Here is a 288,358-nt window from a genome sequence, read left to right on the forward strand (position 1 = left end):
TTTTGAAATTATACACCTTAGAGAGCCCCAATGACATCCACTGGTGACCCACAGTAAGCAGTGCAGCTGCAGCTAAGGACCTTGGTGTTTCTTAGAATCAGAAGCATAGAATCATTTAAGTCGTAAAAGACCTTTGAGATCACCAAAGTCTAGCTATTAACCCAGGACTGCCAAGTCCACCACTAAACCATGTTGCCAAGCACTGCATCTACACGTTTCTTAAATACCTCCAGAGATGGTGGTCCTACCACCTCCCCGGGCAGCCTGTTCCAATGCTTGACCACCCTTTCAGGGAAGAAATTTTTCCTAATATCCAACCTGAACCTCCTGTGGCACAGCTTGAGGCTGTTTCGTCTCGTCCTGTTGCTTGTTATCTGGGAGAAGAGACCGACCCCCCCTGCCTACAGCCCCTGTCAGGGAGTTGCAGAGAGCAGTGAGGTCCCCCCTGAGCCTCCTCCTCTCCAGGCTGAACCACCCCAGCTCCCTCAGCTGCTCCTCATAAGAATTGTTCTCTAGACCCTTCACCAGCTCCGTTGCACTTCTTTGGACACACTCCAGCACCTCAATGTCCCTCTTGAAGTGAGGGACTCAAAAGTGAACGCAGTGTTTGAGGTGTGGCCTCACCTCCTAGTCCTGCTGGCCACACTGTCCCTGGCACAAGCCAGGATGCCGTTGGCCGCCTTGCCCCCCGGGCACCCTGCTGGCTCATGCCCAGGGCTGTCACCCAGCCCCCCCCGGCCCTTTTCCCCCCAGGCAGTTCCCAGCCCCCTGCCCCAGCCTGTCGCGCTGCGTGGGGCTGGTGTGACCCAGGGGCAGGGCCCGGCACTGAGCCCTGTTGAACCTCCTACAAGTGGCCTCGGCCCATCGGCCCGGCCTGCCCAGACCCCTCTGCAGAGCCTCCTGCCCCCCAGCAGATCAGCGCTGCCCCCAGCTCGGTGTCACCTGCAAACTGGCCGAGGGTGCGCTCGGTGCCCTCGCCCAGGTCATTGATAAAGGCATTAAGCAGGGCTGGCCCCAGCACGGAGCCCTGGGGACACCAGCTGTGACCGGCCGCCAGCGGGATGTAACTCCGCTCACCACCACCCGCCGGGCCCGGCCGGCCAGCCAGCTTTTAGCCCAGGGTACAGTACACCCACCCGGGCCATGAGCTGCCAGTTTCTCCAGGAGAATGCTGGGGAGATGGTGTCAAAGGCTTTTGTCCAGGTGGACAACACCCACAGCCTTTCCCTCATCCACCGGGTGGGTCACCTTGTTGTAGAAGGAGATGAGGTTTGTCAAGCAGGACCTGCCTTTCATAACCCCATGCTGCCTGGGCCTGATCCCCCGGTTGTCCTGCACGTGCCACACGGTGGCACTCGGGACGTTCTGCTCCGCAGCCTTCCCAAGCACTGAGGTCAGGCTGACAGGCCTGTAGTTCCCCAGATTCTCCTTATTGCCCTTCTTGTAGATGGATGTCACACTGGCTAACCTCCAGTCAACTGGGACCTCTCCATTTGCCAGGACTGTTGACAAATGATGGAGAGCGGCTTGGTGAGCTCCTCCCCCAGCTCCCTCGGTACGGTACCCTCGGGTGGATCCCACCCAGCCCCACAGACTTGTGCACATCTAAGCAGACCAGCAGGTCACTGACCATTTCCTTCTGGACACACCAGGGCACGATTGTGTCTTCAGCAATCCCCCAGCCCAGCCATGGATGTTTAGCTCTGCATAAGTCCTGGACCACTGCAGTATCAGCTCTTGGAAGTCCCTTTGCATACCTTGTATGTGTGCATCCTTGGGAGTATGGTACAGTGTACCAGGCTGGTGGTTCCCATGAACCAGAAACAGATGCACACAGCTATAGGCCTAAGTCCTACATATCCATGATCAGACGAACATGTATCCATGTGCTGTCATGTTTTATACTTCAAAGCCATGGGATCTTGATATAATGAGTGTGTCCTTCATATGGTAATACACATGTATTTTCCAAAGATTGGGAGGAGAAAGCCTCTTTGCCTGATGAGGTCCATAGGTGGTACAGATGAGACTCTAACCCCAACACCCAGAGAGCAGAAGCCGTACAGCGGTTTTACTTCTCCAGCACGAAGAGGCTACTACCTGTCCACTAGGATGGGGAACCAGCATGGTTGCAGATGTCCTGAATCAGACTTTTTTGTCAGCCTCCATGTCGGTGTCCCATGGAGCCCTAGCCAGAGGTGGGCATGGTCCTGCCACATCTCTGGCAGAGGGGAGTGCCAGCAGCCCCTGGACCACAGCCTTTGCAGCTACACTGGTAACGGTCTGTACGTTGTAGCTTTAGGGGGAAACATTAATGCACACCAACCACGTAGCACACACAGGCTCTGTGGTTATTTTGTAAGTACCCACACTCTGTACTGCCCTTATTCAACGGCCTGTGTGTATATTCACATATATTCACACATATATATACAATATGTTTATTTACAGACAAATTCTGCTGTCTTTGTTTGGTAAAGAGCATAAATGTGTAAGAATAAATCAAGACCCTACTCACTAAAAAAACCAAACCAGCAAGACATTCTAATAAAAAACACCATCCAAACCAAGTCAACTAGTATTTTAGAAAAGAAAATAATATCCCAAGTAAGAAATGGTCATAAGTGGGTGGCAATAGTTGAGGAGTGAAGCTATAGATACAATATGGCAGAAACAGCTGCAGGTAACCCAGAGCATTTCTTTTCAGTTAAAAAATATGCCATGTGAAGAAGACTGCTTGATAGGATAAACATGTAGAAGGACTATAAAGGACAGAAATAAAAAGCTCTATGGGCTAAACTAGAGTTTTGCAAATCAGAGGACGTAGAAGGAACTTGAATAGCTGAGTTTCATCATCTTCCAGTTGAAATGAGTGGTGCAATGCTGAATAATTTCAAGGGGAGAAGAAATAATTACATTATTAGAGAAATTTAATCTAGCCATGGCAGCATGGTGTCACTGAAGATCACTTAGGAAACTCACAAATTTAAATGAAGTAAGACATTTAAATGACATTTTACTCTAGACACCTATATGTAAATTAACCCACATAAACAATGCTACATGTATCTTCAAGTCTTTATTTAAATGTATTTAAATAATACATAACAAAAGCTGATGCAGAATCATTCAAAGTTGATTTACCTGTTTCTTGCCTTCTTTTGAAATTTTAATTGCATTGTGACAGAAAACTTGATGCTGTGAAACAAAGTAGAAGGGTTTGAAGACCAAAAATACGAACACTAACATAATGTGGATTGACAATCAGAAGAAAACAAAGCCAACAATAGTGGATTTTAACCATAAATGCTGAAAAAATAATTAAGGCTATACATGATTTCTCTTCATGATAATGAAGGCAATTCTCATGTAAAGCAATGTTTTCTTTGAAGACCTCCCTCTTGGAGATTTTATTTTTTTATAAAAACAAAAAACACAACAGACAAACAAAAAAAAACCCTGTACAGCTTTCACATTTGTAAGAAAAGTTTGAAAATCCGATGTGAGTGTAGAATCAGAAGGTAATTGTAATGAATCCCTCTGGATTTAAAAGTGCAAGTATTTGAAGTTTGGCCTTCTGATTTCTTAAGCCTGTCCTGTAAGTATTGATTAATTTTCACTGCAGTGAAAATAAGCAGTGAGGCTTATCTGTGAAGCACATAACTCCACCGGGTGAGTAAGGGTAGTAGAATCTGGCCGGAATGAATCAGACAACCATAATTATGTTAACTAGGTGCCTAAGGCATTACCTTGGTGTGCACAAAATTCTGAGAGATGTTGAGCTCATGATGAACCACCGACTCTTACCGGGAGCCGGGATGCTCCTTGCTGCTAAGGATGAATTCCCCTGTGGCTGGATAAACTGTGGGAAAACAAACACTGAAATCAAGACACTCAGAAGATAGAGCATATGGAGACGCTCCAGCGTCAGCAAGTAGCATTTAGCACTAGATGGTGCTCTTTTCTCTACTGAGTTACTCCTGAACGGTTGCGAGAGGAACGGGCTTTTCTCATGACACTGTGCTCCGTTTGTTACAGTAGGACTTCACTCAAAGAATAGAAAATTCAAAACTAAAACCGTAAAGCAAACCGGAATGCTTTCCTGTGTTGATTAGTCATCGCCCGTAAGCCCAGAGACAGACATCAGGTCATGAAGTACACTTCTGTGAGTGCTCACTGCTGTTGCCTCTGGTCCCATTTTCCCAGTGCTGTTTGCGGTGTCCTGGCAGTGAGGGATTTCTTACTTCCCTAAGAAGAATCTCTTGGATCTGTACATAGGTCACTGCTATGAAATTTATTCCTGAGATCCTCTGTGTTCCCTTTACTTTTGTATCCTTCTTCTCAATCACCATCTGTGTTCCACCCCAAGTCATTCTTTGTTCATTCCCTCCATATATTTCTGTTCTTTAGGTATGTGCTCTGTGGCTGTTATTTAACCAGGAATACATATATATAATGAGTTGTTTTAAGTAATTTCCCTTATATCAGTCTATCAGTTACTACAGGTCTTCCTCATTCCTGTCATTTTTCTGTAAACAGCCTCAAATTTGTCAATATTTTTATTAGCAGACCCTTATAAGAATCTTTGCTAAGATCTACATTTTGCATGAAAAGCCAGGCAATGAGATAATAATTTTAATACTTATGAAAAGATCTAGAAGAAACTCCTAACACAGAATGACTCAGTAATACAAGGGTGTTGTATTGCCCAGCACCCATGATGGCACTGGGGGAGCTGCATGGGTGCTGTCCATCTTGCCATGATCAAGCCACAGGTTTTGAAGGCCCCAGCAGACCTTGCAAGGTCTACCAGGCTCCCAGCACAACGTTACTTTAGATAGGGCAGGCAGACCCAGGTAGCAAAGCCTGAAGATTGACAATAGGAGATGCTGTTCAGGGAGAGCAATTGTACCTGGCCTTTTCCTCTGGTCCAGCCTCCTAACATCACAGTCAGTGGAACTGCCTGCTCCTTTTATTATCTGTTGATAGAGGCATTGCTCACAAATCTTGTCTGATCCCTTTTTATGCCTGCTAATAGCCTGCTTCCCCAACCTCTTGTGGTAATGAATCCTAGAAGTTCATTACCTGCTGTGCAAAGAAGTGCTCTTTCCTTTCAGGAGCAAACTATATCCATACTCCCTGTTTATAAATGCAAATTTAAGTAAGATTCATCCTATCACTGTTCTCAGTAGTATCCTTTGGCCTAAGTGTTCCCAAGTGATACATACACAACGACTGGTATGAAAATGACTTCAAATAAATTTTAAGAAAAACAACACTCAGTTTGCTGCATCTTTCTGGGGGAAGGTGAAGAATGGTGGTTTAGCTGTGGCTGCTACCCACATAAGTGAATGCTTCTTTTCCACCTACATGTAGCCCAGCACAGACCTGGAAGCACGTGTTTTCTTGCAGGAAGGGGAGGTGAGGCTTGCAACCCGCTGCAGAGCTTGGCAAAGCAGCCCTGGCTGCTGCTGCCATGGTACGGCACATGGTACGGCAGTGGTCCTTCTGCAAACCCTCTTTGGGAACTCCTGCTTCCCACATCTCCCAGCTTGTTATATCACCATTTTGACTATCCTTTTATTTTTCATGAGTCTGCATGACAGTGCCAAGCCAGGCTGCACAAACACAGAGTACAGCAACTTGTGCCATCCTTACTATGCAGCTTTCATCCCTTAATTTATAAATTCCATGATGCTATCAAAATAAAGACTCTCAGTTTTGTCTTGCAAGACCTATTCTTTACACGCCCAACCCTCTGTTATGCAGGTGACTCTCCACCCACTCGCTCTTCCCCAAGCTCCCGTGCTGCCTGTGGCTTGTGGTCCCAGTATTGTTTAGGTAATTAATCATGTCTTCACCCACCTTCCATCCTTATTTTTTGTTATTACTATTTATTGTTTTTATTGTGGTAATGCCTAAGGACACCAATTAGGAAATAGGACTTCATCGTAAAAAACTGCACAACAAGCTCTAACCCAAAGAATTCACCATCTGGTGTGATGGAAGTGGGAGGAAGCCTGAGTGAGCAGTAGAGGACAATGAGGCGTTTACACAAAGTAATCATAAAACTGGTCACCAGCTAACCTCTACTAACAGTCATCAGCAGGCTCTGGAGGGAAACAGAAAATTTTCTGGCCTCATTGGACCAATTTCCTCTGGGTGTTTTACCAGAAATGAAGAATTTAAGATTTATTTAATCTGGAATGCTCTAGGGTTTTGATGCTTGTTGTTTAAATATGTAAACTCATTTTTTTCTGTCTTATCTAGGGCAGATTGGCAAGGCTGCCCAGAGGAGGCTGCCCTGCCACCGCTAATGCTGTCCTCACCAAATGCATACAGAAATGTCATTCAGTACCTTCCACAAGGCTGAACCAAAATCTGAAAGCATGGTGGTGATGGGGGAAGGGTGAAGGACAGAGGAAGGATGAGGATGCTGTTGGGAGGGACATTAAGTAAAATCCATCATGTTGGGTAACTGTATCCTTAAGGCAAAATTTGTGTTGTGCAACTGCGACACATTCAAGTCTGAACAGCTGGTTCTGGTGAGAGGCAGCAGAAATGAATTTCCCGTGCAGCTTTTGTATTAATAATTCATCTCATTAAGGTGTGGTCTAACAGTGCTTGCACAGGCACAGGAGTCAACCCTAATACTGGTTTTGACAACCATTTCTTCTATGGGCATCTGTGATTGTCGTGTCCTTCTTGCCTCAATTTCCCCGTACAAGAAAGGAGAAGAGCTATACTTGCTTTGGTTCAGACCTGTAAAACAGCTGGCCTACTACTCTTTGGAGTATTTTGTAGTCTTCTGCAAGGGCATGAAGAAAGCACAACATTCAATCATCCTGATCTAGTAGCATTCTGGGTTTATTGCAAGGCATTAATGAATCAGGCCCAAGAATCACGTTTAGAAGTGAAAATCACTGACCCACAGGACGGAGTCCCTTGCAAAAAACTGCAGGACCTGGCTACACTTCAGGAGATGTTTAATAACCCAAAGCCAGAGCAAGGTCTCATCCTGCTAAGATGAGTTATTTTCTTCATACTGTGTTAGATTTTAATAGTGCTATCATAAATAATTGAACTAAATTACATTATTGTAAAGGCTACTTTCTGATCTTTTTTTCACCTCCTCTCCATTATTTATACTCTCCCTTACTTTAAGGGACTTGCAGTTTCTAGGGTGAATTTGCAAGGTTTTACTGCAAAGCAGCTGATCGCAGCTTCCAGTTAAACAACAAATTCTTAAAACATGGTGACATAAAAGGCACATTCATCCTTAGCGTATATCCACTATTTTGAGTCATGAGACTGTTAAGATCATCTTGGGGAAGTTTTCCCCAGAGATGTGTTTTTAATTCTAGTCTAGCAGCGCTGGTTTAGTGGGGATCTAATGTATATGTGTACTACATGGGACATAATGTAACATGTATATTTATATCAAAATATTTGTCCTGATAAAACCATCTTAGTGCAGACAGCACTTAAAGTAGTACAAACTACAGCAGTCCTTAGGCCCAGAAGAAAGATAAGTAAGTGTATGGGTATAAGCACATTTTTGTCATACAACACAAACACTCTGAGCTGCCAGGAGCAGAGGAAAACTGTACTGCTTTGTTAAGAGTGATATAGTTAACACAGTACAATTTTTGTGTGTCAAAAGTATCAGTACATAAAGAAATTCTTTCTTTCCTCATCAAGTGTAGTGGTGTAGCTAGCAGCTCTATTCCCATTGAATCCTCTGTTCAGCTCCAGATATGATCCCTTAATCACATGTTTCTTTCCATTATATTTCCTGCTATACACTTTATCCATTTTCTGGAAGATGAATAGAAAAAAAAACCATCTCCTTTCTTCTCACTTCAGAGGTGCCTATTGCTGCTTTTCCTCTTGTGCTGACCAGCTCCAGAAACACCGCTGCGGAGCCATTGCTTGGCTTTGACTTCAGAGATCCCTCTTCCTTCTCCACCCGTCCTTTCTGGTTTCTCTGCCATCTTCTCTCCACAGTCATTGTACTAAACCAGCCTGTTTCTTCCCTTATCTGGTGTTATTCTGATTATATAAACATCACCTTGCACTCCCTTCTTCCTTCTCAACTTTGAAATTACCTTCCCCCATCCTACCATGAGCCAAGCGATAATTACCTTCAGCAGCATGCTTTCTTTTCTACATTTATTGGGAGCAAAGACTTCCCCATTATACTTCTTAGCCTGCCAGCGTAGAGTGGCTTAACACTTTTCTTTCCTCATTGTTGTTTAATCAAAAGTCTCAGTGAGTGATGGGAAGAAAATGAAAAGCATTTGAAACGTCTTTTATAAGCTTGACTGCTTTCCAAGACTTGCAGTTTGAAATGAGGAGTCAGTGAAAGAAGAAAAATCTACTTCTAAAAAGTCCTAAAAAATCAAGATGCAAGAGTTTTTAGAAGTTTAGTGTGGTTTGTAGCAAAGATCTTTCAAAAGATGACTATGGAAAAGCCTAAGGTTCATGTAAGCCCAAGGCATCAAATAGAAAATGCAAAAAAGAAAAAGAAGTTTCATTTTGCCAAGTAGAAAACTGGAAATACTGCATACGTTAATGTTGAAGAGTTTATTTGATAAAATGGAGTGATTATTGCTGACAAGTGAATGTTACTGAGTTGATTTCCATCAGCAATGCTGTTGCTCATGAAACCCAGTTCCATAAGAGTCCATTTACCCTTCCTGTGTCATAAGATACTGGAATACAGGGAGTTTTTAGGTCACACAGTTCACAGAATGATGACAGACCTGGACAAGGAAAAAGCTATAAAGAAAATCTGTGGTCACTTATATGAGCCAAAATCTCCAAATTTTTCAAACTATCTTATGAGCCAATATGATATATCATATATGATACGAAAAATAAAAAATTGTGCTCATTGATTGTATATATTCTATCATATTTGCATATACGTTTAGGCTTCATGGTATGTCATACCAAAATCACCGAATAAATTGTGGCTTGTATGTGGCTAAAAAGAGTTTATTTTATATATATATATATATATAAATATATATATATATTCAGGAAAACAATAGTCATTAATGAACATTAATGAATTTATTTTGTATGTGTAAATTCGATAAAACAGCATGAACTATGCAGATTATGCGATTTAATGACCTTCAGGACAAGGCATCAATACTGTTCTTCCACAGTGCTTGAACATTTCATGTTCCCCTGTCTGTATCCAAACGAATATCTGCCTTCCATAACCGTGGGATGACTGCTTTACTTGACAAAACCTACTAATTTTGCTTGAAGCCTTCTACCAGTCATGGTGCAATTGGTCTAATTGGTACAGATTAATCAGAAATTATTGATTTCATATATTATGGCCTGTGTCAATGAAAGTGTCACCTCCACCACCCAGCGGAAAAAGCAGTGGAAAACATCGCAACTGTATAATGAATGTAAGCCTGTTACCTGATAAGCTTTTATACAGTGAAATCTTAAACAAATCATTAATATTTATGATAATGATAATATTATGGTATTGATAATCATTATCAAACCCTTATGGGATAGATCCTCATGGTTATGAATTGTCTCAATGTCAAGATCTTCTAACACTGTTCTGTTATTTTCATCAACAGAATTTCTTCTCTGAACTAAATGCTATTTTCAGCAGGTCAGAGAAATAGTCAGCCTTAGCATGGCCCTAACTAACAAGTTGAACCTTCGATTAAACTGGCTTATTCAGCACTGGTAAATTATCACATTTGAAGTGAGTGCTGTACTATTTTAAGTGGTCTATTTTAATTAGACCATTTCAAAATCAATGGGTACAGCATAGGCACAGCCTAAACAAATTGTCTGCAAACATACATAGGTCAAGATGCAGGGCTCTGACTCCTAAGTGGAGTCTGCTTGGCTCGTTCAGGTTGTGTACATCTCACTGATTTTAGGCAGCTTCTGTTGTTTAAAGGAGCCCTTTGGGCAGCGTCACCGTTGGTGCAGCGGGGGGGTGTGTGTGTGTGTCAGCCAGAGCCCTCACCCTTCCAAACGCAGGGCTTGGTTTGGTTACCCCAGTGGATGAAGCTCATTGTGCTGAGTCATACGGCAGGAGAATGGAGGAGGTGAAAGTGTAACAGCGTCACCGGGACGGCTGCCAGGGAAGGATATTCCTAGCAGTCCTCCTCTAAGCACCGAGCAGGGACCAGAGCTGTGAACTCTCTGCCTGCTCCCCAGCCTTGCCGTTTGTCCCCTCTCTGGGGACCTTTGCAGGGGTGACTAGAGGTGGTTGGTACTTGTGGTGCTGGAGCCACAGGAGAGATGGGGCACCCTACTGGAGGTCCTACCTGTAAGCGTGCTGACTGAGGAGCATGAGGACGGGGCACCTTCCAGGAAAATTCATTCATTAGCTGTGAGATTGGGCATACCTGTAAATGTTACCACACAGCTTTATTAAAGATAAACAAGCCATTGGCAGTATGGCTATGCCCTTAGACAATGAAAGAAAGGAAGCGACTGTGCCTTTGAAGGAATTAATCCTTCAAATAGATGAACAAGATGCTGGAGAGCAGAGGTCAACTACACTGTAAGAAACAAAAAGCAGGAGAATTGATTAAAGCTTCCTGGGCAGCCAAGTTAACAACATTGCTGGCTGCCTGTGCCATCCAACATTGGATGAGTTGGGAAAAAATGAAATAAAAGTTTATTTTATGATAAGTATGTTAACAAACAGTCTATTTTAACAAATGCTTTCTGGAAATGGGGAACATGGAGAAGAATCTGCCATTAAAGAAATTGGACCTATGCCTTTTCCTGGTTTACATCCAAATGGTCACACATCAGGCAATTTGCATGAAACCTGGCAAGAAGCTAAATGTAACTTGTTATGTCAATTTTAGAGGAGCCCAGCACTGGAGTGAAATATTTAAGATAGAAAATTTATGTGTAATACTGTAGGACTGAAATAACCATGAATTAGAACAGAATAGATTTACTATAGCACCAGCATTTATGGCTTCCTCTTTAATCCCGATGTGGATAACAAATCTTTGTCATTAAGAGCTGAAACCTGTAAATACCAATCCGTCTGTCTACGTAACATTAAGCTCAGGAGGACTTCTGCCAGGCTTTTTAATTTTCACTGTGGAAGAGAGAGGGCTGGATGTGGTCAGGCTGAGGCAAACATCTAAGGGCACAGGAGGGCCAGAAAAGAAACGGCCCCGGCGAGATCTAGAGCATGATCCTGACTGAGCAGCCAGGACTGAGACGGTCCCAGGCAGCTCCTGCGGCTGCTGCTCCCCGCTGGGCTTTTAGCACAGCTCACAGGGTGCACTGGAGGCACTGACTTAGCAGGATTTTATATGCATGCTCAGGGTGATGGGGATGAGCTTTGCTGTACTGGGGCCTACCCAGCAGAAGATGCTGTGTGAAACAAACGCAGGCGGGTACTGCCAAGGTATAAATTTGGCTTGAGCGCGTTTGTTGCATTAACCTTGCAGCTGCGTCAGCTGAAAAAAAAGCTTTTGATACTATGAATAAGAAAGTATCCAAGTTACTAAAGCTATTACACTGAAAACGCAGAGACCTTTGCCTTTCCCATGTTTGCTTAGCTTTATTGTTAGCTTGATTTGTAACTCTGGTGTAAATAAGTCATGATAACATAATTATGCCATGGGATTCCACTCACTGTGGGTGGGCTGCGGGTAATTTAAACAGCTCAGTACAATACAGGCAGATGTATGACACAGTCACGAGTGTTTAGTCTCCACTAGCTGGAAACGCCCTGATCTCTGAGCCTTCTATCACTTGCATTTTGAGGCTATTTTGGTATGAATGCCAACACAATTCACCTGCAGGAGCTTTCTCTTTGCCTGCTGCCTTGGAAAAAAGGAGAAACAAAGCATCTGGCCTATGGCATTAAATAGAGGAGTGAGGTGGGAAGCCCAGGGAAACATGGGCTTTTTTCTGCCTGTAGCAGATCCCCTCTGTGACTTCAGACTGAACTACCTGTGTCTCCATTTTACTGCCTTTTGGATAAATACTGTCTCAGTATACTGCGGCGATACGCTATGCAGCTTAAGTCCCCCATAATTTCAAATGATGTTGGAGCTTCGTATGGTGGTGCCATGTAATTCAGAAGGCAGAAGACCAACATTTTGTATAGCATCTTCCAGGTGGGTCATTTTCCAGCAACAGTCCAATTTTGAAATGAATAGAGAGAACAAAAAAACCGAACAACCCCAAGAAAACAAACAAACAAAGGCAGAGGAAGTCACTATGAGAAACATGCAGAGTAACAATAATTCAGTGGATTTCTGCTGAGAAGGAGGAAGTTTTGAGTGAGCCACAGGCACGGCTAGAGGCCCCATCCTGCCGGCAGAGCTCACCTGCCCATCTCTGACAGAGGCTGGGGCCTGGGCGTGAACAACCTTCACTATCAGAAGCGAAACAACTTGAACTGCAAGGTTTTTAGCATATCATTACAAATTCAGACCCAAGCCTATTCTGATGGAAAATCTTCCTTAGGAATGTGAATTGTTTTGGGCAAAATAACCGGGCTTGTTTCCTGGCAGGGATACTATTTGCATCAAAAATTAATGTCATCCGCCCACTCAGTTTCCAACTAAAAACCAGGCATTTCATTAGTGAAGTGAGAACAGCAATGCCTGGCTGGAGCAGCTAGGGCAAACAAACCTGCCGAGCACGGCCAGGAAACCAAACGGGAGAGCTGCGTGCTCCCGCCGGCGCCAGGGCCCGCATAGGGCCGGGGCGGGGGAGCGAGGAGCGAGGAGCGAGGAGCTCGCACCCATGCTCAGGAGAGGGAAACACGTGGAAGAGCAAAAATCCCAGCCCTGACAGGGGGCTGAGCTCCGCTTTCCCAGCAGGGAGGCCTGGAAAGCTGGGAGTGCCGAAAGCCCTCGTGTGTGGCTGTGCACGCGCGTGGGCAGGAGCCGTGCGTGCCGGTAGCACGTGTGGGGAACTGTGGGGGGACAGGGGCACACGGGCGTGCAAGCGCTGTGCAGGTGTGCGCGCGGGGGAAGCGGCACACGTGAGCGGGATGGCACGACGGGCATCGTGCGTGGCTGTGGCTGCCAGCGCGTAGGTGCGTGTGCAAGAGGTGTGTGTGGGGCGACAGGGGCGCGCCTGCTAGAGACGAGCCATGTGTGGAGGGCAGGCGGGACAGGCGCATGTGTCAGGGTGTATGCGAGGAGGCAGGCGTGCAAGAGGTGTGTGTCAGGGCATATGTGAGGAGATGGGTATGCAAGAGGTGCGTGTGTCAAAGCATATGCGAGGAGGCAGGCGTGCAAGAGGTGTGTGTGCCAAGGTGTATGCGAGAAGATGGCTGTGCAAGAGGTGCGTGTGTCAAGGCATGTGCAAGGAGGTGGGCATGCAAGAGGTGCATGTGTCAAGGTGCATGTGTCAAGGCATATGTGAGGAGGTAAGCGTGCAAGAGGTGCGTGTGTCAAGGTGTATGTGAGGAGACGGACGTGCAAGAGGTGTGTGTGTCAAGGCGTATGCGAAGAGGTAGGCATGCAAGAGGTGTGTGTGTCAAGGTGTATGTGAGGAGACGGACGTGCAAGAGGTGTGTGTGTCAAGGCGTATGCGAAGAGGTAGGCATGCAAGAGGTGCGTGTGTCAAGGCGCATGTGAGGAGACAGGCGTGCAAGAGGTGCGTGTGTCAGGGCACACGCAAGCAGGTGGGCCTGCAAGAGGCGCGCGCGCCCGAAGGCGGGTGCCTGTGAGGGGCAGGTGCGCGAGGGGCGCCGGGCGCTGTGGGGGGAGGGGGCGCGGCGCCGCGCGCCCCGGTGAGGCGAGGCCCGTGAGGCGGGCGCCCTGCCGGCCACCGTGCCCGCGCCGGCGGCGGCTGCCCGGGGCGGGGCCTGCTGACGCATTGCGGCTGGAGCGGGCGCGGGGCGGCCGGGGCGGCGGAGCCGGACCCCGGAGGGGCGGGTGCGGGTGCCCGGGGGCCGTCCCTCCGCCCGCCGGCGGGCTGACTGACGGCGCTCCCCGCCCAGGGACTGGAGGGGCCGGAGCGGGGCGGCGGGTAGGAGGAGGAGCGGCGCGAACCGCCCTGCGCTGCCGCGGCTGCTACCTATTCATTCAGGCACCTAAAATGGCTGGAGAGAGGAGGTGGCGGAGCAGGAGGAGGAGGAGGTGAGGGGGCAGCCGCAGCGGTGCCCCCACCTCCTCCCCTGCGGGGCCCTCCTCGGCCCGGCAGCGCCCCCCGCTCCCGGCAAGGCTCGCGGCCGCCCCTCGCCTGCGCCCGGCACCATGTCGGCCGGGCAGGACGAGAGCTCGGTGCGGGTGGCGGTCAGGTAAGCGGCGGCGCTGGCCCTCCCGCGGGGCCGGGGGCGGGCGGCGGGGGGGAGCGCTCCCCGCGGGCCCCCACGTCGCGGGTGGCCGCGGGCCCGGTGCGCGGAGCGGCGCTGCGAGCTGCCCGCCCGCGGGAAAGAGGGACAGCAGCGAGGGACATCTTTCCCGCAGAAAGCGTGTCACCTCGGCGCCTGCCGAGCCTCTCTTCCCTACAGACGTTGGAAATACCCCAGAGGGGGAGAACCAGCCCACCTTGAGATCTCTCGCAGGGGTTTCTCTCTGATTTTCAGCGGTGACCCTAAAAATACTGCAACTAATTATAGCGCGGTGCTGCGAGTGCTTACTCATGGGAGTAAAGCTGCCCCTAGACTGCAGCGCTGCCGTTTGCATCACGGAGCTTTGCGAGAGTGGATCCTGGCAGACTGGTATTTTTAGAAGGATAAAGGCTTTTATCCCACAGAGGCTGTGTCTAACCTCACCCACCGGTGAGGGATGGGCTTCCATAGTGCTGCTCACAGCGTATGCAGAAGTCATGGTGGGAGTAGAGCTTAAATAATTTTAAAACATCAGCTAATTCAAATTACTCTTTTATGAGAGATAAAAATCTGTTGTTCATCAGTGAACTCTTGGCTCTTCTCGGTTTTCTGTGTGAAGATATCATTTTATTGTTTGAAGAACTTCCAGATTAGCCCACGGATGCCTTGATTTTCAAGATGTCTTTACATAATTCAAACATGAGGAGAAATATATATATGTGCGTGTATGTTTATTTATGCATATGTATGCCAGTATTTGGGTTTTAATTGTGATACTGGATGATGATTTATTTATTTCCTTTAAAGAAGTGCCTTTCTATTGTATGCTGACACACTTGGAGTATGACGCCACTAGAAATCAGACTTCAGGGGAAGGTCTGCTGCTACCAGTTGGTCCTTGGGATCGCTACATACATCTCACCTTAAGAGAATTCAAAGGTTGTACAGGAAGACTAAGAGGGTGGACCGTTTTTTCTCTGAAGGGTGTAGGAATAAAAGATGTTAACTGCCCGCTGTTGTTGGTATGTGCGTGTGGGGGGAACGGTTCAATAACGTTTTCAGTAAACAGGGAAACACCGCCCCTGCACGATAACATGGGGTGTATGCTGCAGTTGTTTATTAGAGTCCGCTTGCTGATTGCGGTAGCATTTTCTATGGGGAGAGATGCTTTGGTGAGTGTTGTTATCTGTTGAAGCGTTTTTTCACATGAAGTACAGGGAGGTATTATTCCAAAGCATAATTGGGCTGTATTTTTAAAAAGGAAAATATGAGATAGGTGTGATACTAAAAATAGGGCGTGTTACGGGTTTACAGACTGCTCTGTCATTTGAAGAAAATATTAAACATCTACCGAGCCAAAAAAAATAGTGATGTAGAAGCGAATTTACAAATAGGGAGGTTTGCTGAAGATAGGAATTAAGTAAAACCTACTGGTGCAAATATATTTATAGTTGTAGGTGTGTGTTAAATAGATCAGAAATAATATATGACAAAATTTGAAAGAGTGATTTTTAAATCACCTAGCTGTAGCTTTTGAAAACGAATCCCTAATGTTGCAAAGGCATACTTCTGTACTATAATTGTCTAACTAACATTTTATGTCTGAGCGCAGTTCACTACTAATGAAGAACTGCATCTTTCCTCCTGTCTGCTTTCTTCCCCTTGGCAGATTAACTATTAATGTACAAGATTTCTCCCTGTCTACTTAGCAGTCATGAACAAAAGCATGCACTTCCCCCCCCCCCCCCCAGTAGCTCTTTGTAGATGGCTTTCTATTATTCCTAGTTGTTTATTTTGCACAGTCCTATAATTCAACTGGTCTTGCAACTTGCTGTGTATCAGCGCCATGCTGTACTGTGCGTTATGAATATTACACTCTGATTCCTTGTTGCTTTTGTTCTTCAGTTCTTTTTCAGAACTTGAACTTCAGTGATGATCTCCACTGTTGTGATGAATTAGTTGTTGGTTTTATATGTATGCTTCCTGAACAAGGCTTGCTGTACAGCAGGACCAGCTTTCACTTTACAGCCCCAGTGGTAGTAACTGAAGTAAGATGCAGCGAAGGCATAGTACACTGAACTTACTGCAGAGCTGAGTTTGCTTAAACTTTAAACGTAGGTTATAGAATAGACATCACTGAAATTGTTTAGCAAATTGGTTATCTCACTTAATTGTGTACAATGGGATTCAAAAATACTTCATTCGTTCCAATTAGCACCACCTTTAAGCTATCATCTTGTATGCTAATTGCTCCCCATTTTCTTCAATGTAATAATGGGTTTGTTAATGATGAGCTAAATACTCCAGCTTAGCGAAGCTTGAAATCTGAAAACAGTTTGGCAGATAATCCAGTAACTAGTGTTAAATTCCCCTATTAAGAAGAAAATTCTTTCTCTGTTGTCATTCACCATTTGTGGACTTACAGTTTTGATGATGGTGTGCAACTTCAACAAAGAGCTTTGCTCTCTGTGTGATTGTGTATGGTGTCCTGTTTTCAGATAAAATCAGAGTGCCCTTGTGCTAGTTATTTAATCAAATGGCTGTTTTTTTCCTTTTAAATGTGAACAGCTATCATTTCTGTAAATCTGAAATTGCTGTCTTGCTTTTCTAAATGTCTCTTCAGCATGTGAAAACTTAACTTTTGATGAGAAGGCTGTGAAATGGTACAAACATCATAGGCAACTCTTTCTGGAGCCAAGTCCACAAAAGGATGTAAATTATAGTTCTTGTGTTTCTTGCCACTATAGTGGTGTCCACAGCCAAAATACAGTCTGTAGGCTTCTGGCATGTAGCATAGATGAAGTTCTTACTTAGATGGTGATCCTCAACAGCCAGCAGTCTATGCCAGTATGGATGGGGTCACAGCAGTCAGTGCCCATAGCCATTAGGCCGGAGTTATGCTTACCTTTACCAACCATCAGACCTGAGCTGTGTCATAGGAACTGAAATAGCTCTAACAGGGGAGGTAACAGTGCCTGTCCTCGCTCCATATGGCTTGGAGCTGTAGGGTTAGGCTGTCCTAGTAGTGATGATCTAAGAAGGCAAGAAAGTTAGACCGTGGTCCTTTGTGTTTTTGGATACATGAGAAATGAGGGAACTGGAGAGCAATGATGTTTGGGTAGAGCTTACCAGAAGGCTTGCATGGAGGACTAATGTCAGATAAAGCATGGAACAATGTCTGATATTTGGATCCCATTACTGAGAAGGTGTAACCATGTAGAATGTTGAAGTAAACATCCACCTTCTAGTCATCTAAAGGAGAAGGATGACCTTGCTTCCCTCTTAAGTCAGTGGAGGCCCCAGAAGTATAGATAAGCTTCAGTGTTGATTTGTAATTCTGCCTTTTAAGGTGCTGTATGAAAACAGAAGAAGAAATAAGGAACAATGTGAAAAGATGAATAGCTGTGGAAGCTGGCCAGTAGTGAAGAAAAGTGAGGTGGTCGCTCAGACAGGTGACACCTCAGGTGGAGTGGACAGTCATAGGACATGAAGTGACAGTTGGTGTAGTTAAGGAAGTAGGGCTTTGGCATTGGGCATGTTGTCATTGTGAAAGATGGAGCCCAGCTGAAATGGAATTTATGGGCAGAATGCAAAGAACCGTGGGAGAGAGGAGTTAGGGGGATGATGTTTTATAATCAGATACGTTTAACATTGGTGAGCAGTAAAGAGCAAAACTGTGGAATTTTCCACTTTGCATCATCCTTGGTTTGTGTACATGTACCTTCCCTACTTCGGCAGGAATATCTTGCTGCTACTGCCTCATCTGCTGTGATTGACATCTGTTCTGTGTCTCATCCTTCAAGCAAAGAGGAGTGTTGCTGCCTTCCTCCTCACGTGTAGAGAGGCTGTGTGATCTGGCCACCCAGCTCTTCCCTGAATCATCTAAAAAGTTTCCTTCTCATACCTGCCCTGGGTGTCTGCAATACGTTGTGACACTGCTTCACAAAGGTGAAATGTTGATGTTTGCCAAGTATGGAAATTCTGTGCAAAACGTCATGGATCTACCGGGAAATTTTTCTAACAGGGGTAGTAATGAGTATAGCTGATGAGTTAAAACCACTTGAGTTTCTGGCATTCCAAAAGGGAGACTTAAGTACTCTAGAAAAACATACAGATTACTATTTAGGAACAGATTTTTGCAACTAATCAGGCTGCTTGTGGCAGAAATCAGGATACAGTGTTAACTTTTATTTTGATAAGGCAAATGGGATATGGTTATCCCTGGTAACCTTAGGGTTCCGCTACAAAAGTTTGTTATGGGAACACTGGATTTCCTCTCTTCATACCCCCAGTTCTTGAACTATGTGACCAGTTGAACCTTTTCTGCATTTTTTTTCCTCCTTTGTAGTTCCTGTGTGCGTTTTCTCCCCATACGGAATCTGCTGTTTGTTGTTGTCATGCTTCTCTACCTTTTCATCTTTTGCATTCCTCTTTCAGCATTTTTTCCGAACAGCTTTTACACTGAAGTTTTCTGTGCTAGAACCAGCTACTGTTAAATGTGCTAGGAAAGAAGCAGCTGAGTGGAAGGAACCAGTCTTTTTTGATAGGTGTATTTTGAAGCACTTTGGCTGTTGGAATTAATTTTCTTACTTGGGATGCTGTTCTGCAAACATTTACAGCTGTGTTTAAGCTTCCTACCATGAATAGATCCTCAAATGTCAAATGAATGGCCATGCATGCTGTGGTATACATCATAAGCTTTGGAGGGCAGAGGTACTCATGCTTCCCATACAGAGCTAAGCATTCTCATAAATAATTCTGTAACTAGGTAAGAACAGCAATAGTTTACAGTATTATCCATTGGCTCCTTAAAATGAACCAGTTTTCCTTTTGTTAGACAATAGTTATTACCCATCCGTACTCGTGTGAAGTTGTGAAAGGTTTTTTTTTGAAAATGTCTCAAAATAATGATCATTAATGAAGTTCAGCAGTCTATCAGTATGCAAGTATGCCCCACCAAAGGAAAAAAAAAAGTTCAATAGTATTACATAGTAACTTTTTTGGGACATGTTAGGTGTTGGGAAATGCCTCTTCTGGAGAGAGAGTCTGTTAGTGGAAAGCTACAAAAGAGATCTTGTTTTCGAAAAGCTCATGTTACATATCTTTTGTTAGTTTTGATGTTTCTCTTTGCTCCCTGACTTAAACAAACATTCCCTTGTCCTTCACTGAAACTTTACTCTACCCCATCCATATGTTTTGCATTTTAGCTGGGGGGGGAAAAAAAACCCAAGACACGACGCCATCTGCTGCTGAATTAATTCTGGTTTCATCATCTCAGACTTGATCATCCATAACTGATATTGCTTGGAGCAGGCTGTAATCTGCGATCTTGCTTTCTAGGAAGTAAACTTCCTTTTCCACCACTCCTGTGATGTAAACACAAACCTCATTCTTTGATGGAGGGGAAAGAAACCCTAGCTGGACTCTTCCCTTGACATCATATATTCCTTGCCAAAAGATGGATATGTCTTGAATTTAGAGGAAGAAAAAAAGCAATGAGTGGTGTGCATGAATAGCTTGTGGGTGAACTGGCATTTCCCAAAGCTTGTAGAAGACTTGGGAGCTTACTTTGCCTTGAAAATCCATGAAGTTAGTCACCAATTTGCACTTAATGGTATTTTCTTTACTATTTATGCTCTGTGAAGAGTTAGGATTTATATTGTTGGCCTAGACATTCCTTTATTACAGAACTCAAGGTTTCATGTTTTCAGTTTTTCTGTGTGATTTCTGTAAATTCTTCTACAATATTTGAATAGCCCTTGTGCTTGGGATCAATTTTTCTTCTTCCTGCTTTCCTTTTATTTGCTTTAAGCATCTTGAGATCACCCTTGCTGCCAACTCAGAGATGACTGCTGGAATTCTTGCTTTCATGTTCTATTGCCTGATTACTGCTGGGGAAATAAAGCTATTTGAGGTGCATTTTCTTCTGTTAAAGGAAAAGATTCAGTATCCTGCTGTGTATGCGGCTGCTGGAGCAGAGAATTTTTTGTTATGCTGATAGTCCCATGTAAAATACTTGCAAGGAGTTAAAAGTGTCGTTTGAACTGGTGAACAAGAAAGTTTAATTAGGAATCAAACCAGATCTGAACAAGTCCAGCAAGAGTAACTACATGAGTTGTGCATTTTTCTTGTGCATTCTTCCTCTTTTGTTCTAAAATTGTTTTAAGTCTTTGTGCATTTTCTTCCCATCCCTCCTCCTTTTTTTAGTTCTCCTTTTTTATTTCTATTTTTCCCTGGTGAAACTTTTCTGGAATAAGTATAGACATATGTGACTCCAGTGTGACTGAAGGGAGAATTGCCGCCTTAATTTTCAAATATGTTCTCATGTTTGACATGTTTACCATAGCAACAAGATGCAAATGGAAAATGGTGAAAGGATTTTAAGGTCAGCATCACAGTGAATTTGATGTGTAGAGAAGGTCTGTTCAGTATATATTTTTAAATGTTAAAAACTGCTGATTTGGAGTTAATGATTGATTAGCATAAAATATTTCCTGAGTAGACTGTATGGAAACAGGAGTGAGGAGGGGTTACTGTCTGGTCCCTTATTTTTGTGAGCATCCTCAACAGATTTGGTTTCCATATTCCACTGCTGGAATAATTAATTTTTGTGAAATAACATTTTTTTTTTTTTTAACTGGCTGACATGTTAGGCTTGCTTGTCTGGGACAATGCACCCTTTAAGCATCTTTAGGTCTTTAACTTTACTTAACAAAAAATAATGGCATATTCCTTGACCCTGTTTACTGTTAAGTTTCAACACAGAAAATGGAGAGCAGCAAAACCTTAGTAAAATGCTATGATGTTATTGTTCTACTACACGCAGCAATTTGTATGAATTCAAGTTGAATAGCGCATTTCCATTGTTAGATTAAGAAATGGATTAGAGCACTTGTTACCTGGGTAATTTTTGATGTCTCACTGTTGGTTCTTGCATTCGTGCTGTTACAGGAACTGTGTAGTTCAGCTGGTTAGCAAATACCTAAGTCTTTGCAGGATGTATTAGATTTAAGAGCAAGTATGAAGAATCTACATTAAATACTCCAGGTTTACTGAAATGCTTTCTCTTGTATATTGTAGCTTTGAAGGGCCCTTTTTTTCCCTTTCATTTATGTTCAATCTAATCCTTTAAAAACACGAATGAAACATGATTCTCAAGGTGGAGAAGAGTTAAGGACTATAGCATGGCGATTCAACTACCACAACGGAACACACGGAAGGTTATAGCTAGTAGGACTGGACAGAAAATATTTTTCTTTCATGAGACATCTCGAAGTCTGACACCTTTATCTTTTTCTGCCCTGGTTTCTTTTGATAATGGAAGAGTTTGATCAAACAAGCTTAATTGTTTACCTAGTCTGATCTCATCTGGGGTCTTGAATAAAGGTCTTTCACATCTTGGATCAGTGCTCCAGCCACTTGGTTATTGTCTTTGTTTAAGCCTGTGTATTTTCTCATTATTTTCATTGACTGTATTTTCCCTCCCATTTCTAATCATGTTAGTTGCCTCTTGCTTAATACTATAAAATTAAGTGGGCATCTTAGTCTGGAAAGCTATATAGCTGTGGCATATTAACGTCTGTCGGGAGACTGTATTGAAGTATGTGACTTGTTAGCAATGCTGATTAAAATGTTATGTGAGTCATCCGCAATAGTGAGACTGCATCTTCTTGGAAAAAATGGTAAGAAGGTAGACTGACTTAAGGCATCTGTTTATGTAATTTATTCAAAGTATTGAAAATTGAGAAGTTACCTATCTAATTAACTTTGTTTTTCAAAGCCAGTAATTCTTAGCATTCATTTTGTTGGATGAGTCTCCCCTTAAGCATGCGACTGATTGGGAGACGAGTCCAGAGACCTTTGTGTCACCCTGAGTAGCTACTTATCCCAAAAACTTGGAGTTACTGATCTCTCTCTCAATAGTATTGATTAAATATATTTGCCAACTGCGGCAGTGCCTCTTAGTCTGTGCTTGATCTTAGGACAGAGTCTGTCTCCATCCCCACCCTGTGAGGATATGAGAGGGCTATGAGTGTAGGTAGTGAGTCTTGTTGACTTTTTTAAATGTTGCTCTGCCGCTTTTCTCTCCCCATGCTCCACTGGCACTTTGTGTACAGTCACCTCAGAATTATTACATAATTCTCCTGTTCTGAAGGTCCTCAGGCCAAAGATATAGCTTGAAAGTATAGTAAACACTTATGGTATGATATAAATTATAGATGATGCAGTATCATGAGAAAAACAACTGCTACTAAAACACCAGTTAATCATAATCAGAGTTAACCTCCTATGAAAAAATATTACAATTAAAAATTCTGTTTTGCTAGTGTGTATGTGGCTTTGTTTCTCCCTCCTCCCACCACTTGTTTCTATGTGAAGGGAAAAAAATTATGCCTGTACCCCAGACACTTTGATCTGTAGGAAATAGCTGACTACTCATTTTTTTTACCTGCCAAGCAAACCATACATTGCTTCAGTTGTTGCTCTGCAGAAGTTGTCCAGGTAAGGTTTATTTCACCCCCTGGTCTCAATCGCATTCCTTTTGAAGTCTGGTCTTTAATTTTAAGTACATATGAAATCATTATTTTTAGACTCTGGCTCTGTAATGTGATCACTTAGAATTTTTCTTAAAAATCCTAACATGTATACATATTACTTTGCAGACTAGGGATATTGATACCATCTAAACATCTGTATTTTCTTTTGCTGTTTACAATCGTATTGTGCATGTGAATAACTGATATCTTTGGGAAAGGTTGATTTGTTTTGAGCTGACTGTTTGAAACACAATAAAGACCAGAAATGTCTTTTCATGTTGGGTTAAGATGGAGTAAACATCTATCTTGACTAGAAAAATATATATTTAGAAAAGAGGAGAATTGTGCTTTTAACAATGTTTGAAGAGGTAGCAGGTCAGAAAGAAGGCCACCTGTTCAATCTGTGTCACTTGGAATGCAGCTTATGCTTCTGTCTAGTCTAATCAGTCAGCCCATCACTCAGGAACAATAAAATTGCCATTTTGATCTTCACTGGTAGAATTCTGAGTTCAGCAAAAGTGGATTAGTGTTCAGTGTGCTCTAAAAATGAGATGTGAGCTAGGGCTGAACTAGTATTGACAGTTAAACTATTTGACAATTAAACATCAGCATAATTAAATGCTGCTGCTTTTTCTTTTGTACTCCCAAAAAGCTTCAGACTGTAGGGTTTTGCTTGGTTTTTTTTCTTGCTTGTTTGTTTTCCTTTTGTGGGCTTATTGTTTGTTTTTTCATTCTTTCTTTCCCACACAGTCTCCAAAGTGATCTACATTGACTGGTCATCTCGTCAACCCACTGTCTTGGTTCTGCATTTTAAGGTGTAGCTGTGGATATATTTAATTATCATTGTTATCACAGCTTTTGAGGAACAGATGGACTTGTCATTGTTCTCTAAATGTCAACAAGTAAAGTCTTGGTAGGCTCCAAAGAGGAAGAAACGTTGTACAGCTGAGAGCTTCAGATGAAAGTGCTTTGTTCTGTGCTTGCAGCCCTAAAAGCAGGGCTGGTCCATGCCAGACCAATGCTTCTGTTGATTTTTAATTCTCGTGGCTGCTGAATAGAATGCTGAGATGTTTCTTTGGGAAGAGGGGACTCGCATAAAATGGCATTGGCTTACATCTTGGATGATACTTGACTGAAAATAAAGGGCCAGTGCACTCTCTGCTGCTACTGTAGGCAAGAATTCTAGTGTTTATGAATAACAAGTAAAAAATAAGCATGGAACAGCAGTGTTGTATGATGGCAAAAGATGGTGATCAACATATCAGAGTTTTTTGTGAGGTGGAAAGTAATCCATACCCTTTGTTCACTACTGCTGATGTCTCGTGTTAGGTTTTGGGTGCTGCAGTTCAAGAAAAATGTGACTTAACTGAGGGGAATTGAAAAGAGAAGGGGAATTACTGTCTAGAAAACATGACCAGTTCCATAGTGTGAGATATGAGCAGTGAAGATTGCTAAGAAATATGACTTAAAATACTTTGACTCAAATTCAAAGCAGAAGGGAATCAGTTGTTCTTCATGTTGAAGGTGAAGTGGATAGAAGGCTTAAATTACAGTAAGGAAAGTAAATGATAGAAAATATTTTTCTATTGTAAGAATGGATGTCTTGGAACAATTTGTTTGTGGAAATGTGGAATTGCCCATATAAGAGACTTTTAAAAACAGTTCAAACCGGTAACTGCTGGGAACATTTTGGATGTTGATACTACCTTGGTCTGGAAAGATAGAGTGGGTGAATAAACTATGACCTTTCTAGCTCTTTTCCATCCCAATTGTCTGTATTTCTGTGAAGCTGTGTGTCAAGTGCCAGGACCTGAATTCAGCACAGCTGAACGATCCCATTCAGATGTCAGAATATGTTTACAGGGGTGTGACAACACCCACATGAACAATAAAAGCCTTACAGATTTGGAAGGGTAAGCTCAGACTAATTCAAGTTTGAAGGGATCTCAGGAGGTCATCTGATCCAACCTCCTGCTCAAAGCAGGGTCAAAACTAAATGAAGGTGAAGTTGCTCAAGGCTCTGTCAAGTTTGGTCTTGGAAAAACCTCCGGGGATGGAAATTCCTCAGTCTCTCTGGGCAGCCAATACTTGACTGTCCTAATGGGCAATTTTTTTTCTGTGTACCAAGTTAGGAAATCTCTTGCTTTGATTTATGACCGTTGCCTCTTTTCCTCCTGATGTGAACTGAGGTTCACTGTAAGGAGCTTGGGTCTGCCATCTTGGTGATCTTCTGTATTAGAAGAGAGCAGGCAGGGCCTAAAAGCTGGGAAGATATCGTAAGAGCTCTGTGCTTACGATCTATTGGAAAGGGTAAGATACGGGTGCAGCCTTTTCTCCAGATGAGTTCTGAATATGATAGAGCAGCTTCTTGTGGGACTGCCGGTCATCCAGTGGTGCTGGTGATACGGCTGCTCTTAAGAGATAGTGTGCTGTAAGCATACACAGCACAGAGTACTGGAGGCTTTTGTTTGTTTGCATGGTTTCTGTATTCTTTCTGTTCTCTCCCCTCATTCAACCCTTCTCTACCTGTCTTAAAGGCTGTTTCACGGTAGATGTGATATTGCTGCTGTGAAGGCATTTGGAGCGTGATTCAGCTATGGGTAACAACCTGCTTTTGTCTCCTTCCAGCAGGAATATGTGGCGGTCACCTTCTGGCTGCATTTACGCTGCCACAGTTTAAGCTCACTTATTCTTCTGGCCAAGCTGACTAATGAGAGTAATTAACTTCCATCACTGTTTAATATTTCTTTGATTTTCAGATGTTCATGCTCTCCTCAGCCATCTCATAGAATAATTGTGTCTGTTTCCCTGTCCCTGGCTGTGACAGTTCACATTTCATTCTTTCAGTTCTTCTGGCTTGTTCAAATGATCTTCTGTAAGGCAGAAAGAAACGCATACAGCAGTGGTTTATCACATGAAGCATGTGATGGGCTGTATTCACAAAACTAAAGCATCAGTTACTTATATGACTCTTTGGAAATATAATTTCTGCATTATCAGTTTTTGTGTTGTCTATGAAAAATGGATTTTAAAGTTTGATTTATTTGAGTTTGTGTGTTCATATAATGTGTGTGGAGCACTGGGCGAAGTTAACAGTCAGCTTGGTTTGTATTGTTGGATGTCCGCCTAGTATTTGTAAGAGTTGTCTGGTTAAAGTTCAACCTGTATAAAACAGAGGAATGTATTGGTAGACTGAGGGAAGTGCTTTGAAGTTCATGGTAGCTGCACCTCTTGGAGATACATGCTTCTGGTTTCTTGTATTGCAGCTAGGAAATGCTATCGACTTCCAAGTTTTATGGGATATGTCAGGGAAACCTGACTAATTGTGGTCTAGCCAGTCTATGCATTTTTCATATTATGATTAAACTTTTGTGTGAGGCTATATGTTTAGCCAAGGAATATCCAGTGAGGCAGAATGCTTGTAACGTACTGCACTGTTTTAGTGAAAATTACTCTCCTATTTTTGCTGCCTCCTTGGTATAGAGGGGGGATGGTCATTCCAGCCCAGCAATGTGTGTGAGAGGTCCTCTCCTTTGCTCAGAAGTTACATGAATTGTCATTGTGGTGTTTTCTGTTCTGATAATAAAAAATAAACTGACTGTTAACCCACTTTTTGGTCAAAATAGTGACAGTGTATTTAGTGTATAACCGCATTAAATGTTTTATGATAGTAACTGTATTTCAAATGCCAAATATGTAAACTTGGTTTTGGGTCATGCTTGCTCTGTTCTGTAGATCTTAGGGGTTTTGGTTTGGTTCTTCATTTTCAGCTAATAATGTATTAGTCATTTAGTTGTCTCATGTTTTGGCAAGATCTGACTCCTGTTTCTGAATGTCAGATCCTTCAGAATGGTTTTGAATATTTAAATATCACTCACAGCTGATCAGTTTAAGGCATGATTTTAAGCTATGCTGTAACCCAGGGTTTTGGGTATTAATGCATTCAACACATTGTGAGACCTTTTCCCTCTGAGTCACTTTGCTTTTAAAGTGCAATGTATAAATTAGATTATCAAGGCTTATTTTCCTTATCTGTTTGTCTTTTGAGGCTAAGCTCCATCTCTGGAAATCTTTAAAGTAGATGAGGTAAACACCAGAAGGAAAACTGCTAGCCTAAAACGACCACATGGATATATTAATATTTGAGCACTAGTGTTGGTTGATGTAAAGTGATACTGGGTGGATCACTTAAGGTACTACTGGAAGATTTTTGTCTTTAAGGGGTCTTTCTCTGCTGCAGCTGTTATCAGTACTGGAAACTCTGTTTTTATACTACCGTCTTTTGGGATGGGTGATGCCATATAGCCTGTGTACACCAATGTCCTCACTGGTGTGTGCTAGTATAAGCAAATGCCTGGTTGGGGGACACTGGCCACCTCTATACGAAAGCTGGAAATAATTAAATAAACGGTGTGACTTGTTTTAGGTATTTTTCTTCAGTACAGGGTTGAGCTACAAATTCTTGGACATCTGCTGCTGTTTAGAGGGTCAGCTCTGGTGTTAGAGTATCAATGACCCTGCCTTCTGAGCGTTTGTTCAGTATTTAATGTGCTGGGAAGACTCCTGTTGGAAGTAGCTGAGAAATTTTGTTCCCAAAGGAAATGGACTTTCTCTTCTTTCTCTTTCTTCCCTCCAGATAGGTAGGAATGACAAGAGGGTGCAGAGCCACGTACCTTCCAGTTTTATTGTGAACTCTGAAAGGTTCAAGGACAGCCAGAGCTTTTTTCTTTTCTTCTAATCCAAAAATCTTTCTGGATATCCTTATTATGTGTCATTACATACTAGATTTGTTCAGCTCGCTGTGCTTGTGACTGATGCAAAAATCACAGGAGAGCTACATATTGTACAAGGACCTCTCCTGAGGTGTAGGGTTTTGTTTTATAAAAAAGAAAATAAATTATTTTTGTCAGGTTTATCTGACTTGTTTGAGTCCTAGTGTAGGTAGTTTACTTTAAAATGTTAGGTGACAAAGGACTTAAAATATCAGACTTTGTCTTTAACAAAAAGCCAGGGTTCCAGCAAGAATTGCCAGTGGTACTGAAGCTAGCAGCTCCTGCTGTGATGGCAAATTGTGAGTGTCACTGCTGTACTATTTTCCAGCTGCTGTGTTCTTTGTGTTGCTCCATTTTTGCTGCCTTTGCAAGACCCTTCTGCCAACACTTCTGCTATAGATTAGAGATCAACCATCTACATGTGCTGCTTTGCAATGACTACCTGGGAACACAAGACTGAAGACTTGTTACTCTTAACTGAAAACTGTTTGTGACACCTCCATGTTAGGAGGATGATGGGTACTATAGAAAAGGCACAAGAGATTGTGTACAAATTTTTTTCTGTTCAGATGTTGATAAGATTATCTGACATATTGTGTAAGCTAGTCAACTGGATTTGATAGAGAATCCAATTATGTGGTTAGTTAAAAACATGATTGTGTGTGAAGTGCAACCGGTCCTGACCTCAAACTTCAAGCAGCAGGGAAATCCTCTCCTTTCATTAGTTCCAGGAAATCCCGTTCGCTGTCCTGAATCTGTCGCTCACTTATAGTTTCAGTTTGTCTTGTTCCCATTCTTCAGCCACTGGTTCTGAATTCAGTGGTCTAGAAATGGTTAACTCTAAATATAGTTGGGAAATAAGCTATTTGTAGTTTCCTATGGGCCTTTCTAATTACTCATCTGATGAGGCTTACATAAGGGCTGCATTGCAGTTGCACTTTATTTGACAGAGTTCTGTATTTCTCTGTAAACTAAAGTCAAGTGATAAGGCATGGACAAGCAAAGTCTATAGTTGAAACCAGGGGAAAACAAAGTCCTCTGGGAGGATCTTAAGGTGGTATTATTGCTTAACTGTCATGTTTCCTTAAAAAAAATAAGAAGAAACAAAAGAAACCTCCCTGATGGTATAAGAACTGAAAGCCTTCATTGCTGTCGTTCATTGTTCCTTGCTTTAGCATTTCTTTGTATTCAGTGGTGAAATTTAGTTTAATATTACAGTTAAAATTTTGTGTAGCATGAGTTAGCAAAATATTAGAATTTAAAACAGCACAGAAATTTTTCTCTTTAGCTTTGACACTGAAATGGTAAAAGCAGACTGTCTTGGAAGAATTATAAGAACTTGTTTTGGAGAAATCTGGAAATTGTAGAGAAAATAGATAGTATTGATCTACTAATGCTCTCTTAAGACCTCACTTAATACTTCCTGGCAATTTATATAGAACACCAGTTAGCTTAAGTTTTGTCTAAATATTAAATTTTTCTTTCTAAACATCTGTTACCTTGGCGTATACTGGAATAAAGAGCCCTTCTACCTCTTCCCTGCATCCTCAAATGCTGCTTGTAGTGCTAAAGGAAACCTTTTTAAGTGGAAACAAGGTTGGCTGGAACACTAGAGCTTTGTTATTGCTGTATGATGTTGTTGTCTTTTTTTTTTTTTTTTTTTTCCCCTCCCCCCTGCCCCACCACCACGGTTTACTGTGAAAGCAGTGGTAGTATGTGGTTGAAGCTGAGTGCAGCCCTGGGGTGGAAGTTGTGTGTCTATAGGTGTGGGAGACAGCTGCCTGGCTTATAGCAGTCGGCAACACAGAGTTCATAGCCTGCATTAACATCCAGTCTTCTGACTTCTTGGTGCTGGTAAGGAAAACAGTCTGAAACAGCTTTAAAGGTATGGCTTAATATGTACATATCTGTCTGTAGCTTTTAATAAACATGACCTTTCATGAAAGCTTTATGTGAGCCTTAGCATAAGACCCACCCTGGCCTTTAGGCACTACCAGTATGCCCATTACCATGTTACTTTGTGTGAACTTAAGGTTTTCTGTATCCTGGCAAAGTTTATTGTTAGCATAGGTTTTGATCCTGGAAAACCTTGTGTGCACCTCCCTTCATGCACTGTCCTGCTGGTCACATTTAAGCTAAAGGAACTCTTGTCTGATGTTAAGCGCTCAGAGGAATGAGATACTGGGCCACAAGTTTTGTGGCAGGGACCACAATAAAACCATCTCAGTTCGTTTTACTGTAGTCCTAATATGTAAACAGTTACTGTAAGCTTAAATTTCTCAGGCAATTTGAAACAGTTTAGACAGGAGTACTTGTTTTGAAAGCATCTGTGTTACCCCCTGTGCATGAGGGACTATGAACTCCTGTGCAGAAAAACCACAAGTGATTTGCATTGATGATTTCTGACAGCAGCTGGGAAATACCCGATTTAGAAGTATTATGTGCCAAGAAGAGCTGATTTAATTCAGTCAAGACAAAGAAGTGGTTTTGGACCCTGGAGAAGCTTGTGAGGAGAGACCTTTTTTTCTGTCCCCAAGGAGCTGAAGCCAAGTGTTCAGCAGACAGAAACGAGCCCAGGATCAGGTGTTGCTGCTTTGTGTGTGCTGGAGCTGAGGGAGGCTGGCAGAGCAGTGCCCAGTCTAGCAGCTGTGTGCAGAAGAGAAGGATTGTTCCAGAAGCAGAGGCAGAGCCTCCCATGCCTGTAAATTGAAACTGAGAGAATTGCTTTTAAATTTGTGAGCTACCTTGCTGCATAATTCATCTGTTTTAAAAAGTGACTTTGCATTAATAGCTTTGGAGTTCTGGCTGGATTTGTAATCTAATCGGGGAACCTGAGCCCTAATGAAAAACTAAGCCTACAGCTAAACACCAAGCAGAAGGTACTTAGCCTCGCTATTATGTCAGTGTAGATATTAGTTGTTTAAAGCAGATACAGGTAGCAAGGTAGTATCTAGTTCTTTCTAGATTTTGTTACAGTGTGCATGTCATGAGATTTGTGAACCCGCCAGTTTACATAGTGGTGCATTACCAGGGTGCACTTACTGCATGGATGGACTCTGTCCTAAAGCTAAAATTTTACTGAAATGTAGCAGTTTTATTTTTATTAGTGGTAATGTCAAACTGTAGGCTTGCTAGTGCAGTGAGGTCTGCACGCGAGTAGCCATTAAACCAGGCAAGTGACTGTATTTCCACAGTGATTTCCACACTCAATTTGTTCAGCCTAGCCAACAGGGACTTTCGACCTGCCTGGAGTGGAAGCTCGGCTGTTAGCAAATCCAGCAGCCTTTTCTATTTTATATGTTCTGAAAAGTCAAGAATATGAAATAAGTCCATACTTTTCTAATGAGGTAGCAGAGCATGCTCTTTCACTTTCTGTTAGGTTAAAATCTCCAGTGATATGTTGGATATTATAGTCAATAAGTTATTTGGATAGTTTTAACTCTTAATGGAGTACTAGTAGAATTAATATTGAAGCATCACATCTTTAGTCAGGTGATAAGCATCAATCAATCTGTTTTTAAATGTTATCTTTAAATTATGGAGAAACATACTAGAGAATGTCGTCTTCACGTAGAGGATGATGTTCTCTGCTGGCAGTGGGGAAACTTCATGTGGAAGAAGCCATAGTGGCTGCAGCTTTTTGCCTAATGTAGATATCTTTGCCCAAATCAAACAAGAAGTTGAAATATTCCAGTTATTCATATATTTAACAAAACGTGAAAATGTTTAGAAGAAGTTTCTGGTTTATCAGCCAGAAAGTTATTTTCTATGCACATCCATCTTTAGACAGAGGTCTTAATTTTAATCAAATTCCCAATTTTCTGCCAGAACTGTTTTATTAAATAAGCTTTTGGTCGTGGTAGTTTCTTGCTCTTCTTCAGGGTATGTGGGTGTATGCTGTAAGTGTTCTGTGAGAACTGAAGTTGTATAAATGAAGAGAACTGGATTTGTCTTAGAGAAGCTACGACGCTGCACTTATGTAGTAGCCCTCTGTATGTATTGTCTTGTATGTCCTTCTGTATTACTTCCCTTGGTCTGGATAAAAGGCTGAGGATGTGAAATGGTGGCAGCTCTGCCCTTGGTGCAGATGTTATTGCAGTGGAGATCTCCCTTCTTGCTAGCCTTGGAATGTGAATTTGTGTGGAAACTGGCTTTTCTGTGGAGTTCCAGATTCCAGTGTATTTCTTGCACAGATGATGTTGTGAGGCCCTGATATAGTCTTTACAGCAGTACCAAACCTGTTTCACTTGTCAGCTGTGACCAGTTCCTTTCTTTTGACTTTTCTTGTTATTTAAACTCCAGTTATTTCAGCTTTCCACTGGTATTTTCCATATAAATGTCTCCGATTAACAAAAATGTTCTTTTTTTCCTGTCCCCTCTGTACTACATATCTGAAAACCAGTCTACGGCTAGCAGGAGAGAAGATGATGGCCTATAGATAATCCAACCAGGTTGAAACTGCATGGGAAGTGTACTTAGAATCAATACCAAGAGACTTTCAAACACCTCAACTGTTGGCAGGAATTGGAGAATGGAGGGGTGGGATGTTTGGGGACTGTCAGTTTGTATTTATCCAAAATGCATGTTTGCAACAAAAGCATCCAGAAACATACTCAGCCATTCTCCAAATTGATTGCTTAGTGTGGGAAAAATGCTACCTACTGAATTTCTAGAACAGTTTCCTGAATTGCCCTGACATAACTTTTTGGAGGCTTGTAAAGCATCATCTGAAGCCAAGAAAGAGCAGCAAGGTGGTCAGGTCTTCACAGGGCAGCTGAATACAGTCACTGCAGAGGAACAGAAGGATGGAAAAATTAACCTTTAATGTTTGGTGCTGTTGCTGCTAACGTAGATGTTTTTACAGCCTTGCAAATAGGATGAATAGACGTGAAGGAAAGAATTAAAATTGGGGATTGACATTCAGACATATAAAAATGTGTAGCTGAACCAGGAGGGCTGAATAAGGTAGGTAATATTGCTCCTTCCTGTTTTGCAAGTTTTAAAACAGATAGTACTAAATAAAGCAAGTGGGTTGTTTTCCCTTACTGCACAGTTGGGATTTAGCAGCTCAGAGCTTTCACTCACTGCTTGAACAGTCTACCTTCTGTTTTGAAACAGAGCAACTTCTGTTCATTAGAAACAGTCAACAATAAATATGAAGAAATTTTCTGCCGTTTGCTTTGGAACTTGGTGGATGGGTGTTATGGATACAACATGCTTTTTTTTTTTTTTAACAAGGAGTGGCAGAAAAAGAAAAGTCATACAGCAGTTTTTGTTTCAAGAATGTTGCACTGGAAGTTAACAGAGTGAAGGCACTATTCAGAGCAGATTACTGAAACAGTTTTTAGCTGTCTTGTCCCATTGTGAAGTGTCTGGTTGTTATTTTAGTAGTGTTAATAAAGCAGTCATTTCAGTAATTATTAATGCCAGCATGTAATTTTCTTTTAACTGACCTGATCCTCCTTTTCTTGTGTTGTGTTTATTTAACACATTAATTACTTGGTAATTAATTACCCAAGTAATTACTTGGGAAGTGGCTCATAGCTTTAGCTATAAGATGTTGGTACTTTTGTGTTTGTGTTGCGTTGGTAAAATATAATTCTTGGACCTGTAGCTCATAAGTGTAAAGTAACCAATGGCCCTAGACTTGAGAATATATAAATAGGAAGATAAATTCTCTGTATGGAGATGAAAGAAATTATAACAGTTTTCAGAGCTACAGTACTTTTGGCATGAATGTGTAGTGATTTCTGGACAGGTAGGTGGATGGCTGTGAAAAGGGAAGGGGAATCTGAGTAAGGGAGGCAGTAATTGAGAGTTCTTTGCTGCAGACACAGGGAAACCTTTTAACTTTGTAAAATAATAGAGTAGTTCTTTTTAAAAGTTGGGCTATTTTGAAGAAGTAGTGAACTTCTGGAATAGGCATACATCTAACTTAAGAGGAAGAAACTGGATGAAGCCTCGCGTTGGTATGACTGACAGTTTTGTGGTCATCTGGATAATATTGCATTACATCAGTTTATTTTCTCTCCCATTCAAAAAAATTATTTTTCTGTAGTGAATAATTGTTTTGTTTACCTACTTCTGAATACACTTGTACTTATTCTTGATTTCCTTAAAGTTGTTGCTAAGTTAGAATGTGAGGAAGTTCTTAAATGTATGTACTTTTGCAATATTTCACTTAATTGCGTGTAACTTTCTTTTAAATTTGTCCCTTTGGCTTTACAGATGAAACAGATTTTTTTTTTGTGTGTGTGTGTGGTGGGGATGTGCAGGAATAGTGCCATTGCTCTGCCAGTAGGAGTGTTCAGCTTTTGAACCAGAAAGCCACTGTTAATTCTGTGCCTTTAATTGAAAATATTATGTGGGCATTATTAGTTCATTCGTTGGTGTACTGTGATGCTGTGGGCTATTGTTTTTGAAAGCAACTGTCTTGCAAAACTGTTTTTACTAAAGTTTGACTCTGATAATCTTACAGTAGTTACAAGTGTGCTTTACAAAGACTTGATACCATCCACGTTTGTGTTGAGTGGTGTACTTTGTATGGGCTTGATGGTTTTGGATGTGTTAGGCTGATTGGGCCCTGGTTTACAAGAGATACCTGAATTACCTCAAAATCCCTGAACTCTAAGTGTGACAGAGTTTAGGTTTGCAGGTACTCAGACTGTGGTTTTGTGGTTTCTTTGTGGTTTTGTTTGTTTGTTTTTGTTTTTGTGAGTTTTTCTTTCCCCCTTTTCACCCTTACACCTAAATAAATGTTATTCTGTAGCTTGGCAAAGCAGCAATGACTACAGTATTTTGGGGGGTTGGATAGCCTCTATTTGCTGCATTACTTTTGACAATACTGTTTTATTTCAGCTGAATTCTGGCACTAAAATTTCTGGAAACATTATAATGACTCATTACTGGGCTGCTGGGCTGTGCATTCTTAACAAGCTTTCCTTAAACGCTCTTCTGATTAAATTTTTTCATCTTAAGTTGCGTGTAATGACATTTGTTTAGCAGATTTAATCTCTTAAGTCTTCAGTCATACAGTAGAAAGATGCTACAGAAAGTGTATTCCTTTTCCTGACACTGCCCTAATTACATAATTAATACCAGGCTCTGGTAAGCTTTACCAGTGGTGTGACTCAGCCACTCCTTACAGCTATGTGCTCCAGAGCAGGAATGAAGGCTGCTAACTTACATGTTAAAGCTAAATTTTGGAGGGGAAAAATCATAATTTGCAAAAGAATTACAGGGTGCCATTCTCACTGTTTTTGTATATAGAATTGCTTTCTTTATGAATCCTTATCCACAGAAAGATAAACTGATTGCCTGTTTGGCCACTCAGTATCCATGAGCATGGTAGTTGTAGACACAGGACTGCACTGGGGATTCACCAAAAGGCCTTTCTTTCCTCTTTCCTTTTGAATTTGTGACCTTTACGTTCCTTAAGCGGTGTGACTGTCAGGTGCTATTAGCATAAATTTTTCATAATAGTAATCTTTACTAGTCTTCAGTATTGTCAGTGCTAGTGAATGATGTGAAACACCACCAGTGACATGAAGATGGTGTTTCATATTTCTATGCATGATCTTATCAGTCATAAAAGCAAAAACATATTTTTCAGTAGAAACCATAAACTTAAAAGAAGCAAGTGCACTTGTCTGAAAGAGACAGGTTTAATGTGCACTTTAAGGCAGTCCTTCTGTCCTTAACTTGAGTTTTGGATATTTGATTTGGTACATAAATATATCCAGAGCACAGCCATCAAACTGCAGACTAGCTGAACCCTCTGGGAGCCTGCAGTTTTGGTGACACGTGGCTGTCATCCAAACCCAGAGCCACAGATGGCTCTGCTTCCTTGTGGTAAATTTTTAGGTTACATATTTCTGTTGTTCCTGCATTTCCTATGTTGGGTCTGAAGGCATTTCTTTGATTTCTGGCAGGCCTTTGGAGATGTTAGGTTTCCCACACCACCTGGGGAGGGGACCTGCCCTTCATGCCTGAACCAGGTCTGTTGTTCTAATGACTGTAGGGTGATATCCAGAAGTGCACTGTAAGCAGAGTAATAAGCTGAAAGTGTACAGAGGATTTTCTAAACGATTAGAAGGTGCCTCTTCAAAATAGCAACTGAAATGAGCTAGCACCTTCTGGAGTTGCTTTTTGTTCTTTTTTTAAAAGGTGAAAGAGGTTCCCAGGGATTATGTCTTCAGGGTTAATCCTTATGGGAGTAGCTGCCTTTGAGAGACTTGGCTATTTATTTCAGTGTGTGTCTGCATACTTGGTACATCGTGGTGTCTGGACCTTGAACTAATACTGACCATGCTAGTACTACAGCTGAGCACTGTGCTCCACTGTGCTGTAACAGCAGAATATTACTTGTGCTTCTTACTCTCTAAAATTACTTGCTCATGCTCCCTGATGAGGAGAGGCAGTTGCTCAGGCTAATTAGCTATGTAGAGATCAGGTGTCTGTAGTCCCTTTCAGCACTGCAGTGTAAATGATTGCTGGGACCATCTATTCTGCCACTTTATTACATGATATGGGTGTGCCCGCATTCTTCTGTGGTATTAAATTAATTTTGAACTTTAGTTTTAGGAAGGCCTAGCTCCTTGTTTCATGTCTTGCTAATAAAGCACAAATACTTCAAGTATTTATTCATAAATTAAACTTTACTGCAATTGCGTAGATCTCATTTTCTCTAAAATAGTGTTGTTTCTCTTCTAGCTTTCTGAGAGTGGTGAGACATAACACTAAAAATGTTCATAAAAAACCCCAAGACAAGTAACATAGTAGAAGAATTTTTTAAAAATCTGCTTGCCTTAGAAGTGTCATTCCCAATATCAGTTTAGATCTACTCAAACTGCACTTGGATTTGGAGGTGTGCCAGTTCTGTGCTTGGCAGGCATGTGGAAGCTTATGGTAGTACTGCTTTTCCATTGCAGCTGACCTTGTCTTGAACTAGAAATAATCAAGGCCTGCACAAATCCTGCAACAGTCCCCCCTTCTCTCTCTCAAAAGTCAAATTGTTCTCGAAAGCTGTGGATTTCTTAGCTCACTAGAGAGTAAATTAGTCCATGAGAAATCACAAGAAGGAGGTCTAGATGAAAGCATTCATTCATGTTATAAGGAAAGATGCTGGAAGTCTAGATCTACTGGAAGATCTTTTAGCCTTTCTGTGAGAGGTAGCGATGAGGAAGGGAGCATGTGGGGCAGCATGATGTCTGTGTGAGGGCAGGCTTGGGCCTTTCCCCATGTTTTCTTGGCAAAAGCACAGGACCGTGCCTGTCAGTGTGAGGATGCCATCTGCATGGCACAGCCTGCTAGGCTGTCACAGAATTGCACGAGAACTAAACTGAAATCAGACTGCTAAACTGTTTTCTGGCTAGCCGTAGTGGCTGCCTGGAGATGCGGTTATTGTGTGGTGCTTCAGGAACCAAGTGAAAGCAACAGCCTGCAAAGCTGCCTCAGCCTGGCACTGCGAATGTAATCCCCAGCATGACCAGTTAACGGTAGATGAGCTGATCAGACGCAAGCTGCTGAAAAGGGTAATTGTTTTACGAAACTAAATTTGTGTTTAAAAGAAAAATAGCTGAAGAGGTAGAGGTCGAGTGCAGAGGAGGAGAACTGGACAAATCTAGTTACAGCACTGATACATTTCCTCACTTTAATTCCAGTTTTCGATTTGCTGCCTTCTCATGTGCTTACTGGAATTGACAGTCTGCAGCACTGAAACAAAATACTCTGCATGTATATTTTTTAATAGGAATATTTTTGTTTGCAGTAAAGTGAGTTAGATACTGAAAATGTAGTATCTCAGAGCCCATTTAGTAACTTGGTGGCTGATTTTCCTGGATGTTTTAAGCTGAGGGCTGAATAGTTGTGTTTAATGGCTGCATGTGGATTGAAAGGATGCTAACACGTTTTTGTCAGTATCTTAATAGGACTTTGGAGTAAAATTGATTACATAAATCCTGCTTTATCTTCAGCCACAGTCCTCAATACACTTTTATGTCCAAGAGCTATTTGGGAAGCTTTATTCTCTGATGTCAAACTTGCATCGAGATACATACTTGACCTGCGTGACATTTTCCTGATGTTTAAAGGCAAGCGTTGGTACATGTGCAAAACCTCTGCCTCACTTGTGCTTGCCCAGGGAGCTGGTGTCGGTTTAGGCTGAGTAACGCCTGGACTTTGCCTAGCTTCTGTGGGCTCTGCACACACACAACACCTGCTGGCAGAGCTGAGCTCAGTCTAGACCATGGCAGCCATGGCAACTGGAGAGAAACACTGATGGGAGCGGTGCCCAAACCTTACGTAAAAGCGATTGAGTTACAGTTGCAGCAAGCTAGCGCTCGTTTCCCTGGCTGGGTGACTGGCATGTGCCCATGCCTCTCGCGGGCAAAGCAGGTTCACGGGGTGGGAGCTGACCCACGGCAGGGGGAAAGGTTTGGTGATGTGCTGGGTGGCCAGTTACCACAGCTTGGCTGCTGAGCAGTCTCTTGTGTAATCCACTCTAATTTGCATATCTGTAGTTACATGTCCTGTTTACATCTGAATACCAGTATGTATAATACTAGTGATGGATATCATTAATACAAAATTGTATCATTAACAGAGCTGAATATGAATGATTAAGGCATTCAAAAACTGAGTTATCTTTCTGCAGAAGTAGCACTGTTACCAAGGTATGCTGCATTTGTCTAATGCTTTTTTTGCTTTTTGTTTATAAAGATGGCTTTTATACCATTATTCATTCAATCATTAAAGTCAGTCATGAAGGTTTAGGGTTTTTCTGCCATTGTAGGCATCTGAAATGAATGGATTCCATCCTGAAGGCTGTAAAGGGCTCCTGATAGTACAGTATATTTATGGCTTGCTTGGAGACAACTGCCTAGCTGGCACTTGAAAAGAAAAGCAGAAGACAAATGGCCTGGACTTTACCTATAGTTTACTATAACAGTGTAGGGGGTTATTTTGGCGCTAACCTTGGGAAAGACTGCCATGTGTTATTATTTGTAGGCATTGGGTTTGAATATAATTTGTATTTTTCTGAAGTGGAATTTAAAAAAAAATAATTGTGTTATGCCTTCAGAAAGGGTTGGGCTGGAAGGTTGGGTATTGACTTGCGGTACTTTTACTTTTTTAATGAACTATGGGTATGTGTGTATGTTTCTGGAGGGGGGGAAAAAGCAGGTTAAGAGCATACTAAAACTGTTCTCAGACTTCTCGTGCTTGTTTCACTGGCCACCAAAAACCTCTTTGGAAATGTTGAGAAAGGCATTACAGAACCACATCTGTACTAAAGGTGCTGAATGGTAGCTCAGCAAATATGAGCACTTTTTTACCTGCCAGTGTTATTTAGCACCACAGGCAGCGGAGGTACAGAGACCGTTATGCTGAGATCTGCTGGCATAAGAACAAATCCTTAATGGGTGGCGATTGCTGGCACAAGCCAGAAGGTTTATTCCTATGTCCTTATTGCTGTCTTAACAAGAAGCAGACCTGCTGTTTTTTATATGCCAGCCTTTTTCATATCCTTAAACCTCATTGAGAGGTAAAGAATTAATATACCGATCAGCTAGTTCAGATGAATGCAGGGAGATGCTATAGTTGTGATTTTGTTCGGAGGTGCTCATAATCATAGAAACAAATAAGCTTCCAATGTGTGCTGGCAAAAATATTGAAAAGTTTATGCAGGCAGAAGTATTAAGCGTCTTTGGGATGAAATCTGTTTAGCTTGCTTTACTCACTCCTTGTTGCAAAGGAGTATGTTTAATGGGAGTGGTTTGATGAGCGTGAATGTAATGGATTAGAAAGGAGTGGGCATTGTGATGCCAAAGCAAGGGCAGGAAGCTGTTTTCTTTTTTTATGATTTTGGAGAGCATTTGTTTACTTCCCAGTTTGTACTGCCTGCAACACTTCACTAAATGTTTTATTAGGTGCTTTTGGATTTAATATTTCATATACCCACATGTGAAGCAGAATTGTGCAAAATTTAATAGGCTTAGTGTAATAAGAGAGGAGTATTGGAGAGTCTTGGGTTTACAGGTTAACTTGTTTTCCTGCTCAGCACTGCATGTGCTTTGAGTGATGTTGGAATTCATGCTCTTCTGAGCAAGGTAAAAGCAGTTCTTTCTCCCCTAGCAGAATTTTTAATGGAAAAGAACTTTACATGGGCCTCCATAGTCATCTTTTCCAACGCACAGCTTCTGGCTAGTTATTGCTATCCAAAAGATTAATTGGTGATTTTCCCTCCTCCTCTTTTCCTTCTGTAAAACAGGAGTAATTTAATATTTTGCCCTTTATAGGTTACTTTTAGAAGTTCTAGTTTGCTTATTGTGATTCTGTACAGGTGCTGGGAAGGTATGTGGTAAATATGATAAATACATTTTATTAGAGTAATATTTGCGATACTTCATATGGAGATGTGAAATAAATTCACTGGTCTCATTTTGTTTAGTGTATGAAATGAGATTAAGGGATGGCTCGATCATAGATGTATGGAGATTGTTGGGGAAAAGTTGGATAGTGGGGAAGAATTAGATAATGGGGATGTTCTTAAATGAACAGTCACAGAGATAAAATTGTTCAGTAGCTGAAAGGGTGTGTGTGTGTATATCCATGTCCTTATGTATCCATATATATATATAAATATTTAAATCAATGCGACAATTTTCTATCCCTAGAAATAAACCAAGATGGGACACTTTTCAAAGGGATGCTATGATATTGTCTATTTTAAACAGGAATCAGTTCTGGGAAGTCTGAGGTCTTGCATAACACAGGGTATTGACCCGATGTTTGCTGTGGTCCCTGAACTGTATTATCTGAGTCTGTTCTATCTGACAATATTTTTAGCAGAGACATTGTGCACCTATTCTACTGAGAGATTAGTTCCAGCACAATAGGGTGCATTACTGTGCCACCACTGGCTATTTTAGCCCTCCCTAATTAGATGGCTTGTCCCAGTGTGCTGAGGCAGAATAGATTTAGGGGATTAAGTTTCATGTGTGTGGCCTGGAGGCTCTGCAAAGTACATGTAAACAAGAGTTGGGTGTGTTCATGCTTTGGAGAGGAGGGAAGGATGTAAGGCAAAATGTTGTTTGGGAAGCTGCCTCATCTAAGGAGATGTGATTGGAAGTAGGTAGAAAATGCCTGTTTGTATACAAATAAGAGAGTAACCTGAAAAACAGGTGAGATGGGGCTGTTTAGAAGACAAAATGGGTCATGTCACATTGGTCCTGGATAAAAAATCTTAGTGGCAGACTGCCAGGGTGGGAAGTGGGCAAGGAGAGGTGACCAAAATGAACCCTTTCACATTTTAAAGTATGGCTGCTGCCTGCTTTGCTGACAGAAGTGAACATGTTAAGATATGAGAGAGGGAAAGGTTTGGCTGGAGAAAAAATCACTTTCCCAATTGTGTGGGGTGGTGGAGGAGGAGGTGTTCCTATAGCCCATGTTGGAACAGAATCTGGCTTGCATGAGGACAATTACTTGCCAGACCACACGTTCTTTGTCAATAGTAAGACTTTTGAGTGCCATGAAGTTCAGGTAATCCACTCAGATTGTTGGTAAGTGGCTGGAAATCAGGTTGAAGGCCTTTATTGCTTACTCATTAAGGTCATCCCATTACCTTGGTGCTAAACTTATTGAGAGAGCTATATAGATTTCAGAGCAAGAAGTATCCCTTGAGCAGACCTCAGGTTGGGTGATGAAGTTCCCTTGCCTGCACATCCTTTTGGGGGAAGATGTCTTTCAAACCTGATGAAGCTGTGATTTCTCTCAGGTTGCTACCTCCCAACTCCACCACAGAGTGGGACATTGTGTAAAAGCAATTACAAAATGAGCAGGGAGTCTCTTCGAGGTGAAGCTTTGCTGATGTGGCAAGTCTTGCTTTGTTTTACCTTTGTGCTTACGTGCTGGTGAGACATACTTTTTCTCTTATCGGTGCCTTCAGATTTGGTGTTAAGTTAGGGAGGAAGCGCACAATCATCACTGCTGGGTCTCTGGATGCTGTGTTAGAACCTCGGGCTGGTAACTTGACTGAGCTGGTAACCAGCTGTTTAGTAGTGGCACAGATTTCTGTCAACTCAGCTGATCTTTGGAATGGTGTCTTGCTGTGGCCTGCTGATGGTCACCCGTAATGTACTTGCAGCTTGCTGTTGTGCTGGGTTTTATAGCAGCAGAGTGCTTGGAGCTGCTGCCTGGCTGCGAGGCAGGGAGTTAGCTGGGAGGGTTCTCATGGGAAGTCTCCACAGGCCTGCACAGAAACTGCGCACTTTACAGTCCTGTCGTTACTGTAGTAATTATCATGCAAATCAGTGATATTTTAGGCATGCTGGTCCTTTTTGTGGTCGCTCAGAGACTTTGTTTAATAGTAGAAAGGAGAAAAGTATTTGGCACCTGTTATAATTGCATCAGTTCCTCTGCACAGAAAACTAATTTTGAACTTTTTTTAAAGATAGAACGAAAATATATGAAGAAATATTATTTTTTTCTTGAATTGTCAACCTTCATTTTACAAGTTAGTACGAAAAGCCTTTCAGAACTGGGAGGAAGTTGGGTTTTTGGGATGCACAAAAGGTTACTCGAATTTGAATATGTGTTTTCCACCTTAATTTTTAGAAAACGTCTTTCTAGGCTTTCCTGTACTAGAAAAGAATGCAGACAAGTACCTGTGGAGCTTTAGAAGCCATCAGAGTTCATGCTTCTAAGAACAATTGATTGCCTTTGTGCTGTCTGCACCGGATTAGTGAAAGAATGAGGGTGCTTAGTCTGAAAAAGAAGCTTGCCCTCTGACTGACTTCACGGTATTAAAATAAGGCAGGAGAATAACCTACAGAGTTGGCATTTTCTAAATATGAGGTGTTACAGATGGCATGCTACGATGTTTTATTTGGTCAACTTTCCAGTTGTGTAGAATACTTTTAGGATAGGCATACGATTAAATTGTCTTTGAAGACTTTCTCCCTCTACCTACAAATAAAAGCTATTTAATTAGAAATGTTTAGAAGAAAGTAACTTTATTATGAGCTTCTGTACATATTTCTCAGGATTTGTTTAGTGGACACAGGTGCTAGTGGATTAAGTTGGTTGCTATTGAAGGAGCTATGTAAATCCTGAATTATTTATAGCTTCTCATTTAAAGGAAAAAGCTTATGATAATTATTCTGTTAAGAGACAAGATCTGTGACCTACATCATATGTTTCATGTCCTTAAATGCAAATGCTATTTGTGGAATATTTATCCTTATTTTACGCATTGTATAATCTTTCCTTTAATGATATTTTTCAAAGGTTTGCTTAATTTCTACTCCATACCATAGGGTATGCTGACAAAGGAGGTACTGTCTCATCATTAATGAACTTCCCATAAAGGAATTAATGTGCAGAAAACTTCACAAATAAATTATGGTTATTCTCTAGTGTCACACAGGGGGTTATAATGAAACACTTAGAATAAAAATCCTGAAAAATACTCCTGACAGCAATGCACATCCCTGGGTGAAAAATTTGTAATCCGTAGTAAAAAGAAAATATTTCGTGCTCTGGGTCACTTTTTTTACAGGATACTTCTAGCTTGAACTAAAGTATTTATGTGCTGATATAATTTGAGTTAGTCTGTAGCAGTCCACCTAGTTGTTGGAGGCTAGCCCTCTCTGCATCAGCAAGCACTGGCATGGTCTCAGTAGAATCAGTAGGTGCCTTTGGGCCCCTATGTTTCCATTAGACTTTGGAACAAGCTTGGTGTATTTGGAGTGGAGTGTTTTGGCTTAGTTCCTCTGAAAGAGGTATAATTTGTGCACACTGGAGCTGCTCTGTGATCCAAACCAACATGTGGTAAGTGAAGATGTCGGGGGAATTTGCTTCAAGACAGCACAGCTATTCCAAACCAAGCACTAATGTAGACATGGCCCTTAAAGCACAGAATATGAAATGAGCATGTGTCTTTAAAGTATACTCTGTGTATACACATGTTCAGCTTAGACATTGTGTAACTGGAAAGTAGCCACATCGAGGTAAATATAGGTACTTGAAGCTTGATATAAATGGAGAATCTATATAAAACATGAAAAATTCCAGATTTTTGTTTGCATGTAGTTGTACTGCTGATATTTATCACTCTTATAGCCTTTTGTCCCCATCTCTTAAGCTGTGCACATTTGGGGGTAGAGGGGTTGTTTGTTTCTAAATTTGCTGCTGCTTTGAACTTGGAAACTGTAAAAAAAAAAAAAAAAAAAAAAAAAAAAAATTTAAATTCTTGTGAACAAATTATTAGTTAATTACAGCTAGAATACTAGGTTATGTTGGCTAGAGTGTTTCTTCCTGATAGGTAACCATTAAACCAATTGAATTACAAACTTCTACAATCATCTGTAGTCATGGAGCCGGTGCATGAATTCAATTTTGACAAGACTGCAAAAGTATTAAGAATGCAGAGGAATTAATAAAATGATAGACTATAAGAAGTCTGAGATTATTGTATTCTATGAAGTAGTTTGTCAGAAACTGAATGAACTGAAATAAAAGCTGGAATTTGTCTCAGTGGGGAAGTAATTAGGAATGAGACACTCTTACCTTTAGAACTTGTTAGATGCTGTTCTTTCTTTCCTCTGAGGGTGTGCTGCTTCACTGAAACCAAACATTTCACAGAAGTGTTCTGGCTGTGGCAAAGCTCCTTTCGTGCGAAAGCGGAAATGTGAGCCTTCTCCTTGCTGTCTTAGCAAGGAGGCTTTCATTTCACATGACATACAGGCTTTGGGGGTCCTTCCTCCCAAATTGTGACTTAAACTATCCCACTTTTCTGTCATATTTCTGTTGCTGTTTAGAAAAAAAAAATAATTTTCACAGTGAAAGCATGAAGTCTGATAAAACTGGATAACTTGATTTCAAAGTCTGAAATGGCTCATGTAAGTTACTCTTTAGTAACGCATAGTATACATAGAGAAACATTCAGAGTTCTAGGCAGGTTGTCAACCTGAAATTGGTATGTGAACCTTCAGGTAAGGTAACATAATTCATATTAACAGTTGTATGAATGGTGCTCTGAAACTGTCAATACTGTGGCTCAGAAAGCTGGAAGCTTCCTGGCTTGATAAACAAATTTCATTTTTTCAGTCAGTAAGGAATTCTTTTCAGTTCTCTTATAAACATTGTTTGTATGCCTCTGATGAGAATTTCTAATAGTTCTTCTTGTCTCTTCCAAAACAGAATTAGACCACAGCTAGCCAAAGAGAAGATTGAAGGATGCCATATTTGTACATCTGTTACACCTGGTGAACCTCAAGTGTTCTTGGGAAAGGATAAGGCCTTCACTTTTGATTATGTCTTTAACATTGACTCACAGCAAGAAGAGATCTATATACAGTGTATAGAAAAACTGATTGAAGGTTGCTTTGAAGGCTACAATGCCACTGTCTTTGCTTATGGCCAAGTAAGCTTTACAATTTTATGTCAAAGTATTTATTTTGAAATAAACAGTTTCATGTAACCGGTCTTTCTCTAAAATTTTGGAATGCATTAACCTGTCTTTTTATAGTCTATATTTATACTATATTTTAAATATAGTATATTTTAAATGTGGTCTCCTGTTAGGAGTCTGTTTAGGAGTTTGTATAGATTCTGTGCAGAGCGGCAATTAAAACACAGAAGATATATTTGTCTGATTAATAATAATGCTGCAAATAGCATGAATCCGTGTAATTCCTGAATTCGCCCCAATGCAGCAAAACAAATTAGTGACTTAAGCAGTTGATATATAGAGATAAGTTGTACTGACATTGTTTTCTGAGCAATTATCTATCCCTCTACAGTATTTTCAGGCACTTCTGGGAAGAGAAGCTTTTTTAAAACAGATCCTAGGGAGATTCAGGCCACAGTGTGGGCAAAATGTAGAGATCAGATTCCAAAGTCAGAGAAGTTTTCATAGAGAACACACCCTCTCAGTACACTGGGCACACATTTTACTTCTCAAAGCTGAAATATCATTGAGCACAATGTAGAGAATGCATTATTGTTTTCTGAATATTCCTTTTGGAATTGATTGCATAAAATTTGGTCTTGCATGCTGAATTTCACCACTGTTAAATGTCGTATCTCAAGTTGGCTAGGTGAAGTCTAGTCCTAGTAAAACAAAGCAGTTTGTAGATCCAGTTTAGTAGATTATGCTCAGCTGTTTGATACTATTTTTGTCTTGGACCTGACCTGCTAATTCAGTGAAAACACATTACCTTATCTTCTATAGGACTTCACATTTAATTATTTTCCTGGTGAAGGTATAGCTTGTATCCTTCAGTGCTGTCTATAAATTGAGAGCAATGGTAATATTCTACCTGAGATATTCAGATTTCATAATTAAGGGAGTAATTTGATCTACTTCAGTAAAGAATTGCAAATGCTACTTCTGCCTCCAAAGTACATGCTTTATTTAACAGTCTTGGTTGAAAACATTAACTGTTCTTTCTACCTCGGAGATGATAGCTCAGGGCTGATGTAAGCAGTTTGTGATGTTTGTAGGGGAAAGGTTATGAAAGATTGGACTGGTCCCTGTCGTCTTGTATGTGATCTGTGGATAAACAGTAAAGTTTGTCCCACTTCTGCTGTTTATCTGTTTTTCAAAACTACCTGTTGTTGTGCACGTTAGTATTGTAAGGATGACAGACTAACTACTAGCCACTACCTAGCACTAGTGTTCACAAACTACATTTCACTGTGATTTGGTACTATTAACGTGTTCTAGTGACTACTTTTTCAATTTAGACAGGTGCTGGTAAAACATACACTATGGGTACTGGATTTGATGTCAACATTACAGAAGAGGAACAAGGCATTATATCACGTGCTGTTAAACATCTTTTTAGATGTATTGAAGAAAAAAAGCAAGCTGCTATTAAACAAGGACTTCCATCTCCAGATTTTAAAGTGAATGCACAGTTTTTAGAGGTAAACAGGATATGTGTGTGTGTAGCTTCATTTTTTTTTTTGGTTTTTTTTCTGGTTACTACTTCTACATTCTTTTCCCACAAGATGTTTTGAATTAATGTTCAAGATTTCAAAACAGAATTTTATGGAGTTTGCTTCAGTTCTTTAATTTTTGAAAAGGAGCCTTTTTATCTTATTCCAATTATTTTAATAGTTTCCTTTACAGCTTTATTTTGAAGTGTAGAAATACTTATATTAGTCATCATTTATCCCTTTTTGCAGCACACGTTTGTGTATGGGGCCTGTTGCTCTTGCCTGTTTGTAATTCTTTACAGACCCTTAAGCAAGAAACTATTAAAAAAAAAAAAAAAATCAGTTGTACTCTGTGCCTTTAAATAGGGACTATGTATGCCTGCTTTTGTCAGTTTGCCATTGATTTCTTTAGCTTTCAAAATCTGTTCAGGAGACTTGTTCCATTCTTCTCACCAAAGAAGAAACCTAGCAGAAAAATACTTCTTTCTCTGATCCCCATGGTTTAGGATTGGGCTTCTGTGTTACTGTTCCCTCTTTCATTAGACCCAGAGGAAAACATGGGTCAGTGCTGTGAGAAAACTGTTCCCCTTGTGTTTTCTTGTAGACACAGCTACTGGTAAAACAGGCCATAACATCTGTGATCTTTCCAACCTGCAGCAGCTGTTGGTTTGTCTTACAGCTTTTATGCTGTGTTTCCTGCCTGTGGAACTATTCTTTTAAATTGATTGATTTGGGTGTAACATATTGACATTCACTACCCAGCTGCAAAATCTGATGCTTTAAGCAGATGGAGAGGAAGAATCTATTTAAGGAAGAGCAAGTGTAAATGTGTATTACTTAGTTCAGTGTGTGTGTATGTATGTATATATGTGTATATATATATATATATATATATGTTCAACTTTATCTGCTTTTGGGGAGAAATTCCCCACTTTTATATTACCCAAGAAAAAAGCTGTTGGTTTTATTACTCCTGAGGTAAACCAGGCCCTTTAATCATATGTTCCTATAATTGTTTTAAAGATTAACAAGCTAGCATTAGTTTTGCGCTGCTATAGGTCTGTCACCACTAACCTTAAGCAGAAATTTTTATCGCTTTGGCTAATGTTTGCCTAGAGAGAGTCAAGGCTTGGGCATGGGCCACGGGAATGCTGTACTCTTCTCTCTGTTTGAACATTGGGGAGCTGCAGCTTCATTTCTGCTTAGGCAACTGCAACAGTAGTAGTTTAAGGAACAAACTAATCTGAATTCCTTGAGTCTTTTGACCTAACTACAAATGTGGGTGCGAGAGTCCCAAAATACAGAGCAATAATTTAATGTTACAGTGATAATGGTAAGCGGAATTGCAACCATTACAACATATTTCAAGCCTGTCTTGTTTATCTAATTTAGAGAAAGGTTAAATGGTGTATGTAGTATTTATTTTTTTTTCCTTTAACAAGATATCACTTGTTTTGGTAGACTTTTTTTATTGTACTGTGGCTAAATTGGAACTTTCCCAGAAAGAGCTTCTGCTGTTTAGTTAGGTATTATGCACTATTCCTGTATCAGAAAGTATTCTCTTCTTCCCATCCTATCTACCATTAGAGCTGAATTACATAAACAATAATTTAGTCATTGAACAAGTTGAAGCAAGGTTTTATTTTGGAATAACTTTGAAGTCTGACAGCTAGGTAACTATTGGGAACTGTTACTTCTGTTAGCTACTTTCTTGCTTCTCCAGCTTGCTGCAGTCTGCCTCTCTTGATTCCTTGCTTTCCTGCTAACAAAAGGATGGGCATATGGAGTCTCATGCACTTGTAGGTGCATTATCAGGATCCTCTCTAAATTGCGGTGTCAGTTTTTATGCTTAATAAAATATAATTCCTTTATAATACATAAAGAATTAAAAGCATTACATTCACAGATGCTGAGCCTGTTCTTCTCAGGGATGGATTTGCACTTGTGAGAAGTGAAATCCTCTTGCTTTCAGCATATGAGAAAGTACAGGGTGAATACAGATCTGTTGCAGTGGTTCTTTGGCTTTTACCTGGGGACTTTGAGTCTGGCCTAAGATCTGCTGAAGTGAGTTGATATAACCAAATTAAAGACACTGGAACTGTTCTAGTGTACATTAGCAGAGACCTGAGCCATGACATTCCCAGTGGGGTGCTGCTTTTTCTATTATTTTTTTTTTGTCTGTCCAGATGTCTTCAGTTGGATCTAAACACCCTTCCTAAACTCAAAACATTCTTGTGAAACGATAATCCATCTCTTCTAACATAGATAACTGCATAATAATTTCTCCTGTTTTTCCTGGTTATAGATATAATTTACTGACCTAAAAGTCTGTGAAGTGCTTGACGATACTGAGTCGAAAGACCACTAAATGTACATGTACTTACCTTCAGGAGACCCAGTGAAACAAACAGTAAACATTAAGCAACCTGAAACATGGAGTAAATGATTGCTGTTGCTCATGTAATTGTGCCTGAAAGTTGTAAACAAATCTAGGGCACCAGAGTGTAGCTATGGTATGGAGGAAAGTATACAAACTCTGTGCAAGAAACCATGCCATGGCATTTTTTTGGCCTGCTGGTTGATGCCTTTAATAAGCAGCTTGCACCAAAACTACTGTAAGTTGTTCCTGCCCTGGAAGGAATTTAACCTATCTAAATGAAAGAAAGACAGAATTATTAAGGTGTGAGAGCTGAGATGAGAGATGTGGTGGCAGGGAGAGCAAGTGGAGTGAGTTTGAAGTGTTTGGAGGAGGGCGCAGCCAACTGAATCAACAAAACAAAAGGAAAACCCAAGGTCAAATCTGAAGACAGCAGGTGCCAGCCACAGAAGCCACTGCTGCCGCTGTTCTGCTGGCATAAAGTGCTTCCCCTTCCCTGGTCCCACCAAAGAATTTTCTCCTAGACCTGACTACGTGGAGGAAGCTACTCCTTCTTTGGGTGGTGTAATAGGTGTGTGGGTGACTTAATTTGCAGCTGCTCTGTCCGTCATCCTGTTGTCCTTGTGTTTCACAACCTCATTTTTTGAGAGCCTTGGCATTTAGAATTTTAGAACTCTATGTGCCATGCACAGATGTTTTAGGCTGGAGGAATTTCTTCCTAAAGTAATGTTTTCTTTTTTTTTTTTTTTTTTCCTCCTCTTCAGCTTTACAATGAAGAAATTCTTGATCTGTTTGATACCACACGTGATATTGATGCGAAGAATAAAAAATCAAATATTAAAATACATGAAGATTCAGCAGGAGGAATTTATACAGTGGGTGTTACAACCCGAACTGTGAATGGAGAATCGGAGGTGATAACTGAAAATAAATTACTCTGTAGCATACCATGTACATTCTAAAAATGTTATCTGTACGTTTTGATAAGCTGTTACAAATAGAGGTAATGCTTGTTAGCATCTGCATCTGGGTCAGTGTAGTTGTAAAATTTAGCTGAAACTTATTTTCTTTAGTTTCTGCAGCATTAAATCTGATAAATGTTTGATATTAAGTGCATAACAGTTTCACTTAGTAGCAAAAGTCTGTTTCTAGCATTAATATAGTTGTGGAGAGAGACATTTTTGGCATGTGTGTAAATCTGACCTCCCAAATCTTATATCCTATTTTTCCTGTGACAAGAAGGCTTTGCGGTATGACTGATGTGAGGTAAACTGCTATATATATACATTGCAAATCTGAATGCAAATGTTATTGCACATTTTTGTACAAAAATTGTACAATTTTTGTCACAGGTGAGTGGAAGATTGCTATGTTGCTACTAGGGGACAGTAAAAAGAGGGGAAAGAGACTTAAGTATTTTCTTTCAGAAGTCACCAAAAATACTTTGTTTGCTTATTTAAGAATCTTTGTGCTTTTTGGCATATAGGAACTGAAATCATAGTAAAGAAAAAAGCTTATTTATATCCATAGCCATAAATGTTATAGGAACACCCGTTATTTAAACTGCAAGCAATGCAATGTACTTCTTGATTGTTTTCTAGATGATGCAGTGCTTGAAGCTGGGGGCTTTGTCTCGAACCACTGCCAGCACTCAGATGAACGTTCAGAGCTCACGGTCCCATGCTATCTTTACTATACACTTATGCCAAACCAGAGTCTGTCCTGCATTTAACACTGTATGTATCTTTGCTGTTATTAAACTTCACTTCAGTGAATGTGAATATTGTTTTGGTACCCAGTGCTATTTGAATTGCACTTAGTAAAGAAGCTGCAGTTCATCATCACGCTTGATGAATTTGCTAAGCATTATAATAACTTGATTTAATCTGTGCATATGTAACCATCCTCTAGCCAGAGGCAACCATAAACTGCAGCCTCTCACATGACTCTGCCCGTTCTCCTCCTCTAGCATTTTCTTCAGTATTTCATTGCAACATACACAAGAAAGAAAGTTAAAATGTAATTTGTCTTTAATTGGGAAAGCGTTTTAAAGTGTTTTAGTAGTTAGTGGGTTTAAGCTTGCAGTTGGTTCACTGAAAATGTTGGGATATTCCAGACTAAGTGTTGATATCCAACAAGGAGCAAGTAGAAAAGCATTCGATTCTGAGGCTTAGTGTGTTTATCTTAAATATCTATTTGGGGTTCAGACGTTTTATTAAGTCTGTGTACTTAACCTGAAATTTGAACTATGAACATACTCGGAGCTACTCTGTAGAAGATTTTTCATGTGACTGTTCAGTTCTTGGTGTATCTTGTAAAGAGGAAAGTTCTGAATAAATACATATTGCTGAAAACTACAATAGTTTCAGGGGGACTCGATTTAATTATTATAAAAATATCAGAATTTTAAAATATTTTGGTGAACTCCTAAGTATCTGGCTAGCATTATACCCATAGATATCACATTTTTAAGTGTGAACAGTGTATTGGATTTGTAGTGCTTTTTTTTGGGGTGGGTGGGGGTGGGTGGGTGTACACTTTTTTTTAACACTACAAATAATCATTTGCAGGCAAAATGAGAGTCGCTCCCTGGTCCTTTGTGGTATGTAGACCTGCTTTATACACCTGTTTAAAAGCACTTCTTCCTGCTTTCCACGCTGAAACGGTGGATCTGGTGGTGTGGGCAGCTTGTCTGTCTTCTGACTTGGGAGGGACTGGCATCACACTTCGAGCCAGGACAGGGCAACTCAGTCACTGTGTGGTGACACTGTCTGCTCAGAGGTTTTGTTGAAAACTCCATGTATATGGGGAGTGAGGCAACTCATCTGGGAGCCTTGTTTCCCACAGGCTGTCAGCCCAGAAATCCACCTACGCTGGTGCACTTGCAGCCTTCCCCACTGTCTGAGCCTGGCTCTGCCTGGTTTTTAACAGAGGCTTGTGTTAAAGGAGTAGGTGGCTGCCTTCTGCTTTATGTTAAACTGTGTTTTGTTTCTCCTTTTTCTTTTTTTGAGGGAGATATGAGGAAGATGATTTGACTGTCTGGAGCTGGGCATTGCTAGATCCTTAATCTGTGAACACGGCACCCTCTTCTTTCCCTGTGCTGTTTAGGAGAGTAGAGGTTAGACCTGACATTGGCCTCTGAACACTCCTGGAATATAAATTAATACGAGCTATTATTGGGTGGCCAGGAGAGATGTAGCTCAAGTTTCTGTAGACAACGGTTTTGGGAGACCTTTGTTACTAGGGCAACGGACTTTGTCCTCCTCAGATGACAGCACTGGCTGTGTCCCCTCTGTGCACAGTCACTGGTGCCCGGTGTGGGCAGGCAGCCAGGTACTGCTCCTCATGCTGTGTTTACACCATCCGTGCTTCTCAGAAGTTTCTGGATGTACATTTGACTTCGTAAATAAGTAAGAGTGAAAGGATGCATTAATCCTTGCTTTGAGGGCTGGGGAAGAGTGCAGTTCACAGCAGTGTAAATGTCAAGATATCAGAAACAGTGATTTCTGATCTCGTGGAAGTGGCAAGATTCCTGTTCTTTTCTGAAACTGCTATGAGAGGAGATCGCGTAAACACAATGTTTAACGTCATGAGAATAGTTTGGTCTGCAGAGGTGTGCATTACCCCTTGCAGTGGCAAAGTTGGCTTGAAGATTATTGCTGCAGAATACCCAAGTTTCTTTTTTTAAAGAAAACCCAGAACAGTCTATACTTACTGTGATAGAAATGCCTAATAAAGCCTGTACATTGGGCTGTGTGAATGTTGCATGCCGCCATGACAAATAAGTAGAAATTGCCCTGCAATGGCTGTCTTACCAGGAGGATCAAGAGGCGAATGATTTAAAGATTTTCCTTGTTGTGTTGCTTTCCTGACAACAAGTCTACATTTAGAGTAAAATATAACTCCACAGTATATGGTACAGTTCTGCTCATTGATAGAAGAAAGTTTGGGATGATATAATGAAAAGAGATAATTTTGCTGCTGTGCTTTGAGACCTGAAGTGGAAAGAGGCTGAGGCTACGGTACCTGCCTGTAGCACACTGTGTTCCTGGGCAGGTACCCCATGGTGACAGAGGCACTGGTCTAGTGCCAGGCATTACAGCTTACTTGGGTGGGGGGTGTGTGCGGAGAAAGGAACCTTTTCTTTCTCTCTTGTTCCCTCTGCTGTCCTTATTTTCTGATCAAGTCAGAAGTGCTGGTGGAATACTGGCTGCTAGGAAAACTGGATTAAAGAAATAATTCCTAAAATAAAGTGGAAGAATCATGTCACAGGAGAGCTGATGGTGGGGATTAGAGAGGTATAAAATTAAAATATTTTACAGTTATTTGGCAGGTTTATGGACTAAGTGGGTAAGTGGATCTGGTAATTTTGGGGGGTAATAATATAATGTAATTAATTTGTTGTATTTGTGGTTTGGTTTTTTTGTGTGTTCTTTTTCTTTCGCAAAATCAATTTCCTTGATTTAAGACTTGCATTCCAGGAGAGGTATGGATTTTGTTGCCCACCTTGCTGAAGACTTGTATATTTTCGTATATGTACTCCCCCATTCCTCCATCAAACACTTGTAGCTCATACTTCAAGTAATTGATATTTATATGCATTAAGACCTGGATCTTCAAGAATGATATGTTAGTACATATGATTAAAATAGACATAGGTGGGGTTTTTTTTGAGAGAGAGATACCTTTGTTGTTGCAGGAGAATGAGCAAATAAGGGAGGAGATGTACATGACAAATAAGTAGTTCTGTAAATAATTGTTGACTGAACTTGCAGTAGACTCATGTTAATGTGAAAATCTTACCAGGCTTTATGGATTCTTCTTTATTACAGGATAATACCACCGATAACAGGATAATATCTGAGTCTTCTGAGATGAATGAATTTGAAACTCTTACTGCCAAGTTCCATTTTGTTGATCTAGCAGGATCTGAAAGGTTAAAGCGAACGGGAGCTACAGGAGAAAGGGCAAAAGAAGGCATTTCCATCAACTGTGGACTAGTAAGACTATACAACTTGTTTTCTGTAGGCTGTTGGTACCATCTTCTCCTCTTCCCTTTTGGGTCACTCTTTTTTTATGTAATCACTAAAGTAGAAACGCATTGTGTGCAGAACAAGGACAGTAGCATAAGATATAATAGTATATATTGGTTCTTAGTAGGTTCTGGCTTGCTAACAATTTCTCAGTTCTACTAGAATCTAACTAGAAATTATAGTAATTATAAGTGTTGTGAAATATAGTTACTCTAACTTCTAAAAGATATTGTAGAGTTCCTTTCACTTGCTTGTGTCTTGACAGAATAAATAAAAATGAGAAATTGGAGAACATTACTAGCGTGTTGTAAGGAGTATAGGCGTGTAAAACATGGACAATGAATAAACTTAATGGATCAATAAATGCTGGTTCTGTGTTATAATTATGAAACATAATGTAAAACAACCCCAGGCAAAACACTTCTAAGTAGAAATAGAACTTTTAATTTATAGCATCACTTCATATTTTTTTTTTGTCTGTGTACTGGCTCTCTATGTAGTTTTTTAATTAACTGTATTAAATGTTTCAATTAACATTTACTTAACTACACCAAAAAGTAGAGCTGGTGATTGTCAGTGGAGATTGTACTTTCATGCCTTTGTTTTGAGTTACTTGGCTGTGTGTAGGCCATGTGCAATTCTGCTTTAAAGATACAAAAATACGTTTTTACTTCAACTATGAAAACATCTGTCTTTCTGGTCTGGTGTGTCATACCAGAAGTATTCTGCAACCTTTCTTAGTGATTCTCTTGCCATCATTACAGTAGTTATATTCGGTAGTTATTCTGATTATATTATAGGGAAGAGAAAGAATTCAGTTAAATTTCATCATTGATAGAAGCACAAAGCCAAGAGAAATTTGGGGGTTTATGTGACATAGGTATAACAAATAGGATACAGAATGCGCAAAGGTGAAAATCAGTATGATAAAAAGTAATATTTTGTATGATCACAAAACTTTCATTTACAGTAAATTGTAGCCTTCAGCTTTGGGAAACAAATTGAGAGTGATTTAAACACTTCAAAGTAGTCGCAAAAATGTGCTACATAAGCAGATCTCCAGCTGCTGGATGCGGAAAGACCATTTTCAAAACTTACGAACTGGCTAAGAACAGGGTGCCATCTAGAGGAATATTCCTTAATTTGGTGTGTGATTGAAGTTCATGCAGTTGAACATTAAAAATAATTTTACAGTCAAATGTTAGATGGTTTTATGCATATGAATTAGACCCTTTTAACAATGAAATATGATACCCATGGACTACATAATTTCAAGCCTTAAGTGCTTATATCTTCAGGTGTTCCTTATTTCATATCTCTAAATTCTGGGTTTTTTTTGTATTAATGGTCTATATTTTATTCCAAATCCAGCATAAAGCAGATTAATTTTATTAGGATCTAGAGCTCTACTTCTACTGCTAGAAGTAGAGATCAGCTTTAATCATCAAAAGTAAATGTTATACGAAGTAGTTCTAACTTTGGTTTGCCACTGACATGAAATATCAATAGGCAGTGCACAAAAATTTTGTTAAGCGTCTAGCACTTGTAGATACCATGCTGCAAATTATCTGTTTCACTGTGGATAGCACAAAAGTTTATAGATGTCCTCTGTAAAATGTAAAAATAATCAGAAACTTTTAACTTTCATGAGCATATTCAGTTTTCCACAATATGTAGACCCCAGTTCATAGCAGTATTAAAAATAAAACTACTCACGAACTGATTCTAACTGGCATGTTACGTGATTTGGTGTTTTATAGCTGGCACTTGGCAATGTAATAAGTGCGCTGGGAGATAAAAGTAAGAAGGCAACTCATGTACCATACAGAGATTCAAAGCTTACAAGGTTACTTCAAGACTCTCTTGGGGGAAACAGGTATGAAAACTAGAACGTTTTACGTATTTCATTGCGAATGAGCATTGAGTACATAATCTTCAGAATGTAAAATAAACATTAAACAATGGTAAAAATAGCTGCCTTTTTTGTTGGAGGCATGTTCCAAAGATAAATTACTGTCATGATAGAAAATGCTGGCAATCCAGGGCAACTATTTTAAAGAGAATTTTTGCATTGTTCTTTTCAGCGCTATTACAGCTTTACTGGACATGAGTTTTTGAATTGCTTAAAAGTTACTATTTCCAGGATAAGCCTTTTCCGTGAAGACATCTTTAGATTGTAGACAGCATAAATAGCAATTTTTGTTACTGTGTTATAGCCTTATTAATTACAGCATAGTTTGAAGCTGTGATGAGTTTCTCCTTCAGAGTGTTTTTTTTGTTAATTTCTTTTTAAATGGCACTCATTGTTTACTCTGATTGCCATGCACAGGAGCTTAGAGTCAGCTTAGCACAGGCACTGCCATCTTTCTATAAAGGTTATATATCTCGGGGTATGGTGCATCTGTCCAGTTATTTGAGGCTGGACTTGAGTCTAATAAACAATTCTGGCGATACACTAGTTTGTTTTTGTGCCAACCTGTTCTGTATACCTACTGCACATACAAGGAGGAGAGGCTTTGACCTCTGGAAGCTTTGTCTAAGCAAACATTAACATAGTTATTAAAATAACACAAACTTTGTAACAGTCACATGTACAGATACAAAATAGACTGTAGTTGAGTGTGTTTTAGCCAGGTAGTACTCTTACTCTTCTATTTAATTCAGTATGGATAACTGCTGTTTTTAGGGTAGGAAGTTTCCTGGGCATTTCACAGAGCCATAGGGAGAAGTTGAAGAGAATTCATAAATTGCTGCTCTGCTCTTCACAGAGACAACTTTAACACCTTGCAGCACTGCATAGTTGAGGACAAGCAAAGAGCCAAACAAAATAAGTAAAATAAAGGCTAGAATTTTCAGAAAGCTTAAGGCAAGAATTACAGGGAAATCAGCAGAAATCAAGAGCATAGCACTTTGTAGTTATTTCCAGAAATAGTTTCAAATAACATTTCTTGACTAAATTTTATATCAAATACACTAGCTAATGAGCATTTTTTAAACCACTTCTACAATTGCACTCTTGTTGAAATAGTGACTTAAGAATATTTTCCCATTTTACAGCTGCTCCCCCTCCTGTTCTTCAGGCGAAATTGCATAGTTCAGCATACAATGTTGTTGTTATTTTTGTTGCTGTTTCTCATTTGAAAATACTTTAAAAAGATTTGCTAGTAGTGATTCAGGTTAGATTGCAGGGAGTGAGTCCTGAGTTAATGATGATGAAAGCATTGTATCACTACTATTCTCACCATAATCCTGATTTGAAATACAATGTTGTAACAGTTCTGAAGCAGAATTTAAATATTGATGTTTCTTGATTTATTCAAGTAAGAATCCTTTTGGAAAGGATTTTTATAATGTATAATATGACAAATGAAAACTTTCATAACTTCTGGGAAAGGGGGAGCAGTTTAAAGAAGTGGTAAAATAAAGAGTAGAACAGGTGTTTGGTTTGTGGTGTGTGGTTTTTTGTTGTTTGTTTGTTTGTTTGTTTTTTTATAAGAAAGTAGTCCATTATGCAATTCAGATAAGAAGGTGGAGTTCAAGTTGTTCAGTTTTCAAGACAAGATACCTAGCAGAATCAGTCCTCTGAGTAATCATATTCTCAACTGAAAACACAAGTAATCCTGATGTCGGAATTCAAAATTTGTTCTTAATCTTGCATATTCTTATCTTGGACTAAGCTCGAGCAGTTTGGAGAACTGACACAAAGGTATGCAGGAGGTCTGCGGAAGAATTGCTGAAGCTGAATCTTCCTTGTATCCTTAGGCTAGTTACTCTTTCCTGTTTAGTTTCACAGCGGGTATGGTGACGGTAATGGCTTGCTTCAAACAGTTGCAGGGATTGACTTGCTTGTTTCAGTCTGAAATTGTAGAAAGTAACAGTCAGAATCCAGTCTGCCTAATGCAGACAGTGCCCTGGTGGCAGTACGTTTCTCCTAGCACAACCACCCTGAGCTTTATCTTACAACAGAAAAGCAAATGCCTCTAAAGGCTGGAAGGCAGTGCTCAGTCTGTGTTTCCCTCCGTGTTTCTCTGTATCAGTTGAGCATTTGGGCTGTGTAGGCACCTTCAGAGGATGGTCTACAGCTGGAACTCTGGTTCTAACTCCTCTAGGTTGTCCTCATCTAATGTCAAATGAGTGTGCTCCAGGGAGCAGGGGGCAGGACCCCAGTTCCTCCATCAGCCTGTTGAATGGTGAAACCACTTGGCTGGAATAAAAAAATCTTTTCCTTGTTTCTGCTTTTGTACCACTGGTTCTTGCTGGTCTGTCTGCTAAGTCTTTCATTTGGAGCAGGGAGCGTGTTTTCACCCTGCATATCCCATAATGTGGGGTGAGAGGGTGTCGTAGGAACCAGCAAGGAACATGTTTTTTTATAGCTCTCTTGGGCCTAGAGCTCAGGTCCTACTGCTTTCTGTGGAAGTGCTCTAAGCAGTGGTGTTATGAAACATGGAATAAATACAATTACAGCCAGACATACTAATGTTAAGCTTTTGGGCTTCAGTTGGAGAGCAGGAGGTGATTTGCAGTGGAGAAGTCAGGCAGTTTGGATCTCAGGAGAGCCCAAGGTAGACAATAGATACCTTAGGCAGTTGTGTGCGTGCATGGACAGCTAAGGTGAGCATTCAGGCAGCTTTCAGATTAAGTGGGTGGACAGGTCACGAATTGGAGTAGGCAGTCCTGGACAACTACGTGATCCAAATCACTGTCTAGGACTTCAGGTTGGTCTTAAGTTCCTAAATCTCAGTTTATGTATGATTAGGCAAACTGAATATAATTTGAAAAAGATTTCTAGGGACACCAATTAATTACTTTTATAATTTTACATGTAGAACAATTAATGATCTAGCATCTCCTAAGCAATGCTAGGGTGATACAAGATGTGTTGAACTTTGTGGTTGACAATCTTCTACGGAGAGTTAGACTGAGGAATCTTTTCATATACGTTATGAAGACACTGTTGTTGCTTTACCTTCTAGCTGAAGACATGTTAGCTTCTCTCTACTGTTTTTGTTCTTGATGTGTAATGCTGACCTGTTTCTAACTTGCAGTCAAACACTCATGATAGCGTGTGTGAGCCCTTCAGATCGAGACTTCATGGAAACCTTGAACACATTGAAGTACGCTAATCGGGCACGGAACATCAAGAACAAGGTGGTCGTTAATCAGGATAGGGCTAGTCAACAAATCAATGCTTTGCGCAGTGAGATTGCACGGCTCCAGATGGAACTCATGGAATACAAAACAGTAAGTTTATCCTTAGGATTTCTTCTGCATTGAAATGCTTATAATTCTACAGCTTGTTTTTCTGTTGGCTACTTCCACTCCATATGCTAAAAACTTTTGAATAGCAACCCTTACTTACACAATACTTCTAATTCCAGTGATTACCAGATGTTTTTAGAAAACATAGATTCCATCCCCAGAGAACAGATACATCAGTGAATGCAAATGACATCAACAGGTGCTGCATGCTACTTGCTTTTTGAAAGGCAAAAGTTGACCATGTCATGCTCAGCAATGAGAAATAGTTATTTTGAAAGCAAACATGACCACGATTTAGACTGGTGAATAAATGAATGTGTACAGGTACTGTGTACTGCTTTTAAAAACTTACCAGACAGCTAAAACTATTTGAGTTTTTAAAATTAAATTTTAAATTATATAAGGCGAATACTCATACTACACAATGCCCATTTCTTCCTGAAATTTGAAACGGATAATGTTTTCAGCAGTAAATTTGGTTACCAAACAGTGTCGTTCTTTGTTATCCTTGAGGTAGTACGTTGATTTGATAAAGAATTGTCATCTTATTTCATAACCTCTTCAAGAATTTATATTTCAGACTAAGATGGAATTTCACAGGACCTAAATGCTAAGGTGTTGGCCAGACATCAGTGTTTTGAAAGCTATCCATTTATGCATTGTTTCAAACTTTTTGAGAGATTATATTTTTCTATGAGTGTCTATTTGGAATGTCAAGTAATCTGTGGACCGCCTTTGCCAAGTTAAAAATTTTTCATGTGTAGGTCAGCCTTTGCTAGTAATAAAATACTATACTTTACTTTCTTAAGGGTAAAAGGATTATAGATGAAGAAGGTGTTGAAAGCATCAATGACATGTTTCATGAAAACGCGATGCTGCAAACAGAAAACAATAACCTGCGTGTTAGAATTAAAGCAATGCAAGAAACTATTGATGCATTGAGAGCCAGAATAACGCAACTTATGAGCGATCAGGCCAACCAAGTGCTAGCCAGAGCAGGTATGCTGTGGGTGCATTGTGCATACGCTTCTTCTTAACTTCGTGAACTTAAATCAGTTCTCTCTGTTCTTCCTTCATGGGTCCCTTGGAATGTAGTGATGCCTTTTTAACAGTAATGTAGGACCTGCTTTGACAGGGATAGGCCCCCCTCTGCAACACCATTCCTCTGTTTCGGGAGACTTCTATAAATAGAAATAGTTTGGTACCCTGATTTGACCATTCATTTAGGACTGCTTGCAATGTCAAATGTGAAATAATACCTTTGGATAGGAAGTATTTATTTGCTTAGCTATACTTATATATTTTGCTTTCAGTAAGGATTTGGTCACAGATGGTTGAATGTTGGCTTGCTTTTCACCTCATTGAATGATCAACTAATTGACTAACTATGACTGCCTGTTCTTTTTGTGCATTGTTTGTCAGATTACTTTTGATTTATAGTATATGCATTGCTAAAAGGTGCTGATATGGAAAACAAATGAAATAGAAGTTGTTACTGTTAGTAATCCTGATCATATAACACAGAGGAACCAAAAACTTAATGCAGCTTAAGGAGGAAATATATTTTACAAATGAGATGAGATCTAAACATGTAGCCTATATGACTGTTTCTCTTTCCTGGTACCTTGTGCCTAGTAACTATATTCAAATATTGCTGTTGTTATCATCCTTTCACAATATTTCTCTTCCCCCCACCCTCCCCTTTCTCCCTGTCCTTCAAAGGAGAAGGAAATGAAGAAATTAGCAACATGATTCATAATTATATCAAGGAAATTGAAGATCTCAGGTATTTGCATAATATGTATTTGAACAATTTTTATTTAAAAAAACTACTGGAAGTGTTAGCAAGTAAATATTTCAAGCCAGTAAATAAATTTTCCTGTTTGGGACTTACTTTAGGACAGTTGTCCTTCAGTTTCTAAGACCATCTGGTGTTGGTCTTGGCCACAAAAGATTAAAATGTTGAAGATTAAGTTGACAATAGAAGTGGAAGTAAGATGTTGCTAAATAATGACGATGACTTGATATTGTTGCACAAAAGACAGCAAAATTTGCAATGATTGTTTTATAAATTCATGACTTCATATATAAAGGATAGTACCGAAAAAATACTACTTAGAATTTACTGTTTCAAAAAAAGAAGCACCTGCTTTCTTGTTAAATAAAATTTTAAAAAATTAAGCATTTTGGATATTTTTATTTCTCTATTTCTTGGAGGTGTATCATGCAAAAACAAAAATCAAAAAAATCTGGCCTATTCCCAGTCAGTGTTAAGAGTTTGCGTAGCTTTTGTGTAATGTGTATATACATACAGTGTATGCAGATATATATCTATATGTATATCTGTGTGTACATACAGACATTTATACTTTGCATGTATTCTGTCTAGGGTCTATGATATAGGTACAATATACATAACTGTTGTGTAAAATGGTCTCATCGAGGGGTTTACTACACTTGTATCTTGTGAGACTTCACCTTGATCTGTAGTTTCTCTTTGAACTGAAGGTAATTCATTGCAATAACTCATGCATTAGCAGTATTTGTGATTCATGGTCTACAATTGTTCCTTTTTTTTGTTTTTTCCCCAAAGAGCAAAATTACTAGAAAGCGAAGCAGTGAATGAAAATCTTCGACGCAACTTGTCAAGAGCTTCAACAAGATCCACATACTTTGGTGGACCATCAGCATTTTCTGCTTCAATGCTTTCTTCAGAGAAAGAGACAATGGAAATTCTAGATATAGCCAAGAAAGATCTAGAAAAGCTGAAAAAGAAAGAAAGGAAAAAGAAAAAAAGGTGGTGTATGAATTATAATGCTCTTTGTTTTCTCTTTATTAGTGAAGCCGTGTATTTTTGTAACCACTGAGACTTTAAAATTAATTCATTGTAGCTGTGTGGGTTTGGATCCTAAACTGCTTTTCCTTCTGCACTGAAGTTATAGGTGTTTTTATTTTGCATCTTTTCTTCCAGTGAAGTATGCAGTATTTGTAGAATGTGAATGTCTCTGTTGTAATGAATTTGTCTATATAACTATACACAATGATAAAAGCACAGGTGCTCTCCATAAATCTTGATAGTTTATTCATTTTTTTAAAAAAATGCATCAAATTTTAACAGAATTTTTCAAAACCAAAAATGATGATTTTTTTTTTACCTTATGTCAAAAGTGAAACAGCTTTCTGAAGAAAAGATATTCTGAATAGCTGGGAATTCTTTCGTAGCTCTTGGAATGGCTTCTTTTGCTTTATCTTCTGCTTTTGTGAATGTTTTTCATTTGAGGTTTCCTAATTCTCTGCAACATCATGCTTTGCTGTTTTTTGCTGTCCAGCTTCTCATCTACTAAAATGTTCATAGACACTGATATAAATGCCTGTTCAGACAGCAGTTAGTACAGCAAGGATCTGTTTGTGTACTCCAGGACTTTGATTCCATTAGAGATCTTTCCCTTTTCCTTGAAATTTTCCACGCTTCTAATCTATTACTCTTTCTAGTAACAGCCCTTCAGACTTCTACAAGTTAAAGAGTAAAACTAAAACAGTGTAAGCCTGAAATACAGTTGAAGTATACAGTAGATTTGAGTTAGTGATATCTGCAATTTGATATCTATAAATCCATCCACCACACAAATGTCTGATACTTGTAGAGAACACTCATTTTAATAACAACTAGATTCTTCCTTTTTATATAATTTTCCAGGAAATACTCATTCTTTTATGGGGATTTTGATAGATTTTATACCTCATGGTTGTAGGAACTTGAGGGCAAGATGGAAGTATTAATTGAAATCAGCAGAATGTTCTGGCCTGTCTTCAGCCAAACACTTCAATATATGTTCTTTAACTGTAAATGCAAGGACAGACTTGATTTTGTATGGTTCAACACAATTTAAAATCAAGCATGCATTTAAATAAAAACTTAGATAGAGCCCCCATTGTTCAGTTGGGCTCTGAGTAATAGGTAGAATTGTAGGTTTTGTAACCAGATAGGATTGTAACCAGAAAACAGATATAGGTTACTAGATACATTGAAAAGTATCTGTCATTGTAGAAGACGATAACTTTAAAAAAACATTCGGAAGTTTACCATACTTACAGTAGTAAGGAAAACACATGGTGGTTCTTTATTTTTTATTATTATTTGTTTTTATTTTTTCCCCCTGAAAGAATCTTCTACATCCAGTCATACTTGCTCACACCAGGACAATTATCCTATTCACAAGATTACCAAGTGGCCTGATCCAGAAGTAGAGACTATTTACCATAAGCTATTTTTGAGGTCAGTTTTCTCTACTAGCGTTATAGAATTAGCGAACCATAGAAAAATATAAGTGGCAAAACCTCTTGATGGGCAAGCCTCTGTCTTAAAGTGGGTCTTGTGCTCTATAGAATGGGATCACAGTCTTCAAAGTGCTGGTAAGGTTTGTATCTTATCTACTGGCCCATCTGCAGACTGCTTGCAATAAATATTTTATAAATTTTTGAGGTGTGTATGTTGTGAGCAAAAATCCTTAGGCTACACGCGTAATCCATCAAATTATAATATTGCTCAGCTTCTGTCAGACTTACTACCTGCACAGTGCTTCTATCTAATGAAGTGCAAAGTCTGTGTTCAGGATATATCACCGTAAATTTTTATTCCGTTGAAATTTCATGAACTGGCAATGGTATGTAACGTGTTGCAATGGGACAATTCGCCCTGCAGTTTGGTAGGGATTCTTGGCTCTACTTCTGTCTCCTACAGGCATTTAGCTGCTTTTACTGTACTCTTTCTTTTTAGGGTTGCTGTACTTTTAAAGTTGTCTAACTAGCATTTTCCTATTAAAACGGGATTGGTCAGCCTAGTTACTGGTTCTGCCCCATCTGCTACCTTTCTTGATCTGTTGTTTCCTGGTTATGGGTCAATATGATGAAAGGTGCATAATTTTAAATACATGCAACTTACCTAAATTGTTGTGAGCTAGCCTGAAGATCTAAGAGCCAGTTTCTGAATGAGCAGCAGGTATGTACTGCTATATATCTGTATCCTTTAATAAGCATCTGTCATAAAGTTTATTGGAAACATTTACACAGCAATGTTTTGACTACTGAAGTACTGACAGGCTTGATTGGAGTGTCCCATAGTGTGATCTACTACTCATCAGAAGCCCCAGAGCAGTCTTCCCAAGTCCCTTTTAATTGCTAGTCAGCCTTACATACCTGATTGTTGTTTTTTTGACCTCCTTAACACTTATTAAACTAAATTAGAGGTAAAAATACATGGGGTTCAGTGTCTTAGCTCCTAGCTGATAATGAAGGAAGATGACAGGCAGTATGAAGTGAAAAGGCAGCAAAAGCTCTTGCTCAAAACTTGCTCATAGTAGGAATAGGAGGAGTTTCACTAGTTTTTGAAATTTAAGCCACTTCTGTTGCTAAGTCATGCAGGATAGTTCTATACTGATACAGCTATGTTTGTTCAAGAGGAAAAAGTACAAGTAAAAATACTAACTTTGTCCATCTCATTGCTTCCAATGCGTATTTTTTGTTCATTTATTAAAAAATAACAAGCAATCATTGGCATGTACTTTTTGAATCGCAGTAAAATAAGCGGCAGTTTTCTGCTTTTTATTTAAAAACAAACAAAACCCCAAACCAAAAAATAAATGCAGATTGAATATCTTTGTATTATTTTCAGAATATGTGACTTAAAATAAGAATGAGAAAATGTTAGTATTAATATTCTGTTACAATATGTTACAGCATATTTAAAAGTAGTGCATTATTTTTCTCCTGATATATTCTTGAGGGTATATAACTGGTTCAATGGCAGTACTTGCAATTTTTGCTGTTTTACCTGCCGATTTTAAGTGGAAAAAGGAGGAGAAAGCTTTTTCTAGAACTAAGATTTTTTGAATCCATATTGGAAGTCATTATCAAAGTGAAATAGATTGTCCATATCTAAAACTTCTTCCTTAGTGTAACTTGAATTTAGAGTTGCTGACAGTGACATGTTAGTTAACCTACAAATGCTGCTTCTTTGTTTTCTATTTACTTTTCAACTGTCAAAATGTATTGCCTTTTTACTACTTGTTGTCTCTTGATGGTATCTTTAAAATTTCATTTTAAACTCCACAAGCTCATATATCATTTTTTTACCTTCTTATCACTTTTGCTTTTCACTGTCTGGTTTGTCCTTCATTGGCTTGGCCTTCCAATACTGTACCTCGTGCTTTTGAAGGCTACAGAAACTTGAGGAAAGCAGTCAAGAAGAAAGAAGGTTGGAATATTTCCCAGGTTTTTAATTACCTGTCATTTCAATTAACTGGTTGTCATATGTGAAAAGAAGTTGGGCAGATTCATGGGTACTTTGGGAGTAGTTCATTTGGCTTTTCAAAATTCTTTCCTGTTTTTTGACTTTCAGCAAGTGTTTTAACTGGAGAAGAAACCTATGTTGTGGAATTGAGGTTGACTCTGGTTTGCACAATGTTGAGCAAGCGTCTGCGGGGAGGTGGTGCCTTTAGGAATTGCTATAGAATTAAGTAAATTTCTTGCATGACCTGTATGGAATGAAAGGCAGGGTAAGGCGCAGTAGCTCATATGGTATGAAATGTATAGCAGGTAGTATATGACAATAATAATTTTGGCATGTGAGACCAAGAAGGTCTTGGACCTTCACACCTCATTTAAGTCTGCTTTTTTTTTTTTTTTTTTTTTTTTTGAAAGCATGTGACTGAAGCCTTGACCATTCCTTCTGCTGAGTTTCGGCCAAAGCAGTAGGTAGTTAGTCATAGAGAGCAGTTAAGTTGAGGGCTCTAAAAAGAGAAATATACTTTCATTTTTAATGACAGTAAAGGAGCTTTTATTTTTCAGCTGTCTACTTTGATCCGATCCCCACCCACCACCCCGAAATCCACAGATCGGTAGTACACAAATTAAGCAGTACAGTTCTGCCTGGGAGAGCCGCCAGCTCTCTTTCCTCCTGCCTCTCCCCTTTGTTAGGCAGAACACAAATTCCCTGTAGTGTTAGCTCTGTGCCTTGTGCAGGTGGAAGGGAAACTGGGGATTTGCCTCAATCTGCATGAAGATTGCAGCTAGGATCTGTTATCATTTAGGCTTATTAACAAACATAAACCAGAACATGTGGGCTGAGTGAGATGAAGATCTGTGGAAATGAGATTGCGTGGCTCAGTGTTCCCTGTTCGGCTTTTTTTTTTTTTTTCCTGTACAAATCTGGTTAGGCTTTTTACTTCCAGCCTCCCCAGCTGTTGCATGGATACAGACAGTCCAGGAAAAGCCTTCTGCCTTGCGCATGGTCAGCTGTAGTTGGGTTAGGATTCACTGGTGATGAATGAGGCAGAGGGAACCCGTTAGCACTGAACAGGTTAAAAAATAGCGTAACAAAGGATCGATCATGTGCACACAGCAGCACTGTGTTACTTAACTGGCACTCTTCAGAGCAGAGCTTTGTTTTAAAGGTGGCTTTTAGGTGTCACTTGCCAAATTAGTGTCTCAAATCTACTGAACATTTCTTGTCACTACACTGAGTATTGGATTTGTCTAAGAGTTAGACCTTGAGTCTGAGGAGCTTTTGTTGTCAGTGGAGGAAGATGTGTGTTTCTAGTTACCCTGCCTGATCAGTGACAGCACGTAACTTGCCAAACTTTTTTGCAGCTGAGGTTAGGTGAGGTGGGTTCCACATTATGCAATCCTAACCACATTTTTTCATTATTACCCTCTATGGTGTCTAGCCCTGTTCTGTCATGATATCCCATCTATTGGGGGTGGTTTGGGTTTTGCATATGTTAGTGCCAGAGGAACTGACATTTGGTCCGTGACAATTTGTGGAGTGCCATTGATTTTTGAATTTTACATTTTGCATGTGATGTGTCAAACATGCACTTAAAACCAGTCAAACTTGTCCTAATAGGTAATACACTAAACCTTTAAAACAAAACACACAAAAAATCCTACTGTAATTTGCATAAACCTTCACTACATTTCAGGTTGCCAAAAGAGGAAAGAATATAGAGGTACTTTGGATAAGTTTTTAGTATATTTTCATACTATGGTTCAAATCTTAATAGCTGGGAAAATTTTCTTTTTGAGACTGACAGTCCTATTGCAAAAAATTAGTATTTCTCAACTCTTTTTGGTTTTCTGTCAATGCCTATTTTGAGCATTCCTTTGACGTCAAAGTAGATAACTGATCAAAAGAGTAGTTATAGTATGATAAATTAGCATATTGTTTAAGGCTTATACATAAATTTTTCAGATGATTGTAAGCACAGTAGGCTCTGTTATAGCTTGAGAGTGTAGCCATACCTGTAATGTTTGTAGTACCTGCACACAATGTTCTTTCTTTGTTTTGTAAATGCTGTCCTGGGTACACTGCAACTTCCATGCAAAATGAGTACTGCTGCGGTATATGAAGATATGTATTCTGATTGTCCCAGTTGTGCAATATGTCCTAAATCAATGTGCTGATCATTAATATTATATTGCAAGCTAAAATTAAGAGTAATTAAGCATTATTGTATTACCTGCCAGAGTTTGGAAGTTGTGTTTTACCCATGCCCAACACCTGTATCATTGTCTAACTAAACTTTGGTTTTCATCTTTATTTGGAATTACAACTTGTTGGTTTGGGGGATGGGAAGCCCGTGCCATTTCAGGTTGTGAATATTTTGTGTCTGCCTCTTCTGCTAGTGTTAAGGAGGATAACACAGATAACGAACAGGAGAAGAGAGATGAAAAAGGCACTTCGGAGAGAGAGAATAATGAATTGGAAGCAGTAAGTATTTAAAGTGTTTGGTTTACTTGTTCACTGTCTAAAGATTTGCAAGGTTATAGAAAGGAAATTAGGAATGGGTCAGGTGAATACTGTGGCTTCACAGGGGTGGAAAAGTGTGGGTATGCTTCAACATCTTTTATTTTGTACGTTTCGTAGGAGGAAACTCAGGAAGTAAGTGAACATGAGGATGATGAGGAAGAAGATGATGAGGATGAAGATATCATGGAAGTTGTTGAAAGTTCAGATGAATCAGATTCTGACTCTGATGAAAAAGGTGATGTCAGTGCAATATTCTGTAGACTTACAGATATTATCTGTCATTCCTTGGGCTTTGGTAGGACAAGATAGCATGTTGTCAACCCACGGTCCATAATTCTCCGAGTTGTATGTTCAATGAATTCTTGTACTGTTCAATGAATTCAGTACTGGTGTCCCAGTACTGGCTTTAAAATTGATCAGAAGCCATCAGGTATTTGAAAACATGTTTTTCTTGGTTAGAATATTGGAAGTGTAAGGTTTGAGTACTGGGTTATTTTAATGTCTCAAGACTAATCACCAAGGTGATAGCTCCCATTCAGCTAATTTGGAAATGGGTAGAATTTAATTTTGAAAGGCTGGAAGACCATTAGCCTTCCTTATTTTCATGTGGCAAGCAAGTTAGGACTGCTAGAGTCAGAGACTGCATCACCAGCAACTCTCTCATGTGAGTCGGGCCGAATGGGAAACCAAGTCTGTTGGTTCCTTCTTGTTTGAAAGTCACACAAACCATTAGCAGGAGTTGCAGAACCTGAAAAAAAATCGTCAACTGATCTCTTTATTCTGGAGCATATAATCTTAAGCCAAAAAATGACCTAATTGACTGAAGAAATTAAACATTTATAAACTGATCATGTGGGTTAGTCTTTTTTCCTTACTTTTTCCTCCTACTTTTCTTATTCCCTTCGCCATTCCGCTACCATGACTGAGGTGGCTCCTCTCTTCTCAGAATTTTGGATGTGTCTTTCTAAGAACTAGAGAAGGGAAAGTCTTCCCTTGCAGTCTGCCAGCAGTCAAATACTCCTTTTATAACCTGATGGGTTTCTGAATGACAGTTACTCTCCAACCCTGAGCCGTGACTGAAGTCTCACAGTCTTTTATATAGGGAAGGACAGATTACTGATGTTGACATTTAAATGTGAGTAATTACAACATATGGACAACTGTGATCCAATGAGAGATACCTTTCCCGACTTCTTGCCCAGTTCTAGGATGGAGAGTGTTTAAGGAGCAGACTTTATTGTGAATGGCAGATGATAGTTTTGCTTGCTGAATTGTGCTTTGTGTAGAATTCTCCTATGCAAAATTTACACGTCAGGAAATGACCCCTAACATTGCAGGGGGTATCTATATTTATGTGATCCTCACTATTACTTTAACAGAAGTCTTGATTTTTAATTACTCAAATCTTTTTATTTTAGAAAATTATCAGGCTGACTTGGCAAATATCACCTGTGAAATAGCTATTAAACAGAAACTGATAGATGAGCTAGAGAACAGCCAGCGAAGGTTGCAAACACTGAAAAAACAATATGAAGAGAAACTAATGATGCTACAACATAAAATTCGAGACACTCAGCTTGAAAGGGATCAGGTTCTTCAAAACTTGGGTAAGAAGTACGAAGTCATTTGATTCTAGATGCTGTGTAAGATATTCAAGTTGAATTGTTTGCTACTTCCCTCACTAACAAGAATTTGCAGAAAACAGAAATAAGTTTGTATCCGTAATACTAGTGAATCATACTTTACTCATTCTAGTTTCTACCAAAATTGAGATATATTTTTTTAAAAAAGATATTGCTGCTGTTAGGTATTTGATTTGGTTGAGTAAACCTTTTCAGTTTCCTAGAACCTCTCATTTTAGCATTGTCCTTGAGAGAGTTCCTGAATTTAAAGTTCTTTCCTGCTCCTCCGTTCCCGTTTCTTTTCATTTGCATAAAAACAAGAACTGGGATCAGCAGCCGTTCATAGATGTTTTACTGACCAAACTTTTTTGAATATGTAATAATATTGAGATGAAAACCTAAATCTTGACTGAGGAAGTCCTAAGCCTCAAATAGTTTAACTTTGGGAGAGTACTAGGGGAAGTGGTTTGTTTGTTTCTTTCTTTTTAAAAAATATATATGCTTTATAGTTATATACTGTTATGCTTTTGCTGTTCCCTTATTCTTCCTTAGACCTTCCCTTTTGATCAGTGCCAGAAAAAGTATGCTAGGCCTGATGGCTCTTGGGACTGTCATTACGATCTTATGCACGTATGTGTGTATCTGTGTCTTCAGGTGCTCAGATATTTGTTGTCTAGTGCAAAGAAATCAGAAGGAAAGTGTTAATACCTGATCTCTTAGCTAAGAATGTATACAAGGTGGAAAGTTCGAAGCAGTGCAGGTGACAGGAGCTAGAGACAAATAAATTTTTTCAAAGACAGTCCAGGTAATGTTAAAAGCAGGGGGAGCAGTCATCTGCTGTGGCTGGCAAAGTGAAAATGTCCCGAACAAAAACAGATTAAGTATACCCTTTTGCTCTAGGTTCTGTAGAGACCTACTCAGAAGAAAAGGCAAAAAAGATAAAGTCAGAATATGAGAAGAAACTCCAAGCCATGAATAAAGAACTGCAGAGACTTCAAACAGCACAAAAGGAACATGCACGATTGCTTAAAAATCAGTCTCAATATGAAAAGCAACTGAAGAAACTGCAGCAAGAGGTGACAGAAATGAAGAAAACCAAGGTATGTGTCAGTATATTGAAGTGTTGTACAATGAATATTTACTGAAAAGTGGGTTGAAATCTCCTGTGCATTTATCGACTGGTTAACTCTGTTCTTGCTGTCAGCTGCTTGGAAGTCTGAAAACAGAAAAGTTATGAAGACTAGGCTATTCCTGGGGGAGAGGGGTGGCTTTTAGGCTTAATGAACAGAAATTATACAGTATCAAACGTGGAGAAGCTTGCACAGCTTATTAGTTGTTTTTCAGCACCGAGTGAAGAAGACACAATAGGTAGAGGAGGTATATTGCTAAAAGCATGTAATATACTGGAAGATGGCAATTTGAGGAGAAACTATGTGAGTCAGGGCAGGGAACAGCACTTCAGTGTAAACAGCTTTTCTAAGTGATGACCTCTTTACAGGTTCGCTTGATGAAACAAATGAAAGAAGAGCAGGAGAAAGCTAGGATGACTGAATCTAGAAGAAACAGAGAGATTGCACAGCTTAAAAAGGAGCAACGCAAACGAGAGGTGATTGAGAGATAAAGAACTAGATAAGCATCTATCATTATGATGTGCATCTGCTTGCAGGCACACACCATGTGTATATGCATTCACTGTATTTTCAGCAAACATAATTTGGTTTGCCTTCTGTAACTCAGTTCCTAGCTTCAGGTGTTAAGCGCAACAAAAAATAGAAAGCTTATTGAACATGTATATCGGTATTATTTTATTTTTTTTTTAGTAAATCTTAACAAAACTGTTGCTACCACCTTACTTCCATGCAAGTATTCTTTTTGGTAGAGAATTCACATAGTGAAACGCTTGTTATCATTCTGCACCAGAAAGAGCAAGAAACAATTGTGACTTGACCACTTCACATCACAACAGTTTTGCAAACTTGTTTTAGTATGTAAAGGTTTTTTTAGTACAGTTCAGTCCTTGTGGCAGATAATGGAAAAAATATCATGAGCTGCTTGTATTTTTTCACAGCATCAACTCAAGCTTCTGGAAGCTCAGAAAAGAAATCAAGAAGTTATCTTACGTCGCAAAACTGAAGAGGTATTGTGGTAAACCAGCAATTATATACATTGCTGTGACTTATAATGCAGTTTTGGGGAGAGGTAATTCTGCCTTCACACTGTTTCAGGTTACAGCCCTTCGTCGGCAAGTAAGGCCTCTGTCTGATAAAGTGGCAGGAAAAGTAAGTCGAAAGCTGAGTCTGCCTGAGCATCCTATGCAGGAAGCAAGTTCTAGCTCATCAGTCGAGCACGATGGTTCAAGAACAGCAGCACAGCAGAAGATGAGAATTCCTGTTGCAAGGGTTCAAGCATTATCTGTAACTGCAACAAATGGAACAGGGTGAGGATTAAAACGATTTAGTAGTCTCTTATGAGAAATGAAAATTGCATGGACTTCCTAGCAGATAATGTCGTGGTGATACATATTGTAGTTATTTTTCAAACTGCTGTCATGTAATGCTCATAAAATGGGGCATTTTACCAGTCTCAAATGCAATTTGAGTTTTGTGGGTTTAAGACAGTGTGGGATGATATAAAATGACATTAAAGAACATTAAGAAACCCCCAAATTTCAAAATCCAGTTAATCTGTTCTTAAAGAGTAATGCCTATGGTGGTCCAATGCCTGCAGTGTTCTTAAGTACAAAGAAAAATTTGTTGGATAGCACAATTAACGTATTTGGTTTATTGGTGATCTTTTACTGTGGTTTGAAATCTTGAATCTGATCTCCTTGTTAAATAGGGAACAACTCTTAGATGGCATTTGATTTCAATGGTGCATCATATAGGATGCCACAGTGTTTGATACCTGTTTTTCAAATGCAGTGTATTAGAATGCAGTAGAGCTCAGGGCTGGGTGATGGTAGCTGTCTGACGCAATGAAAAACTGCAAGAAATTCTGCAAGAAATTTGTCTGTGAAAAATATTCTGGGCTGTTCATGTCCACTTTCAAATGTGTAACTGGACTACTTTAGACTTAGCTGTATGTTTCTCTTGAATTTATCACAGGAAGAAATATCAACGGAAAGCAGTGACAAGCAGAGTTTACTCCTCAAAGGCAGCCAGGATGAAGTGGCAGTTACTTGAACGCAGAGTGACAGATATCATTATGCAGAGAATGACTATTTCCAATATGGAGGCAGATATGAACAGGTTACTTACGGTGGGTGTTCTACTACGTGCTGTTGGCTGTATCATCCTATTAAGATCGAGCCGTGCATTTACGTTTGCTGTAAATGAGTTGCTGAGTTGGTGGTGTAGGCAAATTGGCTTGGAACCCATTGCAGTCAATGAAGATGCTCTTAACTCCAGAAAGCATTTGAACATGGGATTGCTGTGCTTTAGTAAGAAATAAAAAGCAGATTAATGGGATCTTACGCAAATATATTAATATATTCATCTGTATAACTTCCTCCTATAGAAATAATGTTAGTTGAAGTATAACAAAGAAAAGAAAACAAAACAATACTGTGCTTAAATGCCCTAAGTGTTTACTAATTCCTTTTTATGTAATATTACGTCTTTGGGGAAAACAGCAACGTGAAGAACTTACAAAAAGAAGAGAAAAGCTTTCAAAGAAAAGGGAGAAGCTCATCAAGGATGGGGGTGGCAGTGAAGCAGATAGAAATGTCCAAAACATAAATGAAGAGATGGAATCACTAACTGCGAATATAGACTACATTAACGACAGCATTTCTGACTGCCAAGCAAACATTATGCAAATGGAGGAAGCAAAGGTAGGTCAAATATAAATGCAAAAATGGTAAAATGCAGAAAAGAAAAAACAACAGTGTAAGCCTTAAAAATGCTCTCATTTGGAAATGAATTTTGTTTTGGCTGTATAACTATTGAATGAGGAAGTAAAAAATGGTGAAAACTTAGGTGAAGTTTCAAATGAGTTTTCATACAACTGAACTTTGAAATCTGAGTTTTAGTGTCAATAGTGTAATGCAAGTTAAGATTGCAAAGCTTTTAAATGGCAAAGGTGATGCTTTCTTTTCTGCTGCCATTGAATTAATATTTTTGGGACTGAGGGCTAACAGCTTGTATCCTTTTCCTGCATCTGTTGATATGCTTCCCCTACCTTGAATTGTTTTTGTATACTTTGAGTATATTTAAATAGTTTTGTATGTGACAAACTATGTAAATTATTTATGTTGCATTTTAGTATATTTTCAATTATGAACAGTGGCTTTCTATAACTATAAAGAGCCTTTTCAGGCAGAGTTAAATGTTTAGGATTGACTTGTCAAATAGTAATTTAGTAAAAGGAAATTGTCTATTACGATTGACATGGAAATTTTAATATTGCCAAAAGCTGTGAAATCCATATGTGAAAATTCTTATAATGTGCATCATACCTTCATGATCTGGCAGGAAGAGTCCACCACATACTACCTCATAGGTCTTGTGGCACATGGTAGCATGAAGTCTGAATTGTAATTATCAATATTTTTATATCATAGAATAATTTAGGTTGGAAATGACCTTTGAGATCACCAAGTCCTACTGTAAAACTAATACTGCCAAGTCCACCACTAAACCATGTTGCTAAGCACTGCATGCATGTGTAATACCTCCAGGGATGGTGATCCCACCACCTACCACCTCCCTGGGAAGCCTGTTCCAATACTTGACTGTTATTTCAGTGAATTTTTTTTTCCTAATATCCAATCTAAACCTCCCCTGGTGTAACTTGAGACAGTGTCCTCTTGTCCTGTTGCTTGTTATCTGGGAGAAGAGACCGACCCCCGCCCCTGCCTACAGCCCCTGTCAGGGAGTTGCAGAGAGCAGTGAGGTCCCCCCTGAGCCTCCTCCTCCAGGCTGAACCACCCCAGCTCCCTCAGCTGCTCCTCACAGGGCTTGTGCCCCAGACCCTTCACCAGCTCCGTTGCCCTTCTCTGGACACGCTCCCCCACCTCGATGTCTGTCTTGCACTGAGGGGCCCAAAACTGAACCCCGTGTTCGAGGTGTGGCCTCGCCAGTGCCCAGTACCGGGGGACGATCACCGCCCTGGTCCTGCTGGCCACACTGTCCCTGACACAAGCCAGGATGCCGTTGGCCGCCTTGCCCCCCGGGCACCCTGCTGGCTCATGCCCAGGGCTGTCACCCAGCCCCCCCCGGCCCTTTCCCCCCAGGCAGTTCCCAGCCCCCTGCCCCAGCCCATAGCGCTGCGTGGGGCTGGTGTGACCCAGGAGCAGGACCCGGCACTGAGCCCTGTTGAACCTCCTACAAGTGGCCTCGGCCCATCGGCCCGGCCTGCCCAGACCCCTCTGCAGAGCCTCCTGCCCCCCAGCAGATCAGCGCTGCCCCCAGCTCGGTGTCACCTGCAAACTGGCCGAGGGTGCGCTCGGTGCCCTCGCCCAGGTCATTGATAAAGGCATTAAGCAGGGCTGGCCCCAGCACGGAGCCCTGGGGACACCAGCTGTGACCGGCCGCCAGCGGGATGTAACTCCGCTCACCACCACCCGCCGGGCCCGGCCGGCCAGCCAGTTTCTGACCCAGCGAAGAGTGCAGCTGTCCAAGTGTGAGCAGCCAGTTCTCGCTCTCCCACCTTGGACTGAGCTGTGCTTTAGTGCATGTTACATCACTAGCAGCTTCTACTACTTTACTTACATCAGGCTTTCTTGAATTTTGAGCAGTATAGTGCAAGGTTACAGGACTCTACGAGTAAAGAAGTAGTGAACACAAAAGGCTTAATAATTTTTAAGGGTACCAGAATTCTTAATACTGACCGAGCATAATCAAAAGAAAAATGAGGAAAAGACTGGGGGAGAAGTCTTCAAATGCAGGAAGGCAGCAGGGAGTAAAGAAATGCACTCGTTTCTGTATCCACTGTGAATAGCTTAACCTGCAGAAAGAAGGGCTCTGAGTTGGAGGCTGGTAAGAACTTTTGAATAGGAAAGGAACTGAAACGCTGGAAAAAGCTGGGAAGGCTGCAGAGTCTGCACTGTGGGATGTTTTGAGGATAGTCTGGAAAGTAAATTTTTCAGGTGTGGTTTAGGGGTACCAAGGGGGCATGCACTGGGTGATATTGCAGCATCTTCACTGTTTCTTTTTTCTATGATTACTGTAATGATATTTTTTTTTTTAAAGCATTTTTCACAATCTGGTTTTATTGTTGCACGTGTAGGAAGAAGGAGAGACTTTGGATGTAACAGCAGTGATTAATGCTTGCACTTTGACAGAAGCTCGATATTTGCTTGATCACTTCCTCACAATGGGTATCAATAAGGTAATGTATTAAGTGGAATCTTTGTGTGCCAGGACTATGGCATGTACCACAAGCACAGCTGTGCTGACATAAAGACTGACTAATGCACGCTAGACATAGTAAAGCTGGTCAACACTGTGGAGTCATGCAGGTTCTCAGTGTGAAGGCCCTCGAGATCTGTTGTCCCCTTCAACCTGTTGCCTGTTTTTTGACCCTCAGCAGAGCCTACTTCACTGTACTAATTACCTCATGTTGTTCCCATAACAGCAGTAGCTTTTCATAATCAAATAAACCTCTTTCTATGGTTTTCAACAAGCTCCTAAAGAGGGCTTTTTTTTAAAGACTAACTCAGCCATTTCCTTAGATATTTTTTTTTTAAAGCCTCGAAGTTTGTTTTAATGTATATATTGATGCATGGCATACTTTAGTTGAGCTTCTACTTTTGAGTAGAGCAATAGGGGCTTTTTCTGAAATCTTTGGGGATTAATATTTTCAAAATAAGTATTTGCAGTTTATAATACTGTGCACACGTATGTGCTCTTGCTGCTGCTTTTCTTTCTGTTTGGAGGCCACACTCAGTGTCATTGAATGAAATGAATGATTTCAAGGGTATTGGATTGGGCTTTGGCACAGTCCCACTGACCCATTCTGTTCTTTTTTTTTGCATTCTTGATTAATCACTATGCAGGTAATAAAATTTTGTGTTTTTTTAATTAAAAAAAAAAAGGGGGGGGGAAGAAAGTTCCCACAATCGCACTGACTTCTGCAAATTTCAGTCTTTTGATTTTTTTTCATCTGCTGGGTGAGTAGAATGGATAACTAATTCCTGGCAGTAGTGTTAATGTGAGAAAAGTGCCCCTGACTTACTCTGTTAACAATTTCTCCTTATCGTGATAAAAAGCTGCATTATTGAAGGTTTCTCCTCTTTCTCATAAGTAATTGTTGTGTAGAAAAAGCGAGAGTGCATTTTTTCTGCAAAATTGGTCATGTCTGCTGTCTATTGTTTGTTTCCACATGCAAAATGTGTCTATTGTGTTGTTTTGGTTCATGATAAAATCAGAATCTAATGTGTGAGTCCATAGTACTACACTTCTCAAGCGCTAGCACTCAAAGTCCTCTGTTAGCCTACAAGTCTTTGAGAAGATGTGTTGTACCTTCTTTTTTCCCTACTGTTTCTCCTGTTCGGAAACCATTCTCTCTAAATTTCTTTGGCTACGTTTTCTACAACTAAAAAGTTTCTACTAATCCGTGGTTCTAGCAAAGTTCCCTTAGAATTGATGATTAAGTCAGGCATGAGATCTTTCAGCAGAAGCTGGAGGTTCACTGAGTGGTTCTGTAGGAAAGATTGTGGTTCTGGCTTTGGGTGGGTTTTGTTTGGCTTTTTTTTTCTTTTCTGTTTGTTACAGATTATTGTAGGTAATAATGAAAAAAAAGTACTTGTTTGTGAAAAATAGAGCTTTTTTTTTTTTCCTGATGCTTGCTGCTTTTAAATAAATCAGTCTATAAACTGTACTTGGGAGTAATCTCCAACTTAGCCATTAGATGGATATTTGCAAGGCAGAGTCTGAGGAACACAAGTTAAATGATTGCTTAATAAGTCTTTTTAAAAGAAAAAAAAAAGCAATAACCTTTTAGTCTTTTTAGACTTTTTTTGTAGTTGTTTTGGACACTTGATCTTCAAGATGTGAGAAGAAGGTTCAATGTACATGTTTGTGTTGTAATTTTTAAAAAGCTTTGGCAATTCTCATTTTGTAACAAAAGAGTTGTGATAAAACTTTTCCTTCTCTCCTAGGGTCTCCAAGCAGCTCAGAAGGAAGCTCAGATCAAAGTTCTTGAGGGACGCCTTAAGCAGACAGAAATTACTAGTGCTACTCAAAACCAACTGCTGTTTCATATGCTAAAAGAAAAAGCTGAGTTAAATCCCGAACTTGATGCTTTGCTGGGTCATGCTTTGCAAGGTAATTTTGTCATCTTGTATTCTGAGTAGTCTGCTGCATGTCATGGTGCCTTTCCTGCATGCTATACTGGGCATTCTAGGCTATTTCTTTTCTGAATAGATGCTGTATTTTAACATCTTAAATGCTATTCACAATTGATGTGCATGTATGTAATTTTTAAATATAGCCCCTTGGCAGTGAAACGTAGGAAACAAAAAAGTGTTTTTATTATTGAGCCTTTTAAAATTCAAATAATCTGCTTGTTATTTTTACAAAAGACTATGCTTTTACAATTTGGTATGCTTTTAACTTCTGAATGTCAAATTCTAAATATGCGTTCTGTTCAATCATATGCTAGTGATTTTGAAAGTGGCATCATATGCCTGTTACAGCATCTATTCTACTTTTCATGAGATGATATTAAGAGAAATTTAGACTGCATTTGGGTACTTTTGTTTTATTTCTCTTTATAAATGGATATGTTTTGATTGGAATGTTGCTTTTGTTTCCTTGTTGCTGTTGTTTACACAGACCTAGATAGCATACCGCTGGGTAAGTATGTTTAGCTTTCTGTGTACTGTACAGCTGCATGAGTTACTAATTTGTTCACGTTCACTAACTGGTGCATCTTAGAATTTGTAAGCGGTGAAGTTTGCATGACCTATTCTGTAAATGTACTCATTATCATGAGCTTACAGAGCATTTCTTCCTTTCTGAAACCACCCATAGCTCTCATGTTAGTTAGATTTGTCAGATAAGAAGTGAACACAGTAAGCAGAGCTGTGTTGCAAATTTAGGACTTGCTGCTTACAAACATATAGTATGTTTAGACAACATAAATCTCTTTTGTGATACATTACTGCTGTAGTTGTGACAAATTCTGCTTTTTTTGGTGACAAAATCTTTTTACATCTGAAAGACTAGTAATTCTTAACATGCGGGTAATTTTTAACCTTTTGCAGATAGCTCCTTTTGTCATGGAAGTATTGTACATAATGCAGATTATATCTCACTCTTTCAATTGGGTTTAGTTACTGACTTCACTGATTTTGAGAAGATGAGTCTATTTTTTTGTTGTTGCTTTTAAATTGTTCCCAAATAAATTATACTTATTTTCTCCCCTCCACAAAATTGGCTATGTTTGAAACTTGAAAAAAATATTCCTGATGTTGGTAACAATTCTTTCTGTATTGTCTTGTGTTATTTCTAATCCCCTTATGCTGTCCTGTGCTAGTTTGCATAGGCATCTGAAACGCGTCAAAAGCACAAGACTGCTGGAAATCATGTAGATCATCATCGAGGGTAAGCTGGTGAGAACTTTGCCAGCTTCCTGACAGGTGACACCTGAAGATCTGTCAGGCATTTTGCTGTGTACAGCCAGTATTTATTCAGGAACCTCAAAGGTTAATAATATCATAATGTATGTAAATAGTCCCCTGATGTGTGTGCATGTATGTGCTCACCCGTGTTTGAGAGCAATGTTTCTCCAGCCAGGAAGTTAGCATTTGCATTTTCTTTAGCTTTGGACAGCCTTTTACTTTTTAACAGCACCCGAACAGTGAAAAGACCCTTGTTAAATGCATTGAGACAGTAGCTCTATCATCAAAACTTTTCTAGAGTATGTCTCATTAAAGAAGCTTTTTAACACTTTGCAAGCATGATCTGAGGCTTTTAAAACACCCAAGCCACTCGAGGACTATGCTAACACCGACAGCAAAGTTTCCTTCCTGTAAAGTGTATCTCAGCCGCCTATCCTGTACTAACCTCAGTCCACACTGAAATCCAAATGAAGTGAAAATGTGTGTTGCGCATCACTAGTGGCTAAACCATTTGAGCTGCAGGGAGTTCAGACACTGCTGTAGTGAGGTTCTGAGGCTGAGACTACCGGCCTGGTTAGCAGGGACTCTGCTGGTGCAGGGGCTCCCTGGTAACCTGACATGATTCCCAGAGGTGGAAATGTGGGTGGCAGCAGATCCTGAGACTGGTTTCACCAAGATGCCTGACAGCCAAGCAGCAGTACCCATCCAGCCCCATCTCAAGGAGAGGGGTTGCACTTCCAAGGTGCTGGTGAACCCCACTCCCTTGATGCCTACTTTCAGCTCTGATACCTTCAAAAGCTTTTAGCCATTTGATTACACTTGGCTTGAAAAAGTTTGGGCATTCCCTAGTGTAGTTGTGCACCTGCATTCAAGCATAGATTTAAGAAAAGGGTTCAGTCTCCAGAAAAGTACATCACGGGTGCAGGCTTTGGCCCTCAAAATGGGATTTGAGTGCACACCTACCTAGTTTGTGGATGAAGTGGCTGCCGTTCATTACCCCATCTGCTCTTGTGGAGAGTTAAAATGACCGTGAAATTGAGTCCTGAGTAGTGCTGGAGTGACTCCTTCTTAAAGAATTGAGGGAGCTGCTTTTCCTTCCCACCTGTGACATCTGGAGGTTCATGGATGTGACTAACAACCGTCTATGTGCAGATCTTGAGAGGGCTGGTCAAGTGCTGTTTCTTCTGGATGAACTATGCTGGTGTGCTGCATTGTACTGGTACTGTCCAGTTGTCTTTGCATGAGGATGAAGACAAATAATTAGAAGAGCTATCCACTGTTCTTCAATCATTGGTTTATTAGCAGTCATTTCTGCCGCTCCTCACAAGCAATTTCTGCCTTTACTAACTTTATTGCTCCTTTCATCTCTTCTCACTTCTTGCAGAATCTTGCTTTTCTGCCTGTTCTACTTACTTTTTGTTGATTCTGTCTGCTGTTTTCTACCTGGGGGTTTTGTGCAGTCTTCCTGGGGCTGAATTGCAGACAAACTGAAGAAAAATACCAACACATGTCAGGTCACATGGTATGAGCTTACCAAGAAAATCTCACATTTTGTGGCCATCCCCCACTTTCTACTTTGTTACCTGTAAAAGCTGGTCACAAGTTCTTTACAAGAAGGGGATGAAGTAACATCACCTTAATATTAATCTTATATTTAAAAAAAAAAGCATTTATTTTATTGATGCTGCTTTTGTGCCTTGTTGAAAGGAGCAGTGCTCTAGTTCCTCTCTTTTGCAGAAGACCTAGAACAATAATGTGTATAGAATGGGTTTTATGTGGGCTTGAATCCAGGGTAGAACAAAAAAGAAAATTAGGAGTGCTATTCCTGTGACCCTGCTTTCTTTATAATGTTGTATTTCTGATAATTAAGGTTACATTGTTTAATACAGCAGTTGAACACCTCTGAAGTGCATCATTGTTGCTAGATTGATGTAATGTTCTTGCCTGTTTTTAGATGTAGCATACACAAGAAAGCAGCATTTTCCTTTCCTTTTCTTCATTCCTTCTCAGAATTCAGCTGGAAAGTATATGTTTCCTCCTTTTCTCCAGAGTGTGAATGTGCATTTAAAACATCTACATGGGCAAACCTATTTTAGTATAGGTACCCAATACACTGGTTCTGTGCATTACAAATGGTATCTGCTTTCTGGCAGAAATTAAGTAAAAAAAGCATCTCTAATAACAAAGAAGAGATGTAATGGAATGTCATTAGGAGGTTATTTAATCCTTAAAATTTCATGAGTATGTTCAAAAACAAGGGACTTTGCTTGCAAGAATGCTTTACCTATGTCCCTTAAACTTCTTAAAATGTACTATTCGAATAATATGCAAGTTGAGGGATTTGCTTACCCAGCTGTCTGGAATTGATTGTACATATGTACAACGGACTGATTGTCGCAGCTTAATGTTTTGCACTGTTTGCATGCAGACCTTTAATCTGATGTCTGATTATGTTAGTGAGAGACATGCATGCTGCTTTTGTCTTTTGTGGGCAGGTTTGTGTACCCATTTTACTTCAGGAGTATTTCTACTTAACGGCTTCATTTTACAGTTTACTTCAATACAATTAATCTCTCTTTTTAGGAAGCAATTCTATAGCATTGAATGGTGGCATCATCCTGTTTTGAAATCTAAGTGCATATATACTAATAAAATGCTTGCTTCTTGTCATCCCAAATGGTGCTGTTCTATATAAGCTGAGGCTAAGCCTTTGCTCAGTAGGTATTTAAAAATACACTTTTTTTTTTTTTTTTTTATTATACCAGGCTGAATCTGTCTTAGAGCAATGTTATTACAAAAAAAGAGGAGGAAGAGACATCCTTGCTGTTTTACATCCTCTTTCTTCCATGTCTTGCAGTTAGTGTCCTTTGCTTTATCTCCTTTCTTCCAAATTTCCTTCTAGAATTTATTTCTGGTCTTCTGTCATTCCCATTGCTCTGGTACAATAGATAGAGGGCCACATTTGGCATAGTATGCCTACTTGTATGATTTATTTAGATTGTATGAAAAATATTAGTTTAGATACCAGGAAAATTCAATAGGGACTGGCTAGCAAGTGTGTCAAGATGTTTTGAAAATACCTGCCTTTTATATGCTGTCCATCTACATTCAGCATTCTGAGCTGTTTTGTATAGCACTTAAAACCTGCGAGCCTTGTTGTAAACAGAAAGACTAACATTATTTGTTTGGAAATTTTCTAGAAAATTTGGAAGATAGTACTGATGAGGATGCCCCATTGCATAGTCCTGGGACAGAAGGAAGGTAAGCAGTTTTTGTTAACAGGTAACTGGAGCTGGTTCTAGAAAAAGTACTGTTACTTCCTTGTTTTGTAACACATCATGTATCCATTAGAAGATACCTCTGAGATTGTTTTGGTTTGCTACGCTTTGTCCCCACGATTTCAGTAGAATCAAATAAAAATACGCATTCTGCAAAAATATGACTATTTTCTTTCTAACTGTGATGCAATTTTTCTTTCAGTTCATTATCTTCTGATCTTTTGAAGCTTTGTGGTGAAGTCAAACCCAAAAGCAAGGTAGGGTGTACGATGACGATAATTCGTTTACACATCTTTAAAATGGTTCTGTGATTCTATGGCTCTATAATAATCCATACTTTAATGACGCCTTCTGGAGAATGCTCTTGCTTTGCTTTAGGGATATTAATGAACAAAGACATGCAAAAGATGAACTGACATACTGTTAATGTGATTTGTATGTATCATGCTTTTGTGTGATATTTTTCACTGAGAAGCAATGATAAAAATGTACCTTTTCAATATTTTGTGGTTGAGAATTTTTACAATTTTGGGAAGAGATACATTCTTCCAATTACTAGCTCTCCAAACTGGGGTAGATTTGCAGTTTAGTATTAGTTAGGCTGCAGTTTAATGTTAATGCCAGTGGGAACTGTGAACAAGCTTATTGTTTGTGATTTGTTTCTGTGGTCATAGAAATCTAAGGGAAGTTTATAAAATAAATACAAGTTTGATCTCCAGGCTCTTAATTACAGTTGTCATTGGGGGAATATATCTAGGCTTGCTGCAGTTTAATGTTAATGGCAGTGGGAAGTGGAAGCACGTGCACTAATTGCAATTTTGCTCCCGAGTTTGCAAAGTAAATAGAAGCTCAGCCTCTGCTCTTCTTACTGCAGTTGGCTTGGAGGAATGCAGCTAGGCTGACTTGCATTATTGGTTGTGTTCGTTGGTGTGCAGCTCTTTGGGCAGTTAAACTGAGGGAGTCTGGTCTGAAAACGTTGGCATAAAATAAATGCTTCATTTCTGTAATGGCTCTGTTCAAACTGGCGCTTTGTCTTTGCAGTGGCCTTTCTTCCCCTGAGGAATAGATGATAATTTCACAGCATCATCACACCTAATATGTATGATCCATTTTTTTAAGAATTGGTGTGTTGCACAAAGCTTAGCTCCTTTGTGAGGTTTTTCTGTTGTTTTCAAATTGTTGAAATGCTGAGTGAATCTTAATTCATGTTGGCCTAAACTACTTTTGACATTAAGAAGCAGAGTTTGTATATCAGAAAAAGCATCAGTATAAGAAGTCACGCAAATATAATTGTAGCTATTTAAATTTACACTTTGCTTTATTCTCTGCTTTATAACATTTTATTTGGATAAACCTTAGGAGAATAATATTGTGCTCCTGTAGTACTGACAGGCACTTGTAATTGGTTGAAAGGATAACCTTGGAAACTAGCTGTCAAATCAGTGTTTCATGCTGTTGAATTTGACTTGCCTTCTCTGAAATCATTGCCAAAGAGTGGAGGTGAGCTCCTTGATTTAGTTTCCAAAGGTAGTTGCCAAGTCACTGAGGGGGATGCTAATTACCAGCTAGCGATAAGCTTAAATGTAGCACTCTTGACACATACTGTGAAATGTTTAAGTTGCAGCTTGGTTTTTATTTGTCTCCAGGCCCGCCGGAGGACCACTACCCAGATGGAATTGCTATATGCAGACAGCAGCGATTTAGTATCTGACATTAGTGCTGCAGACTCTACTTTGACTGGCCCTCTTGCATCAGTTGCAGAAACCCAAGAAAGTGGGATGGCTGCTGACACAAATGATACTTCTGCTAGGGACAGAGAGTTTATTTCCCCACCATCTGGCTTACCTTCTAAGATAGGCAGCATGTAAGTTTGGCCATGCTGTACTAATTATCCTTTGCTTTTAAAAAGTGCATGTTGCCAATTTCTTGTAATCTATTATTTTAACTTTACAAAGGAGGTTGACATATTTGAAGCTTACTAAATAATACTGACAAAGCTCCTCCTTCTTTTCTACCACCACCACTCCAGAAAGTATAAATGCACTGTTGTAACGTTTTTCTTACTGAAGATATAAGTTCTGTTAAGTTGCTTTGTCATAGTAAAATTATTGCAGCCTTGTTTCTAAGTAGTGGGAAAAACCCATCAAGTACCTTGGATACTTGGCATTATTAGCGCTGTGGGAAATGCACGTTCTAGGGAGGTAGTGAGAATCTGCTTAAAATAAAAAACCACCCCAAAACATAATGTAGTAATAGTATCCGTATATGGTCCTAACTATTAGGTAGAAACTTTCTGTGAGTCATTTTGTGTGGACCATGCTTAAAATGAAGTAATCTATAACAATAAATATGCAAGTATGAAGTTGAAAGAAACATGTTGGATATTATGAGTCCTCAAAAATCCTTTCTATTTGCAGGTTACGCTTACCTGCAGAACAGTTTTACTAATTCAAAGTAATACTTGACGCCAAATAGAATGAAAAAGGTTATTTTTGTTGTTTTACTTCGGGGCCAGCAGGTCTCTCTCACACTTTTGTTCCACTTGCTTTGGCTGTTCTTTTTATATCTGCCAATATCACTGTTGGTTTTTAGCCATTCAATGCTAGAAACCCTTTTCTTGGCTCTTTAGGTACTAGCTCTTGCAATGCACAAACTCACACGTGAAGTGAATGAGCTTGCTACATTCAATGATATGGAAAAACTGTCCCATGGCTGTCTTCATGTTACAGATTCTGGACTTTTTCACTATCTGTCTATCCTATTTGCATAATATGTTTACAGCAGTCTCCATCTAATGTACATTTGCGATTCATATTATTTTTACTATGTATTTCTAGCATGTGCTTGAGGTGGCAATCATGAACAGTAAAACACTGCTGACAGCATTTATTAACCCATGCTGATGGCTTCAGTGCATTTTACAAATAGAATCTGCTTGGAAGGGATGCTCTTGGGGGTGAGAATAGATGGAGAAACCCACTTGTTGCAGCAGTTTAGTGTAAGATCACTAGAGACATTTGAAGCTTCAAGATTTAAAACATCAAGTGTTATGACCTGGCATCCGAGACTCAGGTAATACCAACTTTTGCCTCACTCCATCTTCTAGAATGTATCCATTTATGAAAGTGAGCTAGCAATGAGGCAAAACAGGATTTTCCCAAAACTGTGTTCTCTGAACATAAAAGAATTACGTGCTGGCAGTAAATCAATTCAATCAGCAGTAGGCTTCACATATATTTTGATTATTTTTTTTTTATTGGTTAGCAGATAAATGATCAAAAATTCCCACAATTGGTCTGAGCTAACTTTTTTTCAAAACTAGAACTCAGTATGCTTTATACAGATTGCTGATTTTGCTGGTCACTGGTCATTCTTGAAGAAAGGTTGCCTTTGTGAGCCATCTGGCCATCCTGTGTGGGCCTGCAGTGCCATCATATCTCTTGTAATAAAACACATTCTTAAGGAGCAGATTGTGGTCTTATCTGCAGTAAACATTATCTCCCTTGTGCCACTTACTGAAGTGGTAGTCAGGGATGTAGAAGCAGTAACAGTGATCCAAAATATGCATTCTTGAAGTAACAGAAATTAATTCTATGATTAGGTGCAAATCTAGGTGTCTGCATATGTACAAACTGCTCCACTCTGGAAACTCCTTGGTTTTCTCAGATCTCTGGTGATTCAGGGAGGTATCTAAATGCACTTGAGCAACAGTTAGTCGGGTTGGAATTCTGTTTACAAAGATGGCTAGTGCTGTTTGCTTTTGATATGCTCAGATCGTCTACACCAGCCTCTTCAGGGTAGAGTGGTCTCCTGTAGGTCTTGTGCCAGCTCTGTTCAGATGTCTGATATCCTGGAAAATCTAAAAGGGCACTGGAAACTTGTAACTGGGTGTGTGCCTTGCTCCTTTTCATTCAGGTCATTGACATCATGCACCATTTTTTTACATCTATGCTTAGAAAGTTCATTCCAGCAAGACTGCTGAGTTTTTAGAACACCTGTATTTCCAGGCTTTCAAAAAGAATTCATGATATGATAAAGGTCTTTACACTTTCTTCTGAGGATGTGCCACTGTGGAGTCAGAGATGGAAGACTCAAGGGGCAGGTAGAGAGTGAACAAGAGGGAACTGGCTGGATGTCTGAGCATGTAGGATGCTGGTGTGAGGTAGAGGAGCTTGGGTTCCAGTTTCTGGTGTGGTTTGTTTAATCTGGTGGGCTCACAGTGGACATGTAGGAAACCGTGGCAGTAGGGACTATAATCTGTTTGTCGTCCTTGCTGAAAGATCTAGCTGTCAGGCTGACCATAGGATTTGCTTTGAGAGCCCAGGACATTTGCCTTCCTAAGTGCATACTGGTCCAGCATTAAAGAGAGGGAGGCAGCGCGTCCTGTTCCACCTCTCTTTATGTCCTTTGCAGAGTATGCCTAGAGGTAAGGGAGGCCTGCAGAGAAATGGGTGCTCTGGCCTTGAGGAGGGAATTGAACACACTTTCTCACCTTCTTTTTGTGTACTTTAACTGCTAGGCTTTTGTGGAAAACCAGCAGGTTATCACTCATCCTCCTTTTTCTGTCTCTTGAAGACTCTCTTGGCACTAGGTCCTACTGGTAGAGCCTTCACCTTCCAGTTAGGGCTCGTGTTCAGTGTGCATGTGATCTCCTGAGGCAGTCGATCTCGGCTACTTGAGTCAAGTAGCTGTCCTCATTAAATCATGTTATTCTCCATGCCAGTCCCTGGGTGAATTTTACATAGCATATCCTTCCTCCCAGGGGAAACTGGTGCAGCTTTTCTCATGTGGAGAAGTTGCAGCTACACAGATCCAGAGCCTGCAGAACTCTGGCCAGATGCTAGTAACTGTGTCAGGCAGGTGTCCTGCCAACTGAACTTTGCTTAATAAAGTTGTGTGGCAGAAAAGCACCTTCAGAATCTGCTTTTGCTCTTCTAGTGAGTTTTTCTGGTCCTTCTATTCATAGAAACATCTTCTAAACACATGACAAAAAGGATAAACCAAAGCAAATGTTGATTTTTCTGATTGTTCAGCTAGTGAGAAATGGGAGTTCAGAAGAGTGGAAACCATCCATCCAGATTCCCTTCTCTCTGTTTTGTTTTGTGGTTTTTTTTGGGTTTTTTTGGTTTGGTTTGGTTTTTTTTGGTTTTGTTTTTTAATCTTACTGATGAAACGATGACATTTGGGTGTCAGCATTAATGTTGCAGTCCTGAAATTTTTGCTATTTTTAACGGGGACTAAGAGGTTGGGAGAAAGACCACAGTGACTGTGAACTGGAATTATTTCAGAGTGAGAACTAGAGAGACCAAGGAGGGACAGAAAGCAAGGAAGAAGGGAAGGGTGGACAAAGAGAAGCAACATTATAGTCAGGCTGTCAATGGGAAATACTTTTTCTCACTTCCTAATTTTGAATGTGATAATGAAACATGAATATGCTAATGCAAAGTTTAATTCATATGTAAGAGTCATTGTGATTCTGTTTTTCATGTCTGTAAGTAGACTATTGTAGATGAAATATGTGGAATCTGCAATTGTAGATCTTAGTCAGAACTCCCATCTTCTCTGTGGTCTAAATTTGAGATGCATACTCTACTGTATTTTTATTTTTTTTCAGTCAGTCTGTTTTATTATCAAATTGGTGAATCTCCTTTGCACATTCAGTATCTGGCTCTTTATATGTTGATGAGCTGTGAAGTTAATAAACTTGGTGGTTTTTTATGGAAAAATGTGAGAACAAATTCAGAGTCTGTAGACTCAAGAGAGACAGTAATAGATTAAGCACATTCTGAAATTTGAAATCTGAGTGGGAGAATGACAGCTAATGTAAGAAAAGCAAGTTTGTAAAGTGCCTTAAAGTGAGATAATCATTGCTTTTACTTTTAGTTCTAGACAGCCATCTCTGTCAGAGAAGAAGATGCCTGAGCCTTCACCTTTGGCAAAGAGAAAAGCCTATGAAAAAACAATGGAAAAGACAAAGGCAAAAGAACAAAAACTGTAAGATTCTTTTAAATTTGTTTTCTTTGACATAATTTAAACCTTGGGTGTATTTTCTTAAAAAATAAATTGTGTTTTTCCATTTCTTTAATTCTAGGACAGTTTTTATTGTTGACAGTGAAATTACTCGCTGCTCAACTTCTGTGTGTGGCTTTTTTTTTTTTTCCCTAGAGAATTTTTATGTACAATATAACTCGGGAGCAGAGCCCTACAAAACTGTCCTTTGGAGCATTTGCAAATGATTATTTTTTTTTAAAGGAAGCCATCAATTTCTTTAAGGAACTGCAGTTTTGTAAGAATTTCTTCATTTTGCATATGTGTGTTTTCTGCCTGGAGCTTTCAATGTTAGCGCATAAACTTTGAACATTGTGGCATCTTGCACTCTGCAGCAGTTTGTAGTCTGAAGTTTATTACTTCTCTGGGGAATACCTGTAGCTAGCATTATAATTTTATTTATTTGCTTAAGAAAAGAGCATCTAACATTTGAGGCATGTTGCATTTAACTTCTCTAACCATTCATAACCTGTTAAAGAAGATGTTCTTTTTTTCTTGTAGCTCAGATTCTGGAGCCCCAGAGGCTAGTCTGTCACCTCCTACTTCCCCACCAAGCCGGCCCCGTAATGAAATGAATGTTTTTAGTCGTCTTACTGTTTCTCAGGGAAACACATCAGTTCAGCAGGATAAGTAAGTCACAGATGAAAGCCTCAGCCCCCAACCAGGGAATTACAAAGTGCGCTCAAGTTATCAGTGTAGTATCTGGTAGATATTTTTCCCTTCTCCTGCAAGACAGGAGGAGACATTTCTCATGTTTTCATGTAGTTTTCGAAGAAAATATTGCAAACCTGTGGAACAGTTGTAAAAATTCAAGAAAAGCAGTTTCCTGCTGAACCTTGTTTCCTGTTGTCTAGGCCATGTCTGGTATTTCTAGTTCTAAACCCCAAATAGAAAAGAATGGTAGAAGTCTTAGATGTATGTGTATTTGTGTGTGTGTTTACACTTGAAAATAGGATTTAGCTGACAATATAGGAAGTAGTGCTTTTGGCAGTTATTCGGTTACTCCAGCATTGCTCTGAGTGCTGTCACAACAGCACCCTGGAAGGATGGGATGTTGAAATGGATGGAACACAGTTGGCTAGAGATTATCCAAATTACTGAACAGACTGACTTTAGGAGGTGGTCTAGACAAGCAGATACTCGTACATGGTGAAGGAGAAGTTGAACTCAGTTTCCCTGTGTTAGGTGTGTCTTGAGAACCTTACTCCAAATTGCAGTGGACTTGGCTTTAGCAGGATCTTTATTACAGGTTTCAGTACCAATACTAGTGCCACACAGTGCTTATGGACTGCAAGACAAACTTAGAATAAACCTTCAGTTCTATCTGTAGCAAGATGAGGAACTGATCTTACTGGATTATGCTATTTTTTTTATAAAAAATGGTTTTTTTCAGTGGCCTATAGTGTCACCACATATCAGGCAGTAGCTTGCAAGGCTTTCAGTAGTTTAACTGTGCTTGTAACTTCTTCATCTGAGCTATGTTACCTTTATCTTATTGCTAACTCTCACCTAACCCTTTTCATTTTCTCTGGAGTGACTTTGAAATCAAGCTGAAACTGCTGAATCTGTTTGATTTGAGTTGAAAATGAAGGACATCTTAAAACATACTGCAAATATTCATGCCGGGGGGGAATTTTTTCTTTGTGTCTGTTTTCTTTTTTTTTATTTATTTTTCAGTGCTTTTGAAAATGAGAAGTGAAGGATTTTGAACGTAGTAACGTTTGCAAATTGCTGTTCTTATTTCAGTGGGCTGTCAATACATTTAATATTAATATTTTTATGATTAACATTTTACATGTTTCTTCTACACTTAACAGGCATCGATGTTCAAAATATTTTTTTTCCTTTTGATATTTTCAGCAAGTGCTATGTTACGGAGGTTAAATTATGTATCAATCTTCTTTTCCTTTTTTGACTTCTGTAAGAAAATGTTTAGGAAACAAGAAATGGCTCAGCTGGTGTTACTCCGCTTCTTGGGCTGAGACAGTCTGCCAGCGTAACTTACTGCTGAGAGTGTTATTTTAAGATTATTTTTCCCTGCCAACCCCCACCCCCAGTATTATCATGGATATAAGGTATACCCTGAGCAATGCTGCATACTGTATGTGGATTTGCATTGCTTTTCTGAATTGGCCATGCTGTTGTTTGTTCTTCTCGAATGGAGGCATTACTTTGCTGATACCTATATTCTTTCTCCTCACAATTCCATCACTGTTGATTGTAGGTCTGATGAAAGTGATTCCTCTCTGTCGGAGGTACACAGGTACTCTGTCTTTCTCTTTTCTGTTTTCTTGGCATCTGTCACTGAAGTTATTCCAGTTCTTAGGAAATTTCATTTGGCTGCATGAATTTTCCTGATACTTGTGCTTTGTGTCTTTTTTTGCTTTTGCCAGAAGTTAAAAAACTTGAAATTTTGGTCAAGCATGTCTCACCCCTCTCCTCTTTTAGGGTGTTTTTATTGTTGTTGAGCATGTCAGGCTTTTTCTTTTTAAGTGAATTATGGTGTAAAGCTTTCCTTAGACATATTCTTTCCCTCTTTGTTTTCTTTAAAGAAAAGAGGGGCAGACATTTTCTTTAAGTTTTATATGCTTTGCTCTTTCTTTTTATTTTTCTTGTTCAGTTGTATGCTTTGATCACTAAAATGAAATTCCAGTGTAAATAAAAATAAGTAAGTATTTTATTACATCTTTCTGACAGAACATACAGAGGCTTAAGAGATGAAAGAAATGTCCCCTGTCATGTTCCCAAACTGTGGTTTAGGACTTTGGTCCTTAGTGAAAAATCAGTTTATCAAGAGAAGGGCAGTCAAAGGGCTAATAATAATGTGATGGTGGCTTTGTCTGGTTATTGTCGCAGTCATAGCATTTTTTTGTGTGTAGATTTCAGAGCACTGCACTTAGGTAGATAAGTAGCTCTGGGACATGTATTTTACATGGCTCATCAAGGAAACGATTGGGTGAGAATAACTCAGTTAGAAGCAGCATGATCCACCAGGGAATATTACAGAGAAAACCATTTTAGTTTTGTGTGATGTTAGAAAACAAAAGCACAGTGACCTAAATCAATAATAAATTGTTCCTGTATTCTTGAAAACATAAAAAGGTGCAGATTAAAAGGTGAATGCCTTTCCAAAATGAGGAAGTTAATGTCAAACAATTTAAGGCAAAATTAGTAAAATCTATAAAAGGATTGTGGGGGAGTAATGAATTATATGAATGAAGATGTCCTGAGCAGTAAAAATGTATAAAATAATAATTTCTAAGACTATACTGGATAAACCGTCTACTTGTCACGAAGTTAGATTGTATCATGAAGGGCTTTCCTTCCTGTAGCAAGCTTCTGAGCAATATTATGGAATTTTTACATTTTCCTAAAACATCTGACACACTTTTTTGTGAGAGGGGGCTATGTCTTTGTTCCTTTTCCTCACAGTTGTGTGTAATCCCCAGGAAGGCATCACAGCGAGTCTTAACTGCAAGCTGGTCAGATAACAGCATTGTGTTGCATGTTTTTGGCGTTACTTTGAGGCTTTTCTACACTTCACAGAAAGGATTGGGGTTTGTGTGTGTGTGCAGTTGTATGCATGGAATTTTAGATTGCTAATAGATTTTGGTTCGGTGATGAATTCTGGTGGGGTTTTTTCAGGCTGAGTTACAGTCTTTTGGCATCACCACAGAGCTAGCTACAAATCCCCAGGAAGATTCCTTTGGGGTGTCTGTACTCCAACCATACTCCCTTTTAGCCATTTGAGTACAAGTGTGGCATTGGGTACAGGGTGCATTAGGAAACTTCGTCAGGCACACAAATTAGCAGCAGTTCTCCAAGCCTGCTTATAGAAGGCAGTCGATGTGAAATGCCTGCCGAGTTTGGAATTGGCAGTGTACATTACACTTAGTCCATTTTTCAGGCATGCTATTTAGACTAAGGTGTCTTTATGGTATTTGCAGTCTTAAGGTTGGTCCTACGCAATCAGGGGCTTTGAGCATCCTGGTTTTTTCAGCACTATGCAGACTTTCCCATGTAGCCAACATTCAGCATCTTGTTGTCTTTTTGTTTGTTTGTTTTTATATGTGACTTCCTTTAACTGATAGTCCAGAATTGACACTTGTTGAAGCTAAATAGTAAAAATCCTTACATAGTTTATGAAAGACATTCAGCTGTTCTACGCTTAAGTGTAAGAAAATTAGATTAATTTTTCCTTACGTCTAAGTAAATTAACTTTATCTGTAACTATTACTATGCCCAGCTCACGTTCTTTTTTTTTTTTTTTTTTCTTTAGGGGGATAATTAACCCATTCCCTGCTTCAAAATGCATCCGATCATCCCCACTTCAGTGTATCTATACAGCTGAAGGACATACCAAGGCTGTGCTTTGTGTTGATGCAACTGATGATCTTCTCTTCACCGGATCTAAAGGTTGGGCAAACTCCATCCATATGTGCTGCCTACAGAGGCTGCTTTGACATCTTGGGGTATTGTGAAATTCTCAGCTTGTGCTAGTGCTGTAAACACAGAAAATTGTAGGGATCCATTTTTGAAACATAAGCTGAAGAAAGGTTTACAGTAATTATCTACAGGGTTTTCATTCTGATGTGTAGTATTTGTAGTGGGAAAAGTAACTATCAAGAATAACATTAACATTTGTTGAGTGATATGATGGAACCAATCATGGTAGCGTGCACACGTGATGTGCTGTGCAATTTGATAGCCTCAGGGTAGAGGTAGAGGTGGGAACCAGCACATCTTTGGCTGTACTACCTACGGAATTTGAATAGAATTCATGTCATACTTGATTTTTTGAGTAGAGCTAAGAAAGTCTTCTGCTTCCTCTGTGCATCTTGTTGCCTGTCTCTTGTGGGTGTAAGCATTGTATGGCTGTTGTAGGAGAGGATGGATTTTCAGTAGTCACAAAATTCCTTACTGGATGGTGCAGACATTCTATGAACGCTTCAGGGTGGTAGAAACTGTTGTGTTTTGGAAAATGTTTTCTTCTTTCTTTCCTGTCTTTGGTGACTTTCCATTGTAGTCACTCAGTTTCGCTCGAAGGTAACATAACCAGACATCAGTGGTTATTGATGAACACCTTTTCTCACGAACACCATTTTTAACATCACACACAAAGTTTTTTTTGAATGTTTTCTTTTTCTCTGGGCCTTTTTATACAAGTCATTTACAGTAAAGGACTTGCTATATTCTCAGTTGTGCAGCTGAAACTGTGGCAGACTCTTCTTCTCCCAAATAGAACCTGTGTGATAATTTGTGATTTTTTTTTTTTTTTTTTTTTTTAATTTTTTTGACGCATCAAAACTAAGGTGAAATAGAGTGGTGGCTGGGGAGAAGTTAACACCTACTGACAGGGAGACTCATTTCACTAGCTGACATAAAGAACAAACTGAAGTTTCAGGGCATCCTTTTTATGCCTATATTAACATAGTGATAACCCCGTCAGGTCTTCCACTGCTAACGTTCAGTTATGGTTTCTGTGGCTGTTCTACTACCTGGCTGTTAAAAACACCAAGACCAACTCTTACAGTGAATTGGTAAACTTTTGGTCTTACAAGTTTTAAGCTAACATTTCAGCATTTGTGCAAGAGTATACAAATGCCAAAAAGGACACACATTTAGTTTCTGTAAATGTCGCTTAGTTGATTTGTATTGAGGTTTTGTATTTAGTGGCTATGTGGGGGGAAAAAAGACTTTTCAATTTTTTTTTATATTACAACTAGATTTGTGGTGTTTTTTGTTTTTTTTTAACATATGGATGCTTGCAGGTGTTTTAAATATTTGCTTTTTCAAGTCATTGCTAGCTTCCCATACTTAGGGAAGAATTATTTCTGTATATATTTTGGTAGGGGATATGTTTACAAAGTACGCTTGTACTCAGGAGCATAGAGAGCTGCTTATTTAAATATAAAATTAACTCTTTTGGAGATTGTTGCTGAAGCAGAAAGTCTGAGCTCACTGATATCACATAATACTAGCAGCCTGTGCCAATTCAGGAATTGCAATAGGCTCTCAGGTGCCTTGCAGATATTAGGCTTTGGTCTTGATAGCTGGTATTTTTAAAGTGGCTGACAGTTCTTAGTATACTTACCACCTTCATTCCGTTATAAATACTGTCTACACATGAAGCTTTCTTTTCATCCTTCCAGTACTTACTCCAGTAAAAAAGTATTTTTAAAATATATGGAGTGATACAGACATGGTGCAACAAGGAGAGTTTCCTGTGCTTTCCATTTGTGGAGGAACTTTGATGTGTTTGGGATATTGGTGCACAGAAGGTCACAGTATTTAAATTGTTTGCTACTGAATGAAAACTGTGACTAAAGAACATATGCTGGGATTTTGAGAGGTTCCTAAAACACTGAGTAGTTTGGACACCTTCTCACCCTTGTAGTTTTGTTGTGACAGTCAGCACTGTCATGCTGAGCCTCAAAACCCCTCCTGAACTATATAGTTGATGAATAATTCTTGAATTAAAAATTTGATTCTTCTCTTGATTTGTCATCCAAACTTTACAGCCTCTAAGCTGTGTGTAATTTTACTTCATTTTCCATGAGATAGAATTTTATCCTTTTAAAATGCTATAGGAGCTAATATGCAGATCTTGCACGCACAACATTTGATGATTAACCTTGTTTAGTTTTGATGATCGTAGATGGTGCCCATGTGTATTCTTTAAGACCTATTTAATTTAGTTGTTTTTCTACTTGTGTGCTTGCCTAAAATGTAGCGATATGTATGAGTACAAATGAATGCATATACTTTCTTAAAAATTAGTGATTTTGGGGAAAACATGAGATTTTTCTGTTTGTTTCTTTTTTTAAATTATTTTTCCTCCTTTCTGTTTGCCTTTATTTAGACCGTACCTGTAAAGTCTGGAATCTGGTAACTGGACAAGAGATTATGTCTCTAGGGGGTCATCCAAATAATGTTGTTTCTATAAAATACTGCAACTACACTAGCCTGGTCTTCACAGTCTCAACCTCCTACATCAAAGTGTGGGACATCAGAGACTCTGCTAAGTGTATTAGGACATTGACGTAAGTATGCTAAACATGAAATGCAAAGAGTTCAAATAAGTCTTAATTTTAGATAGATTTTATTAGATTTAATTCAGTAGTGCAGCAGAGTGTAATTAAAGTACACTGTTTCTTGGGGCTGTAAGCTTTCTTTACATGTTCAGGCTAAGTCAGTATGGGGCAGTGGGAATATATGGAAACAAAACAAATTGCATCCATACTTACAGTGTTTTATCGAATGTTCAGTATTCGTAATTGGCATATAGCTTTTTAGCTTAGGTAAGTAGGTTTGTTTTTAAATTGTGTGCAAAGCAGGGAGAACAAAATGTAGGGTTTATTTTGGATTCGATTTTTTTCCCCCTTCCTTCCCCCCCCCCCCCTTTTTTTTTTTTTTTTTACTCAGGTCTTCAGGCCAAGCGATGCCTGGTGATGTCTGTTCAGGAAGTACTAACAGAACAGTCGCAATCCCAGCTGGAGAGAACCAGATCAATCAGATTGCACTAAATCCAACTGGCACGTTCCTCTATGCAGCTGCTGGGAACTCAGTGAGGATGTGGGACCTGAAAAGGTAGTAAGCACCAGCAGAAGGGAATGTTCTTTAGGTGGTTATATGTGCATATGAAACAAAGTCAGTGCATGTGAAACAGTCAATGAAGTGTTTACTCTCTGTGTAATGTCCATAACCTGGGCAAAGTGTGGTCAAGATATGGATCAACTAATCCATAAGAGGCTGTGGTGGTTAACTGAGATAACGAAGGTGCTCGTGATTTCCTCTTGTGTTAAGGTTATGGTGAATCATTTCAGGAAAAATTATTGGAAAGCACAAGGTTTTGTTTGACAGGCACTATAAAACAGGCTCTTGTGAGGTGACAGATGCGTGAATCCTGACTTGTAATTGTTGATGAGATGATGAAAGCCAATTGATGTAATATAATATGGGGCTATGATAGCCACACTATATAGCACTTTTCCAAACAGAACCTGCACCCAAAGAGTGTGTTCAAAATACAGAGAATACTTTATGGGGTCTGATTTGTCTTTAGTTTTCATTTTTTAAATTCTTATTTTACAGAAATAGAAGGTTTTGTTTACATTTAACATAATTTTACATTTACCCGTGGACAGGAGCAATAGCATATATGTAAACCGGAGGATGAGTAGTGAAAACATAGGGGAAAATAAAAGCTCCATTGTGGCAGAAAGTGTGATATAGGTTGTATTGAATACATGGGAAAATAACAAATCCTCATTTCTTCTCTTATCCTTGAAGATTTCAATCTACAGGAAAGCTAACTGGTCACCAGGGCCCTGTTATGTGCCTTACTGTAGATCGAATTTCCAATGGACAAGATCTTATTGTCACTGGTTCGAAGGATCATTATATAAAGGTAAACCGTTAGTATTTGCTTATTTTTTTTAACTCTTCACATCAGCATGGGGCGCATGCTTCAGCGGAAGTCGCTCACATCTCCATAGCTGATACATGATAGCCAAGATGGAGGTTCTTTCATCAGTTACAGATTATGAGTAATGTTCAGTCTCAATAAACACGTATCACTTCAGCACTATTTTAATTTCATGATGGTATGTGGATGAATGGTTGTCAATAGTTAAATTTTTTCTTAAACCCCAGTAAGGTGGACATCAGATGTGTGAAGTTTTGAAGAAATATTCATAATACCTACTCCTAAGTAACACTTAGCTCTTGGAAAGTATCTTAAGTCAGTACCTCTCTTGGAGTGCAAGACCCAATCGCTTCAGCAGAGACACTCCGTGTGCTCCCCACAGAAGAGAGTGGGATCTAGCGCAGACTCTTGCTGAAGTGTTGCCTGAGTTCTGAAGTGGGGAAAGAGAAAAAGGTCAGCGCATCTCAGCAAAGTGCCCAGTCTATTTGGTTGTATTCATTAGCACGCAGGCTGCTCGGAGTTGTGTTCAAAGCATAGCCAGTGGTATTAACAATACTTTCCTGCTTCTTGGTGTTATGTATTCACTCAAGGATAGGGAATCTGATTGGGGTGGGGTGAGAGTCTGGTAGTTTGTGTTTTGGTTTTTTGCTTGGTTGGTTTTTGGTTTTGGCCCATCTCAGCCAGTGAGTATTTGAACCCACAGGCTCCTGCTTCTCAGGACTATGCCCAAACCACCAGCCTATGGGAACTATACCTCATCTTCCTCATAAAGCTGACCCTCATGCTGCAAAGAACATGTGATTCATGAGGCTAAGCAAAGAGTGAACAAGAGACCCTAGCTTGTTGTGAGGGGGTACCCTTCATTCTGGTCTTACACTTCTCTCACACTGCGTAAAGTGTGTAAACACAGCTGGGAGCAGAGCAGGAGCCAGAACCTGAGTGAGCTTTCTCACTGACCTGGGCTTTCTCTTTTTGACATTATCCCGCAATTTATGGATGCTTGGCTGTGCACTGGGCCAGCCTCAGAAGTCTGCCTGGGAGGTGGGTGCATAGCTTGATGGTTTGGGCGGTGGATTTGTATCTTATCAGCAGTTCCTATGGTTAGAGGCCAGATGATTCTTAGGCAGTGGGGCTACAGAGAGGCACTCTAATAGCTGCTTCTCTGCACAGCTCAGAATATGGAGTTAGTTAAGAGCTACACTGGCACAACTCCTGGCACAGTAATGAGTGTAGGACCTCAGTGGGGACAACGGGATGTGATCGTGTAATGCAAGTTTGTCATGCTACCAACTCATGTTGGCAAACAAGGAGGTGGAAGGGCTTTTGGAAAACTCTTGACTTGTACCACTAGAATATCCAGGAATATTTCGGCCGTGTATATGTGCTGCAGAGTAGTGGGTAATCTGCAAGGTGAATGCCTCCAGAATTGTTAAGCCAAACAAACTAAACAAAATAGTTTAGTACAGAAATACAAACTAAATGACCTGTATGTGCATGGTCAGTGCAGCAGTTAGGGAATTCTCAGTACTTCTCTACATGGGTAGGTCCACCGGGGGTAGTAGGACTGGTCACAGATACTGCTTTCCACGGCCCCAGGAAACTACTGTCCTGTCTACTGAGCCAGGAATATTAGTCACCTCTAAGTACCTGATTTTTCTGGTGTGTCACTGAACTCTTCTCTTACAACTGGAACTGATGCATGTTAATTCAATGGGATAACTTTTAAAATAACTTTAACTCACTTAAGGTATTCTTTTACACTACCAAGCTGTCCCTTTTTTACTGCCAGGCTTGTTCATTTTAAAAGGTCAATGAAGAGCAAATAACGGGGGATAAAGTCTGACATTTGCTTGTGAAACAGAGGTAGCGGTTTAAAAAGTTATGGCTCATCTGTTCCCCTCAGCTCAGTCTAACTGGCTGCGTTCTGGCTCGGTACAATGGAAAATGAAATGGGGTTGCTTACACTGCTGCTCTGGGGACAAAGACCTGATGGGGTTGATTATGTCTCAAATTGTTAAACGGCCTCACTTAAAGAATCTGTTTTAAGATACCTGATTCTTGGAGCACAGGCAAGGAGGGAGGTGTGTCTAGTCCATGGAAAGCATCAGCATGTAATGGTGTGTAATCCTTGCCAAAACACCTTGTCCAGAAAAATGTATCTGTGGCTTTTCCTGCAGCTGCCTCTGCAGTTCTCCAGTGTGAGTCATGTTTCCCATGCTCAGGCATGAGCTTTGTTTCTCTAGCCCACCACATGGTGTATGTATAAGCTCTTCCTATATAATCAAATATTAGCACTTCCCGGAGCAGTCTTCTCTGTAGTCAGTGAAGCATTCTTGCTTCAGGCAAGAGGTAAAAGAGGAGAAAGGAGTGGTTCTGGTAGGTAAATTCTGATAATATACATCACGATACAGTGACCTGTAATAACACTTTCCAAGTTTTTCCTCTAAAGTTGTTCACTGCATGTCTTCCAAGCTGGTTAGGTGGCAGATAATTTTGCTTATATTTGATTATTTATTTATTTTAGATGTTTGATGTGACTGAAGGGGCTCTTGGGAGTGTAAGTCCTACACACAATTTTGAACCTCCTCATTATGATGGTATTGAAGCACTTGCTATTATGGGAGACAACCTTTTTAGTGGCTCCAGAGATAATGGAATTAAGAAATGGGATTTGACTCAAAAAGACCTTCTTCAGGTAATGGAAAAAATATCATGCGGCTAATGTGACAGTCGTGCTGTAGAACTGTTTTCAGGCTGTGCAAATGTTCCAGCTCATACGATGACTATTCACCGAGATACTGATGTTTTTAATGGGGAAGGCACAGAACACTAAGAAAGAAATTGAAAATGTACTTGATCTTTACACAAGGACACAGTTGCTTTTCTTTTCAGTGTATGTAGCGTCAGGAAATTCTGATGAAGTAGTTAGCCCTGTTTTACCTCTGAGTATGTGGGTTTTGGTTTTTTGCTTCAAAATGAAGGCAGCACTTTCCTCCTCTGTGATTGGAACCATCAGATATCATCCTTGCCGTTCACAAGTTGGTAAATTTTGGACTGGAACTCATTAATGACAAACAATGCTTTAAATTAGGCTGCAGAATATTTTCCTGTGGAGAGGGTTGACAATACTTACTCCACCCCATCTTTTTTGTGGAAAGCTTACTCCTTAGAACTCTGTTTGTCTTGTTTTACAATGCATATATTATGTAACATATACAGCACACACATAAAATCTGTTTGCTGTTGGAACATATTTGCTGTATGTTTTAATTGTCAAAAGAAAAAAGGGGCTGTGGGTCTAAAAGGACCTTGAATCCTGGGAAACTTTGAAATTCATTGAATTTGTTTGATATGGATAACTTTTTGGTTTTTACCTACCTGCAAAACAAAAAACCCAGCCCAAGTTCTTTTAGGTCTTATGAGAGGTTGTTGAGATAGAGATACAATTATTTAAGTTGAGACTGTGTGAGAAATGGAAGGCAGAAAAACAAATGCCAGAAGATATTGCTGTGTTTGCAAAGATTTGGTTAGATACCAGTCATTTAATAATTTTGGGGAGGAGGAGGAGCATGTCTCTTACGTGCATTTAATGTGCAGACTGATAGGAAGGAAACAAATAGAATATTAAAGTTTTGGGACATGAAAGAATAGAGGACTGGTCACCTTAAGACGAAAATTTCTATATGGGCATACTTAGTATTCCATAAATGTACGAACTTTCTTTACCTTCTTTCAAAATTGTGCTATTGGGTGCCAGTTCCTTTTCAGAATGCTATTAAAACTTCACAGTTAAAATAAGGATTAAGACATTCAGCTTCTTACAGAAAATTTTCACTTGTCCGTATTAGGATAGCTACCCTCGTATCTGTCTGTCTAGGGAAGTGTGCTAAGCAGCTTGTTAGTAAAAACAGGAGGACCACGGGAACAGGAAAGATTTTTTTTTATTTTTTATTTTTATTGTCAGAATTACTTTACTAAAGTTGTAAGAAGCATCTTCAGTCTGGCATTTTAGCCTTCTTAAAATATTATGCAATGTGCGTTTTTGCTGTTGCAATTTAACGTCAGGAAGAATACAGGGGCAGGGGTGAAATAGTATGTAACAGTGGACTAGTTGTATTCCTTATTCTCCTTTTGATATACCTGCATTTCATAATTTCTATACTTCATGTTCCCCTGTTTATTTCTTGTTTCTAAAAGTGGAACTTGATAAAAATGATCTCACGCTTCCTTCTTTCTTCTTATTTCTATAAAGTGGTGTGTGTTTTTCAAGGAGGTGAGACTAAAGCATTTGACAAAACAACATGAATTTTTATTCACTGTTTCTTTCAGGGGATGAAGAAAAGTGCTGTTACTTTTGCTAATCCTGGGGTGATTCAGGGTAGAAGGGCCCACTGGAGGTCACACAGTGCAAAGTCGGCCCACTGGTCCAAGCAAGGCCAACTGTGTAGTTAGGTCTGGTTACTCAAGGCCTTGCCCAACTGAGTTTTCAAAATCTCCAAGGTCACAGATTGCACAGCTGCTCTGGGTGACCCATTGCACTCCTTAAATTATTCTTGTATTAATTTCCCCCTCACTCATATCCAGTCAGAATTTCTGTTGTTGCAACTTGCTTTTGGTGTGTACACCCGAGGGTTTCAGACAAAGGAAAAAAAAATAATCCTGAAATAGAGCTGAGCTGCTTTAAAGTACAAATGCTAACATTTCAACAGAGGTCCTGCTCTGGCATGCATGTGTTAAACAAGTCTGATCCTCTATAATTGATGAAAATCACTTAATAAACATGCTAGTCATCTAATTCTCTTGGTGTTACACATCCCAAGCCCCAAAACAGTGCTGTGACAAAATTAAGATTTGTAAGAACCATTCTCCCTCCCGGCCTTTTGAAGTGCTGCAGGACCAGGACACCAGTGTTGCGACAGCAGTGTGTATTACAGATAAAAAGCCAAGACCATCCTAGAAAGCTGAATGTACTCCATAATATGAGCAAGGCAGCAAAGCAAAGCAGTTCCTACCAAACTGAACGGAAGAGCTGTTCTTGGTCCCCTTAAAAGACAGCAAACTTGGGCTGTTATTGCCCCAGCGTTGGTACCAAATGGATGCTGTTCTCAGCTGGTCTGTGCAGCATTTTACTTTCTGAATTGGCAGCAAAATGCTAGTGTCCTTCCTCAGTAAAGAATTAATGTATTTTTGTTAAGTGCTACATCACAAAATCTACTCATAATGTGTAATGGGAGAAGAAGAAAGGAGAAGGGCAAATATAGAAACAGTTTCTGTCTCCCTGGTGTATTTTTTTGAGCAGTATTTTGGATTTTCTTTTTGTGTGTTTTATAGCTGTTTTACAGGCAGACTTGAAACATATACAGAGACCACGTGTTCAAATATACATTCAAATATGCATTTGAACATATGCAGATTTAGCATTAACCTAACATAATTTCAGTTCCACGTCAGGTCAGTTGTGCATATTGGATTCTCTTCTTGTTTTGCAGTACTATTTCACAAAGAGAAACAAACCTGTGGCACAGGAGTAGCCTCATGGAAGACAGCACCCTCCTTCCTCTAAGGGAGGAGAACCCACAGGGCTGGGATATACCCAGAGTCATGTGGCAAATCTGCTGCAGGACAGGAGTCAGGCTTAGAACTTGGGATTTTTCCATTTCTGTGCTGGTTTCTCCAGAAGTTTTTGCAGCCCTGTGAGACTTGCCTGCCTTCTCTTTTTTTCAGCAAGTTCCTAATGCTCATAAAGACTGGGTGTGTGCTCTTGGCTTGTTACCCAGCGCTCCGGTTCTGCTCAGCGGCTGCAGAGGAGGCACCCTCAAGCTCTGGAATGTGGATACCTTCGCACTCATCGGGGAGATGAAGGGACACGACAGCCCTATAAATGCAATCTGCACCAACTCCAGCCAGATTTTCACAGCAGCAGAGTGAGTTTTTCTTCTCCATGAATCTTTCTTTTCTGTAGCTCCTGCTAGAGTTCCATTCACGCAAATGCATTTAGGAGATCTTCAGTTCTGTAAGTCACTTCATAGCAAGCATGGGGAGACGTAGTCCATGCCCCTAAATGCTAATAATCTACTGCAGTGATCTCTGAAGCGGGGTGCATGCATGCACAACATGATCCACTGGGGCACAGGAAGAAAATATTAGAACTTCAGTGGAGTACATGTGTATAACTTATAAATCAATAAATACACGAGGGGGTGTGCTCGAAAATTTTTTTAGTGGTGGGATGCATGATCAAAAAAGTTTGGAGAGCACCGATCTTCAGGATGGCAGGGAGAATCTGGAAGTAGTTGAGAACTTCACTAGTTTGTCTCTGCAGCTGGGTGATTTACTGCTAGGAGATTCTTGACCTGTGGGAATTTTTCTAAAAGCTATAGAATGTGGTTGGTTTTTTTGGGTTGTCTGTTTGTTTTTAAGTGCTGGTGAATAGCAGAAGCTTTGCAAGCCATCCTATTGTCCTTTAAACACCTTGATTTGAATATTGGCTTCCTTAGTGAAAGCAAGAAAACTGAGTACCTGAAACCTCAGGGAACTTAAGCAAGAAAAATACCTCATTCTGGAGAAAGTGCTGGAGACAGCAGCAGAGCCCACTTAGTGACATAGTCTGAGCACAGGAGAGCTGTCCTGTTATCTTTTAGTGCCAATTGTGGAAGCTTCTGGCCTTCTGAATTGAAAGCAAGTCTTTATGAGTCGAAGCGGCATTTCAAAGTTGCCAAGTTTCCATGTTTGGTGGCTGATTTTTATGTTTAAGCCTTAATAGATTGGGGTAGAGACTTCAAAACTTGTCTCTGTTTGCCTAAAAATTATGGTTAAGTTTAGAACATACATGCATCTGAAATTTATTCTTTATTACTAGCGAAAGACAATCCCAGCCTCTTGGCACTTATAACATTCTGATGAAGGTCTACAGAGCTTAGGGTATTCCTGACATTGTGCAGTGATGTGAAGGCACAAGTCAGAAAAACTCTGTGCTGTGATAAAGTCTGTCCTGATTGCTGCCCCCTGGCTTTTTTTGAGGTGGTTATTTAAGGAACATGAGTCAATATTTGTTAGTCACAAAAGTAAATGTTTATGAGAAATTCTTAAGTTCTACATCTCACAGGATAAATTGCTATTTCACAAGACTGATTATTTTACTTTTTAATTATGATAATAGAGCTTTGTAACACAGTCCATCTGATAATTTATTTACACACTTTAAAATTCTGTAAATAGTGGTGCCAAAAGTGCAGAATTATAGCGTGCCCTTTCTGGGCTTCTGAATACCAGCTCACTGTTACATGCTTTCCAGCACCTGGCAAAGAGTTTTAGGGGTTTTTTTGGGAGTGAGGTTAGGACTTTGTATCACCTTGTGGTTCTGTGCTTTTTTTTACCTTTTCTCATTATAGACTGGCACCTCTTGTGCAGATGGAGCAGGTTTCAGGTCCTGTTTGATTTACCTCGTTACCTTTTTCACACTTTTTTAATGGCAGGAAATAGTCTTACCCTGTTGAGCCCGTCTCTCTGATTCTGTAGGCACAGAACTGTTCTGGCTGTTTGCCTGTGGTTTCCTGAGTTGCAAATAGTTACACGGTGGAAGCTCTTCTGTGATGTTGTTATAATTAGGCCTATGACCATTAGCTCTATTTTAAAAAAATAAGTAATAGCAGAGTAGGATTTTACTTTTCTGAACATATTAATCCTTGTACTTGTCTAGATAGTTAAAGGTAGTAGCCAGTGCTGTGATAAAGTTCGGGAATCTTAAATGTTGTGCATCTTAGATTACAAAGTCTCCTGGGGCTGAAATTACCCTTGTGTATCCATTAATAATAATTAGTTTCTGAATAATTATTAATAAATAATAATAATATGTCTGAATAAGACGCCCAAGCTATTAAGAAAGCTTCTGGGTTGTGTCCATCCCCGCTCCATCTCTCTCCCTCCCCAATTTAATTACCTAGCTCTAATGCTGCTTTGTTTTGTTTTTCAGTGACCGGACTGTGAGGATCTGGAAAGCTCGAAATGTAATAGATGGACAGATCTTGGATACAGGAGATGCAAGTGAAGATCTTGCCAGTAATTGAAATAATGGGGATAAATGAATATATTGATGAATTTGAGGTGCACTCTATGCAGTTTGCTGCATGCTTATTAGGTAAAACACTGATGATGGGAATGAACTGAAAAATAAGAGTGAACTCTTCTACTAGACCTGCTGTCCTTAAAATATGTACTGTATTTAAGAAAAAAATAACCTCTTGGTAACATGCTTGTGTGTCAGTGGTCACATATATATGTCTATATATTATGGCTGAATTTGTGTGTGTATGTACCACTTGCAGTTTAACTGGAAATCAAGTTTTCTCTAATGGCCATCTCAAAATTATGACCTGGAATATATAACAAAAGTGCTCTGCTGTATTACACTCACAAGTACGATCAGCTGTTTTGCATTTTAGGGTAGCAGGGGAATGATGATGTCTCGGTAATAAGCCTTGGATTACGACAGGCAGTTTCAAGATTCTAAAGGTCGCTTACACTGTTGTTAGGAAGGTAGAGTGAATAAAAGATGGAAAGAAGCTGTTAATGACACATCTATCTGACATGGCTGTGTCCTGCTAACAGCGAATGCCATATGATTTGTGTTAATGTTAGCATATAACCCTTGTTGACCAAAGTTGTGCAGCTATGTATACTCTGTGCTCAGGACTAGAACTCAAATGATCATAAACTGGTATGTTTTATTAGTGTTTTGCCTGTATTCTGTAATGACTAGGTGTTCTTAATGTCATGACAGAAATGTATCTTAATCTATTTTTCTTATCAATTTGTTTCTATCATCTCACATTTTCTTTTTTGAAAGCAAGATGTCTTTCCTTTTTATCTAATTTTATATGCTGCTAAATGTATTTTAAATACACTGTTTTGCAGACCTTGGCTTTGAGAACTGAACCACGTGTATTGGAAAAAAGCTATGTAAATAGATGGTTGTACAAAGAAAATATCTTATCTTGTGCCTGTATGACTTTTAAAGCTCTTAGAGCGTGGATGTTGAGAGAGGATGTATAATTTACCCAACTTCTCTGAATATTAATTTGTAAATTCTGCAAACTTAAAGTAGATTCGGATACAGTGTTTGGATATTGAGGGGTTTTTTTGTTTTTGTTTTTTTTTTTTTTTTTTTTTGTTGGGTTTTTTTTCCCCATAAAATATCAGTCTGTAAATTATAGTTTACGTAGGTAACACTTAAATAAAGAGGTGAATGTGAAATACTTCTCTTTGCCTTTTTCATCATAATTCCTTATGAAAAAGTCACTTCCCTTGCAAAGGCCCCGAATATAAAATGCACAGTTTTGCACAATACAGTAGAATAGCTTGCTGAGTAGTATAGCCCATAGGTTGTTCTGGTATCCTGTGCCTGCATTCTTGTTGGCCATTATTTGTGTTTTGATAGTACTTAGGAAGCCTAGCAGGATTCCCTGGTACTAAGTACTGTACAGACTTCAAATGAAGCAGTGGCTCCTGTTCCTAAGAGATGACAGTTCTTACCTTATTACATATGGTCTGTCAAAAAAAGAAAAGTTCTGATGCCTCTTACTGATCTTAGAGGAATTATTTCCTTCTCAGCTCAGCTTGAAAGGAAGTGAAAATGCATACTGCTTGTGGTTTGAGGTTGTTTGATTTATTCCAGGTTTTAGCAGAAATGAGTAATGATACATACCGTTAAGAGCAGTGTACAGGTTAGTTAAAATAAACAGCAGCAATACCAATTAGTGTTTATCTGTCCTGCTTATTGACTGCTTGGGTGTACACACAGAAGACTGGGGAATCATATCACAACTTTGAGCAAAAACCCCAGTGGCAAAGGGGATTCACATGCAAGACTCACATAAGAGGCTTTGTGTGCATGGTGGAGGGTCCCTGTTCTGCCTGGCCTGATGGGTGAAGGCCACCCACTGTCCCAAGCTACACGAATGATGCCAACAGCTTGGCGACCCGTGGTTTTGGAGCTGAACACTCATGGCTGTCATCTGGGAACCCTGGGTGGTTGCGGGTTTTTTTAGTGCGTGTGTTTATATGTGTGTACGATACATCGATATACTGTGTTTTGCAACTGCAGGAAAAAATTCCTTACAAACCTGGGAAGTGGCTACGTGCTGTCAGGCTGCCCGGATTTAACGGGTCCTATGGTGAGGGGCTGCCGTGGCAGCAGTCTGAACTGCAGATGCTTCTCTCTGGTGATGCTTGGCAGCACAGGTGCCTTGTTTTAGGAAGCTGTCTCCGGATAGGCAATACCAATATAACTTAATGTATGTATAGAATTTTATTATTTTTTTTTAACCTTCAGAAAGAAGTTTCACCTAAACCCGATCTTGCCGTAGAACACAGCTTTGCTCTGAAAGTAATTGGAGGAAAATTGTCCTTTTGTAAAGGTCACAGTATCAGTGTCTTGTTTTAATGGAGAATTCTTCAACTGTTTGTTTTTCTCCAAACTTTTCATTTGTTCTATACAACTACATCTGTGACAAAAGACAATATGAAATTAGAAAAAGGTAAGCACTGGACTCCAATCGTCTGAAGACGTTTGTTCAAAAAAACCGGTGGTCTCTGAAAAATCAATTTTCTAGGAAGCGATGGGAAAATAATGTTCTTAAAGTTGGAATTCACAAGTGGAGCAAAGTTTGTGGACAGAACACTGACTATATCCCATCTTACTTCAGATACATTCTTAAATACAGGCAAGGTCATGTGTTACAATTAACCTCATGTAAGATACGAATGCTGAGAAAATATTTGCAATGTTTCTTATTATGTATTGGGACAAGTGCTTATCGCGCCCCTGCCTTGTATAAAAGGCTCCACGCTGCCTGCAGAAATCGGCTTCTGACTATGGGGCGGATCAGGGGGCTGTGCTTCTTGGCGGTTGTGCTAGCAGGTAAATGTATGGCAGGTGTGTGTTGTCGTAGGCTTTGAAAGCAAGGTATAAATGTGGTAACAACAGAAGAGCCGCTGGGGAGGCAGTTGTGTGATGTGAGAAAGGAGAGAACAGGCATGACTTGAACTCCACCTGAGGTGGCTGTGGGCAGCCAGCAGGGCTGGCTTGTTCGGGGCCGTACCCCCACCCAGCAGTGTGTTCGGCTCATGGGCACCAGCGCGGGCGCGCTGGGGGCAGGGGGCCATTCAACTGCAGAAAGTTATCCTGTGATTTGCTCCTTTGTTTTCTGTGACTTTTACCCCAGTATATGAGAGGTTAATTCAGTCCAGAGTCTAATAAAGGGAGAATTTCTCTTATTATGTTGCTAGATAAAGGAAGAGGCAACTTCTGCAACGTGTCTTAGTAACATATGGATGAACCCAAATTGCAAAGACTAATACCATTAAATTAAAAGGTGTGTGGATTACCTTATTGCAGCATTTTCTAATCTAATTTCACAAAACTGAAGTCAAGATTTTAAAAAATCAATGGGGATAATTTTTCACGTATATCTTTCAAACTACCTTGCTTTAGCTTCTGTTCCCATGGAAATTATCATGGAAAAGTAGCAAGTAGCCATAGCTGTTGCTATACTCAACTGTTTGTTTGCATTTCATCTTCTATGTGTGTTTACAGACATAGGCCATAAATGCAGTGAAAACGATGCAGAAATTTTAAAATTAAAATGTTCTTCAAAAGGAGGGAAGGAAACGCATCTTCCCTCTTGCTACTCTCCATTTGTACTGTAATAGAAGTAAATCCAGGAACAAGGGGTGAATGAAGTTGCAGCCTTGTTCAGCTGCTCATGTCTGCAAGCGCTTGTTTTCAAAATTTGCTGGAAAAATTAAGCTTCACCTTAAGGGCGGTGGGGCGGGGGATATTTCTTGGCTCCTGCTGGGGCAATTTTTTTCCCCTCAAACTAGTTTTTTTCAGTCACAATACTCTTCTTCTGAAGTATTTTGACAGTACTTTATTATATGAATGAGTTGATAAGTCTCCCGTGAACCAATGCTATGCAAACTGATGCCAAAGTTAATAATCTGCTGTAGTGTGTTCAGAATCATGTTCTTTGATTTCAGCAATAAAACTGCTGATGCTGCATTTGACTCCCATTAGAAAAAAAAACAACCCAAAACCGAAATGAAATGGGGTAGGTTTACTCTATTTTGTGCGTTGTCTGCCAAGGTGTTAAACGTGCAAGGCACGGCGGTGCAAAGCTGCAGGACAGAAACCGTGCATCGACTGCAGAGGCGGTGCTTTGGATGGCACTTTGTTTAGCCTCTGTGGTTGCACAGGCTTAAGGACCTCAGGATCCAGAGGGCTGCAGGAAGCCTTTGAAATCCTTCCACCTCCCTCAGTCAGCGGGAGTATTCAGCGCACAGCGGCACCACGGCAGGGCAGTTATTTCCATGGGACTTGCAGTCTGTCTGCCTTTCCCCCACATCTGCAGCAGGGACACGGTACACTGAGTTAAGGCTTTTCCCACCCAGCCCAGAGCCTTCAGCGGTTCGTCAAAACTGATGAATCCTCCCCGATTTCCGCTCCAAGAATAAATAATTTAGGGATTCCAGAGGGATGTTCATTTTCCTACTATGTTTTGGGTGAAAATGAGGATCAGAATTTGGGGCTTTCCTATGTGGCAGAACTCAGGGGCGGATGCTGGACAGAAAGCAGCCGGCCTGCGGGGCATGACTGGCCACTGCAGAAAAGAAAGGTGGGGGCAGCCTGTCTGTCTGGCAGCTGGCAAAGGTGAGCGGGATTTCACCTGTTAACGCCTGCCTCTAGAAGGTGGGATGAGGTGAGGTGAGGTGGCGTGGCAGCAAGGAGCAAGCTCTGCTGCCCGTACCGGCAGCACCAGGCCTGAATGTCAGATGCTTCTGCATCAAAGTGGGGGATGAGAGTTTTCTCACAAGACAAATGTAGATGGCACTCAGCTCCTGCTTTTCTGCCTTCCCGTCCCCTACTTGGAAGTCAGCTCTGGCATTGCAGCATGATGGCATTTTCTAGTGAATCTAGTGAATGATTGTGTACATTTTCCCAGTATATATAATTATTGCTTGTGCACAACTGCTTGTAAAGTTCTTTATATGGATAAGCCCAGGCTGCATCAGCCATTATGTTTTAAGCTTTCAAGCACACAACAGTCCACCAAAATAAATAAATAAATTTAAAAAGCAGAGGTATTAGTCGTTTTATGGAAAAGACTAATTATCATTCAAGTAGATTTAATCATTCAATATTGCTGTGATGATTAAAACGACATAAGTTAACTTCAAAATAAGTATGCTGCCTGCAGTACACCTGCTCTCTTTAAGAGTATTTGATAATTTTAAGAGTGTTTTGTTGGCGCAGCAAGGGGCTGGTCTCACGGTCCCCCTGCTCTTAGGAGGCTCGCTCCGTGCAGGGGAACCACAGGGCTTGACCTGCGGCTGCAAAAAGGAAAAGATTTAGCACCTTACTAAGAGGTTTTTGCCAGGATGATTCTGTGAATCGCTCATTTGTGCCTTTTGTTTTATTGCTAGCATCCTCTCTTCACTCGTAATCGTACCTGTATTAACACAAACTACTAATACTACATATACATAGTGGTTGTACAATATAGAAATGAAACTCAACACGAACATATACAAGCAGTATTTTTATATTTGTATATCTTGTACAGGTGCATGCTGATTTCACGTTTGTATCTATCTAGAGATAGATAACCTCTGTGCGTAACGTGAGAGAGAGAAAGTATGCAGAAAATGTAGCATTTTAATGTTGGTAACAGTTTTAGACCTTGCTGAAGGTCTTTAGACCTGTTCAGCTAGCTGGAAGCGTTGATTTCATGCCTCAGCGGCAGTTTCATCAGCCTGCTATTGAACTTCCCATGAGTATTTCGAGCAAGTTGTGCTTCAGCTGAGCACCAGCAGCTCTGAGACCTGAACAACACAGACCCACTGCCTGGGTCGCAAGCAGGCACGCTGCTCTGCTGTCACCTTGATCAAAAGAATCATATGTATCGGCCCCAACATGGGGGGAAAAGCACACACACAAAGGTATAACTAAAGAAATCTGCATTGTTGGGGTTTCTTTAATGTGGTTCTTTGCTGCTCTGACTGCTTTTTCCCCGTGTCCAGCCCCGGGCGGGTGCCTGGGCTCGGGCCGGGACACGCAGTGCGCCGGGGCTGTGGCGGTGCAGAAGCGCATCGACTGCCACCCCCAGCCAGGCGCTTCCCAGGACGCCTGTGAGGCACGGGGCTGCACCTGGTGTGCCACCGACGTGGCCAACGCGCCCTGGTGCTTCTTCCCTGAGGACAGTCCCTTCGGCTACTCCCTGGGTGGGAACGCCGAGAAGACGGCCAAAGGCTGGAGGTAAGCGTGCGGCGGCTCCTTCGGTGCTGCAGGCTGGCCCTGCGTGGTGACCGCGCTGACCGCAGCTGCCGCGCTGGGGGCAGCGAGCCCGAGACCTTCCCCAAGCGGCCTCGCTGCCCTGTGCTCAGCTTGCAACAAGGAGGGTGCCGGAGGTGCTTTCCTGTGTGCAAGCCACGCGGAGCCGGGGTCCTGTGCTCACGCCGTGCTGCTGGTGAGGCAAGCAGGTGTTGGCACACGGTGGTCCCTCCCTCCCTGGGATCTGTGTCTCAGGAGGCCACGAGATCTCCTTGCTTTGGTAGCACCTATTTTATCCGTTAACAGCAAGGAGAACCTACGCTAACCTCAGAGATAATTTCTCTCGATAAGCCAATGGTTTATTTGTAAAGAGCTGGCAAGGAACAGCTGAGTTGCTCCCCCCGGCTGGCGCCAGGGCGGTCGCAGGCAGCTGGCGGTTGCGGTGGGCACCAGCGCGTGTTTCCGCCGCAGGGTACCGCTGACCAAGCGCCAGGCCTCATCCCTCTTCGGAAAAGACATTTCCCCCGTCATCTTAGAAGTGGAGTTCCAGACAAGGGACAGACTTCGGTTCAGGGTGAGTTTTTGGTGGGGGGGAATCACTTAACTAAAGCAACACACACTGACAGATGAGCTAACCCGCCCCCTCCCTGCTTGGCTTTAGCTCTACGACCCCAGCAGACAGCGGTTTGAAGTCCCACTCCGGATCGACTCCCCTGGGGTTACCTCCGATGAGGCCAGCTATGATGTGGAGTTCACAGATGATTCCTCGCGTTTCAGGATCAAGAGGAAAAGCACCGGCACCGTGCTGTGAGTACCAGACGTCATTCACGTTGTTTTTCACAGAAATTAAGCGTGACAGGGCAAGCACTGTTTCCCCACGCCCTATTGCTTGGGTTGGCGTCACACAGGCTGGGTGTGGCACAAACACAGATTTATACCGTGTGTTTGGAAAACGCTCATTATTAACAACAGTGTGTACCTGTGCAACAGACATTTACCTATGTGCATGTATGAAAAGCTGTTCAGCAAATCAAACAGCTTTTGAGGCTGTGATTTCACAGCTTGGGATGCTGGTAGACTCAACTCGTGAAAGCACTGAGCTAAGATTTTGAAATTCGAGGTGTTTTACTGCTTCAGGAATTGAGCACCAGATCTCCTGACGCTCTGCAAGAGTTAGGTCTAGGAAACTAAAGCTCGGAGGCACAGGGGCCATAAGCCTCTAACTTGCGCTGATTTCAGTGAACAGCATTTCTGAGTCTAGTTTGTCACTCTGCAAAAATGCCAGTTGTATTCTTAAGCTGGTACTGGAAGTTTACCTTCAGCAAAAGCTCCCCTCACTAGCAAATGTCACCAGGTGTCATGTTTTCCCATTTTCTTGGCTTCCACCAACACATCTCCAGTGTGCAATGCCACTTAGCAAGAGTCCCAGTCAAGGCATGCTCCTGCTAGTTGCATTTGGGGATGCTACAGCGTGGCATTAGCAGCAGTCTCTGGCTGTCTATGGTGACAAAGAACAGTGTTACAGACCGCTCTGAACTATCGCTGCTTGGCTCAGGCGTGCGAAGGAGCTGTGTAGGACGCAGAAATACGGGTACTCTTTGCATCAGGCTGTGGTTGGGTCTATATTAGCATTTTAATTCAGATCAGCAGCACCTTTTGTCGTGAATCTCTTGATTATACCCACCTCTCGTGCATTGGCTAACCTTGCAGTGGTCCTGAGGAGCATGGGTTAGGTCCCTTCCACAAGCCCTTCCTGGCAGGCGTGCTCTGGGAGGACGTGATCTGGCTGCTGACAGGCTGCTTCAGAGCAAGCCCCTGACACATGTGCGGCCGCTGGGTCCTCAGCACCAGCTCTGCCCATCTTGCACCCCACCACTAGTGCAAGCACATTCCCAGAAGGTCATTGGGATCCAAGTGGTTCGTTTTACACACTAGAAAAATCTAACAACCAATCAAGAAATGAAAAAATCAGCTCAGGTTTCCCCCCTCCCAAGAAATTCTTTGTTAAACAGATTTGAAACATAAGCATTACCTTGTGAGCAATGTGAGGCTGGCTTAAATCGTGTGATGCAAGTAAGACAGTACAGCCTCTAGAATGGTTTGAGTCTGCAGATGGAACCACCACACTGGGATTTTAATTAGCTGCCCATCCTTTCAAATTACGAACTTGTGGCATCTCTTTTTGTACACAACACAGTCAATTCTGTGAAGTTTTCTTTTTGCAGGCTATTGTAAGTGAATGCATTATGCATTACTCCGATAAAAAAAATAATTTAATTCCTCATTAGACTTAATAGCTTTGCAAAAACAGTGGGCTTACATTAAAGAGCCAGTTTTCTTCTCTTTATATTAAGAGATTTTTTTAAAGGCTCATTAATTGGAATGGTGATGTAAGAGGTGAATGCATAATGAGATATGGCGAGTGACTAGCTCATAGCCCGTCCCCATCTTCACCCGAACCCCAAGGGTTTAGCCGCGTTAGTCAGGGCATCCTCAGGCTTGGAGGTCCTAGCTAAGGGAAGGGCCCTGCCGTGGGGCAGACACAGGGTTTGACCCACCGAGTTGCCAAACGCACAACTCCAGCAAGGGGCAGAGGAGCACAAGCCGATCCCCCCTGAGCAGGTTTCCAGGAGGGCACACACGCTGGCCTGCCATAAGCCCAGGGAAGGCTCCCCCATACCCCGGCAGTGGGGTACCCCTTGTCCCCCCAAACCTGCACTCAGCAGCGGTGCAGGTGTGGGGTGCAGCAGCGATGTGCTGCAGAGCCCGGGGAGGGCACTTGTGGTTAGCAGCATCCAGCACTCGGCAGCAATGCTCTGCTGGGGAACATCAGCGCTGGAAAAGCGTAGGCTGCCTCCAGGCAGGTTGAGGAGTGCTCCTGAAACCCATCTGACCCCAAAAAGAGGAAACTGGGGGTGAATATGATGTGCAGTTATTGGGTTTTATCCTGCAAACAGTGGCAGGGCTGCTACTTAAAAGGCTTTCAGCAGTAGCGACAGAATTTTGCATATAGAAAGGGAAATGATATATTCTTGGGAATTTTTGTTTCGTGTGAAATGGCACAGCCAGTACTTATAGACTGAAGGATGACATCCCAGCAGGGAGCCATCCCTCTCACAGCTGAATCGTATTTGGAGTTAAATTCCCTGTGAGGAGCAAAAGTGCTTCCCTTTCATTTCCTTGCCTGTCCGTCCTGTCAGAGTGAGTGAATACAGATGCGAAGGGAAACCTCCCCAGCCTGACTTAGAGGGATTTGCAACATCCTGAGCCACCAGAAGAGCTGTGCAGGTTGAAGTTTTCTTTCAAAACAGGAAAGCAGGTTATATATCTTGGCCTAAAAGCTGTGGGCAGCTGTGTTTGCTTGACTGGGGAGGATGAACCCTCAGCAAGCCGTGTTACAGGAGACTCCCCACCAGTGACTGCACTGGCAGGCTGGGTCTGGTGGAGCACTGGTGGCATGTGACATGTTAAGTAGATTTTCATGTTACTTCAACCTGCCCAAAGGCAGGTTTGGATGCGTGGGAGGTGGGTCTGAGCGTGCTCCACAGCTGCAGCAATGGCTCAGCAGGACCTGCTGCGGACCATCGCCTTGTCCCCATCCCTATCCCGGGTGCAGTCACAGAGAAGGTGCTAAAACTCCTCTCTTTTCCTTTGGGCTCCGTCCAGAGGCGGGAGCGGCTGCTCCAGGGCACCCAGCACGCCTGCAGCCAGGTGCCAAGCTGCACAGCCGGTGGCCTCTGTGGCTGTGCCAGGTTGGGGCAGGCTGTGTGGGCAGGTGTCCCTGAGAAACAGGCAAGCACGTAACACCTGGAGGGACCTCACCCTCCTGTGTTAAGATGTGAACGGCCGTGGCCTTGCTGTCCTAACGAACAGCTGACGCAATTGCTAATCTTCATATGCACACAAATATTGCTCAGAACAGCAGATGTGGGCAAATAAAGCTTTTTCAACAGGCGCTGCAGTTGCACTCCCCAGGTGTGTGTGGGGGGGTAATAACTCATGTCTACGCCAGACTGGGTCCGAGCGCTCTGCTGGGCCTTTCTAATGTCTCTGAGGAGGGCTTTCCCATTGCAAAGCAATCCCAAATCCTCAGAAATCTGTTTTACATGGTACTCCTTATCCCTCACCAGAGCTTTGCACTGCTGGATGACACACCCTCCAAAAAAAAAAAAGCCTAAAACCCCTCATGATCTGTAGCGTGCTCTGGCACAGCTGGCGGTCCACGTGGGGAGGGAGCAGCCTGTCCCGAGCAGAAATGTGGTACAGGTTGTAGTTGTTCTTTCAAAGTCCATGCTTTTATTTCTCTCCCCTTCTTTCCGTGGTGTAGTCCGGCCTGCTGTCAGCATCTTTGTGCCACAGACTTGGCAGTGATGGGGTGCTTGACAGCAGGTCCCCGTCTGTCTGCTTGATGTAGAACCCTATCCCAGCTATGCCACTTGTGCACAAAGCCTCCTCCTCACGAGGAATGGTTTAATACCACACTGGGAATGTTGCAGGGCAGAGGCAGCGGAGACTTTGAGGTATTCCTGAATGTGCTTTACAAGCATTTCTCCTGCTTGCTGCATGTTGAGGAGCCTTTGCCGTAGCCAAGCCACCCAAGCGCCAGCTCAAGGAGGGCAGGACAGATTCAGGGCTCCATGTAATCACAATAACAGGAGAGAGGAATGAATTATGTGAAGGAGAGGCATTAACAGCTGATTGCAAACCTCACGCAGAGCCAGGAGCAAGAATAAAAGGCTGGGTCCCACTACATTTTCAGCTTGCTCCAAGGTAATCAGGTGACAGCCACTGCTTCGCCTGCATGGGGTGAAATTTAGATGGGGTCATGCAGGGAAATGATCCAGGTGCTGCTGGGGGGTTCTGGGACCAGCAGCTCTTGGGCTGCGTCCCTTTCTCCTTCCAGTAATGTTTCTTGGCTTACTCCCTCTTACCTTTCTCGTTCTCCTCCACTGCTGTCCTTTTCTCCGTCCTACCTTGCTCCTGCTCCTCTTCTGTACCCTCTCCAATGCTCCTGCTGTTTCACTGGTGGCCAGGGAAGGTCCTTCCCCATGCCATCAGCTCTCAAAAACCATGGGGGTGAAGAGGGGCCACCTCCACGTGTTTGCTGGTGATGGGCCAAGGAGGTCAGATGAGACCCAGGGGCTGGCAGAACCCCCACTCCCACGCAGATGTCAGGTGTTTTCTGTTTTGCTGGGAAAAACAGAAACCTGCAGCTGATTTGAGGCTGCAAGTCTTAGATCTGAACCATGAGGGACGGGGACTGGGGCCTGAGCCTCCCACCCCAGGGGCAAAGCTCCCAAAGTACCAGCCTTGTGGGGCGGTGGAGGCTGCAGGGAACCTCTCCCCGCTCCCACGATGGTTGGAAAATACCTGTTTTGGCAAATCGGTGTGATCAAGTGGCAAATATTTTGTCAAGCAATTTGTAACTGGCTTTAGTTTCATATATCCTCTCTCATGCTATCCTAGCTGATCTTGCAGCTCTACCAGTAAACTGGCCTGTCGCTGGCCAGGGCCCTGCAGGAATAAAACCAGGAGAGAAAAGACTGGGTCGTAATGAGGCAGGTGAGGGAGCAAGAGAGAGCCTCCGTGTTGTTTCATGGCACGTGCCCTCAGGTTGAGTACTGCTCTCCTTTCTGCTCCTGCCACTCGCAGCAGCAGCCACTGGAGGAGAGGCAGTGTCGAGTGTGAGCATGAAGGCTTCAAGAAAGCACAGATTTCCTCAAGAACAGAGAGTAAAAGTCTGGGAACTGTTTGCTTTAAGGCAGCGATAAATAACAAAGGCATCCTCATGTTGCAGTGTGTGGCTACTCTGTGGGACTCGTTGCCCCAGGGCAGTACTGACACAGGAGGCTTAGCAGGGTACGCGTTCATACATAATAAAAAAGTCATATGTATCCAAAAAAAAAAAGCCCAACTATTTTTGTCTCTATGTTTCACAACATGAGCTAATTCTATCAAAACGGCCAGAAACTTCCTCCATAAGGAGATTATTGCAAGACTGGCTCTGAGTGACAGCTTATGCTTTCCTCTGTGGTATCTGGCCCGGGCCATTGCTGGAGACAGGCTGCAGAGGGATGGACTATTGATTTGATTCTCCACTTCAATATCTTTTCCTTCATGATGCCATACAAATAATGGAAGGTAGAACATTTTTTCCAAGCCAGATAAGTGCTCCTTTCTCTCTATTAAAAGTTTGGAATACCTCGTTTGTTATCACACTTGGAAAGATACGGCAGAAATAACCAAAATCTAATCAATTTTTTCCCTAATTTCCAAAAAGGCTGCTGCAGAGTTCAGCTGCCTTTTTTATTGATTGTGGTAGTAAGCACAGACGCCACTTACCATGAAGATGTTTTTACATAAGCAAGGCTATTAGAATGATTTATAACGCTATTGTCTTAAACTGTAATTTTGCTGAAAGCAACAGGAGCAAATTGTGTGCATCATGGGTAGCTTGAGTTTGCTTCTAGTTTGTAACAGCCATTATTTTAGTCTTCTAATCATTAAGATTTATGTTATGTAGGCGAGAAGTATTATAGGTATATTGCAAGTGTTTTTCAGAGCAAAACCAAAGAATTGTATATCCAGCCACTTATAGGAGATGCTCTGATACTGTGATGATGAATACAGTAGAGGTAGAGCCAAATTGTGTCAATAAATGTAAATATACCTTGTAATTCTTTTTTTAAAATGTCATGTTTGTGGAAAATCTGTTGGTTACTCATGCTGACTTTCTCCACCTATTCGATAAATCACTGTAAAAGTAAGATAAGCATATAAAAATTCATTTTTGCTGTCCCAAATCCAGTGCTGCCCCCAGACTTACAGCTAATAAGGCTGTTGTGACACAGTGTGTCATGGTTTAAGCCCAGCTGGCAACTCAGCATCACGCAGCTGCTCGCTCACTGCCCCCTCCAGCAGGATGGGGGGGAAGAGGACTGGAAGGGTAAAAGTGAGAAAACTCATGGATTGAGATAGGAACAGTTTAATAACAGAAATATTATTGTATTAATAATAATATAAATAAAAATAAATCATAATATTAATAATGATGATGGAAAGGAAAATAACACAGAAAGAGAGAGAGAAATAAAACCCAAGAAAGACAAGCGATGCAAATGAAAGTGATTGCTCATCGCCAACCGACTGATGCCCAGTCAGTCCCCGAGCAGCAGCCCCCTGGCCAGCCTTTGCCATAGTTTTATTGTTGAGCACGACACTGTATGGTCTGGGCTATCCCTTGGTCAGCTGGGACCAGCTGTCCCAGCCGTGTCCCCTCCCAGCTCCTCGTGCCCCCCCAGCCCACCCGCTGGTGGGGTGGGGTGAGGGGCAGAAAAGCCCTTGGCTCTGTGCAAGCGCTGCTCAGCGGCACCGAAAACATCCCTGCGTTATCAACAGTTTCCAGCACAAATCCAAAGCACAGCCCCACACTGGCTACTGTGAAGGAAATCAACGCTGTCCCAGCCAAACCCAGCACACTGTGGAAACATTTTTCAGCAGTCTGAGAGCAGTGGAAAATCATGGACATCTGGGCTCTTAAGACGATGCTCCCCAGCAGCTGGAGTGAGCCGGGGCCAATTACGTCTGAGGCTCATGTGAAAACAGGACCTGTGCTCGTCAGTCCTTAAGGTGCTTTACTGCTTTATAGGTGACCTGCACATAGCCTGTGCCCTCTGAAAAGGTATGCCCGAGCTCTGCCAGGAGGCTTAGACCCACTTTTCTGATAGCCATGTGAAGTTTCCACCTGAATTTGCACACAGATACTATATTCATTGTGCTCCCTTTCACAAGGCTGTGGTTTTCAAAGGGTCTGGAGGCCGAGAAAAAGAGATGTTAAGAGAGGACATTTTCTGCAAGTGCCTGAGTGGGACAGGCGTTCACACCTTAAAGTAATGAGCTAATTTCTCCAGGATGCATTGCAAGAAGATGAACAAAAACCCTCTCCCAATCTAAAATTATTTTCAAACATCCAGATAATGCATGATTGCATGTCCTGACAACGTGTCATATATGTGTCCCAAGTCTGATGCTGGAGGTTTTCTAAGACCGCCTTTATACACACCACCAGCTGCTTGCTCACAGCAGGCGAGTCAGTGCTCCGAGCCGTGGCACACGCTGCGGTTACTGGTCTCCAATGACCTTCAGCAAAACGAACTCATTCAAGCAGGTAAATTGTCACGACCAGTTCGTATTACAAAGGACTGATAATTGCACTTCCAAACCCCATTTTATAGGGGCTTTTAGTCATCCCCCCCTCAAACTTTGTGACAATGTTAGTCATAAGCTACACCCTCAGCATGAATGGGATGTTTTTTCTATCTGCCTACCCACCTTCATTTAATGTTAGTTATTTCCCTGGTCTATCCCAGTTACATTCCGTTCCGGTGGCCTGGGTGCTGACTGCTGGATGTGAGACTGGGTCACTTGCTGGCCAGAAATGTGAATTTTCATACAGACCTTTTCAATCCTGAATGATTCTTTTTCTTCTGATAGGAGGTAAAAAAATAGAGAGGCTTACTCTCAAGTATGGTGCATGGTGTTTGGAAGAGAATGCTAGCTTTTGTCGTTCAGCCTTCCCAGACAGGCAGCAGGCAACTGCTTGCAGGCAATGGGCCAGGCAGACGTGTGGGGAGGCCGGTATGTATTTCCACAGGCAGGAGTGTTCCCACCACAGAGGCACCAAAGGGTTAGGACTTTCAGCAGTCAACCCAAGTGCAGCTATTACCCCTTGGGCAAAGAAAAGCTTCTCATCTTCACAGGCTTTGCCATGTCTGCCGGCTGGTAGGGGCTGAATTTTTGACAGTGAAAACCACTCAGCTATATTTTTAGCTTTTTTTAGATCACTTCTGTTGTCCGTCCTGTGACACTGTAATGGTGCATAGGACTGTCGGAGGAGAACCACACAGATCCCTGTGTACGTGGTGGTGTTTTATGCTCCCTCCTGTTTCGTTCCTTCTATCTGCTTTAAACCAGCAGGAGGGGAGGTGGGGGAGATATAATGTTTCTTTTATTGTCTCCAAGGGTTTAAGGAATGACAGACATAATTTTTTCATTTAAATGGTTGCTCTTGGCCAACACAGCACAAGCAAACAGATAAAGTAACACAACAGGTTACCACAGTGTGCTGCAGAGCACAAGGGCAGCCACTTGGGAGGGGAGGCAGAAGGGGAAAGCCTGTCCATGTTTTCCCTCAGATGGGGAAAACATAATGGTGCCCAGAAAAAAAAAGAGCGCACCTTTACCAGTCTTTTTATGTTGTAGTTAATGCTATATTTAGTGCATGGCTGCTCTTGCAAGCAGAGATCTACTGAAAGACGAGGCTGATGGAGAGCGATGGCTGGCGGCGCGGCACGGGGGGCTGAGCAGTTGGGAGGGGCAGCCCCCGGGGAACTGAGTGATGGAGGGGTGGGGAGCGGGGCGCTGTTTTGGTGATGCCATGCAGAAGCTGAGTGCGTGACCGTGGCCTGAGGGAATGTATGAGATCTAAAACGGTTTCTCTGTGCCATTTAAAGATGCGGTGGGGCAGAGGGGCTGTTCCAAGGGTAGTGCTTTGCACCACCCCAGTGACCCTCTTGGGCAGGGAGAGGACTTGCTGAGTGGAAGGAGCACTTTTAATGCCATGGTAACACTAATTGCTCTCTAGGATGGGAAATGTCAGTGCCATAATGTGGGTACCATGAATGTACAAAGCCTCATGTCCTCTGAAGAGACATCATGGAGAGTGCTCAATGAGTTAGGACAGATATTTAAGCTCTTCTCAAAGTATTTCCCCTCTGGCATCCTTTGCTTTATGCATAACCCCATGGTCTGCTCAGAGCAATGACCATGCCTGCCTTGGCACAGAGCAGAGCTACGTGACGGCGTTCCTTTGGATAGGAGCATAGCTCCAGAGCCCATTCCCATCTGTACACAGCAGCATCCTCTTGCAGAAAGGCCTCTGTTTGCCAAGGGCTGGATCCGATTCCCAGGGATATTTTGCAAGCGTTAACCTTGCTATAAGAAAATAACCTTATTCAGTACAGTGTGTAGGTGGAGGAGATGATGGAAGGGAGGGAGGGAGGGTTGCTGCTGGCAAAGAACCAAATCAAGACTTAAATACAAATTCTTATTTTTCCTGCTTGTGAGAAAGGTCAAATAGGCTTTTTAAAGAACGCATAGACCCTTCAGTACGTGTGCTTGGCTTAGGATTTGTCTAGGACATTTTAGGGATAGACTGTGCCTGCTTTTTGCAAGGAGAAGCAGGAGGGTGCCTTGGGTCTGTCTCTGGGCATCGCCGTGAGTGGCTGTCCTTGCTTCCTCATGGGAGGACAGAGCTGCCTGAGGCCAGCATGGTGGGAGCGGCGGTGCCTTCCCAGTCCTCCCAGCAGTGGGGTCTTGTCCCCCAAGCAGGGGTGCCGGTGGCACGGGTGGCAGCCAGGTCTCACCAGAGAGCACTCCCCTCCTGGGGGTGGTGCTGCTCCCTGCCAACACAGCCTGTCTTCCACTTCTCTGATTTACCGGTCAATTTAATCAACCATTTAATTTTGTCAAAATCATTGACAAAAGACCACTAAAAGGAGAGTTATGCCACTTCTATGCTCTATGGCTTTGGCTCGTTTATTTTAATTAGCTGTAACAAATTCATGGTTAAACAAGGCTCAAGAGGGTGCTATCTAAATGTGGTACTCATGGCATACACGGTACCATTAACAAAACACTTCTCCACGGCTTGACTATGCTCTCCTCCATCTAGCTTGCAGCTCATTATAGCACTAGAGATAGGAAACAGAATGTAACACCTAATTAAATGTGAGCCTGTGTCTACAGTTGATTCGATAGAAATAAAGGCATTAAGCTGGTGAGAGAAGCAGGAGAGGGCCATCACAATAAAAACATCTAATTCAAGCAGAGTCTGGAGGAAGCTATCCCTCCGCTTTGGGCACCTGCATAAAGTCGGGGATAACAAGAGTATTCAGGTCCTGATCCAGCAAAACATTAAAAAGTAAAAACTAATAACAACTAAATGTCTGCTGCTCTCATTAAGGATTCTGAACCCCACTGTGTAATAACAATTTTTAGCTGCCCTGTTGGTTGTCATAGAAATAGCACAAGCAACCACTTATTTTGGTAATAGGATTATAGATAGTGTCTTCTGTTATTTTAGTTGTTCTTTTCAAAATTATACTGATGCATTCTATTGTATAAGTAGATGAGATATCTGCGGCCATTGCAAGATGAATTTAATGTGTGATAGGTTAAGTATGTCAGAGGCATGCACAGAATTCAATGTTTTTTTAAACAGAGCTACTCTCCAAAATGCATAAATAATATAAATAGCCAAACGTGAACTTAAAATGACGCATACCAAATATAAGCAAATTAATCGTGTCTCCCTCTATTTATCACAGGTGGGACAGTCCCCTGGTTGATCTGTTTTTCTCCAACCAGTATCTCCAGATTACAACTACTGTGCCGTCCACTTCAGTGTATGGGTTTGGTGAACACGAGCACCCATCTTTCAAACACAGCATGGACTTTGTTACTTATGGCATGTTCAGCAGGGATCAGGCACCAACGGTAATTCACTTTATGTAAGGTTTTCCCAAGCTTTTATCACCAAAAGGAGGTGGCAAGGCACAGCTTTTGCCAAGGGAGCACCTCTCTCTGTATGGTAACACTGCTAACGTGAACCAATGGTGAACACAGAGTGTCACAGGTTTTGTAAGTTTTAATTAAATGACAAAACCATGAGTCATTTTGAGGGGACTTTGAAACGTTTCATCAGAATCTTTCTCACGGCGTAGTTAGTTTTCAGATAAAAGTATTTAATGTGCCAAGATCTTTGTTCAGGAAAGCGTTTAATTTCATGCTTGCATCAATCCCTGTTCATCTGTACAAGCTGGACTTCAGCAGGACTCATTAGATGTTTGGCTAAACTCTGGCCAGTGGCTGATAAATCTATTTTAGCTAGCAAAGCAGTTTTTACCGGTGCCATTTTGGAGGGTTTGGCAGAACGTGGTAGGTTTAAGTCAGGGAGACTAAAAAAGTAGCATCTTGATGAAGCAGGAAAAGTAGCTCTTTTCTATCAATCTGACTTCACACCAGTTTAGATGAAAAAATCCCCAACTTTTCAAAACGAGTCTCTAACTATGAATGAATTTATTTCCTTGAATTTGCATATGTACCTAGCTGACAAAACCTATGAAGAATAGCCAAGTCAAGCTATACCTAAAGCACTGTTTATGTTTCAGCCACTTGCCAACCTCTATGGAGTTCATCCTTTCTACATGTGTGTAGAAGCAGACTCCAATGCCCATGGTGTTCTCCTTCTGAACTCCAATGCACAAGGTAAAAAGATGTATGGGTTCCCTATACGGGCAGAATATAGAAAGATGGTAAATTAGTAAATATAAAAAACTGTTTTACTGATTGCTTTTTCAATGTGGTACAAATATGAGTGACTGTTCTAACTGAAGTTCCAGGAATTACTATAAGGTTTTCATAGGGATGCCATTAGAATGACTGTTTGACAAGGTAAAGTATTTTCAGCAAAATATATGATTATTTATTTTTCTTTTTAAAATAGATGCACACACAGGGAAAGGTGAAGGTAGAAGAAATTTCCTCTGGGATTGGCATAACTGAATCAAATCAATTTAGGTTAGCCTTACATTCTGTCTGTGGAGAATAGTTTCATGTGTTGCCATGGTCACCTTACAGTATTAATCCAGTAGTATAATTTCAGAAAAGGGGAATCTTCACTGAGTCTATAAAATCAGTTTCCCCTGGCAGGCAATGACTTCCAATAAGAAGATTAAAATAGCATAGAGGAACCCTAAACACAAGCTTGTGGTTTCTTTTTATATAAACGAAACTGAGACAAATGGATCTGCGCAACCTACTCTGTGTAGGGTTCTGTGATTTATTGCTGCACAGTGCCAACCTGAAAGCAGAGATTACAGAAACACTGGGCAACTGCTAGTCTATGTACAGGTCCTGTTTGCTCATCAAACTGTACCCACAAGGTGTCAGGTCGTGACTTGAAGCTGTAGCCATCTCTCCCTGGGGAAATATTTATGCACAGCACAGCCCAGCACGCATACACCTACGGCAGTATAGGACAGGACAGGAGAGTTCAGTTGGAAGGGACCTACAGTGCTAAAGTGTATTATTAAGGTCATTGTCCAAATGCCTCTTCAACACTGACAGGCTTGGGGCATCAACCACCTCTCCAGGAAGCCTGTCCCAGGGTGTGGCCACCCTTTTGGTAAAGAAATGTTTCCTAATGTCAAGTCTGAACCACGCCTGGTGCAGGTTTGGACTATTCCTATGAGTAGTGCAGAGCTGGTTTGTACTGAGAACCTGTTTTTTTCCTTCCAGATGTTTCTCTGAGTCCAAACCCATCTTTAACTTTCCGCACTATTGGAGGGATCCTTGACTTCTATGTCTTCCTTGGACCGACTCCCGAAAATGTTGTTCAGCAATACACAGAGGTTAGTAGAAAAGTGCCTATGTCACATGGAGCAGTGCTTTGCAATGAACTCCCGTCAGTATCTGGTAGAATCAGCCGGCAGTGCAGCCAGGGCTTTGTCCTGAGCTGTTCATACAGTCCGTAGCTTCGGGTCTGTGGGCAACCTGGTGGGTGCTCAAGTGTGTGCGGACAGTCTGTCTGAGTGCAGCAGGCTGGCCGGGCTGGGTGCTCAGTGCATATCTCCAGCCTGTCCTACCGCATTGACAGCATGAATGCATTGAAAGGTTGCAATGATTAGAAAGAAATTTCTCCAAGCTTACTCTTCTCCAGGCTGTGGTAGATTTGTGGTCTTCACTACAACACTGTAACTGTGCTTCGACACTGTGAACAGAGAAAACAAACTAGGCAGAGCACAGATGGGAATATTTGGGAACTTTACATCTGCTGGACTTCAGAGATGTTGCATGAACTTCAAAGGCTTCAAGCCTCTATTTGCCAGCGGAATTGCTTGTTGATTTTGAAGCCATCAGCCCGTTTTTGCTAATGAAACCCCATGTAATTGCATTGGAGGGCACAGACATGAAAAAACATATACTGCTGTCTCACAGAGCATAACTACTTGCTTTCCAATTGCCCAATGTTTCCAAAGAACTGAGACTACACATGCAAATAGCTGTTCTGGGAGTGTACATGCAATTCTTATCCAGCAAGGGCCGCCCAGAAAAAAAGTAGCAGGTAACATGTTCCTCCTGCTCGCCAAATGCCAGGTGATGTATTAACTGGGCCCTTGCACGCAAAATTGCCACCTCAGAACCGAGCTCTGTAGATAAAGAAACCAGTGCCAAGCCGAAAGAGGATGGAGCAAAGCTGAGAAGGGCACGTCACTGTGAGAAGGGTGTGCAGATGTTGGGGATTAAGGTGCAACTGGAGGTGCTGAGCAGCCCGGAGCCGGGCATCCCGGAGCCGGGCATCCCAAAGCTGGGCATCCCGGAGCTGGGCATCCCAAAGCTGGGCATGCCGGAGCTGGGCATCCCGGAGCCGGGCATCCCAAAGCTGGGCATCCCGGAGCTGGGCATCCCAAAGCCGGGCATCCCGGAGCTGGGCATCCCAAAGCTGGGCATCCCCAGCTTGCAGGAAGGTTTGCGTGTGCTCTGCCTTCCCCTCCGCCACCCCACCAAGGGGCCTGAGCTCTGATTCTCAGCAAACATTTTGTCTTTCCTGGCTTTTTAAAGCCTTCATTTCCTGTGCTTGTCTTCTTTTAAAGTGTCTGAAAAGGGAACAGAAGTATTGTGGTTTGGACTGAGGGAAAAAGAGGATTTAGGCCAGAAAGAAAGTATTGCTGGGTTCTGTTCTGGTGATAGAAGGGAGAAGAAGCCTTGCTCATGATGCTGTTTTGGGAAGGCTGGAGCCTCCCCAGGGTGGTGGGCTCTGCTAGACCTTCCCTTTCCAAGCAGAGGTTCAGGTGTGCCTCCCAGAGAGGTGCAAGGCTGCATCCCGGAGCGACTGCTCTGTTGCTCAGAGGTTTCCAGCTCACTCTGCATGTCCTCCCCACCAGCCGCTTATGACCCCAGTGCCACAGGCCAACCAGCAAACCAGTTCTTGAACTTACACATTGGCAATCCAACAACAAAAAAACCCACAAAGAAAGAAAGAACAAGTACAGTGACTCTCCCCCTCGCTGCAGCCTTGATCCCTGCGATGAAAGCAGGTATTTCAGGGGAGTCTCTGTGGCAACGCGATGGAGATTAGAGCCATCCCTGTCTCTTTTCAAAGTCTTTCGCTGGTGTTTGAAGGCAGCATTTCTGTGGCTTAGCAGGTGGCCAGCAGCTGAAAATAAAATGAGAGCGTTCTCACTCCCCAGCTGATGGGTACTGGCAGTTCACTTTCCACCCCTGCCTCTCTGGAAATGGAGCTGGAGTGAAGAAAACAAGGTGAAGGGGAGCCGGTGGGTGTCTCCCAACCCGACATGTCACATGCCAGGACAAAAAATTCCCTGTTCTGTATTCCTCAAGCTTGCGCTCAGCTCTCTAGGGAATCTTAAAGAATGCATGGTAGCAATTTCACCGTGAAATAATAACTTCTTCAGTAAACATCCTGAAATTCCCAGATTGCAAATGCTACAATTACCATATTATTAGTCTCTAGGGTAATGATTTGACTTTTATGTACAGGATATGTGGGAAGGTGAAGAGGACAGAAAATACTTGATTTTTCAGTTGTATTTTCTGTCACACCAAGAGGACTCTCCCATGCAGTCATTGTCACACCCTGGGGAAGGAGAGGGGGTGGAAAGGAGCAGTGTGACTGATGTCTGCAAGGCGCTGCTCAGCAGCACCCCTCAGTGAATTCAGCTGTTTGCACGGGTCTCCTCTGGGAAGTGGTGTTTTGGGAGCACCCAGCTGCAGGGGACTGTGGTAGGGCCAGGCTGCTCTGCTGCAATGAGCTGCTTGGGAGAACAGCACCCATCTCCTGCCTGTGCAAACATCTGCCCAAAATAGCTGCACGGGGCTTTTTGCAAGGACCACCCATTGCATCCTCTCCAGGATGGCCTCAGTGGCGCTGCAGGGTGGCCAGGTGTCAGCTGGTGCATGGCTGTTGAAAGCAAGGGGGCTGTGTCCACAGCAAAGTGCTCCACACCTTCCTCAAACATTTTGTGCTGTTGCCTTCAAGTGCTGCTTCAAGACCTGAGCAACCCCCCGGCCCCTGCCACGCTTGTTTCTGTGAAAGATTTCAGAGCTTAGCTCTGCTCAGTACTTTTATGCAGTTCCCTCCAAATGAGGCAGTTACGACAGCATTGTAATGAAGCTCTTTACTGGGTCTCTGGAGTATGCAAGCTTTTTCCGTGCACCTCACCAGGTTGCTGCCAGCACCCAGGGGTGGCCCACGGGCTCTTGCCCAGAGCCACGGCTGCGTGACCAGCTGAGGGCAGGCAGGCTATGCCAAGAGCGGTGCTCCCTGCGTGGTGATCAGGGATGATTGCTGCTGCCCTGCCAGGGCCACCTCTCTGTGCATCCTCAGGGCAAGGTCAGGTGGCAGCAAAAGCTGTGGTGGCTCTGGGTGCCAGCCTGGCCCAGGCTGATCTGCTTTAAATGGGCTCCCAGAGCGATGCAGAGTGGGAAGTGAGCAGGGGACTGGATGCTGGCACCTCTCTTCCCCCTCTGCTGTCTTGCGTGGAGCAGAGATGGGCTGTAGGGTGCATCCTGCCAGCGGCACCACAGCCCTAGAGCAGTGATGGCAGTGACAGGGCATGTGCTGGGCATTGTGCAATGGGAAGGAGAAATCTCCATCCCGATTCTTCTGCTCCCTCGTGTCCCTGAGCCCAGCTGCGAGGAGCACTGCTCCTGACACATCAGACAGGGTCCTGTCACAGCTATATATGTATTTGACAGTAATCACACTTTTCTCCTGCCTCACAGAAGAGGTCTGGTGGGCAGAACAGTTATATAACAGAAACCTCACTTTTTATGGCAAACGCCTCGGTTTGCAGGGGGATAGGAAAAAGTGGCAATAAGCTGAAGAACTCGGCCATTGAGCCGAGCCTAGCTGAGGGTCTATGGCCAGACCTAATGCCAGGCTACCATTGCCAAGTCCACCAATGGCGTTCCAAGACAGAGCAACAGTGCGTAGCAGTCGTGTGTGAGCTCCATAACAAAACACTCAGGAAAGTAGTAACTCAACAAATGGACATTTAACAGCTGTTGGGTTGAGTGAAGGCCATGAATTTATTACAAATTATCCAATGATAAGCTTTAAGAGAGCATACTGCACGTCTCCTGATTCTGTTTTGAAAGCAAATTGCTGCTTACTTCTTCCTTACAGAACCGTAGGATAGTTCTGGGTGGAAGGGACCTCAGGAGGTCTCTAGTCCAGCCCTCTATTTGAGAGGCAACATGAGGAACCTGTTTGTACCTAGAGTTTATCACAGATGATTCAGTAAGAGTCTTGCAGTTGAATTCTTGGGTTCCCCAAGAAAGACTAAGCAGCTAGTAAGTGTTTGTGCAGCAAAGAACAAGGTTTGAAGACCTTGGGATTGAAAGTCCTTAAAATTTTTAAATTCCTGAGGTTGTGAGCATCCTTTTAATGGTTCAGCAGTTGCAGAGCCTTTCTTCTTGTGCTCCTAAAACAAAGTTCAGCTTCTGTGCATAGACTTTGAGTGAAGGTTACCCCCTGCCTGCCTAGGTGCTCACAGTACTCACATGCCTGCTGCAGCCACAGGGGATGAGCTGGATAAAGTATCTGGGCCACGGGAGCACCTGTGTCATTTGGATAGTTGTGTGACTATCCAAACACACTATTTCTGCGTCTAAATCCAGGGCATTAGCCCACTTGGACTTTTATAGTTTCCTCCTAAAATTCTTCCTTAAAGAAAGGAAGTTTAAGCAAATGTCAAGCTTCAAGAGTCATTTTATATGGCTAATTAAGGTGCAAGATTAGCAATCTTTCATGGTGAGCCCCCGTACCTGCATTCCTTTGTAAGCATGGGAACTCGGTTCCTTTGTAAGCATGGGAAAGAGTATCTCTCTCTACAGGTTCTGCGACCTATAGGACATAACTCTTCAGCCATCTCTCTCACATCGAAGTCTTTGGTCATGGTGTTAATAGAATAGGATCCTGGTTTACTATATGGCATTTTAAACTTAGTTGGTAACCTTGATGCTCATAGTAATGATGTTCTTTGTCCCATAACCCAACACAGGGGAAAGTGAATAACCGATCACCTGGGCACAGATTTTAGCTGCTAGGTATACATGTTTTCACTGAACTTTGTTCTTGCTACTAAACGCTTCTAGGTTAGCTCCTAGATTCATCAGGTCTCAGGTGCATCTGAAAAAAGGGGAAAAAATTATGTAAAGCCAAGTTATGTAAACCTGGAAAAACTAATTTATTAAACACCAGGAGCTATTTCAAAACTAAGTGCAGGAGGAATTGTGGAACAGAAAATAGGATTATTTTTTTCCCCCCACTTCTGTACTACTGTATCTTCCCATTTATTTTTCTCAGTTTGGATACCCCATATGTTTGCTGCTTCTGCATTTCTCATGTTTTCCTCCCTCAGTTCCCCTGCCATACCTCATTTACCTTTTCTGATTCTATGGAGTCAATTTTGCCAGGCAGGCTTTCTCTGCCTACTGCATTTTATGATCATTTGTATGCAGAATGCAATCTATATGAATTAACTGGATCCTAAATATATATCAAATCCAACATGAGTTTTCAGGTTTGCAAAATTACATCCCTGCCTCTGCTGATCCATCTGTGAGTAGGTACCATATGTCAGTTACTTTATAAGGAAGCTTCAGGGGGATCCATTAGAGAGCGTCCGCAGCATAATTAGAAAAAAGAACATTTGTTTCCCCAGCTGCCCTGTTTTCATCCTTCCTCTTCAGATGTTTTGCTGATTTCAATTAAGCTTACCATAGATGCAGAGGCCTGGTGAACCTGGGGAACTAATTGCTTTAAAACTTAATATCTTGCTTGCAAGGTAGATTTTCTTCAGTTGGTTCAGCTGCAATCCCGAACATCCTCCAGGAATGCTGCCATGAAATACTGCCTTGCCATGGGGCAGCTCTGCAGTTCGCAGGTGGGACAGCACTGTCATGTAAGGGTGAGCAGCTGAACCTCAGCAAATGCCAGCTCTGGGGACGTGCCTTTTGGGAAGGACCCTGGCTGGCATGCTGGTGGCTACACTTCCACCTCCAGCCCCACTGGCATCCTCCTGGGTGCTCAATAGAAGCAAATCCCCATCCAGCTCTTGAACTACATTGTGTTGGCAATGTCCCAGGCTGACTGTCCTCCCCAGCCGGGAGTGACCCAGAATATCGCAGGACCCAGAGCAGGGCTGCCCAGCGGTTCCTGCTGCCTCTGCCCAGGGGGGTCCCCCCCACGGTGGTCCCCGTTTCCCAGCCCGCTCACAGGGAGGCAGCGGATGCCACGCAGACATCCTGCCAGGGCACGGGGCTCTGTGTTCAGATGAAGCATTAATATTTATCAGCTGGTTTTCCCTCTTCCTCTTGTCCAAGGGGAGAAGCCTGTGCAAAAACCGTTTTATTTCATTAGGGAGTTCTTTTGTTTTGGTCTGTCTTTTAAACCTTGTTTGTAGAGGTCAGTCTCTGTTTACAGTAGAGAAAGCAAGGGCAAAAAATGCATCTGCTTTAGGAACACAAAGGGGTGGGCTTCACAGAGCTCATCTTGCAGCCTTGGCTGGTCTAAAACAAGCTCTGCTGCTGCCTTAGATGAATTTGTCCTTAATATGGTGAGTGCAGTTGTGACGGAGGAGCAGACTTCTTGCCCTGAGGCTTGCCGTGCCCTGCTGGACACCTCAGTGGCAGCTCACCGGGTGTCTAGGAGATCGTCCTGAGCCACATTCAGCTCTCCATGGGAAACCCCAGCAGAGCTTGAAAGATGGTCTGGGGGACCAGGTCTATCCACACAAGCTGGAAATAACTAATGGCACGTGTAACCAGACGAGACTGCACTGTGGTGGCAACAGCATGTCTCTGCTCACCGCCCCCCGCCATGGTAGGGACCGCCTAGGGTCTTTCCTGGCAAGGGTGCAGTGGCGTGCAGTGAAGCCTAATTGCAGCTGCGTCATGAGGATGCTGCTGATAGCTGCTCTTGCTTCCTCTGAAGGGCTTAGCCTCCAGCTAAGTTGGAGGTAAAGCAGGTGTTGAGGAGGATGAAGAGAGTTAAGCCTGGTGGAATGGGACAAGTAGTAGGCATACAGGGCAGCTGTGCTGCTCAGCTGGAGCATCCCTCCTGGAGGGACTCAAACCATCAATTTCACCAGTTGTTCTGGCTTCCTCCTGCTTTTCCTGAGGTGAGACAGCAGTATCCCAACAAGCAAAAGCACATTGTAGCCACATTTGTAATTCCTAGTGCTTAAAATTTGCCTGTCTGTCCACAAGCCATTCTCATTAGGAAGCAGTTTACCCTGTTGGGGTGCATTAAAACACCCTCTGCTTTTCCCCACTTCTCTCTTGCATCTGTTTTTCTGACTGGTACAGTTTACACATCCCACCAGCTCTAGCATCTGTGACGTATTTTAGAGAAATTTCAAGTTCAGCATTGCTTTCCCAGGTCAGATCCTTACTTCCCATAGGAAGATGTGCCTTTAGGCATTGCGATCTCTGGAGAGCTTAGCAACGCGATAGATACAGAGTGCCAGGAGTGCCGTGTCTTATTTAGTTAAAGTAGATGGGGTTTAGCTGCCAATATGCAAGTTTTCTTCTTTTTCATTTCTTAGCGTAATTACCGAACTATGGAGCTCCACAAGGAAATAAAGGAGAAACAGTTACTTAACCAAAGGGAGTCAATAGCTACAACTGATTAATAAGCCACGGGTGCTTACTAGCGACTGGATTTTCATGTATTGCCTGCAAGGATGTTAGAAATACTGGTCAAAGGCTTGTTTTATGGGATCTGACTGCTGGAGCAAGGATTTCGAGAGACTTCCCCCAGAAAACACCACACCAGTGTTTGCTAACGAGGCATTGCTGGATTTCTGCTTATTTCCAGAACAGGCACGTTGTGGTTGCTCGCTGCTTGTCCAAGGTTACCAGAGCAGCTCTCACCAGGGGAAGCAGAGCAGGATGCCTCAGTCTCCTGTGCTCTCAATCGAGTTTCCTCATGCAATTTACAGCTGGATTATGTGGAGCCAGTGGAAATAAAATATTTATAAAACCATATTTGACTCATTACCTCATGTTTCAGTTGAGAATTTGTGGACCGAACAGTAAGTCTGACCTTGAAGAGGTTTGTCAATGCCTGGCAAGGCATTGCTGTTGGCCAGCAATAAGAGCAGTGGGTCATAAGTAGCAGAATTTCATCAGAGTGGTGTGTAAATATAATTAAAACTTCAGCAAGCTCAAATAAACATCAGACTCTGGATGAGTTAGTTCAGCTGGATGTGGCAAGAGCTGGTGTTGCTGTGCAGCATCAGGGATTTGCCTGCTGTTGACCAAAGGGTTAGTGGCCTCGGCATGGGTCAGGCAGCGCAAGGCTCCACGCTGGGTTTCTGCCAGCGGGCACCATGTGAGTGAAGGCACATGCTACTGTGTGGAGGCTGAGGCCTCAGCGAGACCCATGTTTAATGTTAGCCTGGGTTTCATATGCCGTGTCTTCCACTGGGGCGTTCTTAGAAGTGATGCTCAGTGTGGGTGACACTCAGGGCCTCTGCTAAGGACAAGGGTCTGCCAGAAGAAGCACTTTTTTGAAGCCAGGCACGCTGTACAGGCAGCCGTTCTGAGAAAGGAAAGGGCATTTCTTGGGTATGTGATACTTGTGCCCTGATCTTCATGACTTAAGTGAGCTGGGAGCCTCTCCTGGTGGTTCAGAATAACTTCTTTTCATCTCACCCTTTGCATTTCTGTATTCCTCATCCCTGCTGTAGGCCATTGGACGTCCACACATGCCTGCCTACTGGTCTCTGGGATTTCATCTGTCCCGATGGGGTTATGGCAGCATTGATGTTTTAAAGAAAACTGTCGATCGCATGCACTACTATGATATCCCATATGTAAGTATGATTTTTTTCACTGTGTATGCTAGTTTTGCAATCCAAAGGGAGATGAATAAAACTGTAATAGAGGAAAAGCAATTATCCTAGAAAGAGAATTGTAGAATGAAAGATTACTCATAATCTTATGTAGTGGTTTTGCATGTAATATCTTTATAATGCTTAAAAGACCATTTAAAGCGGGCTTTGAACATGAGGTTTAAATGCTGCTCTTGCTGCATAGCAGGCAATTCTGGTGTGGATTTACTGTTATGCAGTAAGAGGTGCTAGCATTTAAAAAATAAATTATGGTACTTCATGTCGCTGCTGAACAGTTGTTAAACTAGGACTTCAACGTTTCCTTTTTGTCCATTGCTACCATGTAAGTTTATAGGAGCTGAATTTGACCTGACAATTATTTATTATTATTATAGCCAATCTCTTCGGTTTCATTTCATACATTACCTTTTAGAAATGCAGTTGCATACATTCTGATTTTGTGTATCAAATACTTAAATCATAGAATAGTTTGGGTTGGAAGGAACCTTTAAAAGTCACCTATTCCAACCTCCCTGCAATGAGCAGGGCCATCTTCAACTAGATCATGTCGCTCAGAGTCCTGTCCTACCTGACCTTAAATGTTTCCAGGGATGGGGCATCTACCAAGTCACTGGGCAACCTGTTCCTGTGTTTCACCACCCTCATCATGAAAAAATTCTTCCTTATATCTAGTTCGAATCTACCTTCCTTGTTTAAAACCATTACTCCTTGTCCTATCACAACAGGCCCTACTAAAAAGCCTGTCAACAACTCCAACTCTCTCAGCTTTTCCTCATAGGAGAGGTGTTCCACCCCTCTGATCATTTTTGTGGCCCTCCTCTAGAGCTGCTCCAACAGGAGCTCCTGCTCTTGCTCTTTCTTTTGCTGAGGACTCCAGAGCTGGACGAAGTACTCATATAATGTTTACTTTAAAAATGTTTAGGATGTCCAACATCTTGATATTGACTACATGGAACGTCGCCTGGACTTCACCTATGATAAAGTGAATTATGCAGGTCTGCCAGAGTATATCCAACAGCTGAAGAAGGAAGGAATGCATAATGTCGTGATTCTGGTAAATTAACAATGTTGCTAATTATTTCTCCATTTATAAGAACTATTTACAGCATTGTGTTCATAGTAGTATCTAGGTGCTAAGGCATGCATGCTATTGTAGCAGGTTTTCCATTTTTGTCATTTGTTGAGAAGAGCTGAAAAACAATTTTTCCACAAATTTCACATGTAAATGTGTTGCATTTATCAGATTTCTGTGTACCAACACCCTCTCTATACCATAACATTAATTCTCTTTCACTTTTTCACACTCAGTTATAAGAAATTTTGCCTCTGTTCACAGCTGAGTTGAGGTAGGATTGCTTTCATGCTATTCTTTTCCCGAAAATGAACAAATGAGTTTATTATACACCAAAAATAGCTAAATAATGGATAAAAAAAATTATTCGTAATCATTCTGGAATGTTAGAAACTACAATCCACATTGCCTTATACTTACTTTTTATCTAAACTAATGTAAAAGACATTTTTTTGCATGAAAATTTGTTGAAAATGTGTTGAACCTGTAACCAAAATTGATGTATGATCAAAGGAATTAATTTGGGCAGGTGAGAAAATGGGAGTTTTCCATCTTCCACCATCAATTTTCCCAACAAAGTTTGCTGTTTCTCTCCAGCAAGTCCCTATACAAGTCCTTGTGCCGAAATTACTCTTTTGTCACAATAGCTAAGTGCAGGCCAGTGGTGGCAAGGGATTTGGAAACCGATTAAATGGAAATTTAAATTAAAAAAATACAGAAATTAAGAAATAAATAAAAGTTCTTGATAAATGTGTGAGACCTTGCTCTTGAGGGTCCCCCATCAGTGCAGTACTAGGGGGGCAGCAGGCTGGGGCAGTCACACTGCCTGGGGAGGACTGGGGTGGGAAGGCTCAGGAGTACCGGGAGCCAGAGCAGTGCCTGCAGGGTGTGAAGCGTTGCTGCTGAGAGGAGAGGCATAGTTTGCTCTTTATAGCCACTAGGACAGGATAAGAAGAAAAGTGCTTTAAATTTCAGCGGAAAAGCTTGAAGGCAGACATTAGGATAAAGCTGCCTGTCTGCAAGCGAGCGGAGCAGGGCGCCTGCTGCCCTGGGGCCAGGGTTCCCTCTCTGGGCTGGTGCTGCAAACATGTCCAACAGATGCATCAGGGATGGCTCAGGCTGAGCTGACCTATAGGGGAAGAAGGAGGACACAATCCCACAGAGTCCCTCTCAGGACTTTTTGCTGTCGTTGTGGTCTTCTATTTTCCAGTCTAAATAGTCAGCACCTTTCTTTTGGGTGCTACTATTCTTACTTACCTCAAACTGCCAGCTTCTCATCCTTCTACTTTCTTTCTTGATAGACTTAATTTGAACAAGTGTATTCTCCCTTAGCCTTTTTTGCTAGGCTAAACAAACTGAAGTATTTTATTCGCTTTTTATCAGGTGAGGTCTTTAGATCTCATTCTAGTAGCTGTCCCCGACGTGTGCCCCAGTTTGAATGCATTTACCTGTGTAGCATGTAACTGGAATTCACAGCACTCCAGGCGATGCCCCCACGGTGTCTGGAGAATGGCAGAAATATTTCCTTCTTGCTGTTAAAAATTGTCTCATAAGACAAAGCCCTGCATCACTTTTACCTACATTATATTGGTGGCTCATACTTGTAAAGAGACTAAATAATCCATCTGAATCATAACGGAGAGGCCACTAATGTTTGGGCCCTAAGATGATACAGTCTTTTTATAACGAGGGCCATGTTCCTCATCTTGTCAAAGGCTTGTGGGAAGAGAGCCTAAATAGCAGAATCCTCAATTGTAGGACAGTTCCCTTTTCACTTGTGGTGTATTAACTGAAGATAACCAAGAGCTACTGCAGTTGCATCATCTAAAAATCACATTATCTTGTCAAATAGATAGATTTAGTCAGAAGTGCCTCCCTTCCTTATGTTTTCCTCCACAATTTGTTTTAAAGTTTAGCGTATGACTTAGGATGGACTAAGCAGCACCACAGGTATCCATATCAGCATTTTCTTTTTAAAATACCACAGGTATCCATATCATCATTTTCTTTTTAAAATACAGTTATGAGGTTTACTGTTCTTCAGTCTGCTGTGGGTTTTCTGGTAGTTTCGTTAAAAGTACTGGCTCTGTATTTATTATTGGTCTAATCTTCACTTTGTCGTACTATAATTGCATTTGCTGCTATGAATCTCAAACAAAACCCCACAGCCCAAGTGATCAATCACATATTGATAATGGAAATAGCAGCCTATATAGTGAGCACTGTTTGCCAGCAATCTGTCCTCAAAGATACATTCCTATGATGGTCCCAGTTCTTCTGCAGCTGTAAATCATGAACAGCTCCAGAGTGCAGCTGTGAAAACAGTTTCCATCAGTGAACATCCAAGGCATGGAGTTTAAACAGTAACAGATTACTAAGTCACTCTGATAGGGCACAACTTCAAGACAAAAATAGTCCAAAATTAACTGGATACATCATTGTAAATAACTAACAAAGTGGTAGATGAGCATGTGTGCTGCCAGGACTGAGTGCTTTTTCCAAATATTAGGCAGTTTAGGCTCCCTATATCCTCAGTACCTCTCTAAGAAGTATCTAATCTCTTAGAGCCATAACATGAAATACCACCTGCCTGTTTATTGGTTTGCCTCAAAAAAGTTTGCAAGACATGTATATATCAGCAAAATGCCATGAGTTCGGGGTAGCTTTTCCCATGCACACTCTTGCCCTTCGGTAAATACATGGTAGTCACCCCTTAATCATCAAAGCTAAGATGCTTCCTGTTGTTTTGCACTTGCTGCTGGGTAAGAAGCTACAGGCAAGCAGTCACGGTTTAGTGGATGAGCTACATTATCTTCTTACTTGTGAGTTTAACTTCAACAACATTTTTAAAGCCCTTTCAGTTTCTCAGATGGCACGTGCTAGAGCAGTGTAAGGAGCTGTTGCTGTATAAATATGGCTGTTAGGCAGATGCAAGGAATATAACAATTCTTAATTCATGAAATGAGCTAATGGGAATTCAGATAGGAATTCCTTCTTTCCTCCTTCCACTAACCTGTAACTAAGGACTGACTTCTACTCTAGTTCTTTAGATAAGCTTGTGAAAAAGCTGATCCAGTTTGTCCTTAATTTTTTCAAAGCTAACAGGAAATATAGGTTGCACTGGTAGTGAAGCTTTTTATTTTCACTTCATTAAAGTTGCTGAAATTTCTGTCAAACTCCAACTGTTAGCATTCTTTAGTGATGTAAGGCATTCCTGTAAGTTGAGTCATGAGCTGGAACAGTATGAAGGGTTTCATTCCCAAGTGATGGCAAAGTCATGCTAACTGCAATCGAGGCAAGTGTAGCCTAGTTTGATACCGAAAGAGCAATTTTCTATTTACATTCCCTTTGAGTACTGACAGTAATGAGTGAGTTCCCCAAGTGTAGCAGATTGTTGTCTCCCTCATGATGACTTCAGGAAATGGGCTCTGATCGCAGTCACTTAGTGTCACGTAAAACCTCCAGTAAACGGACTTAGGGGAGATGGGTTCAGTCCACCTTGTCTCAGACCGCTATGGTCACAAGCAAAACGCAGATCCTGACAGCCAGCAGTGTTAATACTGGTTACCTGCCTGAGGATGGGACCCTGAGCTCTGTTGTGCCACCACTGCTGGGGTGGCTGATTCCACTTCCATCAGGAAGTCCAGTCCCCGTGCTTGCCACTAATGCTGAGAGCCCTCCGTGCCTATGGCCACCTTGGTAGTAGCGTGGTCCCATTACGGGAATCTCTAAATGCAGTCCTTCAGCACTTCTCTCTCCTGATTTCTTTCAGAGGCCACCTCCATTTAAGGGAAATTTTGTCTAAGAGTGTCAGTACTTGGTTATCATTATTACGCTGAAAAATGTGCATGCTTCAGCTGAGTCAGAACAAATGCATTCTTTAGAAACAAAAGAAGTTCTAAAAGTAACAGTGACTACAATGTAAAATAATAAATGTTATTACTGAAGAGGAGCTTTAATAAAAGACCTGGTATACCTTCCATTAAATCACACTAAAAATAGAAACAGCTCAGAATGACATGAGTGACAAATTACTTAAAAGTCAATAGCAACATGGTCATGATTCAAAATAATGTTTGATAGCTTTAACATTTTAAAGTCCAGCTCTATGAGCTGTACAGGCTAAAATTTCCAGACATGAGTTTTTATGGATGTGCATCAAAATCTCTCTTTGGGGCTATAGGTAGAAGTGTGTCAGTCTAGGTAAGCGCTGGGTGACCCTGGGTCTCAGGACAGTCAGTTGGAGTTAAGGATGCTCAGCACCTCCTCTCCAAGAGCTGCTGAAAAGATGAGTTGGGGAAGATTTAAGAGACCTCAGCTTCCCCACAAACAACACGTGAATGCATGGGAGGGTTTTGTTCTCTTTAGGATGATAGTAAACCTGCATAATGTATTAGATTTATGCACTGGGATAACCTTTCAGCTGAAAGAAACTAGAAATTTGGATTAGGAGTAGCTAATTAAGATGACTTCTTCCAGCCTTCAAGTCCCTTGAGAGACATCTTTTCCACAATTATAAGATAATTATTGCAGATGGACAGTTTTCTCTTTTCCAAAGCTGAATTATAAAACAAGTTAAAAATGCAATGGACACTTATATTCTTTATGGAGGTGACACTGGGGCTAGATAGTTGAACAGAATTTTGCACTTAAGGTAGGGATTTAGCAGGGGATTTTGTTTGTGAGGCATGGAAGAGTATACTTTCTTCACCAGGGCTTTGCTATCAGAGGGCTTACGAGTAAATCAGGCAATTATTTCAGGTATTAAAATGAGCTATAAAACATGCCTTTAAAGAAATTTACCATTTGGGGGATCAGATACTTTTTGTTCTTAAGAAGTTTATTAGTTAGACTTCTATCACATTTTAATTAAAGTTCACTTAAATTATTGCACAAGCTATAAGTGAATGGAAGAATTGTTTCAGTGGTGTTTTTCTCCATTGTGTTTCATAACGGAAAGGTTTTGCCTTAAGCAGAACCTGAGGGAATCACACTTTCCAAAAGAAAAGTAAAGATATCCCTTCTTCTAAATGGCTGCTATCTTCCTCTGTTCTGAATAACACAAAGCAGATAGGTGCTCCCAATTAGGGACATCTCACAGAGCTCACTTACCTCCTTTTAGTTCCAGCTGGCTGCTGAGCAGAGTTGAATAGTTTCTCCTCATTCGCTGGCATCTCAAAGTATTCCTAACTTGATGCATTACTGGCATGGTACCCCACCATCTTCCCCAGGAGTGGATTGGGCTCCCTTTGGATGAGTTTGGTGGCTACCAATGGCCATCCTGAGGCAGAGAAGCTGGTTTGTGTTAACACTGCTGACAGCAATGTGAGGTGGTGATCACCACAAGCACTGAAAGGGGCAGCAGGGACAAGCTATGGGGTGTAAAATGCTGTGGTTTTCACACTGGGGAGAATAGAGACATATAGCCCCGCAGGCATGCGTGAGTTGGGTTACTCCGCACCAGACTGGAGTAAAACACCCTTGTCTGACATTGGATCTGAAGGGCAGGCAAACGAGGTGCTTCTGAGGTTGGATGTGTCCCAACTTCAAGCCCCTTGAGAAGTTTTAGTTATTCCAGCGTTGAGCTGCTGATGCTGGAGCAGCTGGAGTGAGGATTGCCTTGGAGGAAACCCAGAGGTGTCCAAGCATGGGAATGCCCAGCGCTGCAGCCTGCTCTGCCCAGCAGAGACCTCAGCAGGGGGGAAAGTAAAAACTAGTTCTTCTCCAAAGTCATTTGAACATAGAATGACTCATATCACTTTTGCCTTATACAAGAAATACTCATGCCGTATCTTTAATGTCTTTTCCTAAATTATTATGTGCTCTCAACTCTTACTAAATTTTAATGCTGTTTTCTTCCAATATTATTGTAATCTGCATTATGAATATAATCAATTTTTTTCCAAAAAATACAAGTAGAAAAGTAGTTGTTACCACTGGGATTTTGATAATGGAAGCGTGATCATCATTTTCAGGACCCTTTCATAACTAAGGACGAAGAACCAGGCACTTACAGGCCTTATGATCTCGGAGAAGAAATGGGAGTCTGGGTGAACAACTCTGATGGCGTAACTCCTGCTGTTGGAAAGGTTGGTTTATTAAATTCTTTCATGCATTTGGTCTAGTGCTGCTTCAAAGTGAGGAAGCAGCTGTGTAACAGAAATGAGAGGATAACCAGGAATTGTACCTGTGAACTCTAGGCCTGGCCGCCTGGAGACTCGGTATTTCCTGACTACACCAACCCCAGGACAGTTGAGTGGTGGACCCAGATGTGCCTGGAGTTTAAGGATGTCCTTGACTATGATGGGATCTGGATTGTAAGTCTCATTATATTTGCCCTCCCTTCTTAAAAAAAAAAAAAAAAAAAAAAAAAAAGAGGCTTTTAACATGTATCTTACTCTCTTTATTAAAGGATATGAATGAACCATCCAATTTCTTAAGAGGCCAGTATCCTGGATGTGCTGTTAATGATATCAATAACCCTCCTTATGTTCCTAGTAAGTAAAGGCTCCTTGACAATCTTTTTTTTTTTTTTTTTTAAAAAAAATAATCTTGGATAGGCTTAGAAAAAAATCTCAGAATTTTTTTCTTAAAAAAGAATTCCATCCTCTCTTTTACCATCTTTCCCTGTCTGTTCTGTGTGTTCAGTTGCATATTTGTTCAAGACTCCACTAGCTCAGCTTTGGTGAAGTATCAAACATAAGCCACTTTCCTCTTTCACTGGGGCTGCCTTGTAACAGGACTAGAAAAACATCCTTCCCTGCCGTTCTCTGAGCAACTGGTCTGCATCAAAGAAAGTGCAAGATACTGTATACTATAACTCAGCTATGGATTTATGGAAGGAGTAACCCTTCTGCCTCACCATCACCACTGCTGGTCCCAAAGATGGCCAGCCTCTGCCTTTTCCACAAACCATGACAAGGAAGATGGCATCTCCTTGATGCCTTAATTCAATATCTTTTGTTTCTCTTAGGAAAGAAATTTTCATCATCTTAATAGAAATGGGCTAAAAATATTTTTTTTAAATGCCCAAGCCTATGGGAGACTGATAGGAATGGGAATACCTCTTCCAGTAGCTGCATTAATGACATGCACATTCTTTCCCAGGAAGCTATGAGTACTTATACTTAGTGCCAGTGGTCCTGGAAATTAATCCAGCCAACATTTCCCCAGGAAAGCCCAGCTTGCCCCAACAATGTTAATATGCAACAGGAAGTTGATACATAAATGAATTATTGACAGTGAAGTATGGGAAATGACCCCTTGTTCCCTTCAGGCTGTTGTACTGTCATGTGAATTCTTCATTTTATTTATTAAGTCTCATTTCTTCTCAGTTCAAATGCAAGAGAAACATATACATAACAAAAGCATGACAAAATATTATTAAAAGATTGTAGATTACTGAAACTAGAAGCAGAGCTTTTAATTATGATTTTGGTATTTTCTCTCTTTGCGGGGAAACCGCTGGTTGTAACTCTTGTATACTGGCCCCATGGCTCTTGTCATTGACCAAAGCCAGGAAGTGGTGAGACATTTCCACCTTTGCCTTAAGTTACCGCATTTTTGTCAGCATTCAGAGCTTCAAAAAAAGGTGTGAGACTTTGGGGGAGACGGCCAAAACAACTGAGCTTCCTTTGCCCTCACAAATAAATGACTGAGTGACAGACCCGTAAAGAGGCTTCTGAGCCACAAAGCTGAGTTTTGTGGCAGCTAGTGTTGAAGTCTGAGCCGTTATAGAGGAGTCAGACTTGGAGACCTATATATCTACATGATGAGTAAGGATAATGAGGGATGCTGAAGACAGGTGTGTTTTGAGCCCAGTTTCTCTGGCTTGCTCCTCCTTATGCGCATATGCACCTACTTCTGTTTGTAGCTCACAGTGTCAGAATTGTATCATAGAATGGTTCGGGTTGGAAGAGACCTTAAAGATCATCTTAATCCAACCCCCCTGCCATGGGCAGGGACACCTGCCACTAGACCAGGTTGCTCCAAGCCCCATCCAGCCTGGCCTGGAACACTGCCAGGGATGGGGCAGCCACAGCTGCTCCGAGAAACCAGTGCCAGGGGCTCACCACCCTCATAGTGTAGAATTTCTTCCTAATTATCAATCTAAATCTACCCTCTTCCAGTTTAAAGCTATTCCCTTTTTCCTATCACTACATTCCCTTGTAATTCTCCAGCTTTCTTGTAGGCCCTCTTTAGGTACTGGAAGGCTGCTATAAAGTATCTCTGGAGACCAGTGTTGGTCTTTCTTCTGCAGACGGGAGCCTAAGGCATGTTTTCCAAGGTGTAGAAGATCTGCTTTCAACCAGTGTTTAAGGCCTATCTTTTACATTCCACTTTATGCCAACACTGAGCACGCCCTTGGCTGTCCAAGCCCTTGACTGGTGCAGGTGTGAGGTGTGACTTAGGCTGCTTAGTCCAACAGGACATTAGGACCTTCCTGGGATTGGCAGGGGTTCGGGAGCTTACTGTTGTCCTTTAGGTGACTGAATCGATGCAAGCCCCAGTCACCGTGCCTCAGTCTTTTTGACCATGTAGCCTCCAGACTCCTGAACTACATTATAACCATGATTACAGGTAACCATGGCTTGAACTTCCACAACCAGATGTCCTTCAAGTCATTTTTCCGTAAGACACTTTATACTGAAGATTAATATGCAATTGTAAAATAATTGGTATTACTGAGGCAGAATGTGAAATACTCAGAATAAGAATGAAGCACGAAAATACTACTCGTGGCAGCATTTTCTTTCATGTCCCAACTTAACTTTATGGGGCTAAGAATTAATTGCCACTGGGACATTAAGTGTGACTTTCCTCAGAACCTTAGTGCCTTCAAAGCCGTATCAGTCACAGTTACTTGAAAATTGCCTATAAATTACATTATTTCTGACGCAGACCAGTCACACTGGAGCCTTTGTGTCTGAAGATTTGAACACCAGGATACCAGCTGTGGTAGCACAGCAGAGCAGAGAGGCTAATGGGGTTTCAGGTACAGAGAAATGCACTTTGTAGTAATGAACTGCAGACACAAAGTGCAATTAGGCAGTGAGATTGCTTGCTCATGGAGGAATATTTACAATAACACGTGCACCTAATTAAGAATGCAGAAGAACATTTGAGAAGCTACCTTCTTTCTTTTTTTGAGAAGATTTTATAACATTTTCAACTCCATCTCTAAAATTAAATACATTGTATAAACCAAACATCTGACCTGACCAATTCCTGCTGAATTTCACATGACATTTTCATGGAGGCTACCTGCAGAGGATGAGAATCACATTTTCTGCATCAAATGGGCTTTGCCAGCATCTCCTTAACATGAGATCAAAAAACCAGGCAGCACCTGTGCAGCCAGTTTGTGCCTCATGTTTCCCCTTGGCTCAGCTAAACCAGCGCTGCACCAGCAATATCAGGGCTACCCCTGACTATTACTGAAGGCAAAAAGCTGCTGCTGCCTCCACTGCCTGTGACCTGCAGACAGAGAGAGTTACGAGATAACCCATCCGCGTGTGGATATACCCCTTATAATCTGTCCTTGCTCTCTTCTTGCAGCCTATCGGGCCACAGCAGGTGGCACCCTGTGGACTGCTGCACCTCACGCTTTTTCCTCCCCTGCACACCTCCGACACTCATCACTCACATTGCTGCTTGGTGCCGTGCCATCAGCCCTGCTGTCTTCTAGTCCTAGATGGCTCAGGGGAAAACAGGGGCCAGAGCTGAGCTTAGGTGTGAATTTTACCATGACAGGGCAGAATCGTGTTGCCTATCTACATCTGCAGCTGAGTGATATGCAAACTGAGGTCTTGTGATTTCATACAACCATACAAGTTCCTCGGGCATCTGAATTTCTGGGTTTGTTCTTTTTTTTTCTTTCTTTTTTTCCCCAATGTTTTTGCTCTTAAGCAGAATTTGTCACTATGTACAAGGATATGTAGGTGTATCCTTAATTCAGCAATGTAGAGATTTTCTTTCGGGCTATTACTTACTCGATACCTTATACCTGTACAGATGTTTTGAATTATTTGACATATAAATTGGAATTAATGAGCAGTGTTTACTCTGTCCTCTAACTCTCCTGAGGACACTTGTGGTTGTCTGCCAGCAGATATTCATGGCTACATGCCAATCTCTAATCAGTGAAAGGTCCGGCACTGCTTCAGCTTTTCCTTCTCCCAAATCCTTTGGTGTTTTTACCCCTAAATGTGTAGAAATATGAAGAGATTTGAATTGTGATGTATATAATTTTACAGTGTTTTTTGTCATCCTCAGGCATTTCTGATCGTTCCCTGGCACAAAAGACATTGTGTCCCGACTCCAAGACTTACCTAGGAGAGCATTATAACACACACTCTCTCTTTGGCTGGTCACAGACAGCACCAACTTTCCAGTAAGTTTTCTAAGTATTTTTAAGCAGATTTTTAAGCAAGTGGTTGAAGTACATTTTTAAAGCCATTGATGTTACCTGGGAAATCTGTAATAGCATCTAATAAGAAACAGCCCCGTGCTTCGATTTACTCCTTGTCATCTAGTAAGAAGCTTTCAGAAAAGAGAATCTTGGAAGAAGAAACAGAATCTTTTCTGATTCTACTTTTCTTAGTTAAAATCAGGATCTGCTCGTAGGGCCTAACCCTTCAGCTGCTGCTTTTGTATACCTAGAGCAAGACGTTCCTATCCTCCGATGGAGGTGCTCATGTGCAGCTGCTGCAGAAGCAGCCGCGTGTGGCATCAGGGGAATTTTCCCACCCCTTTGCTACTGTGGCCCAAGCAGTAGAGTTTCCATCACTGCTGGTGAAGGACAACTGCGCAGCTCCCCTGGCTGCTTCTGGAGTTGCCTGTGGTTCTTGGCAGGCAGCGTCTTGCATTTTGGCTTGGGGCTCAGTCGGTGCAAGAGGGCAGAGCTGCATTGCAGTACAGTTGCTGTGGGCTACTGTAAAACTCATTTTGCAGCTGGGAAGCGCTTAAACTAGCTGATGCAGGCAGACTGTTGCTGTGAAGCTGGAGTGACAGTGGAAAGCTAGCTGTGGGATTAAATCAAATGGGCAAATTATGCCTTTTCCAGCAGAGACTGAGCTAAAAAACAGACGAAGTTTAATACCGTGATGTAAGTGCCAAAGCAGGGGTCCTTGTGCTGGCTTATTTCAGTATTTAGCACTCTGTTTTCAGCAGTTGTATTGTGATAGCATCCAGAGGACATGGCTAAGTGAGCCTACTTACGGTGTTGATGCACTTGTATTTTATATGCCAAGCCTGGGGGAGGGGAAGCCCTGGGTAAAAGCCAGCAGCGGTTTGCCAGCTTTTGTGGGCCTGGCTGAAGAGCAGTCCAGCTTTCAAGAAAAGCAGAAAGCCCTCGAACCCTAGACCTCGCTGGCCACCCAGCCCAGCTAGGACGCATGGGACTTAGCATGGATTTTGGACTCCTACACCCCAATCTCAGCAAAGATCTTCCCATCGCTCGTCTCTCCACCAGGATTTGTCCTCTGCACACTGGGGTCCTCATAACCACACATTGTCTTGGTAACACTGTTCGAATAGAGACTTCGGAATTGTTTATCTACTTGAGCTGTCTTTTTAGTTTTATTCAGGCTCTGTGCCAGCCAAGGCAATTGCCTGAGAGAGACCCTATGAATTTAGCAGGAAGAGCTCTGTGTGCTGGCACATCTGCCTCAGCCCCTTCAGCCGCACGCTGTCCTGACTGCATTAATTCGGACCAATGCCGTTGGGATGGTGACTGCTGCATGGCTCCTTGCAGCCCCCCCCCAAGGCTGGGCAAACCTGCCCCATTCCTGCAGCACTTGCTTCCAGGGCTCCTTCCAAAAGAAAAGCATGTTTTGCTCCACAAAATGTAGGGTCCTTCAAGGCTGGAACACCACCAAAAGCAAAGGCCAGATTCACTGCATAGCTGGGAAACTTTGGTGAAGGATTTTTCATACATATTCTTTTGGATTTCTCAAACATATTTCTTTTCAAGGCTGGTTGTATACCATTTCTGCATTGGCTTTTCACAAACAATATACTAAATCAAATTACTGACAGGAATATTTAGTAACCAGCATCAATTGCAGGATATTGGCTGAAAACGAATGACAAATTCATAATCATATAAAAAACAATTCTAAGAATTATTCTAATGCAGCCAGAGAATAGGAAATGTGTTATCTGACCCATGTCAAATGGCTTGAATTTGGATACATGAGCTAGCAGCAATCAGCTTGTGCGTAGCATAACACCAAGAGTTATTTGCACATGATATTCTGTAAATAATTTCAATCAACAAATACATTTGACAGTGTTAGGACCTGTTCAGCAGTGCTTCACAACAGACCAAAATTTATTCAATAAATTACTTGTTGCAAATTGTTTACGCAGCTCTGGGTCATAGTTGAGTTGACCCGATGTTGCCCTCATTAGCACCTGCATCTGCAAATGGAGCCAAAGACTTGTGCTGCCCAGCTAGAGGAAAGGACTCATGACATCCATGAAAGGGCTCCAAAATGTCATTTATACAAAGTGCATGGAGTCTTGTGTGGCTATGGGGTCCAGCAGTGCACCTACAACCCAGAACCAGCAGGTCCTGCATGGTTCAAGAATCGCACCTCTTGCTGCATATGGCCCATATGGTTAGTATGTCTAGGCTTGCACGAAAGCTGTTGGGTTTTTTGCTGCAGAAACAAACGCTGAAGCACTTTGAAGGCTCTGTGCCATTACAGAACCAATACTGAATATTGGCCATTATGAATACAGGTCAAAGAGCTCTTCATCAAATTCATTAAGGAAATGGGGGTGGATGGCGAACAACATGATTAATATCTCACGCTAGAGAATATTGCCCAGAGAATTTATGTTGTGTTGCCTAAATCATATAAAATCAGAGATGAATTTAAGTTCCTGCAATATATAATATTGCAATATCCTATGTTGAGGAATTTTGCAATGGATTTGATAATAAGGCATGTTGCACTTCCTTGATTTTCTGGTGATGGAGCAAAATTATTTCAAGAGGCAAGGAAAAATTCATTACACCACTAATTCTGTAGTGAAACCTCATATATCAAACAACGACAGGAAAACAGAGGAAATATTACATGGATGGAGTGACGTTTTGAATTATTACATTTCTGCTTTCTATATTGATTTTTTCTTAAAATGTTCAGGTATGGTTTGGATATATATTTTTTTTTTTACTCTTAATTCAATTCCAGGATATTAGAACCTTATTTGCCAATACAAATCTCTAAATAAATCCTATATTGAAAAAAATACATATTATACTAGGTTTTAGGAACCTGTAGGGCACTAACTAGAATGTACTAACACAGAAAGGAAATTATGTTTCAACTTTTCAGTTTGAGACATGGTTGAGAATAAATTAAACACAAATTATTTTTTAGGAAAACTAAAAATACCTGAAACAAATTGTTTTGTGGATCAGATATATTTTAATCTTTTGGTCACTGAGTAAACCTTCCCATTATTTGCAGTTTTGCGTCCACATTTTCATGTGACTCAGGATGACAACAATACACCCTGTACGGGGTCTGGCTGAGCCCCGCAGCAGCCCCCGCAGCGCTGTGCTTGCGTTGGTAGCGAGAAAGGCGGTGCCAACACACCAGGGTTTGGCTGCTGCTGAGCACCAAGGCTGCCTCTCCAACATCCCACCCCTACCAGCAGGCTGGGGGTGGGCAAGATCTCGGGAGGGGTCAGAGCTGGGACAGCTGACCCAGTGGCCAGAGGGATATTCCATACCGTATGACATCTGCTCAGATATGAAAGCTAAGAGAAAGGAGGAGGAAGGGGGCACATTTGTTATTTATGATGTTTGTGTTCCGGAGCAACCAGTATGTGTACTGAAGCCCTGCTTCCCGGGAAGTGGCCGAACGTCGCCTGCGGATGGGAAGTAGAGAATAACAGCTTTTGTTTTTCTTCACTTCCACGTGCGCAACTTTTGCTTTTGCTTCATTAAACCACCTTTATCTTGACCCACAAGGTCTTTTTCATCTTAGTTTCTCCCCCTGCCACGTTCTGCAGAAGGGAGTGATAGAGCAGCTTGGTGGGCACCTGGCGTCCAGCCTTGGACAACCCACCACACCCCCCTTTGGATAAAATTGTGCCTGAAAGCTCGTGTTGATCATGTGACCCCTTCAGTTACCATTCTTATTTTCAATGTTGTTGTTGCATTTCTTCACAGTGTTGCCCAGCAGGCAACTGGAAAACGAGCATTCGTCTTGAGTCGGTCTACATTTGTTGGCAGCGGGAAGTATGGAGGTCACTGGCTGGGTGACAACTTCTCTCGGTGGAAGGACATGCACCAGTCAGTCATTGGAATCCTGGAATTCAACCTCTTTGGCATTCCCTTCGTAAGTCCGGTGCCCTTCAGGGAGCTGCTCTCTCATACACAATATCACTTTAAATTAACTCAAATGTTTTCTGAAATAAGCTGCTTGAGATGGCCAGCAGTAACGGCCTCCACAGCATAAGGAACTGCAGATTAAAAAAAGCTAAATGTCATCAATCTTGGCTGGCTGAAGAGAAACAAAAATAGCACAGTTAGATTCAGATTAAATCACTGCATGCCATCCAAACCCAATCTCTTTATATTATGTATTCTATCATTGAGGTCCCTTCATGTATTTCTGGTTTTGCAAGCTGGGCTGAAGAATTTGTAGTTATTGAAATGCAGTCAGATCTTCCACAGTGATGTTAATACTCTAGGAGCCAGTACAACCTCAGTCCTGGCAAAATCCGTATCGTTATGGAGCATTCTTATAAAGTCACCGGAAATAGATATCTCTTTCTGGAAATAATTTTTATTTTTAAACTTGTAGTTTCTCAGTTTTGGGCCTCAGTCACAATCACAAACGCTTATCCAACGATTTTATTTTTTCTTTAGATTGGTGCTGATATCTGTGGGTTTAACTATAACACTACGTACGAACTCTGCTTGCGCTGGATGCAGCTTGGCTCTTTCTATCCATTTTCCAGAAATCACAATGCAGAGGGAAACAGCGTAAGTAGATGAAGTTACGCAAAGCTGTAATCTATGACTGTGGTAACGATGATGGGGATTTATATTACCTTCTCAGAAATTAACCTGCCATTCTCGGGTAAACTGGAGTGGTGGGTGAAAAGGAATGCTGCACCAAGAGCTGGAATTACACAGTGACGTGTAAGTTTTTCCCATCCATAATGTAAAAATGGCATAGAAGTGCTGAAAAACACATAGCATCTAACATCTGAAAGCCATGCAGAAATATGTGCCGTGTACTTTGAATGACAGAAAATGGTCTTCCCACACTGCTGGTAAGACTCATCCCCTCCATCTTTTACCAAATGAAGGCCTGATTTTATTTAAGAGCTAGTAAGTATCACCACATCTTCCTACTCCCTTGTTCAGTACATTTTTTGTTTCAGTACTTCTGTATCTATAATAGATATTTCAGGAAGGGAAGAGAGGTTTTAAACACCATCCTTGCTGTTTAAGAGCAAGTTTCAGACAAACGTCACAGTCAGAAAGTCCAGACAAACATGTGAGAACTCCAAGGAGAGCCAGCAATAGTGACAACATTATCAGCCAAGAAGCAACAAAGACTAAAAAAAGCCACTGAGCCCACGAGAAGAATGAAAACATGCAGTCTCTGTCCAGACTCATGCCCTGGCTTCGACTTAGCATAAAGTCCTTTCAAAACTTGTCACAGATAGAAAGAAGTATCAGGTTGTTTCTAACTATGAACAATTTGAAGGTCTTGCAGCCTTTGTTAAGTACACTGTGTTTATTTGAAACTGTGATGAAATGGTTCTGCTAGTTCAATAAATGCCTTTTTCTTTCCCCCCTCTCCTTCTGTAAACTGATCCCTGCAATGCTGAAGCTTGGGTTATTAGCTAACCTTCAGTTTTCTTTGAAGTTATATCATCAAAATGTTGCAACATTTACACCCCCAGAAAGGCCTCTGTCTCTGCGTGGAAGTATGGTGGACGTTCAGCAACTGGCCAAATGCAGAAATAATAAGCTACAGTGCTGTCATTAGGAGGGTCAGGAATTACCCTGTAGATCCCTGAGATACGCTGAGATATTTCTCTCCAGGAGAAAAATGTCTATGAAGTGTTAGCTGCTGCTCTTGATAAATACTCTCTGTTTACCTCTCCGCTAAAATCAGAGGTACCTTATCTATATATGTTTGCTTGGCCCTTTGGGCATGCAAATGGGGTCTGACCTGGGTGAGTGGGTGTTAATCATATATACACAATTAACGGGCAGGCAAAGAGTGTGACGGGAGCTGCAACTCAACATTGAGTGAATGACAGAAGATACATTTGGTTTTATTGGATTATTTAAATCCTTTTAAAACGCTGTGTTCACTGAAAGAAAAGAATAAGGCATTTTGGGTGACTCAGCATCACCAAAGAAGTTTGATTTTTTGTGAACTTAGGCAATATTTGTACAGTGTCAGAATACTGGTAAAAATACAGTGTGATTTTTGAAATAATAGATAGATGCTCTGGAGTTCAGAGTCAGCAGGGAGTATTATCAGTGACTAATTCTGATGTAAACATAATAATGGAGAAATTTAACTTAAACATTGAATTTAATTAATATTAAGTTAGTGTTAAAGTAAAACCTTAAATATCCACTTTGCCTAATCCATTGAGGATTTCAAATGGTTTAATTAATACTTTTCTTGTCTGAAAAGCACTAGATAATATAAAAAGCTTTGTTACTTCTGTTCCTTTTATGTTTCCTTATCCTTGGAATTCATCATACGTTCTTCGATTTTAATGAGAAAACTGAGTACTCTGGGAAAATTTTGCGAAGGAGGAAGGGAGCCGTGCGACTCATTAGCTGGCTCGGCTGAGTGCCGGGGAAGGTCAGACGGGAGGAATAACGGGAGATGTAACTGTGTCCCAGCGCTGCCCTGGGCTGCGCGCTCTGCGCCCCGTGGCAGGGCAGAGGCAAGGTTGCCTCGACGCGCATCAGAAGCAGCGAGCGCAGGCAGATCGCTCCAGCCTGCCCTCTCCCAGGACAGCATCGCTGGCAGCAAGGAGGCAAGCAGCAGGGCTGACGCGTGGGCGTCCCCTCAGTCGGGGCATCCTAAAATGGTGGGCACAGGAGGAGAAATCAAATTTCTTGGTATGAATTAGTTTTCCCCACCCCGTGCAGTGACTTCGGTCACTCCTGCTGGCTTCAGCAGGGCCATGGGTTTACTCTTACTTTTAAATAGATTTGCCTTTATGTTCCTGGCCAACATAATTATGTTTCTGCCTTTGTTTTGCACAATATCAGTCTTCCCCTTTTCCTGTGTTACACCTTCTTTGTCCCAGAGGGCTTGCAGCTCCAGGATAAGCTAAGGTCTGGAGACAGGGTGTCTGTTCCCACACATGGACGTGAAAGCCCAGCTCCCCTCCCATCACGAGGCTAGGGGTGGTGGCAGAGGGGTCACGTACACCGTGCTGGGACCTGGTCTCTCTGAACTCATTGGAATTTTTCAAGTAGGAAAAATTTATGCAAATACTAACTTGGTGATAATGGGTGTTGTTCTTAATACATCTTTCAGTTTGCAAATCGGTGCTTTTTCTTACTTAAACACTCACCTTTGCAGCATTATGTCAATCACAGCTTTCCTTAGGTTGCACATGGGTTCTCTGCTCAATTTGCAGTCCCTAGTTATAATGCTCAGTACAAATCAAAAGCTTTTCCTTAACAGGAACAAGACCCAGCAGTGTTCGGAGAAGAGTTTGCCAAGATATCTCGCACCACACTTCGGATCAGATACTCACTGCTGCCATACTTATACACCCTGTTCTTTGAGTCTCATGTTCATGGAAGCACGGTGGTGCGGTCACTGATGCACGAGTGAGTTTGGAGTCTCTCTTTTTTATCGTATTTTACCCACAGAAGTAGATGAACTTCTATATACAAACTAGTCAATGTCTGTTTGAGAATAGTCACAGCAATGTTGCTGCATGCTCTCCCTTAAAAAGAACAGTTTTACAATGAAATCTAAACAAATTACATGCACAAACACCCCCTCTTAATATATGTAATAGATTTTCATTAAAATATAACTTATATTTGTTTTCAGTGGGGAAAAACAACGTAAGTAATGAGAATTCTGAAAATATCTTATCTTAGGAAAATATGCAGGTTTCTTTATTTTTAAAATAGGAATCACATACCTGTATTTTCTCTATTTGAATGGAATCTATGAAATCTGTATTCTAGTCCAGAATGCCAAGGCAGCCTCAGACAGAGAAGTCTCAATTTTTCAATCATCCACAGCATTTGCTTTTTCCAATTTAGCACTTGCATCTGCATGCTATGTATGAAACTTACATCTGTGTCCACAAATTGCACAGACAAAACAAGAGAGATGTTTGAGCGTAGAAGCAGGTGCAAACCCGAGATTAATAAATACAGACTGAAAAATCACATGGAAAATGTGACTCAGATTTTTGGAACAACTGATTTTTTTTATCTTTGGAAGAAGCAGGAATCAAAGTGAGGTTTTGTTTCCCCCTCAGCAACTCTTAATTAGCTTTTTACCTGCTTTTGGTAAGTTTTCTACTTCAGAATGCTTTATGCAAAGACTTGAGCAAAAGGAGTGCAAATAATACATAGGAGAGGCTACTTACTGCCCGAACCTATGGCACAGTTTAGTCTCATTGATGCAAGCTACGTCCTGGTCTGTTTAAAGTTCTTTTTCCCAGTAGGTTAAAAACATTTTGGTTAAAGGGTAAGGCTTTTTTTGCAAATTAAACTGAGATTACACTAAAGTGCAGACCATTCAAGTATGGAAAGGATATGCATAAAACCTGTTTGCCTACTCAGCATAATGGCTAACTGATAAATTTTAAAAGTACTATCCCTCCCCTTCCTACTCTGCTACCTTATTTAAATGTGTTCGTTAGCGAGAGGTTTCATAGGTGCTCATGTCTTACAATGGGCTGTATGCTATTTTGAGTATTTATTTTAGCTCTGTTTTTGCTTCATGAGGTTTGTATTAATATTGGAAATGACAGAGTTAATTTTGGCATTCATATTAGCTAATCACTGCTATACAGAATTACTTTAGTGATGCTCAAGCTGCCTTTCTGACCATTCCCAGCATACTTTTACTCATCTGGGCCACATCTACATGAGCAAATTTCCAAATTTGCTTTGATTTGAATTGCAAAGCAGTTTCACATGCCCCAGTGGAGACTTCCATTGAGTGAAACTGAGCCGAAAGTTGTGCCCCAGCCATTGATGGCAGTTTAGTCAGCGATCAGACTGGGATGACTAGGAAATAAAACCTCTAAAATGCAAGCAGGGAGTGTAGGCATCGGGAGATCAGTACAAACTGTTTCACTACCCAGCTCCCACCTTGGCGGGCACATCACTTGCTAATGTTGCCATAGCTAGGTCCTAAAACGGCTTAAAAGTATTTCTTACTATTATGAGTTAATTTGGGTTGCTTTTGTTACTTAATGAGTATTTCTTACTATTTCTAATTAATATTCATTGGTTTAGTGGGTCTGCTCAAGTAGGGAAAGTGACCCAGATACTAACAGGAGGAGAAATGTGGGTTTTAGAGAGAGAACCAAAACAGAATTTTGGATGTATGGATGATTGAATTTTATATCAAACCTTTCCCTTACTTGTAACAAATACAAAGGAGATCTAAAAAAAGGGCATTGTTATTTTCAGGTGGAGTTCTTAGGAGTTCACAAGCCTTACTGTGAAAACAACTCTGCCTGGGCAAGGAGTCTCCAAATAATAGTTAACTCATATGATCATTTCATATTTTTCATTTGATTTCAAATATTCAAGTGCTCATTTCAAATAACAAACAGGAAAACCATCCCAGTAGATTTCTATAAGCACTTTGGGTGCCTCTGAGGCTTTCACTTGGTGAAACAGAGGTGCCGGTAGCTCAGGGGTACAAAAAGAGTGGGAGGTGGTAATCCATTACTGGAAGGAAAAGCTCTGCTTCATGGCAACAGGAAAAATAAGACGGAAGAGAGGCCAGCATCTAACCATCAGAAGCACGTAGATAGAATTAAGCACCTTTCACAGATCACGGATATGGCTTAATGGCTTATATTTTCAAAGTGAGGAAGTTCATTTGTTTGCTGTATTTGTGCTCATGGTTGCTCTAATTGCATGAGAAAATAATGCTGAGTTAGATGGTGAGATGTTTCTTTCCACATGCAAATAAGACCCACTTCTCTTTTGTCATAATGTCTTGATCAGCTTTTTCTCCTGAAATCTCCCACAACAAAGTATACTGAATCAGTATTTTATTACAGCAAAATTAAAAATACAGAGAAGTTATTGAGATGGCAAGAAAAACTAATGTTTTATGTTTCAAAAACTTCAAGATAAGGTAATTCATCAAAAACCACACCCCACTTTAAATATTTACGAAGCATTATGTCAAAATGCAGTAATGACCAAGATTGAAGTGTCCAAAAGAGCTACTAGTTTTGGCAAAAAGAAACTCTGAATAAATTGAGTTTTCTTTCAGGCAGGGCCTGGGGCATGTCTTCAAGCACATTTTTCCCCCGAGTTCCATGTACTCCCCTAAACGTCCAATATTTCAGAAATCTGAAGTCTTTTTATTGCCGAGGAGGTTTTCCTCATTTGGGGTAATTCCTGTAAGTCTGGGCTGGGTGCAGTGCATGCCTATGCCCTGAGCAGGGAGGGTGTCAGAGCAGGACACCGACACTGAGCTACTCTGCTCTGGCCACAGTACAACAGAAACCTGTCTTTAGATAGGGGCAGCTGCAAAGGCAGTTAAACAGTCACAGTAAATAATTTTTTAAACCAATTAATTTGGACATCCTTTGGGAAGAACGCATTAATATGCAACAGCTAGTGTGATTTTGTCAAAAGCAAATGGTGGTAAACCATCCCACATGCCATCTTTGATGAGGCAGCAGGGTTGTTGGGTGGGAAAAGGGGGCAGAAGAGCAGGAAGAAAGCAGAAGGTACAAGGTACCTTGATTTTAGGAGGGCTTGAAACAAACTCCACATGCCATTCTTACAAGCTAACTAGGGAAGGAGGATCCATTATGAATTTCCTCAGAGACAGGCTTGCAAATGACTGAAAGCATATTTAAATTCTTAATGGTTTTGTGCCAGATAGTGGAGGTTCCTGAGATGGGGAGGATCTCTCCTCTTTGCCAGGTACTATTCCGTATTTCCATTAGCTGATGCATGGTGGCACGGAGACCTCTCCCCAGGCTGGCAGATAATGCCGAGTGAATGGGGCTGTAAGCACTCTGGAGGACATGACCAGAATCCAAAATGATTGCAATGTATTGAATGAAATGAACTTAGTTCCATCAGTTTTCATCCCTTCAGGAAAGGCAGCTAAAAAGCACAATATATATGAACTTAGTTTTGTGTTTGCCCTGCAGAAGATTTCTAATGTAAATTTGCGAAAGGTGTGGGAAGCCAGATTCAAGGATTTTTACAAATGCTTTAGTTCCTAGAGCACGGTGTTATTCCTCCGTGTTCCCTCTCCTGGTCCTGGCCCCTATCCTGCTCTTTGGCTCCCTCGATGAAGTCTCAACTCACTGGACAGAAATTAAGTTAGTAGTTTTCCCACAGCTGCTATTCTGAAAAGAAATCAGCTCCAGCATTTTGTGAGGGTTCTGGTCTACTCCAGTACGGTAGGTGCTACTGTAATTTCTGAACCTCTGTCCAGCTTTTGGCATTCCTTCAACTGGGAAAAATATCTGGCAGCATTGAAGGATGCGTCAAGGAAGTAGATTTCTTGTCACAGTGAATAATATCAAAAATATTCTGCAAGTTCTACAAAAAAGTGAATTAATGTTGTGCATCTCACTTTCAACACTAGATTTACCTCTGATCAGCAGACTCATGGAATAGATACTGCCTTCCTCTGGGGACCTGCTTTTATGATTGCTCCTGTTCTTCAAGAGGCAAGTACTGTAATTAAAAAATGCCATCGTACTCAAATAAAAGAAACAAACTGCGCTTAGGGCACTGGATGACATTCAGGGCATGTTTGCTTAGGAATTCCACCCATTTCTTCCCTCCACTGTCAAAGCCTACAGAATGCATTTCTGAGCAGCACAGACAGTACAGAGCTGCCCAGTGCTTGAAGTGGGAGGATGAAAGTGAGGGCATGGCTTTTCCCTGCTACTCCAAGCGCTGAATGGATGTAAACAGGCTGGATGTTGTCCCTCGTGTGCTCCTGTTATCGTGCTGACAGCTCCCTCCAAGGACGCATGCAGAGCAGTAATTGTTAAGCTAGGAAGAAACATGCAGATATTAAAGCAAACTGGTTTCCATATTACCAGTCACCCACAGCGTTTTGGAACTGCAACATCTCAGGGGCTGTGATAGGAGTTTCCCAGCTTCACAGGCAAATACAGTCATTATGGAAGCAGTAATGGCAATGTTGGCTGCTAACGTGACAGGTTTTAAAAAGCAGCATTTTCCTATGGCTGTGCTGGGCATGGCTCTCACTGCTCAGCTGGACCAAGGGTGGGTTTCTCTTCTTGCCCCACTGGCTGCTGTCAGCATCAGAAAGGTATGTCTGAGAAGAGCTAGATAGTGTTTGTGATCAGCATGCTGTCAGAATATCTGATATGTTTTCTAGACATTGCTGATGATCAAGCTTATAAATAGGCCACTGTTAGTCACTTTTTTTTAACAAGCCCTTGTGCCTCTGTGAATTTAAAAAGAAATTCTTACTCCTGCACCTAAACCCATTCTGACTCCACTGAGGTGCTTCATCCATCAGTCCTTCAACTCCAGACTCCCCCAGGTTTCTAATAGCTGATGGCTAATGAGATTTCACAGGGTCTCAGACCAGAGAGATGATGTAAAATATGAAAGAAACCTTCCCATGAAGAGAGGCTGATAAACCAGGAGTGGCTTTCTGCAAAGATCTGAATGAAAGGGAATATTATAAAAACATATAAAATGATAGGGGGACTACATAAGGGATTCCTAACATTTCTGGGGGGACTGCAGCAGAAAAGAAAGGCCGAGTGCCTGTGGCTTGATGGGGGAAGCACAGCTTTGGAGGCAACACCTTGCTGGGTCTTGCAGTGGGAAAGAGGTGGCAGCCAGGGCTTGTGCCAGCTAGCAGGGCAGGGGCTGAGGTGAGCTCTAAGCCCCTCACCGTGGCACTGCGGGCCAGCAGTAACTGGGTCAAACCAGCATGGCACCAGCTTATCTAGAGAAGATGGGTCAGGGCCAGCTCTTTCCCTCTGGGTCAGGGCCAGCTTTCCCTTCATTCCTTGAGTCCTAGGGTGTGAGCAGGTGGGACATCCATCAAAACCAAAATGAGCCTTACACATTGGCGCGTTCTTTAGGGAGTCACGAAGGCAAGGCTCATCACAATTCAGATTACACACTTTTCTGCAGACCAGAATGTCCAGGGTTGTCATAATACTGCAGAGAAAATATGGAGAGAGGGGCATCTTGACCTTATAGGGTTTTTCCTTCAAGTTTTAAAGGTGCTTTGTAGATTAAGCCTACCTTTATTTGTTAAACAGCTAGTAAGATCTAAACAAACTACCACAACCTTCCTTACTGCAGCACTGGGACACTTTGCCTGAGATACTTAGCACTGTCCACTGTGGGAGATGGGCTGTGGGACAAGACAGATTTCCAGTTTAGCAATTGTTGCATTCTATTGTGAGATTTGCATACTGTAATAAATCAGTTATTTCTTAGTCCTTCTATAAATACATACATACATACATACATATATATATATATATATAAAAAAGCCCTAAAATGTCAAACAGTAACTTTGCCTTAACTCTTCTCCACCTTTACTCTTCATGCTTCATATGCTCCCTGGAGTAGACCTTGGGGGCAAACCATAATTCAGCAAAGGGGCAGACATCCATGTTGAGAATCAAAATTAATCTATGAAAATAAGCAATTTGTGACAAAAAAGGAAGTATGTTTTGATTTCAGCTTTTCCTGGACTTAATAATGCAAAGTGCCTTTAACATGATTTCATCTCTGCAGCAATATGATACAATGCACGCTGCAAAATGAAGTACAACAATTGTGCAATTAGCAGCACATTATTTATTATTGTTTACCGGCAACTTCAAATTGTTGCCAAAAAGACAAGTGTTTGTGTATCCTTGCCAGACCTTACACTTTGCCTATTTCTGCAACGGGAATGGTGCAAGAGGCACTGAGCAGTGGTGTCCCCACGCTCCATCGTCAGATGTGAGGATCTGTCTTGCAAAGGCTGCTGTAGACCTCACTGGGATTGCTCAGATGTCAGAGGAGTGCATCTAGGCCAGTTGCATTTGCAGTACAGAGAGTGATGTACTAGACGAAAATAATCATATGACATTGACTCATCCCACGGAATGTCAGTAAAATACCCCAGATAGGGTTGGTTCATCTATTTAGTGTTATGGGTTAGCCAGCACTAGTCCACTGCTATGGTAATAACTCAGCCATAATATCCAAGATTTGATGTTATTAGAATATTCAGCATACATCTCTCCATGCGCAAATATAATAAAGCTAATGTAATATCAGAAATGCAAAAAGAAAAAAGATTTTAATCACTTTATACCAATTACAGGGAGCAAGATCTGTGGATGTATACTTCCCTGAAGCACCATGGTTTGACTACTATACTGTATGTATTTTTAAGATACAGTTTCATACATTTTTTACATAATTTAAAATGGTACGATTCCAGCAAAATAACTTTTAGCAATGTTCAGCAGTATTTTTACTTCAGCATCTGTGTTTAAGAAAACTAGAGCACAAAAAGACTACACCAGGCTAGCCGGGAGAGTAAATTACACAGCTTTCAGTAGCATTTTATTTTCTATTTTTGGATTGTAAAGCTCTAAGAAACAGAGAACTGAATTTTCAAGAGCAGTCTAAAATTCAAGATTTCTTTCTTTTCCCTCCTTTAGCGTATGTTTTAATTCTTGTACTGATACACTTCCCTGCATAGAAACAGCGACAGAAACGTGAGTCGCGCTCCTGAGAGCGTGCTGCAAACCATTTTGTGCATGCAGTTTTGCACAGGCATCACTTTTGACAGAAGGCATATTTAGAGAGCAGGGTGAGGCTCTACTCTGAAAGATGCTTCCAAGAGATGCAGAACAATCAGCTCTGTGGAAAATGCCAGCCTCTTCCAGTTTCAGGGACTACAAGTATTGACCTTTCCAACACCATCCCCAGTATTGCATTTCTAAAAGTGCTCAGTTTCAACCTAACTATGCCCGGCTGCAATCTGCAGGGTAAGACCAGCGTTGGCTTCAGCAGCAGTAGTTAGGCTGATGCTAAGAGCTCTCAGAAATGGGAACCCAGGAGCATCAGGCTGCTCTGCTCTTAACTACCCTGAGCAATGCTGGCAGAGGAGTGGGTAGGACAGAAATGCTTTCAGAGGAAATTCAGACTTATTTGTAAAGAAGTTTAGTCATTTTCAGCAATTGGCTGTTGTCCTCAGATGGAGGTTCATCCAACCCTTTCCCCCTTTTTTTTTCATAAGACTGTGGCACTGCAAGGGCAAGGATTACATTCAGCTCTCCTTGTTGTGGTTCCCTTTGAGCCCCTCTTGCTGGGCTGGGCATGGGGATGGCAGCCCTGGTGTCCCTTGTCCTGCCCGTGGGGCATGCCCCTGGCAGTAGCAAAGCTCGCCTCCCAGCATTTGGCACGTACTTGCCATACACATGGCGCTTATCCAAAACCAAGGCTGGTTTACCATTTACAGAGGGCAAGAGCAAAGCCTTTCTGGTACCTACTCTGTACATAAACCTTGTGTACACCTGGCTTTGAGGCATTAAACCAGAAAAGAATGATGCAGAGAACTTAATGCTGGTTGTCTACACATAGATGAATTTCACTCATTGAAGGATGTAATTACTTTTTGAAAGGGGAAGACTTGTTCTTAAAAGAGAAGAAGATCTACAGTTTACATTCCCAAATGATTATGAATCACATACCTTAAACTGAAATGTGACAGGCTTCATATGCATAAAAAGAGGAAGCAAAAGTTCCTTTTGCTTTATGCACAGTGTCTTGATGAGTTTGGTGGTTTGGTTGGGTTTTTTTTACAATATAAGGAATAATGATACCATTTTTAAAGATGATTTGCTGTCTTTCGTTCACGATGCTTCTATCTCATGCATATGCATCACTGCAGGGGCTAGATCCTCTTTCATGTTAAAAAAGGAACTTGAATAATACCCCTGAAATCTGCTTTTTTGTTTGCATTTTCACTGACATAATTGAGGTGAAGATGCACCCCTTGGTCTCCTTTTCAGTTGTATATGGTCACAATGTACAGTGCCTGGATCTGTGGGTTTTTAAATTGCATTAACTTTTGTGGTAGGGTAATAAAGTGCCAAGTACCTGGATCAAGAACTATGCTACTGTGGCTGCCCCATTGAGCAAGATCCCTCTGTTCATCCGTGGAGGCTACATCCTGCCAGAACAGGCACCAGCCACGACCACTACTAAGAGGTAATGTCATCTATGTCTGCCATCAAACAGCCATGGTGAGGGTCAGACCCACAGCCAGCCAAAAAAGCAATCAAAAGAGAGTGCAGAAGAGAGGCTATCTGCAGCTCCCAGCTGCCATCCCAGGTGATAAGGAAAGCATTTTTATCCCACTATTCAGACTATTGCATTAGAAGTCACCCCAGAGGTGGCCCACGTCATCATTTGCACAGCTGAAACCTACTCCTGGCTCTGTGGTTATGCTCGGAAAAGGTTTTGCACCTCTCACTGTCACGCAGACCGGCTGTCGGTCATTCAAAGTAAACACATGCAAAGGGAAAATGCAAAACTCTTCTCCTTGGATGAATTTATAAAATGCCACGGGCAAGGTGGAAAACCTCAAATCTCTTTTGAGGAAAATGATTTCCCCATGCCAATGGGTAATGTACTGGTCTTAAGTCTGAACCATGCTCAGAAGCTAATGTGAGTAGGGAGGGATGGGAACAGCACTGTGCAGCAACCAATCCAAACCATAGTAACGTGGCACTGGCGAACAGTTGCTTCCTCGACTGCCCAGTTATCATACACTAAGGCCACTAAAGAAGGGAAAACTGGTCACACAAGCACTCAAAAAGTGGGAATTCTACGCTTCAGTGGCACAGAGCAAGGCAAAGTTTTTGTCATCATTTCAGAAGACTGTAAATAACTTGGAAGGGGCAGCGCCCACAAGTTTGTATTGACACTTCTCAATGTTTGTCAACAGCCGTCTGAACCCATTTGGGCTCATTATTGCCCTAGATGAACAAGGAGAAGCTTCCGGATCTCTCTTCTGGGATGATGGTGATTCAATCGGTAAGCCTGGTCCCCTGCTATGAAGCAGTGTCTGTATAGAGGGCTCTCCTCAGGCCACCCTTCCAGCTGTATGACGGCGCTGACTTCTGCTAGAAATAGCTGGAGAACCGACCCCAAGTTGAATGTTACAGAGGTGAAACGCAGATTGCTCTTAAGTCAGTGTTTTGATACGAGAAAGGTGTGACACGGAACAGCTGGCCTGCCAGAGAGGGCAACCACTCGTGGCGCGTTCCCCTGAGATCACCCTAATACTAGAGGAAGAGATTAAATAGCCCACAAATCGTCTTAGTCTGATGTTAGCCACTCACTGCAATTAATGTGAACTGCTTATGGATTTTGCTCCATTTTGATATCAATCCTCCTTGCTCTGTTTTTTGACAGATACTATTGAAAAGGAGAACTACTTCTTGGCTAAATATACATACAGCAAAGTAAGTAGCATGCAAGGTACCTGCATACATACAGATAGCTAGCTGTATTTTAGTGTGGCCATTGTAAGGTGCTGATGTCTGCTGTTCTCTGGAAAGCTGCTTTCTTACAGCTCAGCCTTTAAACCTGGTAAGCCACCTAATGCTTTCATTTACAGACAGCTACAAAATAATCCAGCTATGATGCTGTAGTTCTGAGTTTGCTTCATTATCATAGTGACACATCGTTAACGTCCCCGCTGTGATGTGAACATGAAAATTCAGCTTTTCAGCTCTTCTTCTTTCCCTGCCCCCCCCCCCCCCCCCCCCGAGTCACAGCTTCTGGGTACAAGGGACCTTTTTCCTTGTCTTCTTCCTAAAGACACTTTTAGTCTGATGGCTGGGAGAAGGCTGCATTCCTCTCTTCAGGATATCCCAGCAACTCCTTAACTCTAATCACTTGAAGTTCTTATTTTGTGCCCCAGAGAATTATGTAGCCTCACTTCTTTAGCTTGTGCTTCCTTGTCTGACAGCACAGAGATTGCTCTCATGCTCGGTCTCCCACGGAGCTCTTCAGCATGCTGCTGGCAACCCACTGTGCTGATCAGCTGCCCCATGCAGCCCAGGAATGGGTTAGCTTAGGGTCAGCGCACTAACGCCTTTCACACAGTGCTCACTTCTGTGCAGACGTGTCCTGAGAAAGCTCTATAGAAAAACCCAAGTGTCTAGGCTTCAATTGTGAAAAATAGTATAAAATAACCTACCATAAGTTCATGAGTGTATATGATAGTAAGCTGTGGAAGTTATTGTAAAAAACCCTACCCAACTTCAACAATATATACAGATCATATTTCATCTACTTTCCTAGCATTTGGTAAGAAATAGGATATTGTGTGTAGACCGTGGCATGGTTTTGGTCAAAAGCCAGCTGAACATGAGCCAGCAGGGTGCCCAGGGGGCCAAGGAGGCCAACAAGTGTGGGACAGTGTGGCCAGCAGGACCAGGGCGGTGATCGTCCCCCAGTACTGGGCACTGGTGAGGCCACAGCTTGAATCCCATGTTCGGTTTTGGGCCCCTCACTTCAGGAGGGACACTGAGGCGCTGGAGCGTGTCCAGAGAAGGGCAACGGAGCTGGTGAAGGGTCTGGAGCACAAGTCCTGTGGGGAATGGCTAAAGAGGCTGGGGTTGTTTACCCTGGAGAAAAGGAGGCTCAGGGGGGACCTTGTCGCTCTCTGCAACTCCCTGACAGGAGGCTGTCAGCAGGTGGGGGTCGGTCTCTTCTCCCATGGAATGAGTGATAGGATCAAACAGCCTCAAGTTGCACCAGGGGAGGTTTAGTTTGGATAATAGGAAAAAAATTTTCACCGACAGGTTGTCAGGCATTGGAACAGACTGCCTGGGGAAGTGGTTGTCACTATCCCTGGAGGTATTTAAAAGACGTGTAGATGTGGTGTCTAGGGACGTGGTGTAGTGGTGGACTTGGCAGTGTTAGGTTAACAGCTGGACTCAATGATCTGAAAGGCCTTTTCCCACCTAAATGGTTCTATAATTCTATGATTTTCATGCTGTGTATTCCTAAAAGCCCCAAAGTAGTCTACAGAAAATATTCAAAAGAATAAATCATGTTAACCTCTACTGTGATATTGCTCTTACAATGTATGTCTTCCAGGAGCAAGAGCAAGCCAGGGTAAGCCAAAGGATTTTATGATGGAGTCTTGTATGTTTGTGAGATATTTTGCTGGAACTAATACCACATACTTAGACTTTAAATTTAATTTTTAATGTATTTTCTTCTTGGTTTACCAAGAAAAAAAAAGTTCTTCTTCAAAAAAAAGGATATTTTAACAGCAAAAGGAAGAAAAATCACTTCAGCTCTCTGTAGTCTGTGTATAAGTAATTTATTGCAGGAAGGCTACAGAAAAACAATATCGAGTTTTATATTAAATCCTGATCTGTGCAAATTAGATTGTTGATTCACTGGCACTTCCATTTCTCATTGCTCATATTTGACTTCTGCCTGTAAATCCATGACTGAAGTCCCTATATGCATTCCAATAATCTCTAATGTTGATTTTTTATTATGTGTTTATAAAGAAAACAGTCCATCTCAAATAGCAAATTGCAGATGTATGAGAAATATATGAAGTCTTGGTATTTGTTGCACATTTGTATAGTCTTAAAAAATTGTTAGTGAATAAATTAATCAGACCTAGTCTTAGGAGAACACACAAGTTTTGTTCCCTAAGACATTTACTGATAAGGTTTGACATTGCAAAATTTGCTCTGAACCCAGCACAAGTGTTGCACAAGTAACAGCAACAGGATTAGACTCTCTCATTTATATTTTCACGTAAACAACCCAGAAGTACAAAGAAGAATTCAAGGCTAGTGCAGGCACTTGAGAACGACTCAAGTTGCCTGGTACTGTCTCACTGCGATTGGCATTTTAGTTCCCTTGATACCTCCGTTTTGACAAGCATAATGGCTGAGTACCCCAAGTCAAAGTGCCCCATATATTAAAATTACCAGTCTAGAAAAATACGTGAGCCAGATATGTAAGATCCTCTGTACTTCAGGAAGGAGCAGGGAGAGCCATAAACTCTGCCTTCATCCCCAGATGTGGCAGAGAAGGCAATGTGCTCAGACTGTACCAAGTGAGTCCAGACTACGCTAAAGGGATGGTGACGGGAAGGCTTGCCCAAGGAGATGGGAGCTTCTGAAAGGATGGATACGCTACCCACTGGGTACCTGAATAGCCTGAAAGCAAGTTCCTCCTAAAACTGGTCCAATTTTCAGGGAGAAAATGTGAGGGGGAAAAAAAAAAGGTGAAGTTCATAGGACCAGAGCAAGATAGTTAAGAAACAAAAATCATGACTGCTGCTCAGAAGTGCAGAAGGAAATCCTGGCTTCTGACCTCACATCTAAGGCTTCTTTTTGCTTCGCATTTATCGGGCTTTCAGTGATATCCAGAACTCAGAACCTCCCTGGGTCTAGTTGCTTTAATTACTGGATGCTTGGGGAGGAGAGGGTCACTCATTCCCCCAAACCATCACTTCCCTGTCTCCCCAACACCTTCAGTTCTAGTTTTTGGTCAGAGGGACAGTGGTGTCTACTGCAGAGTCCTGGCTCAGGGCCTCAGAGCTCGAGTGCAGCCTCATTTAGTCATACAGTTGCAATCACTGAGTTCAGCATCACACTGAGCTCACTGGGTCTATGTGGCCACCTTGAGCTAGATCTCCTGCTTAGCCACAACTGAGGCAGCAATAAATCACCGTAGCGAGGTGGTCTCTCTATACTGAACCTCCCTTTATGCTGCAGCTCTGCCAATGGGGAGAAGACACCTCACATAAGTACCCTAACAAATTCTGCAGAGGCTTTTAGAGGCCTCTCCCCATTTGCTCCTAATAGCCAACACTCCTTATTTAGGCAGTTTAAATCAGCGTGCTGGGCCTTAGCCCTTATTTTTAGTGTGGATGCCTGAAATAAGCAGTCTAAGCACAGCCCTGACTTACTAACACTGTGATCTAGCTTCTGCTCCCCTCCTACTGTGCACCATTGAAATAACATAAGCTAATTTATGCAAAAGGTTCCATCATGAATTTCTCCTTGGCATATTTTTAAAAAGTCATGATTGCATAGTAATTCATCATTTCCTGAGCAGTGTAATTCATCTTTATTTCCTTAACAACTTTGATCACATAACAAATGCAATGATTCCTCTTCATTGCTTGCATGGGAAATGACTGTCGCTGGTGATCCAAATGAATTTGTTTAATGACTTTGTATGTCCTCTTGGTTTATCCCTAAATACAGGATATATAGTAAATAAGAAGTACAACAAACAAAGCTCTGTGGACCTGTGCTCCTTCAATGTCCTTAAAGCGGGGATACATATAACAGCAATTTCTAGCAGGAGCTGTGGGGATGTGTGGCATAAAATAGGGGCAAAATATCTAGCAGGTGATGTTTGTGGAAGATGCAAACAGTTTAAAACAGTTCATTGTGGATGTTAATTAAATCTGCCTTAGGGTCACTAATTGAATCTCCTTATCTGGATTTTGGCTTTGCTTGTACCCTGTAAATGGGTACAAGAACCAAATTTGCATTGATTACAAGTAGAAAAAACATGTCCAAGAAGATTCCAAATGAATGGTGTAAATGTTATTTTGTTTCTTCATTTGGTAGTTTATAATCACACACGAAACCATTGTTATAGAAAAATGGATGTGACTGGTTTTTCTTTATGATCTCTGACTTGAATATCTATGTTGGAAGACATCCTATGTGTTGATTGACAAAGATGAGACCACAACATAACAGTATGCAGTAAGTCACCTCTAAAGAGTTGTAATGGCCCTAAAATGTTCTCTGTGGCTTTTTCCAGGGAAACCTGAAGACAGAAATACTTAAAAATGGCTACCGAGGGGCTGACACTCTGAAGTACAATAAAATTACAATTCTTGGCCTGAAACTGAGACCTCATGCTGTTGCTGTGAATGGAAGAGCCATCCATGGAGATGCTTTCGCTTATGAGCTGAGTGGGGTAAGAGCTGCACTGAGCAGTTATGAAAAACTTTGGGGAAAGGGGGATAGTCAATGAATAACAGGAACAGTTTCTCATCCACACCTCTTTACATTTCCAAGTGTCACCAGATACAACAGTCTGAGTTGTAGGGGGTGGGGGCAGGGGAAGCAAAAGCAAGAGTTGTTTTAGGAAAGTTTAATCTTCGCTATTACACATATGGTCTCTTCTGCTTAATGTCTGCCCCTTACACAAGTTTTTAAACTAATGAAGTAATGAAAAGAAGATCCAGCTCCACAAACTGGGGGGAAATGTTAGCAATTTTATGGTCATTATTATCACTCTGGTAACATGAGAAAACTTGTCGACCCTCTCTATCAGCTGCTGAAACGAAGTGATAGAGAACTTTTTTCACAATTACTTAGTGTCCAAAAATGATTACAGCATCACTGGCTCTAACGAGTGTCACCCTATCTTCAGAGAAGGGAAGGGCAAATCTCAGCTGTACCTTTGTGTTCCTAAGTGAGACAACAGTTATGGTTTCAGCATCTTAAAGCTCTGAGTCTCAGGTCAAAAATGCATGACTTGCTTGTGCAGTGCTCCCCCAGCACCAACAAGAAGATGCTCCAAAGGGGACAGACTGAACACCCCTAACGAACAGCTGCAACAGCCTCTGTGGTCCCAATTGCCTTTTCCACAGGAGAATAGACAAAAGGAGCAACACTGGGTAAACTTCCTTTGCTCTGGTCATTTATCCTACATCTGCCACCAGCCACCAGGCTGAAGTGGGTTGTGCACACTTTGCATGAGAAGCGTTGCTCACTCCTCAGCACTGGTCTGCATCTAGGAAACTCCCAGTACTAACACTAAGATGCCACTAACTCACCATTCAATCAAAGATAGCTGAGGAACAAGCAATGGATGTCACCTTTTATGCTACTTTACCCATTTGGCTTAATGATTTAAGTTTATTTGTAACCAAAGTGTGATCCCTATTATACACACCTGATTCTAACAGTTATTTTATTGAAGGAATCTGTAAAGGAAGAAAAATTGCTAAGAACAAGTTTCTGCCTTGGAGAATCGTAAAAAACTCACTTTCAGAGACGATGTCATAAATGTGTAACCAGTATTGCCTCAAGGGAAGAAATTGTTTAACAGCCAAACTGCCTCTAAGCAAGTTGAAAGCGACATAAATGTGGCAGGGTAACAAAAATACTCCATTGAGATGTGCTTGAAGGCACCAGTCACAGAAATCCAGAAGATAACTGCATACTAACAGCATCACATAAAAAAGATGATTAAGACTAAAAGGCTTGTCACGGAAGTATCGTTTAAAATGTGATTTAAGCACAAAGATTATCTCAGTGACTTAAAAACTGCTTTAAATAACAGAGAAAAAACCCACCAAGCTGCTGCATTAGGGAAGGTCCAAAACTACACAAAAATTACATCATTTAAACCAGCTAAATATATTCCTCTCACAATTCTAAAAGATTCAGTCAAACCTCTCCCACCATCCCCGTACAGATGTTGTAATGCCATTACCTATAATCCTCTCATGTTTGACTCTCTATGAAAAAAATAAGCGCTAGCAGCTTGGGTTTAGATCTTGGAAACTTACAATCCATGTAATTAAAAAAATAACAAATTCTAAAGGGCAAAATTGCCACTTTCTCACAGGCTTAATGAGATTACATAGTGTATAATAGTTTAACAAGCACAAAGACTGTACTGTTTGAAGGGATGTAGTAGAAAGTAACTTCTACCACATTGCTTTTGCTATACAGAAAGCAAATTTGCCTAAAAGCAGTGCTTAAGTGCATAATTGAGCCGTAGTTATTTGTATATAAATAGAAGCAGTTTGCTTGGTAATAAGCCACTTCTTTCTCTCTGATTCATGCAGTGCTACCCTGGTCTGACATTTGTAATACTGCAGCATCTTCCTATTATTAGCAGTCTCTTATCTTCCCCCCGCCCCGCCCCGCCCCTGGAGTGTGGTACCCTAAAAGCCACAGGAATTCTATTATGACTGCAGCAGGAACATTGGAAGAGCACATCTGTTGGCCAGGCTTGTGCTGGCAACAAAATGACCCGGGCACAGGAAGGTTCTCCTTTTTCCTCCACTTGCATTCTCTGCTGGGAGGTGCAGGGAGGTTCCCAGTGTCCATAATTCCCACAGTCCGCGCAGTAGTGAAGTCTGGAGAGGCCTTTCCGGCTGCCTGGCACTTTTAGGTTAGAGTTTGCATGGGGTTGTAGTATTTTTGTTTGGATCCAGTGCTGTATTTGAATAGAAGGAAAATTATTCAAGAAGTGGAATGCCTACTTACCAAGTAGTGGGAGAGAACTGTTTTTGATGAAAGATGACAATATTACATACTTTGAAGAAGTGATCTAAACATAGACTGTTAGAGTGATGATAACATGAATTTGTGGGTGGGTAAAGAAATAGCTAAGAGGTGTGAATGGATATCATGCATTTTAAGAGATTATTAATTCTGAAACCTAAAGATAAAACTGGTGAAGTACTGGAAATGGAAATTATGTGAGTAGCATAAAGTACATCAACTTTAACATTGAACAGAGAGAGCAGGACAGGTATTGTATTTATGATTTCATATTTAATTCATTAATCAGTTTTAAACTGTTCCTGAACTCCTAAAAGGGATGTTGAATTGGATAGAGCAGTACAAAGATGCATACTTGCCTACCAGATGATGTTAAGGGAATCATGAAAGTCTAAGCTCAAGTTTCCCTTCTTATTCTCTGCTTTGAGCTGGTCTTTTTTCAAGGATTTTTCATTATTTTTCATATTAGAAATAATTTTTTCATTATTTTCCTGTCTTTTATCTTCACAGAAACTCACTTTACGGATTTCTGCCCCACTTACTCAGGAGCTCAACATTGTGTTTTATTAGAATGGTCAGAAACAACTGGCATAATTTAGCATCCTTGGCCCTCAGATAATGATCTTACTTTGATTTTAATGTAAAAAAGCGTTTATCCATAAAATGTTGCTTATGCACCTGATTACTGATCTTTTCCTATGTAGTATTCGTAAAGCAGTATTCTTCAAATAAAATTTTCAGTAGTAGTTATTGATATTACCATAAACTGATGTGTCTTTGAAATATCATAGAAGAAATCATCCTGAAAGTTCTCTCTCACTGCAGATGGAGATAATTGGAAATGTTTTCTATGGGACCATATTCTGGACAGCATACACTGTTGTTTTGTTTATTTTCAAACCTATGGTGGCAAAAAAAAACCCCAAACCAACAAAGGAACAACTGGATAGTCAGCTTAATGCACATAGCCCTGTTCTGCGGGAGGTGATGTGTGTTTGTCAGGAGAATGCATGGGAAACAGCTAACCAAAGGCTGGGGATGCCTAGACCTACTTTGTACTTCAGCTATTTCTAGCTGCTGAATGATGTCCCAAGACTGGAAGAAGCTCCAGCTTGTGGAAATGGTTCTGAGTAGTTGTTGGTATTTTAATAATATAATATATAATCCGCCATAAATACATTATATAATGGATAGCCTCTATAATATAATAAATATTAATACAATATTATATGACGTTACAAAAACAGCTGGTACAAAGCAGCCGATAGTCCAAGACTAAAAAATTTACAGCTGTAGTGATCATTCACTTTTGTGTCCTGAACTGCGATAAATGCAAACCCAGGCATGTCTTGGTATCCAGTGATCATAAAGAGAATTTGTTGAAAACTTGGGGGATTTCTTTCAGGAACCTGGTTCTCTCCAGACACTGTTTCCAGTGTTAGAGTAGCTCTTACCACAGCAAATGGTTGGTGCCCTTAAACGTAGACTGTGACTTCTGACAGGAGGGATCCACACCATGGCAGGGTCAGAGCTTCACCAACTCAGCTGTTCCCATGCTTTTGACCCTATGCTAAAAACCTCATTTTACCTTTGTTGATATTTACTTATGAGAAACACGAGTCACAATTTGTTTTAATAGTAAAGAGGTACTCCAGTAAAGGAGGTTGGGAAGGGGCTGTGGTCCAGTTTGGGCTGCTAGCACCAGCTCTCCCTTCCCCACCAGCGATGTGCCCCCCAGAGCACTGCAGGCAGTGTTAAGCTTCATCTCAAGCTCCTTAAGGTGCTCGTGACTCTGCCTGTTCCTCTCTGCCACCACAACAAAAATGTACAGAAAATCATTCTCCTGGCAGAAATGCCATGTCAGTTCCCAGCAGATTAATTCTGCTTCCAGCACTCTGCAGGGAACGGCCTCAGCCAGTCTACTCTTGCCAAAATCTCTCCAATGCCACTTCTTTGTGGAAAACTGCTCCTGGCATACAGACAGGAGTGCAAGCGCAGCACATTTCACCAAGGATGTCTTATTTTCACAATGATCAGTTCTAGACCATTCAACAATAAGGATTTCATCCGGGTGTTTCTACATGATCACATTTCTTCTGAATTAGCCAGGACACACAACACAGCAGTATAAGTGTCTCCAGTTTTTGCCAGCTGCAGGCAGACAAATGCAGCTCTGGCTGGCTGCTTTCCCAAAGCAAGTCAGGTCTTGCGGAGAAACTTTGAGAGCTGGGTCTCTTCGGAGCCTCTGCTGGCTCTGATCTGAATAATGTGGAACAAGCAATTTGCTCATCAGCTTTTTCTGTGGGAAGAAGCTCGAGAAGATACAAAAACGTGTAGCTGAAGATAGTGAGAAAGTGTTGAGGAAGAGCAGAATATGGGCAGTGGGGTGAAAGCTGATCTAAGGTGAGGGATGAGACAACCATCTTCTTTGCTTAAGGATACAGCACATAACTAGACTGCTTGATGAAATAACACTTAAAAGTATGCCCCTCTGCATCCGTGGCCGGGGCAGACTAAGGACCTTGTGCAAAGGAAGGATGTCAGTATGGTTTGTGAGAGCTCTGTGTATTTGAGAGAGAGGAGAGCAGGAGAACCTCTGCCAGAGCAGACACCAGAGGCAGGCAGCCAGAAAGAGCAGTACTTGTCAAATAAATCTGAGGAACAGCAGAGACCCAGAGGACACGTGTGTTCTGTGTGTCACGGGTCTGCACCAGGGAGCTCAGTGGGGCCAAACAAGCCAGAGGCTCCAGCTGGCACAGGAGGTGCCAGCCCTGCTGTCACCAGCTGCACACATGTTGTCCTGGGGCTCGGCCACCCTGCCAGTCATCCTCCCCTGCTGCCTGTGCCAGTCGCGCGCCTGCACGCCCCGCGCGTGTTGCAGGCACAACCAGAGAAAGCTGCTGGGTGGCCTGACAATGTGGGTAAACCAGACCAGTCCTGTGCAGGATCCAGCCTCTCCTGCGTCCGATGGATAGCTTGAGATGAAGACTCCTTCGCAAAGATGGCATCAAAGAGGTACTGCTCTCAGTTTTCCCCAGAAAGAGGGGATGTTAGCATCTCACCGTGGCAAAAGAGCAAAGAGAGAGATAAATCTGAGCACCAAGTCAGAGAAAGCAAATTTGTAAACACCCTGGCTGAAAGTGGGGGGAGGTGATGTTTTGGTTTGTTTGAGGGGAGGGCTGGTTTTTTTTAGTGAGGAGGGTTTGCCTCTAATCTGCCTTACAGTGGCTAAAAGCAGGAGTGGGAGATGAGAAGGGAGGTGGTAAATTTGCTGACAAATGGAGAAAAAGGAGATTGGTGTGGAAGTTGGAGCTTGGATGTGGCTGGAGAGAAGGGAAGATGTCACCTCTGTGAAAAGCTCTTTGCTGTACAACCGCATGCAGCCAACCAGTGCTCACAGGTTTTCTGTGAAATCAGTGACTAACCTAGCAACTCCATATATATCTTAATAATATAAAAGCAGAAAAATGCACTCCTACCTGCATCAATATGCTGTTCAGGCTTGTATTACAACCTCAGTTTTATTCCTTTCTTGTTATCTTGCTCCTTGTAGTTTCAGTGAACACAACAGGAAATCACTAGTCAGTAACACAGCCACCTTGGGCTCTGATTTCACATATTTATTTCGTAAAAGTAAGCAAGACAGCCCTTGGTCAGCACTTGTGTTAGGAACATCAAAGAAAAACAGTTTGTGCACACATGTGTGCATATCTGGCTGTTCATCCTATCTAAGCATCAAGGTGCAGGTGTAATTTTAGATCTTCTACACTTTTTTGAAGTTCTGATTACCCTGCTTGTTCTTTCCCATCCCAACAATTTCTTTCTTTTTTGTTTTTGAGAAAAGGATAAAGACTTCTACAAAAAATACAGAACGTGTTATAAGTGATATGAGCTGGATCCAAGAATCTACAGTCAAATATTTTACTGTCTTTTAAGAGTAGATTAGATTAAACATGAACTTCCCCAGATGTTGGTGTGGATTAAATTTGTTACAGATACAGATCTTCAGTTGAGAGAGAACATCTCAGGCTGGGATTTAAAAACATTCGTAGTCAGCTGCTTTCTCCAGCCTGCTTTTGTTAGCCAAGAAACCCACCAGCTGAGTCCTTCAGAACCTGAAGGAGCTGAAATATAAAGGGAAAAATCCTACTTTGCATTTCAAAACCCTGTTAATTCTAGACTCCTGCCTTACAACGCCCTGAAGGGAACACGGAAAATCACCAGCCAACGTACAACGTACAACCACAAAGAAGATGCCATTAGGTTCCACTTCTACAGAGAAAGACGTAAACGTTCTCCATTGCTACTCCATGTACACTTCTCTTTTTATTTTTTTTTTCCCCTCTAAAATGGGTGATTCTAGGTTTAATCTCAGAGGATCCTGCTGCCTGTTCTTGCAAAAGGTTCATGCTGATTTTGTGTAACATGAAAAGATGGTGGCAGTCTGGATCAGTTACATTGAAAGGAGCAGCACAAATCAAATGAAGGGGACACACACAGAGGGCTCTGCTGTGCTCAGTAAGCTGGACACAAAACCCATGTTTTGGTATGGCCAAATGTAGTACTGTATGTCTTGGAACAAAGAACAGACAGAAGAAGATGGGACACTGCTACAGCAAAGAGACGCTGGGGAAGTTTTGGGGTCCAGTCGGATGACCACCTGAGCATGAATTCCCAATGAAAGGTTTAACCAAAAAGGAGGTAGAGCAACCTCAGATAGACAGACAAGTAAAGGAAGAGATGTTATAATTCATTTGTTTGTTATACTGGTACCATCTGTCCCATCCTGGTGTCAGAAATGTGTAGAATATACTGAAAAAATAAGCTTGCTACGAAGAAAAGCCAAAAAAAAACCAAAAACAAACCAACAAGTCTGAAGGACTAGAAAAATGCCTTTTCCAGGGAGAGCACCAAGGAGCTCAGCCTGTCTCTGGTGGCCAAGAGAAGGCTCAGGCCCATGAGAGTCTCAGTGTAACTGTGGGGGCAGAAATGCAGTGGCAGAAGCTCTTAAAACTAGCAAAGGTAAGAGTCAATGTCTGGTAATGAAACTAGACAAATTCAAAGGCTGATATTTTAACTGTGGAAACAGCTTGTCAAAAGCTGTAGCGAATTCTCCTTTAGCAGAAATTTTTAAATGAGAAGGGGATGCTTTTCTGAAATAAATGCTCTTGCTCAATAATTCAGGAATTTTTTGGAACTGTATCGCTGTCCTGTGTCACACCAACTGATCACAGCAGTCCCTCTTGGGTTTGCAATTATGAATAATGAAAGGGGTGTTTTGTAGGTTTTTTGCAAAGCATATTTAGACTTCTGTGACAAGTCAGTGCTTTTGAAGGTCTCCACATAGTTACAAAGATCATAAAATGTCATTGATATAATTGGCTTTTTGGTAAGTTTTGATAAGTAATATATTTTGAATGTTTAACTTCTTGTGAAGATTCTGACAATTACTTTTTCCTATCACCAGGTGTAACCAGAATCTTCTTGAAAGTTAAAGCAATTCACTACCATTCTCATGCAGGGACTGTTTGCCACCTGGGTTGCCAGCGTATCCAGAACAAAGAATAATATCACTGGGTCTGTCATGAGCATGAAGTAGAGAGCAAGACAGCCCTACCGCAGAGCTGCTGCCTGGCTGTGTGGAGCAGTGACCCCTTTCCTGACCCTTACCCCTTGCCCAGGGGCAGGTTTGCAAAAAACCACTGAGCTGCTGGTATGATGCAGAAAGGTGAGTGTGATACCCACGCAGGCCAATTACCCCTGAGGTGTGAGGTAATGTCACCAGGAGTGGATATAGGAACAGTCAGATGTCAATGCTCAGCACCATGAAGCAAATGAGAATGCAACCTCCCCCGGATGCCCCCAGGTGCAGGGCCCCTGCCCTGGGCTGTGAGGTGGCTCCTTGGCTTCCCTGCTCCTAGATCTGTGGGTGCAGGTGGCTGGCGCCCCAGCAGCAGCACATAGAGACCTGGCTGGGAGACCTGTCACTGTGCTCACTGCAAATGCATAAAATGCAAATGCTGCCATGGAGGATTATGAAACGAAGGTGAGACAGGCACATGGGGCTCAGAGGGAAGGAGACTCCCAGGGCTTGCTCTTGTGGGGAGCATTTCCATCACAAGGAGAAAAAAGAGCCGCCAAAGGATGTGCTGACAAAATTCAGGTCTCTAGCGACTAAGAAACTATAGGGATTAAGACCAGAACAGATGCAGAATGCTGCCTATATAAGCCCTAGCAATGCTCCCAGGCCATCACAATCAGCTGGAGAAGCCCCAAGAGTGCAGAGGCAGGAGAGGGGCACGGCTAGCAGGAGCAGAGCCTGGGAGCTATTCTGAGCAGCTCCAGACCTGAAATAGAGGGGGATTTTCCTAGTGACCCAGAAGGGATTGTGTAGACCTTGTAACAACTAGATAGCCTTCACAGGTTGTTGCAAAGTTGCACCACAGAGGAAGACCCAAGTGGAAACAATCCTAAAGTAATGAGAGTTGTAGGTGAGTCTTCTCTCTTCATTGAATTTTGCTCAGGAGATTGTTGCAGTTGCAGCTTGTGCTCAAATATATTGGAGCTTCAGGGGTTTACCAAAACCATTTCGGGGTGCTTTTTGTAACGAAAGGGCCCAGAGCAACCCAGCTTCCCGCTGAGGGTTTTCTGCTCCACTGCTTCTTGGTTCATGCTGCTTCACCTGTGCTTCCTGAGCACTCGAGCACTCGCTAGCAGCCTTGCCTCCTCCTGGGGTATGTGACCAGAGCACTTGTGGGATACAATAGCATCTTCTCATGATCTTGCTGATAGCTCAGAAGGACTACTCTGCTTCCTCCCACCTTTTCCCTCCCGATCCCCCATGTAAACATACAAGTGTAGGGGGGATAACGGGGATGTGCAGAAATTAAATGTGCTGCTGACCTTGTACAATCTCCTGCAGACCCTGGGATTATTTGGTGCATGAATGACCTCCCTCTTAGATGGAAAAGTGCTGTGACATACAGCCTATTTCTTACTTACGCTATCATACCTAGCGATCAAACAAGGATTGCAAAGCACTGCAGAGCTGGGATACTGCCGAAACTTACACCTGAAAGGCTGCTCACATTAGGAAGGCTGCTCAACATTCTACCCTTTCTCTTCTTTGGCCCTGCTTTTACTCCTTGGTGTCCCCCCAGATGGAGCTCCTAGTTGACCTTGCATCTTCAGGAGTGATTAGACTACATTGTGTCTGCCAAGTGAGACGTTTCCTTAACAGGACATCTGTGATCTCTGAATGCCAATACCAAAACTGTCATGAGAAATATCCTCTCAGTTGCTAGATGCCTTCTCCAGATCCTGTCTTCATCCATAGGTGATGGTGGATATTGAAGTTCCTTTCAGTCCTGCCATGGTTTCCTGCTCTAGATCTGAGCTTTTTCCTTTAAATGTTGGTTCTGATGCCTTCTCCAAGCAGTAATAATACCATTTTGGGGTATTTTCTCTCTCTATCAAGAGTCCAGATCACAGATTTGTAACACTTCTGTGGTAGGCCATGAAGTCACAATAGTTTTCCAATCATCCATAAAAGGTCTCTAAACTAGTTTTAAAATGAATTTTAAACCCCAGATAAAATATAGACATTTCAGCAGAAATTCAGAGGAAGCAAAAAGGAAAGCAATAGTGTTCTCTGCTCTTTGAAAGGGTGTTGATCAGGTTTTTTCATCACCCGATTACGCTTTCTGGAGAATAAATCTGAGAAAGCTGAGATAAAAAGCATGGCAATTACTGGATCTATATATAAGCATATGTACACATATATAAAACTTTACTCAATAATTCTGAAGATACAAGCAATGTTCCTCTCTTTTTTCCTTCCATGGGCAAAGTCTGAAAGGAAAACTGTTATGAGCCGTTGCCAAGTTGGTAAAGACAAAAGAATGCTTCCTTAATACTGATGTGATTTTAGATCAAGCAGCTGGAGGTGCTGTACTTTCTGGCAGAGAAGAAGCAAATTTTTCAGTAATCTCTAAAAGAAAATAACATAGTGCACAAACTATGCAGCATTTCATTATTTCCTAATCTGTTTCATGTGATCATAGAGGTTTAGAGGCTAGAAAAGGAGAAGGCATTTGAAAAACTCCAACTTAAAACTTCTACAATGTTGGATTAGCGTGTAGCTGAAAATCAGTGGAAGTGAAACCAGTGTTTACTGGGAGGTGCCAATAGTCTGTTTGCTGATATGAAATAGATGCTTCCTGTTCTTCAGTACCTAAAGGGAGTTTCAAACCATGAAGCAACAATTTGAAGATGGCTGTTTATGTCTTCAAGAGCTCTTTTGTATGTGGATGAACCTTCTTTCGTGTATGCTTACCAAAGAACTGTATTTTTGTGTGTATTATGTGTACTTTTTTCTTTCTTAGTGAATCACCTGCAGCTACACATTTGAGCCCTGTTTTGAAAAAGTAGCTATATATATTTTCATAAAATACACTTGCACATTAAATGTTCATGTCAAGCTGACAATAAAAATAGAATAACAGAATGTTTTATTTAGGATTTAAAAGGAGATTATGAAACTGCTGTTATACAAAATATTTGCATACATTCTTAATTTTAAATTGTTGGAGGGTTAAAATTAATATTTTGGGTGATGCACAGCATTCCTACTGACTTTTCTGCAAGTGATGTGTATGACAAAGGTGCCCCTTTATTAGCATTTCAGTTCAGATGAGGAGCAAGCTTTTGAAGTGAACCTCCTGAATGTCTCCTTTTAGTGCACTTCGCCCTGGGAGCATGTGAAGCAAATTTCTCCCACATGAGCTAAACTAGAATAGGTTCTCCAGGACGGCATGCAATGCACTCCAACCACCAGGGAGCATTCAGGCTATATGGAAGTAAATTGTCCATAAAGTGGATGGAGTAGGTTTTGGCTCTTCAGCACCTAGCCTTTCCATCTGTAGTTCGGTCCTATTGCACTGTATTACTTTCTAAGGTAGACATTGGCTTCAAGGATGTATTTAGCTCAGTAGTTGGGCTAAATAGCCTGAAAGTTTTTTGAAGTTTCCCCTAAAGATTAGTAGAACTGGTGGGGGGTACAGAAACAAATCAGAAAAAATAATTACAGAGAAACTTTGGATTTCTGTTTCCGTTTGAGCTCATCCTTATACGCCAGAAAGGAGGGGTAAGACACACATGTTGTGCCTTTTTCCCTTCTGAAACCTCATCCATAACAGAAATTTGAAAAACTTTCAGCCTAATTGCTGGAGAGACAGTGTGAACCCAGCACTCCCAACAATGTTAAAATACTCTTAGTGCTCTTCCTTCTGCTTCATTAGTTTAGCCTGCTACTGCCTATTTTTCTGGGACAGTGAATCAACTTTCATGATTCCTGTATATATCTATATATCCATATGTATCTATCTATCTATCTAATCTATCTATCTATCTATAGATATCTATAATACTGTTACGCTGTTTTGTTTTGAGGTGCAGGGGTCTCATCAGCAGTTACTGAAATACTTTATGTGCTTTTATGAAGGACATCCTTTTGAGCATTACTTCAATTTTTGTTTTAATGATACCCACAGATCTGTGAAATATATTCTACTGTAGGCAGTACAGGTACTGGTAACATGGTAGTTTTATTAACCTACATCAGATATTCTTTAATAGCCTTCTGGTTTGCTGCATTTGGTTTCCAAGCAGAGCAGTTTCTCTCTCATTTTTGTGTGCTTTTACTGCTCCAAATCACACCCTTTAATTGCAAATTTTGTGAGACAGGACAACTGTTGATTATTTGTCTCTGTGTTCTTAATAGAGGCGTTATTAAACATAACATCTCCTGCTGAACCTTACAAAACAATAATTATTTTATTATAGGTAGATCTCAAAATCCACCTCTTCAAGCTCAAATGCTTTCTTTATGCTTTCTTTTTTTTCTACCTCTAGAAAATAGGAGATGCTCTTTTAGAGACAGTATGAAATTAATCTTCCCTGTAGTTGTTATTATCACTGACATAGTTACAGTAAGTGTTATGTGCTATTTCCTATGCAAACAATGCTTGCGTACGTTTAACAAGTCAAACCTATTACAGTTCCTTTTCTTAACGCTGTTTGTTTCATACCATTTAGGACTAGAAATTGCTGTGGGCTTATTGGTATGCACTATGCTTTCTTTGGTCTTGGTGAACACAGGGAATAAAAAAATACGGAGTGAGATTCCTCCTGGTTAAATGCAAGTATCTGCAGCCCAGGTTTGGAGATAAATGGAGTGCCCCTTGGTGTCAGTGCGGACAGCGGCGCCTCCGTAGTGTCTCGCCCCCCTCTGAAGCATGGTCCTGCTGCTGGCTGGGTGAATCCCACACTGGATCTCATTGCTGGCATTTACTAGGTCTCATCACAAGAGGAGCTTAGACGCCTAGCCCCGCATACACACCCGCTCTGTAGACTGATACTAGATGAGACAATTTCCATCCAAGTAGTTTCAATTGAGTTTCATCTGCTTCTAAATTGCAGCTATTCAGATCATCAGGCACTAGACTGGAACTGGATTGCAAATCCCGCTGTGATATTTTTTTCCCTAGATGAATCTCCAACAGAGTATAGGAGGGAGGGCTCCTTCTTGAGATGGTCCTTCACTTCCCAGGAATTGATCCCTAGAAGTTCCCAGCTGAGCCAGCTTTGCATAGCCGGTAAGAGGCCCACAGTCTTCCATACACTGTCCTTCGTCACAAAATACATGGTGCTGCAGAAAAATAATGTAAATTAAAACACTGAAAAGTGATCACAAGGATAAAGTAGTTTATGCTACTCATCCTATAAAAGTGTTGTCAACAGATAGGAAGGAAGACTGATTGTGATGAGTAGAAGGATTATGGGTGGGGGTGGATTTATGAGACGGGAAAAGGGGCTACAGTTTTCCTGTTAGCATTGTTGAGAATATCACAGCTGGTCACATATCAGTAGTTTTATAACCTTTCCTCTCCTTCCCATTCAACCTGTGGTTTTGCTTGGTTTGGGGCACCTAGCACAAAATCCATTACACTAGTTTTAGAGTCATCTCTGTTCTTGGAGTTCCTTTGAAAATGAATGTTTAAATAAAATTGATCTGAAGAAATAAAGAGCAAGGCTAGTGGTTTAAGCATTAAATTTGGGAGATATTTGCATCCTGTACGTATGACAGCAATGACTGTCAAACTGGTTTGCCCAGCTAAGGGATCTAGAAGACCACTGCAGGGTACCAATTAAAGGTTAGCTCTAATGTTTTGTGGGATAACTGGTTCCTTAATCTTGCTCTGACCACCAGCCCAAAACAGGCAAGTCATCAGTCTTACTGATGCTGCCTAACAAGTTTGCTCTTTCCCTGTTGCTTCAGTACTGCAGCAAATGCTACAGATAGGAAAAAACAGACATTTTAACTATGCAGTTGAGGTTTTAGGAAAACCAAGGAACTACGACTACTTCTTGCAGAGATACACTGCACACGAAAAAAAAAAACAACCCACAGTCTGAAGTGTTCTTTTACAAGGATATTTTTGCTTTTTGTTGGTTAAATACTAGTACGGGGACATATTGTCTGCTAGGGCTTTTTTCTTCTCAGGTAAGCCTGAGCTGTGGGGAGACCAGTGGACCTTCCTTGGGAGCAGCAGGCTGTTGTGTAGAACGCACCCACTCTGGGGACCTGTAGGACAGTGGGAGCTGCTGAGTACAGCAGACAACATGTCAGGCCTTAACAGATTTAAATTGCATAGGTATTTTGTAATATTGACAGCATTTCTGTTAAAATCAGCCAAGGTATAGGATGGGAAAAGCCTGGGCAATCCTACAGATTTACAGCAAATAAGTGCTGAAGCAAGAGTTGACAAAGAAACCCCAGGGAGAGAGTGACCGAAAGCCATCTTTAAGAGACAGTATTTGGGGACACTCCTTTCGGTGGCAATGATTCTACCGCATTTCTGCACATCACTGAACCTTCCCGAAGAGCTGAAACACCCCAGGCACTGCCATGTGATAATCCAGCAACACACCCGAGGAGCCTGCAGCTGAGCGAGCCGAGCAGCCACTCTGCCTGCTAGTGACATTGCAGAGCAGCTTGCAGGCAGCCAGCACAGCTCATGGGGACAACTGGCAGAAAGCACAGCTGGCAGAAGCAGCTCAGAGCCAGTCCAGTGGCCATGGGGTGGTGAGGAACCAAGTGGATTTGCTAAATTCAGCTTAGAGCACAGAGTCCTTTCTAGCTTCTCTGTACCAAAGCAGAGTGGTGACATGTTAAGCTGGTAAAGCACCAGCTAAGCTCTGTCTTTTGGGACAACAGCTTGACCCCCATCAGGTGCATTATACGATAAAAAATGAGGGATGATTAGAGGAGCAGGGTTGTGCTGCATATTTTTGCTCTTTAGGGCGCACCAGCTCAGGACTGCAGCCAGTATGTTCTGAGAGAGAGTAGCTCTGTTTGCAGTAAATTGTTTCTCACACAATCCCTTAAAAGTTTAGATTATTTAAACTCCTGTGTGCAAAATATTGTTTGTCAATGGGGAAAAGTTTTCCTGACTTAGGTGCTTTAATTTAATATCCCTGAGTCTCAGGCTGACAGACTCCTGTTCTGTATTTCCTAAGGCCCCTATTCATTTGGTCTCCATTTCCCCCGTTGGACATGCTGCTCTCTAAAACAGAGCTCTGTATATTAAACATACAGTCTGTATCTTTGCATCTTACAGGCATGTGTTTGCATTCAACTACATCACACCATTATTCCAGGGAACCCAGTTTACCATGAAATTCCAATGACTTGATAGATCTACTTTTTTTCCTATTAATGGTCTCCATTATGTTTTATCTGTGAAGTTTCCCAGTAAGTGATAAATACGTTGAATAGAACTGATCCTTGTAACATGCAATTGTAAATGTTCTCTAGAATTACTTTCTGAGTCATAATCTTTTTAGCATGTGCTACATTCATTTTGTATAGTGCTAATTTTTAATCAGCACATCATTTGGTAAGAAATTATATCAAATCCTTTAGTAAAATCTAGATGTATTACATTGCATTGTCTCCATTCACTGATTTTATCAATAGAAGTAATTATCTGGCATTATTTGTTTTCTGTGTGCTCTCTGTTGTGCATCCTCTGCAGTTATCTTCAAAATCCACATGGTGAACCTTAGTCTAATTTAATCTCTTAGAGGCAGGAACAATTCCAGTATTAAGACAGTGCAGAGCACAAAGGGAATTCAGAGAACTACTAATAATAACCGTATGCTGACTATTCTTCAGTTTTCTGCTGTGATCTGTTGTTTCACATTTATTGCACTACTTCAGCCAGGACAGAATTTGAAGTACCAAGTCCAGAAAAGGACTTTGGTACCTACAGGTTACATCTTGAAGTGTCCATATTACAGGATTCTCCCTCAAAGAAGAATTTTAAAACCTATGTTAGAAGCCCATACTTTTTAAATGGAGCATATATATACATGGATGCCTGGAAAAGACAGCTATTTCGAATTAGCCTTTAAGAAACACTGAAAAAACCGGCTGTATTTGAGATCCCACCACTCCCCATGACAGATGAATTTTGCTGCACACCAGCTCACTATCCCAGGGTATGTATTCTTTTAGAAACAGAATAAGAATCACTCTTTTCCTGTAAACCGCAAAGAACATCCTTCTCTCCTGTCCTCTGCATACAGGTGCAGTGATCTGGGCACTGAGACAAACAGATCCCTTTCCCTCCTGAGTCTGGAAGTTCAAATCCATGTCTTGTGTCACGGGACTGCGTTGCAACATCAAGCTGCCTTGACAGAGGCAAGCAGTGGCTGCGTGCTGAGGCTGTTTTGTTTGGAAAAGGAATGTAAGATTCTCAGAGAAGAAGGGATCTTACAGACAGTCAGGTTGGCTCCCCAGGAGGAAGTGTTACCCCCAGAAATAATGGCCAAGATACAGATATGAAAGAAGGATCTCACGTAGCCCAGCAGCCTAACACTGCTAGTGCCAGGGACAGGCCCCAGGTTTAACTGAGCAAGGGCTCAGGACCTGGCAGGTTTCATCTAAACTTGTCTTTGCCTATATGGAGCTTTATTGGGGTTTGCTTAGCTGCCGCAGCAAATTTTCTAATGACCAGGTATCTACCACCTAGTATCAAACCACAATTTTTCTACAGATAGTAGCAAGTAGTTACTCTGTGTATGATGATGTATTTGTGACCCTCAGAAAATGGTGCAGTGCAGAGGAGCATCAGCCTGGTGTGATAGCAGAGACCTTGCAAGTGGGGACACAGGATGCAGGGAGGAGGAGCAGGAGGGGAGGCTGAACAGAGGAGGCTCGGGATGCCACTGGGGACCCCAGTGCTGTAAAGAGTCACCAGTGGTCAGTAGAGAAGGGCAGGCTGGGAGCTGGGCAAAACTGTTTTTTTGAATAACAAAGAGCTGAAAGAGCAATTCTCAAGCAGATGTAAAACACGCCATATAGAGCAAATTTGGATGTAAAATGGAGCTGCAGACCAATGAAGCAAGTGCAAGGTGTAACAGCATGCTGGAGAAAGAGCCCAGGTGGGGGTCCTCAGAGTGGGGAGGAGGAAGCCGTCAGCATCATAGTCCTCCTTCCAGCAAAGAAGTGGAGGAAACTCCATCATGAACACCACACTTCTCCTGGTAAAGGGCAGGGGATGCTGATGGCTTGCTGCAGCTCCCAGCTTCTCCTCTAGCAATATTGATGCCATCAAATACAGGACCAAGAATGGAAGTCTGAGGGACAGCCCAACAGCAGAGGTAGGTACTAGGAAGGTTTTGTACAAAAGTTTTAACTCTATTATTATTATTCTGTATTAATCAGATAATTTGTACTGTGACAAGTAGTATTATTGTGACTAGACTAATCTTTTCAACTGTCGTATTGTAATTACTCTAAAGGTTTTCATTAGACTAACAATAAATTCTTAGTTTCTGTCCTGGCTTCAGCTGGGATAGAGTTAATTTTCTTCTTAGTAGCTGGTACAGTGCTGTGTTTTGGATTTGGTGTGGGAACAATGTTGATAGGACAGTGATGATTTTAGTTGTTGCTGGGTAATATTTATAGTAAATCAAGGACTTTTCAGTCCTTTGGGCCCTGCCAGCAAGAGGGCTGGAGGGGCATGGGAAACTGGGAGGGGACACAGCCAGGACAGGTGACCCAGACTAGCCAAAGGGATATTCCATACCGCAAGACATCATGCTGAGTGTATAAACTGGAGGAAGAAGAAGGAAGGTGGGGACATTTGGCATTATGGTGTTTGTCTTCCCGAGTAACCGTTATGCGTGATGGATCCCTGCTCTCCTGGGGATGGCTGAGCACCTGCCTGCCCATGGGAAGTGAGGAATGAATTCCTTGCTTTGCTTTGCTTGCCTGCGTGGTTTTTGCTTTACCTATTAAATTGTTCTTATCTCAATGCCTCAGTTTTACATTCCTTTCCGATTCTCCTCCCCATCCCTCTGGGTGAGGGGGAGTGCCCAAGTGGCTGCATGGGGCTTGGTTGCTGGCCGGGGTTAAACCACGACAGCTTCCCACATCTTTTCTACTCCTAACAAGTTTTTGAGTGCAACATTGGTCTCAGAATTCACTTGCATGCAATAACCATGGTAAGGAACAGTGGCAACATATCACAGTTTAATTCTATAAGTTTTAAACTTCATTTTTATCTGAAAAAATACTCTTTGAAAGTTACGATTTTTTTTCTGTAGTCATAGTTCTACATATTTAGCTAAATAACCGCTGCGATACTACACTCCGCAGTAAAAATTATTTTTATAAAATAGAAGCTGTCCCTTTTTATTGCAATGCCTTTATTATATATTTAATCTATTCCTCAATATGCCAAACAGATCACAAAATATTACTTTCAGTGTGACTTTAAATAAAGTATATGCATTCCATTGACATCAAGAAAGAAAAAGGATTAAAGAAATAGGACTCAGTTAAAATCTGAACAATTCTGCAGCTCTATAATGAGATATTTATGTTTCAAAGGTCTCTCTCCTCAAAGGGGAAAGGGTATTCAGAAATGTTTTAAATATCAAAAAAAAAAAAAAAAAAGAGTTAAAGAAACCTGTATGTCTTCTATTTGGTTAGTAGAACTACTTTTATTTTTCATTTCCATTGCAGAGGCAGTTTCCCAGAAAGCATACTGGGAAAAAAAGCCTTTAATGGATATGCGATATGTGTTAGTATTTGCATTTCTCACACTATCTGTCTTCCTTTAGTACAAAAAAAGAATCAAATTAATTAATTAGATTTAGATAGAAAATGTCTGTAAGAAGCTTATTTTGGAAATCAACTATAAAAAGAATAGCATATTTTAAGAGAGCTTTTCAAAGTTAAACTAAAAGGGTAATATTAGAAATTTGGTTTCAGACAATGTGAAGAGTAGGGTAAATGTAAAGTGCAAAGATTCATTGCATAGTGAAATATATATCTAAATTTTGGAGAGTAATTCAAATAGACTCTTGTGCTGTATTTACGTTATAGGAAAACCAAAAGCCATGGGGCAGACATAAGGCAATGGTGTAGAAGGTGATTGTGGCTTGGCTTCTACAACCTTCTACAACTTAGCACAGTAAGCTCACAGACTGGTTGGGAAGTCGCACCAAGGCTGATATTAAGACTAACACTACATTCTGCCTACGGTTTGGACTTCTGAATGAATGAAATAAAAATGAATGGTTTAATTAAAAAGAACAAATTGAGCTAATTTTTGTACTGTGAGTAATGTTTATTTCGTCACCGTATGTTGTGTTGTGAAAAGCTACTACTAGAAACGAAAGAATATGATTGGGTTTGAGAGAATAACCAGTAAAGACTTCTATCACATTGATTTGCTGTGTCGAGTGAGGCTCCCGTGCAACAGCTAGGGTTAGTTAGGGTTAGGGCTTCAGCATCAAGGGTGCTGACCTGCTCTGCAGCCTGGAGAACTAGACCAAGAGCAGCCTCCCGGGTTTCAATGCAGACAGATGCAAAGCCCTGCACTTGGGATGGATAAGCCCAGGCACGGGTACAGGACGGGGTCTGAGTGGCTGGATAGCAGCTCTGCAGCAAGGGTCCTGGCAGACAGCAAGCTGAACATGAGTGAGCAGGGCGCCCTGGCAGCCATGAAGGTTAACGCATGAGCGATAGCAGTGATTTCCGCCCCCCCCCCCCCCCCCCCCCCCAAGTCACATCTAGGCACAGCATCGAGACCCCTGCTGTAAGACACTCAGGCTTCAGAGATGCCAGTGCAGGATCATGAAGATGATCACGGAGCTGACAATTAGAACATAATAAGCAAGAGGGAGCTCTCCTTGTGTAGCCTGGAGATGAGAAGGATGAGGAGTCTAACTGCTGTCTTCCGTTACCTGAGTAGAGCTATCTGGTAGCATGAGAGTTGCCTCCAAGGTACACAACGGAAAAGTACAAGAGGCAACAGCCACAAGCTGCAGCAAAGGCAACCCTGACTGGATACAGGGCAAAATTTCACAAGTGGTTAAACATTGGAAAGGGTCACCCGGCAAGGCTGCACAATCCCTGCTTTGGAGAGTTTCAAAACCCAGCTGAACAAGCTCTGAGCAACTTGACCTAGCTTTGAATTTGGCCATGCTCAGAGGAGGAGTAGTAGATGAAACAGAGGTCACTTCCAACTCAGTGATCCTACCATTTCTTGATAAAAACAGCAGGTTTCCACATTTTGGACAATGTGAAATAGTGCTTTCCCTGCCAAGTTAGCTACCATGCTGAGATGGCCTCATGATGCAAAGCTGCGTTTAACATTCATGTTTTAGATTTAGAGTTGGACAGACATTACAGCAATAAGTAAATTGAAAGTTACTGAGTTTAAAAGTTGGATTAAACTGAGGTTTAGATAATAATGAAGAGTAACTAATTTGCATCATTAAGATTCTCTGCCTGGAACAACTATCAAAACAAGACTAAATACAGATGTTAGAATATTAGAACTGTAGAATAACTTGGTAAAACATGTTTTCAATTTGCAAGAGGAGGATAAAGTAGGTTTTGAAGCATGACTCCTAAAATTTCCTTGCCACACTGAGTATCTGCAGTGTGAGTGGCTTCTCAGCTAAAGGCAAGGGTTAGTCTTGCAGAAGGTAAATTCAAGATTACTGATGAAGCAGAGAAAAGAATGCTGAGTTACAGTTCAACTACAGCAGAGTCACCGTTTCTGATAGACAGTTCATGATCCATTTCTTGGGATCTAGATGTCACCAAGGAGAACGCTTGTGTTGGCAGTCTGCTCCTACAGTATCCCAGGTAGCAGAGGAATTTAATTCTGTATTGAATTTATGGGCTGGTTCTTGGAATTTGGCATGCTGCAAGGCTAAAACTGCACTGAGGGTTACGATTAGAACATCTTCAGCAATTATGTATAAGGAATTATCCTTGTGATAGGAGCCCAAGCTTGTTGTTTATCGAGATTAATACTGAAGCATGTATATTTTTCCAAAAGGCTTTAAAAAAGTACAAACTTTTTAAGTGCCATGCCCTTTTAGAGGTTTATCTATGTTTCTTGGGAAACACACAAACTGGACTAAAAATATATCTTGTAATCAGACTTCTTCTAAATTTACTATATAACTCCACATAGCTGTTCTAATTATATCACTTTGAAAAGATACACTAAAACTGCAAATGATAAGGACCTGAAGTTAATATTAATTAATTAACATTAATTAGCTCATTGTTAATGTCTGTTCTGCTGGATTCCTATAAGGATGAATTTGGTCTAAGTTGTTTAATTTTCTGCAATGATTTATATACCAAATAAGTTTAAGAATCATTCTTTTTCTAATTCTTCTTTAGTCACACAAAGTAAGATTGATTTACCATTTTAAAGCTACCGAACTAGCAAATTTATTTTTTTTATTTATAGTTAAATTCTAAATCAAATATGTAAACATAAAATAGGGAGCCACTATTCAAATAAGTTACCTTTTGTTTATTTATTTCAGGGACTTTGTGTTTACCTTTGAGGAAAACTCAGAATCCAAACCATATGACTATTTGAAATCTTCCTTTTACTTTTGCTTTACATTTGTTTCAGCATTTTTTGGTTTGTTAGTTTTGTTTTGTTTACCACAAAAAAAATGAAGTGTTCATAAAGTTACTTTCTCAGCTTTGAGAAATGTTGGTTATGCTGGCAGCTAACCAGCATTTTTTTTTTTTCAGAATAACTTTAAAACAACTGTGCTATGGTTACCTAAATAATAGGATAATTTTCATAGAATTCTTGCTACTCTGACTCTGGAATGTATGCTGCTGGTATCTGGCCATTGTTCCAAACTAATTAGTTCTTTATTTTTGAGGATCAGTGTTTATTCCACAGTTGGATAAATATTATGTATGAAGTCACTTTAGGAAAAAAATATTTTTATCAGGATGCAAGACCTTTCTGAAAAGAAGAGGAAACAAAAAGTTCTCATTTATCGCAGCTAGAGAATTAGAGGTTCTGACAGCCATCAGCACAGCTCAGTGTATGGTACAGATACAATTTAATCTTTCATATTCTCTTAAGTAAGAGAATCTAATTTACCTCCCATTTGAGAAATACTGTGCAATTTTAAGTGGTGTTTTAAAACTGAAAAAAAGTAATGGATCAGGTCTCATTTGAATAATTTGTGGATGTGAATGAGTACATTGAGACAGCAGAATGTGACGTGAGAAAACGGAAATACCGTACTTGTACTTTTCACACAGGCAATGAAATAGTACAAGATATCCTCCAAACTCAGAAAATGTTAAATGTGGGCTACACCTTAGTTAAGTCAGGCAGACTGCTGCTACCCAAAAACACAGTTATGAATTCAAGCATATGGTTAAATGCGTTCCTGCATTAGTGCGACAGTTGCTCTGGAAGATAGTCAAACTCATTACATTATTTGGACTCCAAGTTTTCAGACTCATTAAAACCTTAATTGCTTGAATGTTGCCATGAAATGAGGAAAATCTGATGGACAGCATTCCCAAAAGATAATCCACATGCTAACAACTGTTTAAGGTATTTTAATGTCATGGAAAATAATATAAAATCAAAATTCATGAATGATGGAAGAAATGAGGATTGAAAAAGAAGACGTATTTCTTAAAATCCACTTTCCATCTGAGGTCCTTTTCTGTTCCCATGAAAGAAGGAGAAACAACACTCCAAAGTTTTAATTTCTTCTCTAGATATTTTAGTGAGTTGCTGAGTATCATTACTATGTCACACTGCCTTTTTGATTGTTCATTAGAAATGCAAAATCAACCTATAGCATAAATTCATGTTTGGTAACTAGGACTGTAAGTGTCATTATAAAATGTAATCAAAATAAATACTGTAAAGTTGGAAAATTTAGTTCATAGATATAAATGAGTCACAAGTGATTAAAATCAGCTTCTCAAGAGTTAGTGTATTCACTTTGGAGCTTGCTTCTGGTAAATGGGCAGGAAGAGAAGACTTTGCCCCACAGTAACTGTAATACTTCAAAACATCTTGTGTACAAGGACCTCACTTTTGCTGCAGAGATCTCCCAGCTGTGTCTGCAATAGCCAGGCTTCCACCTCACACCGAGGAGCAGAGCAACCCAGACCACTGCACAGCTCCTTCCCTGCCCAGAAACCTGGTGTCTGCATGCTGGGCGAGAACTAAGGGCTCTGTAGAACCCAACCATACCAAATAGCTCAGAAAAATACATTTAATTTAAACTAATAAACTTCCTTTGAGCATCTGCACAAAAAGACCTTACTGCTGGAGGCCTTTCTTGGAGGTTAAAGCTGAGGTGATTTAACGGATTAAAGTTTACTTCGCCAAACTGAGCATCTGACCTTAAAGCTCCTGTGGAGGAATACTGATTGATAATTATGGGAGTGGAGGTTCTTAATAGTATTCCTAGTATTTCAGTTACTGTTTCTTGAGTCCTTGTAGACTGAGACATAAAATCAATTGCAGAAGCCAAATGTACCGGTAGGGTCTGTTATCTACTCAGAAAGTCTTTCAGCTGGACAACAGAGAATCCTCTGTTTTAGATCCTCTCATGATTTCACAGATTGTTCCAGACACAATTCCTTCTCTTCCCAGAATCCAGACAATAGGACCCCATTGTGTGGGAGAGGCTTGCACTTTCTGGTTCCACGTCTAACAGTGGGTTATCAAATACAACAAAGCGTTAAGGCGCTGTGAAGTTTTTCCTCTATAGAAGAAGAGCCATGTTCTCTTTATACCCAAAGGGCATTTGCTGGTTTCTTCCACAAAACAAGTGTAATGTTGGGAGAAAAAAAATGAATCAAGAAGTTAATAAAGTAATTAACATAAAAATCAAACACAGCTGTCAAAACAAATTTGGGCCAGAGTTTCACTGTAAGCCTGAATGAATGAAAAATACTGGGGGGGGGGGGGGGGGGGGGGAGGGCACACGACACCTGGCAACATGCTGCGATTTCATTTATCTTTGAAGGAATACAAAACCACCCACCACTTTCTTTCAAAATGATGAAGCAATAGACATATTGTCTATTGTCAATGTGGTGACAGGTTTTTTAAAATTCCACTTTTGTGGCTTACACTGAGATATTCCTGAAAGAAACTGTTAAAAAACAATTGACAGAAAGGTTTGGGTTTGCTTCTTGCTGGCTATTTGGTACATATAGTGTTACACTGACTTCACTGCAATCTTTGTGGGGACCTGAAATGATATGTGAACCTGATGTATCATCCAGATTATATATTTGAGTTCAAGTGTGTGACTATTGACAGGCAGTGGGTCCAACACTAATCCAGACTAGTCCAGGTTATCAGCCTCACCGTATATACATTTGTCTAAGTATTTATGGGTAGGTAATAGATCAGCAGTTGGTGCTCCCTGATGAAATCTGTGGTGGAGTTTACTCTCAAAGACTAAATTTGTGCCTATTTTGGCAGAGATACTGATTTCCATGCCCAAAACAGTGTGAGATGATGTCTCTTCTATGTTATTAGGAAATAAATGAAGTCATGCACATGAGTAATGAAAGGTACAACCGGACTGATGGAGAAGGACCGCTGAAATGTAGCAGTTTGGGTATTCTTGGGTTCAGAATTGCTGTCATGACTTTTTTCCTGAAAGAACTGAGTTTGACTTCAGCTGCAATGAATAAAATAACTGGAGAACATACCTATTAGCTGTAGAGGCTGAGCGTGCTAGTTTCTTCTCCATTAGCCAATTCACAAAGCAAATTTTACATACGAAGACTTTGCATCCAAAGATGCATTGCTAACAGTGGCAGTGATTTTATGAACATTCTGGAAGCAGGCTGAGGGAAAAGATGTGGGTAAAGACCGGGCAGAGAAAGAAACTGTCAAGTATATTATTCCTAAAGATTTGTAACACTCACATATTTTCTGTAAATCAGCTGATTTTTCTTAGAAATATGAAATGCCTAGAGGTGAGTGGGCATGGCAGGGAAGGGCAGAAAAAAATAATTCTAATCATCAAGAGTAGTCCAAGAACATGGGAAGTGACTGAAGAGGAAGAAGTATATATTTCATCTTCTGAAATGAAAATACTTTTCTTAATTGTTCAGCTGATCTTGTGATGTACACATGGAGGTTTCATTTTGGGCCTGTCTGATCTTTTGTTCATTGACAAGAACGCCATTATTTAGATTTTTTGGGATGCAGATGATCTTTTTGTCACCATCCTTGATGCCATACCAAACACTCTTACTTTAGCAGCACCTGAAATTATCTGCTGCCATGAACTAGTTATGAGTTGTCTTTCTAGAAAAATGGCTTTAAATGCATCCTTACATTTTTCTGGCAACCTGTCCAGAAATGAAATCAGTCTGGCCCATGGCTCAGTTGAAGGTGCAAGAATAATATTTCAAAGAGACCTAATCAGTTTATTCCTTGTCCTTTAAAAAAGAAATCTTAACTGTAATCTGACTTCATTAACTGCTAGAAACTAGTACAAAAAAATACTCCCAAGTCACATTTTTAGAACTTGAGATCCATGCTACATGCTTCATTCTGAAATGAGAGCCAGAAAAAGTGCTCAATAGATCTAAAATTCCTCTGTTCATAGATGTCAAGACCCTACTATGCAGTATTAAGTGTAAGACATGGATTCCATGACGCCTCCTGCATGACTCTGAGAGTGCTTCAGGGGTCTTTGCCAGTTTGATGAGCTCTTGAACAAACTGCAAACTCAGGAACTGATGCTACTTAACCTGGAATGGCTGTGCTGATGCTACAGAAGAATGCTTTCCTTAGGATGTGGAAGGAAGGAGCCTTATGCTTGTTCTGCTGCTGATCTGTCTCTTCTGGACTGGATGAAACTGGAAGAAAGTTTGAACTAACCCAGGACACAATCTAGTGCTAAAGGTGCTTTGATAGATAACGTAGCCATTTCTGGTCTAGATAAGTATAATACAGTGAGATGATAGTATTTGTTGGATAGCTATCCTTTGTGTCTTTGGAGAGGGGAAGTGGTATTTATACTTTGTGATTTTGTTCTTCATGGAATCGGTAGAGAGGTATACAAACACATTACTAACTTTGTCGTGGTAGAGAAATGGTGAAATCATTGGCTGTCTCTGCACTGATGACTCACTAACTTCCTTATGCTTATATCATGGTGACAAGGTGCTCTTTTCTCCTAAAAGAAAAAGCTATCCTGAAAGGATAGCTTTCAGAGGCTTTGAAACATAGACCTAGATACTTTTTACCGAAGAATGTATTCTCATTGACACCTGTGACACTGCAGACATAAGCCCTTGAAAAACGAGTATCTAAAGTGAAAACATTGAAGGAGTGGCCATTTTTTCTTGGTGTCTAACCTCTGAGGCAGACACCTCCTTCAGACTTCACTACCACAGAAACAGAGCTTTATAAGTATTTTTGTGTTTTGAAAGTGGATTACAAAATCACAGAGTTGCAGGAGATAATTCATACTATAAGAACAAAGGCACTAAACATACGCATTAGTACGTTGTACCAGGGATGGTTTTTAAGCCTGTGGTCTGGATTAAGCCACAGTGCTTGCTGATGGTTCCACTTGCCCTAGCAATTGCTAAATGCATTGTCTTTGGTCAATGGATTAAAACAATCAGCAGTAGCAAAGAAAGTGGAAGCTTAGTAATCAAAGGCAGGGAAGAAAGATAAAATTCTCAAACTGCATTGTGTATTAGGATATTGGTATTGTTTCTGTGCTATGTTCAGCTATCGGAAATGACCAAGTTGTGGCCGAGTTCACTCCATTCTTTAGGCTCTTGAAAGAAATAGTTTGACAGCAGCCAGGATAAAAAGATGGTGTTTGTTGGACATTAATTAAGGGAATTACTGAACAAATAATTGAGGAAGAACCAGGGAATATCACCTGTTCATCACAACATCAGGCTTATTCAGCAGTATCTTGGTTGTCATGAAAATGGTATTGTGTTATATTCACAGTTGTTTTTTTCCAATAATGCTGAAGCTCACTTCTAAGCCTGCTCCTGTACTCATCCACATATTCTTTCACATCCACAGAAGAATAGGTGCCATTTCTATTTCCTTTACTTCCTACAAATTAGTTTGTGTTGGTTTTGTGGTCTTTTTTTTTTTTTTTTTTTTTTTTTTAGGAGTACAAAGATTGAATCATAAGACTTCTTTTCTTGAGATATCTAATAAAGATCTACAAGGCAGAAAGCTGAGGGGTGGAGGGGAGTAATCAATGTTTACAACCTGTGGCATTTGGGTTCAATTACACTGCTGAAACCTGGAAGCAGTGATGTTTTAAAGAAATCATTCAGTGTTAGATGTTATAGCTATTCTGGAATCTGTAGTTTGTTCATAGTTTATGCTGTAATTACTGCAAGCATATCCCTCATTCCTTAAATTAGGTTGCAAATAATGAAACAGGTTATGTAGGTACCTGATAATTAGCAATAGCTAACAATAATAAAGTAACAATCACAAAAGAAAGTGAGGAAAAAACGTCCTATTTTCCACTGCAAAATTTTCAAAGTCAATGATGTCATTCAAATGTCAGCATAGCATATACAACACACAGCCCTGATGTTTCTTTCACACTGTAATCTGATAGCTATTTTGTACACAAATTCCAGATACTGCCCTAATACTTAGGCATTGTTCCACTCCCCATGCCTCAGTGCCATTTAAGAATGAGCAAATACAGGTTGCCTCTCTGGAATTATAATAATGTATATTTACTCTCATTGCTGCATATCTTTCAACTATCCCTTGTTTTAATTTTTAGTTCCTCTTGCCCATAGAAGTCTCTTGGAGGACAAGGTAGCTGTGCCTTTGTAAACATGATGAGAGAAGATAGATTGTAGCAACACTGAAGACTTGAATTTCCTTAACTCCTCCATTATTTTCACAGGATGCTCTATTTGTGGAATCACCAACAACCAACTATTCCCATTTTGCCAAGCAGAATAAAACATTAAGATCAGATAACATAAAAATGATCAAACCAAACCCCCACCCAACCCAAAGCAGCGATCTAAAGTGGATTAACAGGGAAGAATATAAGATCATATCACACTGACATGATACACCTTTAAGTTACCCATGCCTATAGTTATTATAAGTTATATAATAGATAGCAATATACTTATCATATTAACTATTCATGCCTTTTACGTTATTCACGCCATGTCCTGTGAGATCCACTGATCATGTTTAGATTTTTAGATTATAAAAGAGGGAGGAACAGTATTATAATGGTGGAAAAGAGTTTTAATTTCTTCTTAAAAACTGTTCTTTAGTTTTTAGTCATCTAATACCCTATTTTTACTCAGCATTAGCCTCTCAAGATACCCATCCCTCCACAACTGCTGTATGGACAAAGGTAATTTTGAGCTAAATTCGCCTTTGTTTTCTTTTTTTAGTAATTTCAGCTGTAGGTTTACTGGTTTGGCTGCCTGCAGACACACCTAGAATACTTGTGAAGTTACATGGTTTCTTGGCTGTACTGAGAACTTCAAACAGGCTGGTTTAAGAGGAAATAATTTGGTGATACCTGACAGGAAATTGCTTTGTGTTCAACAACTGGACAAGAGAAGGAAGAGAAAGAAGAGACTTCAGGTAATAATTTCCTGAAAACAAAGAGGCAGAGGATTAGAAGTAGGGTGTGAAGTCAGAAGCTTCTGATAAAAATGTCAGTGTTATCTTCCTTGAGTTTCTGCCACTGAAGTGCTGTTTCAGACATGTGCTGCGCACAGGGAGTATAACACCTGCAAATAAGTCCCCATTACTGTCTTTGTGTTTCCTGCTCAACCTGTTGGCTAGGGGCTAACCAGGTATTCACATTCAAGTTCTCTGATCATTATTTTGATGTACTACCCAAGACGATGCATCAAATTTGAATTGCATCAACAAGATCTCAAAATGAAATTCAAAATGAATGTATTCCGATAACATTTGTGGCTTTAGAGTTACATTTGTCTTTTAAAAATAAACACATTAAACTTATTTATTTTTGCAGGTAAGACCATTAACAGCCAGAGGAGTAGGGCACTTCTGTCCAGGGTTTGGGGTGATATCCTGTGATCTTTGGCCTGTCCTATGTATCGTGTGACTGCGCTCCTGCCATGTAGTTTGCTGCGCCTCACCTTCCGATGTGTGACCTGGGCATGGCAGCGCTCCCATCTGCGGTGGGAAAAGAATACTGGGGCTACCGAGATGCCATGACACAAATTAAATGCACGAGACGTACGATGATGGAACTGTTAGGACTACTGTGAATTCTTATCAGCAGATTCAGGGCAGCCATGGTCTTCAAAAACAGGGCGATGGCCCGCACAAGCACGAGAGCGAAGCTCCCATTTGTCAACGCCTCACTTAATGCATGCAACGACCCAGGTAAGACACCGCATCTTTCCCCTCAAGTCTCTCTTAACAATAATTACTGTTCTCTTTACGAGGGTAATTAACGTTAACGTCTAATTTTCCGGGCCGGCTGTTGCCGCTGCCGGCCCCGCACGGGCGCTGGGGAGCTGCGAGCGCGCGCCCCCTGGCGGCACGGAGCCCGCCCGCCCCGCAGCGGAGCCGCCGCGCCGCGGCCCGTCCCTGCCCCGCCGCGCCCCGGACCGGCCCCGCCGCCCCCGCGCTTCCCTCCGCGGGCCGGGAGAAGCAGCAGCCTGCCCCGCCGCGGGCCCGCGCGCAGGGCGCTGGAGTTCGGGACGTTGCCGGCCGGGGCGCGGCCCGCCCCCGCTGTACCCAGCCGCCGGCTCCCGTGGGGGCTGGGAGTTGCTGGGGGCCCGCTCCCACAACCAGCGGCGCACGAGGGGCTTCCCCGGCCAGCCCGCGGGACGCGCGGGAGTTTCCCCGCAGAGGCCCGGGGGAAGAGACGGGGAAGGCGCGACAGTCGAAAACGCCCGGTGCCGCTCCCCCGGCCCGGCAGCGCCTGGGGCCCGTCCCCGCCCCGCGCCCTCCAGCGCCGTGCCGGCCCCGGCGCCGTTTCCCGCCCGGGGGGCTCCAGCTCCCTCACACCGGCCGCCCCGCGGGCTGGGGCAGTCACGCGCGGCTCCCGCGCGCGGTGACGTCACCGCCCCGCTCCCGCCTCGCCGCCTCAGCCGGCGGTGGCAGCCCGCGGGCGGCAGGGCGGGCCGGTGCTCCGCGCCTCGGGCGGCGGCCGGCGGCGTCGCGCTGTGGAGAGCCCGCCCGGCGCCGCCTCCTGCCTCCCCTCCCTCCCCTCCCTCCCTCCCTCCGCCGGCCGGCCCTCCCGCCCCGCGCTGAGCTGCCCCATGCTCGGGCTGGAGAAGCCGGCGGGGCAGCAGAAGCCGGGCGGGAGCGGTGGGTTTCCGAACATGGCGTCCGTGGGGGATTTTAACGTGCTCAGCTCCAGCATCCCGGCCACCAAGGTGGAGCTCTCCGTGTCCTGCAGGTACGGCGGCGGCTCGGGGCCGCCCTGCCCGCTCGCCCCGGCGCGTCCGAGGGGGCAGGCAGGCGAGCGGGCGGGTCCCGGCGGCGTGCCGGGGCAGGGGGCCCCTCGCCCCGGGCTTGCCGCGGGCGGGGGCGGAGAAGGGGCAGCGGCCGGGCGCGGGGTTGCCCTCCGCATGCCCGGCGCTGTGCGAGGCGCTGCCCCCCCGCCCTCGGGCAGCGTGCCCGGCGCGGGGGAACTTGTAAAGCTTCAGCCTCGGGCCGAGCCTGGGGGCAGCCCGGGGCCGCAGCTCGCCCGCCGCGGAGTGCCGCCGCCGGACCCCGGGGCAGAGGCGCCGGCTCCCGCAGCGGCTGCGGGCAGCTGCCGGCTCTGCCGGAACGGGCAGCGGCCGCCGCCGCCGCCCCAGGCCCTTCCCCGGCCTCTCCTGGCAGCGGGGAGCGGCAGCCGCTCCGCCGTGGGCGCTGGGCGCGTTCTCCGGCAGCTGCTGAACTTCTGGAGCTGTCCCAAGTGCCGCGGTCGGGGCGGGGGGACTCCTGTCCGGAGGAAGCCTTTCGCAGGTTCTTTGACTCTCTCTTGCAACAACAGTGTTACGAAACCGGGCGTGTTACTTCGTCACGTTTCATCGTAACGCTGCTGCCGATAAATTAAAAAAAGCCAACCTGTAACACAAAACCTAGTGCGTGCAGTATTGTTCCTCGACGTTTGTTTGCCTGTGGTTTGCTTATCGTTGCTTCAAAAATCCTGCTTTCCCCCTTGCAGCACAGAGAATTTCCCATTAGTGGTGTAAAAGTGTTTTTATTTGTGGACTTTTGTATTCATATCCTCATTCACATTTTGCAGCTTCCTGAAGTATTCCCTAGTAGTTGCAGAGCAGGAGTTCCTTTCACCAGCAGAGTTGGCAGCTTCTGGTAGATAATTTGAACAGTTGGTGGTGTTCCCTGATGGGAAACGAGACAAAGTTTGTGCCACAGCCCCATTGCCTCACTTTCTCGTGTAGTTGCCCAGGAGTTGCTGCTGTTAAACACTACTATGAGGACAGAACAGCAGCACTTCAAAGTAAATTGTCAGAGTACTTTCTCTCTTTCCTTAGTAAATAACATAGGATTTGATTTTTTATCAAGGGTGCATTTCAAAAGAAGGCTGAAATTATGAGAAATAGAGTAAGATTGAATTTGGAGTACTGAAACAGTCACTAGGTTGACATATGAACATGCTGATGTACTTACTGCCTGTTACTGCCCATCTCTGCAAAGTTCACTGGTAACAACCATAGAAAACCCTGGTCCTGTGAAGGGTGTGCTGCTGTGTGTAAAAGAAATCCAGGACCTTTAGTGTGACTTCTAGGTTCTTCAAGTAACACATGTCAGAACATTTATGCTGGGTTTGACCCAGTTCACTTGTACTGGAACTTTCATTCTAGGTATTGTTTGTATATACCTGCAATATTTTCTTCAAACATTAGTTTTGTGGTGATATGAGGATCCATCAGATAGTTACGAAGAATCGTAGGTATATAAGATATTGGCATAGCAATCAATTCTGACCTTAGTTACCTTACTTGTAACTAATTTCTGTATGTAGTTCACAATGTTAATTGCTCTGTAAGTATCGTCAAAAGCCAGGTCTGTTTTGTTAAAACTGTTTTTTTCTTTTGTTTAAAAAAAAAGGCCTCCCATCCTGGTATGTCTCGATGTCAAGTGCAGAAGGATGGCATTTTCCATGCTGATTCCTTTCTTCTTTATGTGCCGGAATGACAGCTTTTGATTACAAAATCATGATTCAGAATTGAGTGTAAAATGAGTGGTTGGGGCAGAGGTTAATGATTAAAATGTTTGTGATTCATCTGTAAGCACATTCATTGGCTAAAGCTCTCAAAAAGTAGTGTTAAATGAAATTGTGAAATACAGCAAGTGAAAACTACAAAGTCCAGAGAATGCTGAAAAATTCTTTAATAATTAGCAGTTGTCTATTCCTTGACACTTGGAGAGAAATGCTTTTAAAATAGTTTGGGTCATGACGTGAGTTTTCCCTTGATACCTGAAGAAACGTAGAACCAATTTGGTCATTAGTTTACAACAACAATTATCGGCTAACAATTCTTTCTTCCTAGATTTTTACTTTTTACTTGTTTTTCATTGTAGGAAATATGGGAACTTCTTCCAGTTTGTACAGGTGGTGTAACTTGGTGGCCAGTGAAGCAGTGCAAGGTGTTTCTGCCACAAAATAGATTTGTGACTTGTAGACAACAGTCTTCACCTCGCTCTTCCTTTCCTGCTTTTATTTCCTCCTTCTCTCCCTCTCACACACTCTTTCTCTTGCTCCCTCTCTGGTGTCTTGTTCATTCTCTTTCTTGTGCTCTTGCGCTCTTTCCCTCTCTCACGTTTCTCTCCCACCTCCCCCTCTCCTGCTTTTGCTTCTCCCTCTCCTACTTTTGCCCCTCCCCCCCCTTCCCTTTCCCCCCCTCTCATTTTTGCTCTCTTGCTCTCCCTCTCTTGCTTTCTTCACACGCAACCCCCCCCAAAAAAAAAAATAAAAATCTTGTTCTCTCTTACTTTATCACTCATTCTTTCTCTTTATTCAGGAAGGATACAGTTTCTGTTCACTTAGCTTTTAATTCTGCATGGTTTGTCAGCACTTCCAAAGTTAATTTGCCCTGCACACTCATACTGCTGATGTTACCAAATTAACCAGGTTCCAGTACTATGCAGATGGCATTAACTGCAGGGGCACATTAGGTAGCCTTTAGGAAATGTGCATCTCATAGGTTGAGGAATTGTCTATGAAAATTATAAAATCCAGAAATGTTTTGGATATCAGGTAATGCTCTTTCTGGGGTTTCTTTATGACTAAAAACTTTTCACGTGATTCCCATGGCTAATTGAATGCCAGCATTGGCTGTAGTTTTACAAATGCTGGAAAAGCAAGAAATGAATGTAGTTTTTTCTAGTTAATACTACTCAGTGCCTATCTAACAAAATGTTTACGATTCTTTTCTGACTCTAGTAAGATGTAGATTTCCAAATCTCTGAGTTTTTTTTATGAGGTATCTGTATTCTTTGGCTCAAGAGCCATATCTAATGTGGCAGAACAACTGAAATGTGTCATCCCAGAGTGTTTGTAATAGTCCACTATTGTCTGGATCAATTGTTCTAGTAGCCATCTCCTTCTGCACCCTGTAGCTCCCTTCATCACATGCCCTGAAGGGCATCCATGGTCTGATGAAAATTTTACTGTCACTTGCTATGTGATCCTTATTTGTTGTGGTGTGGCATAATTTTGCACAATTGTCATGTGGTGAAGGATCGGGACCTTGGCCCTGCAGGCAATATGGAAGAGGCAATATAGCCTGCTCTTTATATTTTGCTCCACCGCTGTTTTCCAGCCCAAACTTTCCTCTTTCTCTCAAGGGGTATTTGCACTGCATACTGATTATAGACCTGTGCCTAGACTTGAATCTCCACTTACCAGCTGTGTGTAAACTTGTGGTCCCATGTGAGGGTGAGGTAAGCTTCAGGCCACGTGTCTGTCATCCTGTGTCTCCCTCTCTGGTGATGTTCTTCACTGATTCCAATCTAGTTAAATCTTGGAAAAACTTCATGTTCTGTTCTCATCTTCCCTATTATCAGTGCAGTTACCATGTGTTGATTGAACTAGGTATTTAATGCTGAGAGCACAAGTAGATAATGGTTATCACATATCCTGCAGTTTGTGCTATGTGCGAACATAGGAAGTTCAATGTAGTTCAATGGGAGCTCAAGTTTTTCACTTTTTTTTCTCATCTGTATAATGGTGGTTTCTGTTCCTCATGGTTACTGTGTGCACCGACCTAGTGTTTTTCCTGTAGGCTCCTGATTGAACCACAGCCTTTATGAAACCTTATCTTACAGGAAAGGCCAAGAGTTTCATTATGCCTCATGTTAATGTTTATTTACTTATTGAATGAGAAGTTATCAATCAGAATTGTCTTCTTGAGAGTAATTTTTTAATATCTGTGGGAAAGTGAAGCTGTAGTTTGATCACTTTATGACTTCTAGTAGTGTATCAAAGATGATGTGGTTATCTAAAAGATGGTAAAAGTGTTGTAAAATACTGACACAGTACAGAGTCACTTTGCTAATTCATGAAGTTTGTTATGATAGTATTGTTCTGCTAGGCTTTATGCTCAATAAGGCAGTCTGTCCTCATCGTTCTGGGTTTATGCTGGGTAGGGTCTACATTGGGTGTATCCCCACAGCCAGCATAATGTGTGTAAAGGCAACATAAACTTCTTATCATGGTTAATTCAATAGAAATACAATTGTTTGCCTATGCCTGGTTTGGATCAGTTCTATGTCACTTCACAATTTATACAGAAATCTAATACTAATGAATGGGCTGAATGGAATTAAGCAACTCCTATTCTCAGTAATGAAGATAATTTGATTTCAAGTTTCTTGCACAGAGGAGCAAACATACTACTTCAGAATTTTTGCCTTCCTTTTTGTTTGGCAGGCTGAAAGTCTTAACCAGCTACTTTCTAGTGGTTGCAGTACCCAAAAATATGTTTAATTATATCTTTGATTGTCCTAGGCATTGATTTCTGGCAAGATCACTTCTGTCCAGCCAGTGTACTTACTTCCTGGGTTTTTTTAACTATTAGTAATGTGTTAGAAATCCCTGTTGCAGAAGGACGCAATGATAAAAGAGATATCCATAACAAATTACTTGAGCTTATAACTCTGTATAGTACAAAATATAGAAGATAAAATTAGTTGTGATAAGTCTGTTTTTAATTTTCCTGCTTTCTTAGTGTATGTGTATCCAGGTTGGATTGAAAGTCTGTGGAGTGGTTATGTGTGACCGATAACAGAAAGTTGATCTTACATATTTTTTCTTTGAAATGAAACTGACTAGACAATCAGTTGGCTTCAGCTGAGAAAAATGAGTATATTGGGAGAAAAAATATGAGTGGGTGACAGCGTCCATCAAAATAGCCATGGAGAGGCATTGCTGATAGCCTACACAGTTTGGTTTTCCATGTATCTGTATTGTTTGAACTTTAATCATGCAGCCATGTGACTTCTACAATTTAAGGCAAATCTATTGCTCTGTAAATTCAGTGTTGTGAATGCTAGGAACAGGTCCCAGGTTTCATACTAACTGTGCAAGTCTCAGGACTTGGCAGGTTTTCTCTAAACTTATCTTTACCTACACGGAGCTTTGTTTGGGTGTGCTTAGCCGCAAACCCAGCATTTTTTCCTAATGACCAGGTGGCTACTGCTTAATTAGTTTCACTTTGTCTTGTCTTTGTGTAATTGTGTGGTATAATCATATTTCTTTCTACAGATCATTGTCGCAAGTAGTTACTCTGTGTATGATGATGTATTTGTGACCCTCAGAAAATGGTGCAGTGCAGAGGAGCATCAGCCTGGTGTGATAGCAGAGACCTTGCAAGTGGGGACACAGGATGCAGGGAGGAGGAGCAGGAGGGGAGGCTGAACAGAGGAGGCTCGGGATGCCACTGGGGACCCCAGTGCTGTAAAGAGTCACCAGTGGTCAGTAGAGAAGGGCAGGCTGGGAGCTGGGCAAAACTGTTTTTTTGAATAACAAAGAGCTGAAAGAGCAATTCTCAAGCAGATGTAAAACACGCCATATAGAGCAAATTTGGATGTAAAATGGAGCTGCAGACCAATGAAGCAAGTGCAAGGTGTAACAGCATGTTGGAGAAAGAGCCCAGGTGGGGGTCCTCAGAGTGGGGAGGAGGAAGCCATCAGTATCATACTCCTGCTGAGACGCCCTGCTCCACCTCTGCCACCACAGTAAACTTCATGCTTCTCCCCAGACAGGACGTGGGACACTAATGGACAGCTCCCTGTAACACCCCCCCACAGCTGAAGCCAACAATCTTGGGCCTCAGAAGGGTGGTATGAAGGAAAGCCTGACAGCAGGAGAAGGTCTAGGTACTAGGAAGTGTGTGACAACTTTAAATGTATTATTATGAAGGTTTTCTGTAATAGTGTTATTTTCCTAATTTTCTTGCTTTCTCTGCCCATCTAAGCAGTGCCTCACCCACTAACAGACCCCTGCGATGGCTGAGAAAGGTTGAGGTGTATTGCATTGATGGTATACGTTTGCTTTCTAAATGACTTCTTTAATGTGTACCTTTTAAAGAGTTGTTTCGGGAAAACTGTGCGAAACCAATCTGTATGTTTTGTATATTGTTATACATTAATGAAACACTGCATTAAATACACATTCCTAAAGAATTCAGATCTAAAATAGGATAGCATATCCATGGATTTGAATGGGCTGGGTGAAAGTAGCTGGAAGGGACTGGTGAGCTCACACTAGATTGAATAGGTCTTTTGACCACCAGCAATCCTTAGTGCCATCCCCCAGGATATATCACTAGTAGCTCAGAGCCAGAGGCTGTTTACTTGCCCAGCCTTGGAAACATAAATGTAGCTGGTTTGTTCTGTTGGTTTCAAATCATAATTCGGTTGGTACTGAAGCAGAGTTCAACCAGTCTGTGATATTCCTAAATGGACTTTTTTAATTTAAACTGGAACAGCCCAAGATCATGTTAAGGTCTGCTTCACCTTCATGAGTATCTTTTCATAATTCAGTACTTCCTGTCTGTTTCCACAGAATTCTTGCAAAACTATTGCTATGTTTAGGTAAATAAACTTGGCAATTTCTTTGGTTTTTTTTAACCCCCAGGCGTAGTGAGCAGTTTTAATAGAGGTTTCATCCTAAAACTCTTTGTGTACATCAGGGGTCCTCAAACTACGGCCCATGGGCCAGATACGGCCCCCCAGGGTCCTCAGTCCGGCCCTTTGTATTTACAGAACCCCCCCGCCGGGGGTTGGGGGGGGAAACCAAGCAGCCGCAGATGACTGCCTGCCACTTCATCCATGCGCCGGCCCCCTGGTTAAAAAGTTTGAGGACCCCTGGTGTACATCTAGCCAGAGAAGATTTTCTGTGGGTTGTCATAAAACTCATGGAAGCACTGCTGATCTAACTCTTCTCATTGCTTCTCCCTTTCTTTTTCCCTTAAGAGAACAGCTTCTGAGCTAATATATGTTTAAATTGACAATGAAAGTTACTAGGAGGCTGAAAATTCTTTCTTTGTCTTCTTGTGAACAAGAAGAGTCAATTACTTCTGCAAAGGTTATAAGGAGGTATTGTGGATGTTTTCTTAACCTTGTGTATCAGAGATATGTTTGCTTTCTTCCCAGCTCTTCCAGTGTCCCGAAGAGTGGAGACAACCTGAACAGAAAGGGAGAGGTCATCCTAATTGCCTCTTAGACAGGAGACCCACCGTTTCCTCGCCTGTGAGCCTTTCCAAGAGAACCAGTTATTTTGACAAGAAGATAAAATTCTGGGATATTGTCTAATCTGCTTTTAGGTCCAGGGCATTTCAAATCTAGAGATCTGGAGGCTAACAGCTTGCTTTTCATTGCATTCTAACAGAATACAAAGAGAGAGAGAGTAAACACCTATGGAAAGGTGACTACTTAAGCTAACACTACAAATGAAAAGTTGTTTGTGAAATTACTCTGCAGGAAGTGAAGTGGACTCTTCACTCAAGTAGGCTCTTTGGATCGTGCGTCATCTTACCTAGGACTGACCGTTGCAAGTCCAGTAATGTCAGTTAAGGCTGAGGGACAGTGACTGCTAGGATGTAATATAGTTATGTTACCATTAGTAGTAGAATGGATGCTATTCTGCACAGTAAAAAGTGAGGAGATGCTTTTTTTTTTTTTTTTTTTAACCTTCCTTGAAAAAAGCACAGCATTAAGTGAGGGAGACAGAAATGCATTTGTTTAATCAACTGTTAAATGAACTCAGGACAATTCCTTTTCCCGTGGAGCGATACAAGTGTGCTGTGAGAAAAGTAGTGTATGCTTATATGAAAATGTAATCTATTGAAAATGTATACTTTCTAAAAATTAAAAATTATTTTGCATGGGTAGCAAAGTTTTGTGTTGAATGCTTAATTTCACAACCCAGGAATCTTTGCATGCATTTAAATGTAATCTAAAGATGAAGAAAAACATAAAACCTTAACAGCCAGAGAGATTCTGACAAATTAATCTGAAGTAAACCACATTTTTATCATTAAGGATTTCTGAGCTGTTGAAAGCAATGTATAAATAGATTTTTCCAGTCATAGGAACACAGTTGGTTTTGGTTCTGAAGGTGTTTTTGTTTGTTTTTTTGAAACTAGAGAAATAGATTTTAAACTATTCAGTTCTATAGTTACTGTAGTCTGTCCTTCAGTGCCAGAATTCTGTCATTTGCAAGGGGGAATTGAATTTACTTCTTAGCATTTGGGTTTAACAAAGGGTTAAATTTAAAACAAAAAAATTACAAAGCAGGAAGTTCAGATACTGATCGTTAAAGTAAAGCCAAATTTGAAGCAAAGTCTATGTGAACAAGGCAAGTAAATGTTAGTTTTTAACATAGGTCAGTCTTCGTCAACATACATATAATGCATAGAGTATATGAGATCATACAAAGCAACACAGACTGTAACAATTTCTGCTTAGCTACCACTGCTAACTAGGTCAGAGAAACCTGAAGTATCTGATTTGTACATACGAGATGTTTTTACATTAAATGAAGTACAAAAGACTTGACATTAGGAAACATTTCTTTACCAAGAGGGTGGTCAAACACTGGGACAGGCTTCCTAGAGAGGTAGTTGGTGCCCCAAGCCTGTCCCAGTGTTGAAGAGGCAATGCCCATGCTTTAACATTTTGTCAACCCTGTAATGGTCAGGCAGTTGGACTAGAAGTCCACTGTAGGTTCTGTCCAACCGAACTATTCTATTCTATTCTAAAACATTTTTTTCAAGCAAAGCACTGAGCAGAAACTGTTATTTTGACAGATCTTTATGAAGTTGATGAAACTGTGTGGACAAAATGATTCTGCAAGGCATAGCTAAATATCTTTTACCTTTTCTTGTTTACTGATTACTTTCTATCCCCTGGGGAATTTGCTCTCATTTTACAGAAAAATAAATCTTTATCCCAACATTTTTAATCTGTCTTGTGCTTTCCAGTTTAGACTAAGTAGGCGTTATTGTCATGGTTCCTATTTGTTTTTTTGTTTTTTTCCCTGAGTCATCTTATGCTATTGCAACCATTTTGGAAGGTCCACTCTGGAATGGGCAGGTGCAGAATGAATTCCTTCAGGATTTGTGCTGGTAGAATAATGCTTTCTGCACAGATGTTCCTAGACTTCTTTGCAGTAGGTATTTGATGTGTGTGTTTCTACTGGTAAAAGCATGTGTCTCCTTTTTTTTTTTTTTCTTCTTCCTCATAATTGATATCAATTCCTTCTCTTTTTGCATTCTTTATCTGAAAGGCTTAATGAGCATAGAAAAAGTATAGTCACCATATTTAGTCAAAATTGATATTGATTAGGAGGAAGAAACAGAAGTTTCAGGTATTTCTGGTTTCTGAGTTTGTGAGCTTTCCTAGAACTGATTCCTGAGACAAAAATAGGGTACTACTGAAAAGAATGCTTTTCTCAGGAAAAAGGGAAAGAAGTACACCTGGTATCACTCAGCCTGTGCAGGAAGTGCCATTGGCTATTACAGGGATAAAGACTACATGAAGTTCCAGGAATGCATCCAGTTTCTCCTTTTGCTTTTAACATTTCTGTTGGTTGTAGACTCTCCTGTACTTATGTGCCATGCAGTCTGCATATATTTAAAGGACCAGTTTGTTTGTGTTCCTCCTGAAATGAAGATGCACATATGAAATTGAGCAGCCTTTTGAGCTGTTAGGTGATTTAGTGGACCGATCTAACTTTTTTTTTTTTTTTCCTGTTGGCACTAGTCTTTAAGTTCCTTCCAAAACTGGCTGCATTGGTTGAACAGCTTGTTAAGTTCTTATGTTACTATTTTGGTTGGTTATTAATGATTTGGAATATCAGGCATGTCTGCAAACTTTGCTGAAAACGTTGTTTATTTATGGTAAAATGCATGAAGAGTCAAACTGAGGATATTACAAGCTGTATTAGTTCAAAACTGTGAATGAATGATACTTACTGACCTGAATTACACTGTTAAACTTTGGTATCTCAATCCTTACAATCCTTTGGGGGATACTTTCTATGTAGAAATGTTCCCAAGCAGCTGATAGCTGGTGACCAGGAACATTTTCAGGAAGTATTACAGATTCTTACTTTGTTCTTACACTGTTCCCATGGTGGCTCCTTTGTGCCACTGCTGGAGTAAGAGTATCGAGACAGACTGAGCTTTATAATACCCAGTATAGCCAGTCTTTATGTTCTTATGTATATGGGAAAATAGAGGAAGAAAACTTAAAGGAACAAAATAAGAGTAGGAAATATTTAAAAAGCTCCAAGCACCTTAGCTTAGTATATGAGTCATTAAAATAGTTTAATCTTAATCTGCAGTCAAAAACATTAACATACCAATTATAAGGTCATTGTACAGTATTTATGCAGAGGAATTAAAATTGCTTGGGATTCTGATGGTGAGCATGGGAGGCCTATCCCAAAACTTAATGTACTATTTCTTTCCTATAACCCTAAATCTAGGGTTATATAGCAGTTCATTTTGGGATAACAAAACCAATTCTAGTTCCTGTGAATTAATGGCACATCTAGGTATGTATAATTAAAGAAGTATAGGAGGGAATTTTAATCTTGGATTGCAGATATTGCAGAATTTACAGTACTGTCTTTTAAAGCAGTTTGTAGTCATTGTCAAATACAGACTTGTAATCACTGATTTTCCTGGGTTTATTAATATTTCAATTTGTATTTCCATGTTTTTGGTTAAGATGGAATACAGTCTCTCTGAGTATAATTAAATGCATATATAAACATCCCACTTCTGAATGGATTAGAGAGGTTCTGAAGAAGTAGCATGTACAGACTTCAGTTCAGGTTCATTCACAAATACTAATTTTCATCCTACTGCCTACTTTGGCTAAAGTAAATAAAACATGCACCCCAAGTTCTTTTAAAACTATCTTTTGTTCATATTGATTGTTCTGAAACATGGAGTTGGCAGTACCTAAATTGGGAATGCAGTATCTTTTCCTTGTTGAAGTCTGAGTAGACCACTTAGAGCGCCTGTATTGAACTACATGTTAATGCACTTTTCAGCACTGTTCAGTAGCACAAAAATGTGATTTCGATCTGCGTGAGACTAAGGAGTTTGAATATACTGTACTAATTATTAAAAATAATAAGCTGTAAGGGATGTAAACTGATTATGTAATCCTTCCTCTTGCTTCAGGTAGCATCAAAGGACTTATTAGGAGTTGTAGCTACCTAACAAGTTCTTAAAGACCCTCAGTGGAGATTTTATATCATATCTGTCCACGTTTACAATGAAAGATAGTAAACCAAAATAATAAAGTTCAACTTCTGCACCTGCAGTGCAGAAGGTTCAATTTAGGGTTAAACCTGTTTCTACTTGCTGTCTACAGGAAGATCAGCTTCAACTTGCAGCAGTGTTTGCCTCATAGATATATTCCATAGATTTCTGATTACTTCTGCTTCTGCTGCACTCTGGTGGCTACATGTCTGTCTTAGATTGCAAGAAATTGGAGTACCCAAAACATTATTGCTTGACTTGAGTGTTTACCAGTATTATGAAGACCAGAGAATTACTCTAAAGTATCATTTTTCTTTATGTATTCCAGTATGCCGTATTCCCAAAGGCTCAAGATTCCTGACTTCGGTTCAATTTGTGATCTACTGTGATGCCTAGAACCATTTTTGACATAACTGTTGTATATCCAGCTATGCTGCATTTTTGCTGTTGATTAAGTTTAATACCGAAGTTTAATACTTAAACTACCTGTCTAAGTTTAATAGCTTTTTCTTCTCCCTGTTCAATGGCATCCTGTTTTCAGACCATTTTTCTAGTTCGTCAAGATAATATAATTTATTTTATTATTTTATTTTAAATTTTTATTATTAAATGATAAAATGTTGGTAACTATTCTGACAATGGTTTTCTGCTCAGTCCTGGTTATCTAGGCTTATTGTTAATTTGAGTTTCCTTATCTGTGTATGATTCTCAGTTGGCTGAAGTGTGGCTACAATATTGCATAACGAGATTAATTCTTACTATTATTCCTAGGTGTTTTGTAGATATATAGAAAACTCATAATTTTGGTGTATATCCTGTGTATGCTCTAGTTCTCTTTACTCATCTGTGACAGATGCTTACAGATATGTCCTGATGGTTCTGAGATCTCATAGCTATTCCTTTAAGTAAAGTCTGAAAGTTTTGGGTTCAACTAGCAAGTTAATCTCTGGTAGACATTTGTGTTTTAAAGATATTTCTACTCCTGATTTCTATTATATATTTAATGTGCTTGTCCTGTGTTCCTTTTCACTTCATAGTATTGGTGTATATGAGCCACAGTTTGCTCAAATCCAGAATGTATAATAAAATTAAATGTAAGATGACTCAAGGGTTAGTGCTGACTGAATAAATCTTACATATTAGGAGGGCAGAAAACTAAGCTGACTGATCAAAATTGTTGAAAATATATATGCTTTGGTATCTGATTTGTATCTTTCACCATTTTTTTATAAATAAGATTATTTTTCTCTTTTTTTTTTTTAACAGAAATCTTTTGGACAGAGATACATTTTCTAAATCTGATCCAAGTGAGTATATAGCACTTTATTGTTTTTCTCATCATATATTGTAAATATGTAAACACTGGATTAAAAATTAGGTGGGTGATTTTCTTCAGTGTGAGGTTTACATTGTTTTTGTGACAATTATTTAAAATAACTAAGTTACACTTAAGTTACACTAATAGTTTTTGTTATATGGACTGGAATTTTAAAGACTGTATTCAATATTGCTTTTCTGAGCTACATAGACTCTTATTTAGCAATCAGCTTACATTTCCCTGAAAACTCATAAACGTGGAAATGTATTTTTTTTTTTTTTGTAGTATCTGTTGTTCTAGATCTCTTTCAAAGTTAGTAAGCAAACTTCTAAATAAACTAGAAACACTTGTAACTAGAAACACTTGTTGCTGCTAGTGTCTACTAATCTCAGAGTCAAATGCTGAAAAATTAAGTAAATTTGTCTCTGGGAAACATGATCTTTACTCATCAAAAATAGTATAACTGGATCCCCAAAACCTCTCATGCCTATGGATTTCTGTATGATGGGACTTCTGATTTAAAATTTATGACTATTTTCCTGTATCAGACACTTTATAAAACTTCTATCGAGGAACTGAGACCACGAAAATTTTCCTTTTTTTCTGATAGTGTTTAATCAAATTACTTCTGTAGTGTTAATTGACTAGTCCTTAGATTATGGTATCTTGGGTCATGTTGTCTCCTCTACAACTCTCCATATCTTTGTCTATGAATTCACTTTTTTTTTTTTAGCCTGGGCTTTTCTTCCTTAGAATACCATGTATTGTGCTTACTGACACTGGAAAAAAACTGAGACACATATACTTCTACCAAGTGTCTGGACATGTAACCATGTCCTGATGGGATATACTTGAATGCTGAGTCATGTGACAGTATGAAACATTTGAGTACTTTTGTGAGAGTATGTTTGTCTGTTCTTAACCAGAAGTTTCTTAAGAGAGATTCCACAATAGACTTTTGATGGGAAAAGCTTTTACTTCCTAGGGAAAAAAGTTTTGCCTGAAGTTAGAAGTACCTTTGATATTCTTAACCTAACCATTTTTTTTTAAGGAGACATAGGAAATACCATGCCTCTGGTGTAGGTAGATCATGCAGAAGCAAAATTGAGAATTTTGCATGTTACTAAGTTTATTAGCCAATTAAAAACCAAACTCACTCGTCTAGGTTACGCAATTTTGAAGGGTGGTTCTGATAGACTGAATTCAGGGATCTCTTTATTAAATCCAGGCACCTTTTGACAAAAGTGGTGAGGTGTCTAGTTTTTAAGCTCAGGTATTATTAGGGACAAGTGCTTCAAGTTTTTATCAGATAGGGAATTGTATTGGGCATAAATTGCAGGGTTTGGGTAGCTGGGGACTGCAGGGTGATCTTTGTGGGAGGAGGCCAGGAACCACCCTGTGGCTGTCACAGCTGGTTCAAGTTAGCTCTGAAAGCCATGTGAGTAATGACTGCCTGCCAGAACTTCTGCCAGACAGGGGAGCACGCAGTGCCCCTGCCCAGACATGTTTTAGAAAAACGTGGCAGCAGCTAGGAGCTAGAGACACAGCTGCCAAAGATACTGCCAGAGCCACACGTTGGAAAAATATGCTGTTGGAGATGCATTCTTGGAAGGAGACACGCCGTGCAAAAGGCAGTACCTCTGATGGGTCTGTGGCTTGTGGGCAGCCCAAGCCAGGGCAGCTGTGCAAACCCAAGTGATCACGGCTGGTGGTAACCCATGCTGGGGAAGGGACACAAGTAAACAGAGTGGCAGGAAAACCTAAAGAAATTTTAATAGCTATCTTTAAAATATTTCTGAGAAGTAAACTGGTGGTATTTTTTATGGATTCAAAGTATATGGATTTTTTTTTCCCAAGTATCGTAATCTTGCCTATCAATTCAAAACAAACTGCTTTCTAGTCTCTGAGTGGTAAAAAAAACACACTCAAATTGGTAGTGTGCTTTAGAGAGCTGGTCTCAAGTTGGCAGTACCCAGTTATGCTGCCAATCAGGCCTGTCTGTCACAGGTTAGCAGTACAAAACCATGGAATGCAGTAATGCTGTCCTTGGTAAAAGAGAGAAGGGGGAAACTGTTGGCTCTGGAAGTGCTCATACTGTATTTGCACTCAAGAAATTACCTGGCAAAGTATGGGTATTTGATTATGGGTGCTCTCCAAACAGTGTACCTTCAGTATTCTGCAGGGGGGGTTTATTAGACAATTTAGTTTGTTTGCTCATAGTGTCCTTCAGCTGAGCATAGTTACAGGCCCCACTGTAAAAGTGAATGGGGTAAAGATGTAGTATAAAAAGTGCTGTTCTTTTCTGTAGTTGGAAGTACAGCAGGGTAACGTTCCTCAGTGGCTCTTTGCTTGGACAAAGGCCATTCTTAGGCTGGCCTGTACACAGTAACTATCCTGTTAGCTAAAATGGTATCAAACCCAGCATCATACCACTTTCACGAGATTCACTTTGAGACCTACTGAATTTGCAGCCATTAGCTCTCATACAAGATAGAACCATGTAGGGTCACTCTGTATCTTGAGGTCTCATTGGATTTGACTAGTGCAGTTCTAATATACTTTTCAAACTAATGCAGTTATCTAGGGATCATACCGATAGTGAAAATCTGATTTTATCCTCTTTGTCTTTTTCTCAGAGGGACACGCATGAATATAGTTGACTCCCATGTCAACATAAACAGCCTTCTCCTGAAATTAAAAAGGAACTTGTGATTTCTCTGGTTCTCTGAGGAGGTTTACTTAGCCTTTGTTGATACTGTAATTGCTTCTCAGCATTTATCCAATTCTGACCACTTTTCTGCAATCTAGAATATTGATGCCAAGAGGAAGCTGGCACTTTGCCTCCCTAGAGGCAAGTTACAGAAATAATGTAGAGATATTAGATATAGATGGAACAGACTTGGATAGCCCTTGTTCATGAAGTATTTTAAACAATACTGAAGTCTCTTACTGACAGTGCTTTCTCCTCAGTGGAGTCAAAGCAATCATATATCTTGATTACTGTACCATTTGGACCATTCTGTTCTTCCAGTTTGGAGACTGTTTTTTCTAGGAATATTTTTGAGAAAACCTATTTTTATTTTTATTATCTGGGAGAAAATAAGCTAAAGCAATGCTTCCCTGATGAGACAGGGATAAGACCTGCAAAGGACATACAGGTTAATGAATTTGGCATGTTTTCTTCATGTAATCACAGCACAGGCAGAATCATTTTCTTCCCATGCATTGGCTTTTCCTCTAAATGAATTTCAGTTCTATTCTCAATTGGGGTAATAGGTATGAGAAATTGCTGATTGAAAATTTGGATGTAAACTCTTGGCAAAATGAATACAATCCACAATTATATCTGCTTTTTAAATTAGTGAGACATTTGCATTCTTGGAAACCACTACTGAAAATCGGAAAATATTCATTGTTGCAGAACTGGTAACATCAGTTTAAAAAAGTTTCCAATGGGTAAAGTGAAAGGAAAGTTTGCCTGATTATATATAAGCAATAGGGGTATTTCCAGAGAATTTTTTTTTCTTGTTTTTTATCTGTGAAAACTTCCTTTGACAACATTTCCTTCTCCCAGGGTTACCTTGGCACAGATCTTACTAGATGTAAAGGTTATTCAGAAGTTCAGTAACCTTCAACACTTTTGTAGGTGATTTCATGGCTTCCATTTCACTGTATTTTCTCATGTTTTCTGATTTAACTTCATTCTTTGTGTAATATAGTTCAGCAGTCTACTCCAGAACGAGTTGTGAAAATAGGCTTGTTGGTTTGGATTCATCCTACTCTAAGTAGGAACCAAAGCTAGGAGCATAATTGCTCAAGGATTCATTTAGATTAAATGGAGACAGGCAAACATCTCCAGAAAAAGATTTTTAGGGTTTTTTTTCTGTTTTTCTTCTACAAGACATCTTATTTGGAAAAAAAATGTTGAATTGTGTTAAATTTTAACTTCTATGTGAGCTAAAATATTGAACTTGCATTTTTCTGTTCTTCCTTATTTGCTACTGCCTAATGGGTTTTTTTTTGGGTGGGTTTTTTTGTTGCTTTGTGGTCTGATATTTGTGTGTGTGTGTGTAGCAAATACCTTTTAAGTAACAAGAAAATGTAGTTTCAAGCTTGACTTCATTTCTACTTTGGTCTGATGATTCTGACTTCATTGAGAACAAAACCAGGCTTCTACCTTTATTGTTCAAGGCTGCAACCCAAAACAGTATTATTTTTAACCTTCTGCTGAAAAATAAGGACTGACACCGGAGAAGAATTTGTGAGAAAAAAGTGTTCAAATATCTTTATTTCCATTGTTCAGAAAAGGGTTGTAGTGGAGTTTCAGGTAAAAATTGCTTTATGGTCATTAGCTGCAACTAGTTCAAGACTGTAGAAAATAGTTTATAGTGCTCCTTCAGTGCAAGTGATTTGTACTTATACAAGTGTTTAAAAGACCTGACTATAGTCACTGGACCTTTGTCATCAGTCCTGTGATGGAGGCTACCAATTACTGCGTAGTGGGTTCTGTACTGGAAAAATGGATCTGTAAGGAGAGTGATGCCTGTGGGATTATGTTACTTGGTCTTTCAAAAACAGCTTAGGTCAACAAACTTCTTTGATTCAATTTTTTATTAGATTTTGTGTATTTTTTAAAAAAGGGATGCATATGTAAGATATTTATCTATAAATAATCTGAAACAGAATTAAAGAAGAAAACCTGAAAGTTTTTTTTTTTTTTTCCTTTTTCCCCTTTTATTTCCCCTCTCTATTTTTCCAGTAGGGTCCTCCTTTGTTTTCACTTTAATTCTCTCGTCTCTTGAAGGAAGCATAATTTAGGGTGATTACGCATTAGATTAACTAGGATAGCCAGACCATCCACGTTTAATGAAGACCTGCTTTTATCCAATTTTACTGCTAAGGATTGCCAAGTGATTTGCTGGAGGTCAAGTTGTTAAGTGTTGCCTCCCATTTTAGAACCACCTTATTTATTAGCTCATTGCTGTAACAACTAGACCATATTGTTGCCAGTCTGCTTAGGCATACCGAAAACTGAGGGAAAACATATTACTATTTGATTGTCCTCATTACTAATTTCAACGGCACAACAGACTACAAAATTGGTTCACTTAATTTAAGAATATGTTAAATTCTGAAAATGACCTAACTTTTTTTTTCCCTGCAGTCTGTGTTTTGTACACACAAGCCATTGGAAACAAGGAATGGAGAGAGGTAAGATACTTATTCATAGATGTATAAAGGTTTTGAGTATGCTTAAGGCTAGTCATTTTCTGTAGCGAAGAGGGTGTGTCATAGCCTTTTTAATGCCATCCTGAACAATGGGAACCCTATGTAGCAGTGAACACTTAAAACCTAGTCACATTAATTTCAATTTCCTTGTCTGTATTGCACATTTCCACCAAAAGTAAAAACAAAAGTAGAGAGAATACATGACTTTCCTGTTTTACAGTCTCCCTGAGATAAATGAAATCAAACTTAGCTATCAATCTGGAGAAGGTTTGTGGCTATAAAGAGAAGAAGACAAACAGCACAAGATCTATGGAAGGATTTGGCTATGGTGATGGTCAGTGTCATCAAAACTAGTCTGTAGTTGTGGTGGAGATCTACTTTTCCTATGTAGTTTGGGAGAAGTTAGGTGCTGCTGAGTAGAGTATACACCAGGCAAGAAGGAAGCGAGTGTATTATACATAGGTTGGATTATGTCTTCTTAACCCATCAGTGTGAACAGTGGAGTGGTATGTCTTAAGAAACTAAATCAAGTACCTCTACACTGAGTATCTACAACAGATCAACATTTGTAGCTGGGAACTCTCTCCCTGTACTTGGTTATCTAATTTTTCTCCTTTATTCTTTGAAAGAGTTGACAGTGTTGGGGGAAGGGTGGTCATCTTTCTACCGATAAATGCACTATTTAGCTGCCTTACAGAGAGGATTGATGGAACTGTTTTTCAGTGTAGGTGCTCTGCTCTGTGGCCATTCATTCTAAGAACAGAACCATTAGAGGAATGAACTATCTTATAACTTTTCCCTGTAAAAGAGAGGAGGTCTGATGTTCTTGTTTTCAGAATGGATATTTTATGTGACTACTACTGTGTAAAAATTTCAGTGGAGGGGCCAGGAGCACAGGAACCAGACCTCTTCCCTTATATTTGGTGTCCTTGCCAGCTGGCTGGAGAAATGTGTTTTCTGCTTTCCTGAAACACGGTGGATGTGGGTTTTATACTTGTCGAGATGAGAGAATTTGTCTCCTGCTTGGAGAAAAGCTCATGTAACTGGATGATGCGTGAAACATTGTACCTATTTCATTTGTAGTTTTCAGTTAAATTGCTGTGCTCTGTTCTGAGCTTTGTACTAGATGTCCTCTCAGTATACCTAGTGGATCACATCCCTCTGATGATTTGTGTGAAGAAATGTCAGTTTGGGGACCCTACATGGGAGTTCACCGATCTTAAATTGGCAGAAGCAATATACATATGCAGAGTTCTAAACATCTGGGTAGCTAACTGAAAGCAGAGGAGTCTTCAGGCATTCAGTTGACTTAGGTGGCTTGGTGTGGTTTGGTAGTCAGGCCTAGATCATCACTAAAGCATTTGGGTCCTTTTCTGATCTAAGGTTAAGAGGATTTTGTCAGAAATTCTGGCTTTTATTGTTGTTTAAGGTTCATATGTAATTTTGTGGAATTTTCATACTTCTCTGGTCTAACTGTTGAAATAAATATTAGCCATTTTTAATATCATACTTGTCCTGATGGTAAAATTGTAATATCATCACCTTACTTAGAAAATGTTCTGTGTGCATGTTTTGAGGTGATTTAGGAGATTGTTGATGGAAAGATTGCATCTGCTCTCAATTTTAACAGAGCCAAGTTTGTAATGGTTGAAGTGCATCACCACTGTATAGCTTTGTATTGTCTTCTGCCATTTTATCTCCTTGACCAAAGCAAAACCACCTGAATAGGGCAGTGTGCAACATTATTTCTTGTATTGTATCTTTGTTTTGGTTAGAGTATCTTGGTTAGGTGATGCACTTTGGCATGTGCTTATAGGATCATATGCCAGTTTGGGAACTGCAGGGGTTAAAACAGACTTTTGACATAGCAGTTTCTAGAAAATCTTACAGCTTTTTTTCTTTTAAGACATAATTATCTTGACTGTCAGGATAAGGTCCAGGTATAGGTATTTACAACTCAGTTGACTCTTTAAACTATTTATAGTTAATGGAAAAATACAACTTCCTGAGGGCAGTTCATCAGACCTAATTTAGGTGTCTGCATTAGATCAGATGAATCATTCTTTAGAAATGCCTCCAAGTGATGATCAAAAGCCTACACTTGACTGTCAGACGTAAAGTTCAGTGAGTGGAATCCCATTCCTAGTAGCTGTTATGACAATCAAAATTCAGAGGCTGGCATGATAGAGGGGCTGAGTCAGGATTGCATTTTATGTGTTGTGGTGTGTTATATTTATACCAGTGGTAAACAATAAGGTGGTAGGTAGAAGGTTAGTTGATATATACATTAGATGGGTAATCTCATATCTTTATTTTTGTGCTTTTTCTGCCTGCAGTGGTGAATGCACTAATAGTGGGTTTTTCAATAAAATTCTGTGTCCATTTTGTTGCATTTCAACATTTACTTAATATTTTACTAGCTTGTAGAGATGGAATTCACCTGGAACTGTTTGGAGAAGACAAAAATGAGACAAATAATAAACCCCTGATGATATATGTAGACAGCAAAGAATGTTGTTCAGTCATGGCAATACTTTCTTTTTGTTCCATATCCTTATAAGCATAGTTCTCTTCCTTCATTTGCCTAATTACTTTCTTTTGAACACTGCAGAAAATGCTTGGGGATCGTAAACACAGTAAATAATTTCATAATCTCCGTAATTTCCCTAGAACTATTGTAGTAGTGTGCTTCCCCCCCCCCCCCCCCCCTTAAATTAAGCTATTCAGATGTATTCAATACAATAGTTACCCATTCATTCGATGAAGGGTACATGTTTTCTGGGCATTGACTCCCGTTTGCCTGTGGTGCAGATTCCCATGTTTTTACTCAGTTATTCTTGTCCACCAAATCATCAGCAAAGAATTAAAATATTTTATTCTCAATTCAGAAGGGTGGGTTTTTTCAAAACATTTTCCCTGCTTTCATTTACAGTGTGATCATCAGGTATTTCAGTTAATATAATAGGCAACAAATGCATCATCAGAATCTGAACTTTGGTTTTAAAGTATTTACTTCTTACTTTGTGAGGACACATTTGAAATATGGGTAACTATAATTTGGTTTTATCTACAGAAACCTTAAATAATATGTTTTAAGAATCTTAATTTCTTCATCTCAAAGAGGGTGCTAATTCTGAAAACAAGAGGGAACACTTCAAAGGTGGATCTTAAATAAATAATAGATGTTATGAAATACTCAACTAACTGCAGTTTTACTGACATTAGTCACCATCAGTAAGTGTTGAGGAACTGCTTATGGAGTGAAGCTCTGAGCCACTGGTCTATCTACTGTAAGGATGCATTGGATGCAGATAAATTTGTGTACCCGCCTGGGAGTCTGTTCTCTTACTGGTCCTCATCATGCTGATTTCCAGTTTCAGGAGCTGCCAAATGTTATTTTATATCCTCAGTAATTCCATTGTGTCTAAAATTGTTCATGGCTTCCTGTTCTTCAGGCCTTCCTGTTCATGAATTCTGTTCACTCTTTTTATTGTTTTTTTTTGTAAATCTGGAGTAAATATGCTGGAGACAAGAAAAAGTATCTTTTTTGACTGAGTCATCAAACAGAGAGAAAACAGGCAAAGTTGCAGTGGAATTCCAAGACAGCAAAGGTGACCAGTTTGTAGGGAAATTAAAAAATGCTGTCATGATCTTTGCCTAGTCCCTATGCTGTGGTTCATCCACAGTAAAAGTTCTCCTTTTATGTGCTCTCATTGCTTATTCAGCCATCCTAACTCTGTGTTGTCGGCTGTTACTTTTTTTCCTCATGTAGATATAGTGTTTCAGTCATCCATATGGAACTTCATCTGCTGTATTATTGTCTGATCACTCAGTATGAATAATGTTCTGCCAAGTCCTCATAGTTGCCTTTTATATATTTATACTGTTTAATTCTGTAAAAATCTATTTGTTCTGTAACTTTTTTCAGTCCTTGCTTCCTATCATTTAGGTATGTATGGTACTGCATGGGGTGCATCCATGGATATCCAAGTCCATAGGAAATCTTTTAAAGGAAGTCACGTTTCCTTTCAAAGGAAACAGTTAATGGAGAAAAGCCAAAGCACAGAAAAATGAGGAAACCTTTCTGAGTTTTATATACTTATGATTGTATAACCATCAGTTTAAAAAGGGTTATATAGAAATCACCATTACGTGTACATTCGGTATATAGATTTCATCTGAGTGTTTGCGTGCACATTAGAGAAACGTTGTGTTTTTTTCTGATAATAGCATTATTCTTTCTTTGGGACAAGCACACTGCAGAACGTTTTATGACTATGCTTTTTCTAGAGTGGGGTTGGCAGCTGTGAATTTTTTGTTTGTTTCCTTGTAGTTTCTGTAATTCTGCTTATATGAGACTATTATTCATCATTGTAACAGGCTCATTCTATTCATACTGCATTTCTTTCTCCACAATTCAAGTTTCTTATTTGTTCTGTTCACAGGTAGTGAAGCTAGATTATAATCCTCTTCTCAGAGTTTGTCTTTTGTTGTGTTTATATACCATTTTGTACAGTGAGCTTCTAACGGAGAGTGTTACCTGGAGCTTCCTAAACAATTTTTCAAAGCCATTAAGATCAGAGCCAAGAACCTAGTAACAGTTTAAGCCATTTTTTAGTTCTTTAGCTTCCTAGAATTGTGACAGAATACTAGGTTCTTTTCAAGATGTTTAAATGACAAAAGACTAGAGATAAAAATACTGAATTATTAGAAGATTAAATTACATATGCTACACTGAAAAAATAAAGCTCAAATTATTTTCCTAATGAAAGACTGAATTAAGGATAATTGTAATCAGCTATAAATATCAGTGCTAAGAACATACATGTTTTCTATTACGAAATTTCTGTCTCAACAGAGATATAGAAGAATCCAAAAGACAGAAAAGGAAGTGAAATAAAAATCAGGCAGAAAACAATAACTTATTTTTCAGAATGGGGGGAATTACTTTTTGGAACAACTTCATTGTAATTGTGATAAAACACTGCAAATTTAAAAAAGAAAAACACAAAAAGAGAGCTCACTAGATGTTATTCTCAAGTTCACTCGTGGCCATAAAGTTGAAGCAAGAATTAATTTAGAGAATTAATATAGAAAGTGTTTAGCAGAGGGTTGGGTTAGACCCTCATCGTTAAATAGTTGCTTTGTGTTGTTGATACTGGACTTACCGAACTTGCTAGTCTTTTATAACTCTGAATTTAAAATTCAGGTTACAATTTTCCATTAACCTTATAGCCCCTTTTAGCTGGATCACTAGATTGCGATGCTATACAATTTCAAATGGCTAAATACATTTTTAAAATCCCCTTCTACCAGGAGAGCTTGCATTATGAGGCAACAAAGACTGTCCATCTCAGGAACTCCAGAAAAGGGATTCTGTTCTTTATTTTCTTTATTGAACATTTGTTTTCTTTTACAGGGTTAAATTGATTCTGTTACATGCTGAATGACATTTCTCAAGGTATTTGCTTGTTGGCCATGTTAAGATTTCAGCTTTACACAACTGTTAGTGGGGGAAACCAGGCCATGTGGAGAACTAATTAATTAGCAGTTATGTTATTAGCCATAAGTGACTGGATTGTAGAAATAACCTGTTCTGCTTAAAAAAGGCAATAGGTAATTGGGAAAACAGATTTAAAGAGACGATGCTTTGTTCAGCTGAAAAGTGTAGACTGGTGATTTTTAGAGGCTAGCATTTTAATGTCATCTATAAGATAAATTTTAATAGTAATTTTTCAGTTAAGTAATTAGTTTTTAATTTAATGTGAAGGAATAATTTGTTTAGCCCTTGGGGGGAAAAAGTAAACAGACCATAAAACTGAAGCCTCAATTAAAAAAAAGTAATTTGAAATAATTTAAAGTTAGCAGTGCCACTGAATTCAGTCTCTTGAGTTTTGTAACAATTTCGGTATAACTGATAGGAGATTAAGGTAGCAGTGTAATTGCTGTTCTGTTGGACCTTCTCTGGTCTCAGTGTGATTTCATCATAATCATTTTGCGTATTTATTGCGTATCATAGGGAAACACTCTTCCAGAATGAGTGATTAAGGAATGGGTCGCCCAGAGAGCTGTGCGGTCTCTGTGCTTGGACGTACTCAAAACCTGAATGGACAAACCTTATCTAGCTGATGCTGCTTTGAGCAGGAAGGTGGAACTGGACAAACTCATGAAGTCCCTTCCAACCTCAAGTATTCTATGATTCTTATCTGTTTTTCTTAGCCATTAATCTTCTTTTCCTCTGAGTGGCTTTTCCAAAGTCAAGTGTATCCTCCTGTTGTGCAAACTGCCTTTACTATTTCAAGAAGGATCATACTGTCAGAAAATGATCTGTTTATGAAGGTGTCAAGACAGAGGTATTAGTGCCCCTAAATGGACTCTTTTGACAAGCTGTCCTCTGAGCTCACTTATTTTGGGTTTGTGCCTTTCAATTTAGATGATGACTTTAGCAGCAGGAAGTCAACTTTCTTAGGCTGCAGCTCCCTGTGTTCTTTGTTTCTCTGTGTCTTCTGTGTATATAGAGGTGGAAGTCATATATGACTGAAGATCCTTTTACTCTCCTTTAAGCTCATCCTAAACTGAGGATTTAAAGAACTTTGGTAACCTTTCTTTTCCTGCCTGGTGGTTAAGGAGTCTCCCAGGACAATATGCTGCTTGAATCTGCACAGGCTGGGAGATATCTTTGTGGATATCTTTGTATTCTGATTTTATTGGATGTAGCATGAGAGACTACCAGGACTTAATACATGTTCTTTGCTTACTTGCTGTGCCAGTTACAATGCAATCATCCTTAGATCTTCTTTTTGAAGGCACAGAGTTCTTTGCTTCTGGAGTTAGGCCAGTGCTCATCAGCTTTCAGCACTAAGGGTAAATCTGTTCTTTATGCAGCTGACTCCAGTCTTTGAGAGAATTCGGACAGTTTGCTGTAAGAGCGCAAATGCAAGAAATAGGACACTTGAGGGGGGAAGAATAAATACACAGATGAGAGACATATTCCTGTTCAGAACTGCAAAATGGATGGTCCTTATGACCCCTTTGTTTTCATTTCTCATCCCTGGTCTGATGAACTGCTTTTTACTGGCTTGTGTCAGAGAGTGGCTTCTCATTTTCAGGGCATAACTTCAAACAGTGTTAAATTCTTAGTTACTGCTGCATATTTCATTTTATCAGCCATTCCAGCTTTCATTTTTTCCTGGCTTCAATATTGTTGAATGTTGTAAAGCATGCAGCTGACAGGGGAAGGTTTTATTTATAAACGTTGAGATTTATTTGACCTGGAAACTGGTTGCAGACTTTGAATGTATGTAAAATTTGAATGCTACTATTTAGAGGGGAGGGAAAGGCCCTTTAGCCCAGGCTAGTATTGCGGTCATACATATTTCCATAGAAATGCCAACTTTCTACCGCTGCTGTCATTTTCCATTGTTTAATACTTGGCCATAGTAGTCACTGGTGTTTGTTGAAGAGGGTGTTTTTTACAACACTCTGCCTGTCAAATTTATCCCAACGTTTCAGAGAATGCCTTCAATAATTTCTGAAGGCACTAACATTTTTCATCCAAAACAAACAGTAAGCATCAAACTATTTGTTCATGTTCTGGTCTGTTTCCAGGATCATGTGCATCCTCTGCTAGTCCTATCTTAAGAGGCTCAGAGACTATTTCATTTTGAATATCCCGTATCTTCATCACTCTGGAGATTTCTCCAGCCCATGTCTGTATAATGCTTATTCTTTTCTTAGCTATTGCTTTGACTTAGGAGAGCTGAAAAAATACAGTGATTGCTAATGAGAAAACTTGCTTTCTGAACAGTTGGTGCCTTAGGATGTATTCAGAAGCCTTCTTGTAGGGGATATCAAGGTTCCAGTGAGACCAGGAGAATCATTCCACCTAGGTTTTAAGAAATGATGTAAAGTCTTGGCAAAGGAGTATGCTAATGACACTATATATTAAATATTCTTTGCCTTTTTATTTGGAGATGGCATTGTTCAATGGGAAGATAGTTTTGCTTCTCTGTCTTTTATAGGAAGTGCTGGAATATGGACATCTCTGAATAAGACTGTCCCAACTGAACATCTCACAGCATAGCGAAAGTGAAGGTACCTAACAGGATTCAAGCACACTCTGTAAAGATGCAAGTCACCACTGTGTCACTTCTGAGGATTGTTCCTTTTCCTGAGACTTTATAGAGCTGTGTCTTGAAGATGTGTTAACTTCCGTTGAACATTTTATTGTACCTGAGACCTTTGGGAGGGTAGGTGCGTTTGCCAAGCACTCATCCTCTTAGATACAGGCCCACTTCTCCAGATGACCTCTGTGAATGAATGGTGCTTAGAGTCAGTCCCCTGCAGTTTGAATGTATGTCTGCACAGTCATTCAAAGGAGAAAAAAAAAAAGTTACTGATGCTAATGGAGTTTCTTTGAAGCACACAAATAATGTGGCTGGAGTTCTTTACCATTTTACTTTAGAAAGAATCAAGCAATGAAAGGAAATTGCTTAGTTTTGAGAGGAAGAGACAGTGGAGTATGCTCTGTTCTTTCATACCACACGTTTGTTAGGTATGCAGGGGCTGGGATAGGGAGGTTCCTGTTGGAGGCTGAGGGGTTCTGTGCAGGTTGTAGTGGTTAGATTCACATCTGTGATGTGAAAACAGTTTCAGGAAATACATCTCAAAAGCCTTCAATTACAAGAAGGTTTTTTCTTTCTTTATCCATGTTCATTGCTTTAGTTAAGCCCTGTCAATGCAGAGGTTGGCAGTCTTCGAGTCATTCGAAAGTCTGTACTCACAGATTGCAGTTTTGAGGACTCCTTAATAACAGTCTTTCACCGGACTGTCAAAAAGCTTTTCAGTAAGCTATATTCAGATATGTGTTGATATGCTCAATGTGTAGGACAAAATTAAATGATAATTCAATAATAACTCCTTTTTTGTTTTGTTTTCTGAGTGTCTTGAAAGGACAGCTAAAACAAGAAACAGCTAAAACAAAACCAAAATTGTCACATTATTATTTTATGATCATTTATATCTGTGATGTATATGAACTGAAGTCAACCAAAGTGGTATTTTGTTGTGTGGTTTTTTTTTAAATTAAAATATTTTCAGCTTGATGAGAGCTGAGGCTCTTACTGTAAACACCACGAAAGAACAGGCATTTTGCAGAAAACTCAGAGAGAGGAGAGATGAAGGGAGAGCTGAACTAAGGTGAAATAGGAGCTGGATAATGCAAAAATGATACACTTCTAATGATTGCATTCCCTAATATTTAAACCTATCTGAAATAAGCAATATATGTAAGCTTTTGCTTGATGTTGTAATTTTTTTTGAGGAACTGGTGGATTTTTACGTTACTGAATTTCCTCCCCAAATTCGAATTCTGATCTGGGTGCTGGTGTTTATAAAGTTTAGGTTATACGATACAGGCTGTGCACCACTCTTTATACTGAAGTATGAGGTCTTCTGCCAGTCTGTCTTCATCCACAGATAACTGATCTATTCATGTGAACAGTCATTTTCTTTCATGACATCTGTTTAAAAGATTTTTTTTACAGGCTGTCTTGTATCTCATATATTGCTGGTATTGACAGTCTACTTAATTAAACTTCATTATAGCATGTGGCTTAAACTTACAATTCTCTTTTACAGTTTGGAAGAACAGAAGTAATTGATAATACTTTAAATCCAGATTTTGTAAGAAAATTTATAATGGACTACTTCTTCGAAGAAAGAGAGAATCTGCGGTTTGATTTGTAAGTTAACAATCTTTGACTCTAATATTGCAGCCTCTGTAAACACATTAGGTTTCATCCAGCGTAAAATTAACTTGAGAAGAGGTAGTATCTATTGACATGGATTACGTTAATAAACATGATTAATTTAGCATTGCTGCCTCAGAAATAAATATGTAACATATGAATGACTGAGTTTTAAAGAAATTGGCAGGTATTAATATACAGTCAAAGTATAATCTTCTTCACAACCATTACTTTTAGAAGATAGAAAGCTAAGGGTGTCAAAATGTTAAATATGGTGGCAGTATAGCTGATAAAACAGGTATGGGCATAGTGTCCAGAAAAAAATATTGTAGAAGTAGTACAGAGCCAAAACTTTCTTTACTAAAATAAATGCCAGTATTCATCTAAGTATACTAAATTTTAAGATTTTAGAATGAAAGCGGCTGTTCTAGAATTAGAGGGGTTTTGACTTTATTTCAGATGTACACATTTCATTCCACTGGTGAAATTGGTTTGGTTTTCACTTTGTTCTTTGGAAAATAGAATTGAGAGTCCAGTCACTACATCACCTTGCATGTCATTTGTTACATTTCACCTCAATCTTGTTATTTCAGTCTTTGTGATAATCAAGCTTGTCTTGTTTCATTGGTTATCATCCTCCCTTTTTTTTGTTTTTTTCCCCAGCAATTCTTCCTAATCTTGCCCTATGAGAGAGCACTTGAATAACCCTCACAGATAATTAAGGGAAAGCCATTCACTCAGTTTTGCAGTATAGTATGCATAGTGGCCACAGTTTTTCTTTAAGTGTCCTTTAAGTTGAACAATCCTTTTCCTTTTTTTTTGTTTCCTTTGCAAGATGTACTTTAGCTTAAGTTTTGTCAGTTCTTATTTTGTGTTCCTAAGATTTCTGCCTTCATGTGTATTTCTTTTAGTTTATTTGTTCTGAGAAATATTTAGGGGAATCATCTGTTAAGTTACTTACCAAATAAATATATCAAGAAAGACAATGTAGTCTGCCTTCCTATACTTTCTAATCCTGAAGACTGAGCTCTCCTGATATGTGTTATGGAGTTGTGACAAGTCATACTCAGGTGTTTATAGTAGTGGTAAGTTGTAAATTTATTGCTTCCCAATTTGAAGTTATGCTGCAAGTTTGCCTTGATATAGAAATTGCATTTATTGCATTTCTGTCTTGTAGACAGCAAAACAGATGAAGAAAGACTTCATAATTTGCCTAAAATCTCCTAGCAAGTTCATGGTAAATCCATTTTTAAATCTTCTAGGCTTTAGTGTCAATGTACCATTTACTTATCGAAGTAGTTGCTTTAAAGCAACTCTGACAGTCACTTGCTTTTTCTTTTTTTTTTTTTTTTTTTCCCCTTCCCACCACCACCAGCCCACACCCCACCCCCCACCCCTGCGTTTCTGGAATGGAAATCAATCTGTACATTAAGCAGGGCATAAAATAAATAGTGCAGTAGTCACATTAGTGGAGATTCTTACTGTAGCAGTAGAGGAAAAAGTATGATGGCTGTTAGATGTCTATTAGCAATGTTAATAAAATCAGGTGCTGATTTTGTTTTAAGTTGCCAGCAGGGTGTACTGAAGTGCTCTTGAATGGCAACATTTCCTGTATTGTGAAACCAAAAGAAAAAAACCCATGTCTTTTTATAGCATGCTATAATGCTTCCTAAGTTAACAAGTGTTGGAGGGATGAGTGAGGAAAAAAGTTCCGTTGTGTTCTATACACAGGTAACAGCTAGCTGTTTCCATCTAGACTAAAACTGTTTCGAGGAATGAGAGGAAATAACTCAATGCCAAGGTAGATTACAGAGTGCTTCTAGATGCCTAGGTACAAATTCTTTCATCTTCACCATGGAAGCCTGGTGCAGACTTCATTTTTTATTTTAGAAGTTGGGTTTAATGTCATTAGATCTGCTGAGTATAACTGTTGCCTGCTATTTAAAATAATTTTACAGAAGAGCTAGTCCCTTTGCAAAATAAAGGATTCTTCTCCAAGTGCAGGTAAAGCATTGCTGAAATAAAGACACAGTTGGGGCTGTGTAGGAATCTTGATTTGATGGCCTCTGGCTCCTCATAGGATGCGTGTATGTTGTGGGGAGGAGGCAGTGCAATAGAAGAGATGAGCAAAAGAAATGAACCAGAAAGAGAAAGCTAGGCTCACTTCTAGGCAAAGAAAGGAAAATCTGTAAAAAGCTTCTGGATAAGTGCTATTTGAATAGGACTTGGAACTGGAAGGGAAAATAGTTTCCTGTTTGATTCTTCATGTAGTCAGAGAAATGGACTCCTGTTTGTTTATTTTCAAAAAGTTGTAAATATCAAACATACTCCGTACTTATCAGAAAGACCTGACTGCTTTCTGCTGCAGTTCTGGATTACCTGGACACAAGTGTATTCTGAACTCAAAGCTGAATAACTGTTTTTAATGTTTGCCTGCAAATGACCATATAGCCATAATCTGTGAATTTATTTTAGAGTCTTATGACAGTGATAGATGAGAAATGAAATATTGTAGAACACAGAGTTAAAAATGTGACTCTTGTATAGCTACTCATGGATTAAAACGCTAAAGGAAAGAATAATCTTTAGAAAACTTTCTGGTTTAAATTCTTCAACAAAATTGTGTACTGCTATTGGCCAAAGTGTTATTTTTCAAAGAAACAAACTCCTGATATGATTCATACTTTTTGCAACAAAAAGAAAGTGGTGAGTATAGCTCTGATTTTTGGTGTTCTGATAAATGAGCATGAGCCCACTCCTAAATTGTACAGCCCTCAATGTCTCAGGCCCCTTTCTGTTTATATTTGATTTTGCCAGTGAAGTTGTTTTCCTTGTGTAGCTAGTCCTCAGATCAAATTACCAGTTGTGTTTTTCTGTTCAGTTTCACCAGACAGTATGCAGCAATTTTTTTTTTTAAATAAACACTCAACCCTCATGTTAGTGATTTTTATAGTCATTCCTTTGTTTACAAATATGTTTCTAAAACTTTGACTGTGCTGCACCATATCCAGCTACGTTATGGTATTCCTGTCCTCCTGACTTGTGATATGGTCCAGAATGACAGAATGGTCAGGGCTGGAAGGGACCTCTGGAGATCATCTAGTCCAACCCCTGCTAAAGCCGGTTCACCCAGAGCAGGCTGCACAGTCACATCTGGGTGGGTTTTGAATGTCTCCAGAGAAGGAGACTCCACAGCCTCTCTGGGTTCCAGTTCCAGTGCTCGGTCACCCTCAAAGTAAAAAATTTTTACCTTATATTCAGGTGGAACTTCCTCTGTTGCATTTTGTGCCCATTGCCCCCTTGTCCTGTCACTGGGCACCACTGAAGAGCCTGGCCCCGTCCTCTTGGCACCTGCCCTTAAGATAGTTGTATGCCTTGATAAGATCCACTCTCAACCTTCTCCAGGCTAAACAGTCCCAGCTCTCTCAGCCTTCCCTCAGAAGGGAGATGCTCCAGTTCCCTCATCCTCTTTGCAGCCCCACGCTGGCCCCTCTCCAGTAGTTCCCTGTCTCTCTGGAACTGGGGAGCCCAGCACTGGACACAGTGATACGTGATGCATCCCGTCAATCAGTTGTGGCAGCACAGCCACAGGGATAGCATAGCATGCAGTGGGAATGGAAACACACAGGGGAGGCTGAGGTGTGGGCACAGAGGATACTTTTTCAAATTAGTTACTGGTATGGAATCTGAGTGTAGGATTTGTTAAAAATATTACTGTGGATTATTTGATAAAGATGGAAGACTCTGAAAGTATAAAGATTAGAAATCCCCTGAGAAGTTCTTATATTAAGTTCTTTAATCTCTCTTGAATTCACAGAGTAATTTTTTTTTTTTTTTTAAATCTGACTGAAATATAGCAGAAGGGAAACAACAGCGTTTTCTAACAGGAGGAAGAACAAGATTATGATAAGCTGAAAAAAACAAGTCAAACTCTTGCTAAAAGCAATTTAACTTATTGTCAATTATTTCTACTTAATTAGTCAAATGACTGAAAAATTACCTAAGAAATTAATTTAGAAGTTAGTATGCTAAGATTAATTTTTAATTTTTGTTCTGGTTTTTGGCAGGTTTCATGGTTCAAACAGGAATATCAGAATAATTTCTCTTAGTAGCCTGCACTTTGTTGAAAAATATTTCATTTTAAATAGCTAGTGAACCATAATCCTGTAATCTGTGGTGATTCAATTTGCCTTCCTTACTGGTGAGACTTCCATTCATATATCTGATTGTGTAAATTTCACACACTGAAATAGGTGAAAAAAATTGTCTGGGTTTTGTTTCTTTACTTATCCTTAGATCTGTCATTTGGCAACTCTGATATAACATTCCTTTTTTTTTTTTTTTTCCAAGCTACGATGTTGACTCAAAGAGTCCTAACCTGTCAAAACATGTAAGTTTTCCTTGCTATTATACTTTCTTGTGCTGAAATATTTACACTTTTCTAAATATGTGTATTTTCTTTTGACTGTAAGTAATATCAGATACATAGAGACAAGTACAATGATTGTGCTGTGGTTAGTAATATACATAATGCTCATGAATATAATTTTAATGGGACATTCCTCCTGTAAAGGGCATATTTGAGCACACGTGTATACCTTTTCAGGTATGTGATATGCTGCCTTTTGTTGATACTTCTGGGTCCTAAAAATCTTAAAATATTTTGATTGTGTCCCAATTAATATTAGTAGAAACCTTTTATGCTTATGTCATCTTGAAGTGGAAGGGATTAAATAGTAACTGTAAAATTTAAACGTGTGAGAGTAGAATTCAGAGGGTTTTGAGTGAATTTTTAAAAATAAATACAGCGAGGCTTTGGTAAGAGAATTTTTAAGAATCTGGAGCAAAGGAAAAGAGAATAATGGAAGGAATGTTGTATGTGTGTGCTTCACTGTGAAGAGATAAGACTTTTAGCTGTTGATCTCCAGTTAAATCATCCCTGTAAAGATTTAAAGGCCTTGGCAAACTGTTCTCTATCTCTGTCATCATGGAAAGGTGTTCTGAATAACTGCAATGCTAGCTAGGAGGACGCAGAAAATAGAATCTTCCCTGAACTGTCTTTAACAAGAATAAAGCCTCATCCTGGGCTTCTGCCCAAGATTGTTTGCACTTCTGTAGTTACCACTTTGTCTGATATTATTGGTTTTTTTCCCCAAAACATACTACTTTGTATGAAAACCTCAGTTTTGTTTTTTTTTTTAAAAAAGGTAAGGCACAAGATAAGTTAGTCATTATGGAAGTGCAAACAAAGATTATGCAAATATATAGCCTAGATTTCATTGATTACTGGAGCAAGAATGGAAGGTTTGAGTATCTTGCCGAGCCCATGGAAAAAAAAAAGGACAGAACGATGAGGAAACAAACCAATGTTCTTCTGAAGACTATTCAGGTAGATCTTGAATTACATATGTGCCTGCTGCATTCTAATTGGTACAGGCTAAGCATACTTGGATGTGTTAGGCCCTGTTTTTTAAACAGTGCTAATTTCCGGAAATCTTCAGTTGTGGAGGGGAACTTTATTCTATAGACATTAACATTAATATCAGAAATACCCGTTTCCCTCCCTTGTCTTTAAGAGGAAATCTGTACAAGTTGGTGTAGACTTGGTATCTGTACTGAAGACATCCAAACTATGCCATATATTATGCATATGAAGAAGATGATGGCTCTGAGAACCCTGTGAAAGATAGTACCTAGAAATGTGTTTCTTAACTACAGCTATGCATTTGCATCTTTTCCTAAATGCTCAGGGTTGGTCTGGACTGTTCCTTTTGCTGCCAGTTTCCTGTGTCTCTTCCTGGTAGCTCTTAGGAATTTGGACAGTGAGTAAGTTGGACATGAGCAGAGCTTTGCTCGTATCCATGCTCTGGGAGCTTAGTGTTTCTGAAAAATGTCAAGCTAGTAGTATTTGCATAGCTAGATTCCTCATATGATCAGTCATCTCATTTGGAATAAGATCTTCCCTGTTCCTAAAAATAGCTGTTGACCCATTCCTTTGGAAATACTGGGCAGCATCATTTAGTAGAAGAGTTTGTGGGATGGAAAAAGAGTCCTGAAGAATCTCAATTTCAGTGACTCAGTTTTGGCAAAAAATGGGAAGCAAGTGAAGCAAGTTCCGTAACAGATGTATGAAGTAACCAGACTAGACAATGCTGCCATTGTAGCTGGCTGTAATGATGTTCATAAAACTGGCTTCCTGAAATTAGACTTTTATGTTCATGGTAACTTCCTGATTTAAGAAAAAAAAAAAAAAACCCCAGAGTAATGAACAGTTGTCATTAATAACAGATTGTGGAACTAATAGGCATTAATCATAGAAACTCCACCCCAAAAAAAAAAAAAAAAAAAACAAAACCCCAAAAAACCAGGAAAACTTGTGGAATACATGGTTTCGGTGCAGAAAATGGTATTATTTTAGAAGATGTAGTGTCTGATGTTTTTGGAAATGAATGAGGAGCTGAGTGTTTTCAGATGAATTTTAGCCATTTAAAAAGACTTAGTCTTCATGGAAATAGTGTTGCAGTGTCAGATCAGTTAAAGAACATATTTCAAAAATTTATTTTTTGGAGGGTTATTTTCCTCTCGAGTGAGCTTCGTTCTCAGATCCAATTCACTATATGGACCCATAACTGACACAGCTCAGAGGTGAGAATGAGTGGCCTGGGCTGAGAGAAGAGTCAGAACTACTTGTACAGATATTCATTACTGCACACAGTATCATAAAGTTATGGTTTGCTGTGTTTAAGGAATTAAAGTGTCTCGATTCTCATTACTGTCTGTGAACAATCTACTGTTCTACAAATCTAACAAGCTACTATGTTCTTGACTACATCTACATCTATGACTACTGCCAGTGATGCTGGAAGAACAGAGCTAGCAATGTCTTGTCACCTGCAAGATAGAGTTGGACTGCAGCATAACATTTTTTTCAATACACATACAACAGATTGATATTCCATTCATATCTTTATAATACTTGTATTACAGGGAGATGTGAAAATTACCTGATTTTTAGTTATACAGTTAAATTATAAAACAGGAAGATAAAGTCTGTTGTTAAGGTAATGTTTGTGTATAATTGTGAATCCAGGATGCTCATACAGATCCTGTGCAGTCTTGAATTTCTGCCAACAAAATTAACTTTCATGAAATTCATAAAATCCGTGTAGAATCTCTTAATAAAAGAGAAATTTATTAAAATGCTCTAACTAAAGAAGGTAAAGAAACAGTCATGTTTCTAATGCTTTTAAATTTTTACCATTTCAGTTTAATTTTTGTTGCTAAAAAAGATAACATAAAAATAGTGGCGTGCATTAGAATTACTTCTATAAATGCAACCCAGTGTTATTTGAAATATGTATTAGTGTCTGCTTTATGCTTCGTTATTGCATAATTATTATTAAGATGCAAAGTTCAGCAGAACGTGTTCTTACTATAGTGAATAGTCCAGATAAATGGGAAACCACATTTGTTTCAATGTGAAACATGAATTCTCAGGTTTTATGTTAATGCTTTTCAGGATTTTTTGGGACAAATGTTTTGTACGCTGGGAGAAATAGTTGGATCACAGGGGAGCAGACTGGAAAAATCAATTGTGTAAGTATGTCATTCTTGAACAGTGGGTAAATATATACTGCTTCATGAGGTGAGAGTTGTGGGTTTTTGCTGTGAGGTATCTTGATATACGACATTGACAGACATGGTCTCTAAGAGAGAACAGATTGTTAGGTACAACAGAAGCCTTTCTTTATAGACGATGGTAATTTAAGTTTCGATTTGGACAGTTAGGAAAGGAATTGACTCATCCAAAATTTTTGTCAGCCTCATTACATCCTGCATTAGAAGTAGTTTGAGTATACTAATTTTTAAAATATTTTTCCTTCTAGTTTGCCGATTAATACATCATAAATCTTTATTGCCTTGTGTTCAAGCATCAAGGAAGAAAATCCTCACTGTTTCAAATCCAAACATTCCTACTTATGTTTCTATTGTTGCCAAGAATACAATACCCAAACAATAAGGCAATCTGGAGTATTAAATATTTTCTGTTTATCCTACTAAATGTAACAAAAACTTCCTTATGATCAGTGGATTTTTCTCCCACCAAGAGGATTTTGATGTTTGTGTACTGTTGTTCATAGGGGCGTACAGATTTTTAAAATATGAATTTTGATCAATTTTCATTTTCTATTCCTAAATAATGTTTGAATAATTGAAAATAGTTTACAATTTTTGTTTAAATGTATGCTAAAAAATCACATATGACATTAAAAGCAAATATTTAAAAGTATAGGTGGACATTTCACGTGATGATAATATCTTTTGATTTGGAATTTTTGTGAGTTTTTTGTTTTGCTTTTAATAGTAATTGCACTGCAGAGAATGATCATGAATTTGATTACTCTGTCTGATGGAGTGTTTCTTGTCCTATTTTACTGGGTTCATTATGAGTTATGTGTACCAGGGTTGCTTCATTTATTTTTCTTCATCACTGATTTCTTTTTAAGGGCAGATGAAGTTCTCAGGCTTAGGAAGCTTTATATTACTGTGGGCCAAACTGTGGCTGAAAACACCATGTGGGGCACATATTCTGACTTGTATTCAAATAATAAGAACCTGGATCTGGACAAACTACAATAATTTGCAAAACTCAGAATATATGTAGATATTATTTCAGCATAATTGCAAATACAAGAAAACTCCCTGGTCAAGTTATATTAATGATGTGTTATTGATCTGGTGTAAAATTCTTAAGAAATATGTTTCTAGCTGTAAATTTTCTTTTCTATGTATATATTTGATGTAATTAAGCATTTCTGTTACACAGGTGACCCTTTTATATCTATCTTTAGTGGTTTATATGGTTTATACACTACTTTCCTTTTCATGTACATATCTTGTATCCTGTACCTGTCAACTACAAACTTAAATATTAGTTTAAGTAGTAGCTTTGAAATCCTGTGAAAAATCTCAGAAGTCAGTATTTTGCTATCAGTGTCCAACATACACCAATGGTAGTCTTTTCCCCTAGATTTTATTAGAGCCTTTTTTCTTGCTTATGTAAAGAAATTAATGTCACTGATAAAATATTTTTTAAAAAAATAATTTCTTTAGTTTGTATCAAATAGTGTGGTGATGTCGTGTGGAGGTAGCCCTAAACTGAAAACAGTGGCCAGCTTCAAGGAGACTCAAGTATGACAGCTATCACTTTATCTTTCAAGAACTTTGAAGCATTGAGCTGTCATGTTAAAACCTTCTCAATACTTGAACCCAATTCAGTTTTTACATTTTTACAATTCCAGCGCAAGCGTAAACTTGGAAAAGCATCTGAAGGTTTCCTATTTCCATGCCAAAAATAATTTCATGTTGTCTCGAGGTCTCGTTCTGGATGAAATAACAGTTCAGGACAGACCATTTAAATTGATAACTGAAAGACACTTTAAAGCAGGGGTCCTCAAACTTTTTAACCAGGGGGCCGGCGCGGATGAAGCGGCAGGCAGTAGTCTGCGGCTGCTTGGTTTCCCCCCCCCAGCCCCCGGCGGGGGGGGTCTGTAAATACAGGGGGCCGGACTGAGGACCCCAGGGGGCCGTATCTGGCCCACGGGCTGTAGTTTGAGGACCCCTGATTTAAATTAAAACTATGTGATCTAATGGTCCTTATGAAATCATAAGAGCTTTATTTTGAAGTAAAAGAAATATTTCCATTACAAAAACTATGGTAAACTTTAATTATATTTTAAGTTTAGAAAACATTTTAATGGGATTTAATCTTCTTGAATTTCTGAGACTTACACATACCTGAAACAAATCCTTTGAATCATAAACCTCAGGGGTTGGCTAGCACTGCTTTGCGGGGAGGCATTCCTGTAATTATGCCCTTCTAGTCCATTAGCCTTGACAAAATTCTGTCTGTAAATGTCTTCCAATCATTTGGGTTTTGTATGACGGATAATTTAAGATATTCAGCAGGACTTGTTTATCATACAGCTCATGCTGACAAACTGAATAACACGAAAAAACTTGAAAAGTCTGCAAAGCATTTTCACTTAGCATTTCGTCAAAATAGGCCTTTGGTTTAGCTTCCCTAATTTACAGCCAACTGCAGATGTTTCAAATTGATTTGTAACAAGTGTAAGCTGTTAGTTCTCTTGCTGAATTTCATGAATGCTTGTGGTGGTTTGACTCTGGCTGGATGCCAGGTGCCCACCAAGCCGCTCTATTGTTTTTTTCCTTAGCTGGACAGGGGAGAGAAAAAGTATAACAAAAAAACTCATGGGTTGAGATAAGGATAGGGAGAGATCTTTCACCAATTACTGTCACAGGTAGAACAGACTCGACTTCAGGAAAAAAATAATTTAAGCGATTACAAGTCAGAGTAGGGAAATAAACCCAAAACTTAAAAATGCCTTCCCCCCACCTCTCCCTTCTTCTCAAGCTTAACTTTACTCCCAATTTGCTCTGCCTTCTCCCACCCCAGCAGTGCAGGGGAACAGGGAATGGGAGCTGCAGTCAGTTCATCCCACATTGTTTCTGCTGCTGCTTCCCCCTCAGGGGGAGACTCCTCACACTCTTCCCCTGCTCCAGTGGGGGTGCTTCCCACGGGAAACAGTCCTCCGTGAACTTCGCCAATGTGAGTCCTTCCCATGGGCTGCAGCTCTTCACACACTGCTCCAGCGTGGGCCCTTTCCATGGGGTGCAGTCTTTCAGGAACAGCGTTCCATCCTGTGTCCCCCATGGGGTCACAAGTTCTGCCAGCACCTCTGCCCCAGCCTGGCTTCTCTGTATGGGTCCACGGGTCCTGCCAGGAGCCTGCTCCAGCATGGGCTTCCCATGGGGCCACAGCCTCTTTTGGAGATATGATATCCCAGAGGCACTACCACCATTGCTGATGGGCTCAGCCTTGGCCAGCAATGGGACGCTCTTAGAGCCGGCTGGCATGGGCTCTGTTGGACATGGGGGAAGCTTCTAACAGCTTGTCACAGAAGCTGCCCCTGTAGTTCCCCTGCTACCAAAACCTTGCCATGCAAACCCAATACAGTGCTGTGATCGTTACTGCAGCAGCATTCTTTAACAATATGATTTATATTCCGTTTAATATACAGAATTGAGGTTAGTAATAAATGCATTTTTTCTGCATTTTTTTTCAAATATGTTTACTTATTGCATTTTGAGGGGTTCCAAACACAGTTCAGTTGCCTGATCGCCGTCACTCTGTCTTTATGACAAGTCCTTAGTAATCTTCCCTGCACGCCCCACAACCTCTCCTGCCCTTCTCACCTTCCTTCCCCAAGGACTATACCAGTACTTATTACACTCTTTATTTTTAAAGCAAGAACTTAATTGTCCTATAAACAATTCTATTAATACCACTGCATCTTCCTTATTATTTCCCTTTTCTGCCTTGGTAGGGCTGTGCATACTGAGAACTATACCATTTTAAGGGTAAATAAATTCTTCAACTCTGCAAGCGAGGCAGGTTTCAGTATCTGCAGTATAACTCAGGAGAAATCTCACAAACATACTATTCAAACTTAAAAACATACCTATGCAGACAGTAACAATATATGCTAGTAGTAATCCTTCGCTGTATCGCTTCCTTAAGTTACTTGAAAAACTGTCCAGAAAAAAGGTACTTTAAAGCCGTCACTTTCACTTGTCATCAAGGTTTGCAGATGAATCTTAACTTTTAAGATGTCCTTCAATTTCACTAGCTAATCACAAGCTGTCTGCAATGAAATATTGTCTAAAACTTAACACTAAAAAAAGGGTTAACAAAAACCCCAAAACAACCAACAAGAGAAAAGAAAACAACCAAAAACCAAACAAAAACCCTCTAAAATTGACTGCATCAGTATCACAAATGTTAAATTACTGTTTAATAGATTATGGCTACTGTAGAACAGTAGGAAACTGCGAATTGTAATCTAGCTCCTGCAAAAAAACCCTGCATAAACAAACAATGCCAAATCAGATGGTCATATTTCTAATACAATCATACTAAATGGTTAACTTCAGCAAATATTGTGGTTATGAGACAAAGGTGTCTCGTGATTCTCTTCTTAATTCCATTCTGGATATGAAATTTCTAGAAACCTGTCAGGAAATAGCCTTCAGGTCAAGTATAGTAAGTGGCATAATAAAAGAGGTGTGTTTGGTTATGTGATTAAAAAGCATGCCTGCAAAGGAAAAGAGAGGCACAATGGCAGGTGGGGGAGCCCAAACAGTACCTTGCCCTGGCCACTTCCAGACCCATCCCAGGAAAGCCATCAGCCCACTGAAGTCCCATCTTCACACCCACAAAGGAGCACGGAGGTACAAGGCAGGTGGGGGAACTCCAGTAACCCAATTAGAGAAACAGCTCCTGCCGGCTCCTACCAGGGTTGTCCTAGGAGAGCTTCAGCACCATGGGGTGGGGACACACACTCTCCACTTGTTCTGGACATGTTTTTAGTTCTTGATGGTGAGCAGGTTGGTCACATAGTCTCACTACTTGAGCACGCTAACACTACCGTGTCAATCGGGACAACAGGTGCCTTGTTTTGCTTACTTCTACTAAAATAAAAGTTCCCTTCCTTTTCACTGTCTAGGCCTAACTTATGCTAACTGCCACAGCGAACTGTGTTGTTGCAACTCCATTGACTGTTTTGACTAGTTGTCAGTTGACTTTATGGCAAGCCTGTGGTGATTTGGTTGAAGAAGATGCAGACTTTCAATACCTATTTATTAAGACAAATCTTACTGATTTCTTGAAGGTCTTTATAGTTCTTTCTGTCTTCAGAATGGTAAATTATTCAGCACGCTATGCTTTCTTTTTCTGAAAAAATTCCTGAAATTTATTTTAAATGTATAGATTAAAAATCATCCATTCAGCAGTTTTTTATCACTTGATACAGGTTAACTAAAGTCTGAAGTAAGTAACAGATGAAGTTTAAAGTTTGAAATTAGCTATGAGAAAGGAAAATATATCAGTGAAGACTCTATAGCAGAAAGGTCTTTAAATTTTTTCACAATTGTGTGGGCCTGCAATACATTTTCTTTTGGGTGAACAAGCGTTGCTCAGGTCTGGCTTCTGATACTCTGTTACATGGCAGCTACTAAATGGACCCAAATCAGTTATCCCCCTGAAAGATTTTTAAATGTACCTTCCTTTTTGTGTATGTGGTGTGGGTAGATATTTGTTAATGCTAATGAGAAGGTGTTCATGACTTTTTATCCACTCTTCCCAGTGTTCAGGTTTTATTTTGTCATTGGTTCTTTTGACAGTGCTGTGGCTAGATGACTGCTCCTGGTTGATTGTTCACTCTGGACTCTCTGAAGTCTGGATACCTTGGTGTCTAGGAGATATTTGTTGTTTTATTTTTTTCATTAAACCATTGCATTGCATTTCAGTATTGTTTGCTTATAGGTGTGTGTTTAATGTCTTTCAGTATTCAAGTAACAATAATTAAATTGACAATATTGTATGTCTTCCATTCCTAAGGACATTTACTGCTTTAAATTTGCCATTCTCTTTAGAAATTCAAGTTCTCGTTCACATAACTTGAATGTTCTTTATGATCTGTCACATAAGATCAGAGAGCTTTTTCTCTTCACAGTATTTCTGAAGTTCATTAACATTTTGCCTTTTCTGTTCTCTGCTGATGGATGTACAAAGAAGAGAATGCCCAGTGCTGTTTTAGTCCCAATCAGCTACCCTACTGAAGTAGCACTTTTTGTACTTCAGCAGCTTGAGAAGCATGAATTCCATTTTCTGATTGACATTCAAGTATGCTCTGACATTCTTTCAAAATAAAAATGAGAAAGACTTTAAGCTTAAACCTCAGATCTATCTGCTTTGGATATTTACAAAAGCCTCATGAGATTCAGGACTCCATGGCTGCCGTGAGCTGGCCAACTCAGATTGTGTATCACCAGGGAAAGTTCCCTTGGAAAGTCTAGCATGAAAGGATACTCTTGTCCTTCATCAAAATAAAGGTAAAACATCTCAAGCCTAGAGTGACACCATTGCAGTGGTCTGTCAGGCAGGCGGAAACATGCCTTGCTACTAGCCTTCCTGGTGAATGCAAAAGTGGATATACATGCACATTTTTCTTCTTTGCCTTCATGACAGGCATGACTCTTAGTTTCATTGGTTTTATAAGCACCAGCAGATTACACCGCTGAGGCATGAACCTAATAGTATTTGGTCCTGGCATATATGAGGATGTCTCCTGAGCCTCCCTCTGCTTCTGCCACCATTAAGGTCTTTGAATTTGATGCAGTCTGTCACAGAAGACTCTTGCTTCTGGTATGGTAGTGCAGTAGCTTGGTATCCCTGTGACTATGAGCAGTTTTGTTCAAGAACACACTTCAGTGTTGCACTTTATTTTACAGACTGGCCAGGTACAGAGGTGAACATTTGCTCTGAATAATTTCTCTTGGAAAATAAATCTATTCATACAAAGGAGGTGAAATGGAGAATCTGACATTTTAACAGTAATGTTTACTCTCTTTACCTATTGGGTTACTAGATTCATTAAATGCCTTCTCAAAACAAGCTCCGTGTGTAAGATTTATTCAGATGGGCCTTGTGTGCCCCAGCATGAAAGGATGAGGTGCAGATGTATCTGCTTCCAAAAATGATACAGCTTTATTTTTCTCTGAAGAGAGCATCACCTTCCCAGACATTATTCAGAATTAGATATTTGCCTGTTCTGTCTTCCTAAACAGAAAATGCTAGCCACGTTTATAACTCTGAGCAGTGCTTCTTTCAGGACCTACTAAAAGTGCATTCCTGTAGGGATTCCCTTTAATGAGGAGGCAGAGCCACCGCAAAGCTTAATGAGCATTCTGTGCTAGTTATTCACATCTGAGTGCCATTGCCTGCTAATGAGGCTGTACTAGAGCCAGCTGGCCTATTTTGGGAAGTTCTTTCTCCTGTCACCTTGCTGTGAACATAATTGATAGAAAAACATCTGAACACTGGAATTGGGACTTCCTATATATTTGTCCTATCCTCTTATTTGTGGTTGTGACTGGCAGAGGGCTAGGTTCTGTAAATTCAGAGCTAAGACTGCAAATTTTTGAATGGTCTGAAAGATGTTCCATCCTCTGCCTCATTGCAGTTTCAGCTTGCAAAATTGGAGGTTTAAACTCTCAGGTTTGAATTCCCAAATAAATTTTCATCTTTTTCTGACTTTTTACCAAGTCAGGAAAGGTCCTCCTTTCAGTCCTTGTTAAAGCCCAAGTGGTCTTCAGAGTGTCCTTTCAAACTTCTCTAGGTGCTGTAGATGTGGTGTCTCAGTCATGGAATCGTTTGTTCTAAAGAGACAATAATTATTCCTCAAGACTGTATCTTGCCTAGATACATGCAGGTATTGTTGAGGACCTTTCATTTGATGATGGCTTTCTGTTCAGTTCCTCTAACAGTCAAATTATTTGCTCCCTCAAATACTGTCCAAAAAGAGGTGACCACTGTAGAACACCTACAGGTTCTGGGCTCTCAAACTAGTAGAACCAATTGAAATGTACATCTTCCTCGTATTTTATCTTCTTTTATTCAGTTTGCACCCTATTCACACTTAGACTGGTAGATTTTCTATATCTGAGTATTAGATAACTAGCACTGAGTGTTGGGAGTTGACAATGGTTATGCAGTACAGATTGCCTCATTATTACTCCGCAAACCCTGATCTATAACTCTTTCCAGAGAAACTTACCCTGAGAAATTGGTTCAAATAAACGTAAACTCTATATTGTCACTTCAGTGCTATAGAACCCGTTCAAGGGCAGCTCAATACTAGCTATTCCTTAAAGCTAAAGAGGATGGGCAGTGGCACTGCGTTCTGGATTTAAACAAGTGGAACTCTTACGTGCTCATCTTCAAGGTAATAATAGTCAGTATTTCAATTGGAAGGTCTGGTCCATAATGCTGAATGTCTGAGTGATGTATTTTCATACAATAAGATCAGCTTGAAATTAATTTATTATTTTCTCACAAGGCATTGTTGCTAGTTAAAGGTCTTTCCATTAGAATGATCTGTGACTGCTGAAGTTTTTGTCAGGGTGCTGACTTCACATTTAAGAATTTCTTTCTTAATGTATTGTTTGTGAGGTAGTTTGTAAGAGAACAAACACTTTAGTGTCTGCAAACGGTCCAGTACTTTTTTCCTGCATGTAGTCTCAAGGCAAGAATACAAAGTTTGTATTTAATAGCATCACAAACTGCAGAGGTCATTTGGTAGAGTTTTTAGTTCCTGAATAATGAAAACTTTCTGTTCTGTAGAGAAGTTCTGTGCTACTCTTATTAAGTATTTCACTTATTTGCCAGCCATGATGGTAATATTATCCTTCTTTTATAAGGCACATGACCTTGAGAACCTTGGTAATACATCAAGCCAAACCTTACCCCAAGTTGCTCTCAGACGTGAAAGGTACACACTGTATAGTCATGTCTGCTCAACAATCAAGAATTCCTTTTTTTTTTTTCTTACATACCGCCCAAATATCTTCAGGGGATTGCCTCTCCAGTTTCCCCCATCCTTCAGAGTGATTATTCCAGACACATGTATCTCTTGGGGCTGGGCATCTCTTGGCCTTCACGTTCATAAGATGAAGTAAAGCATGTCTTCCCAAAAATGTCTTCATGTGCAAATCTCAGCCTGAGACAGGCAGGCATTATCTGCCGTGTGTTATAACTGCAGGCAGAGTGCACAAGGTTCTCTATCAAATGGCAACTGCTCAGTGACCAGTTTGTCAGAAATGGGGCTTGCTTAGCAGCATTTTACTTCAGGCCTCCAGCTCTTCAGGAGGTGATCAGAGTTGTATTTTTCACAATCTAGCATCTGACACAATAATCTTTTGGAAGTGGGATAAATGTATTTGACTTTCATACCAAATGCTTGATGCTTTTACTTCGAAGTACTGTCCCTGCCCAGACTATGTCTCAAATATGTCCCTAATGGCACAGATAACTGGCCTCAAATACTTCAGTAGGAAGAATTTTGGTTCAGGTAATGGTAATTCTGATACCAGTGCTTTCCATTTGTGTTGGCATAACCTACAGAATTGTAGTGCTGGGAACTTCTGGTTTTTTACTTACACTTCTGACATTTCTATTTCTTCCTTCCCTGTCAAAGACGGGGTCACGGTCATTTGTTCCTTGAAACATTTTACCATGTAAGGTCAATATCACCCTGATCACTAAGTCATTTCTGCTACTGCTGTTACTACCAAATTTCAGAAGTTTTTGAAGCTTTAAGTAGTACTGTTCAAAAGAAAAAACACAGCTTTTTCATCTTTTGGAAATCTGAGAATTCAATTTCAATATCTCATTGCTACAGAGACTAAGTTGGGTAATTTTCAGTCTTGAGCTGTTGAAGCATGGCAGATTTAAACCCATATGATCTGAAGATGCTGATAAAACTGTGAATCATGCTGTGTAACATTTGGAATGACCAGATTATTTTTTTTCTGTTATTTGAAGAAAATTCTTCTGTTTTGTCTTATTGTAGTTTATAAAGCATACCAAATTAAATGGAAGAGTGCCTTGAGTTTTGTATGTATTGAAATTGTTGTTTAAAATTTCACAACAAAGACTTGAATAGTTTCCCTATCCACTATTTTCCTCGTGAAATTCAAACTTCCCATGTAGCGCTGAGGACGTCCAGGAGAGCAGTCATGTAGCACTCTGATTACCAGCAAATGACTGCAGCAGTATAGGAGCAGGATTCCTGATGTATGCCGGATAGACTTTAACATCAACTTCTAAACAAGAGTTTCAGTGAGCTTGCATAAATTTGCAGTGGTATTTGCTCCTCTATTCATAATTTCTAAACTTTTAACTTCTTCTAAGAACTGTTTTCCCACCAGTTCTTTATTTTACCAGTCTTGCTAAACTTCTCTAAAGTTGTAGAGCATTGTAAAAAAATTTCAAAAGGATTAAGGAACTTATTAAGTAAAATAAGAACAACAGCAAATATTGACATTAATGCTTTGTCATAACAGAAGAACATGAGTGCCCTCTAGTTCTCTTAGAAAAACCTAAAAAATATGATCAATTTGAAAATACAATTTTACCTTAATGTCTTCTTGGAAAGTAATTTTATTAAAATAATTATTTTCAAGAAAGAAGTAAAGAAATAAAGAACTAGAAATAAAATGAGCATAAGCAATAGCATTAGTTTTGAAAAAAATCTAGAAGTAATTGCCAAGGTGTATGCTAATGGACACATTACTAGATATTAGGATATTGCAGAACTTCTCATTAATAGTATAGCATCATGCAAAAAGTTGCATCCTAATATTTGTACTTCCCTCTGCTGTCACCGTCATCCATGTCCCCCCCGCCCCCCAAAGGCTACTAGCATTGAATACTATCCGGTTATAGTATCATATTATAGTATCAGATTATGTGTGTCTTTTATGTTCCTATATTATTCTTTATGCTAAGGATCTGTTTTGTGCTTTCTGGTGTTGCAGCAGCATGTTTTGATTGCTGTCTGCGTGAATTATAATTATTATAATTTACTTTGCAACTACTGTATCAGACATGATGGTGAGATTATGATGTGTCTTCATAAACATTTCAGAATAAATATTGTAAAATAGGGCTGGCATATAGTATTAAATATATTTTAGGAATTTGGTTTAAGGAAAATTTGCAAAAGGATGCTTTTCACAAATCAGTAAGTTGTAGAGTCATCTCTAAAACATCAATAGGAAGGAGAAGGAAAATAAAATTTTGATACTGTTATTTCATCCTATTTAAACTTTTTCAACCATTTCCTTTAAAATTGAAACTTGTTTCTTGCTTGTTAGAAGAAATACGTGTCTTGTTTACCAATTCACTTAGGATAAACCAACTTTTTTACACAGAACAAGTGACAGAAAGGGGAAGCTGTATAGCATGCCATCAGTTTTGTGACTTGAAAGCTTACCTTCTGCTTATCTGTGTCACCTGTAACTTTCATGAGTGATATTAAGGAATGGAGGTGATGTTGTATTTTCTTGCAGTGGAATTCCTGGGAAGAAATGTGGAACAGTCATAGTCACAGCAGAGGAACTAGGTTGTTGCCGAGTAAGTGTGTGTTTATTGTTTATTATAAAATAAAATGAAAATTATTTTGTGATTTACACTGCACCAGATTGTCAGAGGTATAATGTATAAATTTGCATTTTGTGATATATGTAAGAAGTTATGATACGTCTTTCCTATCAGTTACTCTTAGTTTTAGACAGGAGAAAAAGGAAGAAGCCAAAAAAAATACAAAGCCATAAAGGTTTTGATTCTTAGATGGATTTTAAATTTATTTTTTGTTTTCTCAAGTATTTAATTACATTTTAATCTCTTGGTGTCCAATTTTTAACAATGATCCATTTGTTTCAGCCATGGAATTATATTTCCATTATGGAATATTGACATTACATGAACATCAAAGTATTTTGGATTTTTACCCTTATCATTAAAAGATTTTATGCTAATAGCAAGGAATTTATTTTAAAAATGTGAAACTAATATTTACTGGAAAAAATAGTAAGGTATTTCAAGGAATCACCATAAATGATGAGTTTAAACTGTAAAGAAAGTAAAGATTTCCATGGCCTGTTAGTGGCAGATGCCTACTTATTTAGTTGAAAACAGAAGAATATTGGGGGGTGGGAGGGCAGTGGGCGATTTGGCTGGTTAAGGGGAGAGACCTGGTGTGGTCATGACCTTCCCCAGTAGTTTCACTGCTCCTCCCTCTCCTGGGGTTCGTGGAGAAGCGGACTCGACAGAGGAAGAGGCTTAATGATCAGAAGACACCTGACAGTCAGGCCAGCTCAGTTGCTTCCCAGCATGGAATGAACTAGCAGCTATCTGTAAATCATAGGGAAACAGACTGGAAGAAAGAATAGCAAGTATGATAGGTATGGGGTGGGAAAGACTGGCTGGAATTTGAGAGGGGGGCAGTTTGTCAAAGCATGGTATGTATTGGATGGGGCTGTAGGGTGTATCTCTTGAAGAGTTTGCAATGGCAAGGTAGCAAATCTGAAATGAGGAAAGCAATAGTATCAGACATGATGGGAATGTACAGGGGATCTGGAGAGTACAAGATTAGATATATAAAGCTACAACAATACCTTGAGGCTTGAAAAGATTTGTTTCTGGGGCTTAGTTTTTGTAATTTGATGGTGTTGAGGAAGTAATGCTTTGCCTTATGTATAACTTCTAACTTTTATACCATGTCATTAAGTGGTTAATTTTTTTCTACATAGACAATAGTCATGTTTCGCTTTTTACTAATATAACCAATAGCTAATCTGTTTAGGCCTTATTTCCTTAAGTTTATTACATATTTGAAGTAAAAAGAAGTCCTTAATTTTGTACCTTATTTCCAACTTAGTCAATTTTGTATTATTTCTCTGCTAAAGTGGTATATTTGAATAGCACACAGGTTCCAATCTTATTTACGTTTTCCCGGCAACCTGCCAATCCTGCACAGCTAACGTTAATATGGTGCGCCAACCCAGTCTCATTGAACTGCCATTTAGCAGTAGGAAATTCCCATGTTACTGGTATAAATGAATAAGTATGATCATAGAATATGCCTGTCTTTCCCCTCTGTTTTACATTGGCTTAAACTTTTGTACGTAGTACATGATCAGAATGTTCACACCTTTATCAGATGACAAAATGGATGCATCATTTATTGCTTTCCTGCACAAATCGTACTTCTACATTTCTTAAGAAGTTAAGCTCCTACCATTCTTAAGAGGTGTTTGCCATCACCCCAAGCATTTGTTAGTTACCTTAAAAAAGACTAAAGACAATATTTTCCTGATACTCTGGGTTTGTCTTCCAAGACCAGTATTTGTATCTAAGTTGTAACAAACATATTTAGAAGTGACAAATATGTTATTAAATCTGTAATCAGAAAACTTGGGGGGGGGGGATTTTTTTCTTTCCCTTTTAATGAAGACAAATACTAGGTGCCTTCCAGGGCCTTCATGTTCTTCCAGATTCACCCCACTCAAATTTTACATATATGATGACTAGTTCAAAATCACTGAGGAGAGCTTAGAAATTATTTGGGACTCAATCTCTCTCTCCTGCATTCTCTGTCATGTTCCTTCATGTGCATACTCTCCCACACAGCCTCTTGCACTACCTCATCAGCTGTCACATACTTCCTCTGTGATATTTTCCTACCTAAGTTTATGTAGTATTTGGGTTAATTGTTATCTGACGTTCTGAGATTTTTTGCTAAACTTTTATAGCTCATGTTCAAAATGACAAAGATTTTTAGTATTGCTGAATTGCTGAGGTTGGAAGAGACCTTGGGAGATCGTCTAGGTCAACCCTTCTGCTCTTCTTAGATGATGCCATCATGTTTTGAGTATGTGCAAGCAGAAAGTCTCTGTTACAGTGTTTTGCCACATTCGCAGTGATTTTTTTTCTTTTATTTAAATGGAATTTCCTGTATTTCAATTTGTGGCTATTACCACTTGTTCTTCCACTATATACCCCTAAGCAGAGTCTGTGTACTGCCTCTCATCAGATATTTATACACATTTATAAGATGCCCCTGAGTCTTCTCTTCTCCAGGCTAAATAATTCCATCGCTCAGCCTCTCCTCATATGAGAGATGGTCCAATCCCTTAATCATTTCACTGACCCTTTTTCTGGAATCATTCCAGCATGTCCACGTCTTTCTTGTACTGGGGAGCCCAGAACTGAATACAGCACTCCAGGAGTGGCCTCACCAGTCCTGAATCACTTTCTCCAACTTTTTTTCAGCACGCATTGTAACGCAGCCCAGGAGGCTATTGGTCTTCTTTGCTGCCAAGGGAACATTGGACAACTTGGTGTCCACCAAGACCTCCAGTCCTCTTTTGCAAAGCTGCTTTCCACTTTTTTGGCCTGCAGTCTGTACTGGTGCATGGGGTTATTCCCCTCCAAGTGCAGTATTTGGCATTTCCCTCAGCTGAACTCCGTGAGGTACATGTTGGTTAGGTTTTCCAGCCTGTACAGGTGCCTTTAAATGGCAGCACAACCATCATCTGGTGTATAAGTGGCTCCTTCTAGTTTTGTATTGTTTGCAAACTTTCTGAGGATCTATTCTGTCCTATCATACAGGTCATTAATGAAGCTGTTTGATATTATTGGCCCCATTTTTGACACCTGGGATGCACCACTAGTGACTGGCCTCCAGCTGGACTTTGTGCCACTGATCTTGACCCTTTGAAGCCAGAGGTTCAGCCAGTTTTCAGTCTACCTCACTGTCCAGTTATCAAATCTGTAATTCTGTCAGTTTGTGAACAAGGATATTCTAGGAGACAGTGTCTAAGGCCATGCTAAGGTAAAGAATAAACAACATCCACTAGTCTCCCCTCATCTACTGAGCCATGCATTTCATACGGGAAAGCTTCAGGTTGATCAGGCATGAATTTCCCCTTTGTAAATCCACAACGATGGCTCTCAGCCACATTCTTGCCTGTCATGTGTTTGGAAATATTTTCCAGGATTATTTGCTCTATCATCTTCTCAGACATTGAGAAAAGACTGGCCTGGATCCTCTTCCTTGCCCTTTCTCAAAGACAGGAGTGACACTTGCTCTCTCCCAGTCCTCAGGAACCTCCCCTGAACATCATGACTTTCCAAAGATAATCGAAAGTGGCCTCACAGTGACGTTGGCCAACTACATCAGGACTCACAGGTGCATTCTATCAGGTCCTATGGACTTCTGTATGTCCAGTCTGTTTAAATGTTTCCTTACCTGGTCCTCCTATACCAAGGGCAAGTCATCCTTGTTCCAGACTTCCTCAGGTGTGGGTCTCAGGTGCCCAAGATTCTTGAAGGCAAATCTTACCTGTGAAGACCAAAAGACAGAAGGCTATGAGAAACACAGACTTTTCCATGTCCTCTGTCACATGGTCCCCTTCCCCACTCAGTGGTGAGCCCATGTTTTTCCTAGTCTCCCTCTTGCTGCTGTTACATCTGTAGACCTGTATAAACAGTCTTCCCAGCAGACCCCACCCCAGCTAGCTGGTGAGTCTGCAGGTTTATCTTTGCATTTATAATCCTTCTCACATTCTTACCTCTTCACAAAGAGGTGATCATGTGTGACTAGCAGTTTGCCTGACAACAGCAAAGAAACTTTTCTCCTTATTTGTCATCAGAATGGGTGTTATTTGGTATCTTCCAGGCTCATTTTCTTAAAGCTTCTAGACTCTTAATAGCAAGCTGCTAAGCCATTTGCTTTACAGACAGCAGGAGCAGACAACTGCAGGTTTAAGTCACTGAAGGAACAAGTCTTGGTTGTGTTTCACTGGAGTTTTTAAAATTAGTTCTAATATGCGTTCCTTGCCTGTGCATCTACTTCCCTCAAAATGCAATTTTAGATATCAGAAAATACTAGAAAAATCCTGAGGCATTTAGCATAGAAATCTATCCTTCCTTTGCAGACCCCTACAAAGGAATTCTTGGTTGCAGCAGTTCAAACTGCACTATAAGGGCATTGCAGGAATGCAAATATGTAGAGGGCATCTAGAAGGCAGATACCCTCATTTATTTTGTTTTCTTTTTGTATGGCTGTTAGTCAATGATTTTAATTCTTTTTTAGTGTAGTAAACTGCATGCTGTATGTAATTTTTCTGTATTACCCATTTCAGGATTCAGTTTTAATGCAATTTTGTGCGAACAAACTAGACAAGAAGGACTTCTTTGGGAAATCAGATCCTTTCCTTGTATTTCATCGAAGCAATGAAGATGGCAGGTAAGGTGCCTGTTAAGTATTTCTGCTGCTAAACAGTAGGCAACTTAGTTATTTGCAGATGGTAAAATAGATTTCATTTTTTTTAATATTTGTCAGATTAAGCTGTGTTTCTTTTATGTTTGTTGGATTTAAGTATATCATGTTATGCAGTATAGGGATAAAACTATTGTAACAGATAGATCAAATATGGCAACTAAAGGTTTTAAGAGTGGAATGTATGATAAATATAGAGCACGATGAAAGTTAATTATAATAATAGTTAAATAGTGTTACCTTTGCTAAGATACAGTATGCCTTTAAATTAAATGGAACTCTCAGAGAAAATAGCTGCAGAATATGCTAATTCTCAGAAATTGTTTTAGATAAAAACATTTCATACTGCAAATTTGGAAATACCTTTCATATTTTTGACAAAGTTGTAGAAAATAGATTAAAAAAATACCTTAAATAGATGATTTTTTTAAAATATATTTTTTTACAAGTGGCTGTTTGCTGCATTCATACTTTAATTTGTTAAAATAGGTTTATCACTCTTAGTCTGCTCCTAAGACTTGACATACTAACTTCTGGTCAACATACTACTTCTGTGGCAGTCTACTGGTACATTAAGTTTTCTTGGAAACCGATAAGCCTCACATATAACACGGTATCAAACCAAAGGCTAGACTTGTAGGATACTACTTGTTTCAGTAGCTCAGCTGGCACAGTTAACATAAACCTGTATATAGGTATATGTGTGTCTGTTTCCTGCTCTTTTCCTCTTGGAGGAAGACTGTAGGAACAGTTTCCTGAATATAAGCTGAGTATCGTAAATTGCAAGCCCGGAGGAGTTACAGCTCCTTTGCGAGTGGCATTATGGTCATAAGTGGAATTTCTCTGGGCATTACTGGGAGTGGTGCTATATGCTGTTTCTCTTTGCCTTGTCATGCTTCTCTGCTTCCTTCCCGGAGGTGAGTGTTGAGCCACTGATTCTTTATTGCTCTCCTGAATACTCTCCTCCAACAGGAGGTTCAGGCAGTACCTCTGCACCCATGGGCAAAAGGATGCTCCCTTTTCTGTCTTTTAGCTTCAGGCATGTCTTCTGAATCATAGCCAGGATTAAAACATAGGCCTTTGGAACATAAGGAAGGTATTCCCTCAAAGGACAACTTTAGTTATGTCTGTATGTAGAATTTCAGTAGTGATTTCACCAGTGACCTTGCCTCCTATTTTCTTTTGAACAATTCAGTCCCCAAGATGAGGATTCAAAAGAATTATTTTAATCTTGCATCATTTAGAGAAGCAAAATGCATTAAAACAATTTATTGTATTTCACCTGACAGAAGGTGATCATGTTATCTCACAGAGGCTTATATGTTTTACCTGAGGCAGCCCCAGTTAAAATCTCATAAACATAAAATGGGGAAGAAGAATCAGAAAGCCATGGCTTCCTTGGCTCAGTTTCTTAACCACTAAGCAGAAGTCAAATCCTTACCAGACCATTTTCTTTCTGGTGACTGATTCCTGGCTGTACAAGGCCTGTTTAAACAAGTGGGATGGAGACTGCTCTTGCCTAACTCACTAAATGGTTGTAATTCTTGTTGAAGTTTTGGGTAAAAATGTTTTAGGCTTACAGTTGTTTAGCACCCGAGTCTGTAATCTCTCTCAAACAGGTCTGTCCTCTTCAGTTGTCCCTTCTCTTTGATTTCACTGCATTTCTTTTTTTCTTATCTGAAATTTGACTTGGACATTGTATGAGTGAATACATATTACAGCTCATTTGATTCCATGTTTGATGACACAAAAGAAGTAAATAAATACAAATTATATCTTTTTTATTACAGTTTTACAATCTGCCACAAAACAGAAGTCATAAAAAATACATTAAATCCGGTGTGGCAGGCATTCAAGATTTCTGTCAGAGCACTGTGTAATGGAGACTATGACCGGTAAGCTATAGGTTAAGCTTTCTTAGCTTAACCTTTTTTTCTCCTTACCTCATGTATTCTTTCATATGTAAGTTTTTCTATGCAATTCAGTTCCTGATGTTATTTAGGTTATTTAATCAGCATTTTGAAAGGATAGTGTGTATTCAAAACTATTCATCACATTAGAGAATTTAGGAAAATAAAGTCAATATGGTAAATCTGTAGAAAAAGTTAGTGGTGATTTCTGGAAAAAAAGTTCTTTGGTCTCTCTGGTGTGATTAAGAAACGGTTACAAAGAAAAGACCAATTTGAATAATGGCCACTGTTACTAGTGTGCACAAGTATTTTTTAATAATGTTTCAGTGGAGGACAATAACGATGTGTCTTCCTTGCATGACATTGTAATGTCAGAGGATGCTGATTAAGTAGATGAGAAGCACAGAAGTTAATCATCATCTCTTCAGATTTGAAGCTTTCAGTGATCCCAGGCAGAAGGATCCATCTTAGGAAAACATGGTAATAATACCATGTTTTTAACCAATATTTTACCAATAATAACAAACAAATTAGTTGAGGAACAATGGATATTTTTAGATTCCTTAAAAATGGATGTTAACTTCTAATAATATCAACAGGAAAAATGTTTAACTTCCTGTTGATGACTTCTTGTTGTCACCATTCATGTTTTTGAAATGCATTTAGCTCTTGCTGTTATTATTAAGTACCCAGTTAAATGTCTGGTAGTTTCTCTCTTCTTCCTGGAATCTGGAGTACTGGAGTTATTTTAGTAAGACTCTGAAGAAGTACAGATTTATCAATTAGTCATAATACTTTTAGCAGTGTATAGTGTAATACTTAGTTTAAAAACGTGAAGGAAATATATGAAGACTAGACTAAAAATATGCATAATACGTAAGCTGAATGTAGTAGATAGATGGATAGATGTGCTAAGGTTCGATTCAGCTTCACAGAGACTGTGGAAACTAGAGAGATGCAAAATGTACTGGTCTGGGTATTTCGAAGGCAAAAGGTCAGAAGTCTGGTTTGAATGCCTTTAACCCCTAAACATCTGTTTTATTTTATCACGTTGAGATCGGTATGATCATATCTTGTTATATTATATAACAGATATGAAAATATATAAGATACTTTATCTTACTGATTAAAATAAGAAGTAGTTTAGTATTGCATTTGTCTAACCATGTTCCCATCAGGAGAAGCTAAATCCTTTGCTGAAATATATTGCTGCTTGTAGGGAAATTAACTAAGAGTTTGCTCAAATTGATCATTTTCCCACGAGTGTGTCTTTGAAACAATCTTCAGTTTGGAATTTAAGTAGTTACTTTTCTACCTCAATTTTTGTTTTCAGCTTCCATGTACATGATTACCATCCATTCACATACATTTTATGTTACCGTAGTACATGATTTTGCCATGTCATAACTATTGCATTTCTTTATCAGGCTGATGATAGACAAAATTCATTTTATGTGTACACTAAAATTATTTTAATTGGTTACCATGAAAGCCTAGTCTTCTGGGGAGGCATTTCTTGAACTTTTAATTTACTAGCTAATGCCAGGGGATAAACAAACCAACTCTTGAATCAACTGACTGAAACTCAGTAGTCAATATGAAGAAGCAGGAGAGTAAGAAGTGCTTATATTCACTAAGCTAAGCAGAATGCTTTCACATTAGTAGACTTAAAAATCTGTCTTTATAAGTCGCTTATTAAAAGGTCAAAAGCTAATTGACTTGTGATTTCTTTTTTTTGTCTGGGGAAAGTTGTATTTTTTTATGATTTTTCAGGGGAATGGCCATTTTTCTATCTTTCCTACCAGATCTTAGCTGCTTTATTTGATCTGTGAAACTCTTACAGTACTTGATGTTGTGTTCCATCAAACTAAAGGAAAAAGGGTTCTCCTACGTTGCTGACACTCTCCTTGTGAAGTACTTGACGTCAGCCATGTTGGTTATTCTTCCAATTAGGCACAATAGAAATACAGCAAATTCATAAGTTCATTCTAATAAAATAGAATTTTTAACTTGTATATGGGTTCATGTCCATAGTGCATAAGCCTAACGGTGCTCATGAAGCTAGTCTCTGGATGCTGCACTGTTTATCATATTAAAGAAAAAATGTTTTCATAATAATTTCAAAAGATATTATGGTAGAGGCATTTTGAAATAATTGTGGCATTCCAAAAGAGAATTAAAAAGTGTAATAGCATGCCTCGAATTATTGTGTAACTACTGTTTTCTCATGTTGATTCTACTTTGAATGCTTTTAAGATAATGTGCTCAGTGAATGCCTTAGGAATTTAAAGGCTCTATGGAACTACATAATCCTGCCTACATGTTTCAGATTAAGAAATACTTGTTAGCTGCCATATTTATTCAAATTAGTGTCTGCTTATAGTCCAGAAAAAGCATCCAGAGACTGGGGAAGTTTGTTTGAAAAATTTTCTTTCTAAAGGTGAGGATTAGATTCCTAAAGTCAGCATGGTAATACACAGAAACACAAACCCCAGAAGTCTCTTTCAGATAATGACAGTCTCACAGATCAAATTTTGGTGCTCTGGGTTTTGTGATAGATAGGAATAATATTATTAGTAGGAATATATCACAGTAAACATTCATTCTGGTTTCAGGGAGATTAAATCTTCAGTTAGTGTATGCTTGAGTGAGCTCTATCACTTTTCCATTGTGAAAAGGCCAGGATTTCCTTAATTTTTCTCAAACTATATAATCATACAGTATGCTTTCAGCCGTCACAGGGATGGGATTTCAGTACTACAGTAGTACTTGGTATCTCTAGTATTTTTGTTCTTTCATTCTTTTAATATGAGCTCTCAAATAGCACTTACACACAGTTATTTTATGCATAAAAGTTTTAAGACTGAGATACCCTAAACCCCAACATTCTCTAACCTTGATTTCTTTGTAAATTAGATCTTTTAAAAACTAAAATAGAGAACCCATCCTCTAAACTGTCCTTTTAAGATAAAATAGCAGTTTAGAGAGAGCAAAATATCAGTGTGTGAAGATTTGAAAGGCCTTTTAATAGGTTGCATGTCATGCAAAATAGGTAAAACTCAAGGTCTGTGATCAATCTTTTTAATTTGAAATAAATTTCAGAAGAGAGGAGCTGTATTCAGGGAAGAATTGTTCTTGTTGAAGTTGTATGTCTGAAGATCATTCTCAGTAATTTATCTTGATAATCTTAAGGATTTATCTTATAATTCATGTTTTCTCGCTGAGATGATTTGGTTATTTGAACACAGAATCATAAGACAATTAAAAACTTAAGTCCCACTAAACCTTATGTAAATCTAAACTTACTAGCATGTCCTGTCTATCTTAACAATAACAGGTTTTGAAACTTGGAAATAAAATAATGGGTCTCTAGGGAAAAAGCTCTGTGATACTGCTTTTTTTACTAAATTGCATGTGGTCTCCTTTCAAGGGTCAAATACTTGGTGGGATAAAGTATGTTTGGACTCAAGAAAACTTCATTCCACAGAACAGCTTTCACTTTAAACAGTTTTCATTCTAAGGTAACTTAACCACAAACTGAAATTCCACAAGAGGGATGAAATGTTACAAATGGTGTGGTCAGAGCCATTAAATCCGAGTCAGAAAGAGAAACTTCCAGGCAAAGCAACTCCTTCTGTGCCTATATTGGAATATCACATTAAAAATGTGAAAAACATCTAGGCGTGAATTTGTTCTGTGGAAGCAAATTATAAAGCAATTGCTTGGATTCCTATCCCCTCTATTAGTAACACAGACCTGATGACTTAATTTCATGTGAAACTGTTCTGAAGAATAACAGTAAGCAAGTAGTTTCTTAAAATATAAGAAGTCTGGAGGTGTTATTTTTTCTGTTCCATTTTCGTGCATTTTAGGCTGGATAGGATTCATTATTACTGATTGTTTAATTTACATATATGTACACTCTGTAGTAAAAGGAGATAAATAAAACAGTATGCTATCTCTGTCGTGATATGTTTCCTGTTTCATTAATGATGTTGATGACAGTACGCTCTATAGTATTTACATCTTAAGAAATCCACTACTCAAGTAAGTATGTAAAATAAGATTGATCTTGTGCATGGGAGACTTTTATTTTCTACATTCGTCTGTTTCCCAGTCATCGCTGAAGCAAGAACAGTTAGAGCCGTCCTCAGAGGTTCCCTTTACTCATAAGAAAACAGTTCATTTCCATATTCATCTTCCATTTGTAGCTTTTATATGTGTAATAGAGTCATAGAACAGTTTGGGTTGGAAAGGACTTTTAAAGATCATCTAGTCCAACGCCCCAGCTGTGGACAGGGACACCTTCCACCAGACCAGGCTGCTCAAAGCCCCATCCAGCCTGGCCTTGACACTTCCAGGAGCTTCCACAGCTTCTCTGGGCAACCTGTGCCAGTGTCTCGCTATCCTCGTTGTAAAAACTTTCCCTGATGTCCAGTCTGAAACTACCCTCCTTCAATTTAAAACCGTTTCCCCTTGTCCTGTCACCACAGGCTGTGCTAAAAAGTCTCCATCTCGTAAGCCCCCTTTATTGAAATGACACAGTAGGGTCTCCCCGGAGCCTTCTCTTCTCCAGGTTGAACTACCCCAGCCCTCTGAGCCTTTCTTCATAAGAGAGGTACAGTCTTGTAAACGTGAAGTACTGCATAGGAGGTACATGACCTTGTTTTTTGGATCATACGTTTAGTTAAAACTGTTCCCGTATCATGTCTTAGTTTCCAGATTCACACATGCGCTGGTTTTGGCTGGGGTCGAGTTAATTTCCTTCATAGTAGCCAGTATGGGGCTGTACTTTGCATTTGTGCTGGAAGCAGTGTTGATAACGCAGGGATGTTTTAGTTATTGCTGACGCCTTTTTCTGCCCCTCACCCCGCGCCAGCAGGGAGTAGGCTGGGGATGCACAAAGAGTTGGAAGGGGACCCAGCCAGGACAGCTGGCCCCAGCTGACCTAAGGGGTAGCCCAGACCATATGACATCATGCTCAGCAATAAAACTGGGGGGAAGGCTGGCCAGGGGGCCACTGCTTGAGGACTGGCTGAGCATCGGTTGGTGGCGAGCAATTGTTTTCATTTGCATCACTTGTGTTTCTTGGGGTTTATTTCTCTCTGTTAATTTCTTTTCAGTATGATTTAGCATTATTATTATTTTATTTTATTTGAATTATTAAACCGTTTCTATCTCAACCCATGAGTTTTCTCACTTTTACCCTTCCCGTTCTCTTCCCCCCAATCCTGCTGGGTGGGGAGTGAGCGAGTAGCTGTGTGGTGCTTAGTTGCTGGCTGGGGTTAAACCGCAACACAGTAGCCAGTTGCAGATTCATCAGAAGGGCTCAAGAAACTGTATGAATCCATTATATACATAACATTTTTCATGAGGTGCTTCCCTGAAAATTTGCTAGTTACTGTTTTATACTGTGAAAAAATATTATAGATCCATGTATTATTTTGTCTGTATAATAATCTACTAGTTTGGCTTTCAATTCTGATTAAAAGGAAATTATAGTTAGTTTTCCTATTGAAAAACTGTTTGCACTAAGTACTTGTGTCTTGGCAGACTTCAACATTTTGTTACCCAGCTTGCCCAACAGCTCACTAAGAGGTGGGTGAGTATTCCCACAGTGTCCAGGGCAATCTGTCAGTTTGGGAAGCCTGGTACCCAAAGCCTGCCTCTGTCATGTTCCCTCCCACACCCCACAATCTGCTTGTCTCATTTCATTCTAGGAAGTCAGAATCATGGTTATGTTGTATAATCTGATGGTTATTTAGGGTAGCCTGATGAAAGAACTAAGCAACTCTCTCAATGACTTTGTAAGAATTAAATAAATAAATAAATAAAAATGCTGTGATTTCTGTCCTCTTTGGTCAGTTAACCAAGCAGCTGCAGCCTCTGTTGAGAGCTGGGGGGAGTTTAAGAGTGGAAGGGTGCAGTCTTTAAGGAACTATAAATTCTTTCATCTGCAGCCACAGCCATGGCCTTCACAAAATCTTGGGTGATCCCACACAGGTTTCATTTTTCATCACTGCACAATGTTTAGAAGGGGCTAATACTGTCTACCGTATTGAAGTTTGATTGTGTTCTGGAGTAGCTATTTTCATTTAAGAACCAAAAATATGGAGTAGAATTCCTTTCTGCTTTAAATGTGCTTTACTTCGTAGTGTGAACGTTGCTTTTACTCTCTACTGTGCTGCTTAATAATTTTGTTTTACAAAGGCCCTCTCAAACTCTGCATGCTTCTTCTCAAATATGGATGTATTACTTTTTTCTGTAAGATGTTATTACCCCGCAGCAGATACCCTTTTCCAGATAATAGAATATACCAAAGAAAGCTTCACAATAATTTCCAGTTCATTAATGTTCTTAAAAACCTTGATAATACTTTCAAGGTTTAAAGATTCTTTATAAAAAACACAGAAAATTCAGAGCATCAGCAGGTTAAAATATAGTGGTTAAACTTCCAATGTGTTTAATTGTTTCCTTAGCTTCCACTCTATTTTACTATTAATACATGAAAATATGTAGGGTAACCTGAGTGACTTGCTATTTTCTGCCACATGAGAAATGACTGGAAAATTCTGCCTTCTGGATTTGGCACAACTGATGCACCCATATGCTATTAAAATGCAAGAATTAAATGCGGACCTGGTACATTTTAATATATATTTTAATAGGCTTGTATTGCTTTGTTGTTTATTTTTTTAGGACAATTAAAGTCGAGGTGTATGATTGGGATAGAGATGGAAGGTAAGACATTAAATCTATTGTTAAACCTGAGGGTTATCCATGCATATTTATATATGTGTTTTGAAATGTGTAGATATACAGGGCCAGAACAGGTCTGGAGAATGGTATTTATCAGTATTCAGAGGCACAGATACTGAAAAAAAAGTATTGCTATCATTCTGTTTTATTTTGCAGTTGTGGTAAATGCTGATGTATTAGCCTATTTCAAACATGATGTGTGCATGTTGATACATGGAAGAAGCAAGATAGTCTGCTTTGTGATCTGCAAAATCAGTCTTGTGAACTTCATGTCATCAGTTATTGTACGTGTATGAAGAGAGGCAAAATCCATTTTATAATTTACTTTCCTTTGCTTAAAACACTGCTTGATAAACCATTGCTTTTCAAATATGATAAAATGCATGACCCTGTAATTGCTACTTCATGGTTGCCTAGATATTGCAATGTAGAAACTACCTATTATCATAATTTCACATTGGGTTTGAATGTTCATTTCCTTGCCTGTCTTCATCAAAACGTTGTTGTAAACTCTAGAGTTGGAAGACCTGGGTTTTAAATAGCTTGTTGCTAGAAAGAGAATGGTGGAACGTACATGGAATTTCTGTTGCTAAATTCAAGAGGAGCAATCTTACTATTCAAGCTTTCTGTCTGTAATGAGTGTACCTCTTTTCTGAAGAAATTAGCCTTTCAATTTGCCTTTATTTTGACAAAGAAAATAGAATTATTTTTTATCAGACTGGATTGATACTCCTTTTAAAATTATTTGAGCTTGTATCTTAATATTTTGGTTAGAAACTGTACTCATGAATCATGGTACTAGAACTTGTATGTAATATGTTGATCTCTCTTTATTTTTAAGTTGGTCTGTCTTAATTATTTCCTTTTGCTCTCAAATTATATTTTTATCTATATGGATATGCACATACATTTGTATTTTTAAAACAATATTATTACACAGTAATGTCTTTAATATTGCTAATGCAATTTGCTTCTAGTACTATAGCTAATGATATTGTGCTTCTGTGGCCCAACAGATCTTGTAATCATAATGGGCAAATTTATCCTGTTCTGCCATTCATTTCCTTGCTGACAAGGTCCAAAACCAGTTTCAGCTTTCTCAGCTTATACTTTTGTCTTTTTGGTTCCATCATGAAGCCTGGTGATTTATAAGCATTCTTATCATGCGCTTACCTTCTGTAAATACCTGCTAGTGTAAATTCATCCTTCTTGATTAGATATTCCCTGGAGAGACAAAATAACATTACCTGGTAATTAAAAATACAAGGATTGAAATTAACAAAGCCATGTTAACAAAAAAATCACTGCCTCACTATAATGATGAATTTCTATTAATGCCCTCTGTTCCTCACTTAGATTTGCTAGATCCTTAAAATCTGTGATATAGCTACACTTTTGTGTATAAACGACAATGTTTTTTTAAAGTAATCTAATAATGACAAAATATATTGCCAAGTTAAAGAAAATAGAATTGTATTTTTTTAATGTATCAAACCCCATGTGCCATCCTATTTCATCCAAAATCTGAAACTGAGGTATGATTAACAAGAAGAGAAAGAAATCTAACAAAGAATATTATGTAGCTGCAATTCTGAGTGAAATCTTCAATATACTGTGGAATTCAGGCAATCATTAGCCCCTAGATTGTCCCAAACAGTTTGAAAGATTATCTGCTTTTGCGCACAGCCCACTCTGAATAGCTATAAAACTAATATCTAAAAATCAAAAAGGGAAGGATAATATTTATACGTATTCCTTTTTATTCTAATTCTGTGATAATTTTTTTTGCCTTTTGCTTTCTACCTTTTCTGAATTTAGAAACAGCAGAACATGGACATATTGTATGTTAAATTCCTCATAAAGATGAGACAGCACTCATCTCATGTAACTTCAGACAACGTAAAAATCAGACAACTAGATTGAACTAATCATTTAAGCTACTTCAGTAGCTTACCGGGGAAAATGGTCTGATTGAATCCATCCTAACTGGAATAAATTGCCAGCTGGTGGTGCCTATGACTTAGTAGTGATGGTAGCAAGAACCTAAGTGCCTAATTTAACTTTGAAATTGTCAAATGTCTCTGAAGTGGATCCCTTTAAAGAATTAGTCTATCAATTTTTTGCACAATGTTCCTGTTTATATTAATTTCCATCTGCGATGGACTCTTTGTTTATAAGCAATTGTTATAGTTAGTAGCTGATCACCTCACTATGCTGAGTCTGTTAGCTCCAGAGATGTGCACACTGGGCAGAAACAACCTTTGAAAGATCATCAGAGAGCCTACTAGATAGCAAAGCAAGTTATACAGAGTATTGCAGGTTATTCTGCAATCAGTAAGGCAACGTTACTGTGCATATATACTTGATTTCTGAATCTTGACTTAATTTGACTCTGACTTCTTGAGTCTTGACTTAGAGGGTTTTTTTCCTTTTCCCCCATTCTGTGTTATCTATGCTTTGAAAAAACAGCTCCAGGGTACTTTCGATTGAGCTCTTACTGTCATATTAATGAATTACATTGTTAAGAGTAACTGTATATTCTTAGCTCTCATTTATTTTCCAACATGACAACTAAATTTTTCAACAATTTCTTGACTAAAAGCAATACAGGACTGTTTTAATATTAACACTACAAGTTATTAAACATTTCTTTGTCTCAAACCAGTTTTTGCACAAAAAATGTCAAAATACAAACCACTTGTTCTAATTGATACCTTCTATTGCTTCGAAAAGCTGTGCCAAACCCCCAAATATTTGATGGTATAAGAAGTTACAAAAGTAGTTTTTGTTACTTTGGACAAGCTGACTTGTGTGAAACAGAGTGACTGGGTTTTTTGTGTGGAGTGTCCTTATCAAGGAAGTACTTGCAGACAGGTCTTACAGAAGGAAAAATAAGGGGATGTGCAGCCTTACCTCAGCACATCAGCAGTACTCTGATGTTTTCATTTCTCCCTGAAGACTTTTTCACTAATTTCAGAGAAATTGTTACTTAGCATACATGATGCAAAAGCTATTTCACAGTCTTGATTTTTATGATCTGTTATGCAGAAGTGGGTTTCTTCTTGAATTTTAAAACTATAAATATTACCATGCTAACCTGGGGCCACCAAAACATTCATCTGAGAATCTAAACACTGATTGTAAGTCTCACATTCTAGGCTCTTTCACATTATTTCTTGTCCTCCATCTTCATCCTCCTTGTCCAGCTAGATAGTTGGATTTTAAATTAGTGCACTTTCCCCCTTACTCATCGACATATTTCTAGTGATGATTATCCTTTCCTCCATTGTTTTTTTCCCTTTAGATCACTCAAAAAATCAAAGTTAATACAATTCTGAAAGTGATGTTAACACTTAAAAGCATAGTGTCAAAAGTGGAAGATTTAGGAGGATGGGGTTCAAGTGATTATTTTATGTGCTAAAAGTCTCTGATTCAGTGTTCTGGTATCCCAGTCATGGACAAAAGTCTTCAAGTCTAATAATATTTGGTGTTAGGAAGGCAAAGACAATAACTTGGATTCTCAGTCTGGAGACTAATAAGATCCATTTGATGAAGTGTGATCATGAATACTGGGAGGGATCAGTGCCTTGTTTTTCTTAATGAGTTATACTTCTGGCAGAGGCAAATGTTGTCTGAATGGCACTCATCTTTCAGAGCCAACCTAGTGGAGGGATGTACCTCCATCTGAATACTGAGTGTTAAGTGTATAAGAACATTCAGGTTGATGGTCTTTTACATGCAGAGAACTCTGAGACTGGTTATATATGCTGGTACATTTTTAACGTGATTAGTCAGAGATTTGAATTATCTTTCTACCTCAGTTCTTGTCAGCCTTTGTATATTGCCACAAGGAAAGGAGGCCTTCCTTTGTCTTTTAGAATTAAAGAAATGATTACTTTTAAGCAGTACAGATATTTTTTTCCCCCAGAGACAGCCCTATCTGAAATTGCTTATGTTTCCTGTTTGCTACAGCATTTTTATAGGTAGCCACTGAGCTATTATTTGAATTTCTGCCTTTGAAATATACAAGCAGACTTGAAAATCTGAAGTAAGAATTGCGATGAAAGGGAAAGGTTCCTTTTTAACCAAGGTGCATTTTTCTCCAGTGCCATGGTTACCCAAGATTAAATACACCTTATATGCTACAGCCTATATAGAACTCAAGTTCCATAGCCTGTATGGATGGCTTCCTCTGTTCCCCTTATTAAAATACTCATTGCATTCTGGAGAGCTTTTAATCAAAAGAGATGATACCTCCAAAATACGTTTCTTCTTATGAAAATTCTTTGTCTGTCTCAGAAGCAATTTCTGCATCTCCTAACTGTAAGGGGACTGTTCCATGAGTGGTGGTCCCTTCTGAATCTGAGTAATCAGGAGTATCATCACCATATAGTATTTCCCAAGCTTCCTTAGGATGCTTTACTTATTTCATATGCGTTAGCATGATGACTGGAGCTTTTAATTGTTTGGTTTACATATTTTGTGAATTCATGCTGGTTTCAGAAACTGAGGTTTATATTTGGAGTTTGATTTTTTTCATTTCATTTCAGTGTGAATAAACCAAAAAAGAAATACCATGTTGCTGTGGATTGTTTCCACTTTTCATCTTCTTGCAACATTCAAATATATTTAAATTTGCTTTTAATGTTTATAGCTTAGTTAGAAGTGTGCTGTATTTCTTAAAAAACAGATTTACAAGTAACAAAGTGATGAAACTTCGGCTTTCTATTCTAGTTTACCACTGGAGGGAAGGTAAAACTGTTTCATAGCTCACAGATGTGGAGTCAGAGTGTAGAGGAGATACAATGCTTTGTAGAGGGAACAACTGTGAGAACGGAGGGAGATGAGGCAGTGGGGAATGGGAAGTGGAGCAGCAGTGAGGAAAGTTTGTCTGGGAAAAGTGGAGAATGTGAGCAGGTCTTGTGACGGCTGGGAGTTGTGTAGTCAGCCGTTAGGCATTCAACCCTGTGGTTGCTTCCATTCCAGGTACTTGTCTGAGATAGGAACCTGCAGTTCAGTCACTTCTGGCAGCCCTGTGGTTTCTGTGCCCTAGCTCCTTGACTCCAGCCACCTATCTCAAAGATGCTTCATCCACTACGCTCCCTATGGCCACCCTGCTCACAGTGGGTCCTTGGCAGCATGCCTTCCCCTGCTTAAGAGTTGACAAAACAATTCTGAAAACACGGGTGACAGCACAAGAATGTCGAAAGTATTTTTGGAGCAGAAATAGAAATTAGGAAGGGGACACTTGATAACCACTGCTTTAGTGTTTGGTTAAGATCTGCTTTCCAATGGTGTCTAATACCTTAAGCTGTGTAGCCCCAGTGATTGCTTTTCTCCTCCCAGATGGGAAGACATAGCAGCTGAAATAAGCTTTGGGTCTGCCCATAAAAGTACCACTCAATGTCACATTGTACAAATTGGTAGGACTCGTCTTTTCTGGTTCAAGTTACTCCTTTCACACTTTTAATACCTCCCTTTCTCTCACATAGTCTCGCACACAGTTCAGAGTCTGTGATGCTAGTGGTCATGCAGGGAGAAAACCATGATAGTCTTTGATGGCCCACTCTGGTTTTTCGGATTCTGTAAGCTTACACAGGGGTCAGATCACTGATTTATAGTCTAGTCCTCAGTGGTTACTAAGTGGTACAGCTAAGTTAAGCAGAAGCCATCAGAAAAATTTAAGTTGATACTCTTAATCTCTAAGTTTTTATTGCTAATAGAGTGAACACACAGCAGAGGGGGAAATAAAGATTTTAAAGCAAATTATATCTTTTGCCATTGCTTCTTTTTTGGGTATCAGTTCATATTGGCTGTGCTTCTCCTTTTCATAAATATATGTAATACATGTTTAAATTACTAACTGCTGTGCATTTGATTTGAAACCTTTTTTTATACAGCCATGATTTCATCGGGGAATTCACAACAAGTTACAGAGAGTTGTCAAGAGGGCAATCTCAGTTCAACGTATATGAGGTAAGTATTGCGAGTTTTTGCTCACTTTCAAGTATTGCGAGTTTTTGCTCACTTTCAGGAAATAAAAGGAGAACACTTCTAATGTTTTCTTGGCAAACTGGTCAAATCTGCACAGTGCTTGTGAAAATAAAACTTTGAAATTGTTTCACATTTCTCCTTTTAGAAAGAAGAACAGAGAATCTAAAAGTGTTGCTTCATAAAAAGATATAAAGTGGGTATGTGTGCATGTGCATGCACACTGGGCTGTGATAGGGCAAGAAGAGCACTTCAAGCAGCTGGGTTGGTATGACATAACTTGGAGTAAATAGTGGGTTACCCCCGTTTGTGTAGGAACAATTTGTCATTTATTTCTCCTTTTGCCAGCTGTTACATGCATTGTATACTATTTTCTCCTATCCAAAGAATTATCTGGTGATGCCTATATTCAGATGCAGTCACATGCCTTTGATTTAAGTGCAGGCTTCAGCATCTTTAGAGTTTTGATGCAGGGTTTACAAGTGACAAAGAATTTATCTTACTTATTGGTAGGGTTTTTCATGTGGTCAGTTACTACCTTTGCTTAAAAATTTGCATCTCATTTCTGGTTTAGGATTCATACATCTGTCAGCTACTGGGATTGACAGGCAGCTGTCAATTCAATTACAGAGTTTTATATTGTTAGATGACATCTAACTGTGGTAAGACCTTATTGAGGATCCACATTCCCTCGTAGTCTTTTTTTTTCTCTTCTCTGTTTTCCTCAGGGTCTTGTGGACAAAATTGTGCAGACTTGTTTGTTTGAGCTCTAATAAGTCCCTAGTTTAAGACTTCTTTCTTAATCTGAGATTATTGGGATTTTCAAAACAGGAAACTTTTCTTTTCCAGGAAAAAAACTTTACTGAATCTTCAAAATATGCTGCAATTTATTCTCAGAAGCAATAAATGAGTTTGTGCAAACAAAAATTGAGATGTAATTTTGGGCATTTTTTTTTTTTCTTTTTTTGGAAAGGTCCCTTTAAAAATTGTCCCAGATTTGGGCACAAAAATTGACTGCATAAAAAAAAAGAGTCTGAGCATTAAGAGTCCTTCATTAAAACTTCATTTTTAAGTTAATATCCCAGAAGAATCTCAGTCTGGAATAATAAATGTATCGTGAAATTTCAAAATGTGTTCAATACGGAGAGGGAATATGAGGAAAAGATTTAAAACGTATTTTGTCACTGAGAAGAAGTGTCAACTTAGAGACTTTTCCTAGGGAAATACATTACATTCTGGAGTGTTAAACTTCAGTTTATGTTTTCATAGATCCAAGAAATGTCTTATTCGGTTTTGAGTCCCCATTATTTTTATGCATAACTTAGATCATTTCAGCTTTATCTTCAGTAGGTAACAGTCTGTAGTACCGTGACCTCACATACTGCAAATGTGCTCCCCAGCTAGAAGCAGTACAGGTGAGTTAGGGTCATGGAGCATCTGAGCTAGTAAGTTCTGCTTGGATTGTCTTAAGTCTCATGTTCTCGTGCTGCTACAACATGGTTATCCTCCTTTCAGGACCAGAGTCTACCTGCATTATGCTGTGTGCGCACACTGGCTCGTCTAGGTCTGTGTCAAGTGTCTGCACTGTATTGCATTGTGTACTTGGAGTTGTCTTCCAGAATTGCTGTAAAAGGAATTGGTTTCTTTCCCATAGTAAAGCAATGTGGAGTGTTTCAAGTTCCACCTCTTTTGTTTTTGGGGTTTTTGTCATGTGTGAGTGTGAGCATGCATGCTTGTGAGTGATAGGCAACTAAGTGTAGTTGCCTGATTGCCCTGTGTTCTTTTTACCATTCCTTTTTCACCCAGCAGTAGCCTAGTGCTTAGGTACACAACAGTACCTAGGCATCTATCTGATTCACCGTTCTGATGATAAGCATTCTTGATGCATTGGCTCAAAATCCCACAGCTGTCTTGTGATGCAGATGTGGTGGTGGTGTTTGGGAAGAGGTGGTCGTCTTTAGAGCAGTGTAACCATAAAGAGATACTTACTCCCTGCAAGGGCTCAAAAGCAGCAATTTTCACATGGAAATAATGCATGTGTTCCGGACACCTGTGTGAAAATGTATGCTAAAGCATTTTGATATACGTATGCATATGTCCAGCCATTTGTGTTAAAGCTTTTTAGCACCTTCCATCTCACACGTGCTCATAGGCAAAGTGTATGGATTCCACCAGATATTTTCAGTTTCTCTAAGGTGAAGTACTGAGTCTGTAGGTTTTGCTCTGTAGGTCTTTCATAGCCTCACTTGCTGAGACTTGCAAAGAGCCTTTGCTTTATTTGGACTTCACTATTTTGTTGTCTTTCTCGGTCAGTTCTTCTGTCATTTTTGCTGCCTTCCATTTCTGGTTATGAGCATTCATACAACACGAGAAAACTACTGTTTACGCAAGGTACGGTCTGTGCTGTATTTGTTGTCCTAAGTTGTTCATATACTGGGAATAGAGGAACCTTAGAAGAGTCTGAGTATGAAGTTCATATTCAGTACTTCAGATCACAGAGTCATGAACCCAAAGAACTGTGTGTTACAGGTAGACATTTTTGGTGTGCATTTTTTTTTTTAATGATTTCCAGGCAGTATATCTGTCTGATAACTCTTTGACAGATCCTTTATGAAAATAAACTGATTATAAAATATGAGATCTTTTGTCCCTTTCAGAGTTTATAAATAGTATTAAAGATAGGAATGGTCCAGTTTTGATTTTAGTTGTGTTTTCTTTTCTTTCACTTTGAATAGGCTATAGGCTCCTCTCTAATGCACTTACAAGGTGTTTGTATCAGTTGAGCAATGAACATAACTCAGGAGAATACAGCATCTGCCAAAGTGCCTAAGGGAAATATAGGAAAGGTGACAGTGCATTCTGCTAGAAATTGCCTCCATTTTGCCTTGCTTCTTGGAGCCTTGCTCTTTTGGGTTAGACCTTGACTCTTATCCTCATGCGATAGATTGCTGTCATCACACGACAGTACAAATGCCCATTCCTGGGTCTGATTACCGGCAAGATTATTCTAGTTAAAAGCAGCCCTCTCTTGGAAAATGCCATCATATACAGAGCCCTCCCACACTCTAGAAGTTCTGGTAGCATAAAGTGGCTTCTCTTAACTGCATCAGCAGTTTCAACCCTTGTCTTATATAATGCAGACCAAGTACAGGAACTGAAAAAAAAAAAATAAAGAACTTAGCATTTCTTTTCCCTTGTTGCTTTGAAAGTCCCTGAAAGTATTTCTTCTTTCCGGTATTCTAGAGGTACTTCCCAGCTTCTACCTGGGGCATTGTGTGTGATATTTTTCTTGGTATTTCTTAGCAACTCTATCTGTGATCAACATTGTTGCCAAAAGCCAAGATTTTGATCTTATCCCTCCCTCCCCACCTTCCCCAGGGGAAAGTAATATCTAAGTCTCCCCATCATCAAAAATGGTCATTTGTACTATCTGAAAAAACAGGAATTGTTTTTTCCACCAAATCTCCCTTTAACATAGTCTTGTTAGTATGAACATCTCTTCTTCCAAATTAGCAACTAATTTGCCTTCAAGTTATATTGCAGGTAATCCAGGCGTTTCTGCTATGTGATGCCACCTGGTGAGGTGTGGATTCATATGGGCTGTAGTTCCTTTTGGGATGGTTCCATGACTAGCTGTCTGGAGGCTGCAGTTCTGTTCCCTTTGTCCATTCTGGTAGGGGAGCCTATTCCTGAATGTAGACTCACAAAAGTGTTGGGATTGGTGGAACTCCTGACCAGCTTGTCTGCAAGATCTTCATTGATGCAATCTTAATCCCATGGGCTGGAACTTCTTTCAGTTCTGCTTCTCCCAAGGGTGATTCAGGTGTAAGACAAATCCAGCTAATTAGTCTTGGTTATCTTGGTAGACAGTTTAATTTCAAGACCTCTTATCTCCCTCAGAATACATACTTAAGGCCTTCTTCCAGGTTTTAGGTATGCTTTTTGAAGGATTTAGGTTAGCTTCCACATTTGCACCATGAGTTCCAGCATCATGCAGTTTCCGTGCCTGGTGTCTCTCAGAACTGAAATGTGTTTTTTCTTCCTCATGCAAGGATATTCTTGCTAATAATGAGAAGACAAGCCTATGTGGCTATAGCCTTGGTTTTTTTCTTTTGTATTGGGTGCAGATCTTTGTCATTCGTTAAGCTATCCTTTAAGTCGTCTTGGACTACTGCCATTAAACTTCCAGTATCTTATAAAATTTCATATTCCTAATATAGGTGATCACAAATATGATGATTTAAGCAAGCATGAATGCAAGGTATGGAAAAAGGCTGCTCCAATTATATGCTGCACTTTTATTTTGAAGATGAACAAAAATGCTACTGTGCAAAGCAGGACAAAGATAACTGAAAGCCATAATTTTTTTTCTTATTTCGATACAAGATCAACCCCAGAGTTACTGTGATTTACAGCGGTTTCCTATGGATAATGTCACAGCAGAGATTACTGTGTGCAGTGAAAATGTCCTCTCCTGTTGTATCACTGACATGACTCCTACCCTACCAGGAATATTCTGTCATAACATCTTAAGTAATTTTGCAGTTTCTTAAATATAGTATCAATACCTTACTCCCAGCAATAGCATACATTTCCTGAGCATCTCATGTTTGCCTCCCCACATTACAATCCTCTGTACTTTGGTAGTGCTTCTACATAATCAGTCTATGCAATATCAGAATAAAAGAGACTGGACAAATTCTTTTGTAATTGTTTTGTATTTAAAAAGTGACCCAAGGCAGATAGAGAAATTTGTATTTGTGTGGGTGTTCCATATTTTCAGATTGCTAAAACAAGCTCTTTTCAATTGACCTCTTTTAGTAGGTAAGAGTTCATGCATCTTCCTAGATTACTGCAGGGGTGTGAGACTTTCAGAGGCTAAAAAGTAGTGTTTTATTTATAAAGTGATCTGAAATTTGAGACAAAACCACATGAATGTTACAATAATCATAGTACCTGGAATTACAGGAGAGAGATAAGCCATCATTAATTCATCTTTGAGCCCAAGTAGATGCCTTGTTTTCCCATGATATTTCACTCCAAGCTGTAGTGCATTTCCTAGCAATTCCTAAGAAGCCAATTGTCAAGTTAGCTGAAACAGAAAGTGCAGATGCATCTCCATTTTGGCATTTAATGACTGCTGGCAAAAAATATGCTGCTAACTCAGGCCTGACCATTAGATTCTGGAGCGCTGTGAATGAAGGGCCACAGGGCAGGCAGGCAGTCTGTTACCGTCACCTTCCTCTTCTGGGCAATTGTCAGCAGGAGCCACTTTCTGGCTAAGATTCTGGTTCAACAAGAATTACTGCATTGTTTGTAAACCACCGTTACACAGATTTAATCCATTTCTCACCAGTCAAGACACTGTTAATAGGAGGGACAGGGGTTATTGGGGTCTTTTTTGAAGTGTTGAAAGGTTTATGTGTGTGTAAGGCAGTACAAGCTTTGAGGAACACTTACCAGATGGCTGTGTGGCATACTGGGGGGAAAGAGTCACTCTCATGTAGCCTGTTTGGAAAGACCTCAAATGGTAGTTCTGTCTTTATGCCTTACATTGCACAGAATTTCTGTGACCTTTAAATGTAAATTCATTTTGGTTGAATGGAGAGAATTTTTGGAAGACATGTATTACTATGTTTCCAATTTTCAGGCAAAATTGTTTAAATATTTTATAGCAGTTTAGTGACTAAGATTTCAGCTGGGAATGTTTTCGTTCCTTGTCATTCACAGAACATCTGTTAGTACTTTACAGTAAAACTTGGCAGTAAGCCGCAAGGATTTAAGTTTCCTAGTTACGTAGGAGATAGTTGATCGACCAAATAAACAAAATAATGTTTTGCTTCCAATTCCATGTGCAATTTTGAAAAGAGCAGGAGTATGTTTTAATGTGTATGCAATGAAACTGACTGAGACTTGCCTTTGAATGGGTAGGTATTCAGAAGGGAATCAATTTTTATTGATGACGACAGTGAGAAATTGTATAGGTTCCAGACATTCGAGAAAACTGTTAAAGGCTTTGTGGTCCAGTTCTATGAAGATTCTTGTGTATGGGGAGTGCGTTGAGCCCCCACAACTCCTGTACATCAGTCAGGTGGTGATATGTGCCATTTTCATGAAATTACTGACCAGTTTCTATTCTGGCACAGTGTGATCTGTCCCCCCATTTGCTCTTCCTGTCAGCCTGTCATTGCACCAAACACAGAAACTAGGAGTAGAACAGCTCTCATTTTTCTCAGATAATACTGAGGAGAAGATGGAAACATTAACTGGAATGTGAAGAGGTGTATTGTGAGATGAATAAGTGGTGACACAGTACACTGAAACACTGGAATCAGGAATGCAGAAAAATGCAGAATCTTGTAAAAAATCAAAGACGTGTTTCACTGAGCACTCAGATTTAATGAACACTTTCCCTTCTGTTGCCCCAGTCCCCTATTTGTCAAATGTGACTAACAACACTGTCTTGCCTAGCAGGGGCCATGAAGATAAATTCATCTGTCTTCAAGGATGTATATAACCCGGCACTGAGGGGCCTAAGTAAACAGTATGCTGAATAAATTTCGAGTTCATTGACAATAGACTACTTTCTGCAAAGTATCTTAACACTTATCTTTATGTTGAATCATAAATCATGCAGCTTTAATATTTGTGTCTGTGTTTCTAGGTAATAAATCCAAAGAAAAAAGGAAAAAAGAAAAAGTATGTTAATTCTGGAACAGTAAGTAAATATATTTTATGTTACTGGATGCTTTTCTATTGAAATGGAGTATAGTTGACTTGTAATTTAACAGGATTAGAATAGAACCTTCTGTGAAGGCCACAACAATAAAATATTTACTGTTATACCGCATTTATTTTCAGATTTTTTTAATTTGAAGAGTTTGATAGAAGCTGTGTCCAAGTGTGCTGATAAGTTGCCAATGATTTCCAAAATGAGTTATACCAACATTTCAGTAAAATTCTTGAAATTATTGGACTACACACTGTTATTCTTAATGTGAAACAGATCTGCACTTTTAAAAGTAAATTTTCTTCTTAAATTTAATTGCTGAGCTAGCGTCAGTAAAAGCCAGTATGCTTATCATGGCTAAACCAAAAAGAGTCAACATTTTTAATTACCAACAGGGTTTTTTTTAATTTTTGTTGAAAGACCTGTTAGTATTGTTTGGGATGAGAGTTTAATGTCCTTTTGTTCATATTCCATGTTCGGTTTTACAAACCTTTTGCTAGCAATGGGAATAATTCCCTTCAGCACTTTCTCAGCTCCGTGTTCTGGCATCCGTGATGTTCAAGACATCTTTCACAAAGAAATTAAGATAAACGTTGAAGAACTGTGTATTGGAAAACATAATCAGATATTTTGTTCGAAAACACATCCAGCATGTGGGGTTTTTTCCACGTGAACGGTTCCACTGCAGTCAGTAGGAGTACTTTCACTCTGAACTGTTGTCTTGAAGGAATGTTTTGTCATTCTCACATTGTTGTATAAGTCTGTTCACCAGTAGGAAAATAAACACTTATTTTATACCTCTGCTTTAAATTGTAAAATATAAGCAGAAGCTGCTTGTCCATGAAAATTTACCATATAAGACTGATTCATTAGATAATTTATTTTTTGCTAACATATTCCTTTTACTACAATTCAGCGTGTTACAATAAAGTTCTATTATGCTATATTAGTAAGTAATAAACTTATCAGAAGTGATTATTTTAAATCAATACTAAAAGTAACTGTACTCAAAATTGTAGATATGAAAACTGGCTTAGGGTACAGAAGATTAAAAAATGGATTTACATATTCAATTTCCCTATTGATTTTGGTTTAAAATATTTCAAGACCTTCACATATACCTGTCTGCATTTGAAAGAATGTGTTTTACTCTTGTTTGGACAGACAAAATCAACTATGTCTTTTTATCTGTTGCTTCAATTTACATGCAAATTTCCAATAAACAGTTGTTAGCAACTTTCCTTCTTTGCCAGTGTTCTTTACTGTTGGTTTTGTAATGTAATTTCTTTTATTTATCAAATCCTCTTTGTCCGCGTTTACCCTTACTTCTGTTAGTCCTTCAGGCTTTCCTTATGCTTCTCCAAATGGTCACTTTCCGATGTGTTTGCCTGCAGTTTTGGTTTTTTTTCTTCCTGTCATTCACCCAGGATACTCCTTATCCCACAGATTTCTAGATTTTCAAGCCAGGTACCAAGAACATCATTCTCACTAAGAGGAAGTTGGCTTCTGGAGAACTTTAAGTAAAGTGGGTATAGATCATTGACTGCTAGCTCACTGCTGCTTTTAAGAACTATGTACATGCAGTAGCCTTCTTAATTCATTATTACGGAAAGGGTCATTTTTAATTCAGACAGGCAAACTACATACTAAGCAGAAATGTTTCAGAATACATGGTTAGTTTTGAACAAAGCAAAGTAGTGAAACTTAAAATACACTGTATAAAACTTGGAACATTGATAGTCAATGCCTGTATGAAAGTAAACATTTGGCTGCTTTGGAAGGATGTTGTGTGTTTCTGTTTTTTACCTTTTTAAATCAGGTTCAGTGAAAACATTTGCTTAAACTAATTAGGAATGAGATGACCAGCCGTAATAACAGATTAACCATTAAAAGGACTGTGTGCAGTGGGAAAATGCAGATATTTCAGTCTTATATGCAAGACTACTGGTAGTCTGGTAGAACTTTGTTACGGTCTTCTGTTCTCAACTAGAAGGGTAATTTGATGGGTTTAGACTTCGTAAGTCACTAAGATTCACAGAGAACTTGTGACAAAGGAAGTAGGATAGAGGACAGAATTACTACCTATAGTCTCATTCTGAGTCCAAGTTTACAACATAGGAATATTTTCAGGTTTTATATTTTGCTGCAGTTAAAGGCAAATCAAATTTTGTGACAAACTTCCATCCTCTTTTTATTCCTTGTATTATTATCAGTGAATTTGCTTTAAACAGTTACTTGAACAGTTTTCACCGACTACCTGGTGCACTTATGTTGTAAGAAAGTTTTGTGTCACTTTGTAAATAAAACAAAAATACTTTGGATTTAATTCTTTGCTTCATAAATGTTATGTAATATGTGATGATCTTAAATGCAGGATCTTTTCCATTTGAGTTTATACCTCTATGACTCATGTTCTGGGGATGCCAGTCACACCCTCAGACCACTGTCTGTGTTTTTGACTTTATCATTTCTGAATGAGCAAAGCTGGGACTGAAGAAAATTTTTTTCTTTGCATCTTTATTCATTCCACTTTAAAATTTTAAATATATTTCATATATATATATATATATGTATCATTTACTAGTTTTTTGCATTCTTGGCTTGCATCAATACTCAATACCACTTTTAATGTGAGGTGAGAAATGATATAAATAATTGTAATTGAGTTCTTTTAATGGTGTTGAAGTACTCATAGGATAGATGCATTATAATCTAGCCTGTAATATTCATGTGTAGATGTAGTGCACAGTGATCGGAAGACATACATCTGGTAGACTGCCCTGGAATACAGTCTTCCATCCTTTAGCTTAAAAAAAAGGCAATTGTAGTAGACTTCTAAATTTATCTCTTCCCTTTCAAGAACGGCCTATTGAAATAGTTTCTTTTTTTTTTTTTTTTTTTTTTTTTTTTTTCCTCTAATACTGTAGGAAATCACATCTTAATGATACAACTCCAAAAACATTTTGCTTATGTCTCTACTGGTTCAACTGGGAAATGACAATTCATGTCTGACTCTCTTTTATTTGCTTTCAGGTAACGTTGCTTTCCTTCCTAATTGAAACAGAAGTTTCATTCCTTGACTATATTAAAGGCGGGTATGTGATTGGCAACAAACCTTTCCTGTTTTCACAGTCTCATTGTAATTCACTAATAATTTGTGTATGTACTTTGCATATGATGACTCTAAGTAGTATCTGTAAAGAGCTGTATTGTTTCCTCATTTTAGAGGCTGTACTTTCCTGCATAAAACCTGCAGATAGTTATTGACATAAGTTAGGTTATGGAACTTCACTTATAATGTTGGAATTGGTGTTGGTTCTAAAAAAACTGAGATTGAATAATGACCTCTGACCAGCCAGTGAAAATTGGATTAGCCGAAAGGGAATTATTGATATACTATTAAATTAGTAAATGCTGTTTTATTTTTTCTGATTATACTAACTTTTGATTTATTTAGAGCCTTTCCTTTGCAAGGGCATTTTTGCAATACTAATTATGTAAAATGTGTAACGTGTTCTCTTTCTTATTTATCGCCATTTTCCCAAAAGGGAAGTAGAGACAGAAGCATCAAATGGCTTACCCTAGAACATGCCTGGAAATGGGATCGAATCTCAGAAATTCCTGGTTCTTAACCTCCCTGCTAGAACACAATTCTTCTCCAAGATAAATGGAAATAATTTGTTATACATTCCTAGGCACTTAATATGGATTTTTGAGGTATACAGTCTGAATATACATTCCACGCTTATTTTAGAACATTGATTACATGTGAAGAAAGAAATTACTTTTTTTTATGCCAGTCTTCAACCAGGCTTCAGCTGAAATAAAAAAGAAGACTGTGTTGTGTTTTGACAGTAGCAATATAGGGCTTTGCCTTTGTTTCCAGCGGTGGTAATCCTGCAGATGAGAATACGCTCAAGGTTTATTCCTAACACATTTATCACTGAAGTTCACTGAGTTAAAGTGATGCCCCCAATCGTAATTGTTAGCTACAGGAGAACTGTCAGTAAGCTATCCCGACTGCTATTGCATTCAGGGTTTTGAAAAAACACAACCTGAGGTTGCACTCCATACTGAAAGGATAACTTGCAAAGGGAATGGATCGTCATTAAGATGTACTCCAAACTGTTGAGCCTAACCGCTGGGCTGCTGCACAGTATAATTTTTTTCTCTCTCAAGGACTAATAGCCTCTTTGATGTTTCAGTTCTCCCAAACAGTTAAATTCTAAAGGTAGAAAATCCAAACTCACTGCTGTTCAATCTCCATCCAAAAAAAAGGGATATTTTCATTTGAGGGTGAATTCAGTCTGTTGTATATCTCAAAACACTGTGTCTTTTGGCTCATTAAGATTAAACCCAACAAGAATATTTTATGCATAGTACTTAAAAATGGGAATGCTTAATTAAGGTTTTTAACATGGAGGTAGAAATAATTCTGTTTAAAATTCTTATTCAATATCTTTGGAGGAATTTGTGATTTGACTTGTCCGTTTGCTTGCTCTTTGGTGGCCAAGCAGATTTTCTCATTTGGATAGGACACAGAACCTCTGTATCATTTCAGATTTGATTGTTTCATATTATTACAGTGTTGTATGGTTATAGGTGACCTTTAGAGGGAGCGGTATAGGCCCACCATCAAGGCATGTAATTAGTGGGACAGATTCGTGGAGGGGATGGGCTGTGTCAGGGAGCAGCTCTCCTTCCCCAGGACGGCTGGGGACCTGGGAGTGGAGCTGGGAAGCACAGCTGGCAGGGCAGGATCTCGCCACCCAGGGCCCAGTTGTACAGTACGTGGGCAAGGCAAGCGGAGCAGACCCAGAGGTTTGTGGCCAGGTTCAATTACGAGTCCAGATCGTAGGGAAGTTTGTAGTGATGAGGCAGACCGAGGTCAGGCTGGGCAGGCAAACCACAGATCCAGGTCAGGATCAGGTCCAGCAGTTTCCAGGCAGGCCTGTGGTGGACAAGGCAGAGTGGTCAAGCCAGGAATTCAGTCCTTGGTTCAGGATCTGGATTAATGGTGTCCACGGCCAGGCATGGGCTTGGCTGAGCTGGAGACCTATACTCCTCTGGCGTATGACGTATGGCCCCTTCTCAGGCAGGGGCTGAAGGCTGAGCTGAAATGGGGCTCCCAAGCCAATGGGGGGCATGTGGTGGAGGGCCAAGCTGAGTTTGTTTAGGGACATTAAAGGGCTTTTTAGTACACTCAGGACTGTGACACTTTGTTTCAGGATGCTTCTGGACTGCAAACTATTAAGCTCTTCTAGAATTAATATCCTTACCTGTCCAGTTCAGTTGACTGGAAGCATTGCTACTGGAATACTTCTTGTCTCCGTTTGCACTCTTCAGATCCTACAGTTTCTCCTGAAAGACAATTTCATTCAGTTGTTGACTGCATTAGAATCTGTTACATATTAGCAAAGTAGAACTTCTTCATATAGATCAGGCCTGTTGTCGAGGTACTACTACTGCATCTTCAACACCTGAAGATTATATCAACTCTTTATATGATAATGAATTCTATCAGCACATTTGCTTGACAAGCTGTTCCTGAGGCACCTAGATTGCCATGGTTAGGAAACCAGTTATTTCTGTGTTTCTAAGTCCATTTCCAATTATCACTATGGCTTGTGCCTGCTTTGAGTCACTGTATCAGGTAGACAGCTGCTTGAGGTAACAGAAGAGTACTCGAAGCACTAAGGTTCTGGATGTGACTTCCGTATGAACAGTCATGGTCGATCTGTTGTGGAACCCTTCTGATTTGTGCAAGTGTTCTGTTTCTAGCAAAGAATCCTAGAGTTTGAGCGAAACAAGTTACTTTTATTAGGGCTGTTGTTACCTTTCTCAGGAACATTCCTGTTGTCAACTTTAACAAAGAAAATGGCCATCCATCCATGTTTACCAAAAGTTTGTAGTGAATGAAGTGTATGTATACACAAATGCATGAAGAAACAGTTTTACCTGTAGTGTAGCTGTTTGTTCTTTGACGTGTGTTGTTCATATATGCCATAACCATCTTATTCCCCATTCCTTCAAAATTCATGTCCGCAAGAAATGTGTATAAGAAACCAAGGCATTAAGTTTTATATCTAAATTTGGAAAGAAAAGAACACAATGGGTGCATATGTAATCTTTTCAGGGTCGTTTTTCACCTTTCTTGCTGAGATGTTACAAGTTAATGAACCTAATTATCTACATCCTATAGACAAACAACAGAAATTTTGAATATATAGAATACTTTGGTCTTCTTAGTGATATTTTGTTTACATCTCTGTAACTGCAATTCAAGGAAGACTTGTGATATTAATAATTACCACTTAAGCTTTTTTCCTCCCTTGTATATAAAAAGAGTATAGTTCAGTAGAACACTCTGTGCTTGAACGCATGTAATACTTAAAGTTTAATTATTTTATATAGAATCTTGTTTAGTGATTCATACAGTTATTTCTATGTATATGCCAGTAAAAACTGTAGAAGTACTTGTATACAGGTTACCTTTCTGCAGCTGTGCCGTTTTGCCCACATGACCAGGAAGGTGAGACTCAGAGCCATTTTCTTGGCTTCTCTCTTTCTTAGTTCATTTCGTTTAATACTACTGCATATCAATTGCAATCCAGCTGACAGATTTTGAAGGAAAGGAAAAAGAAGGTTTTGTCATTAACCATTCTGTTTTGCCATCAAGTATGTCCTCCAAAATTGTTTGTTTAGTTCCCTGTTTTTCTTCAGTTTAGGAAGGCAAGGAGAAGAAAACACTGATTCTGCAATAGGCACAATATTGGCTCCTCCATAAAGGGATGCTTATGAAATACTTCACGTTCAGAACTTCCTTTGTAATTGATTTGAGGTGGCTAGAACTAATCCTGATTTAATGGAAGTCTTGACAGCTTTAACTGCGACAAATCAGGATTGCAGTATTGATTTCATTTATGTTTTGAGTCTGCATCTCTTTAATTGGGATATTCCATTATAAGGATCATCAATATGATTCTTGTTTTTCTGAAGAGCTTTGAAGAATGAAATAGAAATTTATCTGTAAATTCTAATTTCATTTTACTACATACCACTGGATTTTATAGCAGTATGGCAGGAAAGAGGTGGATGTCTCTTTTGCATCCAAATATTAAATCAACTAGTGCCATCTTAGTAGCTGGCTTTTCCTTACATCTTGATACTTAATCACATATTTTGCCACACTGACCTTCCCACATTTAAAATGGGTACATTATGCTAAAAATTGATGTGTATTTCAAAATCAGATTTTTCCTGCCACTTATCAATTAATAATATATTCCTATCAAAACACCTCCAAATACATGAACAAAGCTCAGGAATGTAAGGGATATGGCCTTGAAGAGGAATGCAGTTGAATTTATCCTGGAAATACAGGAATTACAGGAATGACTGTCAAGCAGTTAGTTTATAGTCTGCTCTGGTTTTGTCTGAAAGAGAGACAAGGAACCAAAAAGCTGCACTGGAGTTTCTACCCTGTTTGACTGATTAGCGTAGGGAGTGAGCTAGCAGGTTACTCTAGGCACTTGTAAATAAATGAAATTCAGGAGCTGAATCCTTTTGGACCTCAAAAATATTAAGCCATCTCTTCTGTCCCAGGTTAGTGGAACATAAGAGGAAATATTTTCCTCCCACCATATAAAAAGCCTTACCTTCATGCAGGTTTTTGGAAATGCATGTTGTTTGGATTCTAAGGGCTTTGGACATACATTTTTAACTGCACTGCGTTGAATCATTGATGGTCAAAATGGAAATCTAGAACTCCTTTCATGACAGCTATTTTCATCCAACCAGTACACCATAACATGTAATGGCATGTCTGTTTGATGTTTGGAGGAGACCTGGTGTGAGGTACAGTTATGAAGCAACAGCTGTCATAACTATATATTTTGGAGGCTTTACCATATATTTCTTGTATCCTTGGAGAGTAGTAAGGAGTAATTAGGCTATATAAAAGGAAGACCTAGTTGAGCCTTTATCAGAAAAATCTTCTTTATCTTGATACATCATTTGGCCAAGCAAGCATATGCAAAGGGGAAATTATGAAGTAACTGTCACTGGGGACTTAAAATGCCGTGGAAGGGATACAGCTTCTTGGTAGTCTTAGTTACTCCATTAGCTCCATTGCAGAGTTCTGCACAGTAATTGGTCCTCAAATGTTGAATAATAGCTCCCCCCTGCTAACAGAGCAGCTGGTTGTCACTCTGAAGTCACAGGAGGAAACTCATGTTTCTTTCCAATGTACTGTTTAAAAAAACCCTATTCATTACAAATGTTTTCAAGCCTAGTTAAAACCTATGTCCAGGCTTAATTTATTCCCTTATGTATACCAGTGCTGATAGAGCTCTTATTATAAAAGACAATAGATTTCACCTTGCTCTCCCAAAGAAACAAACAAAATGAATGCTCTGTGGTTGTGAGGTGAAGATTACTGTTCCTTTTAAGACACTTTCTTCATTTCTCATGGTAGTATAGGATAAAATCACCTGTCCAGGTGTCAGATAGATCATGTCTTTCTATACCAACTAAATTCTGGCAGCGTAGTTGTGAGCTATCCAGCTCTAAATCCATAAGGCACATTGTTGTGCTTGGGTATTCTGCCTGAGTTCTCCCTTGGGAAAAGACGTTCAGCAGCTCAGCCTGCCTAGCCAGGTGTCAATGCTTTAGTGGCTTTTGTGCAAAGCCTCGTGACTTTGCAACAACACTGATGTAGCGGGTGTCATGAGCTCTTTGGAAAACTATATAGCTGGAAAAGCAGGGACACAGCCTTAGCCAAAGAATTTCCTTATCAGTTTTGTTATCTTGATGTGTTTTAAAATCAGGCACCTAAAATTGTCTCGAAGCCTTCTATTTTACATGCTTTTTTAGATTTTGAGCATCCTTATTCTGAATTAATAATTTTTATAATATATATTTTATTTTATATTTATAAACTTATATATAATACATAAATATATATAAATATATATAAAATATTAAATTCATTATTAAGTTACTGTTATTATCAACAGATAAACCTTCATAGCAATAACCTTTTTTTAAATGACTATCGATTACTGTATTTTGTGTACGGTAATGGATAGTCATTAAAAAAAAGGTTGTTGCTATGAAGGTTAATCTGTTGATAATAGCAGTAACTTAATAACATGTACTTGATACAGCCTAAGAATTAGTCTGTTAAAAAGAAATAAACATGTCATAGAGATAAAAACAGGAAAGTAGACTTTCAGATATATTCATCACATTTAATTTGTTTCTAGACTAACATGAGTTACCATGAAAACACTTTTTAAAATGTCATCCAGATTAATTTCCCAGTCATCTCATTTGGTTTCTAAAACAGTTGTATCTAATGTTTTCACGACACACAGCTTTTAAATTAGCCTTCCTGGATCAATTTTTTAGTTACTGCTTATTAATTTTTTCATTAGTAAAAGTTTAAAAAAGTAGAGAAATTAATAGCTTTTCTTAATAATCTTTCACACAAAATACAGGTTTACAATATTACAGCCGCTTTTGAAAATACTTTCTCCAGTGGTACTAATTTGAGGTTTAATTGTTTGTTTGAAAGACGCAGCTTTGTGTTCAAAAAAGGTTTATGTACATTTTAAAAATTTTGACTACCTTAATTTTGTACCTTTTTGCAATTTATTATTCCTTTCCTCAGAGGACACTGGTGTCTTCTTTAACATAGGCTTCTATGTCTCTTTTCCATGAGATCATATTAGGAGAGATGTTTTTAATATAGGGTCATAGAATCATTTAGGTTGGAAAAGACCTTTAAGATCATTGAGTCCAGCCACTAACCCAGGACTGCCAAGTCCACCACTAAACCCTGTCCCTAGGTGTCACGTCTGCATACCTGTTACATACCTCCAGAGACAGTGACTCAACCACGTCCCCGGGCAGCCTGTTCCAGTGCTTGACCACCCTTTCAGGGAAGCAATTTTTCCTAATATACAATCTGGAGCTCGCCTGGTGCAACTTAAGGCAGTTTTGTCTCATCCTATCACTTGTTACCTAGGAGAAGAGACTGACACCCACCTCGCTACAGCCTCCTGTCAGGGAGTTGGAGAGAGTGATAAGGTCTCACCGGAGCATCATTTTCTCCATACCTATGTTGTATGATTTATACGAAACAAAATGGTCATTGAAAATGTAGGGCAATAGAGTGCAGGTTTACCCTAACAGAGTTTGTTCTAGCTCTCCTTGTTCTCTGTAAGACATGAGTGACTTTCCCATAATACAAAGCAACCGTTGCATTAAAAGTGGGATCCAGTTTCCTGAATTATATAGGCATTTAATGCCATTTTAGACTCCCAGAAATTTCATGGTGTGCTAAGTACCCTGGAGGCTCTAAAATAGCCTTAGGAACCTATATTCAGGAAACTGAAATGTAATCTATGTACAGTCATCTATAAATCATTGAAATCAAGTAATTGGTTTAAGTTCTTGCATGTTTTTCTGTAGCAGTATCATTGCGATGCACATACAGGTGGAAACAAATTTTGGAGATGTAGACATCTGCTTTGTTTTATAGTTGTTAAATTGGCAGATACTGTCATGTGCATACTGTTCTGCTTGGACAATAGTCATAGTCCAGCTTGTAGGGGATTGTAAATGGGGGAGGGAGGGTTTTTTTTTAGTTTACCAGGTGGGTTTCTGTTATCTAGAGCAGTATGCATTTAATACAGATACACCGCTTTGAGGAATACTCCAGAAACTGATGCTGTCAGTCATTACCTGTAGTAACATGAAAATTGACTTTGTTCTTTTTGCCATTAGATGTGGGTTTAATATTTTTCTCTTACTTTTGTTAGCCATTTTTCGTTTTAATCTTCTTTTAACAGTGCTTTCTCTTGCTTCTGTCCTGAATTCAGAATCCATGAAACTCTTATTTCTTCTTACCAATTGGATCAGAATAGCTGATAGAGGAAATGAGTTTACAAATAAGTTTTGCTGTTCTTATGCAGAAGAAAAGCCTTTTGAGGGTTTTTTTTCCTCAGTTGCACATTCTTCAGCAAGCTGAAGGATTTCTGTATTTGATGTGTCTGACATGTAATGCTTGGAGGAGTCGTCTTTACTCTCCAAAAATTGCACCACACCAAAGCCCTTAAAATCTAAGTACAAGGAGATTATAGCCCAAAAGCAGTTTTGCTTAGCAGTGCCAGTAAGAACTCTATGCATAACGCTAGAAATGGTATTGTATTAGACTTTGGTTGTTGTTTTTCCTAATCTTTCTTACCTGAGGAAGAAAACTAGTTGACATGCACTTCTTAGGATCTTTATTCTTACAACTACCTGACAGTGCAGAAGGTCATTGTGATTAAGAAGCTACAGGGCCTGACATTTGGGTACAGATCAAACAAAATCTGACTTGTCATGCCATTAAAATTTTTTTTGTGAAACTGCATAAAGCAGAATGCAGAATTATTGGCAGAAAACTTCTGTCGTAAAGCTTCTCTCTCTGAACTTTCGAGAGATTGCAGCAGCTTTCACTGGTTTGGTTTTTTTGTTGAAGTCCACATTGAGGCAACAGCGTTTTTAATTGTATTCCCGGTTGACCATGTTCCAAGGACTCTTCCTGATACTGTGGGCATTGGTGGGCTTTTACTGCTTTTTGGAGACAGTCCATCTGTAACCTAGCTTAGCGTGTGTTAGCCTTGATCGGTATGATAAAATGATTCCATGTGAATTGTTTTCATACCCAGCTTTTTATGAAGTCAATAGCATTTTCTCTGGGCATGTCAAGTTATTTGAGCAGTAAAAACACTACTGCAAGGCCAGATGTCAGATTGTTGATGTTTAATCTAAATGTGCATGAGTTAAATCTGTTGAGTAACTTTCAAAGAGATTTGATCATTGTTAATTTGGTCCTTAAATTCATAGATGCAAACAGAGAGGCAGAAATTTGAAGGAAGATGTAAATAACTCATTCTGAGTAAAAAGTCAATTTTCAAACTCATACAACCTTTTCCTGATAGAATCTTACTAGCTAAGAGATTATCTCCAGAAAGACAGTTTTTTGTCCTGAAGGAAGTTGCAGAACAGAACTGCATTTAATTGGATTGTCACTCTGTAAAAGTCTAATGGGTTTTTGTGACAATAAGTCTATGCTAACAGCTAATCCATTCACAATAATGGTTTTCTTTAGCTACTGCTCCAAATACAGATATTTATATTCCTGCTTCCAGATTTTACTTTTGTCTTCCAAGAATTTCCTTGATATGCTCGCTCAAAGTATCGACTGTGTTCACATGAAAGAAATCCATTGCCAAAAGCTGATATTTTGTCCAAATATTTTATCCAATGGAAGACACAGTTTTATTGTTAACAAAAGGAGCAGATTAATAGAAGCCTACTTCACTAGTCAAAGTCTTCCATGACTAGGGCTAAAATACGTCCGATGAAAAATCAGGTTTGCTGTTCAGAATGAATTAATAATGTTTATTGATGTTAACCTTATTAATTATTTAGGATTTTTCATAAACAGTAAAAAAAAAGGAAAGGCGAAGTAACTTTGCAATGTGGTGTTAAAATAGCTCTGTTGTGTAGCTCTTGGCTGGCACTTCATAAAAGAGTATTTTCAGTGTTCATTTCCTGTATTAGCAATTCAGTGTCCTACAGTTTGTCCACAAACAATGTTATCATCTCTGGTTTATTTTTCCACATAACAGTAAAACTTATAAGATTTGTATTTGCTTTTTCTACAGAACCCAAATCAATTTCACAGTAGCTATTGATTTCACAGCCTCAAATGGTAAGAATAACAATAAACATCTTGTGAATTTATGTGCTATGTTCAGTTTTAAGTGTACATATGTGTATGTGTATGTATCTATATCAGTATTCTGCTTAACTTCATTGTATTATTGAGTATCTGTATTGCCTGGCACCACCTGGAATTAGGATTCCATTTTGCTGGGCAGCAGACTAGAGGCCAGTTCCTGTCAAGAAAACCAGAGCAAACAGAACAGATAAAAATGTGAAAAGCTACATATAGAATTGAATAGGTAGGAGCAGTTTGCAGATACTTGTGTATTTTCTGATTATTTTGTTTGTTTGTTTCTGTATTATTGCTGGGAGAAAACTGGCTGACTTAGAAGACCCCACTGAGAGGGGCAAAAGAAAGAAGTTTCAGGTGGAATGAGGCTAAAGTGGGGTATGGCAGAGATAAGTTTTGATTCTCCTCCAAAGCTGCTTTGAGAATGCCATAATGCTTTTCTAAATTTAATCTTAAAAGTGCGTATCATATTATAAAATGACACAAATTTACAAGTCTAATCACAATTTCTTGCTGCCCTTTCAATGCTGAAAAAGTTTACAGCTACTACTGTTAACCTATTAAAAATGTATTCAGAATATGCATTTTTACCTGATACAACCATAGTTATATACATAGGAAACAAGTTCATTTTCTTATCATGATCTTTTGATTTCTGCTTTATGAGATTTTTAGCATTTTTAAGAGACAAGATTTTGAACTGATACAGTTTTAATCTGGTCCTTGCTTCAACAGGTAACCCTTCACAGCCTACTTCACTGCACTATATGAATCCTTATCAGCTAAATGCTTATGGCATGGCACTGAAAGCAGTAGGTGAAATAATTCAGGACTATGATAGTGATAAAATGTTCCCAGCTCTAGGTTTTGGAGCTAGACTGCCTCCAGATGGAAGAGTATCACATGAATTTGCACTAGTAAGTAAATACATGTTTATATATTGTTTGAATTTTTTTACTACAACAAAATTTTGGCAATTAAAGTTGTAGTCTTAAGCAATTTCTGGACAAATGAAGAACAGAGAATGTGCTAATTCTTCTGTCTAAAAGGCTGTTTCAAAATTTTTCGTCATAGTGAAGTTACTGAAAGAAATCCAGAGTCAAGAAGTCCCTGTAGACCAAAAATAGCAATAAAGCAAAGTAATCATTTTTAACCTCAGATGCAGCCGCACAAGAAACAGATGCTTGAAAGACTTCAGATTGAAACTAATCTATCTTAAGAAGCAAGTGAATCATGATTCAAGATAACCTTTCATTGTTATTGTTCTCTCTCATTTTCTGGGATCTCTTTATCTTTTACAGGCTGCTAGTTTAGAGATAATATAGATGACGAAGTGGGCTATAAGCCAAGGTGACAAGAAAAAATCTGAGACTGGTCCATATGCCAGTTAAATTACAAACCTAAAATCTAAAAGCATTTGCCAGAAGGGTTATTATGTTGTAACTGATGCTTGTGATTAGTGTGGATGTTTATCTATTTGCTTATTTTGAGGTTTTTGTTCTGCTCTGACTAGGATAAACTTGTCAGAATTACAGCAAGTGTAGGTATGTCAGGAGAGTTTTAAATAGGTAACAGCAAAGACATTACAGAAGACTGGTGATTGTAGATGTGTATTTATTCTGTCAGCCTGTGCTAGAAAACAGTGCCACATGTCTTATCTCAAGGAAAGGTTTTCCACATGGATAGTAATTTAAAACAGGTGTGATTGCACATATTCATTTAAATCACAGACTTTTTTTGGACTTGGATGTAGCAAGTTCAAATATATTGATACATATAATCTTAAGACTGTTAAAACAGCAGGCTTATTCCTGGCTATTTTCAGTTTTAAAAGTTGTTTCTAAAATTGATTCAGTTAATTCATGAGGCATTGTGGTGCTTTTAAAGAGGAAAACCCAGTCTTTTTTCCCGTCCTTTATATATAAACATGTATAGGTGTCTGCCATTTAATACTAAGCAATGTTTTTAGCACTCTATTTTAACATTCTAGATCAATTTCATGAAAAATCCCCTTTCATTTTCTACATTCTCAGGGAGGTATACTCTACCTCAGAATGAGATACTGGCACATCAAACCAATGAGTTGTTGGCACATGAAGGAGAGTAAGGTGATTTGGAAGGTTTTGAAGCCTTACGTGGATCATTTGTCTGGCCTGACATTGATCTGGGATTTAGTTTATGTTTGTATTGTCACCTGTAAATGGGTATCTTCATTGTAGAGTCATTATGGAGATAGGTAGATAAATGCCTATCCAAAGAATTTACAGTCCCAGCCTTTCAGTGGGTTCCCAAAGAGTATGTTCCTTTCTTCATCTCTTAATACCAGTTTGAAAATCAGTTTTCCAGTAGAGAAACATTGTACCAAAACAATGGAGAGTTTGCAATTTAACTTACACTCACATGGTGTATGAACATCAGGATCTGGCTACCATTTCTTTTTTTCACATTTTTAAAATAAGAAATTATTGAGCTGGAAGTGTGCTCCTAAACATGATTCCAGTTTTACACCTGCCCTGTAATTCATACCTTAAATCTACAGAGGGAATTGTCTGTTACTGATGCATGTAAGAAAGACTGTTTCATTCCCTTTAGGACAGCATTCATGTCTAGTAACCAGTTCCAGTGGTTCAGACTGCATATAACGTGAGGCTGCTAGAACCTCCTTCTTGAGGCAGTTAACACTCACAGCTAGCTGTGGGACTTACATTGGGCATTTGTAGTAAACTCTCTGAATAGATCCTAGAATGCTTAGGTCCTTGCCATTTAAAAATGTACACTGGGTAGCGTTTACTAACCTACACATTGATTTTGCTTCATAATTACTTTTAGTGATTAATCATTTCTTGTTTTCATTAGAATGGAAACCCTCAAAATCCATACTGCCATGGAATTGATGGTGTAATGGAGGCCTATTACAGGAGTCTAAAATCTGTACAGCTTTATGGGCCAACAAACTTTGCCCCTGTAATCAATCATGTAGCCAGGTAAGCGTCACTACAGGTACTCTGCAGAAACTTATTGTCAGTACAGCTATCACATATAAAAAGCTAACAGTTACGTGATGCTAAACGTTGGAAAAGGTATTTATAGTTGTTTTGTTTATTCAGTCTAACATGATTAACTTGTACCTTTGAGTAGTTTGAAGACCATGTGCTAGTGTTATGCAGAAAAGAAATAGAAGTGATCCAGGTGATGCACCTTTTGTTAAAATTGCAGGAGAAATCATAATGAAAGCAAATTTTTGTGAGATCACTCTCCATATTCCTTTTTTGTCCTTTGGACAAAAGCATATGTAGTTCCTTTAATCTCAAAATGTCAACAGAATTTTCCAGGGCTGTCTGTGGCAACAATTTCCAGCAGGTAGTGGTACTGTTAAGGTGATAGTACAGCATCCACCGCTGGGCAGCCACAGTGCTGTGTTATGCAACATCTCATCTAACTTCTTAAAGGAAAACCCTTCCTGTCTTTGTAGAAGTTTCTTAAGAAAGATAATACTGCCTTATGTGGGCAGACAAGACCTTGACTTATGGTATACCTCCATGTGTTGGTATAACAAAAATGATATGGCTTAGATAATTTAGCTGAGCAATTACCTGAACAGGTTTTATTTTATTTATAGATACAGAGAAAGAACTAATGTTTATAAAATAAAGCAGTAGGGATGTGTAAATCACTGTATGTTAATCTTTTATTTATAAGCTTGCAAAATAGTTAATTGTTGTAGCAAGAAGTATTTATTTGCTATCTGTTCTTGTTGATGTTAGTTCTACAGCCCAATGAAAAATAATTTCCATATTCTATGGTGCAAAGAATTTCTGTGCACCCCAGTGTGACTAGATAGCTGATTTCAGTTATTTATCATTAGGATTAGTTGTTCCATCTTCTAATCATACCATTCAAATTATGTGCATGTATTTTCCATTGCTTGTCTTTAGCAACTAGCTCTCTCCTTTTAATCTTTCCTTTGACAGGATCTCTCTAGTAGCAGTGTTCAGACTGAGGAAATATGCCAATCCTTAGGACAGCTGAATTTCATACATGTGGCATTCCGCGTCTGCATTAACCATGTTAACTGGAAATCTAACCCATTAACTTTTCTGGCTCTTCTTTTATGGAACTGATCATATCAGCTGAGCTGGCTGGTTCAGAATTTGGCAATTAACATCAAGCCTTCTGTTCATTGCAAAAATTGAAATTCTTGATCCAACACCATCAAAACATTGACATAAATTGAGTTCCTTTTCTTACCGTTGTTTCTCAGGAATATTTGTCAGCTTTTTCAGAATTACAGAAGCCTGTCACCAGCATTTGTAGTTCTTCCACTGAACTTTTGTCTAAATATCAAACTGTTGCAAACTTTGGAAACCCCTTCTGGTAACAAATCACATTACACTATAGTGGAAAAGCTAAGTATCTTCATGAGGATTTCTACTGCGTGATCATCCTTAATACAACCCATGTACCAATCGAGTTCTCAGTAATGCCATTTCCCTTCAAGGTTCAGCTTCTTGGCTGTTCTATTGACTCTCATAGACATGGTACTAGAAGTTGTGATCTAGCCTACCTGCCATCAAAGAAATTTCTTCTTCCCACATCCCTCCTACTTAAAATATGCCTCTGATGAAATCTCTGGAAACAATGTCGGATATTACTATTCTGTTGTGATCTCAGAACTCTTCAGAAGCTCTTTAAGCAGATAATGAGTTTATTGTCCTTCCCCCAGCTAAAGAGTTATCTAAGCTACACTAGATTCAGTCTAGTGTCTTCTGTCATCTCCCTTCCATATATAAGATCTTTCTTGCAGAAGACTTCAGAATGTTTTACTCTGTGGAAAATATGAAATAACCAAATTTCTGTTCCATTTCTTCAGTGTAGGTATGTTGACAGTATTAAGTGCTCAGAAAGGATAATGGATTTTTATTTTACTCACCCATCATCCCTTGTCACTGCAGTCATCATTGAAAAGATTATAAGTGGTGTGGAAAAATGAGATATGTCTCCTCATCGTAGTGAAAATGTATTCCACAGTAGGTCTTGCTAATCTAGACATTTAACTACCAGTCCCTACTGCCAGCGTGCAAATAGGTTAAGTTCAGCAGGTTCGTTGTCTGTGTGGCTTTTCTACACATCTGTATCTTGGGGAGGGAGAGGGAGGACTGTGATGGCTTTCTGTGAGTTTAGATTCCATTTCACACACACTCCTCCAAACTCCTGTAAATGTTGTGGTTACAGCATCTTATTTATTGGCAGTATTTGCTTGCAAAAGCACTGTGTAAACTCAGAGTTTGAATTTTCTAAGCACGTGCAATCATCATGAGCATCATTAGAACATATCCTGTTAAGTGAGCCAGGCCTTTCATATTCAATAACCACTAAGGTGGTGAGTTCTTTGACAGTCATATTCTGTACTTGAGCATCTATTCCACAGTATTCATATGGAGAGTAATATTTTTATTTTTTTTACTGCACTCCATACTATTCGTTGCTACTTTTACTCCAAGGTTCTACTATTTGACTCCTTTACAGCACCAAGCCTTCATGAAAATAGGAGCTATACTGTCTGCTGTCAAGTGAATCAGCAAGTTGAGCAGCCTGCTCCACACACACACACAAAAATCTTCTTTGACTACATAGGACACTTTGACCCTTTGAAGTTGAAGACAAATGAACCTGAAGTCTTAGTTTCTGGTATGCAGGCTGCAAAGTTCAGTGAGGCTGCTATGGACTCACCATCTTTCAGGACTTCCCAGATCTTCCAAAGCTGCTCATTTTCAAAGAGCACTTGCTTCTCAGGTCCTTTGGCTGAGGTGGGATTGAAATGGCACTGGATATATTTTGTCTTGTATTTCTGTACAGCACAGCGAGAAGCTTGAGTCTTGAAAGAGCATCTATGGGTGGTGTGAACGGATGAATATCTAAGCCAGGGTTGCAGAGTGCATGTACATCTGTTTTACAAATATGCACACAAATGTGAACTATAAATC

General features: G+C 40.2%; 3 protein-coding genes across 15 annotated transcripts in view; all 3 read left to right on the forward strand.

The window, feature by feature from the left end:
* Window positions 1-13,882: 13,882 nt before the first annotated feature.
* KIF21A (kinesin family member 21A) lies at window positions 13,883-106,239 on the forward strand. 9 transcript variants are annotated; one of them, XM_055808001.1, is made up of 37 exons: window positions 13,883-14,287; window positions 44,829-45,051; window positions 46,377-46,559; window positions 49,713-49,862; window positions 50,550-50,684; window positions 53,781-53,948; window positions 55,742-55,857; window positions 59,027-59,222; window positions 60,050-60,239; window positions 60,963-61,026; window positions 61,834-62,037; window positions 65,455-65,493; window positions 67,923-68,007; window positions 68,164-68,281; window positions 69,465-69,653; window positions 70,569-70,768; window positions 71,167-71,274; window positions 71,737-71,805; window positions 71,894-72,105; window positions 72,773-72,926; window positions 73,300-73,500; window positions 75,897-75,998; window positions 77,770-77,935; window positions 78,446-78,466; window positions 82,434-82,494; window positions 82,714-82,768; window positions 84,158-84,375; window positions 88,395-88,505; window positions 89,061-89,189; window positions 90,784-90,822; window positions 92,839-92,975; window positions 95,422-95,602; window positions 95,985-96,149; window positions 96,852-96,969; window positions 99,512-99,682; window positions 102,712-102,911; window positions 104,960-106,239. In XM_055808001.1, exons 1-37 carry the CDS (start codon window positions 14,244-14,246, stop codon window positions 105,051-105,053), a joined length of 5,016 nt encoding a protein of 1,671 aa, XP_055663976.1. In that variant the 5' UTR covers window positions 13,883-14,243; the 3' UTR covers window positions 105,054-106,239. The 9 variants fall into 9 exon arrangements, with proteins under 9 accessions (XP_055663976.1, XP_055663978.1, XP_055663982.1 ...); XM_055808003.1 differs by lacking the exon at window positions 90,784-90,822; XM_055808007.1 differs by lacking the exon at window positions 89,061-89,189.
* A 1,620-nt stretch (window positions 106,240-107,859) lies between these two features.
* LOC101912408 (sucrase-isomaltase, intestinal-like) lies at window positions 107,860-169,733 on the forward strand. The gene is made up of 23 exons (XM_055807579.1): window positions 107,860-107,905; window positions 111,064-111,298; window positions 111,785-111,887; window positions 111,975-112,120; window positions 122,701-122,869; window positions 123,544-123,640; window positions 124,673-124,785; window positions 133,153-133,278; window positions 134,240-134,371; window positions 140,365-140,478; window positions 140,590-140,706; window positions 140,802-140,886; window positions 144,665-144,782; window positions 148,581-148,749; window positions 149,283-149,399; window positions 152,092-152,240; window positions 156,232-156,320; window positions 158,969-159,021; window positions 160,732-160,862; window positions 161,602-161,690; window positions 162,072-162,121; window positions 166,482-166,640; window positions 169,478-169,733. Exons 1-23 carry the CDS (start codon window positions 107,860-107,862, stop codon window positions 169,535-169,537), a joined length of 2,667 nt encoding a protein of 888 aa, XP_055663554.1. The 3' UTR covers window positions 169,538-169,733.
* Window positions 169,734-196,493: 26,760 nt separating this feature from the next.
* The window catches only part of CPNE8 (copine 8), a 110,004-nt gene continuing 18,139 nt past the window's right edge, over window positions 196,494-288,358 (forward strand). Inside the window, exons 1-16 of one of the 5 annotated variants that reach the window (XM_055807796.1) lie at window positions 196,504-196,792; window positions 209,397-209,437; window positions 214,613-214,659; window positions 224,317-224,420; window positions 228,777-228,816; window positions 231,946-232,022; window positions 243,420-243,483; window positions 248,058-248,161; window positions 249,985-250,089; window positions 256,804-256,845; window positions 262,764-262,839; window positions 269,519-269,572; window positions 272,618-272,679; window positions 282,304-282,350; window positions 283,110-283,291; window positions 285,231-285,358. In XM_055807796.1, coding sequence (XP_055663771.1) covers window positions 196,653-196,792; window positions 209,397-209,437; window positions 214,613-214,659; window positions 224,317-224,420; window positions 228,777-228,816; window positions 231,946-232,022; window positions 243,420-243,483; window positions 248,058-248,161; window positions 249,985-250,089; window positions 256,804-256,845; window positions 262,764-262,839; window positions 269,519-269,572; window positions 272,618-272,679; window positions 282,304-282,350; window positions 283,110-283,291; window positions 285,231-285,358 — 1,313 coding nt within the window. In that variant the 5' untranslated portion in view covers window positions 196,504-196,652. The other 4 variants (XM_027793764.2, XM_055807798.1, XM_055807799.1 and 1 more) reach the window with 4 other exon arrangements.

The sequence above is a fragment of the Falco peregrinus genome, chromosome 6, assembly GCF_023634155.1.
Source record: "Falco peregrinus isolate bFalPer1 chromosome 6, bFalPer1.pri, whole genome shotgun sequence".
NCBI classification, from domain to species: domain Eukaryota; kingdom Metazoa; phylum Chordata; class Aves; order Falconiformes; family Falconidae; genus Falco; species Falco peregrinus.

Bases quoted from the DNA above. Each gene is read 5' to 3' on its own strand.
- KIF21A (XM_055808001.1), top strand. From the start codon at position 14,244: ATGTCGGCCGGGCAGGACGAGAGCTCGGTGCGGGTGGCGGTCAG. The intron at 46,560-49,712 runs GTAAACAGGATA...CCTCCTCTTCAG, and splicing joins TGAATGCACAGTTTTTAGAG to CTTTACAATGAAGAAATTCT. The intron at 69,654-70,568 runs GTAAGAAGTACG...CTTTTGCTCTAG, and splicing joins TCAGGTTCTTCAAAACTTGG to GTTCTGTAGAGACCTACTCA.
- LOC101912408 (XM_055807579.1), top strand. From the start codon at position 107,860: ATGGGGCGGATCAGGGGGCTGTGCTTCTTGGCGGTTGTGCTAGCAG. The intron at 144,783-148,580 runs GTAAGTTTTCTA...ATTTCTTCACAG, and splicing joins CAGACAGCACCAACTTTCCA to TGTTGCCCAGCAGGCAACTG. The intron at 161,691-162,071 runs GTAAGCCTGGTC...GTTTTTTGACAG, and splicing joins GGATGATGGTGATTCAATCG to ATACTATTGAAAAGGAGAAC.